The 217,022-nt window shown below is 35.3% G+C and overlaps 10 protein-coding genes and 1 long non-coding RNA gene across 27 annotated transcripts; 7 read left to right on the plus strand and 4 right to left on the minus strand.

Moving 5' to 3' along the window:
• Positions 1 to 4,559: 4,559 nt before the first annotated feature.
• Positions 4,560 to 32,914, plus strand: LOC106057592 (cytochrome P450 2C31-like). 4 transcript variants are annotated; one of them, XM_056033712.1, is made up of 10 exons: positions 4,560 to 4,799; positions 9,503 to 9,665; positions 14,671 to 14,945; positions 15,588 to 15,739; positions 16,699 to 16,927; positions 17,127 to 17,249; positions 23,586 to 23,746; positions 25,082 to 25,339; positions 28,688 to 28,873; positions 31,425 to 32,913. In XM_056033712.1, exons 3-10 carry the CDS (start codon positions 14,755 to 14,757, stop codon positions 31,634 to 31,636), a joined length of 1,512 nt encoding a protein of 503 aa, XP_055889687.1. In that variant the 5' UTR covers positions 4,560 to 4,799; positions 9,503 to 9,665; positions 14,671 to 14,754; the 3' UTR covers positions 31,637 to 32,913. The 4 variants fall into 4 exon arrangements, with proteins under 4 accessions (XP_055889687.1, XP_055889686.1, XP_055889685.1 ...); XM_056033711.1 differs by lacking the exon at positions 9,503 to 9,665 and having other exon boundaries at positions 4,560 to 4,803; XM_056033710.1 differs by lacking the exon at positions 9,503 to 9,665.
• Positions 32,915 to 38,034: 5,120 nt separating this feature from the next.
• LOC106057593 (uncharacterized) lies at positions 38,035 to 51,205 on the plus strand. 2 transcript variants are annotated; one of them, XM_056033239.1, is made up of 6 exons: positions 38,035 to 38,192; positions 41,874 to 42,116; positions 43,110 to 43,322; positions 44,608 to 44,769; positions 47,286 to 47,498; positions 50,846 to 51,205. In XM_056033239.1, the coding sequence occupies exons 2-6, from the start codon at positions 41,895 to 41,897 to the stop codon at positions 51,056 to 51,058; spliced, it is 1,023 nt and encodes a 340-aa protein (XP_055889214.1). In that variant the 5' UTR covers positions 38,035 to 38,192; positions 41,874 to 41,894; the 3' UTR covers positions 51,059 to 51,205. The 2 variants fall into 2 exon arrangements, with proteins under 2 accessions (XP_055889214.1, XP_055889217.1); XM_056033242.1 differs by having other exon boundaries at positions 38,044 to 38,192; positions 41,879 to 42,116.
• Positions 51,206 to 52,254: 1,049 nt separating this feature from the next.
• Positions 52,255 to 56,584, minus strand: LOC106068240 (superoxide dismutase [Mn], mitochondrial-like). Its single transcript, NM_001311263.1, is given in 4 exon segments — positions 52,255 to 52,557; positions 52,842 to 53,138; positions 54,593 to 54,774; positions 56,544 to 56,584. Coding segments are annotated over 4 exon segments (672 nt in total). The 3' UTR covers positions 52,255 to 52,405.
• Positions 56,585 to 56,839: 255 nt separating this feature from the next.
• Positions 56,840 to 73,883, plus strand: LOC106068239 (pre-mRNA-splicing regulator WTAP-like). The gene is made up of 8 exons (XM_013227546.2): positions 56,840 to 56,936; positions 64,809 to 64,853; positions 64,993 to 65,048; positions 65,205 to 65,272; positions 65,422 to 65,543; positions 65,703 to 65,881; positions 68,634 to 68,788; positions 69,762 to 73,883. Exons 2-8 carry the CDS (start codon positions 64,824 to 64,826, stop codon positions 70,553 to 70,555), a joined length of 1,404 nt encoding a protein of 467 aa, XP_013083000.2. The 5' UTR covers positions 56,840 to 56,936; positions 64,809 to 64,823; the 3' UTR covers positions 70,556 to 73,883.
• On the minus strand, positions 72,968 to 117,088 carry LOC106068237 (anoctamin-1-like). 8 transcript variants are annotated; one of them, XM_056033236.1, is made up of 28 exons: positions 116,940 to 117,088; positions 111,753 to 111,876; positions 101,711 to 101,802; positions 100,699 to 100,710; positions 96,741 to 96,893; positions 96,469 to 96,564; positions 95,661 to 95,705; positions 94,082 to 94,105; positions 93,633 to 93,671; positions 92,263 to 92,411; positions 91,895 to 92,013; positions 91,272 to 91,327; positions 90,943 to 91,046; positions 90,653 to 90,787; positions 90,299 to 90,459; positions 90,039 to 90,121; positions 89,228 to 89,299; positions 89,037 to 89,114; positions 88,617 to 88,820; positions 87,427 to 87,575; positions 87,271 to 87,325; positions 86,984 to 87,084; positions 86,456 to 86,592; positions 86,069 to 86,221; positions 85,580 to 85,632; positions 84,572 to 84,750; positions 83,534 to 83,639; positions 72,968 to 82,941 (listed from the first exon to the last, which is right to left on the minus strand). In XM_056033236.1, the coding sequence occupies exons 2-28, from the start codon at positions 111,808 to 111,810 to the stop codon at positions 82,663 to 82,665; spliced, it is 2,892 nt and encodes a 963-aa protein (XP_055889211.1). In that variant the 5' UTR covers positions 111,811 to 111,876; positions 116,940 to 117,088; the 3' UTR covers positions 72,968 to 82,662. The 8 variants fall into 8 exon arrangements, with proteins under 8 accessions (XP_055889211.1, XP_055889212.1, XP_013082995.1 ...); XM_056033237.1 differs by lacking the exon at positions 100,699 to 100,710; XM_013227541.2 differs by lacking the exons at positions 111,753 to 111,876; positions 116,940 to 117,088 and adding an exon at positions 104,622 to 105,333.
• Positions 117,089 to 125,204: 8,116 nt separating this feature from the next.
• On the minus strand, positions 125,205 to 133,348 carry LOC106057635 (uncharacterized). 2 transcript variants are annotated; one of them, XM_056031369.1, is made up of 2 exons: positions 128,606 to 128,717; positions 125,205 to 127,172 (listed from the first exon to the last, which is right to left on the minus strand). In XM_056031369.1, the coding sequence occupies exons 1-2, from the start codon at positions 128,700 to 128,702 to the stop codon at positions 125,434 to 125,436; spliced, it is 1,836 nt and encodes a 611-aa protein (XP_055887344.1). In that variant the 5' UTR covers positions 128,703 to 128,717; the 3' UTR covers positions 125,205 to 125,433.
• A 3,997-nt stretch (positions 133,349 to 137,345) lies between these two features.
• LOC106057637 (uncharacterized) lies at positions 137,346 to 141,457 on the plus strand. Of its 2 annotated transcripts, none has more exons than XM_013214935.2 (2): positions 137,346 to 137,450; positions 139,480 to 141,457. In XM_013214935.2, the coding sequence occupies exon 2, from the start codon at positions 139,521 to 139,523 to the stop codon at positions 141,237 to 141,239; it is 1,719 nt and encodes a 572-aa protein (XP_013070389.2). In that variant the 5' UTR covers positions 137,346 to 137,450; positions 139,480 to 139,520; the 3' UTR covers positions 141,240 to 141,457. The 2 variants fall into 2 exon arrangements, with proteins under 2 accessions (XP_013070389.2, XP_013070390.2); XM_013214936.2 differs by having other exon boundaries at positions 137,348 to 137,446.
• A 14,201-nt stretch (positions 141,458 to 155,658) lies between these two features.
• LOC106071073 (uncharacterized) lies at positions 155,659 to 157,571 on the minus strand. Its single transcript, XM_013231114.2, has one exon. It carries the CDS (start codon positions 157,549 to 157,551, stop codon positions 155,830 to 155,832), a length of 1,722 nt encoding a protein of 573 aa, XP_013086568.2. The 5' UTR covers positions 157,552 to 157,571; the 3' UTR covers positions 155,659 to 155,829.
• Positions 157,572 to 164,932: 7,361 nt separating this feature from the next.
• LOC129926572 (uncharacterized) lies at positions 164,933 to 179,822 on the plus strand. 2 transcript variants are annotated; one of them, XM_056031418.1, is made up of 2 exons: positions 164,933 to 165,134; positions 177,942 to 179,822. In XM_056031418.1, the coding sequence occupies exon 2, from the start codon at positions 177,974 to 177,976 to the stop codon at positions 179,684 to 179,686; it is 1,713 nt and encodes a 570-aa protein (XP_055887393.1). In that variant the 5' UTR covers positions 164,933 to 165,134; positions 177,942 to 177,973; the 3' UTR covers positions 179,687 to 179,822. The 2 variants fall into 2 exon arrangements, with proteins under 2 accessions (XP_055887393.1, XP_055887394.1); XM_056031419.1 differs by lacking the exon at positions 164,933 to 165,134 and adding an exon at positions 172,605 to 172,655.
• Positions 179,823 to 194,233: 14,411 nt separating this feature from the next.
• On the plus strand, positions 194,234 to 197,811 carry LOC129926994 (uncharacterized). Of its 3 annotated transcripts, XR_008778701.1 has the most exons (5): positions 194,234 to 194,503; positions 194,828 to 195,052; positions 196,258 to 196,364; positions 196,718 to 196,786; positions 197,149 to 197,807. It is a non-coding gene; the product is annotated as an uncharacterized LOC129926994 (long non-coding RNA). The 3 variants fall into 3 exon arrangements; XR_008778702.1 differs by lacking the exon at positions 194,234 to 194,503 and having other exon boundaries at positions 194,740 to 195,052; positions 196,718 to 196,791; positions 197,149 to 197,811; XR_008778700.1 differs by lacking the exon at positions 194,234 to 194,503 and having other exon boundaries at positions 194,742 to 195,052; positions 197,149 to 197,810.
• Positions 197,812 to 203,568: 5,757 nt separating this feature from the next.
• On the plus strand, positions 203,569 to 213,944 carry LOC106071950 (uncharacterized). The gene is made up of 3 exons (XM_056034113.1): positions 203,569 to 203,751; positions 204,739 to 204,835; positions 211,040 to 213,944. Exon 3 carries the CDS (start codon positions 211,068 to 211,070, stop codon positions 212,784 to 212,786), a length of 1,719 nt encoding a protein of 572 aa, XP_055890088.1. The 5' UTR covers positions 203,569 to 203,751; positions 204,739 to 204,835; positions 211,040 to 211,067; the 3' UTR covers positions 212,787 to 213,944.
• Positions 213,945 to 217,022: the final 3,078 nt, after the last annotated feature.

The raw sequence follows: 217,022 nt of genomic DNA on the forward strand, positions 1-217,022 counted from the left end.
TGCGTAGATTTATGTTAAGTATTGTATTTCTACATGTAGCTAAGGTAGTCCTTAATTAGTTTGAACAACTTTGAATTGAATACTTTATTACATAATTTTGAAGTTACTCTATATATGACATGGGCGTAGCCAGGGGGGGGGGGGTTTGGGGTTCAAACCCCCCCCGAAATGAAATCCCCCCCTCCTTGGGGGGGGGGATCGGAATTTAGTGAATGATTTTTTGCTTTGATTTTGTTTATTTTAGGTGAGATTTTAATACTAAACCATCAATTGCCCCAGCACAACCAATGGGGTTTTGAGTTTAAAACCCCTTACCAGGGGGTTTTGAGTTTAAAACCCCCTACCAGGGGGGTTCGAGTTTAAAAACCCCTACCAGGGGTTTTGTGTTTAAAACCCCCTACTAGGGGTTTTGAGTTTTAAACCCCCTACTTGGGGTTTTTGCAGTTAACTCCCCCTCTTCTATAAAACAAAACAAAACAAAAATGCAAACGAAAATCCCCTAATTCCAAGAGCACAGTTAAGGGAGATTTTGATTTTAAACCCCCCTCCAAAATTTACAATAAACCCCCTCTTCAATATAAAAAAAAGTTAATTACGCACTCAAAATGTTATGGGCGTAGCTAAATGGGTTTTGACTTCACTTCAGCAGGTTTGAAGGTAAAAAATACCTCTTTAATAATAAAAACAAAGCAAATTATACACTCAAAATGTTTTGAGTGTAGTCAAATGGGTTTTGATATAAATAAAAGCAAATTACTCACACTAAAATCTATGAACGCAGCCAAAGGGGTTTTGAGTTTAAACCCCCAGCCAGGGGGGTTTGAGGCTAAAAAATACATCTTCAGTGTAAGAAAAAAAGCAAATTACGCACTCATAATGCTATGAGCGTTGCCAAAAGGGGTTTTGAGTTTAAACCCCCATTCAGAGGGGTTTAATGCTAAAAATACCTCTTCAATATAAAAAAAAAGCAAATTACACACTAAAATTATTTGAGCGTAGCCAATCCAATCGGGGGTTTTGAGTTTGTTTAAAACCCCTCCAGATAGTTTTGAGTTTAAGATCCCCTTACAGAGCATTTTGAGGTGGAAAACCCCCAACAGATGACGATAAAACTTCTCTTTTCGATATAAAATCTAAAGCAAACTACAGTCACTTAATTCCAAGAGCGTATTCAAGAGTGGTTAAACATTTTTACCAGTGGCAGGGCTCCCTTAATAAACTGTAGTGAATAGTCATATGCCGAAATTGAAAAACACTAAATGTGGCTCAACAAAGATGGCTAAGACAGATTTTAGTAGTCAGTTATAGAGATCGGGTTTAAATCAAGGAAATCCTATGCCGAACTGGGAGTCGACCCTTTAGTAAGATTGTGAGAGAGCGACGCATGAGGTTTGCGGGACATGTTCTCCGACAAAATAAATTACGCATAAGAAGAGTTGCAATGATATCCTAGTACAACTTGACGCCACTCATTCATTAAGGTCCTCATGGCAGGTGGGAAGAGGCTTCAGACATTACCAGTGACAGATTTTTATGGAAACAGCTTGACGTCAAATGCTCCGAACGGCGCGGTAGGGTCTAAGTCAGTAAGAATAGCACATTAGGTTTTTGAAATAAAACTTTTTAATAGCAGGAAAATGCACTGTAGATACCTCAGAATATGCATTTTGTTGGCTTTCAATACCAGAAATAGTGCTTGGCGGCGGGGCTTCGCCCCGCGCTAGCACTCCCCAGACCCCATTGCTAGTAATGGCAGGGAATCTACAATTTTATGGAAACAGCTTGACGGCAAATGCGCCAAACGGCGGGGTAGGGTCTAAGTCAGTAAGAATAGCACATTAGGTTTTTGAAATAAAACTTTTTAATAGCAGGAAAATGCACTGTAGATACCTCAGAATATGCATTTTGTTGGCTTTCAATATCAGAAATAGTGCTTGGCGGCGGGGCTTCGCCCCGCGCTGGGGGAGCTCCTAGCGCTCCCCCAGACCCCCTTGCTGGTATTGGCGGGGAATCTACAATTTTTCCACTAACTCATGGAAGAACCTATTCTAGGGCACAATAAACGTCTTCCGAAAGAATGAAGGGTCAGAATGCAATAAAGATTATGTACACACACAAACACACATAAATACATATTTTAAAAAATTTCGCTGGGGGGGGGGGGCTGTCCGGAGGGGGGGGGGGGAGACAAAAATCCCCCCCCGAAAAAAAATCCTGGCTACGCCCGTGATATATGACCAAAAGAGTAACGTATAACACTTGATAAGGGAACTTAATGTACAAAGTTATTTCTACAGTAAAAAATAACATATATGTAGAAGTCATATCCCCATTCAAGGTATAAAACGATCTCATCAAAAAACTTCCCGCTGATACATTGTGTTCTAATCAATTTCACGTCTTAATCAACAGCCATCAACATAAAATCTTCCAAGTGTCCTGTTGTCTTGATGCTTCTCAGCATATTGGTTCAAGTGCCCTAGTGTCTTGATGCTTCTCAGCATATTGGTTCAAGTGTCGTAGTGTCTTGATGCTTCTCAGCATATAAGTTCGAGTGACCTGGTGTTTTGATGCTTTTCAGCATATTGGTTCAAGTGCCCTAGTGTCTTGATGCTTCTCAGCATATTGGTTCAAGTGCCCTAGTGTCTTGATGCTTCTCAGCATATTGGTTCAAGTGCCATAGTGTCTTGATGCTTCTCAGCATATAAGTTCGATTGACCTGGTGTATTGGTGCTTCTTAGCATATAAGTTCGAGTGACCTGCTGAATCGATGCTTCTCAGCATATTGGTTCTCAGCATATTGGTTCGAGTGTCCTAATGTCTTGATACTTCTAATCATATTGAATGAATAAAGTCTACACGAGGAAATTCCCGAATTCGTATATTTCGTTCAAGATAAATATTATCTTTTTTTTTTAGCCAAATTTAGATTAATTGTTTTTAATACTTTGAAAAAATTATAGCGGTCAAACTAGATTTTTCACAGTGTGGCCAACGAAATTCTTTTCCCAATGATCTACAGCAACTGTCCAATTTTGTTTAGATTCGTGCACAGCTTTTTATTTAGCCCACCCACCCAGAATGTTCCACGAAGTTTCCACGAGTTGAATAAAGGTAATGTAAAAACTAAAGGTAATGTAAAAACTAAAGGTAATGTAAAAACTAAAGGTAATGTAAAAACTAAAGGTAATGTAAAAACTAAAGGTAATGTAAAAACTAAAGGTAATGTAAAAACTAAAGGTAATGTAAAAACTAAAGGTAATGTAAAAACTAAAGGTAATGTAAAAACTAGAGGTAATGTACAAAATATTAAAATTTTAGGGCAAAATTATGATCAAAGGTTGAAAATATAAAAATGTATTTGAACATTTTAGTTTTGAATTTTTCTTTCTGTTTTAAAATTCGTTAGTCACTTTCTTACAGACGACGAAGGAGGACGGTTGCAGACGACTGCGTCCAAATTCGAGGCGCTAATTACTGACTCATCTATCAAAAAGTGTTCCACAAAACCAGTTTGATCCATGCTGGTAGGCCTATTTTGTTTATTCTATTGGGATAAGATAAACAAGCTCAAATACCTTTCTCTAAGATTCTGGAGTATTTCTGTCCAAACACACAGAATGCACATTTTTCATCACTGATGTTTTTAAAATACCGTATTGGTTGTTTTTTTATATTGGTGTCTTTTCTTGGAACACTCAATTTAGATCGAATGTCGATAAAAGTTTGATGTTCTTGAGATTGTGATCGAATGTCGATATAATTTTGATGTTCTTGCTGCTAAGAGGGTAATCAAAACTTTTTTTTATTAAGAAAGAATTAAGTTGTCAGTTTATCTTTTTTGATAGAATTTTGAAACATTAGCGAAATTAAGAAATTTCTAAAATATTCTAAACTACACTAAAACTTGAAATGTATTTAAGTACTAAAATCTTATTTCAACAATACAGAGTTCCAATATCTTATAGAAACAAATCTTTATATTACATTTCTATGTCTAATCAGCAGCGAAACTCTATTTCCAATGTTTTGCACCCACCTTTAAAAAAAAGTCCGCCACGACACTAAGAAAGAAAGAGAGAAGGAGAAATGAAAAAGTTGTCTGAACTAAAAGCACTAGAAACGAAACAAAACTACGTTGTTGTTGTTGACACTCTGATGTAAATAAATGAAATGTTTCAGTGTAGCCACATGTATGATGTAATGCACTGGTTACTCCTGTAGAAATGCTGGAAATAAAAAAAAGACTTCATTGAAAGAGTGTGCCAAAAAAATGTGTGTGAGCTTATACTGACTCTCTCAAGTGGAGAGGTTTTCATTCAGCAAAGTTAGTCAAGATGAAAGACTGAGTCACTGGAGTCTTGGATGTAGTGAGAGAAAGAGAGAGAGAGAGAGAGAGAAGGTTGAGTGAGAGGTGAGTGATAAGAGAATTAGTTATAAATAAAGATAAGGATGATACTTTGACGAGTGCCTCCCTTCACCACCCACTTTTTTGCGCCCCCTCCCCCTAAACGTGGCCAAAAGTTCAGTGCACTGGTAAACAGTAGCTCAAAGTCGTGTGTGTGTGTGTGTGTGAGGAATAGCTTGAAGTAGCGCGCTGGTAAATGTTACATTCACTGCTTTCATTGACACATAGGACAGAAAGAAATGCTTCAATGTGCATGCGTCACTAATTTCCTTGACGAGAATACATAGTGTGAAGTAACTCGCTGTAAGATTTGGAACTGTAGCTAGTGTAGATAGTGACAAGACTATACGAGTGATACGAACATAGGCTGTCCAGAAACTTCAATCAATTCGTAAGTAAGAACTGTTGTCAATAATTATAAATAATCTTAAAAAGCATTAAAAAAAACACGGTATGTGTCATACACAATATATTTCACAAAGTCACATCTAGTTCACATCAACAACTGTGAGACTAGCGACAACACATTCTTATTTTGTTCTGAATTTGCCTAATCTCCCGGTCATTAGGTTAATTAGCGACAGGGACTTCCTATATATTCAAAACTATCTAATACGTATCAATCCACCAGCTTTCTATATGTATATAGGTTAAACGTTTTTTAAAATAAAATATTCTTTCTCTATTTCACTCTTCCTTTATAGCGGACTCTTATATCACCGGTTTTCAATTCCCCCCCCCCTCAAAACATTTAAAATTAAAATATTTATCGCGATATTTTGGTTGTTTCACGCCAGTAACCCACTCAATAATTACATTTATATATATATGGCTCCTTTTGTCTCGAAAGGCAATGGATGCACCCAAAAGAGTCACTGGTTTTGGCTTAATCTTGAGACGGGGCAGAATTGTGGGAAGCGTGGTCGAGAGGCCAAGTGCGCTTGAACTTGGCTTGGCTTGACTACCTAGAAGGGGGCTCGAGGTTCGACACCCGACTCGGGCAGAGTTGTGTTTACTGAGCGCCTAAAGGCAGCACGGAAAACCAACTCCTAGATACCCCCTCCCCCCCACCGGTCCACAAATGAGATTGGACCAAAAGCGCTCTGAGCATGCTATAAGCATGAAAGTGGCGCTATATAAAAGCTATAATAATAATAATCTGGTGTGGCTAATCAAGCCAATTCTAGAACGGCAGACTTTGCCACAATTCGTACATGTGTATGCCTCTGATTTAGGGCTAGCAGACAGGGCAGCTTTCTTTTTTCCCTCTTGATTAAAGCCGCTTCAATTCTTTTGTTCTCTGCAAGGGTTGTCCCAGCACCCACAGTCTGTCTCCATGCACTCCGGTCTTTGGCTATGTTTTCCCACATACTTTCACTGATGCGATCATCATTTACTAAATCTACTCGATTTCGTGGTGCCTTTAGTAGGGCAGTAATGATCTTGATAGGGCAGTAATGATCTTGATAGGGCAGTAATGATCTTGTTAATCAACTCGTTTTCATCTCTTCGTTTCATACATCATTTCAGTTGTTATACATCATTTCAATTGTTATACATCATTTCAGTTGTTATACATCATTTCAGTTGTTATACATCATTTCAGTTGTTATACATCATTTCAGTTGTTCATTTCAGTTGTTATACATCATTTCAGTTGTTCATTTCAGTTGTTATACATCATTTCAGTTGTTATAAATAATTTCAGTTGTTATACATCATTTCAATTGTTATACATCATTTCAGTTGTTATACATCATTTCAGTTGTTATACATCATTTCAGTTGTTCATTTCAGTTGTTATACATCATTTCAGTTGTTCATTTCAGTTGTTATACATCATTTCAGTTGTTATAAATCATTTCAGTTGTTATACATCATTTCAGTTGTTATACATCATTTCAGTTGTTATACATCATTTCAGTTGTTCATTTCAGTTGTTATACATCATTTCAGTTGTTATAAATCATTTCAGTTGTTATACATCATTTCAGTTGTTATACATCATTTCAGTTGTTATACATCATTTCGGTTGTTATACATTATTTCAGTTGTTATACATCATTTCAGTTGTTCATTTCAGTTGTTATACATCATTTCAGTTGTTCATTTCAGTTGTTATACATCATTTCAGTTGTTCATTTCAGTTGTTATACATCATTTCAGTTGTTATACATCATTTCTGTTGTTATACATCATTTCAGTTGTTATACATCATTTCAGTTGTTATATATCATTTCAGTTATTATACATCATTTCAGTTGTTATACATCATTTCAGTTGTTCATTTCAGTTGTTATACATCATTTCAGTTTTTATACATCATTTCAGTTGTTATACATCATTTTAGTTGTTATATATCATTTAAGTTTTTATACATCATTTCAGTTGTTATACATCATTTCAGTTGTTTATTTCAGTTGTTATACATCATTTCAGTTGTTATACATCATTTCTGTTGTTATACATCATTTCAGTTGTTATACATCATTTTAGTTGTTATATATCATTTCAGTTATTATACATCATTTCAGTTGTTATACATCATTTCAGTTGTTATACATCATTTCGGTTGTTATACATCATTTCAGTTTTTATACATCATTTCAGTTGTTATAAATCATTTCAGTTGTTATAAATCATTTCAGTTATTATACATCATTTCAGTTGTTATACATCATTTCAGTTGTTATACATCATTTCAGTTGTTCATTTCAGTTGTTATACATCATTTCAGTTGTTCATTTCAGTTGTTATACTTCATTTCAGTTATTATACATTATTTCAGTTGTTCATTTCAGTTGTTATACATCATTTCAGTTGTTATACATCATTTCAGTTGTTATACATCATTTCAGTTGTTATACATCATTTCAGTTGTTATACATCATTTCAGTTGTTCATTTCAGTTGTTATACATCATTTCAGTTGTTATACATCATTTCAGTTGTTATACATCATTTCAGTTGTTCATTTCAGTTGTTATACATCATTTCAGTTGTTCATTTCAGTTGTTATACATCATTTCAGTTGTTCATTTCAGTTGTTATACATCATTTCAGTTGTTCATTTCAGTTGTTATACATCATTTCAGTTGTTATACATCATTTCTGTTGTTATACATCATTTCAGTTGTTCATTTCAGTTTTTATACATCATTTCAGTTGTTCATTTCAGTTTTTATAAATCATTTCAGTTGTTATACATCATTTCAGTTGTTCATTTCAGTTGTTATACATCATTTCAGTTGTTCATTTTAGTTGTTATACATCATTTCAGTTGTTATACATCATTTCAGTTGTTCATTTCAGTTGTTATACATCATTTCAGTTGTTATAAATCATTTCAGTTGTTATACATCATTTCAGTTGTTCATTTCAGTTGTTATACATCATTTCAGTAGTTCATTTAAGCACTTCTGAGGGAATACGGTTCGAAAGAATGAAATGAATTAAAGAAGAACAGCAAGGACGCCTCGAGATGATTCCCATTGAAATGAACTTGTACGTTTGAGACTTTCCTTCAGGAATGAAGATTATTACTTCTTAGCCCAAACTTTCAGCTGGTCGGCAAGGAATGGGCTGGACAGGGCTTGACCATCGTGACCACAGTCCGAAGTACATTTTACACGACCAGGCAATCATAAATAAAGTGACAATGAAATATAAAAAAAAATAATTTTTAAAGTTTACTTAGGGTGATGAATTGTGTATTTACAGCCATATCTTTCAATGCTGTAATATTGATTTTACTCTTTCTAAATCAAACAAAATAAATTAATAACCACTAATTTATTAATTGGCTAATGTTTTTATTGATCCATATTTTGTTGTGGATAATGGATAATTGTGCAAAGTTTCAACTTGATCCGAGAATGGGGCGACCATAGACTTATATATTATATCTTGACTGGAAAGCGGAAATAAATCGATTGATCGATTCACAGACCTATACATATACAGATTTTTATGTACGTAAACTCTTTTTTTCAGGCTCTAAGGGGAGTCGCCCCAATCAATCTTTTCTGTCTTATAAAAGTAATGATCTTTAGTTTTCAAAGTTTAGAAATAATGCAAAATCATTTCTCGGATATTCACACAAATATATGCAACAAAGCCATTTCCTGTTTGTTCTCCATGAGATAATATTTCCTAGATGGAAATAATTCATGTTGATTTAAATCATCTTATGTACATTTAAATAGATTGATTACCTAGATCTTTCTAGATTATGTATCTAAAAATTGGTTAATTAATAATTATGAGACGAGAGTACTTATTTTTTATGTTCAATTACTAGATCTAGATCTAAAAAATTAAATTATAAGTTACATAGGTTAGGGTTGAAAAAAACAAACAACTTTACTTCTTTTGACTACTTTACAAAACAACGCCTTGATCCAACTTTCTAAAAAAATTTCACATTTATTGTAGTGTTAAAAAATCTCCATGTCCAGTCTAGAGTAGTATATATAAATCTATGGGGACGATCTTTTCTTGTGCTCCCTCCACTGTAATTTGAAGGACGACTTTTGACAGTGTGTCGTGTCTTACATTATGACCATCCATTATCTCGGTAGCATTGACAATTTCAAGTAATGCCGCTTCCGGTCATCTCTTAGTAATATCAAAACCAGTGCACTTGACCAAATCTCTCCACTCTTTCCGGTTAGAAGAGGAGGGGCTGGTCCATACTTTCATTTTGTCCAATCAGCTTTTCTTTGGATGGCTCTTTCTTTGTGCTCCCTCCACTGTACCTTGAAGGATGATGACCTTTGAAAGTGAGTCATGTCTAACAATATATGTCCCTTTCACAGTATTGAGGAATTCCTCTTTTCTTGCCAGCCAGAGTGTGTCCTTTATTTTCCTGTTATCTGATAACCAGCAGTTTGCTGTAGCATTTACTCTTAAAAGGTTTGAGCTTCTAGATTTAGACAGACTTTGGAGAATGTGAGAGTTTATATTTTTAATCTACCAATTTGTTTTCTTTTATTAAACGATTTTGTTGAACTTTTGGCAAATGTTATAAATTTCTGGGATCCGCGCTCAATCTGGCTGACACAAGTATCTACTTTTTGCTCCTATTTTCCCCCAGGATACCAGACACTCAATGTGAATCATGTCTCTGTTTTATGACCAAGTTACTTGGCGTGAGACCGCTGATCTATTTTATCTCTTAAATCTTGGACAGAATTACGACACTATTACGATGTAGGAGACTTGCTCAAGCTGGAGAGTATGAAACTCTGGGATCATTTGTAAGTCCATGACATTTTTGTCTGTGTCTAAAGGCTCAGTTTTCTATCTACTCAGGTCAGATATGTGCCTACAGTCTACACTTTAGTTTCTATTGCAGTAATAATTTTTTAAATCTTCTTGATTGGTGTTTATCTTGCGAAACATTCCTTGTAATTTCTGCTCTGAGTCGTCAAAAGACTCAGGGCCGCCGCGACCTATTGCGCACTCAGGCGGCCTAATCAGGGGATGCCAAAAACAATTATTCCAAGGTTACATTGTTAAATAAAATTATTAGTTTAATATAAATATAAATAATTTTTTTCTAAATTTATGGGTCAAATTATTACTGAACACATTAAACGTAGTTGAGTGTTAGATTATTTGTTCTGTTGCCTTATTGCATAACATAGTAAATCGAATAACACCATAAGACATTTTAAAAAGAAGTTTAGTTTAAATATTCTATCAGCATTAAAAGCGGTTTTAGAAATGAATAATTATTTGTATAGATTTAAGATCTGATATTATCTCGTAGGCAAGAGAACTGGGAGAGACGTTGAGGGCCAGGAGATTAATTGACCGGAGAATTAATTGACCGGAGAATTAAATGACCGAGGATTAAATGAGAAAATCAGAAACATCTAGCATTAGAAAAAGAAAAAGTATGATTGATGACGAACGTTTTGATGAAAGTGTTAATGACCCTGAACATAAAATCTTCCTTTTCTTCTTTGTTCACACACCCTGAAGCTATTGCTGTAGTTATGTTGTCTGTCTGTCCTTTATTGGTCTCCTCAATCATATAGTCGCTCTGACCTTATGTGTGTATCAAGTCACTAGGACCCAATGTATATACAAACTTGTCTTGGGGGTCCACCGAAGTTGCACAGTGTCACGTGGTTGAGTATTTCCGGTGCGACATCTTTGTCACTGAAAATTGTAATGTTTTGTTGATTGGGATTTCTTTCAATGTCCAGAATGATCGTTATTGTCTGTAGTTTCCTTAAAACTAGAATCACAAAGATGATGGTTTGTTTTGTGGTGTTTAGAGGGCTATCTTCGTTATGCAAAGGCGGCGCGCGAGTCTCATATCAGGGACACAAATATTTGTACAATAGGCTGACCGTGACAAAATATCTTTATCGCGGAGGCCTCCTAAGGCTCAGGGCCTGGATGGTTGTCCCACTCGCCCCCCAATAAGCCCGCCTATGCGTTGTTAATTGTTATGCTTATTGAGGCAAAACGTTTTGTCCGATATAAACAAGGTTACGAAGACAGTTTGTGTGGAAACACAAACTGAAAATCGGCCCCCAAAGTGGTCCACCCAGGCAGGTAAAAATGCAGGTTTCAATATTATCAGAATGAAATTCTATCAAAGACAAATGATAGAAAATAATGGAGAAAAAAAGGTTAACAGATCTCGTGTGGTGCCCCAGCGGTCCAGCAGACCAAAGGATAGGTGAAAGTGAATGTGAAGTTAGGTGTGAACCTGGCCTAACTGATGTCTTATAATGAATATCTAATTGATCTAATTTTTTTGTAAAGGGCCAATTTCTTATTCCTCAAGAATAAAACATTTCCGTAAAAAAAAAAAAAAAAAAAAAATTCCATTTGGTTAGGTGTTCTATGTATAGTACCGCACTGCACTTCACGCCACAATATGAAAAACAACTTATAAATTTTTGTTTTAAATTATGTCTGACTTATATGCATACTAAATAGATTTTTTCTCTTTAAAAAAATAATAACATTTTTTTGTGTGTAAATATAGTACTTAATATAACAAAACTTACATAACTTAACAATACAAATATAAAAAAAAATGTGTCAAAAAATCTACAACCGTTTGCATAAATGTGTTAAAAATATGGTGGATTATGGTGTCCCCTAATAAAGAACCACAGGTGTTTATTACTATTAATAGTGAATAGTTGTAAAAGTGATGTATTTTTACGTCAGAATTTTGAATGGTCTAAAATATTGTGATGTCGGATTTTCCCTATCTTTTCTAGTTTACGAGATCTAAACGGGACGGACGGACGGACAGACAGGCCACACAAAACTAATAGCGTCTTTTCCCCTATCGTCTTCTCCCCTTTCGGAGGCCGCTAATAAAAAGTGGAATTCTCAACTTTTCTTCACGTCTGCTAGGGTCTATGACGTCACTGGCTATAGATCATAAAATCTGAAATGTAGGTCTATGTCTAAAAGCCTTCACATACTGGCTGTTATGAACCAACTGATATTGCAGTGCTACACAAGTGACACATGAAGTGAGGATACAATCGTATCGGATAATATACTTTTTTTTGTGTATTTTTAAGCTCATTTCTATAATACAATCTTTAGGATATCATCAATCTCAACTCAGGACTCAAAATACAAGATTAGTACATAAATTTCAGAGAATCTTTAGTAACTGATTTTACATGAATTTCAGCCCAATGCGCCGAACGGCGCGGGAGAATCTAAGTCTAAATAAGTATTACATAAATTCCAGACCCCATCTAGGAAGAAACAACAGAAAAGGCTGTCTCTCTGTAAAAAGTTGGATATTGATTTCAAAAACTATAACACAAAATGACCAATATGTCAGGAGAACTGGCTAGTACTATCGGTCTGTCCCTGCCTAGAAAATTAAGTGTTTAAGACGATCCTGCTTAATCGTCTGCAGCAGGAACAAGTAGGCTACACGACAGTACACGAGTAGGTCAAATTTAATGTCTTAACTGGACATTGACAATTTATTAAACAAGGAAAATAATAACAGCTTTGAAAAGAATTGTAAGACTTAGGATGAGTTTCAGAATACAGATTTCAAAGGGACAGAACTTATCTCGAAAGATACTAGTATAAGATGTTACTCGGCAGTGGAGATTTTCCTACCTTTAGAGTGCGTAAGGAGACGATGTTTTTTTTTTTTCAACCTGATAGTCACAGTTCAAACACTGTATGAATAATCATTAAACATTATCACATTCTTAATGTTGTATACCTGATATATATATATGGCCATTTAAGAGCATTTGGTGATATCGTATACTTGACATAAATACATACATTGTATAGCAGTTAGTGATTAAAATGAAAGTATTTCCACTATTAGGCCTATAACATCTAGGGTCTACAATGATATATTACAAATAAATTAGATTAACTTCATCACAGAAGTGGTTGCCTAAATGGTGCACCAATGCCAAACTTTAAAAAAAAATCACAAAACTTCAACTTTCTGGAAATTAGGGGAATATATAACATGCAGAAACGTAGCAAGCATGGGGTGGAGGGTTTCATAGCACTTGGGACAATGAATAACACTAGCTCGTTTATTCATTTTTGGAAGACGTATACCCTTTAAGCATCGACATAACACTATCTACTTGTAAGAAGTAGTTTCTAATAAAAGTTGGTTGGCTATGAACATTGGTATGTCATTATCCGTGTACTGATACCTACAGTGTATTATGAAATGATTTGTTTTTAAGGCATTCAAGCTTGTAGTCTCCTATTCTTGCACCAAGGCGTATGGATATCCTTGCTACGCTAATGATAACGTGATTCGTGTAATGTAGAAGACCCAACCAGAGATTCAGACAAATTAAAAGTGGGAAGCGTGGTCGAGTACGCTTCTACTTGGCTTGTCTTGGGTACCTATGAAGGGGGCTCGAGGTTCGACACCCCACTCGAGCAGAGTTGTGTTAACTGAGCACGGAAAACCTTCTCCCAGATACCCCCCCCCCACACACACACACTAACTGGTTCCGAAGTGTGATTGGACCATAGCGCGCTGAGCATGCTGTAAGCATAAAAATAGTAAAAATAAAAAAGTAAAGTTCCCCTTTCAGACCTTACGATCTATAGGGCAGGTGATGTTAAAGTATGAAAGTAGCGCTATAGAAAAGCTATAATTCATTTCTAGGATTTATAGTCTTGATTTTTTTTTTGGCTTGCTTCTGGTGTGTTGGTGTTTCTGTGCAAGAGGGCGCGGGTGTCTGTAAGAGCTTGTGCTTCAAAATGCATCAAAAGCCAGCTTCTAGACAGCTTTTTGCTGCTGAACTGTCAGCTCTTTTGCAGACTGTGCCAAGGGAAAATAGTTTGCTGAAGTGAAGGCGTAAGAAAATCAAAACTAAAGAGAAGTGAGAGATGTACAAAGTGGATGTGTTTAGCAAACCTTCAATGTGTGTTTGTGCTTGTCTGTAGCGTGAAGTTTGCAAGATCGTCAAGTGCACGCGGTCTAGTCTAATGAATACCACGTGTGTATGGAATGAGATCTTTTGAGTTTGATGGAATCATTTTATTGGAGGAGAGAACACACGAGATGAAATGTTAAAATAGTAATAAATAAAAACTTCGAAAAGTTCTTTGTTTCTTTTTTTTTTTTTTTTTTTGTATTTATTTTCTAACCAAATTTTAGGGTAAAGATAAAATTAATTAGTTTACATTTTTGTTTATTAGTTTAAGTAAAGTTCCCCTTTCAGACCATGCGGTCTTTATGGCGGATGATGTTAAGGTCATCTGTTTCTTTTGCCAAGGGTTAAATAGCAGGGTGTCATGTGCCAGCACAACGACCAACTGCCTTTACATTTTCCCAACTAATGTCAGGTACCCATTAGACCTGCGAGGACTCAGAGGATCCCTAAAGATCCCGAATTAAAATTACCAGTCTTCACCAGGATTCGAACCCGGAACTGATTCGGAAGCCAAGCGCTTTACAACTCAGCCACCACGACTCATAACAGATATTAAACAGATATTAAACTACTATTGATATTCTTGTATATTTGTTGAATTTTTTGCTATCCCCCCCCCTAACCAAACAAAAGTCATGTGCCCATTTGAGTTGGGGCGCCCAAAATCCCATTCTTCACCGAGACTCGAACCCAGGTCTCCAGGTTCGGAAGCCAAGCGCACAATTTTTTAAAAACTTTTTCTTTAGGTTTCATTATTTCACAACCACATTTCTTAGTGATAATTTTTGTTTTGATTCCTAATTTTAAAGAGTGCTCTTATCCTTTCCTTGTTTAGATCAGCGTTACCGTTCTTGTGAGGAGCTCTTCTCATTTTTCAACTTTCAAAGCTTACAAGCTTGGGCTGGACATCGTTAAAGACATGCTTGAAGACTTTGTTTTGAACCCCAGCACGGCCATCATCTTGATCTCCAGCGCAGCTCTGCTTACCATTTACGGAATGACGAAGAGATCTCATCTTCCGCCAAGCCCAGGCTGGTCACTGCCAGTCATTGGACACCTGTATATGATGGAAAGCAATCCCAGAAAACAATTTCTTGATTGGGGAAAAAGGTGGTGTACTTAGCGTCACGTCATTTAAAATGATTTGAAATGTTTAGAGTTGATTTTTTTTTAAAGTAGCCATTTAACAATTGATGTCATTATTTTTTAAAACATATTCAGTTCATGGGCGTAAACGGAAAGAGGAGTTGGGGGTTTACCCCCCAACCGCCCTGAAATGAAATCCTGGCTACGCCCATGAATCAGTTGATTGTATTATTTATTTATTGTGACCCAAGAATCACAGGAATTGGTAGTGCTTAATTAAAGGATTAGTGCCAGATATAGTAAAGTAAATTAAAGTTTCCCTTTCTTCAGACCATGCGGTCTATAGGGCAGATGTAAAGGTCATATGTTTCTGTGGCCAGGGTTAACGAGGGTGTCATGTGGCCAGGATAATGACCAATCACCTTTACTTTTCATCAACTAATGGGAGACTCAGAGGCGCTCCCGAAATTAAATTTATTAGTATTCACCAGGATTCGAACCCGGGGCCCACCGGTTCGGAAGCCAAGCGCTTTACCACTCAGCCACAGCGCCTCATGACAGATAATATACTATTATTGATATAACTGTATATTTGTTGCACGTGTAGGCTAGGTAGTAAAAGGTGTTTTCGACAAGACATATGTTTAATTGGTTCATCCTATACAGACTAGGTCCTCTGGTGTCTCTGAAAATGGGCAGCCATCTTGCGGTCGTTCTCTATGGCTATGACACTATCAAAGAAGCTTTTGTCAAACATGCTGATGTGTTTTCCAACCGACCTAAGACATTTATAACACAGATCCTCGGAAAAGATAAAGGTATATTTATTTATTTAGAATTTGTTGCATTCTCTTAGTGCCAAGTATTAATACGTACACAACATAATTTTCTTATTCTATGGCCTACTTCAGTCATGAAGAAACTTAGTATCGTCTCATAGAAATGAGATAAACGCCTGGGCATTAGCTATAGTCCTGACAATAGCGTTCACACAATTTCCCCCCTCTCCAGCAAATAATATCTATCTATCTATCTATCTATCTATCTATCTATCTATCTATCTATCTATCTATCTATCTATCTATCTATCTATCTATCTATCTATCCATCCATCCATCCATCCATCCATCTATCTATCTATCTATCTATCTATCTATCTATCTATCTATCTATCTATCTATCTATCTATATCTATATCTATAACATCTATATACATTAAGAAAAGGCTTTAGCCGATGCATTTTGGGATCAGAAGAGTCGTAGGGTGTAGCACTGTGTGTTGCAAGCTGCCTAAGGGACAACGGCCCCTTCATTTTTTTTTCATGGTTGACTCCAGAAGGCTTTCCAATGTTTGGGTATAACTGTTTGAATACAGAGTTTTCCTCCCCTTTTTGAGTAGCGAGCCCCTCCATGGCCTCTTCATTCAGTGATGACAGTTTCGCCGGACCCAATTTTCTAAGCCACTCGTGAAGGCCAGGAGCTGGACTGGCTGTCAGAGGCTATTTGAGACTCATCCCATTGAAAGCATTTTATAGATAGAGGAGTGCTTTATCCATTACCACTTCCAGCAATAACAATAACCTGTTCTAAGATAAATACGAGAATACATCCTTTACTACTGATATCTGAGCATTGATGATAGGGACACAAGAAATACCAATAAAAATGACATAATTTTAGACTCAGAATTAAAAAAAAAATCAGCACAGTAACATGCATTCAACATAATTGTAACTGATTTTAAGTAACATTTGATATTTTGCTTGCCAATGTTTAGGTTTCGTAACGTCGACCAATCAATGGAAAAAACAGAGAAAAGTCGGCTCAGAGATTTTACGACATTTAGGGCTGGGCTCCAACGTGATGGAAGAAAAAGTACAAGAAGGGATCACTGAGCTTATTGACCAACTGGACAAGAGTCAATGTGCTCTCATTAATCCACGTCGCCTTATTTCACTGAGTATATCTAGAATTATCACAACACTTGTATTTGGTCAAGACTTCCGGTATTTAGAGTTTTTAGTGTTTTTTTTACGTAGTAAATTAAATTTCTTTAAAACTAAATGTTTAATTTGCCATCTTGGCAATTAGCGAAAACAACAACAACAACAACAAAACTTAGAAACTAACGAACAATTAATAAACGTACAACTAATGAAAAAATTTACCAAAATTATGTTGACCTTTTTTCTTCCTAAAATTCAGATACAAAGATGAACAAATGGCAGAGTGCGCCAGCCTTATAGGAGACCAGGTTTCTTTACTAGAGGGCGCTGCTGTACTGAACTTTTTGCCTTTTCTAAGACACTTACCAGGAGATATTTTCAAGTGAGCAGTACCTCGAGTACTTTAGCGTTGAAATTACTAAAAGTTAATCACACAAATCTGTTATTTGTTTACATTTGATTTTAACGATTTCTTTACTATAAAATTTATAAGGACTGAAAAAGAAGAGAAAGCTATATGAAAACATGTGGGAAAATGTGGTGGCGAAATAATTGAAAACATAGAAAAACTTAAAATAAAAACGCAAAGAAGATTGGATCACTGGGAGAGATTTTTAAAAAAGTAATAAAAATGTAAAGGACGCCATATTGAAAGATGGCTGTTGTCAACTAAAGAATAAACTTAATCATGTGGTTGAAAGGGAAATAACTTTAAAGTATTTGATTCTACAGTCGCTGACAAGAGCACACACACAATGTATATGGTTCGTTCACACACACATATATTAGTCTGTGAGTATATCAGAGACTTCCTTTAACAATATAACCTTATTCTGTACACCAGATTCTCCAAAAAAATATATTAGAGAGAGACAGATCAGGATAGAAGACTAAAAAGTATTTATACTTAAAATACTGAAGCGTAATTTAGAAATACAAAACCCAATAAAATACTTAGAAAAACAAAAAGAGGCACATTTCTTATTCCATGCCAGGGACAAATACATATAAGTGCTCCCTAGTGTGATTATAGCCAGGAATTAGATGCCAGAAAACCAAGGACTTAGCAGAGTTTAAGTCACTCATTAAAATGCACGACTAGATTGACACATTTATACGTAATTATCTTTTCTATTGAACAAACAGAAAGGAACAGTCTTAGGTCCACTACTATTTTTAATTTACATAAATAATTTACCAAATTGCATTAGTTCAGGAACAAAAGTCAGATTATTTGCAGACAATTGCCTAATATATAGAATAATAAAAAATAGCACAAGATGCAGAAATTTTACAAAGAGAATTAGATGAATTACAGAAATGAGAATCAAATTGGATCATGTCTTTTCACCCAGAAAAATGTCAGTTATTAAGTGTAACAAATAAACTAAAACAAATTAATTCCACATATCTTATTCATGGTAAACCAATAACACAGACTAAAAATACTTAGGTGTTATAATAAATGAAAAACTGTCATGGAATCCACATATTGATGAAACTATAAAAAAAAATCCAACAAAGCGTTAGGGTTTATTAAAAGAAATTTCTATCAACTAAGAATATAAAACTAAAATGTTATTTAACTTTGGTTAGGCCAATAATAGAATATGCATCCTCTGTTTGGGGCCCCTCAACTCAAGAAAACATTAAGACACAAAATAGAGCAGTGCGATTCATAACAAACGAATATTCACATTTGACTATAGTAGCACCTGTAGTAAAATCACTAAATTTAGCAAGCCTCTAGGATAGAAGACTCAAAAGTAAAGTAGCAATTATACATAAAACAATGAGTCATAATCTTCAAATACAAAAACAAAATTTAATAAAATACTCAGAAAGACACAAAGATAAAGGCACATTCCTCGTTCCGTATGCTAGGATAAATTTGTACAAATGCTTCTTCTTCCCTAGTGCTATTAGAGCATGGAATGGGTTGCCTGAGCTAGCCAGTTAAACCAGTGACTTAGCAGAATTTAGGTCATTGGTTAATATGCATGACTGAATGTATGACGTGTTGGACGCAATCATCTTCTTTTTTGAAGTAACGTCTGTATTATATAAGATAAGATTTATAAGATAACACACATATCGGAAATATAGAAATTTTGTTGTATTAATTTTGTTAAATTTGAGGATGGCAAGTTTTCGTTCGACCAAATGGCGAATTATGAGAATCTTTAATGACCATTCTGTTTTCTTTAATATCGATGGAGATAGCATATTAAGTGATTGAAAAAATGGTATCATTGGGCCAGTATGTATATATATATGTCTATGTTAGAGTTGTATTCCTTATCACATACACACATACATACACATATATTTATGTAATCTTGCTATTCACGTGGAGTCACAAATACCAGACAGTATCGATGTAGATGATGTTATAGATGCTTTTGCTGCACAGAAAGCACGACGTGAGGCGATATGAACTGAGATGTGTCACTTGTTCATATCTACCCAATAAACAACGGTATTATTCATTAAATGAGTCTTAATGATTTATTTTTAAAAAATTACTTATATACCGTACTCTCCAATTGGAATTTAGACATATATTTATTAAGTACATTATCTCATGGCATGATGTCGAATGTCAAAATGCAGGGCCCCCTAAAAAGGTAGACCCCCCCAGCGCCCCCAAATCCCTAGCTACGCCTCTGAGTTTAATAATTAACAAACCAATTAATAAAACATTAGTACGGAGGTAAATAATTGAGTAATCAGTTTAAAAACCTGCCAAGAGTATCAATTTATATTGGACTTTCTTACAAATTTCTTTCACCTGCTAAAGTTGGCTAATTATGTTGTTTTTTTTTAAATTTTAAACACATGTCGGAAATATGGAGATTTTGTTGTATTAACTTTGTTAAAATTGAAGATGACTAGTAGTTTTCTTTTGAGCAAATGGCGAATTATGAGAATCTTAAATAACCATTCTGATTTCTTTAATATCGATGGAGATTGCATATTAAATGATCGAACATTTGGTCTATGTGGTGAGGTACCAGTTAACTTGAAGGTATATACTACTTAAAACAAAGATATACTTAGATGTTGATGTCAGTGGAAAGCTAGTCTATAGCATGTAGAGTGGAGGGGAGGTGCTGTTTTTCTCTGTTGAACAGGTTCCTCATGGTGTGAGTCTGCTGACTTGAAATGTTTCTGTTCGTAGTTGCAAGTACTCTCACACAACAGAACACATGAAATAAGTTAGAAATATAACATTATATTCAAACAATAAATGCACAGTCCATGTTGTCAGCTAAAGAAAACACATCATTTCCTAAGCGTTACTACAATGGGTCTCTCTCGTCCATTAGTCTGTCTCTAATCTATATCCATTCTAATTTTTTAAGGCACTGTCGCGTCGCTAAGGAAATCCCCAATTAAACTTCTACGCGTCTTACTATTGTCATTAACTCAAATGAAAAATGTGCCTCTAATTCTCCTACTCTCTCCCTCTCTCTCTCTCTCTCTCTCTAATTCAAAAGAAAGGAAAATAAACACAAATAATAACCAAATAAACAGCTATCAATCTAACACGTATCTTCCTGTAACATATCAATCTAACACGTATCTTCCTGTAACATATCAATCTAACACGTATCTTCCTGTAACATATCAATCTAACACGTATCTTCCTGTAACATATCAATCTAACACGTATCTTCCTGTAACATATCAATCTAACACGTATCTTCCTGTAACATATCAATCTAACACGTATCTTCCTGTAACATATCAATCTAACACGTATCTTCCTGTAACATATCAATCTAACACGTATCTTCCTGTAACATATCAATCTAACACGTATCTTCCTGTAACATATCAATCTAACACGTATCTTCCTGTAACATATCAATCTAACACGTATCTTCCTGTAACATATCAATCTAACACGTATCTTCCTGTAACATATCAATCTAACACGTATCTTCCTGTAACATATCAAGCTAACACGTATCTTCTAGTACAGTGGTCTTCAAACTTTTTTGCCTAACGCCCCCTTTTCGTATTTTTTCTTTTAAAAAATCTGCCAGCTCCCCCCCTCTAAGAAAAACAGTTATAAAGAAGCGTGAAAAGGCAAATTTGAACAAAATGTCATTTATTTATAAATGTTTATGCTGTCAATAACACGTATCTCGCATGGGAGACGAACGCATGCCAAAGGCGATCTTCTACAGAGGTGCCTCCCGTAAGCGCTAAAAAGATCTACTCAGGCGCCATTTCGCCCTCACTGGCATAGAGGAAAGTACCTGACTGCATTCTCTGGCAGCAAATGGCCTCTGAGAGAGACTGTTGGAGAGCTCTTTCATAAGCTGCTCGACAAACATTTGAGAATAAAAAAAAGCCATTATTGAAGACAGGCGCAAAAGACGGAAGAAAAAATAAATAAATAGACCGCCAGCAGATGACGGCTTTGTCTGCACAACATTCGAGAAAATATGCAGGTCGCAACTGGGTTTGTGTAGTTATGTGAAACATTGCACTCAGCCTTAATCTTTGGAATCGAAGACATTGCCAATATCATCATTATACTAAAATTATGTCAAATAATTTTCAATGATTACACACAAAAAATAAATCTCATTGTCATGACTTTCTTTCAAATCCTAAGAATAGGTCCATTTTAAATTATTTTATATTAGGGCCTAGAGTTTTTAGGTTTAATTGTAAATTTATTTTTATTTTTAATATAAACATTATTATTACTGAATTCACTTCAAAATAAAATTAAACTAATGGGAAACTTGTGCCTCCTGCAGTCTGACAATATTAGAAGTTAGCTAAAGCAAGGCGAAGATCTCCTCTAGTGGCTACACCCAGTCTTTGCTTATTCATTAAGTTTGTTACCCACTAAATCTAGGTTAACCATGTATGTTGATGGAAAAGCTAAAACATAATTCTATTTTCGACCACAGTTTTGAAATTTTATTTCCTTTGTGCCTCCTATGTTAACATTCTTTTTACTGAAAACATAATTTTGTGTATTCAGTAACAGATGTTTAATAAGTCTGATTTATATATATATATATATTTATTTACATCCTAGAAGCGAATCGTCATTTCTTCATAGAGTATTGTTATGTAAATTGCATAGAAATCGGTGTCCTTCGGCAGCAATTCATTTGTCAACAAACAAGTTATGTGAGGTTGTAAAATATATTTAATATCTAAATAAAAGAAAAAAAATGATATAATCAATGAAAATCAATTTCTTTCCTAACAGTCGGAAGTTGGTTTCATTCATTTGCGTTAGATGCCTACGAAGTCAAACATTTTTTAGCCTGCTTTAATGAATCTTCCTATTTCTCAAAACAATAATTCAAAAATTGTATTTAAGAGCTTAACGAAATGAGCAATAACAAACCCCTTTCAAAATACAGCGCACTTCCGTTTACAACAAGAGTCTAACATCTTTTTCACAAAACTGTTGATAGGTGAGCCTATTTTCGGTACAGGTTTTCATTTTATTTACAATTTTTATAATTAGATTCAAATCAACTAAACTTTTATTAAGGTGTTGCCTGTGTATCATAACGCACAAGGTTAATAATGAATAGATCTGTTCTCCATTCTATGTTACTTATAATGAAGCCATTGTTGTGTCCAACCACTGATGGACACTAGATACCCTCCGATTACAGCAAAAGAGTAGGAATTTAAACATTTCTAACGTTATTTTTGTTCTTTAATTAGAAGCAAGCTAACTATAATTTGACTATATTTAGTTTGCCAGCTTTAATGTTGAAAATTTGTTTTGTTTCAGTTCACCTTTAGTTTCTTCTTTCCCCCTTCATGCCCAGCTGCCCAGCGCCCCCTACAGCACCTTTGGCCCCCAGCGCCCCCCAAAATCACGAAAACGCAACCCCAGTGGGCGATAGCGCACCCGTTGAAGACCACTGTTCTAGTAAAATATCAATCTAACACGTATCTTCTAGTAACATCAATTTAACACGTATCTTCTAGTAACATCAATTTAACACGTACATTCTAGCAACATATCAATTTAACACGTACATTCTAGTAACATCAATTTAACACGTACATTCTAGTAACATATCAATTTAACACGTATCTTCTAGTAACATCAATTTAACACACGTACCTTCTAGTAACATCAATTTAACACGTACCTTCTAGTAACATCAATTTAACACGTACATTCTAGTAACATCAATTTAACACGTACATTCTAGTAACATCAATTTAACACGTACCTTCTAGTAACATCAATTTAACACGTACATTCTAGTAACATATCAATTTAACACGTATCTTCAAGTAAAATATCAATCTATCAAATATCTTGTAGTAACATATCAATTTAACACGTATCTTCAAGTAAAATATCAATCTACCACATATTTTCTAGTTGCATATCAATCTACCACTTATCTTCTAGTAACATATCAATCTACCACTTATCTTCTAGTAACATCAATCTACCACTTATCTTCTAGTAACATATCAATCTACCACTTATCTTCTAGTAACATATCAATGTAACACGTATCTTACAGTAACATCATAATATCACTTTTCTGCCATTAACATCTCAAACTATCAAATATCTTCCAGTAACATTTAAAACTATCACGTATCCTGCAGTAACATATCCAACTTATATGTATCTTACATCGCCTATACGTAAAAATAAAATTGGTTAACTGTCAAACATTATCTGTCCAAACCCAATCAACAGACTTCAAAAAGTGCTGGCCACGTCAGAAAAGCTGGAGGAAGATCTCATCGCTAAGCAGATCCAGCTACGTCAAGAGTCCAGTGACCTCAGTGAGGACTTTATTTGCTGCTATCTGAAGAAGATACGAGAGAACGGCAAGAAACAGGACTCGGCAATCAATGGTAAGACCATAGTGTTAGTTTTAATTTAAGCATTTAAAAGGTTCTTTCCCTGAAAACCAGAGCCGACCCAATTACTCAATTAAATTACTTACTTAATAAATGTCATAGAAATGTGTCTAAATGAAGCCTAAAGGAAGTCTAACGGAAGACACAGTCTTGGAGAGTGTGAGAAATCAGTTCATGCTTTACTTTGTATATATATATATATATATATAGTTCGTCCATCGTGGTTCGATGATGACCACTTTGTCATCCAGGGGGCTGAGGGTTTTGCACTGGGGTTTTATGCCTCCTCATGTGGCTGGTGAGACCTATGTGAGCCCGGAATGTTCGGACGCACACTGGGCAGGTTATTCCAGCTGGAGCTAGTGTCGTTTGCCTTGCTTTTCTTCTCTGGCGTTTTTCTTCTGCCAGCGTTGTTTTTGTTTTTTTTTACTTTGTACTTTCGTTATCACCTTAGTTTATACGCTGCTTAGGAATGTAGTACATTGCATTTTATTTTACAGTTGTTGTTTTTTCAACTATGTTTTAGTCTTCTATGTATTTGTGATACTTTTCTTTCAAAATTGTCTTTCCTTTAGTGTTACTAATATGCTTTGCGATCTGATTAACTGGGGACAATGGTTATGCTTGCCCTGGATATGGCAAAATATGTAGGTCACAGCTGGGACTGTTCAGCCACGGGAAATACTGCATTCCTCACTGATCTTCGGACTCGAAGACTAGCCTTATTATTATATTTTCTAAACTGGCGCATAAGATATTGTTAAAAAGTTGCCTCACAAATGACTATTTGAGTAAAATAGAAAAATTAAAAGAACATGGTAGTTAAAGAAACAGAGAAAGAATAGAAAGGCCAGGTTGAAGCTATTGTGATCTAGATCTGAATCGAAGTAACTACCTTACACGGAATGTACAGGCTAGTGTTGTTTTTTTGTTAGAAGTTGTAACATGTTCATAATTAAAGTGTTCTTTAAGCTGTACTCTGTGGTGTGCGCTTGTGGTGTTTCTTATCTTAAAGTATTGGACATACTGAAGATATAAAACTAAACCATGTCAAACGGAAGATTTGAGACAATGGAATTCTGAAAATGTGCTAAAAGGTGAAAAAAAAAAACGTATCTTGTAACTAAAAAAAAACCCAGACTTCCTTGACTCTGTACACCAGATACACTACAAAAGAAGCTAGCTAATAAGGTAACGCCCCTACTAGCCTCCATGTATGAACATCTTTTATTGCGCATCGAATACAGTATTGAATAAAATGTTTCCAAAACAGCCCGCTCTTAAAGTCACTAGGACGACCATGACTTCAGCCACATGTCTACTTCACAGAAGAGAATCTGGTGATGGTAGTGTCCAACTTGTTTGCAGCTGGCACTGAGACCACGTGCACCACTCTGTGTTGGGCTCTGCTCTATCTCCTGCACCACCCAGATGTCTACGCCAAATGCTACCGGGACATAGTCTCGCATTTGGGCACCGAGACGAGGCCGAGGGCCAAAGATCAGCACTACCTGAAATATATTTCAGCCACCATCATGGAAGTCCAGAGGATAAGCAGCATCGCACCTTTTAGCCTCTATCATTCAGGTAATAGGGATAGTCAATTTATGGCAATGTAACGTCCTTTTAGAATGCACCTTTTAGTCTCTATCATTCAGGTAATACGGATAGTCAATTTATGGCAATGTAACGTCCTTTTAGAATGCACCTTTTAGCCTCTATCATTCAGGTAATACGGATAGTCAATTTAGGGCAATGTAACGGCCTTTTAGAATGCACCTTTTAGTCTCTATCATTCAGGTAATACGGATAGTCAATTTATGGCAATGTAACGGCCTTTTAGAATGCACCTTTTAGTCTCTATCATTCAGGTAATAGAGATAGGCAAATTATGGCAATGCAAAGGCCTTTTAGAATGCACCTTTTAGCCTCTATCATTCAGGTAATACGGATAGTCAATTTATGGCAATGTAACGGCCTTTTAGAATTCACCTTTCAGTCTCTATCATTCAGGTAATACGGATAGTCAAATTAGGGCAATGCAAAGGCCTTTTAGAAGCGATTTTTTTAAATTTCTCTTTTTCACGAGTGGAACCTAGGTAGGTGGACACGGATCTCGAAAACGGCTCTAACGATTTTCCTAAAAATGTAATAGTTTATTTATATCTTTAGGCCTACTAGCTAATTGGCCACACTGGGAAAACTCTGGTTTGACCGTTTTGATTTTTTTAAAAATAGTAATCTAATAATTAAATTTGGTCTCAAGTTCAAAATATTCTATATCTTGAACACACATACGTCCGCGGGTATTGCCGCATTTATTCATGAGTAAAGAGTTCAATCAATAAATAGACTTTCACTTGGGGCACAGTCCTCTAAGTGTGAGTGTGTGTGGGTGTGTGTGTGTTGTTGAAATGTGGCGAAGCCTGTGGGGAATGCTAATGTAGTCTAAAGAGAATCGCAACTAACCATTAATCAACCGAAGCTGAAATACAATTTGGTGGTTAGGGATGCTGACGTTTGTTCCACAGAAAGTTACGTTTGACTTGATATGTCCCTCGGAGCTAGGAACCTTTACGTTTGACTTGATATGTCCCTGGGAGCTAGGAACCTTGACGTTTGACTTGATATGTCCCTGGGAGCTAGGAACCTTTACGCTTGACTTGATATGTCCCTCGGAGCTAGGAACCTTTACGTTTGACTTGATATGTCCCTGGGAGCTAGGAACTTTTACGTTTGACTTGATATGTCCCTGGGAGCTAGGAACCTTACTTATCAATGCGTTCCACAATAAAGATTTTAAATAAAATTGTTTATTGGTGTTCAAAACTATTGTAACGTAAAGTAGATTCATGAGGAAAATATTTTCTTCAATGTTTAGTTTAACAGCTGTTTGTGTTACAAGGGATAGATGGAGCACTTTCAAACCTTCTGCTCGAGTACTTTAGTTTGTTTTTAATTTTAATACGGAAATCTATTTACAATTTTAACCAAATGATATTATTACAGCACATGAGTATCAGTACTATTCCCCAAACCGTCTGATTCAGAAGTTGACGTTTCTTTCAACATGACCAAAGTCTAGTTTCGATTTATTCCGAGGTCAGTGACCTACTGAATAGTCTGCGTCTTACGTAATGTTTCAGTCGAAGATGTCTGCTTTTTTACCTGCACATCCTGACAGATTATAGAGAATCAAACAGTTCTATTCATGTTGCACGTGCTATTACATCACAGCACGTGATTCATTAGATCTTCCCCGCGCCGTCCTTGGACTAATTGAATGTGAAGGTCATATCCATCTAATTACTTACAACTGAATAGTTTCCACCTAGTTGGTTGAAGCTCAAGAATCTTATCAAAAATATAGATCTATTAAAAAAAAACAGAGATTATCCAGGGGATTTAACTTATCAATTACTGTCATGTCTCTCAATACTGCCAGATTTAATTTCATATTTCTACAATAAAAAATAATGATCTACCACTAATTAATATTGGTTAATTGTTTTAAAATGGATTAAAGTGTTGTCATCGACAATAAATAATTGTGCAAAGTTTCAATTTGATCCGAGAAAGAAAACGTGTAAAACACAATTCGCTGCTAGACGGACGGAATCTCTCTATAATTCTATTCATGGCTCAAGAGTTTGGACACTACGTAATGGAAAGATCACTCTTTTATTTATGCAAGTCGGACGGACTAGAGTTACCCTACGTAATTTAAGAGGCGAAAAAAAAAGAGGAAGGGGGAGAACAAGTAGTATTCACTCGTCACTAAATAACAGGGCCGGACTTAACCATTGTGACCAAGAAGTCATGGAAAGAGAACAAGTAATCTACTCTGTATTCACCCGTCACTAAATAGCAGGGCCAGACTAAACCATTGTGGAGTCCTATGCGAAACGAATTTCGCGGGGCCAAGTTTGGGTAGGGATACGGATAATAAGTGAAAATTAAGAGTTTGTAGTAGAAAATAAATTCGTCTTTGCATTTTATTCATTCTTTACTACGTACAGGATTACTTTACGAGCCTTGCGTGTAGCGAAGTCATACAGTATATCATAAAAATTCTAGTATATCATAAAAATTCTATTTCCTACAAAGATCACACTCAATATCAAGAATTACTAAATGTTTCAATCTACGAGAATTGTTGACCTCAAGTAATTCTTCATTAGTTTGAGGCACGAGAAGCTTTTTTCAATAGATTCCACAATTACGAGTATTATCGCGTGTAGTATTGGCGTTTTCCATATTGAATGACACCCCAAAATGACAATTTTTGTCTATATATTTCAGCAGATTTGTATGAGTTTTCAAAAGATTTTAATAATTTCCGGAGATTTCCAGGACATTTTGGTATATTTTGCAATTTCAGGAGATTTTCAGGAGCTTCTGGTAAATCGACAGGAGGCCGCGGGAAATCTGTTATAAGTTATAAAATGGTTTAATTTAATAATTTATACACCTAGAATTAGTGCGGGTCCTATGAAAGTGCTGGGCCCACTGCGGTCGCATAGGTTGTAGTGGCCTAAGGCCGGCCCTGCAAAAAAGCGGCGTATGCTACGCCGCAGGTCGACTAATGAGTTATAATATAAGCTTTGTAAAAGTCTTATTGGTTATAACTATGTGACCCGATTTCATACATCACTGTAATTACGAATAAATTAAACATTTTCTTGTTTAACAAGAGAGATGTAATCAGTTAAGGCTAATTTTCTATGACATAATGTTGAAACTAATCCTTGAGAAACATTTTTATTACAAAGCTTATATAATAAGATAAAAATATTTTTAATTGCTGGTCTAGATCTATTACAAATTTAATGGCATGACTGATCAAAACTACAAGATACAACTAAACTTCGTATAAGCTTTTTTTAAAAATTATTTTAAATATTTTTTCTTGTTTTCTTTGACCATTTCATTAAGCTTCCAGGGACATTATGTTTAAGGATTACTTGATACCCAAAGGAACAATAATAATTCCAAGTTTAGACTCAGTTCTGCTATCAGAAGAAGTTTGGGGTGACCCAAGGAGTTTCAGACCAGAAAGATTCCTTGATGCTGCAGGCCAAGAACTGATTGACAAGGAGGAATTCATTCCGTTCTCAATAGGTAACATTTGATAGACAACATTTAGTTGATACAATGAATAGACGTGTACATCTACTTCCATAGAACTTACTAGAAAAACGTCTGTCAATCAATTCAGATTTTTTTGACATTTGTTGCTAGCTTTTTTTTTCTTTAGGGGTAGGAAAACTGTCAATTTGGTTGTATGGCTGTAGCTAATCAATTGTTGTTTCGTAACAACTATTTCTATTATATGCTGTTTTAAATTCTTTAAAATATATATATATGATTAGCCATGGGCGTAGCCAGGATTTTTTTTCGGGGGGGGTTTTGGGGGGGTGGATTTTTTTTTACCCCCCCCCCCCGAAATTTTTTTTATATGTATTTATGTGTGTGTGTGTACATAATCTTTATTGCATTCTGACCCTTCATTCTTTCGGAAGACGTTTATTGTGCCCAAGAATAGGTTCTTCCATGAGTTAGTGGAAAAATTGTAGATTCCCTGCCAATACTAGCAAGGGGGTCTGGGCGAGCGCTAGGAGCTCCCCCAGCGCGGGGCGAAGCCCCGCCGCCAAGCTCTATTTCTGATATTGAAAGCCAACAAAATGCATATTCTGAGATATCTACAGTGCATTTTCCTGCTATTAAAAAGTTTTATTCCAAATACCTAATGTGCTATTCTTACTGACTTAGACCCTCCCGCGACGTTTGGCGCATTTGCCGTCAAGCTGTTTCCATAAAATTGTAGATTCCCAGCCATTACTAGCAATGGGGTCTGGGGGAGCGCTAGGAGCTCCCTTAGCGCGGGGCGAAGCCCCGCCGCCAAGCACTATTTCTTGTCTTGAAAGCCAACAAAATGCATGTTCTGAGGTATCTACAGTGCATTTTCCTGCTATTAAAAAGTTTTATTTCAAAAACCTAATGTACTATTCTTACTGACTTAGACCCTCCTGCGCCTTTCGGAGCATTTGCCGTCAAGCCGTTTCCATAAAAATCTGTCCCTGGTAATGTCTGAAGCCTCTTCCCACCTGCCATGAGGACCTCAATGAATAAGTGGCTTCAAGTTGTACTAGGATATCATTACAACTCTTCTTATGCGTAATTCATTTTGTCGGAGAACATGTCCCGCAAAACCTCATGCGTCGCTCTCTCACAATCTTACTAAAGGGTCGACTCCCAGTTCGGCATAGGATTTCCTTGATTTAAACCCGATCTCAATAACTGACTCCTAAAATCTGTCTTAGCCATCTTTGTTGAGCCACATTTAGTGTTTTTCAATTTCGGCAGATGACTATTCACTGCAGTTTATTAAGGGAGCCCTGCCACTGGTAAAAATGTGTAACCTCTCTTGAATACGCTCTTAGAATTATGTGACTGTAGTTTGCTTTAGATTTTATATCGAAAAGAGAAGTTTTATCGTCAAAATCATCTGTTGGGGGTTTTCCAACTCAAAATGCTCTGTAGGGGGATCTTAAACTCAAAACCATCTGGAGGGGTTTTAAACGAACTCAATCTGTAGAAGAGGGGTTTAAACTCAAAACTCCCGATTGGATTGGCTACGCTCAAATAATTTTAGTGTGTAATTTGCTTTTATTTTTTATATTGAAGAGCTATTTTTTAGCATTAAACCCCTCTGAAGGGGGTTTAAACTCAAATTCTTTTGGCAACGCTCATAGCATTTTGAGTTCGTAATTTGCTTTTTTCTTACACTGAAGATGTATTTTTTAGCCTCAAACCCCCCTAGCGGGGGGTTTAAACTCAAAACCCCTTTGGTTGCGCTCATAGATTTTAGAGTGAGTAATTTGCTTTTATTTATATTGAATAGGTACTTTTTAGCTTCAAACTCCACTGGAGGGGAGTTTAAACTTAAAACCCCTTTGACTACACTCATAACATTTTGAGTGTATAATTTGCTTTGTTTTTATTATTAAAGAGTTATTTTTTACCTACAAACCCCGCTGAAGTGGGGTTTAAACTCAAAACTATGTCAAAACCCATTTAGCTACGCTCATAATATTTTGAGTGCCTAATTAGTTTTTTTTTTATATTTAAGAGGGGGTTTATCGTAAATTTTGGAGGGGGTTTTAAAATCAAAATCTCCCTTAACTGTGCTCTTGGAATTAGGGGATTTTCGTTTGCATTTTTTTTTTGTTTTATAGAAGAGGGGGAGTTAGCTGCAAAAAACCCAAGTAAGCGGTTTAAAACTCAAAACCCCTAGTAGGGGGTTTTAAACTCAAAACTTCTGGTAGGGGTTTTTAAACTCGAACCCCCTGGTAGGGGGTTTTAAACTCAAAACCCCCTGGTAGGGGGTTTTAAAATCAAAACCCCATTGGTAGGGGGTTTTAAAATCAAAACCCCATTGGTTGTGCTGGGGCAAGTGATGGTTTAGTATTAAAATCTCACCTTAAATAAGCAAAATCAAAGCAAAAAATCATTCACTAAATTCCGATCCCCCCCCCCAAGGGGGGGGGGATTTCATTTCGGGGGGGGGGGGGGGTTTGAACCCCAAAAACCCCCCCCTGGCTACGCCCATGTGATTAGCTACAATTTTAATTTATCATTTCGATTTCAATATTTGACATGTTTATTACAGGGAATCGAGCGTGTTTAGGCAAAGCATTGGCCAAGATGGAGTTGTTTTTGTTTTTAACATCTCTCGTTCAAAGGTATACAATCAGTGTGCCCCAAGGTGCCAGTTTGCCTTCCTTAAAGGACAGATTTGGACTCTCCTGCTCGCCACTACCGTTTGAAATCTGTTTTGTCCCAAGAAACTCATCAAGCCAGCCAGCTCAGGAGAGTTCCTAAAGTTGTACTCAGAGATGTTGCCGAGGTGGATCTTAAACTCCAAACAAACCTTTCTCTGCGTACTTGCAGACGTTCAACTGAAGCAGAACTGCAGACACAAGTGGTCTCCCTTTGGATTAGACTTTCTTTAGTATGTTCTTGAGCTACATTGCTCTGAAGCTGTGTTCAAAGTATTGCAGCATAGGTTAAGCATGTAACTGAAACAATGGCATCAAAGCATTAAGAAGCGAGTTAATTGAATTCGTGTACATATACTACTTTAATCGGTATGTAATCACGTAGTCACCAATTAAAATATATGACACATTGAAACAAAAGGGGTTTTGTTTAGGTGTACATTTAAAACATACCCAGTGCTATGTTGTTTACACGTCTATTGCGGGGTTTCAGCTAAATAGTGATTTAGTTTAAAAAATACAAGCAAAATATAAAACAAAATCATTACAAAAAACAAAAACAAAGTTTATCTAAAGGGGACAACTCCGCCCATAAAACTATATCTATCAAAAATGTACATACTATTTCCCTTATTCTATGTCAAACCAAAATAATTAATTACCGGTAATTAATTGACTAATTGATTTTTTTCCCTATTGATTCTTGCTTTGTTAGGTACAAAAAAAAATAACTGTTTAAACTTTAAAGTATCAACTTGATCCGAGAATGTGTGAGGAAGATTTAGCGCTAACACTTGTTTAAGGGGACTAAACCCAACAAATGTAGCTATATATGTGAATACTGAAGGATTAGTTTCCATTGTTGGTATCAAACAAAATGATTAGTTACCAGTAATCACCAGACAGAAAGACAGAGTGAGTTTATAAAAGCTTTGTAATAAAATGACTGATTTGATATTCTATATTCATTATATTGCAAGTAATACAGTGGAGTTCCGATAATCCGAATTTCGGCAATCCGACAGTCCACTTAATTCAAAACGGAAAGTAAGATAATTTGAGTAATTAAAAAACAAAACAAAAAAAAAAAAAACCCAGAGAACAGTGAATAAGCGTATTAAGTACTAAAACATATAGTACATTTCAAAGATAGTGTAATGAACAAAACAGAGCAATGTTTTATGTGGTTCTTAACTCTATTGTTTTTTTTTTAAAGTCTGTTAAATTTTTGTGGAAGAGAAGCAGAAACAACGTATTCGCTGGGGCAAAAGCAAACTGTTGTTTTACGTACTACAGTTCTGTAGAAAACTACTTTGACCACTGTATAAGAAACATTTGGTTCTCTTGTCACACACTTTGTACACAGAATTAGTTTCAGAGAGATGAACTAAAATAAACTCTGCTTATCACTCTAATCCTGTACCTGTTGATGTAATAACACGTTGTACTTCATAATTATGGTTATTTTAGAGTTATAATTCCGAAATATTCGTTAATACAAAATAGGTCCGGTCAGGGACTCCACTGTATAGAGCTTCCCTCTTGGACTGTAGGTATATTGTTCGTCCAATGTCAACAATGATGATTACTTCTGTCTTCGCGGGAATGAAGATTTTTTCAAGGCATTCTGTGCCTTCGTATGCGGTGAGTTCTACATGGGCACGGAATGACCAGCTACTAATTGGAAATGATGCCGTAGCTGGTTCCTGCTGGAATAGATATTTCCTTTTGTTTCTACGCTAACGACAATAACATCTTTATGTTTCTACATAGTGTAACTGTAACTGCTTTAGAACCATTCACGATGTTTTCTAAAAGTCAACAAAAACTTCTATACGAGATCTCAAAAATCTCTTTTCTTGGCTGACATGTATTGGCTAACTTTAGTGAAAAGCAGCTGAAAATTGAGATTTCAGTTATTGTTTGGCTGGTCCTGTTAATGACTTTCCATTCGGTTGCACCCCCTTTCTGTTCATATAATCTTACAGGAGTGCCGTCGCATATACAAGTTATTTTGAATCATTTGCGTTGTGACCAAAAAGAATCCTCAACGAATGCCTCACTATTACTTTGACTTAATCAATAAGATGTGAATATAATGTGAATAGTTCAATGATGTGTATGCTTTCATAGCTAATAGCTAGGCACTGGCCTATCGAGCTTAAACTGATACTCAAGCTGTTCGTGAGGGAAGTTCCCAAAGCGCGAGTCAATTACCTCCCCCTACTAATAGGGCTGATACTGCAAGAATTGTAATGACTTTAATTTAAATATTTGTTATGAACGTAAAGAATGTGACAAGATTCTTGACTCCATATAGCGGGCCTGCACAACACACATCCTTGAAGAAGTTTCACCATCGGTGATGAGGTCACGTCTGTAAAATGATGACCCTAGCATCCCAAGCAAGCAAAGTACAAGCAAAGTAAAAAAAAAAATACTTAAAAAAAAAACAAAGCTTATATTAAGTGAATCAATTAGTCATGTAAATAAATTTGTAATAGCTCTAGACTAAAAATAATAAATATGTGTGTAATTTCATGCTTTTAGCTTTCTCAATGCGCTATGATCCTATCACTTCTCTGGACCAGGGGATTGGGGGAGAAAGAACGGTATCTGGATGATCGCTTTTTTAGTGTATTTTTTTAAAAAATGAAACGACCTGAATTTGAACTTGTGGGTTAAAGCCTTCTCGGCTTCTAAAACCAAAGCGGTAACCACTCTACTAGGGAAGAGCTTATATGAACATGGAAGATTGTAGAGTTATCTATTGTTTCTATTTCATGCTATTGTTCACTAAGCCTCAGACGACAATCTATAAAGGGGACTAATTCAACTTTTACCCCCACTTCAGTCAAGTACAAAATCTTTCCCTTGTTTGTGATACCAAACAAAATAACTAATTACCAACAGTTAATTAACTAATTGGTTTATTTTTTTAAATTGATTATTGTGTTGTCAGGTAAAAGAAATAATTGTGCAGAATTTCAGCTTGATCCAAGATTGGGTGTCGGAGAAATAACGTGTACAAACTTTTGGGAAGACAGACAGAGTGAGATGATATAAGCTTTGTAAAAAGGTTTCTCAAGGGCAGGGCCGGTCTTAGGGCACTGCAACCTATGCAGCCGTAGTGGGCCCCGCTATTTCATAGGCCCTGCGCTAACTCTAGTAGTAAATTATTAAATTAAAACATTTTAACTTATAACAAGGTTTCCGCGGTCTCCTGATTTTCATTTTCCAGGAGCTCCTGGAAATCTCCTGAAATTGCAAAGTATACGAAAAAAGTCATGAAAATCTCCTGAAATTGCAAAGTATACGAAAAAAGTCATGAAAATCTCCTGAAATTATTAAAATATCCTGAAAATTCAAAACATGTTCTGAAAAACAGACAAAATTGTAATTGGGTCCTCAAGCCAAAAGAAATCTGCTACAAATATTCAATGCTAGCTGGAAATCTGGCAGAATTCCAAACATCTGGAAAAAAGCCATTATGATCCCTATACTAAAGCACGGCAAACCAAGAAATAAACTGGATAGCTAACGTCCCATCAGCCTCACTAGCTGTACTTGCAAACTGATGGAAAGAATGATAAATAGAAGGCTGACATGGATCCTTGAGTCAAATAACCTACTCACCGAAGCCCAGGCTGGCTTTAGAAAAGGCAGATCAACAGAAGATCAAATTGCCTTCATTACACAAGAAATAGAAGACGGCTTTCAAGAAAATAAACCAACAACAATTGTGTGGGTTGACTTAGAAAAAAGCATTTGACAAAGTCTGGGAACAAGGTCTCTTGCTCAAGCTAATCCAGCATCACATATCTCACAGAATGTACAACTGGATAAAGGAATACCTAAATAATAGAAAAGCCTTAGTTTGCATGCAAAGACAAAGAAGCCACACAGTGGGTATAAAAAATGGTGTCCCCCAAGGAGGAGTCCTATCCCCAACACTTTTCCTAATATTCATAAACGATCTACATCAAAACCTACCAAGAAAAGTTAAAAGCAGCAAGTATGCAGATGACCTTGCCTTAATTAGCACAGAAGAATATGCAGGAACATCGAAATTTCGATTACAAGATGCTCTTGATAAACTCAATAATTGGTCTAAAGACTGGGGCATGTCCATCAACACAAAAAAGACAACATATACCATATTCTGGGGAGCTAATCACAACATCCCGAAAAAGACCTATACCAGTTATGTAAGACCTGTACTAGAATATGGTGCCACAGCATGGGGCTCAGCAGCCCAAACCAACCTAAGAAAAATAGACAAGGTTCAAAATATTGGTCTAAGGATAATGACAGGAGCAATCAAAACAACACCCATAAGAGCTATGGAGGAAACCGCTGCCCTGATCTCTATGGATGAAAGAAGAGAAATAAAAATCCTTTCCCAATTCACTAAATTGGAATCCTTGGAGAGGCACCCACTCAGAACAAAAATCCACAAAACTGGCACAAAAAAAACCGTCTCAAAAGGACCAATTTTATACAGGAATCTCTAAACCTAAAAAAGAAACACCAACTTGAAAAAATTACTCTGGAATCCTCGATACACTATAATGAATCTCCACCCTGGGACGAAAGCCCTCTTCCTACTATAAGGGACCATATTGAAAACATAAAAAGAAAATCTGATTACAGACCAACAGAGCTCAAGGAAATAGTGAACTGTTTTCTACATACCAATTACCCTAGCAATCAGTGGATCAGAGTTTACACGGATGGCTCATCCCATAAAGCCACCACAAATGGAGGAGCTGGAATACTTATCGAATGGAGAAAAACTAGAAAAATCCATTGCAACTGGAGAGCTCTCTGACAGTCACAGAGCAGAAAGGGAAGCACTAGCACTAGTTGCTACCATGCTAGCAAATCATCCAAGTTCCCCTCACAGTCAGATTGTCTTTCTAACAGACGCGAAAACAACCCTCCAAAGCTTGCAAAACTCTGATTCCTCTTATATTAAAAACCTCAGAACAGCACTTACAAAGCTCAACAACAACAGCAAAAAAACTGTTATTCAATGGATACCAGCTCATATACAACTAGCAGGAAATGAGAAAGCTGACACACTCGCCAAGAGTGGGAGAACAAACTCACAAGTAAACTCTGCACTCTATCCAGAAGAAATTAAGAAATTAATTGTAGATAAAATAAATGAGAAATGGACGAGCTCCCATCCAAATCACAAAAAAGATGACGCTTACTATAAGCTATCCCGACAAGACCAACGTCTAATCTTTCGACTCAGGACCGGACACAACAGAATGCGACAACACATGCACCAGAAGCTCAAAATTGGAACCAGTGAAATCTGCCCATGTGGAGTATCACCAGAAAATGCCGACCACGTCCTCCAAAACTGCTCTCTTTACCAAGAGGCCCGTATAAGACATTGGCCCCAAATCACCCCAATAGAAAGAAAACTATATGGAGAGCTCCCTGATTTGGAAACCACTGCGCTGTTCATCTCATGTATTGGTCTAGTCATATGAACGCTCCAACATAACAATGAGAACGATGAAGAAGAAGAAAAAGAAGTAATTTTGGTGTGTCATTCAATATGGGAAACGCGAATCCTACTCGAGATTAAAAAAAGGCATTGTCAGCTTTCATTTAATAAAAATAATAGGGTGAATTTTAACCAAAACAGTAAGTTCCAATACTTAATTTACATTAATAGTTACTGGCATACAAATATCGATCTAAATCTATCTCGATAACTTAAAAAAAATCAAAAGCGATATTTCAATAGTCTATTGTAAATCTAAAAGGCAGATCTGAATGTTTATCGGCTTTATCTTGGAAATCGACCTTCTATTGTGGATGGCTCGTAAGTTAATTTGATTTTGTAATTAGTAAAATACGAATAAAATACAAAAAGGAATTTATTTTCTAACAAAAATTCTTAATTTTCTTATTATCCTTATCCCTACCCAGACTAGGCCCCGCGCAATCAGTTTCGCATAGGGCCCCGCAATCTCTAGGACTGGCCCTGCTCAAGGGCCTTACAAACAGAAAGAAATCTCTAGGTGGACAAAGGAAACGTTTTAAGAACAAGCGTCCTTGAAAGATTCTGCCTATGGACACGCTCCAAAAAAACACGTGTGCAAATCACGGGTAAGAGAAACTAAAAGCAACATACAAGAAGGTCAAGGCAATCCACACAGACTCCAGATACAATAGCATGCACAGTATTTTAGCCAAACATTCTGAATTCAGACAGATCCCCAACCATCTGGTGAGGCAGAGCTAAGCTCCCAGTCCCTTCAATGACAGAAGTGGACACACTTTAGAAATATGACTAAACAACAGATGAAAGAAATTAAAATTCTTTTTTTTCATCAATATTTGAACTATACAAATGAAAACAAAAAGGAAGAATCGTTTCTTCTTTTTGACGGGTATAACTAGTATACGTTATCTTCCAATGAATATACGAGAAGGAAGTGCGGAGTTTCGGCTACGTTGTGAAGTGATAGCGTTCAATAGTGCGTTTTGTAGCAAGTAAACAAGAGCTAGGCAACCTTTGGAGGCAACACTTGAGAGGCAACCCTTGAGAGGCAACCGTTGTCTTTTGTACTGAATAATAGAAGTCTGAAATGTTTTAATCTCTTCAGTGTTTCCTGTTTGACTGCATTGATAAGGTAATAGATCTAGTCTATATTAAATCTACTCAACGCAGTCTAAGTTGAATAGATTATTAGATCTAGATCTAGACTAGATGCTATTTTAATTTTAAGATTGATTGATAGATCTATCTATTCTAGATTGAAGATTCTATATGATCTAGATCAAGAATCTAGAGTAACCTTAATCTTATCATACAAATTGCATACGTCTCTTCAAAAGAGAAGATAATTACCTCGTAGGCTACTCGAATTCATCAATTCAAGTGTCAATCTAGTCATAAATGTTAATCGGTGAATTAAAACCTGCCAAGTCTTCTTATCTTATCTTATATAATACAGACGTTACTTAAAAAAAGAAGATGATTACGTCCTACGCGTCATGCATTCAATCAAGCATATTAACCAATGAACTTAATTCTGCCAAGCTACTGGTTATTCTGGCTAGCTCAGGCAACACATTCTATGCTCTAATAGCACTAGAGAAGAAGGAGTACTTGTACAAATTTGTCCTAGCATATGAAATGTGAATGGTCTCTTTTATCTTTGTGTCTTTCTGAGTATTTTATTAAATTTTGTTTTTGTATTTGAAGATTATGGTTCAGTGTTTTATGCATAATTGCTACTTTACTTTTGAGTCTTCTATCCTGAATGCTTTCTAAATTTAGTGATTTTACTAAAGGTGTTACTCTAGTCAAATGTGAATATTCGTTTGTTATGAATCTCACTGCTCTATTTTGTGTCTGTTCCAGTTTCTTAATGTTTTCTTGAATTGAGGGGTCCTAAACAGAGGATGCAGTCGTTGGTTTTCCGGACTGATTAGGGCAACCCATTTCCTTCTCTGAAAATTGAAAGCACCAGAAAAAAAGGAACACTTGTACAAATTTGTCCCAGCATATCATATGAATTAAGAAATAAGCCTTTATCTCTTTTGTCTTCCTGGGTGATTTATTAGGGGATAGCGTCAGGCTGAGTTCAAACAACTGAAGGAATTTCCAGAACGCATATAACACGACCAAGAACCCAGAATAGAGGTCTAATGAAATTCTCTAGACTAGAATCTATATTTAGATGTAGATGTATTGTTTATAACTAAACTCTACTATGACGAAATATTTTATTAAAAACATTAAAGATGTTTTACAAAGCTTATATAAACTCGCTCTGTCTATCTTTCTGTCTGGTAAAAAGTTTCTACACTTTGTTCCCCCACGATCATTCTCGGATCAAGTTGAAATTTTGCAAAATAATTCATTGGTATAGACAAGACAAGACACGAACAAATAAAAACAAGGTTACAAAGACAGTTTGTGTGGAAACACAAACTGAAAATCGGCCCCCGAAGTGGTCCAACCAGGCAGGTAAAAAGGCAGGTTTCAATATTATCAGAATGAAATTTTATCAAAGACACACGACAGAAAATAATGGAGAAAAAAGGTTAACAGATCTTATGTGGTGCCCCAGCGGTCCAGCAGACCAAAGGATAGATGAAAGTAAATCGTGAAGTTAGATGTGAACCTGGCCTAACTAATGTCTTATAAATAATGAATATCTAATTGATCTAATTGTTTTGTAAAGGGCCAAATGAGATTGGACCAAAAGCGCTCTGAGCATGCTATAAGCATGAAAGTAGCGCTATATAAAAGCTATAATAATATAATAATAATAATAATCTCTTATTCTTCAAGAATAAAACATTTCCGTAAAAAAAAATAATAATAAAAAAATTTCTTTGGTCAGGTGTTCAATAGTGACAGTGTAGCACCACAGTTCACGCGACAATATGAAAAACTACTTATTAATTGTTGTTTTAAATTATGTCTGACTTATATGTATACTAACGGACGGACGGACAGACATACCACACAAAACTAATAGCGTCTTTAGTCAATTAATAATTCGTAATTAAATATTTTGTTTGATATCAACAAGAGAAATTAATCCTTCAGTATTCACATATATGGCTAAATATGTAGAGTTTGGTCTCCTTAGATCATTGTTATTTCTGTCACACGCATTCTCGGATCAAGTTAAAACTTTAAACAATGATTTATTTCCTAACAAAACATGAATCAATTAAAAAATTAACCAATTAGTCAATTAATTATTGGTAATTAATAATTGTGCTTGATATCGAAAAAGGGAAATAGCATCTGTATTTTTGAGAGATATAGTTGTAAGTACGGAGTTCTTTCCCTTAAATAAGCTTTTATTCTTCATATTTTGCTTGTTTAAATCTAATTGAACATGGACTCTAGATCGAATATTGTAAACAAAAAATGTGTCTAGAATCTAGTCTACATTTAAACCAAAAATCTGGACCAGGACTAAATCTCAAAAGTAAATACAATAATGAGACATAAGTGGAGTCTGAAGTTTCAGAATTGAAAGCAAACTAGAGAAGTACACAGATTGATAAATTTTGACTCCGTCGAGAACTCGGGCCGTATAGTATTGACAGAGGACGTCACATCTGACTTAAAGTTCTGGGAATTTATCTGGTATGTATTCGCTAACTAGGGCACATGTTTATACGACCCTACTATAAGCACCCAAATTCAACGCTTTCATAAAAAATTGGAGATCGAGCTTCTTCCAATGATAAATCTCCTGTTCAAAGTGCTCCGCCCTTCTCTGTAACATCAAAACAGCACGAAATAGTGTTTTCTTGTTCTCATTTTAAAACTGCAGTGCTAAGCTTTGTGATGTGTAGTTGTCAATAGTACCTTCAATTTAGCCGTATTAATGTATTTGTGTGTGTGTAGGTTTCTCCTCCTGTGAACGTGCGTGTACTGAGACAACAAACACAGATGCAAGGCCAGAGAGATTTAAACTTTTCTAAAAATAAATGTTTTTCTTTACAACAGAAAAGGAAACATTTCTTGTTTTTTCTTTCGCTAAGTTTTTTGTTGGTTTGTCTGTCTGTTAGAAAATTTGTACACGTTATTTCTCCAACACACAAACTCGGATCAAGCTGAAATTTTGAACAATTATTTCTTTTACCTGACAACACAAGAATCAATTTAAAAAATGACCTATTAATTAACTATTGGCAATTTTTCTCAACTGGTCAAGATAAGCCAGTGTTTCCCAAACTTTAACACTTCGCACATTCTGAGTATTTAGAGGAACACTTTGCTTATTTTTTAGAGAGGTTCATTCACGTGGTGGCTTATTAGTTAATTATTCCAGTAGATCGTGGACACACCTATTCAGACCTCGCGGAACACTAGCCGCGTAACAGTTTGAGAAACACTCAGATAAGTGATAAGAGCATAGCGTATTGAGAAAGCCAAACTCATGAAAGTGCGCTAAACAAAAAAATAATTGGTAACAATTTTATTAATCGCGCAGATTTATTGTTGTTGGTCTAGATCTATCACAAATTTAATTACATGACTGATCCTAAACGAATTGATACAATTACTTTTCGTATAAGCTCTTTTTTTAAGCAGAATACTTTTCTGTCGCTTTCTAGTTTTTCCTTTTTTTTTTTGTGAAACCTTTGAAACTATTTTCCAGTCAAGTCTCTGTACTCCACAAATCTCTCTTCCACTCCCTGCCACAAATATGCAAACCATTAGTAGAACTCAATGCTGTCTCTCAGATCACTATAGACTCAGTAGACAAGCAAAATTCTCTCCGTTTTGTATTCAATAAATTTATGTCTATCAATTATTAAACAATACATTTCACTAGACTAGAGGTGCCCCTGGAAGAATGTCAGAGGTTTGGAATGAAGAGGTCAAGAACATTGGCGACGCCGGCGACTCCACCAGAGGCGAGGTGGATGATGACTTGAGTAACCCTGTGACAGAGATTGTCTCCTGTATAAAACGTGTCTTGCAATGTGGTGACCACCAAGGTCTGAAGATCCACCTGGGGCGACTGCAAGAGTGGAGACGATGCGGCCAGACCAACCTGATCCACGACTACTGGAGGGTTAGTAGCACAGACGTGATGGTTAGCGATTTGAAGTTAATTCCTTGAGGGATAGCCGAGAATAGAGGCCGATAGCGGGCAATTGTAAAAAGGAAATCCCATCGTCTCTTAGCCCTGAATGAAGTGATTGAATTTCTATATTAAACAACACATCTCCAATATTCTTATATAATATATACAATGATATATCTTAAAATCGACTGAAAAGCTGTGTAGTCTAGGTGAATTGAAATGCATACACATATATACACATGAATATATGATAAGTAAATCTGGTAGCAGAGTGTTTAGAGAAAAAAAAAACTTAACGAACTTAAAATTGTGAATCTACAATATAAAATCCTTGGCACTGACCACTCACTGATCACTAATTCTCAGACTTGCCGTGGACAAAAAGTACAATAAAATTTAACCTGTTATCACTTAACTTAAGCCTAGAACAAATAAACCATTTTCACTATCAAAATAACAACCGTAAAATTTACCTAAAACAAAAAGGACTTTTTATTCTTAGTTTCGACCAAACTTTTTTTTGTTGTTGTTTTTTGTTGTTGCAAGCTGCCATATTGAAAAGTACAAGATTAAAACTCCATTTTTAAGCACTTTACTTTGTACGCGTTATGTGCTTGTTGATAAATAATAGTTAGTGTTATGATGCCAATGAGATGTAACAGAAACTAAAATTCTTGTTTTTTTTTTTTAAGGGGCGGGTGAAAACGGTGGAGGAGAGAAAAGTGAAAAATGGAATTCACAGGCCAAAAGTGTGTTTGGGAGGGCGTTTATAGTATTAGATCTATATTTAAAAAAAAAATAGGAAGGGAGTCCATAGCACAATAAAACAATATATATCCTGCCCCTGGTAACAAATCAACGTGCGTAGCCGGTGGGTAATGCTAGTGTTTTATATTTTAATGTTCTAAACAGTGTTTATCAAATCTTATAAGGAAAGGTAATAAATGTTTTTAGTAAAACCAATCTCTCTTACTTGAGCAGGTAGCTCAGTACATTGGAGAATCGGAACTAAACAATATTTGTTTATTGTTGAGTATAACATTTGACAAACCGGAAGGCATCAGGTGGTGTTACATGGCAGACGTCCTCTCGCTATTGGCTACTGCACTGTGCAACAGAGAAGCCATCTTCCGTCTAATGGCACACACCAACAACATTATTCCGATCTTGGTGGAGGCCGCACAGCAAGTTACGGTGAGTAGATCTATATCTAGATTTCAACCCCCCCCCCCCAGGTCAAGACATTGTAGAAATCCACATTTAGATGGTATTGTTAGATCTAGATTTATAGATTGATGTTTGACCTTTTATTGTGCAGTCGTTCATTTGGTTAGAGCGTCGTGCTAATAATGAAATGCCCATTCGAGCTTTTTATTTCCCTCTTCTATTTCTCACTGAACCACGTAGCAGGCTGAAGGGAGAATTTTAAAAAAGGTGAAAACAAAGCTCATGTAGGGGGGCAGTCATATCTCTCAATATTGTGAGAATTATTTCTTTTTTTTTTCGATATCAAACAAAATGAATTAATTTAATGACCACTATCTAATACACTTTTTGGTTATTTCTTTTTATTGATTCATGTGTTGTCTTCGAGAATAAATAATCGTGCAAAGTTTAAACTTGATCCGAGAATAGGGAGAACAAAACGTGTTCACAATTTGTATCAGACAGACAAACAGAGTGAGTTGAAGAGAGAGAGAGAGAGAGAGAGAGAGAGAGAGAGAAACCATAGACCACTTAACTGAAAGCATAACATGTAGACATCATTTCAAAATAAAAATAAAATCTTTCTATTTTGATACTTGTCTGTTGTGATATTTATCATGCATCTAGACTCTAGACAATAGCGATTAAAATTGTTACAAGATTATGAAAAAATAAAATATGAATGTCTAGTTTACTATATTGTTTGAACATCAAGTATGTATTGATTTTTTAAAATGCTTAATACTTGTTTGGTTCTAGATCAGTATCTTAATCAATGTATCCCAAAATTTAGCATTTTACAAGTAAAAAAGAGTTAACGGCCACTTTAGTTAGTTTAAGCCATTGAAGGTCAACACAGCCCAAGTAGACCATAGAGTTAATACCCAAGTAAAAATCATTTTAATTCTCCCTTATGACCGAGAGGTTGCTTTGTTGTGAAAATATTAAAACTAAGAAGAGTATTTTTGGGAGGCCCGATGGCCAAGTGGTAAGGGGCTAGGCTTTCGAACCGAAGAGTCCGGGTTGGAATCTCAATGATTTTTTAAATTTTGGGTATTTAAGCGCGTCATTACCTGACATTAGTTTAGGGAAGTAAAGCGGTTGGTGTTGTGCTGGCCTCATTAACCGTTAGCCCTAAAAGCAGTAGCCCTTTACATTATCTGGCCTATAGATCACAAGATCTGAAAGGAGTACTTAACTTTTATTCTAGAGTATTTTGCATTGAAATCGTTGTTTCATGTCTCATGAACAAGATAGAAAATATTATTTTTAGCATGATGACGTCAAACTGTATGCACTGACCATCATAAACGTCACCGTCCTTGTGTGTCGGGCCAGGTTCGCAAAGCACCTTGTCAGCTCTCATTTCCTCAACAAAATTGTGGACCATTGGACTTGTCAAGGGGAGAAAATCCCATCAATTCTTTTGGAAAAGGTAACCAAGTCTAGATGATCTGCCGCCGTTACAATAATTAATGCAGGCCTAAATAGCGCTGGTAACAAAAATACTGTACGCTTTGCATGAATAATTGTCTTAAAAGGCAGTTCTGGGTTATATCTTTATAGTCTCTTTGAATGTTGCGCAATATATCGAGAATCTGTGAATTTCAAACATTTTTAAGGAAGTTGAAATAATATCAACAACACATGTAATAATCTAATATATAAAGCAGAATTTAAGGCGTAGGCATATATATGTACACACGAATATCTGTCCCGCATAAAAATCAAAACCGTTTGACCAATCTTGATAAAAGCATAAATGTTCCTTAGATCATAGCGGAGACCGTAGTATGTGTTTAATGTACCCCCCCCCCCAACTACTGGGGGGGGGGGGCATACAAATACAAGAAAATACCTAAATCTCTATTAAAGAGCGAAAATTGTCAACAACTCTGGTAAACCCGTTTTCACAGTTTTTATATTGGATATTTAGCTAAACGGGTAAACATACTTTCCTATGTTATTTTTATTTTCGTGGCAAAATAAATAGGCCTATCTGAAGGGAACATTCTCCATGTTTGAGATAGGTCTTGAATATCTTGAATACAAATCAACTATATCATTAATACCCAAACTAAGGCCCGCGGGTAATATTTGGCTAGTGATAATATATAAATAATATGTAGAATTACGTAAGTGCACTTTCAGAAAATTTTGTTATTCCGCTCAAAGTGCTGCACGTTCTTTCTAGTCTTGACGGCTGGAAAACATTGTTTATTTTTCGTCATAACTTTTGTCAACTGATAGAACATATTTACATCTGTTGGTGCTACTTCTACTTCTATGACTGTTTAACAGTGGTAGGACAATGTCCACATTCAGCTCCTATCGTTATTGCTTATTCAGAACGGGCTGTGCAGTTCGACTTGCTACTTCGCACTGCAGGCGTGAATGCTACTTTATAGGATGGTTTATTCAATGTAACTCGTCTGATAAACGTATCTGGCGGTAGTTCAATTATTTCTATACTAGTCGACCCACGGCGTAGCATACGCCGCTATTTAGGCCATTGCAACCTATGCGACCGCAGTGGGCCCCGCACTTTCATAGGACCCGCGTTAATTCTAGGTGTAAATTATTAAATTAAACCATTTTATAACTTATAACAGATTTCCCGCGGCCACCTGATTTACCAGGAGCTCCTGGAAATCTCCAGAAATTGCAAAATATACGAAATCTCCGGAAATAATTAAAATCTTTTGAAAACTCATACAAATCTCCTGACAAATATATATAGACAAAAATTGTCCTTTTGAGGTAATATTCAATATGGACAACGCCAATCCTACGCGCGATAAAAAAAAAAGGCATTATTCAATACCGTACCCGTAATTGAGGAGTCTGGTGAAAGAAGCTTCTCGTGCCTCAAACTAATGAAGAATAACTTGAGATCAACAAATCTCGTAGATTGAAACAATTGGTAATTCTTGCTATTGAGCGTGATCTATGTAGGAAATAGACATTTTATGATATACTGTATGACTTTGCTACACGCAAGGCTCGTAAAGTAGTTCTGTACGTAGTAAAGAATGAATAAAATGCAAAGACGAATTTATTTCCTAATACAAACTTTTATTTTCAATTATTATCCGTATCCCTACCCAAACTTGGCCCCGAAAAATACGTTTCGCATAGGGCTCCACAATGATTAAGTTCGCCCTGCTATTTAGTGACGGGACAATGTCACAATACAGAGTAGATTGTTCTCCCCCCCCCCTTCCCTTTTTTAAAAACTCTAGACTCTAGTCCGACTTGCAGAAATAAAAGAGTGATCTTTCCATGACTTCTTGGTCACAGTGGTTATGTCCGGCCCTACTATTTAGTGACGGATAAATACTACTTGTTCTCTCCACCCCCCCTCTTTTTTTTTCGCCTCTAAAATTATGTGGGGTAACTCTTTTGCAACTTGCGGAAATGAAAAAGTGATATTTCAATTACTTCTCGGTGTTCAAACTGATGAGCTATGAAAAAAAAAACTTTCAGAAAAACGCATAAATAGGTTGACCGTAAAAAAACAAATATGGAGTTCCTTGAGTGTTGTAACACATTGGGATAAGTCTGCCAATCACTAGACGTTCAGTTCTTTCCCCTTGTTGTTCCAGACGTCTTTGCATGGGGGTGAATCGAGACCATTCGTTATAGATGGCCTCAACACTGATCTGCGACGTCACAACCTGTGGGCAGAGGAGACCAATAGTTCGTTGCCACGTAGTACAGACCTGTGATTAAATGTGTGCACCAGAAAACCTCGACCGTTTCCGTCTTCTCGAAATGAAAATACCGCTGGTTTTGTTTTTTTACATTATGTTTGTTTCTTTAGCTCATTAATTTAACTTCCAACTCACAATAGACTCTGAACGTAGTAAAAAGTCTTCTGCTTCTCTTCCAACTCACAATAGACTCTGAACGTATTAAAAAGTCTTCTGTTTCTCTTCCAACTCACAATAGACTCTGAACGTAGTAAAAAGTCTTCTGATGTGTGGACAAATTGGCATTCACAACTACGCCACTGCTATTCTCACTAAAATGTCCAACGTCATGCAATGTCAGTCTGGACAGAGACAACTGTTTGCGTTTTACCAGGAACTTGTAAGAAGCACTGACCTAGGAGAGAAACCCCACATCTGCGCAAGGTACTGGACAAGAGGGAGATTAAGGAAGGTAGGGTCACGGTGTATATATTAATACTCCCGTTTAATAGTACCCGGGCACGACATGGCCCTAATGTGCCAAAAATATCAAATATCATTAATAGCCCCCCCCCCCCATTAAATAGTATTCATTGAAAATAAATTAAGTCTCTAGCTGAAACACAAACACAGATTTTCTTAGCGCTTAACTTTAACGGCAACAATGGAAAACATTGACTTATGAAATTGTTTGTTGTCGTAATCAGGGGAGCCAACTTTCATGACAAAAATGCTTGACTTAAATTTACTTATTATCTACCGTTTTTAGACACTATCAGGAGAAAAAAATAATTTTAGTTTCAAGGAAATAATTTGTAAACATTGAAAATTAAAACCATGTATCAATTCTTGAAACAACAAGCAGTGAAAATTAGTATTAGGCTAATTATATAATATAGACTATAGTATAGTGTAATAACTTAAGTGAGGCAACTCAACGAGGACATAGACGTTTATTTACATAGAGACAAGACAAACACAAAGGGCATCTGCCTTGAGTACAGCATCTCCATATTGGCTCTCTACTTGGGCGGAAATCGTTAGTCTCTCATGTCAACATCCGACTTGTCTGGTCACTGATAGTGCGCACCTTCTTTCTGCACTGTCTTGGATGGAGGTGCGCATGACAAAGTCATAACATTGCCCCCGTCTTAGAACTTTTCGTCCCGAAAAGAAACACTGCAGTGGAGCTTTGACAGTTCAGGTGGAGGTCGATCGGTGGGAACCACAGACGTTAGGGTGCCTGTTGCCCACGAAGCCATCTTAAAAGCTTCCCGTGGTCGTCGCTTCCTCTTCTTCCAGTTGGCAAGTCTACGCTTGAGGCGATATCGTGGTCGCTGCTTCGGCCTCATGACGATAGTCGCTGATGCCAGCCAGCTGACACATGGAGAGTTAGTGGAGGTCAGGGTTGCCAGCCACGTAACACTAATGGATGTTGTGGCGATCACCGTAGATTCCAGGGTTGTTGTTGTAAGACACTGAGTCAGCGGACCTTTTCCATGGACGTGTCGTGACACAGTTGTAGGCCCACAGCTAGCCATGTTTTCAAGCGCACAGTCTTTCTCAGCTTCATCTGCAAGGTATGTCCATGAAGCATCCTTGTAATGTTCATCCACCACTACATCAGGTTTCGCTGGGATTAATTCACCACCGTTCAAGTCACTCTCACTGATGTGGGCAGAAGTACACATTTCTGTTAAGGTCAGGTCTTGTAGCTGGGTCTCATGGCATGGGCACTGTTCCCGCAGGACGCCGCATATACAGTTCAAGTCAATCGCCTGGAAGCAGTTGCCAGGTATGGAGTTCTCTCTTATGCCGCTGCCAAAGTCAAATTCGTTGTTTCTGCCTCGGCCATTGTTGGGGCACGTATTCGCAATTTCACTCGACATCAAAGGCAAGGAATCAGAAACGGTCTTGAGGCTTTCATGGCTTGAGTTCTTATGAAAGGTACTGACAGATAAACAGAGGTCTTTAAGGTCCACAGCAGCCAGCTTGGACGCAGACCCAACGTTGTCTTGATCTGTCCGGCTCATTGAGGTACTGGGTAACAGGTACAACAGGAACAAATACTTCAGACACATAACAGACTTCTCTTGTTTCTTCATTTGTTTCTTTCCTTTCGATTTGAAACATACCGTTCAGATTGGCACAAATGGGGGTAGTGGTGTGTATGTAGTCAGCCGACGCAAATCGCCCCAGGCCAGCGCTAGACGAGCGGTCAACCGTGACGAGTTACGACGGTCAGCCGAGTCGAGTGTCAACAGGACGGTTCGGGAAGGATCGCCGTCGTGAACAGAGCTCGGGAGCGTCACGAGAGTTGTAGTCATCTGACCACCTAGAAACGTCGAGCGGCGTTCTGTCCGGTTCGAGAAGGCCAGTAGGGACCCTATATAAGAGCGGAGGTGTCGCAGTCAAGACGGTTCAGAAAAGGGGCTCAAAAAGGCAAGGAATCAGAAACGGTCTTGAGGCTTTCATGGCTTGAGTTCTTATGAAAGGTACTGACAGATAAACAAAGGTCTTTAAGGTCCACAGCAGCCAGCTTGGACGCAGACCCAACGTTGTCTTGATCTGTCCGGCTCATTGAGGTACTGGGTAACAGGTACAACAGGAACAAATACTTCAGACACATAACAGACTTCTCTTGTTTCTTCATTTGTTTCTTTCCTTTCGATTTGAAACATACCGTTCAGATCGTCGCAGCAATCGTCGTCACGTTTCTCGCCTTGAAAGTCATCCCCGCCAGACTTGCCCACAACACAGTCACAGACAGCGCTCCAATCCCCAGCGCATCTATCACCACTGTTTGTGCAGCCACAGTCCTGACCAGGCAACTGCTCCTTCCCTAACGAGTTTATTCCTCCTTTTGCTTGCGACACAATGTTATCCCTTTGGTCTATTTGGCATTCTACTGGCAACACACTTTCATCTACTTTGTTCCACATCATGCTCCTCATCTTATTCCTAATCATGTTCAATTGTTCCTTTAATGCATCCCCACAGTCTTGGATCTTGCCCATTACATCAACAATCCCAGGCTCAATTTGAAATTGATAGGTCTCCGGATCTTCCTCTTCATCGACCAGAGCTTGCCGCAGTCGAGCCGTGAGCGTTTCCCTGCTACCGACAGGTTTTAAACCTCGGTCTCGAAGCTCTTGTCTTAGCTCTTTAATTAAGAGCTGATGTAATAGCTTCAACGATGCCATAGAGATCTAATCCTACCTCCTCTCGTTGAGTTGCCTATAAATCCCACTTCTGACACCAATTGTAATAACTTAAGTGAGGCAACTCAACGAGGACATAGACGTTTATTTACATAGAGACATGACAAACACAAAGGGCATCTGCCTTGAGTACAGCATCTCCATATTGGCTCTCTACTTGGGCGGAAATCGTTAGTCTCTCATGTCAACATCCGAATTGTCTGGTAACTGATAGTGCGCACCTTCTTTCTGCACTATCTTGGATGGAGGTGCGCATGACTAAGTCATAACAATAGGCTATAGACAGATGACAAGAATCTAGTCTAAATAATAGCATCATCATTTCATTGTGAAAGAGTAAAGCCACAGAATGGACTTTGGTGCGGGTTAGATCTAAGTAAACATAATAAATGTTAATTCGAATTTCGCTCTTTCTCATGTAAACATTTTCAATAATTGATGTTCAATAATAATTTTTTTTTTTTTACAAAATTTTATTAATTAAATGTAGGTCTGTTTCAATGCAGTCCTTGTCAAAAGAATAGGACTCTTTGTTCAATAAGTATCCTAAGTCAAAGTGAATCTTACATCTCAACTAAATGTATTCCCTTTATTCCAGGAGCTACTTGGCAAATGTCTGGGTCAACCATGGTTATACATCTACTGCAGCTGGCCAGCCTGTGGGAACCATAATGCCACGCCCAACACATTTTTCAGGAAGTGTTCTGCATGCTCAGCTGTCCGATACTGTTCCAGGCAGTGCCAGGAGAAACACTGGAGGGCGGGACATAATGGACAGTGCAAATTGATTTCTTGCTTGGCACAACATTGATGGTTCTATTTTTTAATTATCATCTTACGGTGACAATGTACTGTTTCAATACCATTTTAATATACTTTTTATTTTAGAGTTATACACTATTGTACAAGAATTATGACGTGTGAAATATAATTTAATAAATTGTTTGATGAAAACGTCTTTCTTTATTTCTTACAATTTAAAAGTTACCATTTATTATTTCTGGAATCATTATAAAGATCACCATAGGTGACATTTTGCCATTACTGGATATAGAGAAAAGCAGCTGGCAGCAGATGTTCTCTGAAAGAGATAGCTGGAGAGCTCTCATGAAAGTCGCTGGACACATTTGTGACCCAAAGAAAAGCCATCGTTTATGTCTGCATAAAATTGGCAAAATATGTAGTTTCCAATAGTGTTTTTATGGCCAGAAAATACTGTATTCATTCTTGATCAAAGACAATGACTTATTGTTATTAATTTTTTTCCTTTTTTGGACTCTGGACAAAAGAAAGATAATTCTATTCTGACCTGTCTCAAGAAGAAACTAAAATCAGTAACTCATATTGGGGCATCCATCGACTTCTGAGACAGGAGCTATATATAGGCCCTATATATATATATATATACTAGCTGGACGAGACCAGCGGTCCTAAGTTTGGGTATAACTGATCTACCGGATTGAATTTAGATTTATGCTATACTTGGAGAATGTTTCTTTCACATTTTTTACATTTTGCCACGAAAATTAGACACATTCATATCTTATATAAATTTCTGTAAAAATGGGTTTACTCGATTTGTTATAGTTTCGTTATTTAATAAAGGTATAATTAGGTAATTTGTGTCTATTTTTAGGGCCCTACGGTTGTGAAAAGACATTAAACATACACTAAGGTCTCTGCCTTGAGCTAAAGAGTTTTTATGCCAAGTTTATCAAGATTGGTCAAACAGTTGTTTTTTTTTCGGGACATACATACACCTTACTTTCTGCTTTATGTATTAGATACATATAAAAGAAGATGCTATGTATTAAAAGCTGTTGTGGTTTTGAACTGCAGTTAGCTAATACTTGCTTTCCTGTAATGTGTATCATATAGGTCAATGTTTTTAACATCAATATACATAGAATATAACTTTTATAAGTACCTGACTACCTAACACATTTAGATTTATACAACAGAGACATAACATAGACACTAATTGAGTTTATTATTCATGAACATAGCACTAGACTGTACAAGTCAACTTGGTTATCATAGAACAAAATATCAAACTGGAACAAACATTTCGAAATACTGGAGACATAGGAAAAAAAAATCTTTCCGGTTTCCTATACGGTACTTCAATGTCTTTTGCTATTACAATATCATTCACAATTTAGCTTCTGAGTCGAGCCTTGGCTAACCTATCAGAGACATCTTGCCAGTTAGCAATGTTGAATATTGCATTGACGTAATCTGCTCTGACATTCTTGTACTGAAGGTAGTAGGCATGCTCCCACACATCAATACCAAACAAAGGAATCAGACCTGACAACAGAGGAATGACTAATTAGATACTGCACAATTTTATTAATCAGCCTACCTAATATGGCTGCCTTTACTTTGTATTCAAGATAAGGTAAATTAAGCACTTCTGAGGAATAGTAGATTCTTGTATATATATATATATATATATATATATATATATATATATATATATATATATATATATTTAACTAAATGCAACATTTAGTTGAACAAATGACCTAAATTTGTTTAGCTATAGGATAAATCATGAAATAAAATCCACACAAGTATTTTATTTCAAATACCTGTTGTTGCTTCCAGGGGATCTTGGTTACTACAAGTAGCTACCTGGACCTTGCCTGTAGCTGGATTGAACCCAAGCCAGCCCCAACCAGAGCCTTGAATAGCAACACTTTTCTCAGCCAACAACTTCTTCATGTTCTCAAATGTGGAGAACTCTTCTTTGATCAGCTGCAGCAAATCTCCTGTGGGCTCACCCCCACCTTTAGGGCTGAGATTTGACCAGAAGATGGTGTGATTGATGTGTCCACCTCCATTGAATTTCAAAGCTGGCTGTAGACTGATGATAGTATTGACATCACCTGAGAATATTATATGTAATTATATAAGCATTTACCCTAATGCCCAAATAGAATTTGACAGTGTACAAGATTGGTCAAACAGTTTCAGTTTATCTATCATTAAACCCATTTTCATAAAGTTGTCAATTAAGAATTAAAACTCCATTCAGATTAAAAAAAACAAAAATCAACATTTTACATTGTCTTAAAATCTATTTATTTACCAAATACCACTCACTGATGGATCATGAGATCTCATCAACTGTCATAAGTTTTCGCATGAAATTTTGCAAAAAGGTTCCTTTTACCTTAGATGCTCACTTAAAATGGTTTTTGACAGAATCGCAATCTTAGGACTGCTATTCGCCAAAAACCGCAAGCTTTCTATCAAACCTTTGTATTTTATTTTCTGTATTTCCCCCCCAAAGACTGCGGTTTACATATCAAGCATTTAAAAAATATGAAAATAAAAATTCCTGTATATTATTTCTTTTCTCCCTAAGTGAACTTTTAAAAATTTACTTTACATCATTTCCACTTCCACTAAGTAAAAAAAACAAAACCAATCCTAATAGCATTAATAAGCATTTTTTTGAGAGAAAGATCTATTTTCATTTCAATACTTTCAAAAAAGGGTGACATAAACTATTACAATAGTGTTTGTGTGTGTGTGTGTGTGTCTGAATATACATACATATAGATTGAATTGAGATGCAGAAGAAACGTCATAGAGTGTAGGAAGGACAAACTTTTTGTTTTTGTCGAGAAGAGGGTGGTGGTGGAATAAGACTAATAGAATTAACAGGCCCAAAATTGAGTGCATGTATGTGTTGGGGGCACATTATGATAGTTAAGATGAGGCCCGTTTATTAAAATTAAAAAAAAAAAAGAAAGGAGGTGTTCAAGAAAGAGAGAGCGGGACGTGAAACTTCATTGTGAAAGATACACTAATTCAGGGGCTAAAAAAGTACATTAGAAGGATTGTTAAAATGTGGCCAGTTTATTAAAATTTGAAATTTAAAAAAGAAAAGGCAGTGTTCCGGCCATAATAAACAATATAAAGCCTAGGAACAAATCCGGTCTTTATAAACAATAAAAAACCTAGGAACAAATCAACAAGAGAAGCTGGTGCATACTGCTAATAATTAAATAAGTTTCAAAGTTATTATTAAAATGTGTATCTCTTTAGGAAATTGTTTTGTCAGAATGTTCTTCTCTCTATTTTAATTTTGTTATGTGCTACAAATAATATAAGGAATAAAGGACTAGAGAATGTCTAGACACATTAAAACCTAGCTCCATTTCAAAAATAGAATCGAGTTCAACTCGCAGTTATTCCAAAAGTATGATTGTTTAATCCTTTTCTACTAGTCTGACCTCTAGAAAGGATTTTTTAAAAAGAGATTACAAGAAATGTATGGAGCCTGATAATCATCAAAAATAATAAAAAAAAACAAGAAAAGAATTGTACAAACCCTTATCTACAGCTGCCTTTAATTTCTCTTCAGCAACATTGAGATTGTTGACATAGGCTTGATGATGCTTCTGATAGTGGAGTTTCATAATATCAGCTGAGATGTATGGTTCCAAGGCATTGAAGTCATACTTCAGATCTGGCAATGTGTGCTTTAAACGGAGCAATGATACTCCAAAGCATCTGGACACAAAGAAAGATAACTACATTAGTGAAAAATGTGATCATAAAAAGCTTCAAAGTATATATGTACATTTGCAATACAATTGCCACTACCAGTTGGCACCCCTTAATCTCCATTTATTTATAAGTCATAAAAGTAACTTCAGTTGTTGGTCCATCATTTACAATGTTTCCTTAAGCCTTCAGAATGAAGGATTAACTAAATTGAGTGATACTACAATTTTTTTTTCATGATAGATTCTTATTTGGCACACTGCACTTCAGTGGTAGCTACTCACTGGACTAGTTCTAGATCAACTGTCTGGTCTACGTCTACATTATTCTACATCTATCATCTATATAGATGAGTTAAATGGAACAATAATACTGCTATATAGATCTCAATCTGGAGACATTGAAAAGTTTTCCAGAGGATCATGTGATGGAGAAATACACTTTCATTGACGTTGTTATAAGCATAATGCAGTAGGTACTAATATGGGCGCTTCTCTACACTAATGATACAGATCTTGTTGCTGAATCTGCAACTCAGTTTCTGGCCTTGGTTCACAGACAATCTGATGCATGCCAGATGTTGGCTTAAATATTAGTCAAAGCCAAACCAAAATACTAGTTCAAATCACAAGCACTGCTAAGTTTCATTATTATTAAACCAGCATTTATTTATTTTGTTTAATGAGTATTTAGTTGGTATATGATTTTCTATATTGTTTTTAAGATAACTTTTAATGAAATTCCAGAGGTCATTAACAGCTTTTAGTCTGGTTCTGAGGTGACAGATTGGACGATATTGTCAGTATAGTAGCTTATAATATGCGTCATTTTTGGATGAGAGGTTGTCCATTTCTCATTTATTCTATTCACTATTAGTTTCTTTATTTCTTCTGGATAGAGTCTGTAAGAAATTAGTCCTTTTGAGACAGTTTTTAGAGCCAAGTTTGTGGGAGGATGCCTCTGCAAGGTTTCCATTTTAGTGAATTGGGAAAGGATTTTTATTTCTCTTCTTTCATCCAGAGAGATCAGGGCAACGATTTCCTCCATACCTCTTATGGGTGTTGTTTTGATTGCTCCTGTCATTATCCTTTGACCAATATTTTGAGCCTTGTCTATTTTTCTTAGGTTGGTTTGGGCTGCACTGTGGCATAATATTCTAGAACAGGTCATATATGTAATTGGAATAGGTCTTTTTCAAAATGCTGTTATTTACAATTGTTGTTGGTTTCTTTTCTTGAAAGCTGTCTTCTATTTCTTCCTTTTCTAAAGCTAGCAACGATCCAAGTTATTCAACACTCTTATTTCCATAAATTTAGTTTCTTCCTGAAATTATATCTGGCTTCTAGCAGATCTAATAATCATAAGATTTCTAGGAGATTCTAATAAATTCTGCTGATTTGTTCCTAGATCTAATACTTTGAAAGCTTATATTATTAGATCTAGAATCTACTACTCTACTAACTCCAGATCTAGCTACTAATGAATCAATGATAATAACATAATGATAAATCAAGATAATCATGAAACGTAGTAACTAGTAATCTAGTTAACTTACTACTTAGTCACTTAGTCTGACAAGACTAGCTACTAGCTAGACTTAGATCTAGACTAGATTCTAGATCTAGATTAAATTAATCAAATTAATGATAATCATAATGAAACGTATAGATAACTAAGATATCTAGAAGTGTTGAAAAAAAATATTGAAAACAATGTTCACTGTTGAATAAGCAAAGAAATAAATATATATTTATAGTTATCGATAAATTATTAACCTTTTAAGAGAACTAGAGGTTGTTGACAACATTTTGCTCATGCAACACAGGATCGAGTCCAGATTCTCGAAGTTCTAACTGTCCTTGAACTGCAAAGTTCATGTTTGTATGTCAAAGTTGACATAAGGCTAAAAGATAAAAATAAATTCATAGATCTATTGTTAGACTAGATTTTTTTTTTCATAAAATTCCAAAACTTCTGATATATATATTATATAGTTTCTAGATCTAGATTTACATATTATATGAAGACTTTCTTACTTTAAAAAAAAAATTAGTCTATATTTTTTGTTCAAATCTCGCACATGTACTCTTGTCTCGAGCGTCATTTGCATAATTTCCTGTTCATGGCGGAAGGCGTCTTTGGGGCAAAATACAGTTCTCTTAGACGACGTATGTAGATCTATCGTTGAAAGCATGTCTGTTAGAACATTAATATAAACAATAAGTTTGTCATTTATATATTGGCTTGCTTTACATTAATACATCAATGTAAGATCAAGATTACTAATGAACTAGACTTGCAAAATTGAGTTTATTGAGACTTGACTCGACTTGAGTGGCTTGAGGCTTTATAAGTTTATTTTTGAGGGACACTAGCTTGAGACTCAGTAGTCTCAGTCTGTAGACTGAGACTCTGTCTCTAGATCTAGTCACTACTCACTAGCCTAGCCACTTGCGGCTAGCCCTATAACTAAATATAGGCCTAGCTAGAGTGGCTACTGTTTAGACTTTAGTAGATCTAGTATAGGTACTTTGATAAAAAATTCAACTTTAATGAATCTAAATGAAACTAGTATAGTAAATCTAGTAATCTAGTCTACTCTTAGACTAGGGAGTTCAGTGATAAAATAGTTATTTACTTATATGCAATGAAACCACTATAGCTAGATGGATAATTTTGAGATATAAATGACACAAAAAGAATTTTGAAAATCGGATAATTAGTTCAAAAGTTATAAATTTTTTAGTTAATTATTTTGACCTCTTCTTTGCCTTTGTATTTTACTTATTTGTTTGTCCCACTTTTGGTTGTCTTGTCTTACATTGTCACTTTGAATTATTTTTTTAATCTATATAGATCTAATTATTATTTAGCTTTTAAATATATATTTTAAGATACATTAAAATTAATATTCCTGTGATTTTTTAATGTTATTTAACTTTTAATTAACATTATGAAATAATATTTTAAGTGAGAAAATACGTTCATCTGACATGGCATTCATTCATTTGACCCATTTATACAGCCGGTAAGCACAAGGTGATTGGCTGGGCCCAGTCACGTGACCTACTTTTGACATCGCGAATGACGCGTAGGGAAAAAAAAAGAGGGCTGCGCGAGTGATTTGATTGGACCAAAATAAAAAATTACTTTCAATCAAAAGCCGCTGGAATTGTCAATACTTACAAAAAAACTAATTACACACATAGAATTGGCAAGTGATGAGCTTTAAAACGATGTTTGAAATTTTCTTAAGGGTCAACAGAATACGAAGATATTACAAAGAGAAAACTTCAACCTGCAACAGTTTCGTACACACTTAAGCTATCTTAATATTTCAAACAGTAATGGAAACGTCATCCATTTCTGCGTACAACGGTGTATCACATGACTATATACGACTTATATTTACAAGAGGCTTTTAAAAAGAAAATGGGATACCCTAACCTCGTTTCGCGGCGAAGTGGGACAAAAAAAATACGGACGATTTTTCAGGCGGACTGAACGGCCTACTTAGACACTAACTGGTGACTAACTTATCTAACTAGATCAGTGTTTCTCAAACTGTGTGCCGCGGCACACTAGTGTGCCGTAAAAAATTTGCAGGTGTGCCGCGGGAGTTTTCAGAACGCCACATGTATGTGAAGCGTTACACAGGTCTGCCTAATATTAAATTTGTATTTTACGTTGCGATGACATCCCCACTTGCAACGACCAGTAATAGTAGTGGAGCGCTCCATAGTGACAGAAAGGGCTGTTCGCTCTTCAGGTTATGGAATTGTCAAGTGTCAACTATACATATATTATTATAATGATAAAATGTAGGCCGTCTTAGCTGACGCATAGCTGTTCTTGAATTGTTAACGATAATAATAAGCGATGTGTTTCATGTAAATTTTTTAGGTGTATGCTAATAACAAATTATCAATAAGCCTTATTCATTGTTATCCATGGAGAAATATGTTAGTAAGAATGAAACTGCGAAAGTGTTCAATGAAAAGCATGGAACCAAACGAAGGTACATAGAAGATTACATCGGATATGGTTTTATATCTTTGGGACCTGAAGATTCTCCATTGCCATTCTGTCTGATCTGCAATGCAACTCTATCGAATGAGGCGCTTGTTCCAAACAAATTGAAGAGGCACTTGGAAACAAAACATCCAGCTGTAAAAGCGCAATACAAGGAATACTTCGAAAACATCAGGGCTCAACAAAATAAACAAGCTAAGAAACTTGCAAATTACCTAAAGCTGCTAGAAAAGGGATTGATTGCAAGTTATAAGGTTGCTCAGTTATTAGCAAAACGCAAGAAAGCACACACAGAGGCTGAATCAGTCATTGCACCAACTTTAGCAATAGTTGTTGAAACTATCTTTGGACCCGATGCCGGCGAAAATTTTTTAAAAAGTTCCCTTGTGAAATGATACTATCTCGCGCAGAATTGAAGACTTATCGTCACATTTACGAGATCAAATCTGCGAACACTTCGACGTGACTGACGATGAAGTGTCTTTGCTGTGGTCTCTTCAAGTTGATGAATCCACTGACGTTAGCGGCAAAGCCCAGCTGCTAGCTTTTATTCGGTTCATAAAGGATGAAGAATGTGTCAACGAATTCTTATTTTGAAAAGACTTACCAACTACGACCAAAGGCGAAGATATTTTTAAAGTGGTGAACGAAAACATTTTGCTCTTCAAACTACAGTGGAAAAACTGTGTCAGCGTTTGCACCGATGGTTGTCCTTCCATGCAGGTAAATAGAAAGGGATTCGTCACTCTTTTGCGTCAAGAAAATCCAAATGTATTAGTTGTTCACTGCATGATCTACAGAGGAGCTCTTGCCTTCAAATCTGTGCCGAAAGATTTCATGTCTGTTCTGGATCAAGTGATTGAAGTTGTAAACTTCATCAAATCTCGACCGCTTGCATCCCGATTTTTCTCAGAGCTTTGTGAAGCAATGGATTCAGACTACAAATGTCTCCTGTATCACACCAACGTTTGTTTGCTCTCCAGGGGAAAAGTGTTAAAGCGTGTAGTCCATGTCAGGGCTGAGCTGATTTCATTCTTGGAGGCTGAAAAAAAAAAGACTTTGGATTTTCTATTCATGACGAGATCTGGTGGGTTAAGGTGACATTTCTCTCTGATTTATTTCACAAATTAAATTCATTGAATTTAAGTCTTCAAGGACCATTGGAAACCATCATCACTGCATCCTCAAAACTGAATTCATTTAGTGAAAAATTGTCTTTGTGACTAAGTAAGATCTTGAAAGGAGTCTTCAATTGCTTTCCTACTTACACTGAATGTGCTTAAAATAAAGAAATCACACTCGAAATTCTGGACACCTTGACACACCTGCAGTCAGCATTGCAGCATTACTTGCCAACAGTTGCAAGTAATGAATATGGATGGGTCAGCTATCAGTTTGGAAGCTCATTGATTGAAAAAACGATGCACTTCTTAAGTCAAGTTCTGACAAGAAAAGCCTGGATGTGTTTTGGATTTTAATCAACAAGTTATAATATCCTGCAATCAGTTTAAAAGCAATCAAAATAATTCTTCCATTTGCATCTTCATGGTTTTGTGAGTTTGGATTTTCAGCACTGACTGAAATCAAATCTAAGAAAAGAGAAAGACTTCTTACAATAGACGATGAAATGCGACTTTGGAGCCTCGATTACATCGCATTTGCTCTCAAAAACAGGCACATCCTTCACATTAAATGTAATACTTAAAAACTGGTAAAATCTTTATTTCTTTTTTTATGAAACATTTGTTGCTCTTCGTGGTGTGCCGCGAAATTTTTGTAGTTTTTTTACTGTGCCGGCAGACAAAAAAGTTTGAGAAACACTGAACTAGATTCTAGTTCTACATCTAGTATTTTTAGAATTTTTTAGATCATCAGGATGATTCTAGATCTAGCTAGACCTAAATCTAGTCTAGATCTAGATGTTAGTTTATGGTAATTTCCCTTTTACGAAAAAGTTAAGCGCTGACGCCACAATGTTTACGTTTAAATTTTTATAATTATAGCTCCATAATGCCGCCATAATGGATGGTTAGTCCTGGGAAAAAGCTGGAACCATCTAGATCTATAAACTTGTCATCCATTTGTCAATAAAAGTAGCTATATTGTTTTTTTACGCTATGCATAATAAAATCACAATAAAATATGATGTTGAAGAGGGTCAGGTCAAAGAGGTCCAGCGCTAACAATAATGAATATCATTTTCTGCTCTATACAGCATACACTAACGAACTATATATGTACATTAACAAACACTTCATGTTATTGTATTTAAAAATAATATTAAATATAATCTTAAATTTTTATAAAATTTTAATATCAATTTCTTTTTAAACCAACTCAAGACTGACATATTAGTGTCATTTTTCCCTCTATTAATTGCTCCCTTCTCTGCTAAACCCTCAACTTTACAAAGGGCCATACCTAGATATAGTTCACCAAAAAAAACAACCCAAAACAACTAAGTGACCCCGCGCGCCTAGCCTGCTCACTTCACTCAGTGAATGTGATCTAATTTGCTACCTAATTGATCAATAAGTGTCCCTCCCGCTATGTTTTTTTTTCTGGTACGGTGTTGATGATACCATGCTAGGTATACCTACCTAGCCTGGCATACCTAGCCTGGCCAATCAATTAGAGCACCAAGGAGTAAAAAGAAAAGAGAGATCAGGATTGTGCCACTCACAAAAACATAATTTTTTTCATTCACATTATAATTATATTATATCCAATTCTGCCCCTCATTAGCACTATGTTTAACGATATTCCCTTTCTTTTTACTCATTCACATCACACTTGGATTAACATCTAAAACAAAAGCAAAATTAAGTAAGAAAATTTTAGACCTATACCAAATAAATCAAAGAAATGTCCATTTCCCGGCCTTGAGTTACACCCCTTTGATATGCATTTTCAACATTAAAATAGCGTTTGTTAGTGTCATTGATAGTGATAAAGACCATTTGTTAGTGTCATTGATTGTGACTAACAAATATTATGGAACACCTTATATTTACACATAGACTATGACATACATGTGTGTGTTTTTAGCTCTTTTTAGAAGCATTTTAGATAGTTCATGTTTAGCTCATACTTAAATTTTCTAAAAAAAAAAAATCTCCTTATCCCCTGACCTACCCTCCTTCTGTCCTAGAAGAAAAAAAATGGCATAGTCCTAATAGTGCTCTTCGAACACGTGTAAAACCCTTGTTTTTCTGAGTAAAGGAAACTATGTCTGAACTCTAAAGAAATGGAGTATAAATAAAAACAATGTTTTAGTTTTGTCTTAGCTATCAAAATAGAGGCTCATTTTAACAAAGATTGTGGGGTGTTCGATAATGTCAGATAAAAAGGGGTGTTTAGAAGACGAAAATTACTGTATCGTCTAGAAACTACGAAAAATATAGACCTCTAGTTTAGTAAACTCCTGAAGTTGCTGAAGGAAGTGCCTGAAGATTCAGGACTGTGTTTCTGACAGTTTTATCTGTGTGATACATCATCAGTAAAGTAAAGTACGGTACTAAAGACAAAAGTAACTTCCATAATTTGGTGCATAAACCCTGCATAATACTCGCAATGACTAGGTCTAGCTCTATAGATTTCTTAGTATCATAATCAATATGATAATCTGAATGTAAAAATAATTCTAAGTCTACAAATATTGTCTAGCTCAGTAGACTGAGAGACTCCAGTTATTTAAAGCTCACCAACTGAGCTTTTTTCACTAATTTGTCTGAGCTGAGTGACTGCTAAACACAATCAATGAATAAGAAAAGAATACTGAATACATAATGATGATGAAACTTCAAACTAAAGCTAACATCCTAAATAAATACTTTGCATCATCAGCATTCTCAGCCACAGGAGACAAAGACATATTACTTAATTTGAACCAAGTTGACAACATAGGAGATATCGAAGTACAAGGAAAGGGGATCCAAAAACTATTAGCAAACATTAAACTGAATAAAGCATCTGGACCTGATGGTATTCCAGCTAGATTACTCAAAGAACTAAGCAATGAGCTAGCACCAGTGTTCAAAATACTTTTTCAGGCATCTCTTAACCAGGGCAGAGTACCAAGGGACTAGAAATAAGCTATTTAAAAAAGGAGAAAAATCTGACCCAGGAAACTACAGACCAGTATCACTTACCAGCATCACATGTAAAATCCTAGAACACATAATATGTAGCAACATCATAAACCACTTAGACAAACATAATGTCCTTACTCCATACCAACATGGCTTTAGGAAATATAGATCATGTGAAACACAACTAATAGGACTTATTGATGATTTTTCAAAAGGTTTAGATAATAGTGAGCAAATAGATATCTTATTAGATTTTTCCAAAGCTTTTCTGATAGGGAGAGAACAAACTGTAATAATAAATGGCTCCAAATCAACATTGATAACAATAAACTCAGGTGTACCTCAAAAAAACAGTCTTAGGTCCACTACTATTTTTTATTTACATAAATGATTTACCAAATTGCATTAGTTCAGGAACAAAAGTTAGATTACTTGCAGATGATTGCATAATATATAGAACAATAAAAACAACACAAGATACAGAAATTTTACAAAGAGAACTAGATGAATTACAGAAATGGGAATCAAATTGGGGCATGTCTTTCCACCCAAAAAAATGTCAGTTATTAAGAATAACAAAAAAAAACTAAAACAAATTAATTCCACTTATCTTATTCATGGTAAACCAGTTTCACAAACACGCAAAATACTTAGTTGTTTTAATAAATGAAAAACTGTTATCGAATTGCCATATTGATGAAACTATCAAAAAATCAAACAAAGCATTAGGGTTTATTAAAAGAAATTTCTATAAATCAAATAAGAACATAAAACCCTTGTTAGGCCAATAATAGAATATGCATCCTCTGTTTGGGACCCCTCAACTCAAGAGAACATTAAGTTATTCTGGAACAGACACAAAATAGAGCAGTGAGATTCATATCAAACGAATATTCAGATTTGACTAGAAAAATACCTATAGTAAAATCACTAAATTTAGAAAGCCTTCAGGATAGAAGACTCAAAAGTAAAGTAGCAATTATACATAAAACAATGAACCATAATCTTCAAATACAAAAACAAAATCTAATAAAATACCCAGAAAGACACAAAGATAAAGGCACATTCCTCGTTCCATATGCTAGGACAAATTTGTACAAATGCTTCTTCTTCCCTAGTGCTATTAGAGCATGGAATGGGTTGCCTCAGCTAGACAGGAAAACTAGTGACTTAGCAGAATTTAGGTCATTGGTTAATAATGCATGACGTGTAACTATTCTGAAGTAATGTCTATATTAATATAAGACCTAGTAGAGTTTGAGTGGCTTAGTTTCCAAGAAAGACTAGATCTACCAGTATGTAAAAATATTAAAAACAAAAAACTTTGCCTTTCAATATAATTTAAATACAAGGATAGAAATCTCTATTATAATCTAGGTCTTGATCTAAGTATAATCCCCCCTCCACTACAGGTCTACATCAGCAAATTTTTTTGTACTGTTTTGATAGCCTTGAATGCATGTTGTGCTATCATTTGTTTTTTGTACTGTTTTGATAGCCTTGAATGCATGTTGTGCTATCATTTGTTTTTTGTACGTACATTTTTTCTAAATGTTACTTTGTACTGGTACTACAAATGTTGTAGAGTGGAATTGTTAGGAAGGAGAGAGAGAGAGGGACTGTGCTTATTTTTTTTTTTCATTTTAGTTTTATTAAGATTATTTTCAATTAATTGTTACTTAAGCAACTATATATTGAGAAACATATCTCTCTATGTATATAACTATTCTCAACTCCTGGTTTTTATAATTAGTAGCTAACCATAATTTAAAAAAATCTGGCAATACCTTTTGTTATCTACTCATTCAAATCAAGATATCCAAATAGACATAATTAATCATAATGCATTTTGTCTTTGTGTAACAAAACTTTTATTTTGGACTTAATTAAATAGTCTTTAATTATTTTTTTTTTTAGATTTGTATATCCATTATGTCTGAGGCCTCTTCATCTCCTAAAAGGGTAAGATTATACTGCTGTTATACAATTATATAATATATATACAAAATATTTTGTATCATAACAATGTCTAAAATATAAAGAATAATTCCTGAAATACAATTAAACATCTTTATTTTTTAAAATACTATTTTTTTTTTAGCCTCGACTTGATTATGATGATAGCTCAGAGAAAGAGGATCGTTACGAAAAATACAAGTAAATCCTTTTTAAGACTTTTTGTTTTGAGAAACAACATAGAACACATTCTTAAATCTGGTAGTTAATAAATTAATTATTTTCTATATAGTATTATGTGCACTATTAATTGAGGCTGAGAAAAAAGATGTTAAATCAACTTTTTTTTTTTTCAAGGACTAGAGATCGTGATCATGATGAATCAAGTTTTTTGCCATCCAAAACTAGAAAGCGTTCTGAACAAGGTACAGTTGTACTTTTATTTTGCCTAAGAAGTGTGTCATGATTTCTATTTTTGTAACATTTGATTATAATTGTAATAATATGAAGGAAAGTTTGTATTCAGTGTATGCATATTGCTAAATTTTCAGTCTTTTTTTTTTTTATACTTTAGACGAGGAGGAAATCAAAGAAGAAGAAAACAAAAGTAAAAATGTTACTATGGAAACTGCACGAAGGGAACACACTCTTGTTATGCGATTAACTAGCAAAGAACAAGAGCTTCAGGACTGCATGGTATTTTACAATCAGCACAATCTAATGTTGTTTGCCTGGCTTAAAGTTATTTCACTTTGAAATTCTATTTAGAATTCAGTGTCTGATCTTGTAGTACAAAAAATGTTTAGTTTGAACTTCTACATCCCACTGTATAATTGTTTTTTTTTTTATCTCCAGAACCAGATCCAAGAAATGAAACAGGCACAGACTCAGAATACAGCTCAGTTGAGATCCATGCTGCTTGACCCAGCCATCAATCTTGTGTTTCAACGCATGGCCAAAGAGATGGATGAACATAGAGAAAAACTGAAGCAAAAACAAAATGAACTCAGTGCTTGGAAGTTCACTCCAGACAGGTGTTTATATTATCCCCCCATTTGATTCATAGGTGTTGCTAACATTGTTCTCCAAGAGTGTTAGACTCTCAGAGATTTTAAACTTGGAAAAAAAGTCCAATCCAATTCTTTTTATTGGATGATATACCAGCTGTACCTGCCGCTGTGACTGGTAGCAAAGGCTTCGTAATCCAGCTTTGTGGTTCTTTCAGTGAATCCTCATGAAAGATTCCATTTCCTTTGCTAAAGTTGATGAATTGGGTGTATCATCCGACTAGCCTGCCTTAGACCTGTCTGGATGTCTCAGTGACTACACCTGTTCTTGTTAAGTGTGTGGGATAACTGATGCTAGGATGTTGCTGAATCTATGATCATTAGGTTTCTATAGGAACTTCAGCCTAGACAAATGTTGAAGCAATGTTCCAGCCAGAGCCAAACTGACATCTTACTTTTATAGCCATGAAACTTGCAGCTTTATGTTAATAGGCACATGTACACCATGTTTAAAGTGGGCAAAACAGTCATTGTTATCCAAGTTAGGGAGGGACTGAATGGTTTAGGTTTTATAATCTAAGGAAAGTATTTTTCAAATTGAAGTGAAAGAAATTTCGAAAAGAAAAAAGAATTGTATTTTTTTTTTTACTTTAATCAAAATGATTTCTATATCATGCTTTCTTAAAATGTGTGGATGGAACAGTAATCGGCTAACATTCATTATGTATGTTACTAGCAAACAGAAAAACGTCCAGATATAATTGTGTTTAATGGTGGCATCTACATGACAAGCTTCTGACTTTGCTCCATCTTCTTCATTTAACATAGAGCCATGTAGAATGCTAATAATAACAGTGGTAAATGAAAATCACTTGAATACCAATGATGGATGTACCCAACAGAAAAAAGACCTTTGGATCCCATTCAACTAGTACATTTTTTTTTACTTTTCAACGCAACAATCACAACCATTGTGAAATGTGTTTCCACAGTTTTCTGTAACACATTGATCACTGCTCCTGTTTCATTATCATTACAGTTCACATGTTTGAAATACCCAAAGAATAACTACAAGTTCATTGCATGCTGAAGTACACGTTCTAAATAAAATCTACATTTCTTCTGGCCTTGTTTGGCTTGGAAGCAGTGATCATTGTTGCTGTACTGTGTATAGGGTTTGATTCCAAGATTCTTCAAGTTTGTCATCCTGACATCCGTTGATGTCAGAAAAAAAGCATGAGCATTGTGTACGCAAGCACGAGCTCATACTTAATCATCTACTGTTGTCTGTCATCAGTTGTTGCTGTTATCCATTCTAAATGGAGAGATTTTATTATTAGCATCAAATCGATATGAAAATAACAATAAGTCAACTCAAGGGTATCATGGCATCATGATTAAGATGGTCACAGAATGAACCACAAGTCAAGTCTGCTTCCTCAGTTTCACTAAAACTCACTCACACGTTCTTCAACCATATATTATACATGTACCACCTGATCAATACAAGAAACAGCTGAACGCTTGGACTGCTTAAAAATATATAACAAGGCAAGGATCCCATTAATGAGTTGGAAAACATTCTAGTTTATCAACCTGAACAGCAACCATTCAAACCACATCCAATGTAACAATTTAATCCTTAAGTATTAACTCCATTGTTTCTTTATTTTACTCTGTATCACCATGTTTGACAGTCTTCAAAGCGAAAAAAAAATGTCGCAAGAAAAGCTAAAACATTTTAAATTGTCACATTTACTGCTTGAAGACTTTTGCCCATACATGATCCAAACATTTCCATTGGTAAGTATGGTGTAGAGCCTTCATTGACTTCATTTCTCAGTTTTGTTCATTTTGTTTCCTGATGCTATAAACATTCATTTTACATTGGCCACAGTTGACTGATGAGGTGGATAGTTTAAACAATCACTAGAACATTTTCTCAACCAAAAAATTCTATTCTCTTGTAGATAAATGTATCATTGCCTGGTGTTGCACTGAATATATGTAACCTATCTAGAGTGCTTGCTGATTACTTAAATAACTGTCTATCAAAATCCAATTGTGTAAAGTAATAAATATCTTAATAAATAGCTAATTTAAAGCATGTATCAAAAAATTTTTATTGACAGAAGCACACACAAAAAAAAAGCTTTATTTATTAAACAAAAATGTTTTCAAGTCTTTCTAATGCTTAGTTCTAGATTGATACAGGACACAAAACTTTTGGGGCTGAACCAAAAAGCAGACTTTTCTTCTCCTGATCTAGACAGTTTTTGAATTTCTCACCTTGCTATTTATTCCCCATGCACTAGGTGCATACATTTTTAGAGATTTTGTTGATCGAAGAAATTACAGTTAGTTAGTTAGATAAATAATGAAAACAACAAAAACTAACATTCCAGTCACTTGATATTTAACAAAACTAAAAAGTGCTTGAAGAAAACTGAGCAAAGGAGATTCAATGGCATGGCTGTAAAAGACTTCTCCAAGCGTCATCTGCTTAGTTTGTGATCACTATCATTGGCAGAATAGATATCCATTCTGAGCTTTGTGTTTTTGTTTTTCTGGACTGACACATTTTAGTAGAATGTATAAAGTTGATAAAAATAAGATCTTGCACTTTGAGCTATTTTTATTTCAAGCTTAAATTGTGTCTCAACCAGCAAATAAAAGAATATTATAACCAATTGTATACATTGAATTAGTATTCGATAAAACTAGATAGCTTACTTCAACCTTATAACTCATTCTTTCTTCCCCAACTTATTGCTTACAGTCAGACTGGTATGCGTCTGATGGCCAAATGTAGGATGTTACTGGCTGAGAATGGAGAGCTGGGTAAAATGATCTCCTCAGGGCGCACTGCAAGGCTGGAGGGTGAAATAGTTCTACACAAAGCCCTAGTTACTGAAATGAAAAAGAACCAAAAAGGTAATCTAATTGTGATGGACACATTGATTATTTATAATGTATGTTTCAATACAAATCATTTTAAGATTATACCTTTTGGCTAGAGACATACAAGTTTGTCCAATTTTGTGTGTATATTTTTAGTGTGTTAAGTTAAAACTTATTTGACATTAAGTTTTTCATATTTAGTCAACTTCACTATAAGTATTTATCTGTTAATGAAAGTAATATTTACTCAACATCAAATTAAAATGTGCTTTGAAAAAGTTTATTTTATACAATGTTTTATAATTTGAAATAGATGATTCATGAGACTGTGTACTAATAATACTACTAATGTTAGTAGGGGAATGATTTTAACATTATATTTTATATTATTGAAAAATAATTACAGTTAAGTTAGAATTTCAAATTGCACACAAGGGTTTTAAAAATAAAATGAATATCAATTTTTACTGTAATTTTGTGGTTTATTATTTCATGTAACAATATTGTCTAATAATTTATAAAGGAGCATTGTACAATTTTATTGAAAGAAAAAAGAAATTTAAAAAATATTACATGGTATTGTGGAAATTTTTGAAACATTTTTTTTTTTAAACAGTAAAAATATTTTTTTTCTAAATTGATTATCCTTGATTTAGCATTGTCGAATTTCCCCTAAAAAAATGCATATCTGCAGACATGTTCTTAATTCATGTCTGTTTATATCAGGCCCATATTTGACATGCAGCTAGTTCATTAACTTGTAGATTAGTTTTGCTAGGTCCATAAAAGCCTTTTTCTCAGGTTCACACCAGCTTTTTAATTATATTTTAATTTTTTTTTTAATTTCTTGTTATACTGGTACATTTAAACTTTTAAAGAAGCTGAGTATTTTTGTGTTTCCTTGACATTAATCATGTCATTGTTATTTTTTTTTTATTGAATGTTGAGCAGCACATTTTAAAATTAAAACTTTGCTTTGTTTAAAATGCTTTAAATATTGTTTCAGAGCTGGATGAATTTCTGCGAGAACTGGATGTTGATGTTGAGGGCATGCAAGGCATGATTTTGTTGCTTCAGCAGCAATTAAAAGATGCTAGAGAACAGATAGCACGCTTACAGCAAGAAAATGATCAATTAAGGACGTTACAGCCTCCTGATTCTGAAGTAGGTGAGGTTTTAAAAGAATCCAGTCCAGGGCCTGCACACAGCTGGCCTACAAATGATAGTTCCAATCAAGACTTAAACACTTCAAGTCCCCATGTTGTCAACTCTGTAACTGATATGTGGCCTGACCATGGGACTACCAAATGTGCACCTGTGTCATCACCTTGTCTTTCAGTTACTTCAGGTCAAAATCAGTCAGACCACATCAGTGCTCAAAATTCAGATGCTGATTTGGCTGTGGATTCATTTGCCTGCAAAGTGACTCCAGATTCTGGCATGCAAACCCAGGAAGATGAAGAGGCATCATTAGACAATCTTTATAACAAAGAATCCAGCTCCAATCCCACCACATGTTTACTCAATGATAACAGGACAGGTCAGCAGGTCATAGCTGATAGTACTAAAGAACAAGATGTTACAGACAGTTGTATGGAAAGGACAGACTTCTCAAATGATGTGCTTGAGGATTCAATTAAGATAGAGACTTCTGAATATTCCTGTCTGTCAGAGGACAAGACAGCGTTACACACTTCTTTAGGTTTAAACATCTTGATGAGGGGTGAGGAGGATAAATTAGATTGTCAGACTAGATTGAGTTTGCTGAATGGAACAAGCCTTCCAGGACAAGGGCTTTGAGGTACAACTACACCTTCATCCTACCTTTTTTTTCTTGTCTGTGTTGACAAAACTCCACAGATGTGTTGGTGCTGTGTTAGGTTGTTTTTGTTTTAAGGTCACTAAGATAGACTGACTGAAATGAACCACAAGAGTTTTATGACTAGTGTGGCCTAGTTGTGATCTCCTACTTCTCAATTCTTTAATCCTATTGTACAATTTGTTCTGTTGCTGTTATGTTTTACCTTGAAAACCAGCAATGACAACTAATTGGTTAAAAATGCAAAGAAATTCTGCTTCTCTTTAACAGTAATTGTTGAGCAAAGTCATTACTTGTTTTAGCCAAATTTTTATGGAGACATTTATTCTAAGTTAAAACAAAATACTGGTATACTTTTTTTTTTTTTTTTTAGTAAAGTTTTTTTTTTAGTGTGGTTACTTAGCATTATTTCTTATTTACCTTTTTTTTTAAAAATCATATATATATATAAAGTAAAAGTTTATCTAAAAAAATGCTTGTCGGAAACACTTAAGTATTTTTGCTAGTACATAATAATTGAATTATATATAGGTGAATTGTTAGTAAGTCAGTAGCTAGAAATCATTTGTCAGCAACATGGATGTAATAATGAAAGAGAAAAATCACTGATCACTACAATAGCATGAAGAGTGATAAGGATCTTTGCAATTTTATTTGTAAATGAAAGCTCTTACAGAATGTAGGCTTGATATTTTTCAGCTACTTTATAAATAGAATACTTTTTGTACTGAATTTTTTTTTTCGGTATGTTTCTCTTTGTGAGTCACAATGAGCCAATCTTTCAAATAATTTTTTTTAAAAAATAAGATCATCACTGGCAAGATCCTTTGATAATCATCTGCTAATTTTTGAAAATTAAATGAATTGAACATATCTCTCAGTAAACACAGACTTAAGTTGAAGTTGTGATAATTGTAGCTAGCTTAGTTGAAAGCAGTTGTCTAGATTTTTGTCAGCTTCTTTTCTCCATTATTTTGTGAAGATTTAACTTGGGGTGCATTATGTTTAGATCCATTTTTGTATAGTACACATGGGCCTCAACATTACATTGTGATTTTAATGATTGTATAAATGAAACATTTGAATGTGATGTTACAAACTTGTAGTGAAACATTTTCTACTTTTAGAATTTTTTAACATTTTTTTAAAACATATTTTAATGGCAAATTAAAATATAAATGGTAATTTATTTTGCAAAAGAAAAAATGAATTAGACCTATTTACTATGAGTTGAAATTGTACAAGCTTTGTATGACAGTATTGACTAGACATGTAGACATGTTTGGTATATACTTTGTCTGAACTACAAAGTGTTTAGTTGAGTCAGAGAGACACATAAAACTTAAGTACAAAAACTTGGCTCAAAACTTGAAGGGCAGAACATGTAGCTATAAATTTAAGCTATATGTTTAACAATTGCTATGTTATTGTCTTTGTTGTTTTTTTTTTGTCTGTAATTCTCTGATGAATTTCAAATATTTTCTTAAAAACAAAAACATAAGTTATTTCTAACAAATATTAACAAAAGATTAAATTTTACTGAATTAAAAATGAACTCTGAGCGTTAATGTCTTCACAGGGTAAGTTAGTTGTTTTAGATTGAGCCTAGATATCTTAAATGTTGAATCTTTATTTCAGCCATTTATAAATTATAGTAAGTCTTGTATCAAAAATACCTAGTTATTGAAATACTAACTTTATTTCACGAAAAAAAAAATGCCTCTGGCTTTTTAATGGAATTCAAATGCAAATCAGTACATATAGCACCTAAACATGTTAATGCCATAGCATTTGGGACAAAAACAAAACAAATGAATGGCTGTTAATAATACTTTTAACTCTATTGGTTTCAGAATGAATGATCAAACTGACAATTTAAACAGTGTCATAGTGCATTGTTTTCACTCTGAGTTAACAGCATATTCAAAGCTCAGGTGTTGAGTTAGCAGTATTATAAATTGGCTACATTGGACATATGAAGAGTTGGCAATGCATGATGCATTAAACTTACATTTTGACTATTTCAAAAGGATAGTTGACACAATTAATTGCAGTCTGACTAAAAATAACACTTATATTAAATCTTGGTGTAGGTTAAAGTAGCATTAGTTGTCTGAATGACACTGCAATACTTATCAGATTTCAGAAGTTTATTATCATATTTTGTAAACACAAGGTCTTGTTTTTAGAATGAAGTGGTTATAATAATCTATGAAAGGAATGATGTTTTTATGTAGACCATATTCTTTATGATGCTCAAAATGATCTGTAGATTGTGGTGTACACCTTTTTTTTTTTGATTAGTTCTAGTTTTATTTTTCTATAAAACTTGTCCTACTAGCACTACAATAATCTCAGTTTCAGGCTGCATAACACAGGAATGACAAACTCAGTTGAAAGGCACACTGTTTTAATAGAGGTAAACACTAATCCAAAACAAAGCAGAACAGATAGAATCAAATACAATATGTTACTGGTAGGTAAGATTACAAAGCCAAAACAGAAATACACTAAAAAAAAAAGACAAAAATCATCTATAAATAGAATAGTAATATGCTATTGTGGCTGTTATTTTATAACATTATTTATATTTAGCAAAATAAAATGACATCTTTCAGCAGAACATAAAACAAAGAATGGTAATATACAATTGCATTGCAAATGAGAAACATGGTACAGTATTTATAAAAAGAAATCATGGTTGTTTTACAAACTTTAATCATAAAACAACAAAAAAATCATTACAAAAGTGTAGAAAATATTCTTGGTATGTGTACACATGTGAGCAGAAAAACAAGATTTTATCTTATGTAGATGTCGAGAAATTGCTTGTGGAAAAAATGTACTGTTGAAGCACAAGTGGTTTGTACTAAACATAACTTGTAACAAAAGTTGCAGTTATGATCATAAACTTGTATCTTTTTATATTTCTTGTCCCCCATGAAAGATCATGTCTAAATCATCTTTTATTTCTGTCCATTGGCTCAATTCTTAAAACAGGAAGTGTATACTTTCAAATAAAAACAACCACCAGCAAATGATTGCAAACAGCAATAAAAATTTTATTTTCAATAAATGTTATGTTTTTTAATAAAAGTTTTTGTTAAAATCCAGTTCTTCATTAACCCTGTCTAAAATTAATTATACTGTATATATAGCATTCAAACTGAATTTCCATTTGTTTGAATCAATAAAATTATCTTAAATATACATAGAAGCACGATGACCCTGAGTTCTTACAGATAACACTGTCCACTAGATATAATTGGCAAAAATCTTTTAAAAAAATATTCTATGTTTTTTTTTTTTTAACAAACAATCAAAAAATAATTTGAAAAGGAAAAACAAAACAACCATTATAGCACAACATGTTTTCTCTTACTCTTTTTTTCTATCTACTTTTTAACTTTGTGATCCAGGTAAATTTGGTTTGAAAAAAAAAAGGGGGGGGGGGAGAGAAATAAAAGAACGTAAGCATTTATTTGCAAGCTAAAAAAAAATAAATTACAAATCACCTTGTTCTTGTATATAAAATAGAAGTTTGTCTAAAAAAATGTTTGTCAGGAACTCTCGAGTATTTTGTGCTAGTAGCTAATCATTGAATTATATATGTATTATATATATAGCGTTTGTTTTTTTAGATTGCGGTCAATTGGTGTCTATCAGCGCCATGGATGTAAAAATGAATAACAAAGTAATTCACTAAGACACACATTTTTTTTTAAAGTGGTCATTTACACTTGATCCCCTTGGACTTTAATTCTTAGGCATAGAGACACACTCCTTTATGAAAACATTGTTTAATGCTGTTGTCAAAGCACTGACTTAAGTTACATGATCCTAAATGTTAGGTTTAGATCTACACGATGTTAATATATAGTGAACTTTTTTTTTGTCATAACATGCTTTAAATACTCTGAATGTATTAAGAACAAAAGTATTTATATATTTCAAGTGTTAGACTGAGCGTCATGTTTGTATGAAAGTAATTTGAAATTGAATTTTTTATTTCAGTTTTTTATAGTATAAATGTAATTTTGAGCATTTCATGCCTGAGAATGTAAAATCCAGGGAAATAGACCAGACACCAGAGAAAATAGACATTTTAAACATAAAGCTTCTCCAAATAAAGTATTTATCCAAGGTTAAATATACACTAGACCCGGGGGTCGGCAACCTGCGGATCGCGAGCCACATGCGGCTCTTTGGATGTGAAGCTGCGGCTCTTTAGTTCCATACGCAAATATTATTTATTTTATTGAAAAATTATTTTTTATAACTAAGATTAAGCACTGATTCTATCTCTCAGCCACTTGTACTCTCTTTTCACCACACCCCTCCCCCTTACACGCCTCGTCACTTTCGTCAGTCCCCGGGAAGCTCTCGACCTTCGTCAGATGTGTCTATGTAGGTTTTAATTTGCTTTCTACGCAAGACGAATTGGTATCTTCACCACTCGCTTTGGCCTGAGACGTAAAGTTTGTTGTTTCAAGTAATGAGTTGGAAGCGATTATCTTCTCGAAGATAGAAGCAATGTACAAGTAATGCTAATATGGCAAGCTTTGTGGTACCACTAGAAATTGCACAAAAAGGCAAACCATTTACAGATGATATGTATGTCAAAGACTGCTTCCTACGTGCATCTGAGAAACTGTTTAGTGATTTCAAAAACAAACCAGATATCTTGAAAAAAAAATCAAAGGTTTGCCACTATCCATTAAAACAGTGCAAGATAGAATAGCTCAATTGTCTTCAAATGTAACATATTTACAGGTGGGAAAATTCAACTTTCTTCTGTCTGATCACTTGCTTTAGATGAGTCTTACAACATAAAAGACACGGCATAAGTTGCCCATTTTGTCAGATATGTCTTCCCAAAGGTCCAAGAGAAGAGCTTCTAGGATTGCTACTGCTCTCATGACAAACTAAAGAAGAAGATGTAGCGCATGTCGTGCAAAAATACCTCGAAAACATTAAGGTTAATTTAAATAAAATCTTTTCAATACCAACTGATGGAGTCGGAAGTATGATAGGGAAAAATAAAGGGGCAACAACGCTTCTTTGGAGCGAAATAAACCATAACATTCTTACGTTTCACTGAATAATACATAAGGAAGCGCGTTGTGTCCAAACATTTGTTCAGGAATAGTTGAGGTTATAAGTTTGGTAATCAAGATTTTTAACAGCATCTTGTCAAAAGCACCATCGTCAGTTTAATGAATTCTTAAACGAAATGTAGACTCAGTATTCCGATTTCATTCTGTCTAATAGAGTGCGAGGGCTTTCCATAGATTGAAATGTTTCTCTTTGTGCTTGAATGAATTAAATACATTTCTAAATTTTAAAAAAAAAGGCATTGATCACCCTGACTTAGAGAACGACAAATGGTTGCAAGCATTCTACTTTATGTTGGATATAACAAAGAAATGAAATGAGCTGAATCTGAAACTGCAAGGAAACTAAAAAGTAAAAACCCAGCCAATGTTTTGGTAGAAGAGTTGTTTTGTTTTGAAGAAAAACATTCTTTTACAGAAGATATTCAGAGCGGTAAGTCACTTCATTTTTAATGTCTGAAGCAGTCTCATGATACAATCAGTGCAGCTTGTAAAACGAATTACTTCAGCATAAAAAAAAATCTGAGATGAATTTCTTGACAGATTTGAGCAGTTCATAACCAACAAAACTATTCTGGCATTCCTGGTACACCATCTCAACACAAATAGTAACAAAATCCACACTGATCCATTTAGAAATGATACTGGATTTCTAGAAATGTCATTGATCGATATAGAAAGGGAAGTTTTGTGGAGTAAAAAATTTATAGAGTTGATTTCAAGTTGGAAGAATTGGAGCTGAATAGTCTTCCAGATTGCTACAGTCAGGTGAAGAAGTTGGTATTTGGAGGGCTATTTCTCAATCGACATATTCATGCAAGCAAGCATTCTCTTGCATAAATATAATTAAAAGTAAAGTAAGAAGCCAATTAACAAATGAAAATTTAGAGTCGTGTTTGAAACTAAAAACAAGTTATGACTGAAATGTGTCCAAACTTTCTAAAACCAAAGCCATAGCTCCCATTGACTTAGTTTGCTAAATTGTTTGATATTGAAGTACATGTTAGTGTTATAAGTAAATAATTAACTGCTTTAGTTGTTACTAAATTTAGAAATAATTATCTAATAATGCCATATATATATATAATCTAATTTGTTGCAAAAACACTATTTATAAAGGAATAAAAAGTAAAGTGTGTGTGTGCTATTTGGTGTTGGTAAGAAAAAAAATGTTGTGGCTCTTTAAAGCTTTAAAATTTTGTAAATTCTAATTTTTGGCTCTTCCGACTCAAAAGGTTGCCGACCCCTGCACTAGACAGCTAAACACACTAGACAACTAAAAGAAACCTGTAAACTTAAGTTGCTTATATGACATAAAACATTTGTATCACTATTGGACTAGAGAGACATTGTGACAATAAAAAGTACATGTCAAGGAGCTAGAGCACTGGGTATAGGAAGAGATTCCACCAAAAGTAAAACACAAGGAAAACAAAAGTGTGATATCAAAAAATTGAAAAGTGCATAAAAGTGGTTTTAAAAAGAATTACCAAAAAAAAAGAAAAAATAAATATCAAAATATTGCTCAAACTTATTAACAGATAAGATAGAGACATAATCTATCCTGGTAAAAAATGTATGGTTTAAAATGTCTTATTATTCATTTATAATCTCTCAGTATGTAAACATTGATAAATAACAAATGTATATAGATAAACACAATATACAATTCAAATCACCTTGATAAAAGAGAAAATATTTGTATGATAAAATTAAACATTTTTTGTTTAAAACAGTTAGGTACTTTGAAATAGAACTTCCTGTTGATTGAGAAGATATCAAGACACAGCACCAGTTACAAGAAAATGTAAAAAAAAAATAAAAAAATGACCAAGTCAGCACAAAGACAATCTAAAGCTTGAGTAAGAAAATGGACAGCGCCAGTAGAAGCTTGCTTGAAAATGCTGACAAGTCAACACCAGTAAGAGATGAACAAGCTTATTTCTATCCTAAATATATTTAACCTATTAATTAAGAAGGTCATAATTCAATTTTGCCATTTGTATTTCTACTTGTATAAAACAATGTTTTGCTCCACATAGAAGAAAATATTTCTAGACTGCAAAACAATTCAGGTCAAGTGTGTATTAAAGAAAAAATGAAATGGCTAGTAAGAAGAAATAAAATTATGTTTTCAATTGCTCCACATTCTGTTCACTCTGTAACTGGCTAAAAAAAAAAACCAACTAGGAACTATATTCCATTCCTACTACTAACTACCATCACCTCATGTTGCACTAAAATACTTTCAAATTCTTCACATTATATTGAAATAGGATTGCATCAACAAACATATCTGGTTTCCTTGACTTCATTAGAAATATGGAGTCAAGAAAAAGAGGTTTCACTATGTTGATTGAATGTCTTGTATATGTGGGAAATGAAAATTGTCACATGATCACATTCAATAAGTTCATTTATATTTTGTTATTTGCCTCTCTCTATGAAGAATGCAGGTACTTAAAAAAAAAGCTGTCAAAAATATCAGTAATTTTCAGATACAAAATACTTTGAAGCTATTCACTACTCAGGACTCACTAACTTGTAGCTTCCAAGTATTAGTTCAAATATTTCCTATCCAATACTTGATAGAGACTGTTAAATGAAAAATGACTTAATCATCAAAAGAAACTATTACACAACTTCCACTATGAAAGGGGCGATCCAGGGCTCCCCACTCATTTGCTAGTCAGTCGGTGGAGAGAAAACAGGATCCAACAGAAAACATTCATGCACATTGCGTCAAATTTGACTGTGCAAGCTGGACTCTCCACCGACCGGGTACCAATCCAAAGGATAAGTACCTGCCCTCCATGGAGAAGCCTGCCCAGCCCTCCTATAAAATTCACACTAGCGGAGTGTGGGGGGGGGTACGCACTAGAAGACACATACACCCGGACATACTCAAAAGATGGCAACACAAAATCTTTTGTTACACAGATGGGTCCGTGCTTAAGGACCCTGTGAGAGCCGGGTATGGGGCCCTTATATGTTACCCAGACCTCGATCCAGACAAGCTGTCAGCTTTGATGCTGAACTCACGGCGATTATCACTGCACTATGCGACTTCTGTTGTAATGGTTACCGATTCTAGCTCCTGCCTCCAAGCCATGGCTGGCTTGGGGGGAAAGTCACCTTTGGTAGAAGAGGCATTAGGCGCCGAAAATAACATCCCCTTATTTATTGGAGTTGTCATCTTTATGCAGTGGGTGCCCTCAAACTGCAGCGTGGGGGGAAGGGTGGGGGGGTAACGAGGCAGCTGAAGCTCTGGCCGTACCCACTTTCCAAGCCCCAAGTACGTTTAACCAAGCTACGAGAGTGGTTGAAATCCTGGGATGACTCCAACAAAGCCCATGGAGTCTGGCAGTATTTGCGTCGCCTGGACTGCGACGATCCATGGTGGAGGCTAAATAGGTCGGAACAATCTATCATTGCACAGTGTAGAACGGGGCACTGCCCTGTTAGTGCTTATTTTGTTTGGTTCTAGCCAAATTTTGTTGCTGGTTGCTGACACTGTGGAGAGTCTGTCTCTTGCAAGCGTGTCCGCAGCTCCAAGAGCTGTGGGGTAGTTTATCTGCAGTCACTTGACCTGTATGGGAGCTTAAAGGCACTACGCCTAACAGCAGAGTTTCTTGCCAAGGCTCTACAGGAGGACTGATCCTTCCAGCCTTGCCATCAATTGGAGTTCATCTCAGGTACACAACTTCATAGACTTCAAAAAAGATTTTGACCGGGTTTGGCATGTGGCAAGTGATGAGAAAGTTCAACCTAGATAAAAACATTATTGATGTTATCAAAGCCTTAAACCAAAGTGCAAATAGCTCAGTACCGGTACTTCTGAACAACCCAATCGGAGAAAGTTTTAGGACAACCATAGAAGTGCAGCAAGAATGCATTCTTTTTCCAGCTCTTTTTAACATATTTCTGGAACATATTATGATGGAAACTCTAGAAGGATTTACTCCTAGCTTGCCCAGAAATGGGAGGACTATTTCCTATCTCAGATAATATTGGAGAAAATGCAGGTACAATATCTTACTTCAAAACTGGATTCTGCAGCAGCTGGCATGGAAATAAGTGCAGAAAAAAGCAAAATACTAGTATGTGGTGGAGATAGTACAAGATGATGCATACAGTTGAATGGCCAAACAGAAGAAGTTGACTCATTTAAACACCTAGAGTCAAACATAGAAATGAGGATCAATGAATGAGATAAAAAAAAACTTTAATCCTGGCATTCACTGCCATGAGCACACTGAACAATTTTAAATTTGGAAGAGTAACATCAGCTTCCCATTAAAATTAAAACTGTATTCCTTACTAGTGGTCTCTGTTGGACACTGAATGCTGAGGCTGAAAGAAGAATTCAAGCATTTGAAAGTAAATGCTACAGAAAAATGCTGGGTATCAGATACAAGGAAAAGAAGACAAATGAGTATGTTGACTTTCAAGTCTAACATGCTGGCTGGCAAAAAGGAGAAACTATTCAATGCTGCGAAGCTGAGCTGGCTTGGTCACATAGTAAGAAGGAAGCACATGAAGACAAGGTTGTCCAAAGACAAGGACAATGTCAATGAATGGACAGACTTCTCTCTTGATATTCTGCTAAGAACAGCTGCTAACAGGGACAAGTGGAGGGATTTGCATCATTTGGTTACACGAACTACCACAACGTGATATGAAATGATTTTATAGAGCTTATTGAGTTTCACCATAACATTTCCTCATTGTGTAGAATTACTGAGAACTTTCTGTAGGAAATATTGGTTACAAAATACATTGAAACACTAAGCTTTAACATTCCTTAATTTCCAATACATTTAAAACAATGGCATTGCCATCGTAAGACAGTGAAAATACCCAGAAAACCATAAGCTTCAGATCTTAAGAATTACAGTGGAAACTTTATAATTACATTTATTTCATGCATATTTGCAAAATACTGTACCAGTATTGATTTTATAAACAAAAAAGTTCGTTCTATTTAGATCTACGTAGTTAACAAAATATAATTTACAATTGAAATGTACTTTTAAAAAATTCTACAAAATAAAATCATAAATTTTTTTGTGCTACTTCAAAATAAGCAACAATATAAAAAAATGTGGCAAAAAAGGTGAAATATTACAGTCATATTACAGCCAAAAATATCATAACACATGATGTCACAAATTATGACAGAAATGAAATCAGCAGCAACTTTCTCTGACTCAAGTTTAGTCCATTTGATATATAGGACTTGCAAACCACTTGATTTAGATCTATATCTATATTTAAGAATCATTGTGATCTATTTCAGTGGCGTCACTGGGGGGGGGGGGGGGTGTTGTATATTATTATTTTCCCCACAATTTTATAAAAAGTTATCTGATTAAAAAAAAATGGGGCAGAGGCAAAGACTTATCTAAGGACAAACATCGGCTGTATATGTATTGGAGTTACTCCATATTGAAGAAGCCTGTTAATCAAGTAAAAATGAAATTATAATAAGTGTAAAAAATTCAATGAAGTGACGTTGTTTCATCTTTTAAGCATGACTTTTAATTATTTGAAATTTGTTAGCAACAAAGTTGATGATTTGCATTTGAATGCATCTTCACCAACGCTATTTTAGAGTCTGCCAGAAAGGAAATTTTGTGCTTGTATTGACATTGACTTTTGCGTAAACTGAACATGCCTGCTACTAGACGACTTGCTGAATATGATGATCAAACTCATTACAAACTTATATGCTTTTACTGCCTTGAATGTTTCTCACAGTTCAGTATCAACCCCTCCCTACACGTAATTTAGTTCTATGACCTGTAGTCTTCCAAAAATGAGAAAAATAATGCATTGTAGATGCCAGGAGAAAGAGTTTTTGAAGCTTAAAAATGCAGTACAACACTCCCTCAAACCTCTTATCTAACCAATGTGGCAATTTAACATTTCTGGTTGTAAAAAAATTGTGAAACACTTTGATTTAGGCCCTTACGTGCCATTAGGCAAATAGGACACAAGCTCTCTCCACAGAGGTAGGTGACCTCCACAGCCTTTTTCCCAGCTGGTGTCCACAGATTTTAGGTCTTCTCTAAAAAGGTGCGGAGGAGGTGGATCTTGGTATTCAGGCTAATTGATTCATTTATTCAAATAGGCGGTACTTTTTGAAAGACGTCTCCTGCTTTACCTATCAGACATGCAACATTGTGATATGCATCTCCATAGCTTGTGATAATGCTGCCTCAATAGATGAACTTTTTCTATTTGTTCAAGATCTGTATGACCAATGTTGAGGGGATGCTGGATGAGGATCAGCCAGTAAGCATAACTTTGTGTGTATTGAAGCTGTTGCATACATTTAAGTGTATTCCTGAGTAACTCTGTTATCTGCAAAAACCAGGTCTGTCAGTCTGTTTGATTCAAGCCATGGGATAAAGAATGCACCCTGATTCAGGTTTGCTTTATGATGTCAATGGCTAGAAGAAAGAAAAATTAGGATAAGATACACCTTTGTCTCACAGCCATGTTGATGAGCTTTTCAGAGTGATTCTTGATAGAAGCTATCAAAAGCTTTTTAAATCCAAAACAGATCAACAGCCTTTGTTGGTATTCTAGGCTTTGCTCGATGACGATTCGCGAGAAGAAAATCTGTTCAGTAAATGATCTACTTTAGTAGTTGAGAAACACTAGAATGACATAAAACCATTTCTGTGACGAGGTCTTTATCAAATTTTTATTAAGAAAACTTGTCCAACTCAATGTTTCTAATTTCAGTACTGTTGCACTTTTTTTTATCTATATAACAACTATTGATAAAATGTTATAAACAATGAAGTTTTAAAACAGTTCTGACAATCATTTTCCAGTGTAAAAATCAATCAATTAGCTCATGAGTATTATGGTTCAACAAAAAAAAAGTTGGGAGGGAATTTGTGTGTGTGTGACACCCTGGGCTTTCCGCACTGGGTGTTAGAGACCCTAATGACGCCACTGATCTATATATATATCTGAGAACCACTTTTACTTTTGCCCGTTGAAGGACTTCTTTTCTTCAGCTCAATGTCCTCACTATGATGAGGGGAGTATCTCAGATTCTCATCAGAAAGATGGGCTCCACCTAAGCTGTTTAAATCCTCACCTTGGGCTCTCCTCAGTTCAGTTTTGAGAACAATCTCATTGGTGATATAAGCCTCTCTATGAATCTGTTCCTTCAATATTGTTGGTACATCAGGGATCAGCCAGGATATTAGACTTGTGATGACAACTACAACATTCTGGGAAATCAAACAACAAGAATTTTTTTAAAAACTTGACGGCTTTTATGAAGTTAATTAAAGTGTTTGTGTTTTTTCTTTATATTGATATGATAAATTGACTTCCTAATTTATGTTCTTGAGTTTCAACCAATGTAATCAAAGTTTTCAATTATTGATTATTTAAATGGAGGGGGTTTAAAAAAATGATTTGAGTTCTCAAGATTTTATTTAGAGTAGATGAAATAAAAAATCAAACACTATTTGCTACTAGCTATTAGACACTTGTTACAAGCTACTGTGACAAGCAACCACATCACACTGGAGTGTTAAAGTCACTACATCTTGATGTAAAAACACTGCAACATGACAACCACACAGTACCAGCATAATAACTAAGTAAATGATTAAAAAGATATATGCAAATGAAAGGATGTTCAATTGCCTTAAAATAATATAATTATTTGAAAGTGGTATAATTTACTACAAAAAACAAATATATATTTAAATGATAATTATACATCTAGTAAAAAAAAAATTATTTGCTTTGGGGATGAGGTGTTAAGTTGGTGAACCCCACAGAATTTATTTTCAGAGATATGCTGATGATTACCTCAAAGACCACTACAAAGGCCAATCTTGCTGCTAAAACATGCCAGAAAGCTGTGGATCTTCTGTATTCTGGATCCTCCCAAGGAGGATTTCGGAAATCTTTGTATCTGAAAATAACAAAACCCATCTTTTTAGTAATCTATTTTACATTGAGAACTCATAGGGTTAACTAAATGTATATTTGAAATGGAAAAATAACTATGGCATATAAAACATAGTTGAGAAACATACTGAAAGTTTTTATTTCTAGTTTTTATTAAAGAGAGGTTAGCTGTGGCAATGGACTTTTCAAGCAGCATTTGCCAGGTTGTCTATACAAATCAGATTAGAAACATTTCTACACAAGATGTCAAGGCTGAAAGGAGACAATGATCCCAGAGGACTATAGGCTTGTCTTAAATATTATCACAATATATTATAGTAACAAAATTTTTATGTAAATTACTTCCAAATAAAATTTTAATTTAAAGAAAACAAAATGTTTCTAAACTGGCTTGTGACTGCTGGCTAGAATGGTCAAACTTGGTACCCATTTAAGCATTCTGTTTATTATCATAACATATGTATAGATGCCACAATAAGATGCAACCTGAAGATTCACTGTAGATATAAATAACTTAAAATAACTTAAGTTAGGGCACAATATACTGGGCGGCCTGAAAAGGTCTATTGGCTAAATGGACTTTGCAACAGTTCTTAAAGGTAAATATAGTTCTAGATTTGTGACTTAATAAAAGGAAAGCTTTACGTTTCTTGTTCCATCTCTGTAGTAGTTTTCAGTAAACACACCAAGCCTATCAACATACTTCCTGATCCTAGGCAACTACCCATATTTGCATGTATTCTAAAAAATCTATGGATCCTATGTCCCATTGAAAACATCACTGTCAACTTAAAAGATATCCTGTGGATCAGGTTCCTTTAGCTAGTCCCTGTATAGACTTATAATGATGAAAACAGTCCAATGATTTATGTACAGAATATTTCCATGGGCATTTAAAAACATTGTCAAAAATAAAACTAATAAATCAATACAGACCTGCACATGCTGATTACACCCAGATGAATATCCTTTGGCCTGTCACTGGGTGCAAAGTCAGAAGTGTTGAAGTAGGCCATGGTAAAGTTGATGTACCCTGATAGAGATTCATCAGGACTATAGCGAGAAGTGTACACAAGGCGAGGGATGAACTCTGATGTCAATGCAATGATAAAGGCCTGAAAGATACAAGCAAATCATTGATGAAATCTATGCTGACAGCTCAAACTTGCATTATGACATGGCAGATTAATTCTATAAAAGCCACTACAAAATATTACAAATGACATACACATGGACAAGTAAGTTGGGGGGGACCAGACGTGCCTTTAAGCATGTTTTTAAAGATAACATTGATTCATTGAGGTATGGGGAAGAGGGGGACTACTGGATAAGGAACAGAGACTATAACTTTTACTTAGAAGCCTCTCTTATTTCTCAATCCCCAAATCTTTTACAAGTAAAAATAAAAACCAGTCGCAGCATTGAAAAGCAGGTTCATCATGCATGCATTATTTAATGGACTGGTTTTTTTTTTTTTTAGATATTAATGTGCTATATAAGGTTTGGTTCTGGGAACTGCAGTGTAATTATTTTAGTGAATTGTAGTTCTTAAGTGGATAGTGTGTAGCTGATTAAGTTGAAGCTGATTGAGATTGAAGCTGATTGAAGTTGGATGTTATCTTTAGGGTTACCACATTGGCCTAGTCTTTGGTTCAGATGGTATTGCAGTGAGAGTGTGTTGAGCTGTTGAATATTATTTATCTAATGATCAAATGACACAGACTTAATTAGCAAAAAAAAAAAATTGTCTGCTTCTTACATCTCAAGAATTTCTTTGTATGTGATACCAACTAATGAGTTCATAGTAAAAGAATCACTAGTTAAGGATTGAAATACTTTTGTGAACATCTTTCACAGTTCAGTAATGCTCTAGGATTGCAAATTAAAGTCCATACTGAACAAAATAATTCTCCTATAAAAATAAAGATATTTATATCAACTCACATTAGATATGATGGCGATTCTAGATATGCCATACAACACACTGTACCAAATACCTGAAATTTAAAGTGACAATGTTTAAGACGATGATTGAAGCTAAAAATGTATATACCGGTAAATATAATAATAATAATCTTTATTGTCCGCTAGGAAATTTGTTACAATTTGTGCATTACACCAATCAAAACATTATAACTATAAAAAAACAAAAGGTACATTCACACAAAACAAAATGTTTAAAAATAAAAACTTGTCTCACTTACCAATGTTTGCTGACTTAATATATAAAATGTTTAAAAATAAAAAAAATTGTCTCACTCACCAATGTTTGCTGACTTAATATATAAAATGTTTAAAAATAAAAAAAAATTGTCTCACTCACCAATGTTTGCTGACTTAATATATAAAATGTTTAAAAATAAAAAAAATTGTCTCACCAATGTTTGCTGACTTAATATATAAAATGTTTAAAAATAAAAAAAATTGTCTCACCAATGTTTGCTGACTTTTCTGCCAGAGGTCTCCGTAGATGTGTGGTGAACTTGTTGGCGTCTACCCTGATCTCAACAATATTATTCAACAATGCAAACAGAGGTGCCAAGGGAAAAGCAGCACAAAATATTGTTAGGAATCCAAACTGCAGAACTAAACAAAAACAGAACTTTATCAATTACTTATCTAAAAATATAAAAAATCTTCAAAGCTGACAATTATGTTTCTAAATATTGTCATGAAAAGTGAGCCTTTCAATTGATCAATTGTATAACATCTTAAAACTTAGAAAAAAATTACTAATCAAATCATATAAAAGTAATTGCTTAAATAATGTGTGTTCAAAAATAACTAGAATAAAAATGACTACACTTGCAAAGCCCTTACCCATCTCTAGATATTCATAAAATAAAGACATAGATTCAGCAGGTGCAAGAATATAATCTTTTTCCCAAGGTGTTTTGGCCAATTTTTGCTCACGAGTTTCTTTAGAGCATTTTCTTTTGACAAGTTTGATCAATTTTCTGAAAAGAGGTTTTGAAGAAATACAAGGTGTTACTATGAAGTTCTATAAATACAAAGATGAAGTATTTTAGTACAGGCCCTTTATTTAATATGAGGTTCTATAGATACTGAGTAGAGTATTTTAGTACAGACCCTTTATTTAATGAGGTTCTATAGATACTGAGTACAGTATTTTAGTACAGGCCCTTTATTTATTGCTATTACAATACAAAATTTATCAACATTTATTAAAATGTTTATGATAAAACAAATAAGCGATTTGATAATACATTAGATTATGAAAAAAAACAACAACTACATTATATTTTAGATGATAATGTATAAAACAAGAATTACTTTTTAATCAATTTTTGACCCAGGCACTCAACACACTAAAAGAAAAAAACTTACGGCACAACGATTTCAATAAAATTATTCTGTATGAGCTGCTTGCCCACCATGATAATGGCCAGCTGTATACATAACTCTATCAGACAACCTCCAGCCTCACACTGAAACATAAAAATAAGTTGTCTGACTCAATTTAGTCAACACTTCAGTTTATAATTGAACAGTTCAGACACATTTTTGTTTTGACAGTTCTTTATAATTGATCTTAACCTTATCAAATTATCGAAAGTTTTTAACAATATAGAACTAGAGCTTAGCTTAATAAATTAAATAATTTAGATCACTACCTCTTCTTGACGGCCACCAAATATTGTGCGATATTTTCCTGGTCTTCCAACAAATCTGAAAACAATGCAATGAATCAGTGATTACAAATGTAAAACAATCTCAAGCACAGTTAAGTTCTATGTTGATTCTGAAAGTTAAATGAACAATCAACTTACTGTCCTTTAAAAAATGCAATGTAAAATATTGAGCAAAAGTAGTTGACAAACTGTAGAGCAAATAACTTGATAGTAATACTATTGTCATATTCACTCTGAGTACGGAGACACTCCCAGTCTGTCAACCAGAAGGCTAAGTGACCATAAATCTGACGGGAGAGAATAGAGACAAACTTATGAGAAAATGAAATTCAATTATTTATAAATACCTAAAATGAATATAACAGAATAAGGCAGAGGCAAGTTTAGCACCCTTTAATTTCTTGAGGTAAAAAAGTTAAGTATCTCATTTACAGCTTGTGATCCATGGAGGCAGATATGTAAAGCTCATCTGTTGCTGTGGCGGAGAGTTAACAAGGATGTTACGGTGCAGCGCAATGATCAACTGCCTTGACTTTCCCCAACTAATGTCCATTACACATTAGAGTACATTGAATTCATCCTAAAAATCCTGATATTTAAATTTCAGTCTTTAGAGATTCAAACCTGAGATTCCTTAGAAGCTAAGCACTTTACTACTCAATTAGCATGCCTAATTTCTGAAGAGTCTTGTAATAAAATTGTTTCTTTTTTACTTATAACCAATGTGAGTTCTTGGTAAATTAAATCTACTTTTAGGGAAAATGTTTCAATAAAAAAAAAAAAGACAAAACTTAAAAAGGAAGACATTTAATTTCCTTTATAAACTATGACTGTCAGAAAAAAAAATGCAGAAATAATTGCCATCTCTGTTTAAAAGTGACAATAATAAATATGTAAGTGCTACAAGTCAAATATTCAACAAGTAGTCAGTCTGTTTTTATTCTAATTTGATTAGCCTAAGATACTATTGCCATGCATACTTATGAATAAGGAAATGATCTGACTTTGAGGATGTGACAATGATTAAAAATTTTTTTTTCCAAAAATCCCTTTTATGGAGAACTCAATGTAGGTCATCATGACATTAATAAGAATTTAGAAAATTATAGTACCAACTAATCTTAGCACAAAACAGCAAACAAAACAAAGTCCAAATATAAACTCACTTTAGTATAAGTAAAGTATAAGAAAAGTGGAAAAAAAAAAGTATGACTATTCTATTAAATACAAGAGGCTAGAGTCACCTATAAGTTTTAGTTGAGTAACTTCGTATTCTTAATAACAAAAACAAACTGAAATCACTACAGAATAATGATCAAAACACTTACAACATTGAGTATGATGATGATAGCCAAGTTGATGAGAGCTGCAGTGACGGTGGTGACTAAACTGGCATTCTCGTATATGAGACCTGCAGTGGTTGCAACTACAGTGCTATTGCTAGACACATGCTGGGGTATCAGCTGCAGTGCTGCCAGCATAGAAACCCTGTAGGCTATCACACCAATGACAGCAGTCACAGCAATAGCAGCCTAAGTAAGTAAACATCTCTTTCACTCTTTCAATCCATAAATCAATAAACAAATCTGATAATTTTTAAAAGCAACTAAAAAAAAAAAAGATTCTTTTTTTATTGCAAGATATTTACCAAAAAAAGGAATCTTTTTACAGAAAATAATTAATAATTAAAACCCACCATAACAGAATCGCATTACTATTAAATGCAAAATAAAGAAAATAAATATTACCAAAAACAGCATAATGGAATATGATGCTAGGAAAATAGGAAAACGTCGTTTCCAAAATGGTAGGTGGGGTTCTTGAATCTGAAATCAAAAAATTTCAAAGTCATTTTTATTTGTAGCAAAGCAAATTTAGTTTGGCCAGTTTAAATTACACATTAGTTCGGAATGTCTTTGTAAAGTAAAAATAAACTTACCCCTGTCACTGGGTTCATTTTAAATATTTGCCAATTCTCCAACTTAGAAAGATACTCTGGCCTGGGTGGTTCCTGAGCAGGTTGTTGAAAACAAAAACAAAAAAAACAGTAAAAAAAAATTATTTTATAACAAAAATTTGCTTTTACCAATGTAGTAAAAATGAAAACTACAAAATTGTTCCATTGTAGTTTCAATTATACAACAATCATGAATTAAATGCATACTAAAAACAACTTAAGAACATTATTGGTCAGTTTGATGATTTACTCCACTATGTCCAAGCTAAAGGCTAAAATGGCTAAAAATGTAGCAAAAACTTTAGTGCATTCTAAGATAAAAGAGATATACATAACGAAGAAATCAAAGACTACATCAGGACAGCAAAGAAATCTAGTTGTGTGGTACCATGTAGGGATCAGACGATAAAATCAAGGTTGTTAACAGTAACAATGTGGTACATGCTCTGGACTGTCGTTCAGTTGTTTCAATGGTCCTGGGTTCAAACTCTGCCAGCTGCCAAACCCTGTCATTCTGTTAGAGGTTTGGGCTAGGATGCAGATTGGCAACTTCGAAGGAATATCCGAAACATGTAAAAACATTTAACGAAAATCATTTCTGTTTTAAATCACAGTTAAGGTTTTACCCATTCTATTATACATAGTCTTTCCCTCATGTCACTCTTCTGCCTTAACGTGTGGGTAGGTCCTGTATATAATCTATGTTTATCATTACATGATCATTATAAGTCCATTTAGACTCTTTGCAGTGGAACATTTTTTTTTAATGTAAGATGTCTTTAAAAAAAATTACCTCCTCCTGAACAAAAGTAGTTAAGTCCCATTTGTACTGAATTGTTGCTTCTTTTCTTTTCCAAAACTCTAAAAATAATGTTCCTGTAAGTGAATAGCAAAAATATATGAATAAAATTGTTTGTAATTAATCAGGTGTCCTCATAAATATATCTAATAGAACACAATTTTTTTGTTTCTAAAACATGCTGGAGTTTGATATTAAAAGTTTTCATGATATATAAAATTGCATTATGGTAAAAAAACAACAGGTCTAATTACCCCAAAGTGACATAAATATAGCAAAAAACACTGTGGCTCCATTGTCAAAAATTCTACTGGCTTTGGCATGAGAACAGGCATCACTAAGTTTCCAATATGGACATCGAGCATCACACAGAGGACACATTGTGATGTTATTGTGAGGATCACACAGCTCCTTACTGGAATGAAAGACATTTAAACAAAAATAAACCTATAATGAAACCTTTAAAATATCTGTTTAAAATAAAAACCAGCAAAATAACTGAATGCAGGTAGACTGCTGCACACCACACATTTTAAAGTGGATATATCTTGTCTAAGTTAAATATTAGTAATAGCGGAGATGGTGATGCTTTTAGGGGAAAAACTCACCTTGCTATATTAGTGGACATGATGCCCAGGCCATAGAAGAAGACAGCCAGTCCAACAACTGTAGCAGGCACTAGCATTAGGGTATAGAATCCCAGCCATGCAAAATATAAGGCAATCTTTTCACCAAAATAAAACCTGTGTAGAAGCAGAAGCAAATATTAAACACACAAATATTGAAGAAAAACTTTTGATATGAGCAAAAAAATTACTTAGTGACTGAAGTATTTAAAGAAAACTTTTAATTAAAATTAGACAAAGTTTACTGACCAAGATAATAAACATGTACTTACCTAATGTAATCAATTGGTTGAAACTTTAAACAATTCGTCCAATTGGCCCAATGATCGAATAAAACTTTTCTGGCATTATTAGCTGAGCCTGCTTTCCAATGGCCCTATCCAAATCAAAATCAGGAAATAGAAAGGAAAAATGAGGATGCAGAAATAAAAGAAACATAAAGAAATAAAAACTTAGAGAAAAAAAAGTTACATATAGAAATACAAATTAAGATAATGTCATACAAATATTCTGCATTCAGATTGATAATAAAAAAAACAAAAAACTATTGAGATACATTTTAACTAGATGAAGAAACTAAGAAAAATAACTGAAAACAGACCTCATGTAATGGGTATGCAGCTGAATAAAAACCATCAGATAGCATTTTCTTGATACCTTTGGATTAGAGAAATTGTATTCCAAAAATATTTTTCCTCTTTCTGCACATAAAGTGACAAAATAAAAAGCTTATTCTTCAAATAAAACTCTGCACAGCTTAGACTCTGTCTCATTAACTAACATAGCTAAATTTATTCATGAACCCTGAACTTCACATATTAAAATTTATGCATGAAACATTCTGTGGAGTTTTGGGTATTTTATAGCAATCTCTAAGCAAGAAGATTGAATGAACCTATTTAAGATAAAGCTGTATTCAGTATTGATTATGTCAAACCCAGAAAAGCATATTTTTTCTTCACATAATTTTACTAAATGCTATTGCAATAACGCAAATGTTATTCTAAATAAAAGGATCCATAATTTGTCCTTGTAAAACAACCAATATCAAAAGTTGTTGGTAACTTTGCCAGATGTCATCCTTGCTGTCACAAACATAACTTTTGTTAATGGCCTGATTAAATATGAATTTCATCTTCATTGGAAATGCTTGACCAATTAAATAAGCTGTTAGGAGCTAATGATTGACTTTAAACATGATATAATTAACAAATATATAGTTACCAAAGGAAAAGGTCTTGCTGTTTGAAACATTAAAAGACTGTCTTCTCAAAATATAGTCCACTATCCAACTTCTAATGGCTTTACTGAAATATTCATCCTTGTTTTCAGGAATTTCAAATCTGGTAATAAAAAAAAGTTTTCTATGTATAACTGTGTTAAAAGCTTGTGGCTTCATTTGAATAATAGTTTAACAAAGAAATATGAAAACAAGAACACATATAATTTTAAGGAAAAAATGCTGAGAAAATTCTGACCTATTAAGAAATCAAGAAAATTGACAAATTGTGTTCATATATTTACAGCATGTAAGATTAACTAAGCCAGCTAGCTAACACACTAGCCTATATATTTTCATCCATCAAACTTACAGGTATTCTCTACTGGATGAGTAGGGGCAAGAGTAAGATCTGGAGACTGTAGGCAGCACAGTTTCATCATAGTGGAAGGGCACCATGAACTTTCTGACCAACTGGATAGTGTTGTTCCATAGCCTTGCACCAACAGAAGGTAAGGGAGTCTAATGAGACAGGTGTACATGGAAGCAGAAGAAAATAGACTCAATTTTCAACAGAAAACCAATCCAGTGATAATACTTAAAGATCATTCTAAACAGTGAAATATTGTAATATTAAAATCTCTTATAGATACTTTGAATTTTAAAAAATTTGATTAAGAGAATTGAAGGTAATCTTTGCTGCTAGAATGGACTGATAGAGTATTTAGCTGAGAATAAATGAATAATAAAAAATATTCATTGTTGGACTAAGAGGAACATTATAAAAAAAAATTCACTAGCATAAGTTTAACATTAAATGTGTTCCTATTTCAATGGTGCCACTGCAAATCTTAGAGAATGAATTTCTAACAAGTCTTGGATATTTTTCTCTAGAAATTATTTGGTTTATGTTTGATAAATTCTTATGTCCTGGGTGAATTTTAAAAATTTAATTAAAGAAATTGTTGCACTAAGATTAGAGCATTGATTTATAAAGATTTTTACAACTTCAACAGTTAATAGCCTACCTACTGAAAATGATAACAGTTATTATTGCTGTACCAAATTTAAAAGCTTTTAACAATCAATGTTATAATAGCCACACTGATATAAATGTTGTTAATATACTATAATTTCACATCTATTAAGTTTGGTCAGTTGTGTACATCTGTTACAAAGGCTTCAATTAAATATTAGCAGCAGTGATTAAGAAATAATAAGCTGAATAAATGTAAAAAAAAAAAAAAGACTTTTTTTGGTAAGCTTTATGATACTTTTTTCCCCCCATAGTTAATGTAACTTGTGTCACCATCATTCCCCCAGTCCCTTGTTGAGATATAGGCCTACTGTAACAGCCCTAGGTATACTATCTTTGCACCCAAGAAAATCAGCCAACTGTAGCCTCATAGAAATAATACACAATTCATGTCACGCTTGAATAATAAATAATAATAGCCTCTTAAATTATCTGAGTCTAGCAAGAAATATATAGGTTGGCAAAGAGATATTTTAGCAAAGTGACTGTCAATATATAAAATATCAAAAATTGAAAAATACATAAATATTAAATGAATATAGGCTAGCTTATAAATAGATTCAAAATGTTTAAGCACTAACTATTAAGGTTAAATTTAAATACATGTTTCAATAAAAAAAATGTAATATATAATTCAGAATATTCACACTACTTTGTTAATCTATGTAATAATCAAGTATTCCTTTAGAGGACCTGAATGTTCTTACTTTACTGGCCACATTATTGTTGCTGGTTCTGGTTCGATTCTATAGATACCAGAAATTAAGAAGGTCAAATCTACAATTGGTTATAATTTAACATTACCTCAAAGAAGTAGAAATTCAATAACCCATTTTTGAAAAGCCTAAAAAAAAAACAACTGAACTGGTGTGTTCACAGACTACTCAATGATGACAAATGGTAGACATATACTTAATTTAGATAATTCCAATAGTGAACACAAAATTAACTTATCTATAGTGCAATAAAAACTGATTAGCAGCAAGAAATAAAATACATCAACAGTTTTCATGAACTAAAATGAATTCTAATTTCTAAAAATAGCTATAAAAATTTATTAATACTAGCAAAAGTGGAAAGAAGATGAAAAAAAAATGTACATTTTAACTTAAAATCTCCTAGCATCTAATTAGAGATAAGACTGGGACCACATTACCACAATCAATCCAAAATCATCTTCCTATTGGATGTTTGAGAAACAAAAAGGTTAAGATATGGATCACTAGCCTATATTTCTTCATAATTCAGAGGCTATCAGAGTATCAACAATTTTGTGATGACATTAAATATAAACATGCATATTTGAGTCAGCCAACAGAGAAAAACAAATGTAAATTTCAAAAACTGCACTAACTGACCAACCATGGCATAAAAGTTAAAGCCATTAGTGTTTGCAGAAATGGTCAGAAGTCATTCATACCTCCTTTCAGTCTTGCAGTGACTATGGTTCATCTCATAGAAATGAGATGATAGCCTAGGAGTTATCTATGCTAAGAACAATGTCACCTACACAGCAGTTCCTCTCTCTCCATGTACCTCACAGGTCCAAAGAAACTCTTAATAGAGTTTATGATTGCAGCATCACAGGTTCTGCAACTGTGTTTCGCAAGCTGCCTATGGCTCATGAATTTTCCTCAGGGTTGACTCCCAAATTCTTTCCTATGATTGGGTATAGTTGTAAGGCAGCAGAGATTCGGATTGAGAATTTGTTTCTTCTAGGTGAGTAGCCTAGGCTAAAGGATCACTCCTGACTCAACTATGCCCATACTGTCAATGAGAACAGTTCAACAAGACTTATTATCTGAACCACATGTGAAGGCTAATGTTGCACTGGTTGTCAGAAGCTATTAGAAACAATCTTGAAGAACCTGGTCAGAAGAAACATTCTGGAAACCAAAGATCAGTATAAACAAATGTCTCAGACACTTTGTCACCTCTCATATCATCAATCAGAAATTTTAAATAGATTGTGTTGAAAACTTTGAATGATAACCAAAATTAGTTTGAATAAACATGTGCACAGAATTTCATCTTGTTTGCTTTTCAAAATAAAACCTCATAAAAGTTTAGAAATGATGTCAACTTTGTAAGAAGCTACTTGACAGTCTAAACTTAATGATACACTGAACACATGGAAGCTTAGTCCATTCCAGGTGTTGGCAAGTGTACACATAGCAGTTGAGCAGTTTTACCCTAAACCCAGCTCTTAATATACCAAGCATCTAACTAACATGGCAACTAAACAACAAATACTTGAAAGATAATAACATTCAAACCAACTCCATGAGTTAAAACTAAATAGTAAAAAAAAATGCTCAGTTGACAATTCAGGTGCATCTATTTTGAATCTTTATGGAGGCTGTGTTTTTTAATTCAAGATTTAATTTGGGCTCAGTTATGCTTTTGAAATGCCTAACTGACAGCAGTAAAATGTCCACCAGTGCAATGTTAACCATAACCCACTGAGAAGATTGAAAAATATTTAATACGCACTAGGGAAATCATTCTTCACCTCAATTATTTCAAGGGTTTGTGTTTTTTAAAAGACATAAGAAATATAAACATTATGTTTTGCATGATGGGAAGATATTGCCGAAATAATTTAATATAGAGAGAGAGAGATAGATATATATTATTATTTCAAGATAATGTAAAGGAAAACAAAGTAATAAGAAATCTAGAACTTTGTAAATACTTTATGTCAACAGAAAAATGTATTGAAATAATGTGCTAACCTCCCAATCAGAATATTTCTCTTTCATGTGCTGCTCCGCTAATATCTGGATGCCACGAACCAACCAATCAACATTTAGGCAGTGCACAGAGCATTCAATAAGATGGAAAAGGGGGGGGGGGGACAAAAACAAGCAGGAAATAAATGTTTGTGCCATTAAACAATATCAATGATTTGAGTTCAACATTAACAAAATACTATTGAACATATTGAGAGGGAGAGAAAGAGTCAAGGATAAAGACAGTCTAAAGAATGGACATGTTTTACTAGTAATAAGTTCTTACTTTTGATGATGCTTTAATATTAATTTAAAACAGATTATTTACCTACTCTTAAAAAAATAATTAATTTGAATGAAACTATAAATAATTTTTTATTCGTAATATTAGTTACCCTAAAGCAAAGTATCACAAAACAAAGCTACAACTAAAAATCTACAAATATTTGCTGACATTCCGAAACCAGGCACAATAAAACAATGTTTAACATTCATTATGTAATATACACTGAGCTTAACTTTAATATAACAGAAAGAAATGTATAATCAATGTTTAACTTTATATGCAAGTTGTTGTTTGTTCCTTTTATAACTTTTAGAATTAATAAGATTTTCAGCCCATTAGAAAAAACTATAGAGCTTTATTAAAGTTGTCAAAAATATAAACTTTCTAAGAGAGAACAAAAAAATCAACATTAAAAATGGTTCAAAGTAAATACAGGTGTAAGCATTTACCAAATATACAAAACTCAAATGAAGCTAAAAGATAAAGAAATTGATGAAGTTGTTGACATTAGAACATTTTATTTACCATTTTCATCGGCATACGAAGCTTCAGGATGTCAGCATATCTTTTGAGCACATCAAATGGAGCATGAACTTTGACAAAGTTCACATCTCTACCTCGCTAGGAAATTTAAAAAATTCATAACCTTAGAAACATCAAAATGTAAAAAAAGTCCTGTTGGCGTTTTTCTCAATAGTAAATATTATTTAACAACACAATTTCTTTAATTAATTATTTAATTAATATTTATAAAAAAATTAATAAAAAAATAGTAAAAAAAAATACAACAGACTCACTGTGTCATATTCCAATTCAAGTCCTTCCTTTATTAAATTTTCTTCAAATACTTGACGTGCCTGCCTGGCTGTCTCTGGTCTTTTGTGATCAATTGTCCATGCCAATATAAAATCAATGCGGCGTTTGCCATCATCAAAAAACAAATTCCTCAACTGATGAAAACAAAAAGTGTAACAACATTTTCTATTAACAAACAATGTGTAACAACATTTTCTATTGACAAATATTCTTGAAAAAAATTAAAGTTAAAAAAAAACAATAACAACAGTAACCTAAGACCTATTACTAAACAAAACACCTTAATTGAAAACAAAATTATGAATATATTATTATAGTAAATATTAGCAAACAGTCATTTTCTGGCACTGCTAGGATTTAAAAAGGAACAAGATTCAAAAGTGTCCACTATGGATTCATACTATGTAAGTTCTGCTCCTATCTCTTTTGATGGGTTCAGCTGTATCTGGGAGAAGGTGTGAACATTCAGCAAACACATGTTAGCTTTTTTTAAAAAATGTTTCTACTTTCCAATAAGATACAAGATCAAGCCCTCTTAGTTAGCCAAGTGGTAAGAGCCTCTCAGCCAGAAAACCCATATCTATGGATATTTTTATAATCCAATAAAACATAAATGTAACAGTGTCAATGTTAAATCTAGAAGTGTCTTTTTTTGTCCAGTTAGAGTTATTGAAAACAATACTTTCATGTCCATATTAAACATTGACTAACTTCTCTTCAAGGCTTGAGTAACATATTAACTTACAAATCTGTTAAACGAGACAGACATCTTCAGATGAAATGAGCTTCAAAAATGTTGAGTTTAAAGTTTGATGGACTCAATCATTGACTTTTGTAAAATATAACAAATATATATATATATATATTTTTTTAGCAATCAAATGTATTTAACTGATTAGAAAAATTAAATATAGTGAAAAAAAAAAGCAAAGCAAATTATGTGAGTCCTTCTTAAAAAAAAAGTTTCAAAGTTAATTTTGCATTGCTCAAGTCTTAATTTCTTACGAAGCAGTTTTATAAATCTTTAAGCGAACTGCAACCAAAATACACTGTAGAAACAATATGACACAATACACTAAACACAATATGACACAATAGACTGTAGACACAATATGACATAAACACTGTAGACACAATCACTGTAGACACAATAAGACACAAACACTGTAGACACAATATGATACAAACACTGTAGACACAATATGACACAAACACTGTAGACACAATATGATACAAACACTGTACACACAATATGACACAAACACTGTAGACATAATATGACACAATACACTGGACACAATATGACACAAACACTGTAGACACAATATGACATAATACACTGGACACAATATGACACAAACACTGTAGACACAATATGACACAAACACTGTAGACACAATATGACACAAACACTGTAGACACAATATGACACAAACACTGTAGACACAATATGACACAAACACTGTAGACACAATATGACACAAACACTGTAGACACAATATGACATAATACACTGGACACAATATGACACAAACACTGTAGAAACAATATGACACAAACACTGTAGACACAATATGACACAAACACTGTAGACACAATATGACACAAACACTGTAGACACAATATGACATAATACACTGGACACAATATGACACAAACACTGTAGACACAATATGACACAAACACTGTAGACACAATATGACACAAACACTGTAGACACAATATGACACAAACACTGTAGACACAATATGACATAATACACTGGACACAATATGACACAAACACTGTAGACACAATATGACATAATACACTGGACACAATATGACATAATACACTGGACACAATATGACACAAACACTGTAGACACAATATGACACAAACACTGTAGACACAATATGACACAAACACTGTAGACACAATATGACACAAACACTGTAGACACAATATGACATAATACACTGGACACAATATGACACAAACACTGTAGACACAATATGACACAAACACTGTAAACACAATATGACACAAACACTGTAGACACAATATGACACAAACACTGTAGACACAATATGACATAATACACTGGACACAATATGACACAAACACTGTAGTTACAATAAGACACAAACACTGTAGACACAATATGACACAAACACTGTAGTTACAATAAGACACAAACACTGTAGACACAATATGACACAAACACTGTAGACACAATATGACATAATACACTGGACACAATATGACACAAACACTGTAGTTACAATAAGACACAAACACTGTAGACACAATATGACACAAACACTGTAGACACAATATGACACAAACACTGTAGACACAATATGACATAATACACTGTAGACACAATATGACACAAACACTGTAAACACAATATGACACAAACACTGTAGACACAATATGACACAAACACTGTAGACACAATATGACATAATACACTGGACACAATATGACACAAACACTGTAGTTACAATAAGACACAAACACTGTAGACACAATATGACACAAACACTGTAGTTACAATAAGACACAAACACTGTAGACACAATATGACACAAACACTGTAGACACAATATGACATAATACACTGGACACAATATGACACAAACACTGTAGTTACAATAAGACACAAACACTGTAGACACAATATGACACAAACACTGTAGACACAATATGACACAAACACTGTAGACACAATATGACATGGTTACACAATGGGCTTGTGATGCATGTGTTGTGAACAGCAATGCCAAACACTAAAGTCCTTTGATGTAATCCTGTGAGAAGGTTACACACACAAAGTGGAGAATACATTCAATTTAGCATACACATTGTACTGAGCACACATTGAAGTCAACAGCTACATTTGGACAAATCTGTTTCTGTGTTTGTGTGAGTATACATTATAACTGATATGCAATTATCAAATTGTAAAAATGAATAACCTTAAGGTTTTAATTATTCTTCTTTCGCTCAAAATAAACCCAAGTCTGACTGTGTCATGCTGTGATGAAGTATTTGCCTTGTTGACTTATTCTGACTGTAACAAAAAGCCTGTCAGTTGTATACTATCTAACAGTCAATAACCCAGTCAAGCGGGACATGTTTGCATACTACACAGGGAAGAGAAATCACTCAGGCATAAATGAATATTAAAAAAAAAACAACACTTTCAAACAAATGTAGGCCATTACATTGCATGTGTACATCGTCAGAGACAGTGAATACAATACAACTGTAATCAAACTCTTGTCAAATAAAGCAAATTATTTTGAATGGTATGTGAAGCTAATGAAGAAGTCAATGTTATATCATGGGATTTTGCATTCTGTGATATATATCTTTATATAAAATACTTTTCAGTCTTGTCCAAAATCTGGTCGCCATTGGAAAGAGTGAGGTCAAAATGATGATTAGTTTCAAGGCCAGGCTTGGGGCATTAAAAGAACATTCCCAAACATAAATCTTTTGTTAGCAAATTGACAGAAATCAAGCAAACATGTGTGGTGGAACAGGAGAGTGAAGTAAAATAGAGAGAGAGACAGAGAGACACATAGAGAAAGAGAGCGAGAAAGAAAGGCAGAGCAAGACAGAGTCAGAGAGAGAGAGAGAGAGAGAGAGAGAGGCAGAGAGAGACAGAGAGAAAGAGAGAGACAGAGAGAGAGAGAGAGAGAGAGAGAGAGAGACACACATAGAGAAAGAGAGAAAGATGTGATGCAAAGAGATGAAGAAATTTTAGACTAAATAGATGTACACAAAATAATACATTGTCTTTAAATCAATCCTACAAACTTTGAATGTTATCAATTATGATGGTGGAAGTAAATAAATGAATGCAACCACAGTCAAAACATTTCAAACTTGTGTTAAGAACTTGTTACCTTCAACACAACACAGATCTAGCTTAAACAAGATACTTACATCTGTCTCAAGCTTAAGGTAAATAACAGACATTGTTTTAATACAAGCACATACAAATATTTTTCCCTTAAAATACTTGAAGAGAAAACACAAAAAAAATCTTAAAAATGTTTTGAAACCCATTTAGCAAGTAAGAGTATCAAATGTTTAGATATTTATGTTTAGATATTCAGCCATTACTTTACTATAATATAGCTGTCACTTTATAAAGATTGCTACTACATTCATCTTTACTCTTGTAAATTTGATTTAACTTAACTTTCAAGCATATGAATAAAATCTATTTAATGTGAAATCTAAGTATTGGATTGTGTGTGTGTGTATTTACATTGTATGAAAAAAAAATCTATTTACTGAAAAAAAAAGCACATAAACAAACTAGAGGCTCTATAGTTAGACATAGGGCACTGTTTAGTAGGACAATGCAGAGGCAATAGGTTTTGTATGAGAGCTGTTCCCAATGAGCATTGATACCCAATTTTCTCTCTTGCATAACAAAGGTGACTTTTGTTTTTTCAGTGAATTCAAAGAAGGAAAGTAAGACTGAGGCCCTTCCTGGAAGAACTTCAAAAAACTTCTACTGACATGAAAGAGATCACTTGGCAATAACTAGCAAGCAAAAGAGACAATAACTCTTATGAAGATTTTTATCTTTGAGATATAAACAAAAAATTAATGCTGAAGAAAAATGCAGAAGGCAATAATAAAACTTAAATTCAGCTGATGAATGCCTTTATCTCAAATATGATAGATTATGTGAAGATCACAGCTGAATAATTAAAGTCAATCAAAATACAATATTCCATAATCTTTGGACTAGAAGGCGATGCCTTTATTATTAATATATTTTCTATTCTTAATTAAAACAAATATATTTCACAATGTTTATAAATAAAAAAAGCAGGACAATGTCAAATGCAGTTGAAACCTATAACTAAAAAGGATGTCAACACTATCTAGTTAGACATGTCAAGTTGAAATATCTAACTACAATGCCAGACAGGGTCCTCACCTTAGGCTTATCTTGAGTACTGTTAGCAGTCTGCCCATCAACATCACCCTCATCATCTGTGTGTCTTTGTGCTTCCTCATCTAGGCCATTGGCTGTGGGTGAGCACAAGAAATAACAGAGCACTGAATGAATACAAACTTATACATTCTTAAACTGTCAAATATACAGGTCTAATTCCTTGGCATGTTGAGAAAACATTTTCAAATAATACATTACATACTTTTAATAATCACTGCAATGAAAATAGTTAATTTATTCCATGGCTGCTTTATCATAATATGGAATGACTATGATAATGCCACTGAAACAATGTACAATGGCTATAGACATCAGTGGGAATCACAGCCAAAGCCAAAGGGAGGTGGTCCCTATAAAAAAACTCTGAAGGTTGCTGCACTTTACTTATTCATATACTGACAAACCATAAACACACACACACAATTTATACACCCCTCAAAGAGAGATGGCATGGTAGAGAGAGACTCACACACACACACACACACAATGTATACACCCCACAAGGAGAGTTGAAAGGGTAGAGACTCACACACACACACAATGTATACACCCCATAAGGAGAGCTGAAAGAGTAGAGACTCACACACACATACAATGTATACACCCCACAAGGACAGCTGAAAGAGTAGAGACTCACACACACATACAATGTATACACCCCACAAGGAGAGCTGAAAGGGTAGAGACTCTCACACAGACACACACATACACACACACACATACAATGTATACACCCCACAAGGAGAGATGAAAGAGTAGAGACTCACACACACATACAATGTATACACCCCACAAGGACAGCTGAAAGAGTAGAGACTCACACACACATACAATGTATACACCCGTATACAACCCACAAGGAGAGCTGAAAGGGTAGAGTCATTTCCAAATTGAAAAATAATTTCTTGTACACAGATCACACAAGATGGACTTTTCTTTTACCTTACATGCTTGGATGCATTAAAAACATTAACATATAATACATGTTTTAAACGCTACAACTACAACATAGTAAGACCTGAGAATTTTCTAACTTAGTTGAATATTAGTTATATAGCAGCCATAATATTGGGCTTAATGGTTTATAGCCTGAATGATTTAATTTTAATGTTGTAAATCATTTTTTTTAATAACAGATGATTACATGGATGGTAATAGTATATGAAAATGTATAATAAGCTCTGATAATACAGATTGCATAAAAGCAAATATTTAAATTTCTGTGACAGAAGTAGCTGATATATATGTAAATAAAAGTCCTTATAGTGAGATAAGCATACACTAGAGGTAGGGTTATGTGATAGCAAGCAGAGAGGATGTCACTTTTCTAAGAAAGTGTTTTGAAACAAACTTTATAAAATTCAGTTCCATTATGTCTTACATCCCCCCCCCCCACTCCACTATTATTGTACATAAGCTTTAGTTTCAAAATACTTATACATAAAATATTGCATGTCATGTCAAATACATTATTTATAATTCGATGCTATGATAGAGCAGAAAGTTTGATACACTGACAGGATCAGAAAGTTTGATACAATGACAGGATCAGAAAGTTTGATACACTGACAGGATCAGAAAGTTTGATACACTGACAGGATCAGAAAGTTTGATACACTGACAGGATCAGAAAGTTTGATACACTGACAGGATCAGAAAGTTTGATACAATGACAGGATCAGAAAGTTTGATACAATGACAGGATCAGAAAGTTTGATACACTGACAGGATCAGAATGTTTGATACAATGACAGGATCAGAAAGTTTGATACACTGACAGGATCAGAAAGTTTGATACACTGACAGGATCAGAAAGTTTGATACACTGACAGGATCAGAAAGTTTGAAACACTGACAGGATCAGAAAGTTTGAAACACTGACAGGATCAGAAAGTTTGATACACTGACAGGATCAGAAAGTTTGATACAATGACAGGATCAGAAAGTTTGTTACAATGACAGGATCAGAAAGTTTGTTACACTGACAGGATCAGAAAGTTTGATACAATGACAGGATCAGAAAGTTTGATACACTGACAGGATCAGAAAGTTTGATACAATGACAGGATCAGAAAGTTTGATACAATGACAGGATCAGAAAGTTTGATACACTGACAGGATCAGAAAGTTTGATACAATGACAGGATCAGAAAGTTTGATACAATGACAGGATCAGAAAGTTTGATACAATGACAGGATCAGAAAGTTTGATACACTGACAGGATCAGAAAGTTTGATACAATGACAGGATCAGAAAGTTTGATACAATGATAAAGCAGAAAGTTTATACAATACAGAAGATATGGAATCTACAGACCCCAGTTTACATTAGACAGATTCATTTTTTAGTCTTTACTTTACAGTATAAAGTGACTGACAAGACTTGACAGTTAATAACCAATCAAAGTGTAATCTAACATAAGATGCAAATAAATCCTCAATTTTCCAAATGTAAAGATTGCTTTCAGGATTGACTGTTCTTTTAGAAATAAAATTGAGGAAACCCAACTTTCAGAAGAAGACAAAAGCTAGTTTAGCCCGGAGATAAATATTATTTGAAAACATCTGTGATGACACATTTATTTCTATTTGTTCCACCTTTCCTGGGCTGAAGTATATGTGTGTGTGAACACAGAGCATACAAACCTGCAGTGTGCCTTCAATTAGCCACTCCCCTTATACGAATCTAGTTGGTAAACAAAGGGAGATGATTGTGACTAACCTTTACTAATAAACTGAACTTTTACTTGGGGTAGCGTAGGCTTAAAGAGTGGAGTGTTTACAGTAAAAAGAGTTTGGGGTTGGGGGGCTACATAAGCTGCAATTAATAGTACAGTACTGATACTAGTATCAGAGTGGTCGATACATCCACTTAGTGGCTACTAGCTATTACCTCCTGAAAATGTCTGAAGTCTCACTGGTTTTTGTTTGGAGTCGTCTCCAGTTCTAGGTGCAGGCGTATACTTAGCAGCCATGACCCGAAGTGCAGAGGGGGGCGCTGTCACCTGTCAATCACGGACTATGACAACCACTGGATGATAAGTTCAAATCAAAAGGTATCAAACTGAGACTGCCAATGAAGTCCACCTCATTTCACAACGCACACACCCGCAGAAGTAAACATCGGAAGATCTTTAGATCCATGAGTTTCAAGAAATAAGAACTAGCTACCACACCACGTAATCCGCATTGAACTCATAAACTTTGCTGTACTAACCCTGTACTACACCATTGGATCCAGGTAGGCCAAGGAAAGTATGCACGACAATCTAACGAATTCCTTCAAATCACGAATTAGTCAACCAAACAAGCATAGAATAATAAGTGTCCTAATGTATTAGAAAAGTAACCAGTTGACTTCACATGTTAACGATTTCTTGTGCTCAATTGACCTCCCTTACTAGTACACTACTCGTGAGAGTCAACTGAACACATCTTACAACTTCAACATTTACCTCCACACACCTACGCACGCGCGCACACACAGACTTGAATGATGTGCTGCTTCTTACAGCCTAAAGCATTGCTAATATATAGGTCAGAGCAATGAATTTTGGCTACACCCGTTCTCTGGCTGAAAGCGAAGTGGGAAACAGATTCTATCTTATAACGAGAGCTAGCTAGATCTAGGAAGTTAGGAGACAATGTGCATTTTAAATTTATGTCGTTGCAATGCAATTTCATACAGGGAATAGTTGTAACAAGATTTCAGATGTTTTTTTTTTAAATTAAGGAAAGCGTTTACAGAGAGAGAGGGAGAGAAATTCTCCTGCACATTTAATAAGCAATACAGTGGGCAATGTGTAAAGCAAAAATACGCTGCTGAAAATCCGATTTCATCATTGACTTCCACTTGTTCGAAATAGGTCAACGACAACTATTTATTGTGTTTGAATTATGTCTGCTTATGATATGCAATTACATATATAAACTATTATTTAAAAGAAATGGAAAAGACAATAGTGAAGGTCACATCTTAAGTACGTTGTATTGGCCAGATTGTAACCTAATCAAAACAGATGAACATAACATCTTCTGCCTTATGTATCGCAAGGTCTGTAGAGCAAAGTCTGAAGAAGGTATTTTTATCGTTTGAATCAGCCACCCAAAAGCGGTCCTTTTAAAAATACTTTATGCACATACACATAAACCATTTTAAAAAGTACATGCTTTGCATGTTGGGTAACTAACAAAAATGTATTTTTCCGGTCTACATGTCTCCGGATAATTGTAAATGCAATTTAGAGCGTCCACTAAAGCCAACCATTTTGTTTGAAAAAATATGTCTGCATATTTTATGCACACACGTATTAACCATTATTTTTTTTAATTTCACTTCCTGTTATTAATTAACAGGTAGATAACTATACCAGGAAAGGAATTACAATGTACAAAGATCCTTGTTTGTTACTTCCATTATTTGTTAATGACGAGTAATGCCTTCGTACTGGTTCATTTGAGAGCGTTGTGGGGATTGTATGCTACTTATGTAACATGAACAATAGGAGTCACTTAAAGAGTTTAAAATAGACAATATGTCTAAGACATATGTCCGGCGTCAAAACCTCTAAACGACCACAAGGTCATAACAGCTTCGCTAATATAGAGCATCACAGCGTATGCGTAAAGAAAAATGGGGGGAGGGAGAGACAGAGGCAGCGAAAAGAAAAGAGCGGGAGGGAGGGAGACTCAGGGTGTGAGAAAAACGTTGTAGACAGAGCAGTGGGGTAGGGAAGAGAGAGACTCAGGATGTGAGAAAAACGTTGTAGACAGAGCAGTGGGGTGGGGAAGAGAGAGACTCAGGATGTGAGAAAACGTTGTAGACAGAGCAGTGGGGTGGGGAAGAGAGAGACTCAGGATGTGAGAAAAACGTTGTAGACAGAGCAGTGGGGTAGGGAAGAGAGAGACTCAGGATGTGAGAAAACGTTGTAGACAGAGCAGTGGGGTGGGGAAGAGAGAGACTCAGGATGTGAGAAAAACGTTGTAGACAGAGCAGTGGGGTGGGGAAGAGAGAGACTCAGGATGTGAGAAAAACGTTGTAGACAGAGCAGTGGGGTGGGGAAGAGAGAGACTCAGGATGTGAGGAAAATTTTGTAGACAGAGCAGTGGGGTGAGGAAGAGAGAGACTCAGGGTGTGAGAAAAACGTTGTAGACAGAGCAGTGGGGTGGGGAAGAGAGAGACTCAGGATGTGAGAAAAACGTTGTAGACAGAGCAGTGGGGTGGGGAAGAGAGAGACTCAGGATGTGAGAAAAACGTTGTAGACAGAGCAGTGGGGTGGGGAAGAGAGAGACTCAGGATGTGAGAAAAACGTTGTAGACAGAGCAGTGGGGTAGGGAAGAGAGAGACTCAGGGTGTGAGGAAAATTGTGTAGACAGAGCAGTGGGGTGGGGAAGAGAGAGACTCAGGATGTGAGAAAAACGTTGTAGACAGAGCAGTGGGGTGGGGAAGAGAGAGACTCAGGATGTGAGAAAACGTTGTAGACAGAGCAGTGGGGTAGGGACGAGAGAGACTCAGGATGTGAGGAAAACGTTGTAGACAGAGCAGTGGGGTGGGGAAGAGAGAGACTCAGGATGTGAGAAAACGTTGTAGACAGAGCAGTGGGGTGGGGAAGAGAGAGACTCAGGATGTGAGAAAAACGTTGTAGACAGAGCAGTGGGGTGGGGAAGAGAGAGACTCAGGATGTGAGAAAAACGTTGTAGACAGAGCAGTGGGGTGGGGAAGAGAGAGACTCAGGGTGTGAGGAAAATTGTGTAGACAGAGCAGTGGGGTGAGGAAGAGAGAGACTCAGGGTGTGAGAAAAACGTTGTAGACAGAGCAGTGGGGTGGGGAAGAGAGAGACTCAGGATGTGAGAAAAACGTTGTAGACAGAGCAGTGGGGTGGGGAAGAGAGAGACTCAGGATGTGAGAAAAACGTTGTAGACAGAGCAGTGGGGTGGGGAAGAGAGAGACTCAGGATGTGAGAAAAACGTTGTAGACAGAGCAGTGGGGTAGGGAAGAGAGAGACTCAGGGTGTGAGGAAAATTGTGTAGACAGAGCAGTGGGGTGGGGAAGAGAGAGACTCAGGATGTGAGAAAAACGTTGTAGACAGAGCAGTGGGGTGGGGAAGAGAGAGACTCAGAATGTGAGAAAAACGTTGTAGACAGAGCAGTGGGGTGGGGAAGAGAGAGACTCAGGATGTGAGAAAAACGTTGTAGACAGAGCAGTGGGGTAGGGAAGAGAGAGACTCAGGGTGTGAGGAAAATTGTGTAGACAGAGCAGTGGGGTGGGGAAGAGAGAGACTCAGGATGTGAGAAAAACGTTGTAGACAGAGCAGTGGGGTGGGGAAGAGAGAGACTCAGGATGTGAGAAAACGTTGTAGACAGAGCAGTGGGGTAGGGACGAGAGAGACTCAGGATGTGAGGAAAACGTTGTAGACAGAGCAGTGGGGTGGGGAAGAGAGAGACTCAGGATGTGAGAAAACGTTGTAGACAGAGCAGTGGGGTGGGGAAGAGAGAGACTCAGGATGTGAGAAAAACGTTGTAGACAGAGCAGTGGGGTGGGGAAGAGAGAGACTCAGGATGTGAGAAAAACGTTGTAGACAGAGCAGTGGGGTGGGGAAGAGAGAGACTCAGGGTGTGAGGAAAATTGTGTAGACAGAGCAGTGGGGTGAGGAAGAGAGAGACTCAGGGTGTGAGAAAAACGTTGTAGACAGAGCAGTGGGGTGGGGAAGAGAGAGACTCAGGATGTGAGAAAAACGTTGTAGACAGAGCAGTGGGGTGGGGAAGAGAGAGACTCAGGATGTGAGAAAAACGTTGTAGACAGAGCAGTGGGGTGGGGAAGAGAGAGACTCAGGATGTGAGAAAAACGTTGTAGACAGAGCAGTGGGGTAGGGAAGAGAGAGACTCAGGGTGTGAGGAAAATTGTGTAGACAGAGCAGTGGGGTGGGGAAGAGAGAGACTCAGGATGTGAGAAAAACGTTGTAGACAGAGCAGTGGGGTGGGGAAGAGAGAGACTCAGAATGTGAGAAAAACGTTGTAGACAGAGCAGTGGGGTAGGGACGAGAGAGACTCAGGGTGTGAGGAAAATTTTGTAGACAGAGCAGTGGGGTGGGGAAGAGAGAGACTCAGGATGTGAGAAAAACGTTGTAGACAGAGCAGTGGGGTGGGGAAGAGAGAGACTCAGGATGTGAGAAAAACGTTGTAGACAGAGCAGTGGGGTGGGGAAGAGAGAGACTCAGGATGTGAGAAAAACGTTGTAGACAGAGCAGTGGGGTAGGGAAGAGAGAGACTCAGGGTGTGAGGAAAATTGTGTAGACAGAGCAGTGGGGTGGGGAAGAGAGAGACTCAGGATGTGAGAAAAACGTTGTAGACAGAGCAGTGGGGTAGGGAAGAGAGAGACTCAGGGTGTGAGGAAAATTTTGTAGACAGAGCAGTGGGGTGGGGAAGAGAGAGACTCAGGATGTGAGAAAAACGTTGTAGACAGAGCAGTGGGGTAGGGAAGAGAGAGACTCAGGGTGTGAGGAAAATTTTGTAGACAGAGCAGTGGGGTGGGAAGAGAGAGACTCAGGATGTGAGAAAAACGTTGTAGACAGAGCAGTGGGGTAGGGAAGAGAGAGACTCAGGGTGTGAGGAAAATTGTGTAGACAGAGCAGTGGGGTGGGGAAGAGAGAGACTCAGGATGTGAGAAAAACGTTGTAGACAGAGCAGTGGGGTAGGGAAGAGAGAGACTCAGGGTGTGAGGAAAATTTTGTAGACAGAGCAGTGGGGTGGGAAGAGAGAGACTCAGGATGTGAGAAAAACGTTGTAGACAGAGCAGTGGGGTGGGGAAGAGGGAGAGAACATGGAAGGAGGCGGATAGAGAGAATGAAAAGTAGGATGAAGGAAAAAGATGAAGAGCGAGAGAGAGAGAGAGAGAGTAAAGAGATGAATGAGGGGAAGAGAGACAATAGAGATGATGGATAACCAGCTGTCAAAAAAAAAAAAACCGCGAACCGAAACTCTATGGCCATTTCATAAGGTTCTCAGGGCTCGCAAAGATCTTCCTGCAGGGAACAGTTCCAGAAAATGGAAGAAGAGGCAGACAGAGAAAGCGATGGGAAGATAACATAACAGAATGAACAGACCTGTTATTAAAGGAAATTCTAACCAAGGAAAAACTTAAAGGAATGGAGAAAGACAGTCAACAGATCTTGTGTGGTGAATAGGTGAAGGTGAAGAAATCAGAAAAAAAAAAAGATTTTGCCACTGAGTCAGATTTAGCCAGATCTAAACCACTGAGACAGATTTAGCCAGATCTAAACCACTGAGACAGATTTAGCCAGATCTAAACCACTGAGACAGATTTAGCCAGATCTAAACCACTGAGACAGATTTAGCCAGATCTAAACCACTGAGACAGATTTAGCCAGATCTAAACCACTGAGACAGATTTAGCCAGATCTAAACCACTGAGACAGATTTAGCCAGATCTAAACCACTGAGACAGATTTAGCCAGATCTAAACCACTGAGACAGATTTAGCCAGATCTAAACCACTGAGACAGATTTAGCCAGATCTAAACCACTGAGACAGATTAAGCCAGATCTAAACCACTGAGACAGATTTAGCCAGATCTAAACCACTGAGACAGATTAAGCCAGATCTAAACCACTGAGACAGATTAAGCCAGATCTAAACCACTGAGACAGATTTAGCCAGATCTGAGACAGATTTAGCCAGATCTAAACCACTGAGATAGATTTAGCCAGATCTAAACCACTGAGTCAGATTTAGCCAAAACTAAAGCACTGAGACAGACTTAGTCAGATCTAAACCACTGAGACAGATTTAGCCAGATCTAAACCACTGAGACAGATTTATCCAGATCTAAACCACTGAGACAGATTTAGCCAGATCTAAACCACTGAGACATATTTAGCCAGATCTAAACCACTGTGACAGATTTAGCCAGATCTAAACAACTGAGACATATTTAGCCAGATCTAAACCACTGAGACATATTTAGCCAGATCTAAACCACTGAGACAGACTTAGTCAGAGCTAAACTACTGAGACAGATTTAGCCAGATTTAAACCACTGAGACATATTTAGCCAGATCTAAACCACTGAGACAGACTTAGTCAGAGCTAAACTACTGAGACAGATTTAGCCAGATTTAAACCACTGAGACAAATTTAATTGTTGCCTAGTTAATGTACTTTGATGTTTATGTGTAACTTAAACTACTGTTGGTAGACAGTCCTTTTATGTATAATTGTATATAATACATGATGGCACATTCATTCAAAATGCTTTTTGTGCAATGTGCATATATGACTATACATAATTAATAATTACTGAATGGCTGCTTAGTTTTATACAATTGATATCTAAAGGTGATAACAATCAATGTAAAACTTATATTGGAAAATAGTAAACTTTGAAAATATATTAAATACATTAAAATTCTAAATATAAATGTTTAGTATGAATCCTTTTTAAAACCTATTTATTGAAATAGATTATTAATGCCAATCATCATACTAAAAATAAATAAATAAATAGTTAAAAGCAAGATATGAATTTCAATGTGAAATTTACACAAATACATGTCATTTATTTTTGAAAGATTTGTATATATTTGTTATAGATCTATATCAGAAATGTAAAAAAATAAAATAAGTGAAATGATATTGGTAAAATCACATACCTGTCTAAATGACAGAAAGACTTCAAATTGGCTAAAAATTTCACAAATGTACATTTAGTGTAAGGCAACCTACTTGATAACATACTTTAAATAGATTTAGTATTGAAATAATCAATTTCAACTTGAACAACTTCAATCGCTAGACCATTTATCAACAACATTACATTGAACAAACAAAAAAAAAGACAAAAGATTTGAATAATTTCTGACATGCTAACTCTTCATGTCAGCACCTCAAGACAGAGGTACATAATGTTTTTTAAGAAAACAGGAAATGTTTTTTAAACAATGGTCAATATTTTATAGTGAGTGGACGATCTAGAGTCATTTAATCCATACACAGAGAGAGAGATACCTTTCTCAGCAGATAACATTCCAAGTGTCATCTCCTCATCACCTACATTCCTAGCCATGTTTGATGTGCCTCCTACTCAGTCATACAGTTGGAAAAGGTAAAACACACAAACGCCTGGAGTGTTCTAAAAAGAAATTTAAAAAAATAAAATAAAATGAGAGCCGACCAACAGTCCAGTAAAAGTTGTTAATGTGCTAAGATTCCAAACATTTTTTTTTACATAAATTAACTAATCCAACTCTTAAACTTTATTTAAAAAAAAATATATATTATGTAGAATACAATAATTGAACACAGATCTTGGCTTTTTTTCTAGAAGAACAAACCTAAATCTTTACATACTTAATAGAAATTGATGATTTTATTTAAAGTATTTCATAACTATAGATCTATAGTCAAGATGTAGAGACGTCAAGACCAAAATGTGGATTAAAAATATTTTGTAGAGCTATTTTAATTAATACTAAGTTTTTGTTTTAATGCAATATATCTGTAATTTTTTATTTTTTGGCCCTTATTTTTTGTAAAATGTTTAGTATTTTTAAATATTACTTCTTAATTTTTTAACTCTCACACTCTCTATAGTCTGTCCATCTGTCTCAAAAAAGAAAAGCTAGAAAAGACACGTGAACAATTTTGACTTTAAAATAAAATACAGTATTTAAGCCATTTTTTTTCATAAAAATATACCATTTTCTATGAATAGTAAAAAACCAAGGATGCTATATTCAGTAAGGTAGGTGACTTTCTTGGTGTAGTTTTACAACACTTAATTATCTTTATATATATATATGTTAATCTAGTCATGCGTGTAAAATGGTTTTACTGGCACATTCAGGCAAGCCATCCCATGCTCTAATGGCCTAGGGAAGAAGCACTCATACAAATTTGCCCTTGCATATATAATATATGAAATAAGGAATGTGCTTTTATCTTTGTGTCTTTCTGTGTATTTTATTAGATTGTTTTTATATTTGAAAGTTGTGACTCAGTGTTTTATGTATTATTGCTACCTTACTTTGAGTTTTCTGTCCTGAATAGTCTCTTTAAATTTAGTGATTTTACTAATGGTGTTACTCCAATGAATTGTGAATATTTGTTTGTTATAAATCTTACAGCTCTATTTTTTGTCTCTTCTAGTTTCTTTCTGTTTTCTTGAGTCCCAAACAGATATTGTACTGGTCTAACTAAGGTTCAATAGCATTTTGGTTTTATGACTGTATGATTTTATAAAGTTTATTTTTATTTTTAATGTTCAGATTGTAAAAACCACAAATAGTAATTGAAACTTAAAATTCTGCATGGTAAAGCAATGACATATTGATATTTTTGACAGTTATAAAAGTGTTTATAAGGTTTCCCCTTGCCTCTTCAGACTTGTTGAGAAATGAAATAATATATGTGAATAAGTAGATATATATTGTAAAAATGGGGTTGTATTTAGCTATATTATTACTATTTGATGTAGGGGATGTCAATATTATATTGCGAATATTGCATGAAGTAATGAGGAAAGGCCAAGGTGTAGTGGAAGTAGTGAAAAACTTTTGAGAAATAAGAATGATTACAAAACTTATGATCATGTCACTGATAACTTATCTTCTGATGGCCATTTTTCATTTTATCTTTAATCAATCATTCAACCTTCCCCTGAAGCCAACCTTTTTTTGATTTTTTTTCTTTTTTAAAAAATTTGCCAGTGCCCCCCCCCTCCCCCTTTTAGAAAAATTAAATAAACAAGCATGAGAATAAAATGTCATTTATCTATTAATTTTCATGCTGTCAATAACAGATCGTTGATTTTATAACTAATATAAAAAATTATGTCAAATAACTTACAATGATTAAGAACAAAAAATTAATTTCATTGTCTTGACTTTCTTTCAAATCCTTTGAATAGTCTCTTTTAAAGTTATTGAATATTAAGGCCTACTGACTTTAGGTTTAATTGTAAGTTTAGTTTTATTTTTTATATAAATATTGTTATAGCTGAATTCACTAAAAATGAAATTATACTAATGGGAACCTTGTACTTACTGCAGTCTTACAATATTAGAAGTGTCAAGCTTTAAATTATTAGATGTAAGGGAGGCCTCGCCTTTAGTGGCTACATCCAGTCTATGTCTTTGCATACTCATTAAGTTTGTTATGCACTAAATCCAGTTTAACCATGCATGTTGATGGAAAAGCTACAAATAATTTCATTTTCTACCACAGTTTTGGAATTTTACAGAAACATCTAAGTGCAGCCATATCTTTATTGTGCCTACTATATTAACATTCTTTTTACTGAAGACATAAAATTGTAAATCTATTTTTTTTTTCATGCAAGTCAATAGGAACACCAGAAACAGATATCTAATCATTTACATTTAAATTTTTTAATTTATTACATCCTAGAAGCAAATCATCATTTCTTCATATAGCATTGTTAAGTGAATTGCATAGACATCGATGTCCTTTGGTAGTAATTCATTTGTCAAAAAACAAGTTATGTGGGATTGTAAAAACCTTTAAAAAAGATATAATATCTCAATATAAGAGAAAATTATTTAATCAATGAAAGTTAATTTCTTTCCTTGCAGTCAGAGGTTGGTTTCATTCATAGCATTAGATGCCTACCATGTAAAACAAATATTTTTTTAGCCTGCTTTAAGTCATAACCAACGGATGAATGTTCCTGTTTCTCAAAAAAAATTATTTCAAAATTGTATTAAAGAGCTTAACAAAACAAGCAATGTCACTCCTTTTCTAGATACAGCGAACCTCAGTTTACAATAAGAGTTTAACATCTTGCTCCTCCTGTGCGTCACAAAACTTGAAAGATGAGCTTAATTTTGACATGGGTTTGTATTTTATTTATGAATGTTATAATTACATTCAAATAGGAATGAAATTGTGGGCTCAAGGTAAATAGTGGATAGATCTGGATTTTCTTTATTCATCACTTATAAAGCCTTTCTAGCTACCAACCACTGATGGTGCCCCAGATGTCGCAATAAGTTACATAACTACACAATTTTGAAATAATATTTCATCACTAACCAAAAACAAAAAGTCTTTTTGTGTCTCAGATATGTTATTCACAATTTGAATTTCAGTTTTAATCAATGTTCAAACAACATCATAAGACTCAAGTCTTAGGGGTTTTTTTTGGCAAAAAAAGCTATGCAATTTTCAAAGAGGCCACTAGAGAACATATTCTCATGTGCCTTTTTTTGTTATTGTTTGAACAGTAGAAAATTTTTTATTTGTTCATGAATACTCTTAAATCACTTTTTGGATATTGCTACATGATCATGAAACTGGTGGTGGCTATTCAATAAAATTACTGAAGAGATTTGCATGTACATACTAACAAGCTTTCCTCAGGACCGACTTTATCAGTGTTTTCATTGTTAAAAAAAAGGTTTAAAAATTCAATGTAAATGTTAGCTTTATAAAGTGTTCTTTCTTTTTAAAATTAACATTTGCATATTATTATATTAATATATTTAGACCACTGGTGTAGACATATAATTTATAATAATTTAGCCATAGATATATGTCTAGTCAGTATAGCAGAGTATAGCTCTACAACTACAAATAGACTAGAGTGTCTAGACTAGTCTAGAGTAACTAGACTACTGATTTAGTGATTATGACCAGGGGCGGACTGAGTGTCAAAATTGGCCCACATAATCTTTACAATCCGGCCCATAAATTGTATATCATATTGATAATAGAAAATATATAAGATCATATAGACCTCATGTTGCTTTGTAATTTTTAAAAGGATAAGAAGTATGTGTATGTAAATTGCGATCTATGGGGTGTGGAGTGTCATATGGCCATCAACGACCAACTGCCTTCACCCCCCCCCCCCCAACCAATGTTAGATATCCATTAGAGCTAGATGGGTCCCAAATTCAAAATCCAGTCTTCACCAGGATTCGGAAGCCAAGCGCTTTACCACACAGCTACTGCAACTTTTCTCTACGGATGTAGACTAGTACATTATTTCGGAAAAATGTGATAGATTAAATTATTATTACACTAGATTTTTTTTACATGACGCTCCAAAGTCACTTTTATAAGAAAATATTATAAAACTTTAATTTATTACGTGTCATAATGAGATCCATGAGGCCCTTTATGTGGCTGTATTAACCCATTTGGGTACCGGCCCACAGGGCATTTGTCGGAATGCCCATATATATAGTCAGTCCGCCACTAATTATGACTGATTGATACTATAATATTACTTAGCCTACTACCAGTACTAGAATACTAGATGAGTAGATCTACTTAGTACTAGAAACTAGATCTACTGTCTGATAGACTACTTTTACACTCATATATTGGATATAGATCTAGTCATTTATAGTAATAGATATATCACATCTCTAATATAATATCTAGACTAGATAATACTAATAATAGTAATAATAATAACTCATACTCACAACACATTTGATACTGTCATACTGGACTCGTACTACTATATCTATTAGTTTAGTAGTATCTTAGTATTAGACAATTATTAGTTATTAGATGGATAGTAATTATATTAGTAGTAAGTATTACTATTAGTATTAGCCGGCCCACTAAGTGTTGAGTCTTAAACTTAAGTTAAAACTATTATTTATTAACTTGACTTGGTCTATCTCTCTATTACTGTACAAATTTGTACAAATGCTCCTTCTTCCCTAGTGCTATATTAGTAATTAGAGCATGGAATGGGTTGCCTGAGCTAGCCAGGAAAACCAGTGACTTGGCAGAGTTTAAGTCATTGGTTAATAACTTAATATGCATGACTAAATGCATGACGTGTAGGATGTAATCATCTTCTTTTTTGAAGTAACGTCTGTACTGTATTATATAAAAGATAAGAAATAAGATTACTTACTAGATTTAACTAGATTTTACTAGATCTAGTCTAGTATTTAGACTAATACTAGTCGTAACTAGATCTACTAAATTATTAATTTATTTTAATTAATCATTATTATATTTCATGATTATTAAATTAGAGATCTCTACTTTCTCTAGAGAGTGTAACTCTATAACTAGATGTATAAAGTATAAATAAAATGAATAATATTAATACTCTGACTCTAACAAATTAAATAACAACTGTTTTACTTTTAACATTTTTCAAAATTATTAATTATTGTCATTATAATTATAAAATTATTATATTATTACCTATTATTTTATTTGTCTGTAACATTTAATTTGAAAAGATCTATAGCTAGATCTATCGAGTATTTGATCTAAAATAACTAGATCTAGATGATGTAGATCTAAATCTAGAGATCTACTCTAGAAATAAATCTACTATCTAGACTACACGAAGAATTATATTTTCAGAGTATCCGCCCTTTGTTTAAAAATAACATTTATTTAAAGCACATATATAGGTCTGTGATATAAGGTTTTCATACATATCTTTCAGTCTATATATTGTTGTAACTATATTTCCGCACTGAGATACATGGTGCGCACTAGGCACTGTTCCACACGAGCGTGGAACAAGGGAGAGGAAAAAATGGAGACATGATAGTAGATGCCGGCTTAGTTCGTTGAATCAAACTAGATCTAGAACAAATTGACATTCTGTGGTTTGTGTGTGTTCTTTATTTAATTATTAAATCCTTATCTATATTATCATTAACCTGTTGAGTGTTTTCCTGGAAAGTTATAACAATTGGTGTCAGAAGTGGGATTTATAATGGCTACCACGAAAACTCCTTATGAAGGAACTGAAGCGGGAACTCCGTGACCGAGGTCTGAAGACAATTGGAAATAAGGAAACCCTACAGGCACGCCTACGGGAGAGTTTGATGGAAGAAGAAGCAGATCCGGACACCTATCTTTTTGAAGTTGAACCAGATAATGCAGCTGTGCTCGAAAGTATTGGTTCTATGCGAGAACAGTTAAACTCAGGGCTAGGAAACACCAATGACAAGATAGATCTCATGGAATCGGGAATCAAAACCGAGTTATTGGCTATGAACCAACGCGTGCAAGCTGTGGAGGATAGAATCACCAACATTGACAAACAGATGAAACAGAGGGTAGACGCAGTGGAGAAGGTCATCGATGAAATGAAGATACAAGCTCAATGCAAGCACAGAAATGTACCAGATACCGATATGACGTCATTTGTACCTGAAGTCTCCAAGAAAATGAAGGCCCCCGTATTTGATGGTTCCGTGTCCTGGTCCGTGTATAAGAAGCAATTTGACGCAGCGGCAAAAGTTAACAAATGGAACAGTGAGGAAGAGAAAGCCACCGCCCTTGTGTTATCTCTAAGAGGAAAAGCCTCTGAATTGCTTCAGTCTCTACCGAACCAGCAGGATTTCGCCGCTCTTGTCCAAGCTATGGAACTCCGATACGGGGATGAACATTTGCAAGAAGTCTATCGAGTGCAACTGAAGACCCGACAACAGCGCCCCGATGAGACACTACAGAAGCTAGAGACAGACATCGAACGCCTCGCACATTTGGCCTACCCAACCGCCGCACAAGATTTCTTGGAGGTCATCATCACAGACGCTTTCATTGATGCGCTTCGAGACCCTGAGTTGAAGAAAGCCACAAGAGTTAGTGGTAAACGCAGGGCAAGCGAAGCCCTAGTTTACGCTCTGTCATACGAGGCTGCCAAAGACGCATCTGGGGACACTCACCAGGGCCGAAGGCTGGACGTCAAGGAGGAGGAATTCGCACAACTTGTCAGAAGGGTGACAGAGGCACTGGACGAAAGGCGAACAACCCGGATACCAGAAAATCAACACAGGGCCCCTGTACGATGTTGGAATTGTGGTGAACTTGGCCATATTCAAAGAAGCTGCACTGGAAGATCTGGACAAACCGGAACCCATCACAGATCAGAAATGAATGCACGAACTGGTTCCCGGGGCTACCAGGGAAACTAGCACGCGCCGGCTTCAAGGGGCGGAATCCGGCGACACAGAGAATAAGAGCCCCCGCAACCGTTATCCCAGTCGCCGTGCTGGGGCAGAATAAGAATTTAAAGGTAGAAGGCAAAATCGGTGCTGAAAATTATCGTTTTCTGCTGGACACTGGTGCTTCTCGATCAGTCATTCGGCCGGAGGTCGAGAACAAAAACATTATAAACAAGGTGAACTCATATTCCTTAAAAACCGCCAGTGGTGAGTTGATGCCTATACAAGGATTGACGAGTGTTCAATTCAAGCTCGGGAATCAGTTATTCATTCATGAATTCCTGATCGCCAATATAACCGATGACTGCATTATAGGACTCGACTTTATGCAGAAATTCGGGTTTTCTATTGACATTGGCGGAGGAGCTTTGATATGTGGGAACGTAGAGATTCCTTTACTAAATGATGAGGATGAGGAAGAGAATGATCGAATCAGAAAAATCATGTTGACGGAGGATACGAGTTTGCCTGCACAGTCTGAATTGATTATTTGGGGAAAATTGGAGCCTGGTCATACAAAAACTAGAACGGCACTGGTCGATGGCAAGGAAGATAACTACAGTGAATTTGTCGTAGGTAAGACGTTGGTCATGATCGATAGAGATCAGAAAGTACCAGTTAGAGTTATGAACCTTTGCTTGGGTGAAAAAAAACTAAGAAAAGACAGCATCATAGCTGTTTGCTATAGGTCGACTTGATACAAAATTGCAGCGATGATAACATCACCAGGGACAGAACTGCATCAGCCCACCCGCATATTACAGGGCTCTTGGGGAAGATTAAGACGAATTTATCGGATGAACAATATGCCAGTGCCGAAAAATTGATTTGTGAGTTTAGTGATATTTTTCCGACTGATGAGACAGATTTCGGGCGGACGAATATGGTTCAACATCGTATCGACACAGGAAGCACCAGACCAATTCGACATCCACCACGTCGTCTTCAACTGGCAAAACAACAAGAAGCCATGGACATGATAGAATGCATGAGACAACAAGGAGTCATTGAGTCCTCAAATAGTCCTTGGTGCTCACCTATAGTCTTAGTGAAAAAAAAAGACGGTTCTATGCGATTCTGTGTAGATTATAGATCGTTGAACGAGGTCACCCATAAGGACAGTTATCCGCTACCTAGAATCGACGACACATTTGATACACTTACAGGAGCACAGATATTCTCTACTCTCGATTTAAAAAGCGGGTATTGGCAAGTTGGAATGCATCCCGAAGATAGAGAGAAAACGGCGTTCTCTGCAGGAAACGGTCTCTGGCAATTTACTGTAATGCCTTTTGGGCTCTGCAATGCTCCGGCAACCTTTGAGCGACTGATGGAGCGTGTCTTACGAGGACTTAACTGGAACATCTGCCTTGTCTATTTGGATGACATTATCGTCTTAGGTAGGACGTTTGAAGAGCATCTTACAAATTTGAAGGAGGTGTTTCAAAGGATAAGAGGCGCTGGGATGAAACTCAACCCAAAGAAGTGCTCTTTGTTTTGGAAGGAGTGTAAAATATCTTGGGCACATCGTGTCAGGAGACGGAGATAGCACTGATCCCGACAAGGTCGAGGCAGTAAGGCAATGGCCTACCCCAACGAATATTCATGAATTGAGAAGCTTTCTGGGGTTTTATACATATTACAGACGTTTTGTGCCTAATTTTCAAACATTTGTAGGGCTCTTCATTTACTGACAGAACAAAAGAAGCAATTTATTTGGACGACGGAATGTCAACAGGCATTTGAAAGGCTGAAAAACACACTTGCCTCATCTTCCATATTGGCCTACCCTATACCACGCACGACATTCATACTGGACACAGATGCGAGTGGTGCCGGAATAGGCGCTGTCTTGTCCCAAAAAGTGGATGAAACTGAACGAGTCATTGCCTATTTCAGTCGTAGTTTGTCAAAGGCTGAAAGGAACTACTGCGTCACGAGACGTGAGCTTTTGGTCGTTGTGGACGCCATAAAACATTTCCACAAATATTTATATGGACAAACGTTCACCCTTAGAAGTGATCACGCCGCTCTACAATGGCTGCTCTCCTTTAAGAGTCCCGAAGGTCAAGTCGCTAGGTGGATCGAACGTCTGCAAACCTATGACTTTGAGATTCAGCACCGAAAAGGACAGAATCACCAGAATGCTGATGCGCTGTCCCGAAGACCTTGCAAAACTGAATGCAAGCACTGTAGAAAGGTCGAAGAAAAGGAGGCGGTCGTCGATTGCCATTGTCTTGGGGTAGAAGCTTCCGGACCGTGGTCGGACGAAAAAATCCGAGAGGATCAGCTAAGAGACGAAGATCTAGCTCCCATTCTCTTGATGAAGGAAGATGGACCACGACCAGATTGGCAACACATCTCTGATAGGGGAACCGCTACCAAGGCATATTGGGCCCAATGGGACTCCCTAACAATTGTGAACGGTGTCCTCAAGAGAGTATGGGAAACGCCAGACGGGACAAGCAATCGCTTTCAGCTGATACTACCTAAGGTTAGGGTGTCAGAAGTACTGAAAGAGATACATAATGGCTTCAGTGGCTCCCATCTTGGTGTCAACAAAACTTTGGAGAAGGTGCGCCAGCGGTTTTACTGGTTCCGTTACCGGGAAGATGTTGAAGAATGGTGCCGAAGATGCGATGTCTGTACAGCAGCCAAGGGCCCCCAACGTAGAACAAGAGGACATATGCAACAATACAACGTTGGGAACCCCTTTGAAAGGATCGCAATCGATGTTGCCGGGCCATTCCCTGAAACCAAGAAAGGAAATAAGTTCATCTTGGTAGTTATTGACTATTTTACTAAATGGCCTGAAGCATATGCGATACCTAATCAAGAAGCCACCACAGTAGCGGAAACCCTTGTAGAGAACTGGATAAGTCGGTACGGTGCTCCAATTGAGTTACATTCAGACCAGGGCCGAAACTTTGAATACAGAGTTTTTCAGGAGATGTGCCGGAGACTCTGCATCGAAAAGACTCGCACCACGCCTCTACACCCCCAATCGGATGGAATGGTAGAACGCTTTAACAGAACTCTAGAACAACACCTAATGAAGGTCGCCAGTGAACGACAAGATGACTGGGACACCTATATCCCAATGTTCCTCATGGCGTACAGGGGATCCGTTCATGGCACCACAAATTATACACCAGCAAAGATGTTGTTTGGCCGAGAACTGCGATTACCATGTGACTTGCTATTCGGGGTTCCAGGTGATAAGCCAGCTACTTCGACGGAGTACGTCACTAATCTCCGGAAACGAATGGAGGAAGCCCATGCTCTGGCTCGCAGAAATATCAAGATGACCAGTGACCAGATGAAGAAAAGATACGACAAACGGGCCAATGCCTCCGGGTTCCACGAGGACGATCTGGTGTGGCTGTACAATCCGCAGAGACGAAAGGGCAGGTCTCCAAAGCTTCAGAGAGACTGGGAAGGTCCATATCGCATCATTAAAAGAATCAACGACGTCGTGTACCGCATTCAGAAAAGTCCCCGGTCTAAGCTGAAGGTCGTCCATGTAGATCGACTTCATCAGTACTGTGGCAGTACAGGTTCTGTTCGGGACGAACAGGTTTGAGAAGGGGGGAGCAGTGTTGTAACTCTATTTCCGCACTGAGATACATGGTGCGCACTAGGCACTGTTCCACACGAGCGTGGAACAAGGGAGAGGAAAAAATGGAGACATGATAGTAGATGCCGGCTTAGTTCGTTGAATCAAACTAGATCCAGAACAAATTGACATTCTGTGGTTTGTGTGTGTTCTTTATTTAATTATTAAATCCTTATCTATATTATTATTAACCTTTTGAGTGTTTTCCTGGAAAGTTATAACAATATTTTATGCATATATATGCATATTGCAGCATATAGACATAATGTATCTATAGTCTATGTCTATGATTTTATGTATATGCAAAAAAAAAAAAAATAAAAAAAAAAATGAACCACTTCTACAAAATACTGAATGACAAGAAAAAATACCAGGTACTGAAGTCCTTCAAAGAGCGGGCCTGCAAAGCATCCACACAATCCTGATGCAGATGGGCAGGACACATCTGCAGAGTGGAAGACCGCCGCATCCCTAAACAACTCCTGTATAGCCAATGAAGTTAAGGAAAGCGCTCACAAGGTGGACAAAGAAAACGCTCAAAACTTCTCTTTAAAGCCTTCAGCATTGACCCAGCCAGCTGGGAGACGGAAGCACACGACAGAGCATCATGACGTCGCGCTTATGAAAACTGGCGCACAAATTGAGGACAAGAGGACACCGCTGGCAGCATCACAGAAATAAAAGCAAGGCCAATGACACTAGCTCCACCTGGAATAACCTGCCCAGTGTGCAGCCGAACACTCCAGGCTCACATAGGTCTCACCAGCCACATGAGGAGGCACAAAACCCCAGTGCAAAGCCATCAGCCCCCTGGATGACAAAAGTGGTCATCATCGATCCACGATGGACGAACTAAATATAGGCTAATGGCATGGGTTCCATATATTTAATGAATATATAGAAATAGCCTTGCTAAAGAGTGGCAGACGAAGACTTTAAGTTTATTTTTCAAGGGAGTGTTATATTTTTTATTGTAATTATCAATCCATGGTTAAATATTAACCAAGTAAAATGACATTAAATAAAATAAAATTAGGTAAAAGACGATGTTTCTTCTTCTAATAAGGACCTTTTCAAATGTAGGGTTATACCGTATCCGCAAGAGGCGTTTGCGGCAATATCTACTCAAAACTTTAAATAAGACATTTAAAAACGTCTCCGCTAAGGAAAGGTGACCAGACGTCCCGACTTTGGTGAGACAGTTCGATTTGGACCGTGCGTCACGTTTTTCATAAAATGTCCGGGCGGGACGGCCAATGTCACACTTTCATAAAAAAAAATCGATCAACGTCACTCTTTTATTTAAAAATTTTTCTTAATCTTTTAAAAAATAAATTAAAATCACCACCTTTCATCATTTTCTTTTTGGTCCATATTTCATATTCACTGCCTAGCAAACTCTGTGGTAGAGGAATGGGTTTTAGGCCTACAGCACCATACCTTCTTATCAAACACCAACATCAGCACATTTTCTTTCAACTCATGGAGTGTTGTCGTTCGGCCTGATTCTCGCTGATTCAATTCCATCGTAGGTCCTATTCCTTGGCTTGACTTTCTGTTCAAGTAGATAACAGGGTAAGGATTGCGTAGACAAAACATCGAAGTACAGACGTACTTTTGAGTTCACATTTATAAAGAGGGTAAGAAAAATCAACAACCACAGCTTTCTGTCGCACATATAACCAAACATCTGAATGCAGATCGTAATTTTCAATTGGTTGCTCCCACAAAGCCTCTATTAAGGTATCCTACTTCTCCAACCTTTAAATATCCGTACAATAAATCGATTCGCAGCCGCTAAAGGTACTTTCGTATATCATTCAGTTTTCCGTAATAATAGTTTTACATCAATGGACTGCACTTTGAAATTACTTTTAAAAGTTTGACCTAAAATACACATGTGCAGGAACCAAATGTGAAGCATATCCTTACAAAAGGTTTGACTCCTAAGTAATGAACAAAGTAAAAAAAACAACAGGTTAGTGATGCCAAGTTTTTGACAGCGTTCACGGATGCTTCAAGCCCACAATAAAATGAAATTGCTTCTCCATCTCGGGAAATCTATATAAACAAAAGTAGCTAATTCGTCGATTTAGAATACAGCCGAATTTCGGGCAATAGAAAGACCAGGTGGTTAGCCCTGAAGCATTCGGTGGATAGACTACATGTATTTAAATTACACCCTGCTTTGAAATTATTTTTCTTTTCACAATAGAAATGTCTAACCATAAATAAATTTTCTTTGAAAACCTGTAAGATGAATTATGGCCTCATTTTGTTCTCAACATTGTAGCTGTATTCCACGCAGAAGTTTATCGTGGGACAGAATGTCAGTGCTCTTGAAGTATCTTCTGCCAGTGACTGACTGGTTCAGAAATGCACGAAAAGAAGCATGAGACAGAGAAGTATTTCAGATTCGACAGGTTAATGTTCATGTGGATTGCACAGAAATATGATCTAGGCCTATCTTAGAAAACGTTTCAGAAAGCATCAAATTATTTAAATTATTTAAAAAAAACGCTAGGTGGCGGAGCGCCCCTAGATCACCATGCAGGATGTATGAAAACCAAGCTATATCTCTATCAAGTAAGGACTTAGTATAGTAAATAAACTATACCTTTAGTTATTAAGTAAAGTTTCCTTTCAGACCTTGCGATCTATAGGGCACATGATGTTCAGAACATATGTTTTTTTTTAGGTGGACTCAGGGGAGCCCTACAAATCCCGTCATTCAAAAACGTATCAATCCCACAGCAGTCTCATTAAAAGTTCTATAAATATCTTCAACTTCTAAATAAGGAAATTTAGTAGACTATAATTGCAACAAAAAAAATGTATGTTTCATAAGAAACATCGGAACATCAGGTGAAAACTACAGTGCAAAAATTTACTTTGTAATTTACTTTATTTAGAGTCAAACAATTTTAATGTCATAGCTTACAAATTTTATTTAGGAATTCATATTTCATATTTCTATATTAATATTGTATTATTTGTATTTTTAAAATGTTACACCAAAACATAAATAAAAAAAAAATTGGTTCCCATAAACATAATGGCATATTTAAAAACTTCTCTGACACAATCAAGACAACAAGAGAACCGAAACAATGTTTTAGACTTTCACTTCTGTGACTGGAATCTCAATAGGTTTAAAAGGCTCCTTGTTATTTAAATTAACCTTGGGGTACTCAACAACAGCTGGTTTATCAGCAGGGCCTGAGGCAGCAATGTAAGTTGTAATATTGCTTCCAGGTGCATCATTCCCAGAGACATCACGGCGATTTAGTTTCATTTTCTCCCACTTCACATTAACACTTGTGCCTTCAACCTTTTCCAGTTTCCCTGTTAAAGTAAATTGATATTGAGTTTCATCAGTAAGTCTGTTGATGACTCGACGTGCATCTGGAAACTTCTGAAATAACATTCCCCACATCCAGACTCCTTCGTTGTTATCACTTTGTTTCTTAAGTGCTTTATAAAATGGAACAGAGGAGTCTCCGAAACGATAATTAAAGGTGGGTCTGCCGCTGTTAGTTCTATAGTCCTGATGAAAGTTACCATTGCCGTCTTCCCAGCGTAGGAATCCTTTCATTTCTGTAGAAAACTTGGTCGTAATGATTGCAGTGTACGGTACAGTTGTTCTACTTTTGCTCATGATTACCTCGTATTTAGCACCTTCCATTGGTCCAAGCGTGATGGAAGATTGTTTAGTAAAGCCTTGAGTTTCAGAGATACTCTTTGAATTAGTAGTTGAAGTTGAGTATTCAAATCTAGTCTTATAAGAAGCTTTCCCCTTGACAGAGGCAATCTCAAATTCAAGTTCTACTCCAAGTTCGTGACTGTTAGTAAATGTACTTGTGGTAGAGTGAGTGATAGTTTCTTGTATCGTCTTCGATCTTTCTATAGATTCTGTCACAGGGGAAGACGCTCGATTGTAAAGTACTCCAGAGTCTACACTTTCTGCTTGAAGATCTTCAATGACACTTTTCCCATAAATAATTTCCTTGACAGCGAATCCCCAATCACCAAAAACTAAATTGAGCCTTTCACCATTTTTATCACCCTCACACCATTTTCCCCAGAACGTGCGTGTATCAGCTGCCCATGTGAAGCCATTTCTTGTGAAATCTTCACCAACAGCTAACCCGTGGCAGCCATAGCACCAGCCATAACCCATGTAATGTGCTAAGGTAGCCATATTCCACAATGTTGTGTCCATGATGCGTGTCTGTATTTTACTCTTCTCGTCCATTTCTAAAGGTTTGGCTGCTGGTGTACAGCATCGAATTTTTTTCAAAAAGTAAAGGTCATCTCCGTCAGCTCGGTAGAGTCCGGTCAGAAAATATCCCCCTGGACATGAACATTGACCCTTTCGTCCCATACAGCTACTTACGTCAATATCTTGACAGGTTCCATAATTCAATGGATGATTGGCTGGCTTAGTGCATCTTGCGCTCTCGAGATTGAAAAGATAGCCTTTGAATCTTGGCCATCCAGTATCTGACCTGTACAAGCCTTGAAGGAAGTAGCCTACACGACAAAAAGCCCAGGTGTAATCAGAGTCCAAAGTGGCGGTCCAATCTTCGTAGACCACTTGCTGTTCAACGTTATTCCATGGAGCGGGGGGTCGACAACATTGAACACCTTCTAAGTTACTAAGAGCGTCGTCTGCCCAGTTCACGTCATTTCTGTCCAGTGCATTGATGTAAGAATTGATCTCATTACATTTAGATTGTCCAGGAGTATCAAAACTGTACCACCATGAGGAATAGGTGCATTGAGAGCTGACATACTGCACCAGCGTGACAGCCACAAAGATTTGTAAAAACATTTTCTGCAATATAAGCCTACCTGTAAATGAAAATTGAAGAAAAAAAAACAATTTATTTTAAAATCTAAAACATATTATGATTAATTCTGGAGTAGTTTTTCCACGACTTCTACGCTCGACTGCACATCGGATAAAGTAAATCTGCTAAATCAGGACAAGATAAGAGTAGTTTTTGGCCAGCGAAACATCAGTAAGACGTTTGACCTTTATTTTTATGCAAACACGCTATATAGCAAGAAAAAAAATATTCAGAAGAAAACTTGAAAGATCAAGTTATAATCTAGGAAAGTTTTTTTTTTTTTATTCCGAGGGACTATACAAAGGAATATATGCAAGGTATCTGGGTCATTGGTCAGTAGTCGTTAGTTTAAATTTATTTGTTATTGTTTTCAGTTCGATAGATTTTATTCGATCAAGCTACCTTGGTTCACAGGCTAATCTGGTAGTGGTTGGGGGGGGGGGAAGACAGCTGGCGAATTTTGGATTTTAAGAGTCATACAATTTCTTAAAAAAAATGTGTAATTTATCGTAAATATATACGTGCTATGAATTAATATTTTAACTTATTCTTATATTATGTCACCCTCTTCCTATCTAAAATTTAATCTTTATAGGGTATGAGCGATCTATTGATATCTACATCGTACATAACACTATGGTACCTCCCTTTACACGTACAGACCATCATCTAAAATTTAAGATTTGAAAAACATAGAAAAACTTTTCATTCGATGCCCCCCCCCCCCCCAACCGTGAAGAAAAAGATAAAGACGATAATCACATGCCAATTCGGGAAGAGGGGAAGTAGATTCAATCGCCCACTCCGATTATAGCCCTTGTTTTTTTTAGCGGCCTCCGAAAGGGACATCGACGCTATTGTTTAGTGTGGAATGTCTGTCTGTCCGTCCGTCCCGTTTAGATCTCGTAAACTAGAAAAGATAGTGAAAATTCAAAGTTCTGATGCAATGGTTACTTTTTTCTTTTCTGAAAGCGAAAAATCTAATTTTTAAAATCACTTATTCAAGCAATTTTTTATAAAGATAAACCACTTTTATAACTATTAACTATTAATAGTTACTTACACGGAAGACTCTTAAGTAGGGGAGATATGTATATACCATATTTTGAACACATTTATGCAAATGGTTTTTAATTTTCTGAATTTTTTTTTTTTTTACATTTGTATTGCTAAGTTTTGTAAGTTCTGTCATACTGATTACTACTTGTACACACAAAGTTTTTTACTTTTTTTTTAAAGAGAAAAATTCTATTTAGTATACATATAAGCTAGACAAAATTTAAAACAACAATTAATAGTACAACTAAAGGAAACCTTTTTTTTTTTTGTACTGTAGATAGCAAAGAAAGAGATTGACTTTTAAAAAACAATTAGGTCAATTAGATATTAATTATAAGACATCAGTTAGGCATCTAACGTCACATTCACTTTCACCTATCCTTTGGTCTGCTGGACAACTCGGGCACCACACATGATCTGTCAACCTTCTGTCTCCATTCTTCTCTGTCATTTGTCTTTGATTGAATTTCATTTTGATGTTCTTTCTGAAAATATTGAAACCTGCCTTTTTACCTTCATGGGTGGACCATCTCGGGGTCCGATTTTGAGTTTGTGTTTCCACATAAACTCTCTTTGTAACTGTCACCGTATTATTTTCTGGCACTATATTATTACTGGTGTGGTTTATGGATATAGGCGCGGTGACATTGGGCTCATTTTATGAGTGTCAAGATTAACACTTCATGCGATCAGACTTCACTTGCAAATGAAGATATAACTTCTTGTATAACAGACACAAGTAATACGTTTAATATATACAACATCACATAGTGAATATGATACACAATTCAAGAATAATCAGTAGTAATCCTTTATAGAATACTAACTAATAAAGTAATAACTTAGTAACTGGTACATGTCTCAACTGCTTTATAATAACCCCATAGTGTCTGCTTACAATAACAGGCTTCTACTAACTCTTACCCCCTGTATCAACTAACTGCTATCAAGTAACTCTATCAACTGACTATCACCAACTCACTGCCCTTAACTCTGGTTCACTAATAATTAAAAGTGTTCACCTTTTTAAACAATGACTTATGAATATCATTCATAATATTAAAATGGGGCATCCACGCAATGACACCAACTTTGAGGTGGTGACAGTAACCTTGTTTTTTTTTTATTTTTTTAGAATCACATAATTTTTTGTAAAGGTAAAGAAAAAGTAACTTTTCTACAAGAATTCACCAATGGACCAGGAATATTCAACCCATAGTCTAGTTTTGATCGTTTAAAGTAATACAATTTAAAAAATCATTGGGCACTAAAATAAAATTAATTTTTCTCTTTTAAAGTTTAAATATTTCAAAAAGAATTTTTATCAAACATAAGTGCTCTTTCAATAACAGTTATTGTGTATATATTTATTAAGTAAAGTTTCCATTTCAAACTTAATGATATATAGGGCAGATGCTGTAAAGGCCATCTGTTTCTATAGATCACGGTTAACGAGGCTGTCATGAGGCATACACAACGAGCAACCGTCTTTACTTTACCCTAACTAATGTCAGGCACCCATTAGAGATACGTGGATTCAGCGGGGCCCTAAAGTCCCGAATCACAGGCTTGAAAAGAAAAGGGGAAACTTTACTTTTTTCATAAGGTCGGAACGATGTCACCCACACAGCAATCCCCCCCCCTTTTTTTTTTCAAGCAGCTGATGTATCCAAAAGAAACAGCCAGTGCCAATACAGTGTGGAATCAGCGGCCGGAAAAAAAGCTTCCTTCGCTTCAGCGTGACGCTTCCTTTGGCGCGGGGAAAGGCTAAGAACGTAAACATTTCATGTTTGGGTATTGCTGCATGACAAGAGAATTAGAATTTCATTTCACATGGAAGCTTCAAGGAAGAGGGGACGGTGCAGAAATACATGGCGCCACGATTAGGAAGCAGTTACCAAGAAATTGGTAAAAACATGGCAACAGTTGGACTCGTCTAAAACCGAGACTCCTGGAGGAAGCTGTTAGCCTAAGCCCCGGAGGAGACCACATGCAGATGTGAGATGAGGTGTGAAGGTAACCACTCCTTCCCGAAACTTACTGGTTTAGGCACCAGTTACTACACTGTCCTCACTTGGATTATCAAGTGTGCTAAGGACACAACAATAGAAACGTGTTAGACATATTTACAAGACTGCATACATTGACTGAGATCTAGTAGAAAGTCGACCATTGACTGAGCCCTAGAAGAAAGTCGACCATTGCTAGACATATTTACAAGACTGCATACAATGACTGAGATCTAGTAGAAAGTCGACCATTGTTAGACATATTTACAAGACTGCATACAATGACTGAGATCTAGTAGAAAGTCAACCATGTTAGACATATTTACAAAACTGCATACATTGACTGAGCCCTAGAAGAAAGTCAACCATGTTAGATATATTTACAAAACTGCATACATTGACTGAGCCCTAGAAGAAAGTCAACCATGTTAGACATATTTACAAAACTGCATACAATGACTGAGATCTAGTAGAAAGTCAACCATGTTAGACATATTTACAAAACTGCATACATTGACTGAGCCCTAGAAGAAAGTCAACCATGTTAGATATATTTACAAAACTGCATACATTGACTGAGCCCTAGAAGAAAGTCGACCATTGTTAGACATATTTACAAAACTGCATACAATGACTGAGCCCTAGAAGAAAGTCAACCATGTTAGACATATTTACAAAACTGCATACATTGACTGAGCCCTAGAAGAAAGTCAACCATGTTAGACATATTTACAAAACTGCATACATTGACTGAGCCCTAGAAGAAAGTCAACCATGTTAGACATATTTACAAAACTGCATACAATGACTGAGCCCTAGAAGAAAGTCAACCATGTTAGACATATTTACAAAACTGCATACATTGACTGAGCCCTAGAAGAAAGTCAACCATGTTAGACATATTTACAAAACTGCATACATTGACTGAGCCCTAGAAGAAAGTCAACCATGTTAGACATATTTACAAAACTGCATACATTGACTGAGCCCTAGAAGAAAGTCAACCATGTTAGACATATTTACAAAACTGCATACATTGACTGAGCCCTAGAAGAAAGTCAACCATGTTAGACATATTTACAAAACTGCATACAATGACTGAGATCTAGTAGAAAGTCAACCATGTTAGACATATTTACAAAACTGCATACATTGACTGAGCCCTAGAAGAAAGTCGACCATTGTTAGACATATTTACAAAACTGCATACAATGACTGAGCCCTAGAAGAAAGTCAACCATGTTAGACATATTTACAAAACTGCATACATTGACTGAGCCCTAGAAGAAAGTCAACCATGTTAGACATATTTACAAAACTGCATACATTGACTGAGCCCTAGAAGAAAGTCAACCATGTTAGACATATTTACAAAACTGCATACAATGACTGAGATCTAGTAGAAAGTCAACCATGTTAGACATATTTACAAAACTGCATACATTGACTGAGCCCTAGAAGAAAGTCAACCATGTTAGATATATTTACAAAACTGCATACATTGACTGAGCCCTAGAAGAAAGTCGACCATTGTTAGACATATTTACAAAACTGCATACAATGACTGAGCCCTAGAAGAAAGTCAACCATGTTAGACATATTTACAAAACTGCATACATTGACTGAGCCCTAGAAGAAAGTCAACCATGTTAGATATATTTACAAAACTGCATACATTGACTGAGCCCTAGAAGAAAGTCAACCATGTTAGACATATTTACAAAACTGCATACATTGACTGAGCCCTAGAAGAAAGTCAACCATGTTAGACATATTTACAAAACTGCATACATTGACTGAGCCCTAGAAGAAAGTCAACCATGTTAGACATATTTACAAAACTGCATACATTGACTGAGCCCTAGAAGAAAGTTAACCATGTTAGACATATTTACAAAACTGCATACATTGACTGAGCCCTAGAAGAAAGTCAACCATGTTAGACATATTTACAAAACTGCATACATTGACTGAGCCCTAGAAGAAAGTCAACCATGTTAGACATATTTACAAAACTGCATACATTGACTGAGCCCTAGAAGAAAGTCAACCATGTTAGACATATTTACAAAACTGCATACATTGACTGAGCCCTAGAAGAAAGTCAACCATGTTAGACATATTTACAAAACTGCATACATTGATTTAGACCTAAACGAAAGTCGACCATGTTAGCGATTCACACAGATAGAAACGTAATGAACATTGTTTCTCAAATTTTTACATTGGCAACTTCCCCCCCCCCCATTTTTATGAAAACAATTCGCAAGCGCCCCCTCCCCCTTTAGCTTGTTTATATCCGTGGAAACGCTGTATATTCCCACAGCGGGGCCCGTCGGTTTTTAGGATGTAATGAAAAAGAAAAGAATAACATATACGTTGAGAAAAATCGCGTTTGAAATGTTTTGAGTCAATATTGTTGCGGGAGCTTCTTGCAAGAACGGTTTACATTATCAAAGGTCCTACTTATAAGATGAACGGTCTCTTAATTAAAATATTTTAAACTTTTTCAAACATAGTTAAACCTGTAGGTAGAACTACGATGATAATACATTTGTTGTTCTTCAAAGTGAATTGACCGTCCTCACCCCTCCTCCTCTTTTGTTTGAGAAACGCTGAATCAAAGGCTTAGGTTACAAAAAGTAAATATAAATATTCAGGTACAATAGTAGCCAATATCCAATACCTATTGGAAGGCTATGCATTTGCATGCTGGACTAAATATATTTAAAACAGACAAAGATTATATTAAATGCTAATATATTGATCCAAGAATTCTTTAACGAAAAAAAAAATACTCCATTGTGAATTGAAAGGAAGAGGTGACGGTGCAGAAATACATGGCGCCGTGATTAGGAAGCAAATACCAAGCAGATGGAGGAAGCTGTTTGCCTAAGTCCCGGAGGAGACCACCTGCAGATATGAGATGAGGTGTGAAGGTAACCAACATACAGAGTGATATATCAATAGAAAACAAAAACGTACTTGTGAAAATTGAAAATTAAAGCCGAGCAGTATAATAATAAAACAACAAACAATGAGAAGATGAGACCAACAGAAGAATGAACAGAAGTCTAGTTACCTCCCCTTCAGTTGCGCAGTTCTCAATGCAATATGTATTCTTGCTCTATATTATATAGAGATATAGAGCCATACAATGGCTCAACATGTTACACACTAAATACTGTTTAATAGCTAACGATAGACCAAGGAGATTTAATTTTTTTTTACAAACGTCATTAAATGTATATGTGAGACTTAATAATTAGTGTCAGTGAAACTACCCCCCAATTGTTCAAAGAGTGGAGTTAAAGCTTAGCAAATTGTTTGAATAGCAGAGTAAAAAAGACAACAACAACTAGTGAAATGTTTGAAATAGTGAAGTGTAATCCCAGTCTATTCTCCAGAAAGTATAATAAAACTCATGTCAAAGTTGCAAGATAGTCGAGTGAAAAACATAGTTTAATGTGCAAAAGCTTTCCGATGAAGATTTTTCGGCATGAAATAAAATGGGGTCTACTACAAGGCTTCTTAACACTGACATGATTTTAATACGAGTAAGAGAATTACTTATGATAAATGTCCCTGAAATATTCTTCGTATATTTGTCAGTGTCGCCTCTTTGTTTGACTTCATTCGACTCCGTTTTTTTTTTTACCAGGCTTATATCAACTGACTCGGTCTGTCTGTTTGCATGGTCGAAATTGTACTGGTTATTTCTCCCACTTTGCATTCTCGGATTAAGTTGCAGCTTTGCACAATTATTCATTGTCGACAACTTATGAATCAATTAAAAAAAAATGTACCAATTAGTTAATCAATTAGTCTCTATCAATTAATTTTGTTGTATATGGAAAATGTTCTAAGCTAACGGGAGATAAGTCTTGCAAGCTGCAACATTTAGAGTGAGATATGGTAGAGATTGAAGGGAGCTCTTCTCATCATGCAAGACGGCAATGTGTGTTTCCATGGTGACAGTGGGAAGAAGTTAGCTATGCAGTGTGAATGATGCAAGATACGCGGCATTCTTTTCAGAGGTTGGACTGATAACTTCAGAATGCCAGACTGAAAAGACGTGTTTTTGTAGTGAGTTAGATTTTGACTGAATACTGAATATAAGCGATGTTTTTAATAAAACAATTTTAAAATATTTTACTTGCATTAAAACTAGGACAAAAAGTGCGTTCTAAACTCAAGGAGAATGAGTTTCTGTAGCTGAACATTTGGAAAACGTGGTTTACAGTGATCTCTAAAACTACTAGCTGAGGGCGGCGCGAATGTTTTTTTTTTTATGTGGACATTTTTAAGTAAAAGTTTGAGAAACATCGCGTTAAACGAAAGAAAATATTTTTGATCAGGCCTGATAAATTAGATAGACTGGGAGAGTAAGTGGAACTCAGTCTTAGAAAGTCTAACACCAGTTATACTTCTGAAAATCAGACCTCATCGATACTATATCATAAAGCATGGTCAATGCCGTAGAATCGCCAACCACTTTGTTACAATTCGGATTAAACTCCCAACCGTACAATTAGTTTTGTGAATAGGCCTAAGTAATTGTGTTTTCGCTAATGTTATAAAACCCTGATCATAATGCATATCTCTGCTGTTAACATGATGTATTTGCAATGTTAGAAACAGCCAAAGCTTTAAGTAATATTTTGTGTAAAATAATTTTGTGATCACCAATAAAATGAGACCTTGTTAACTTGCATTTATTTATTTTTACAACTCACTCTGTCTGGTAGAAAAGTTTGTACACGTTTATTTTTCCCACACCCATTCTCGGATCAAGCTGAAACTTCGCACAATTATTCATAGACAAAGACAAGACATAAATCAATAAACAATGTAACCAATTAGACAATTAATCTTATCTTATCTTATATAATACAGACGCTACTTCAGAAAAGGTGATTACGTCCTACGCATCATGCATTCAGTCATGCATATTAACCAAGGACCTAAATTCTGCCAAGTCACTGGTTTTCCTGGCTAGCTCAGGCAATCCATTCCATGCTCTAATAGCACTAGGGAAGATGAAGCGTTTGTACAATGTCCTAGCATATAAAATGAGGAATGTGCCTTTATCTTTGTATCTTTCTGACTATTTTATTATTTTACAATAGCTGGTAATTCATTATTTTGTTTAATAACAACAAGGGAAACTAATACTTTAGTATTCACAGATATGGCTAAATTTGTTGGTTAATGGATAATGGGCACTGATCCAATACATACATGGCTACACAAATTGTAAAACAATATTTGCGAACAAGCCAATGTCTTTGTGAATTTCAAACTCAGTTCTGCTTCAGTCGAGGCAATAAAAATTATAGTAGCAAGCAAAACTTGACACTGTACAGAGTTTTCACTTGCAGTTACTATTTTTTACATATCTCATATTACTTACTCTGTCTGTCTGGGTGAATTTTCTTTAAACTTTTTTCTCCAAGATGAAATTTTGCACTATTATTCATTTCTATGACAACTCACAAATCATCAAAAAATTAACCAATTAGTTAATCAATTGATGGTAATTAGTTAATATTGTGTAATGTAATAAGGGTTTTAAACATGCAAGTGCGTCTCGCTATTTAGCTGTACGAATCGGAGGTACCTACCACATCTATCAGAAGCTGAGTGTCGTTTGATATATTGAGACATTGACAAAAACCTAAAGTCGAGGATATATAGCCAAGATAGTAAAGTAGAAGTAGTAAAGTTTCCCCCTCAGACCTTGCGATCTATGGCGCAGATAATGTTAAGGTCATCTGTTTCCTTGACCAACGGTTAACAATGGCCAGCATATAGCAACCAACCGCCTTTATTTTCCCCAACTAAAGTCAGGTACCCATTAGAGTTGGGTGGACTCAGTCTCAGGGAAATCGCGAAATTCAAAATCCTTGTCTTCACCGAGATTTGAACCCAGGACCCCAGGTTCAGAAACCGAGCACTTAATCACTCAGCCACCGCGCCCCATGACTGGTGATTACAGATGCCCAAACCTGTAACAGCAGTTGTGTATCTAGGATTGACCTCTTCTTTATCCTATACCAAGTTGCAAATGGAAAGAACGTGTCTCGAGACGTCAAATCTCAAAGATAATTAGAGAGATACATAGAACCTTGCATGCGACATGAATGACTAAGTTTAATTTTGTGGACAGTTGTCACATCATTGTTTGATAGCTATTTGTCGGGAATCACGAAGTACAATGATTTATAGTATTTATTGTGTTTCACGTGGGAAACCAGGGTCCACAGTTGAATTTTGGGTAAAAAGTCTCGTTTTGAGAGTTGACTACATGGTTAGAGGTCAGTAGACGCCATGGACATAGAAGCGTATAGAGGTGTGTAGAAAGTATCACTAGTTGTGTACTTGCTATATTTATTGAATAGTAAGATTGGTTTAATGTGAATAATTTCTTGTATTCTTTGATGGCTGGATTTGCCAGTGAATTGTTATTTTATGTGTAATAAAATTTCTTCATGTCTGCTGCTCGTGGCGTTTGTCTTGAATCTAAACGTTTTGTTGTGATAGTACTCAGTAGATCTAGTAGACTTACGCAACAACTAATTTGGTGTGAAGAATTATATTTAATTAATTCACAAGAGACCAGAAGAGGTATTCAAATAAACAAGAAACATGAATTTACAACAGTGTGGTATCATATAATTAGCAATCTTAAACGTGTTCACAGCTTTCATTATTCTCATTTAACGTGAACCCTCTTTTAATCACCTTTTCTCTAGACTTGTAAGCCCTTACAGTAAGGCTCCAGATGTTCCAAAGAAGAACAAAACAGTCTTTGTTCTGGGTCAACTTGTGACTTGTTTCTCTCTAGTCATAAACTTAAAAAACAACAACATATCTTTATTAGTCACAAATGCAGATCAGCAACATGCTTGATAATTACAAATAGATTTGCCCGCATGTATGCTGCCTAATCAACTAGCAATAGCTGTCTGTGCGACAATTTGTGTGAAAAACGTAGCAGAGCAATGCCAAAAACAAAAAAAAAGTTTATTTTTTTCCCGTTGAAATTAACATATTCTGGTATTTAACAATTTAATGGAGAAAACAACTATTAAATAGTATTTTGCTAATGCCACATTCAATCTGTCAGTCAACATTTCTATAAAATGTTATAAGCAAAACATTTTTACCACTGGCTCTCAGTCTCTGGGACGCTAGACAATCAGACGTAGGTAACGTATTCTCTTTGGAATATTTTTTTTTATATTAGTGGAGGTACTGTTGTTTTATTTCATTACAAGTAAATATAACTAATAGTAAATTTCAGCATTTGAATGTTATATATCTGAATCAGTTGTCTAAATCTATTTGACTATGAACCAGCTGTCTGAAAACTAGTTAACTTTGAACCAGTTGTCTAAAACTAGATGCTTGTGAACCAGTTGTCTAAAGCTAGTTTACTGTGAACCAGTTGTCTGAAAGCTATTTGACTCTGAATCAGTTGTCTGAAACTTGTAGACTATGAACCAGTTGTCTAAAACTAGTTATCTGTGAACCAGTTGTCTAAAACTAGTTATCTGTGAACCAGTTGTCTGAAACTTGTAGACTATGAACCAAATGTCTAAAACTAGTTGACTGTGAACCAGTTGTCTGAAAACTAGATGATTATGAGCCGGTTAATTGGAAGCTAGATAAACGTAACCAGTAATCTGAGAACTAGTTAATCATGAGCAAACTGTCGGGAAAATATTTGATTAGGAACATTTATAATTATCACTAGCAAATTCCTCAGTGAACACTGATAAGTAGAAACCAAAACCCTGATCTGCTGCTCATAGATAAAAAAGAAAATGCCTCTACCATTGACAACGCCGTACCACAATCTCATAATTCAAGAAAAACTGATTTAGAAAAACCGTACAAATATGGGAACCTAGAATTGGAGATTAAGCATTTATGGAAGTTATGTAAAACAATAATATAACTGTTGTGAATATGTTTATTTCGATAGTGTTTGTTTGCATTTGTGGATTCACGTTAGATTGTGATCTTTACTATGTGTGTAGTTATTTTCGTCATTCAGTGTAATAAAGCTTTAGATGTTAACATGGTTTTAGTTATAGTAAAGTACGATACTAACCCATTGTTATATAAACCGAGGGGATAATAACAACTGACCTTACAGATACCTTCAAGGCCCCTTAACATTCCTAGGAATGTTCTCGTTGCTTGTCAGAGGGCGGTACTGCTGCAGACCTGCTACATCACCAGACTATGATGAATTTTCTTTCCCTTTGACAGTACTCAACCCTGGCAGCGCCAGAAAATGAATGGCCTCTATTTAAAAAAAACAACAAATGTTTAGTTGTAGATATCAAATATTGAATAATTATTACTTTGAAAATATGACATACTTTCAGATGTATTAATAAAGATAGACATCAACAAAAATAATGCACAGGAAATTAAATTACTAATAATCTGGTAATTTTATACACACCATTTTGTCGCGCTATTTTGTAGGGAAATTTCGCGCTATGTTTTCGGCGCTATGTTGTCGGCGCTATTTAATCGGCTCACCTGTGTATATATATACATACATCCGGATCAACATATTATAGATACTTAAAACGATTGCGATGTTTCGAACGGAAAATTAAAGGTTAATACGATTTTAGATAACTTTTAGTCTTTTTTTTTTAATATTAACATGACAGGCAGACAAAACGCAGAAAAAATGCAACTTTTATTCTGATATATATATATATATATATCTTTTGGGCTTTTGAGCTTCTCTATGCCGATGATTGCACACGCTGCCGCCTCTTTCGGTCTATCTTTAAACCTCAGGAAAACCGAAGTCATGTTCCAGAAGTTGCCCAATAAACATACTCAGCCCAAGGATCACCGTAAACGGACAGCCCCTTAATGTAGTAGACCACTTCACATATCTAGGTAGTATTGTGTCCAATGACGCCTCACTTTCAAGGGAAGTTGATAACCGTCTGGCCAGGGCCAGTAACGCTTTGCTTTTGGACACCTTCAGGCGAGATTTTGGCGGAACAGATCGCTCCGCCTGCCTACAAAAATCAGTGTCTACGACTGAAGGAGGCCAATGTACTACATATATTAGAAGTAATACGTACTTTTTTTACTTCCTGAATAAAATAAAAAAATACCCTTAATAAAGAATTTCTCTCAAATTGTTTACAAAAAGTAAACTTTAACAAATTATTAATATTTTATAAATTCTTTTCACAGTTTTCAATCGCAGAAATAAAACATCAACCAATCATTAAAAAATGTTAGTGAAATTTTTGTTTGCTGCTACGCTGGTGCAGTATGTCAGCTCTCAATGCACCTATTCCTCATGGTGGTACAGTTTTGATACTCCTGGACAATCTAAATGTAATGAGATCAATTCTTACATCAATGCACTGGACAGAAATGACGTGAACTGGGCAGACGACGCTCTTAGTAACTTAGAAGGTGTACAATGTTGTCGACCCCCCGCTCCATGGAATAACGTTGAACAGCAAGTGGTCTACGAAGATTGGACCGCCACTTTGGACTCTGATTACACCTGGGCTTTTTGTCGTGTAGGCTACTTCCTTCAAGGCTTGTACAGGTCAGATACTGGATGGCCAAGATTCAAAGGCTATCTTTTCAATCTCGAGAGCGCAAGATGCACTAAGCCAGCCAATCATCCATTGAATTATGGAACCTGTCAAGATATTGACGTAAGTAGCTGTATGGGACGAAAGGGTCAATGTTCATGTCCAGGGGGATATTTTCTGACCGGACTCTACCGAGCTGACGGAGATGACCTTTACTTTTTGAAAAAAATTCGATGCTGTACACCAGCAGCCAAACCTTTAGAAATGGACGAGAAGAGTAAAATACAGACACGCATCATGGACACAACATTGTGGAATATGGCTACCTTAGCACATTACATGGGTTATGGCTGGTGCTATGGCTGCCACGGGTTAGCTGTTGGTGAAGATTTCACAAGAAATGGCTTCACATGGGCAGCTGATACACGCACGTTCTGGGGAAAATGGTGTGAGGGTGATAAAAATGGTGAAAGGCTCAATTTAGTTTTTGGTGATTGGGGATTCGCTGTCAAGGAAATTATTTATGGAAAAAGTGTCATTGAAGATCTTCAAGCAGAAAGTGTAGACTCTGGAGTTCTTTACAATCGAGCATCTTCCCCTGTTACCGAATCGATTGATAGAACTAAGACAATCCAAGAAACTATCACTCATTCTACCACTAGTACTTTTACCAACAGTCACGAACTTGGAATAGAACTAAACTTTGAGATTGCGTCAGTCAGCGGCAAGGCTTCTTATACGACTAAATTTGAATATTCCAAGGCAACTACAAATGAAAAGAGTATTTCTCAAACTACGGGATTTACCAAAAAATCTTCCATCACGCTTGGACCAATGGAAGGAGCTAGATACGAGATAATCATGAGCAAAAGTAGAACAACTGTACCGTACACTGCAATCATTACGACCAAGTTTTCTACAGAAATGAGAGGATTTCTGCGCTGGGAAGACGGTAATGGTAATTTCCATCAAGATTACAGAACTAACAGCGGTAGGCCCACCTACAATTATCGTTTCGGAGACTCCTCCGTTCCATTTTATAAAGCACTTAAGAAACAAAGTGATAACAACGAAGGAGTCTGGATGTGGGGAATGTTACTTCAGAAGTTTCCAGATGCACGCCAAATCATTAATAGACTTACTGATGAAACTCAATATCAATTTACTTTAACAGGGAAACTGGAAAAGGTTGAAGGCACAAGTGTTAATGTGAAGTGGGAGAAAATGAAACTAAATCGCCGTGATGTCTCTGGGAATGATGCACCTGGAAGAAATATTACAACTTACATTGCTGCTTCAGGCCCTGCTGATAAACCAGCTGTTGTTGAGTACCCCAAGGTTAATTTAAATAACAAGGAGCCTTTTAAACCTATTGAGATTCCAGTCACAGAAGTGAAAGTCTAGAACTTAAGACATCATGCACCTGTGTTTTTCTTAATAACTTATCTACAATTATTTTCGAACGAAGCATTAGTTAAATCACAAAAATGTCCAAAAACAAATCACATCGGGCTCTGGTTCTGCAGTGGTGTGCTAAATAGACTAAAATATTTTTCTCCATCAAAAGGTAAAAAATAAAATAAATAAAAAGCTTTATCTATATAGATTAATATTTACAATAACGTTTTAAAGTTGTTGTTTTTTCGTTGAAATGAAAAACGTTTGTTATAAAAAAATATTTTATATCTAAATGTATGTATGACTTTAAAAAGACGTCCATAAAGATGTCTTGTTATACAAGTTTATTGTGTAAAATTCATGACCAATCACCAAATCTGAATTGGAGTGTGAAAGTCCACAAAACAGAAAGTGAATATTTTGGGCATGGATGTTTTGGTACTCAGTGTTTGAATGACAGACAGTTCAGTCTTGATATCAAAGAAAATTAACTTACAATGTTAAAAATTAGTATTGTAGCAAAAGTGAGATATAAGTTTAAGTAAGTAAGCAAGAGGGACTTGGGGATGGGTGAGGGTTCAAACTCTACAAAAATTCAAGCAACTGTTTGAGAAAATGAAAGCGAACTACAATGACTAATTCTATAAGTGTAGCCGGTATGTCCGTGGCGTGTGTGAGGTTCAATCCTTCCCTATCATTGCACACATTGATCTGCCTGTCGCTGGGCTCCATTAATAAAGTGCAGTCAATATAAGGTATGATATTAAACCAGCACGTTATTGTTAAAAGAATAGCAGGATTTTGTTTGTACACACCTCACAAAATGCATTTTTAAAGCTCAGAATCATGCAAAATGTGGAATGAAGAACCAATCGCTACGCTTTACCACACATTCTTTCAAATCCTTGTAAAAGAAAATTTAAAGTACCCCTATCAGACTTTGCGATCGATTGGGCAGATGTTAATTTCATCCGTTGCTTTGGACTACGATTAATGAACAGAGTGTCATCTGGCCAGCGCAACGACCAACCGCCGTTACTTCCCCCAACTAAAGTCTGGTACCCATTAGAGTTGGATGGACTACGATTAATGAACAGAGTGTCATCTGGCCAGCGCAACGACCAACCACCGTTACTTCCCCCAACTAAAGTCTGGTACCCATTAGAGTTGGATGGACTACGATTAATGAACAGAGTGTCATCTGGCCAGCGCAACGACCAACCGCCGTTACTTCCCACAACTAAAGTCTGGTACCCATTAGAGTTGGATGGACTAAAAAATTCAAAATCCCAGTCTACACCGAGATTCGAACCCAGGGCCACTCAGCCACCACGCCCCCTCCTTTAATTTTCATGTAACCAATCTTCTCCCGTGGAGCGACTGGCAACCACTAGTCACAATTTAGTCCTCTCTGTACACGTGACTTTTGCATTTTGTCCGTTAAAGATGTAGTAAGTCAAGTATAGGGCAGACGATGTAAAGGTCATCTGTTTCTGTGGCCTACGATCAACGAGGGTGTCATGTGGCCAGCACAACGAACAACCGCTTTTACTTTTTCCCAACTAATGTAATGTATCCATTAGATCTGGGTGGACTCAAGAGGCGTCCAAAATTAAAAATCCCAGTCTTCACCAGGATTGAAATCCGGGACCCCCGGTTCATAAGCCAAGCGTTTTACCAATCAGCCACCGCGTCTCCAATTGATGTTGACTTTACTTATTTTACCGTATTCTATAGAATGTGGAGATAAAAATGAATAGCTCCAGTACCCAACATCAAGTGTATCTTATAATCGACACAGGGAATCAAAGCACAGATAAACCTTTTTACTTTCGTGCACTGATTAGGTCAACATGTTCTGACTCAAGCTTGGGTGAAATAGATCCTATCAGTTACATCATCATTGTAAGCGAGACATGGGTATCGAGATAATGGAGCAAACATGGTCACTTTCTTGTTTATAAAAGTTAATAAGTATGATTTCAAGTCTGGGCCTGGGTCTTCCTCTTTTATCACGTAATTAATGATGTATAGGAATCATGGGCGTAGCCAGGCTTTTTTTCGGGGGGGGGGAACAAATAAAATACTATATATATATATATATATATATATATATATATATATATATATATATATATATATATATATATATATATGTTTGTATGTATGGATGTGTATATGTACATAATTAATTTTTATTACATTCTGACCCTTCATTCTTTTGCCCTAGAATAGGTTCTTCCTGGAGATAGTGAAAAAATTGTAGACTACTTGCCCTTGCTAGCAAGGGATCTGGGGGAGCACTGAGAGCTCCCCCATCGCGGGGCGTAGCCCCGCCGCCAAGCACGTTTTCTTGTATTCAAAGCCAACTAAATGCATATTCTACAGTGCATTATTTTGCTATTAAAAAGTTTTATTTCAAAAACCTATTGTGCTATTCTTACTGACTTAGACCCTCCCGCGCCATTCGGCGCATTTGCTGGCAAGCTGTTTCCACAAAAATCTGTCACTGGTAATGTCTGAAGCCTCTTCCCACCTGCTCTGAGGACCTCCATGAAAGTGTGGCGCCAAGTTGTACTAGAATATCATCGTAACTCTTATGCGTAATTTATTTTGTCGGAGAAGATGTCCCGCAAACCTCATGCGACGCTCTGTCACAATCTTACTAAGGGGTCAACTCCCAGTTCGGCATAGGATTTCCTTGATTTAGACCCGATCTCTATAAATGACTTTTAAAATCCGTCTTAGCCATCTTTGTTGAGCCACATCTAGTGTTTTTCAATTTCGGCAGATGACGATTCACTGCAGTTTATTAATGGAGCCCTGCCACTGGTAAAAATGTGTAACCTCTCTTGAATACGCTCTTGGAAGTAAGTGACTGTAGTTTGCTTTTGGTTTTTATATCGAAAAGAGAAGTTTTATCGTCAAAATCATGTTCTGGGTTTTCCACCTCAAAATGCTCTGTAGGGAGATCTTAAAATTCTCACCATCTGGAGGGGTTTTAAACTTAAAAAAAAGCCATCCGTAGAAGAGGTGTTTAAACTCAAAACCACCGATTGGATTGGCTTCGCTCAAATAATTTTAGTGTGTAATTTGCTTTTTTTTTTATATTGAAGAGGTATTTTTAGCATCAAACCACTCTGAATGGGGGTTTAAACTCAAAACCCCTTTGGCTACGCTCATAGATTTTAGAGTGAGTAATTTGCTTTTATTTATATTAAAAGGTACTTTTTAGCTTCAAACACCACTGGAGGGGAGTTTAAACTCAAAACCCCTTTGACTACACTCATAGCATTTTGAGTGTATAATTTGCTTTGTTTTTTTTATTAAAGAGGTATTTTTACCTTCAAACCCCGCTGAAGTGGGATTTAAACTCAAAACTGAGTCAAAACCCATTTAACTACGCTCATAACGTTTTGAGTGCGTAATTAGCTTTTTTTTTAATGTTGAAGAGGGGGTTTATCGTAAATTTTAGAGGGGGTTTAAAATAAAATCTTCCTTAACTTTGCTCTTGGAATTAGGGGGATTTTCGTTTGCATTTTTTTTGTTTTGTTTTATAGAAGAGGGGGAGTTAACTGCAAAAATCCCAGGTAGGGGGTTTTAAACTCGAACTCCCCTGGTAGGGGGTTTTAAACTCAAGACCCCTTTGATTGTGCTGAGGCAAGTGATGGTTTAGTATTAAAATCTCACCTAAAATAAACAAAATCAAAGCAAAAAATCAGTCACTAAATTCTTTACAAAGATTGATTAGGGGCCCCCTGATTGCATCTATTTGTATATAATTTAACGAAGTGACAAAAATAAAGATGTATAAATCAGAAATCCGAGAGTAGTACAAGTCTAGAAGGTACATCATAAAAAAATAACAACAACTAAGTGTTGAGTAATCCAAAGTAAAGATGAGATTTTTTACTGGGTAGGAAAAGGGTCCGTCAGAAAGGAAGCCTTTAACTGTCTCATTTCAAAAATCAAAGAAGTTTTTACCAAACCACGAAAACATATCTAGAACTAAACTTTGAGATTGCGTCAATCAAGAGGAAGGTTTCTTATAAAACTAAATTCTTACCTCGTATTTAGCTCCTTCCATTGGTCCAAGCGTGATGGAAGATTTTTTGGTAACTCCCGCAGTTTGAAAAAATACTCAAATATTCATTTGTAGTTGTCTTGGAGAATTCGAATCTAGTTGTATAAGAAGCCTTTCCACACAAAACTAATAGCATCTTTTCTCATTGTAAAAATGTGTTGCTATGCAAGTATACTTTGTAAGATTACCCAATAAGAATCGGACAGTGAAAGACCAAAAAAGAGAGACGGAATATATTTGGCATGTTTGTTTTTTTGGTGTTGAATGTTTAATAGATATACAGTATAGTCTTGATAATAAAGAAAATAAACATTAAATTTTAGAAATACAATATTAAAAATTGTATTTATAATAAAACATTCATGGACTTAAGATCTTCTAAATTATTAATTGGTAAAATGACAGCACACCCGTAAATAAATTTTGTATACATCAAACGAAACTGCACATCTAAAAAGTAATCTTAATTCTGAAATAGGATTTAGACATTTTCGTTGGTCGTTGTGCTGGCCACATGACACCCTTGTTAACCGTAGGCCAGAGAAACAGATGATCTTTACATCATCAGCTCTATAGGCCGCATGGAGTGAAAAGGGAATTTAACTTTATTTAGGAACAGACGTTGGCTTTTAGTAGTAACGGAAGCTCTCTAATCGGCTGTTGGTAGTAAACGAATCTCTCTAATAGGTTGTTGGTAGTAAACGCATCTCCCTAATCGGCTGGTAGTAGTAAACGCATCTCTCTAATCGGCTGTTGGCAGTAAACGCATCTCCCTAATCGGCTGGTGGTAGTAAACGCATCTCTCTAATCGGCTGTTGGTAGTAAACGCATCTCTCTAATTGCTGTTAGTTGTAAACAAATCTATCTAGTAAAATGTTAGCAGAAAAGGAATCTCTAAATAACAAGGTCACAAAGACAGCTTGTGTGGAAACACAGCTTAAAATCGGCCTCCGAAGTGTTCCACCCAGGCAGGTAAAAAGGTAGGTATCAATATTTTCAGAAAGAATATCAGAATGAAATTCTGTCAAAGGCAAATGAAAAGAAGAATGTTCCAGATATTTTTAGACAGATTTAGCAAAATTTGGTCGAGACGTCCAGTGACGAGTTTGTCTCTGGTCATCCACTGCACCAATTCCATACATATATACATACATACATTACATTATATACATACATGACATTACATACATACATACATTACATTATATTACATTAAATAAATACATACTTACATGTCATTACGTTACATTAAATTACATACATACATACACACTTACTTACATTAAATTTTATTACATACAAACATTACATTACATCATGGGCGTAGCCAGGAATTTTTCGGGAAGCAGGGTTTGTTTGGGGGGGGGGTCCTTCCCCCCACCCCCCCGCAAATTTTTTTTTTATATGTATGTATGTGTGTGTGTGTACATAATCTTTATTACATTCTGACCCTTCATTCTTTTTGGAAGACGTTTATTGTGCCCTAGAATAGGTTCTTCCTGGAGCTAGTGGAAAAATTGTTAACTCAACGCCATTGCCAGAAGGGGGTCTGGGGAGCTCCCCCAGCGCAGGGCGGAGCCCCGCCGCCAAGCACTATTTCTGGTATTAAGCCAACAAAATGCATATGTGAGCTTGCGCTCCCAGAGCTAGTTTTATATGCAATTAGATCTATTTTTATATATATTTTATTTTTATAGGTTAGTGTCAGATTTTATAATTGTACTTCCGCAAATTTAAATAGGTTAGTGCGGGATTGTATAAAAGTGATATATTACATGCTGTCTTAAAATAGTTGAGTGTACATTTGACCAGTGGTCAGTACCATATCTGTCTGTGTGACAGCTGAAGATCTTTGTGGTATGTCGTCTAATTATATTTTTATTTCTGTACCTGGGACGGCCTGCTATTATTACTGCTGTGTTACTGCTGAATATTACTTCTGAAATACATGCTGCTGTATCTAATATTGCTGCTATAACATTGCTGTTGTAGATCTATTCTAATTCTAGGGAATCCAGTGTTATTTTCTAATTTTGTTTCTGCTATAAACAGCTATTATTGATAGATCTAGTTTTGTTATTGTCGCTGTAGACTAGTGTTATTTTGTTTATTATCGCATTAGTAAACTTAGTTATATTTATAGTCTGTTTCTCAGTTCTATTCTTAGTGAATAGTAAGGTACTGAGCCTAAGGATAAGATATTCTTGTTTTAGTGTTAGTGTTATGAGTGTAATAGTAGGATACTGTAGATCTAGACTAGTTTATTTATTGTAGTGTGTTTGTGTAGATCTAGGTCTAGAATAGTAGTTGTCTTGTAGTGATTTAGTTCTCTTTAGTTAGATAGTTGTTTTGATCAGTTAGTGTTAGATAGTTGGTTTGGTTAGTTTGTAGTAGTGTAGATTTAGAGGGTTTTAGTTAGTATTAGTTGTTTTCATTGTAGTGTATATATTATTTTTTATTATTGATTTATTTTTTTATGTAAATAAAGTATCTTTTTGTTTTATTTAATTTGAAGTAAAGTTTCGTTATTGCTTCTTCTTAGTTAGTTAGTATAGTTTAGTATGTCTGGTTGCTTAGGCGACTCTAGCCCCTTGGTCGTAGACTGAGGTGTCACAGATTGAGCCCACCCAGTAGCTCTAACATCTGCCTACTGTTGATAAATTTTAATGTTGAGCAGAAGAGAATAAATATCTATACACCCGCGCCTGCCTGACCTGCTCACACATATTCTGAGGTATTTACGGTGCATTTTGCTGGTATTAAAAAGTTTTATTTCAAAAGCCTAATGTGCTATTCTTACTGACTTAGACCCTCTCGCGCCGTTCGGCGCATAAGCCGTCAAGCTGTTTCCACAAAAATCTGTCACTGGTAAAGTCTGGAGCCTCTTCCCACCTGCTCTGAGGACCTCCATGAATGTGTGACGCCAAGTTATACTAGGATGTCATCGCAACTCTTATTATGCATAATTATTTTTTTTTAGAACATGTCCCGTAAACCTCATGCGACGCTCTGTCTCAATGTAACTAAGGGGTCGACTCCCACTTCGGCATAGGATTTCCTTGATTTAGACCCGATCTCTATAACTGACTTCTAAGATCTGTCTTGGCTATCTTTGTTGAGCCACAATTAGTGTTTTCAATTTCGGCAATTTGCATTAGATTTTATATCGAAAAGTGAAGTTTTATCGTCAAAATCATCTGTTGGGGGTTTTAAACTAAAATATCTCTTAAGTAGTTTTTTTAAAATTCAAAACTCATTTAGCTACGGTCATAAAATTTGCTAAATATAGTTTGCTTTAAAATACAATTGAAGATAGAGGTTTTCCACCTCAAAACTCTCTGTGGGGGGATATTAAACTCAAACGGATCCGAAGGGGTATTAAATAAAAAAAAAAACATCAGTAGGAGAGGGCTTTAAACTCGAAACCCCAAATTGGCTTTAATAATTTTAGTGTGTAATTTCCTTTTTTTTTTAATATTGAAGAGGAATTTTTTACCATCAAACCCTTCTTAAGGGGAGTTTAAACTCAAAACCCCTTTTGGCAACGCTCATAGCATTTTGAGTGCGTAATTTGCTTTTTTTTTTACATTGAAGAAGTAATTTTTAGCTTCAAACCCGCTGGCGGGGGTTTAAACTCAAAATCCTTTGGCTACGCTCATAGATTTTAGAGTGTGAAAATTTGCTTTTTATATTGACGAGGTATTTTTTATCTTTAAACCCCGCTGAAGGAGGGCTTAAACTCAAAACTGAGTCTAAACCCATTTAGCTTTGCTCATTACATTTGGGTGCGTAATTTGCTTTTTTTTTATATTGAAGAGGTATTTTTTTTTAGCTTCAAACCCTACTGACGAGGGGGGGGGGTAAACTCAAAACCCCTTTGGCTACGCTCATAGATTTTTGAGTGTGTAATTTGCATTTTTTGTATTGAAAAGGGGGATTATCTTACATTTCGGAGGGGGTTTTAAAATCAAAATCTACCTTAATTGTGCTTTTCGAATTTGGGGATTGTCGTTTTCATTTTTGTTTTATAGAAGAGGGGGATTTAACTGCAAAAACCTCTGGTAGGGGGTTTGAAACTCAAAATCCCTTGGTAGTGGGTTTTAAACTTAAAACCCGATGGTAAGGGGTTTTAAGCTCAAAACCCCTAGTAGGGGTTTTTAAACTCAACCCACCCTGGTAGAGGGTTTTAAACTCAAAACCCCCTTTGGCTGTGATGGGGCGAGTAATGGTTAGTATTAAAATCTCACCTAAAATAAACAAAATCAAAGCAAAAATCAGTCACTTAATTCCGATCCCCTCTGCGGGGGGGGGGGGGGGTTGAACCCCAAACCCCTCCTGGCTACGCTAATGCATTACATACATACATACATTGCATTACATGTTACATACATTTCATTACATACATATATACATACATACTGTTACGATCACGCTATATGCCACATGTCACAATCTCTTTTATGCCTCTTATTACTGTCACATTCACATATGTTCTCTTCAATAATGCTTGCGTAAAAGATGTCACAGTGAAGATGATCTTGATGTGATCTAAATATATTATTAGTAGATTCACTGAAGAAACGTTTCTTTGTCAAATACAGAAACTTTAATTTAAGATTTGGAACAGTTATATACAATAATTACAATAGTAAACTGTAATTAAATGAAAAGGTTAACATATTTCTACTGGATTAGATGTTCTACACGATATATTAATTGATATTTGAGACTAAAATAATTTATGTCTTATTTCTTTTAATACCAACTCGAGACTGCAGGATATATCTAGAATCTTCTCAAACCCCCAGCGTTATCACGTAACTAATATTTCTTTGCCGCATGGCTAACCAATCTGACCAATCAAATTACAGCTTAACACGTTAAGTTTGCATTTCTGACCAATTATACATTCTCTATTAAAAAGATGAAGCAAACTTGGACTTTCCCGAGCTAGCTGAAATCTGCTGGCAAACTTTGAGATAAAAATAAACAATGTGTACGTAACACATACATTACATAACATAACATAACACAAAATTACATACATACATACTGTTACGAATCTCGCTATCCAGGCTCTCTTCAAACTGCACCACACGACACAACGAACTTAAAGAACCTCACAACTCAGGGCTCCAAAGTAACAGTAGCAATTTAATTTCAAATACAATACAACACTGTACAGTTGGCAACAATATTACACAAACTGTCCAAAAACCTAGCCTTGCTCCGCCTGAATTCACACACCGTACTGTTTCTAACTTCGCCTCGTACTGGTCACATTGCGAGGTAACGTGAAGTCCAGTCTTTCTGACACACTCGCTCTTATGTACTGTCTCTGCTGGCCTTCTAGAATCGGATGGAACGTTCTTGACCACTCAGAATGATCACAATCGCCGTGACTTGCGTGCGTAATATTTACACACAGGTCGTTGCCGAACTGGCATGTACTGTCACTGGTCACAGTTGACCGCTCGTCCTGCGCTGGACTGGGGCGATTTGCGTCGGCTGACTACACACACACCACTACCCCCATCTGTGCCACCACCAGGTTTATAACAATACATTAAATTGCTTAGGAAAATGTTTTTGTTTAATGTCAGCGAAAAGGCCTCGGCTATGTTTTATCACTCACATCTGCAATATTTTAAGTTTTAAAATCAATGCCTAGTAAGGCAATCTGAACATTAAAAATAAAAATAAACTTCATAAAATCCTAAATGCTGCTGGTAAAATCATTGGCAAAAAACAAAACCCATTTGGGCAGCTGTTTGAGACAAACATTCATAAAAAGTTAAAAAGATTATACAAATGAAAAATCACTCTTTGGGTCAGGATTTTGTGATTTTACCATCACAAAAGAGATACAAGTCACCGATAGCAAAGACAAACAAACACAAACACTCTTTTGTTCCCCTGGCAATCAAATCATTAAATAGAAACTATCTGATATGAACTTTTCGTATGTAAATTATGAGTGAGTCTGCTGTGAATGTATATTTTGGTTTTCTATAGTTATAATGTTTTGTTTGGTGTAATGCACAAAGTGTAAGACAAATTTCATTATGGATAATAAAGATTATTATTATTATTATTATGTTAGAAACGAACGAGTATTTATTCTCTGGCACTTTCAGGGTCGAGTTTCGTTAAAGGGAAACAAAAAATCATTGTAGTCCCTTTATCAGTTTCCACTGAGGAATTTTCTGGTAATGTGGCAGGTCTACAGCAGTACCGCCCTCTGCCAGGCCATGAGAATGTTCTTAGGAATACCAAGGGCCTTGAAGTTATATGTTGATATAACAATTGGGCATATTGTTGTTTTAGATAACTTCCATAAACGCTTAATCTCCAAGCCTAGGTTCCCATATTTTCGTTTGTTTTTCCAGCTCAGTTTTTCTTAAATTGTAAGATAGTGGTACGGCGATGTCAATAAAGGTAGCGGTTTTTCTTTTTTATCATTGAGCAGCAGATCAGGGCGATTAAAATCTACGGTTTTGTCGGTGTCACAAACCGCTGTGAGCCCACAACCGTTTGTGTGTGTGTAGCAGAACAACCGCAGTCCACTACCATGGCCTTAGTTATTGTGGGAGGTTTTAAGTTTGTTTACTGTTATTTATATTTTAGATCTAATGTCATTATTTATGTTTTAATATATTTTAATTAGATTATATGTTGTGTGTAAATAAAGTTACAGTTTAAAGTTATAGTTTCTAACTATATTCCGGTGTTTAGTTTCATATCTTAATTATATAGACTAACACCAAAATCGCGACAGGGCTAAAGCCACCAAAGTTCCAGCGTCAACAGTCGGGCCTCCAGAATCACCCTAGACTACGACCAGTTCAAGCAGGCGCCAGCACACTGCTAGCGTCTTGTGACAGTCGGTCAAAATAGGCTTTTCGCAGTACAGCAGATGATCAGTAGACTCGAGAACATCTTGTGGTGAGTATTTGTAATAAGAAGGCGTATCCTTATCGATCAAATTGTGTGTTAAAGCCAAGTGCTGGTGTATTAGCTTTAGAACTTGGTTATGGCGACCTAGGTAGGCAGATTCCGATAGGGCTGAACATCCTGCCATTGTGTGTTCAATTGACTCACCCACATTTCCACATTTTCGGCATTTGTCAACAACATTGAGTTTTAGGATATGTTTCTCGTATTTTTTTCCCTAATTACTCTGTCTTGTATTGCTGTAACAAAGCCTTCGGTTTCAGTGTAGAGATGACCTTCTTTGAGCCATGCTAAGGAAACAGCCTTGTCGATGTTGTCCCCATCTAATAGAACCGGGAATTTCCCGTGGAGTGTTTTTCTTCCCATTGGCGAATCTCATGTCCTACGTCGTCCAAACCGACATTTAGCATCAACATTGTTTAGGTTCAGAGAGGTCGCATCAGAGTCGTATTTGCGTATGAAGGAAATTAATTCTTTGCTGGAGGCCTGCAGTTTTGATCGTATTTTTGAAACTTGCGTTTTACACAATTTGAAGATGTTCTGCATTCCACGACCTCCATCCTTTCTAGGCAGGTAAAACCTTATGGTGTAACCTTAGGGTGTAAACATCGAAATTTGGTAGACCTCTCATCATTCAAGTACACTATTAGTATCTAATGTGCATGAGGACGTACATCTAATAAGAGCATACCTATCATGAAGGACTAGTAGTGGCATTAATCAAGTGGATTATATTAAGTACATGTATCACTACACTGAAAGAGTTGAGCAGTACTGACTACTAGACACCAGAACGACTACGTTGTAATGTAAGCCGTATAATTATATGCTATAGTTAGATCTTGAACTAAATTGAATATTGATTGATTCTTCATTGAACAATTTTTTCCTTACAAGTATATTTCTTACATTCAAAGAGCGGTTGGCGTGGGTCTGTCTTATGTTTTGAGACTGATACAGCACAATTTATTTGTACCGTTCAGTTTCATCGCATTAGATAGGAATGTTTAGGGATTATTTCTTTTTGCTCTTGTTAGCCTAATAAGGTCTAGTGTATACCATCCTTGTTTGGTAGGGACTACTAGATCACTCATAATCTTTTCGTTTAGTTGTGTAGTGTCACAGGTCAAAAGCTTGCTGACTTAGTCACTCAATTGTATCACAGCATTAATTACTATTTATTTATTTCATGCTTATTATTTTCCCCTTCTAAGTCCAAATGTATACGTTGTCGTGTTACTTGGCCTATCTCCGCTTCTCTTAGTACGAATGTCAAACCACATTGGCTACTTATCAGTTTGCCCATCTGGGCAAGCCTCCATTATTCTATTCTAATGTAAAGTCTATCAACCTTGTTGACTTTATCATTAGAGCGAGACGATCTAAGCTTCTTTCATCTTGCGAGGCAGCCAGACCGTCCCTTCCCTTTGTCTAGACCCTTAGCGCACGTCACGCTTGACCTTTAGCCAGGTGTTCTTAATTGACAAATGAATGGGAAGAGCTAATCTTGACCGGATGTCACATTATCTATCTTGACCTTATCTCGTGATCTATCCTGTGCTATCCATCCCAATTCCTATTTCCGGCCGAGCGGCATATAAGGCTCAAACTGCTATGATAGCGAGCAGTCGCCACATTTTATTTAGAATGTTTAGGGTGTTCATTTACAAATCCTATTTAGTGTGCTCCATTACTCTTGTTCTTTTCACTTGGATCTTGTGGTAAGGTTATGTTCATTGCTGGACTTTTGTCATTTGGACTGTGCTTATTTCATTGATCATTGTCGCAACGTTATGTATATTTGTACATTTAGTTTCTTTCTTTATCTCGGCTGATCGCCTTGATGATAATAAATTATCTCTCCTTGTCCATTTGGCTTAGTTAAGAGTTGTGCCACTTAAACCGGCACTCTCTAAATTTCAATGTTCGTGACCGACGTCATGGTCGCTGACCACCATCCTTTTATCTTGTTTATGTTTACCCCCCCCCCCTTGTGTATTATGATCATTCCCCTTGTATTGATCTGATCTCATTGACCTGCATTGTTTGTAAGTGTTAATTGAACTAAGTGATTCTTTGATTGACAGCTTATGTCCGAGGAAAACACGATACCTTTTTATATATTGAGTGTATTTAGCTCAGTGTTTTATTTCAGCCTGATTGCGACTGGAGACACCGACTGGTTCCTGCTTAGTGGAATTTCTGCCTGCCGCAGAATCCACATTCTCCCTGCTTAGTGGAATTACTGCCTGTTGCAAAATCCCCACACTTCCTGTTACGTGGAATTACAGCTTGCTACTTGATCAGAATCCTTGATCTTCCAGAACTCCTGTTCCTGTATAACCCACCCTTGACTCTGTGGCTGGAGGAAGGAATCGTGGCATCAGCGAACACTGAGTACTAACCTCCACACCTGAAGTCAATCCTCAGCACCCGCAGCCTGCCTGATCATCATTGATTTTGCCCCACCCCGCTGTGTCAATACCACTTCAACGCATAGCGGCCGGGCTACTCTCAATCTAACTGCATTATTTCAACACTCGCCTCTCTTACATACTGAGCAGATCCAAAGGGATGGAAAGCCATCGCAACTTGGGGTCAGTGGCTGCAGGAGTTTGCCATAGAGCAGTAGTCTTACTACTGTCCCCCCGCCTACGGCGCTCCAAGTCCGGATTTTCTGTTAGGGTTTAATCCCTTGGCCTTGGACTTTACAGGGACACATACAAGGCAGTGCGGCTAATAACCTATAGCTAGGGGTTTGGTTTGTGGCAGAAGTGCATGTCAGCACGCCGAACCAGGACCGCCTCACATCTTGTGGCCAAACCTTCTCTGAGATCCTTGCAGGTTAGAATGGGGTTTCACAGCCTCGTTTCCATCTGTCACCATGAAGAGGTACGGCATAGGACTAAGAAATTGCTCCCCTTTCACAGATGCTACCCAGCGGTGGCAACAAGTTAAGCTACCACACTAGACGCGTCCCACAGCCTTTGGACATACATACATATATATATATATATATATATATATATATATATATATATATATATATATATATATATATATACATACATACATACATACATACGCCTTACTTTCTGATATATATATATATATATATATATATATATATATATATATATATATATATATATATATATATATATATATATATATATATATATATATATATATATTAGATGAACAAAAATGATTTAAACTGCAATTACAAATGTAAATGTTTAATTGAAGTTATCTATTTTTGTCAAAATTGTAAATTTATTTTCAAATAAAGTTCAATCAGCTGTACAATCACTGCTAACACATTATATTTAGAAAAATGAAATATTTGCAGACAAAATTAAAAGTAACATAAATATATTGTAACTTATCGATCTATTTCTCTATTCTTACAGAAATAAATAAAAAAGTTAAAACTAATCTTTTAAAGAAATGTTTCACTTGTGTCAGAAGTCTAGCTATGCAATTAATTAATAGCAATATTAATTTTATGAGGTAGTGCGACTTAATTCTGGTCGTAAAAGGCCCAAAATTTTTGCTCTAAACTTTCACTTCTGTGACAGGAATCTGAACAGGTTTAAATGATTCCTGGTTATTTAAATTAACCTTGGGGTACTCAACCACGGCTGGTTTATCAGCAGGACCCGATTTAGCAATGTAAGTTGTAATGTTTCTTGCAGAAACCTTATCATTAGAGACATCACGTCGATTTAGTTTAACTTTTTGCCACTTCACATTAATACTTGTGCCTTCAACTTTTTCCAGTTTTCCAGTTAAAGTAAATTGATATTGAGTTTCATCAGTAAGTCTGTTGATGACTCGACGTGCATCTGGAAACTTCTGAAATAACATTCCCCACATCCAGACTCCTTCGTTGTTATCACTTTGTTTCTTAAGATCTTTGTAAAATGGATTGTTGGCGTTTCCAAAGCGATAATTGTAGGAGGGTCTGCCGCTGTTAGTTCTATGTTGTTGATGGAAGTTACCATTGCCGTCTTCCCAGCGCAAGAATCCTTTCATTTCTGTAGAAAACTTGGTCGTAATGATGGCAGTGTACGGTACAGTTGTTCTACTTTTGCTCATGATTACCTCGTATTTAGCACCTTCCATTGGTCCAAGCGTGATGGAAGATTGTTTAGTAAAGCCTTCCGTTTTGTCGAGAGTTTTAGTATTCGTACTTGATGTTGAATATTCGAATTTAGTTGTATAAGAAGCCTTTCCGCTTACTGACGCATACTCAAAGTTAAGTTCTATTCCAAGTTCATGACTGTTAGTAAAAGTACTAGTGGTAGAATGAGTGATAGTTTCTTGGATTGTCTTAGTTCTTTCAATAGATTCAGTCACAGGGGACGATGCTCTATTGTAAACTACTCCAGAGTCTACACTTTCTGCTTGAAGATCTTCTATGACACTTTTTCCATAAATAATTTCCTTGACAGCAAATCCCCAATCTCCGAAAACCAAGTTGAGTCTTTCGCCACTTTTATCACCATCACATGATGTGCCCCAGAATGAGCGTGTATCAGCTGCCCATGTGTCCCCATTTCGGTTAAAATCTTCACCAACAGCCATCCCGTGGCAGCCATAGCACCAGCCATAACCCAAGTAATGTGCTAAGGTAGCCATATTCCACAATGTCGTGTCCATGATGCGTGTCTGTATTTTACTCTTCTCGTCCATGACTAACTCTTTTGCTGGTAATGTACAGCATCGAATTTTTTTCAAAAAGTAAAGGTCATCTCCATCAGCTCGGTACAGTCCGGTCATAAAATATCCACCTGGACATGAACATTTACCCTGTCGACTCATACAGCTACTTATATCAACATCTTGACATGTTCCATAATTCAATGGAAGGTTGGCAGGTTTGGTGCATCTTGCGTGCTCGAGGTTGAAAAGATAGCCTTTGAAATGTGGCCATCCAGTATCTGACCTGTACAAGCCTTGAAGGAAGTAGCCCACACGACAAAAAGCCCACGAGTAATCTTTGTCTAGTGCAGGAGTCCAGTCATCGTAGACTACCTGCTGTTCCACGTTATTCGAAGGAGAGGGGGGTTGACAACATACAGCACCTTCTAAGAAAGTCAGGGGATCGTCCCCCCAGTTGGAAACAACATTTCTGTCCAGTCCATTGATGTAAGCGTTAATCTCATTACATTTGGATTGTCCTTTCTTATCAAAGCTGGTCCCCCAGTTGGAATAGGTGCATTGAGGTCTGACATACTGCATTAGGCTGACGGCCACAAAGATTTGCAAAATCATTTTTGTCTAGTTGAAATTGTGTATCTTCAACAATAAATAAATAAATAAATTACAATTTTATACGTGTAAACAGCATATTAATGTGCTGAAAACTGAAGTATATGAATTTGTGTGACGATGCTTTCTAGTTGTTATATATGTTTTAGTTTTTGAAGTACAGTATGTAGAGTATGGAGACAAACATTTAAAGTCTAATAAAAAATTAATTATATAATGATTTTATAGAGCTAATTGCATAAATTTTAACAAGCTAGATCTAGATTCATAATAAGAGTCTTACAGTTTAAATATAAAGCTTTGAATAATAACAATATTCTAGACATTTTGTTATCAATGATGTATCCATAGAAATAGATATAGATGTAGCACAGTTTTCTATTGTTAAGGCACGATTAGAAATTAATTATTTGTTTCAGAAAAAGGGGAAAGTTTTTTTTTTTACTATGACGTGACTAGTAAAAACGAAAGATCAGCCGACATAAACATACTACTTTTCAGGACGAAGTAGAGATAAGTAGCATTTTATGAACGTATAGAGTTAGCTGACATTCAAAGGTTCTTTTCATTGCTATTAAACTTGTTCGTCATTCAGTATCAGCGTCGACTGCCTATATATGGATTGTTCGGACTTTTGTCGTTATTTTTGGATTACGTATTACGTTGAGTGTTACCTCTATTTGTTTTATTTTCATTAGACACCGCGAAAGCGCCTAACACATCGGTTCTCAACCTTTTAAGCTCGGTGACCTCTTTTTACAATCCCTCACTCTGCCGCGACCCCCACGAACTCTCACACATACAGCAATAATAGAGTAGACAATAACAGTCCGCATTTTGATGGTCTTAGGCGACCCCTGGTAAATCGTCAATCGACCCCAAAGGGTCGCGAACCACAGGTTGAGAACCCCTGGCCTAAAACTATATCTTTAGTTGTCTAGCTAAAATTATATTCAACCAATTTGAAAGGAGCAAATACATACAACGTTCTTTTTATTCTTTACTTTGTTTCAACAGTTCCGTTCCATGTTATCTTGACATCTTGGCAATACTTTAGCCTCAAGACAAGCACTCACTAAAGAAGTGTCTGAGAGATTTCGATGTAACCATGAGAAAAGGTGTGTGTGTGTGTGGAGGGGGGGAGGGTGCGTTAACTGTGTGTTTAACCCCGGCTCCTGGGTTTGAATCTCCAGTGAAGATTGGGATTTGTTATTTTGGGATATTCAGGGCGCGTCTGAGACCTGACTTTAAGTTGAGGAAAGTAAAGGCGGTTGGTCGTAGTTCTGGCCACATTGCGCCTGCTCGTTGGCGAAAGAAACATCTGCCATATAGATTAAAGGTGTGAAGGGGGACTTTACGTGAGAAAATGTGGGCAAATGGTTTGGTTGTGTAGGCTGACTAGATTTCAATGACATCACGAGGTGGTCTGTTATAACTCAAGTAAATAATTACTAGTTTGAACAGTGAAGAGTGAAGATTTTTCGTTATACTAAACTATTTCTTTAACTGTCATTCAAATCACCTCGGCAAGGGAATCTATCTGTAGCTATGTAGATTAGGCTAAATTCAAATTTGTTTATTAATAGGTGTTTAATTTTTTTTTTTGATTAACCTACTACACTCTAGTTTGATAATCTAATGAATTAGCATACACGGTACAATTATAGCTTAAAGCTAATAATAGATAAGATTCAATAGCTAGCATTCGCCACATGGCTAAGCCAGGTGATTTGTTCCGAGGCTATATATTTATTTTGCTGTAGACCTTTTATTTCTTCCTTATAATAATAATAAAAAGGCCCAAACGTAAACGCTCTGCCATATAGGCTACTACACTGCCCCACGATTTCTATTATCAATTACAATGAAATAGACTGGCCAGAAAATTCCAGTTTCACTTGCCTCCGCTACTCACACTTTTAATAAATAGTCTTGTTTACACACTTTGACTATTCTTCTGCTTATCATTATTACATTTCTGACCCATGAATTCTAGTATCACATTTCTCAACCTTCCCTGTCCCCCCCTTTTTTTTTAAATATATTAATTTAAGAATTTGTTACGTAGCACTGGTATGGCCCGCTTTCTATATATCGCCCCCCTATAAACATATAATATTTTGATTACCGCTATCAGCTAACCCCCATCCCCTCCCTAATGTTTAGAAAATAGTCCTAACTACAATCTCTAAGTATGCTTCGGCTTTATAGTTCTTTATCGAAATATTACAAAGGCACCATGAAATTTCTGTATGGATCCCAAAGCTTAAATAAACTCACTCTCTCTGTCTGTCTTTATGGTTAAAATTTTTTTACATGCTAATTATACCACACCCGATCTCGGACCAAGTTGAAACTTTGCACAATTATTCTTTGGCATAAGCAAAATATGTATCAATTAAAAAAATAGTGAATTAATTACGGGTAAATATTTTTTTTTTGAAATTAAAAACCTTCAACATTCATACATGTAGCTAAATGTGTAACGTTGGGTCCCCTTATAAAATTGAAGACGTTATTTCTCCCATAACAATTCTTGGATCTAGTTAAAACTTTCCACCTAACAAAACAAGAATTGATTAAAAAAATAATAAGTCAATTAATTATTCAATTAATCAATTAATTATTTGTAATTAATTATTTTGTTTTATATTGAATAAGGAAAATAACTTCAAAATTATTGAGAGATAAAGTGGAAAGTGCGAAGTTATTTCCATTGGATAAGATATGTTTTGAAAAAAAAAAAGAGGAATTATTTATATTTTGCTTGCATAATATTGCATCCTGCCACACCACACAAAAGAGTACAAAAAGGTGGACAAAGCCTTACTAAAGATGACATTACAAAACAAAGTAAACCCTAATCTTTCAAAACTAAACTTAGGAAAAATATTTGTAGGCTTAATCATGTAGGCAGTATTGAATGTACACCTCAGTGTTAAAAACAGCTTGGCTGCTTACTGATCTGCCGGCCCCAAGCCCGGGTGAGAAAGAAGAAGAGTTTGGCGTGGGCTAGCGACTCCCCCATGTAAAACCTCTATTGCTAAGGAAACGACAAATTTGAAACATAAAGATAATTTTACATGCTGCGAGGGCGCCAACTTCGATGACGGTGTTGGACCAAACCCAACAAGACGTTCAATGTCCGATTCATGGCAGAAGAGTTTGAACAGAGATCACTACTTTGTCAGAGGAAAATGTAAACTCAGACTGAAACGCCAAACAAAATGAGCCACACCACTCGGCCATTTAACGTGAACAAGCTTTTTTCTTCTTCTTCTTCTTAAACTGTCAGGTAGAGTTGAGCCTTCGGCTTTTGGAACTTTAGGCCAGCAAAAGTGAACAAGAGCTCCCTCTAACCGGCCTGAATGAAAACAGTGTACATTGTTCTGTCTGACGGGTGGGTCAGACTCGCAGCAAGAGACTGCGTACACTAAGACCCCCGCCATTTTTCTTTTCTGGCTAACTGTGCGGGACACGCCATTTATGTAACGGCCCCTTGAGGAACAGCGCCTGGATTGTGACAAGGTTGTGGGAGCTTTTTTACAACTCCGCACAGTGCAATGAGAATACTCTCGCATCCCCTTAGGCACCCCCACGGGAGTCTTGTTTTGCTACCCTTTAGCCTAATCGCTTCCTCCTACAATCGTTTTCAACCGGACACCACTATGAGGCAGGGTAGCATGCCCGGGTGGACAAGCTTAATATTGCAGAACATTTCAAATTGAAACAAAAGAACTACTTCGGTGCTCTTGCTGTTATACTAACTTTTGAAGAAGAGGGGGTTAACTTAAGAGATACAACTATTGAGTGCGCGGAAGAAGTCTTTGGAAGAAGGCGAGGTTCGTACTTGATCGATGAGCGGAAAAAGCCAAACGTAGACGAGACCAGAAAAAAAGCAACACAGGATCACAACGTAGCGGAAGAAGCCTATAGGGAAAAAAGATCTGAAAATAAGAGTTGCAGGTGAGGGGGGGGGGTAAAAGTGACTGGATTGAACAGGAGGATCAAGAGGCACGAGAAGCTGCATGCAGAAATGACACTAAGACTCTCCATCGTATCCCCGAGACCTCATTGGAGCAAAGAATAGACACGGAGCATCAGTCAAAGACAAACAGATATAAAAAAAGAAAGACAGGGAGAGAGGAAAAAATATGAAAATGTATAACCACTATGTTAAGGAGGACAACAATAACACACAAAGCGTATAAATCTTACCTAGTTAACTAGACAGTCTCATTGAGCGATGTGAAAATAGTGCCTTTTTTGTTAGCATTATATAGAAACTTTGACTAACAGGATGGATCCACGTGTTACACTCACAAAATACTATTTAATAACTGATAAGTGATCCAACAAGATTTGAATTGCAAACTATCGTAACCATTGGCGTTGATAGGAGGATCCAATTTTGTTACTTTAGTGAGTTTAGATTCAACTCTCTGTCTTTCTTCCAGCTTTGTCAAGGGTGGTTTTGAGGTTAATAAATTAGTTCAATAAAAACCCCCCAACAAACTTTAGGGAAACGACAGTCACCAAATTCAACGATATATACTAGTGTTGGAAATTATTAATTTTTTATAAAGAATATTGTTGCAACTCTAGGGTAGGCACTCAACGAAAAGGCAGGCAACACAACACAGTTTAACAGGAAGTAAATAGTTGTGTTTATTCACTAGAGAAAACACATAACATCCTTCAGAGTCTTACTACTAAGTATACCAGTCCTTTGCTACTTAACCCGAATGTGGACCAACGACAGCCTTCCCCGCTTCGCTCCAGGTCACTGCTACAACCTTCAGGCAGCACAAAAGTTGGCCTCTTTGTTTCAAAACATTCAGACTCTTCATATCCCTGATGCACTGTTCTTCTTTCTCTTCTAGTGTCTTCCTGTTTACGTTCAAAAGTGCGCTAGTGCTCATCTCAAGCACTGGTGCAACGCAGGGTTACAACAATATAGTTTTACTACTGAAGTGAAAATACTTATAGTGCTTTTTTGCCTAGAAAGGCAATATATATATATTGTATCATGGACGCAGCCAGGATTTTTTTCGTGGGGGGAATTTCCCCCCCCCTTCCCCCCGCAAAAGCCATCAAAATGCATATTCTGAGGTATCTACACTGCATTTTCCTGCTATTAAAAAGTTTTATTTCAAAAACCTAACGTGCTATTCTTACCGACTTAGACCCTCCCGTTCGGCTAATTTGCCGTCATGCTGTTTCCACAAAAAATCTGTCACTGGCAATGTCTGAAGTCTCTTCCCACCTGCTCTGAGGACCTCCATGAATATGTGGCACCAAGCTGTATTAGGATGTCATCGCAACTCTTATTTTGAGAAATTCATTTTGTCGGAGAACATGTCCCTCAAACTTCATGCGACGCTCTGTCACAATCTTACTAAGGGGTCGACTCCCAGTTCGGCATAGGATTTCCTTGATCTGACTCATAAAATCTGTCTTAGCCATCTTTGTTGAGCCACATTTAGTGCTTTTCAATTTCGGCAGATGATTATTCACTGCACTTTATTAATAATTCTACCAGCCACAGGTAGAAATGTGTAAACTCTCTTGAATACACTCTTTGAATTAGGTGACTGTAGTTTGCTTTAGATTTTATATCGAAAAGGGAAGTTTTGTCGTCAAAATCATCTGTTGGGGATTTTAAACTAGAAAATGTCTGGAGTTTTTTTTTTTTTTTAAAATTCAAAACCCCATTTGGCTACGGTCATAGAATTTAGTAACTGTAGTTTGCTTTAGAATAATATTGAAGATAGAGGTTTTCCACCTCAAAACGCTCTGTAGGGGGATTTTAAAATCAAAAACATCTGGAGGGGTTTTAAACTATAAAAAAAGCCATCTGTAGGAGAGGGTTTTAAACTCAAAACCCCCGATTGGCTTGGCTACGCTCAAATAATTTTAGTGTGTAATTTGCTTTTTTCATTTTGAAGAGGTAATTTTAGTATCAAACTCCTCTGAAGGGGGTTTAAACTCAAAACCCCTTCTGGCATCGCTCATAGCATTTTGAGTGCGTAATTTGCTTTTTTTTTTTCATTGAAGATTTATTATTTAGCTTTAAACCCCGCTAGCGGGGGGTTTAAAATCAAAACCGGTTTGGCTACGCTCATAGAATTTAGAGTGTGTAATTTGCTTTTTTACTGGCCCCCGAAAGGGGAAAAGACGCTATTAGTTTTGTGTGGCCTGTCTGTCCGTCCGTCTGTTCGTCGGTCCCGTTTACATATCAGAAACTAGAAGAGAAAATGAATATCGGGCATCATGATATTTTTGATCATTGAAAGTTCTGATGCAACGGCTACTTTTTTCTTTTCCGAAAGTGAACCATCTAATTTTTAAAATTATATCCAAGCAGATTTTTCAAAAATTACACCACATTTCAATGAAAAACTTCAGGGGAAGTAAGTCTAATTAAAAATTTCCCAAGCTTCTTCATTAATAAATCAAGCTTCATTTATAGATTCGCGAATTGGTGCAAAAAATGCATTTAAGGTCACGAACAAAAAAGTATTGCTGTAACCCTATTCGAGACGCAATAGGATTAACTGTGTCTAATCAGCTGACATATGTGTTTAGCATGCTAAATCGAAGGGCAAGGGACAGTACTGGCATGAACTTTGCACGTGAATGGGACCTGGGTAATGGTCATCTGATCATAAGCCTGCGTGGACAGTGCAGTTCAAGACAGGACAGCGAGTAGACCGGGACTGTTAGTCTGCCATGAAGTCGGTCCTGGTGGAGTCCTGAAGTGAATGTACGAGTCCAGGAAGAGATAGAGACAGTAGAGTTTATTTGTTTAGTACGGTGATGTACAGTATAGCATTTTTATTGTTGATGTATTCCCAATTGTGCCATATTGGTTGTATTAATTGATTATTATTAAAGCCCCAGATTATTTGGAGCCTCATCGTCAACTTCTTGATGTGTTGATGTGTTGTTGTGTGTTTAGCAGTGAGTACAGAAGGCATGAATAGGAGAGATCGTAACAGTATCAATGGATCATTATAAAATAGATTTTCTATTTATTAACTAACTCATTTAATAGAATACTGATTCAAATGTTGTTTTTAAAAAGAATTTTAATACGAACTTCGTTTCAATTGTAAGTTAAAAAACAACTAGGGCCTATATTATTTCGCGCAGATTTTACACATTCTCATTAGGCTATACACTTGACAACAATCTAAATTACAATAAATAGAGTCCAGATCAACAAAGATCTATATTTATGATAGGAGTTCTAGTTTAGATATAGTAGATTCTATATCAAGATTCTAGATCTAGATCTAGACTTAGATATAGACTTAGATCTAACTCTAGAACTAGACTTATAGACAAATCTATTTCTAGATCTAGACTTAGAGACTTAGATCTGTTTCTAGATCTAGGCTTATAACTTAGATCTTAAATCTAGATTTAGATCTAAAACTAGATCTAGATCTAGCTAGATCAATGTCTAGTTTGTATGACAAATGACAATGGAGATATTTGTGCATATTTCTCACTGGATATTATAATGAGGATTTTATTATTTAATTTTTACTTCATTAGTGCATTGTGTATTTCTCACTGTCGTAAGTAGCAAACATAAACATGGCATATGTATTTATTTATGTATTGCATTCATCTATATTCACGACATTATTGCTACGTTGCTCAATTGATCGTTGATGCAACCATGTATATATTGGTACATCTTATTTTGTTCCCTTTATCTCTGCTGACCGCCTTGATAATTTTACTAGCGCACTTATACTGCGCTTAGGAAAGAGATAAGCGTTATCTCCTCTTTACTTATTTTACTTTAATGAGAGTTGCGCCCCTTGAACGGACGCTCTCTCCATTCAAATTCGCTCCATTGTGTATGGCCGACGGCCATGTGTAAAGAAACCGTCATGGTCGCTGACCATCGTCCACCCCCCCCCTTTGTTCTCTTTCCACTTATGTTGTTTAATTGAAATTATTATCTCCATTACTATGTACATTTTATATCGCTATTATCTATTTTCCCAATCCTATTTGTCATCATCATCTTTATTTGATGAGTATTTTACCCAAGATCTGTGTTTTTTTTTTAGGATTAGCTTATTTCATGTACCCGGCATTTTCCAATACACAATTCAAATCACAAAATAATTGTTAAAAAACATTGTAATGATTTTGAACTTTAAATGATTACTTAAAAAGGTGTTACTTTAATCAATTTTGAATATTATTTTGTTATGAATGTCACTGTTTATTTTGTGTCTGTTCTAGTTTCTTAAATTTTTCTTGAGTAAAGGGGTCGTTTTTCTCCTAATGGGTATACCTGATTTCTCCAAGCAGCCTTTGTAAAATATTGGTCCTAAATAATGCTATGTTTATAAACGAAAAATCGCATAGCTGCATTATGATTAATGTACGTGTTAGTTCAATATATATTACTAGTTTTATATTACTAGCTAACTATAAATAACCGCATAAATAGACGTAAGTTTAATTTTTTTTGTATTAGATAAAGTCATATGGCAAATTTTTGTTTATATCCTACTTCTAATAATAGAATTATACAATAAAATAATCACTTTTTCTTTAATAGTTTTGAAAGTCTAACTGAGTTTGTGTTTTTGCAGATGTAATAAAGTTACACTATGAGTCAGTCCATCTCTTCTAATTGTTTAGAAATGAGTGTAAAAATGTAGACTTCGATATTTTTAGCCTGAATTTAAGAAGTTACAAACTTCAAACAACTAATATATTGCCTCTTCCATAAAACTTTGTACTTCAAAAATAAATTTATCCAATTCTCGAAATCCTGCTTGTATACTTAGGCCCTATTTAAATCGATCTGGTATATATGTATTAAGTAGCAATAACCCCGCAAAAAAATTAAATGAAAGAAGATTGAGATACATATATTTTTGTGACGTACGCACCGGTACGGGGTACCGGCACCTTTTTTCAATGTCGGGAAAAATGTTTAATTTTATTGTAATTCAACGTTAATTGTTAATCTATCACGGAGTACCGGAGCCTCTTTATATTTTTACAAAAAAAAAGCAATTTATATACTTTCAGCCGACATGCCGTATTATTAAAAACACCTCTATGTGAATTTCTCAATCATCTAGAGTCTTAGACAGTCATTATTTTAGACTAGATTTAAGTTGAGTCTAGACCTAGATTTAGTAGGCCTATTATTATAAAAAAATAAATAAATGATCAGTCATTATAGAAATCATTCGCAATTTTATTATTAGGTCTAGACATTGAAAAGTAAATCTATTAATAAACTATAATAGATCTAAGTCTAAGTACTAACTTATTAAATAATTCATTATAAGTAGAAGTTTTATAATGAATATTGTATAGATCTAGATTGACTAGATTATAGATAGATCAATAGATAGATATCTAGTTTAGTAGATTATGGACTAATTGATGATTTTTCAAAAGGTTTAGATAATAGTGAACAAATAGATGCTATCTTACTAGATTTTTCTAAGGCTTTTGACAAAGTTCACCCCCATAGTTTGCTTAAAAAATTAAAATATTTTGGCATTAATGGTCCACTGCATAAGTGGATTAAAGATTTTTTGATAGGGAGAGAAAAACTGTAATAATAAATGTCTCTAAATCAACACCGATAACAAGAAACTCAGGTGTACCTCAAGGAACAGTCTTGGGTCCACTACTTTTTTTAATTTACATAAATGATTTACCAAATTGCATTACTTCAAGAACAAAAGTCAGATTATTTGCAGACGATTGCATAATATATAGAACAATAAAAACAACACAAGACACAAATATTTTACAAAGAGAATTAGAAAAATGTCAGTTGTTAAGAGTAACAAAAAAACTAAAACAAATTAATTCCACTTATCTTATTCATGGCAAACCAGTAACACAGACTAAAAACGCAAAATACCTAGTTGTTATAATAAATGAAAAACTGTCATGGAATCCACATATTGATGAAACTACAAAAAAAAAATCAAACAAAGCATTAGGATTTATTAAAAGAAATTTCTATAAATCAAATAAGAACATAAAACTAAAATGTTATGTAACCTTGGTTAGGCCAATAATAGAATATGCATCCTCCATTTGGGACCCCTCAACTCAAAAAAAAACATTAAGAAACTGGAACAGACACAAAATAGAGCAATGAGATTCATAACAAACGAATATTCACATTTAACTAGAGAAACACCTTTAGTAAAATCACTAAATTTAGAAAGCCTTCAGGACAGAAGACTCAAAAGTAAAGTAGCAATTATACATAAAACACTGAACCATAATCTTCAAATACAAAAACAAAATTTAATAAAATACTCTGAAAGACACAAAGATAAAGGCATATTCCTTGTCCCATATGCTAGGACAAATTTGTACAAATACTCCTTCCCTAGTGCTATTAGAGCATGGAAGAAGCTTAAAAACAAAAACATTAAAAAAAATGTATAATATAAGGAAGAGAAATACTTTCGTTCTCGGGATTAATCTATTTATTGAAGTCTCTCAAAACATCGAACAAATTTTTTAGCCGCCATGTCTTCTCGCCCATTGATAGATCTAGCTGACGCCGGATGCTTGCAGATCAAAGAAGAACCTAAAACAAAAAGTAAACTTAAATGTTAATTTAGATTTACCAACACGTCGCACGCAGAGATAAAAACGTCTCTGCAAAATGACTGAAAGGACGAAAGAGATTGAAAGATACATGTATAAAGTATTTGTTTAAATGTAAAAATAATTAATTGTTAGTGTAACAAAAACTTATAATGGCGATGGGTAACATGTTGAATGATCGAGTCTATCTTGTATTTCAACGGTCACAAAAGTGTAAATGAGCCATGAATTAAGAATGCGTTCAATGACTAAACAGAGGTAAGAGGGCGTTCATCCCATGTCAAGTGACTAGCTGGAGCACCAATGAAAGCAGTACGTTAGTACCTCACTTTTACTGCCCACGTAAACTATGCTAATTTTATTCATTGACAAGTAATATTGAATTTTTAAAAATTGTTTTTTTTTTTTTTTTACAATACCTCTGTTCAATACCTCTGTGGGTGGGTGGAAGGGTTGAATCTGAACGCTGATCTCAATAAACGCGTTATAAGTTTTACTCATAGCCTATATTGCATTTTTGAAGATTCATAAACTCCATTTTTTAAACTATTTTTTTTTTTACTGCAGTGAGTCGAAGAGTGAAATAAATTTAAAGCTACATCATAAGTAAGAGAGATCTATCTTTTTTACTAATAAAATTTAAATTTAAACCAATTAAAATAATTACTATGTATTGCTGGAATCACCAAACACAATGTGAATGATTTGGTTTTTGCAGGTTCATCATCCGTTGGTATCGATATTATGTTTCATTTAAGAATTTGTTGTTCTATGAAGTAGTTCTTCAAAATTAAATATTAATTAATTAATTTGACTTAAGTATCATTGGTAAAGTTTTCGCAAAGAGCAGTTTCTCGTGTATTTCTCGATCTTTCAAGTCAGGCTTAAATATTTTCACTAACAGGAGAAGGGTCAAAGGTGAGTTACTGGCGCCTAAACCAGTAAGCTTCAGGCAAGAGGGACTCATTAGCCTTGTCTTGCAGCCCACCTAGCAGAAGGAAAACATAATTCAACCTCTGCTGCTATGTAGCTATACCCAAACATGAGAAAGGTTTCGTGGGTCAGACCTGGGGAAAAATATGGAGTCAACGATTTGCAACTTTAATGCTAGAACTAATCCCACCGATGTGCCTTTGAACTGTAGTGTTGCTTAAAGAAATTTGTGTCATTATTTCAAATGTAGGTTTGTGTAAAACAGTTTTTAAAACTACTTCAAAGGCTGGTAAAGTTAATGTTTTATATACAGTGTTTTTCGTATTTGGCTATAGGTAAAGAGATCTTGTAAGACGCTCACAAACCACAATTTTTCTATATGATGTTGAAGAGAGATGTTGTGGGTCTATTCTGAACTTTTATCTTTGAATTTTGGAAATGTTTTCACACCTTTATCTTTTTATCAGGGTGGCATCGTCTCAAATAATTCTCCAGTGTAATTGGTTTATTGTCATAAAAGAGCACTTATTTAACAAGGAAATAAATAATCAACGCTTAAAATCTAGATTTCTTTTTGTTAAACATTGGTTACATGTAGACAAAATTAACTATTTAAATAAGTATTGACATTAAATACAACAATTTTACATTTGAATGGCGTGATACATATTTATAACAAAGGTACAAATCATTATAAGTGTTTGAAATAGTTACTTTAACGGGGTGTGAACATTGAAATCCGCTATCATAGACCCCCATGGACTTTTTCACTTTCGTAGACCCCTTGGAAGTCTTCGTAGACCCCTGGGGGTCTATATAGACCACTTTGGGAATCACTGTTCTATATCAAGATTCTAGATCTAGACTTTGATCCAGATTTAGTTCTGTACTTAGTTATAATTTTAGATCAAGACTTAGATCTAGTTCTATATCTAGACTTAGATCTTGAATCTAGATTTAGATCTAGAACTAGGTCTAGATCTAGCTAGAACAAGATTTAGTTTGTATGACAAATGACAATGGAGATATTAAAATTTATTTGCGAGGGGAAAGTCTTGTCAAGTCATTTCTCACTAGCTCTACCTAAAGTGGGTCAAGAATTTTTTTTCGTTTTGCCAGTTTATCTAATTTTGTAAGAAGAATAAATCTTTTTTTAGTTTCTCTTTATAAGATAAGATAAGATAAGATAAGATCACTTTTATTGATCCAATCAAATGGAAATTCGGTTTGACAACAATTGACAACCTCAGCGTAACTCCTGTACAATAACAATATAGATGCACGATATAGATGCACATACGAACGACATTCACACACGAAAAATACAGACACACTCATAACCAGCGCTTTATAAATAGACTGCTATGTACTTCTCGATGACGACAGAATGTTAATTTTTAATGTTGGTCATCCAGGGTCTATTATTACTGAATGTTTTAATTTTCTTCTTTGGTACAATCATATTTTCACAGAACTGGATGTACGAATTAACAGTTGTGGTAAGTTCATCTGTCTGGGCAGTTGTTTACAAACATGTGCCAATCTGTTTGCTCCAGACAAGTTTGTAGCTGTATAGTTCGTCCATCGTGGTTCGATGATGACCATTTTGTTATCCAGGGGGTTAAGGGCTTTGCACTGGGGTTTTATGCCTCCTCATGTGGCTGCTGAGACCTATGTGAGCCCGGAATGTTCGGCTGCACACTGGGCAGGTTATTCCAGCTGGAGATAGGGGCCTTGCTTTTCTTCTCTGTAAAACAGCGTCGTCAGACCATGACTGGATGGATGTACTTCGGGTTTTGTTGATATTAAAACCGCTTTGTACGTGGGTATAGGATGGACCATTGTGTGGTCCAACTCTCCGAGGGGAAATAACGATCGAGATGTGTAGACATTTTTATGTTGCTATAACACATGTCAATGGTTTTATCCTGCCGTGTGGGGCAATTAACATATTGAGTATATGTTGGCAATCGTTGAGCTAACGAAAGATGATTGAAATCTCCCATAACTAGTTGGGCAGCATCAGATCTACTCATGGCGAGCAAGAGTACAATGTCTAGTATATGTTTTGTTGCTTTCTCTGTGTTGGCTCTGGCTGGTATATACACAAGTATGACGTAGATTTGTGTAAACTCTCTCAGCAGGTTGTATGGCCTGAGATTGATACATAGTAGTTCAATATCGGTCGTACACACTTTAGTTTTGATAGAAATATTGTTGACACAACAGTACTGTTTACTGACATAAATGGCCAGTCCTCCTCCTCTTGTTTTGCCACTATCTGTTGTTCTGTCTGATCTGTTCAAAAAAAAAAAAACGTATCCAAGTCTACTGATGCGTCGGGAATAGCCATGTTTCAGTGAGACAGATTAGCGAGCTTTCACGGTAGAAATGTCTGCAGCAACAATCAAGTTCGTACATTTTGTTATTTAGTGATCTAACATTGCCCAAGACAACATGAGGCAGATAGACCCTTTGTCCTCTTTTCCTGCTTTTGACTCCTAATCTACGACCTCGTTTGTTTCGCTTTGTCTGTGTGTTGATGGGCTCATGGCGGTTTGTTATGTATCGGCCATTTGTTTCCAAGATGGCGGGTGTGTACATAGTTTTTGCTATCCACTGAAACACTGGTTTTTAACATGCACACTAATAAAATAGTCCATTATATTATTACATGTAACATGTTATTAATTTTGAATGTATGGATAAGGTTAACAATTATTATTTAAAAAAAAATAATATACGAGATGCTGTGGCTTAGGTGTAAAGCACTTGGAACCGAAAGTCCCGTATTCAAATTCTGGTGAAGACTTTAGGTGGACCACTTCGGGGGCAGATTTTGAGTTTGTTTCTACACAAACTGTCTTTGTAACCTTGGTATCAATTTGTTTGGACAATTCTTGTAATTAAATTTGTAATAGATCTAGTCTAACAATGACGAATCTGTGCGATTAGAAATATTTTGACCAATCGTTCTTGTTTAGCGCAATTTTATGCTTTTAGCTTTCACTTGTCTGGACTAGTTGATAAAAGAGTTGGGGGAGGGGGAAGAAAAAGAAGGGTAAATCTGAGTAAATCTGAGTGAATGTTACCGTGATCAATTTTTAAATGTATTTATTAAAAAAAAAAACAACTCGACAACTTGAAAATCCGACTCAGGGCGCAAGCCTCCTGAAGCTAATACACTAACCATTGTGTCTGCGGCTTAATTTTTTTTTTTCATTCTACTGTTCCGCACCACAGGTGGGTTTTTTTGTTACTGCTAGATTGAGCTATTTTAAGTTGTTGTTTTTTTTTGCTCCACTATGTAGTAAAAAAGAGAAAAAAAAATGGGGCCTTACCGCAACTAAACCATAAATTTAAATAATTATCTGGTTTTGTTATATCATTTACACGTCAGATAAGAATTTTCAGCTATTAAATAGTATTCAGTGTCGTATAATTTAAAACGTTCCATTGTTAGATATTTTCTATTTAATGTCGACTGGGAAGAATGTGTGTTCACAGGCTCCCACTCAGGTAGTGAGTGCTGTACCACACAGCTTTAGGTAAATTGACCTAGACTTTGTCTATCTTTATATTTGTGGTTCTGTTAAATGATTTTACACTTTTTGTTTCTATTGTTCATATTCGATTCTAGCTCGATTTATTTATTTTACTTTTTATTTTAATTAGCTTTAATTTTATACTTACATATTGTTTCTTATGGCTAGAATTTGTGTTAGGTATTCTAGGGGACTAAATCAGATCATCCACACAGGAGTTATCCCTAAAAAAGGCGTTACTTTAAAAGAGATTACGCGTATCTCCGAATTTCTCTAGTCATGCATGTTTATCAGTGTCTTAACTCTGCTAAGTCGTTGCTTTTCCTGGCTGACTCAGGCAACATATTACACGCTCTAAAAGCCATAGGTAAGAAGAAGAACGTCTAGGAATTTATCCTAGGAAATGGAATAAAAAATTTGTATTATCTTTTTTTAGCGGCCCCCGAAAGGGGAAAAGACGCTATTAGTTTTGTGCGAAATGTCTGTCCGTCTGTCTGTCCGTCCCGTTTAGATCTCGTAAACTAAAAGAGATATTGAAAATCCGACTTCACAATATTTTAGACCATTCAAAGTTCTTATGCAACGGCTATTTTTTTTTCCTGAAAGCGAAAATTCTAATTTTTAAAATCAATTATGCAAGCAGTTTTTTTTTATAAGAAAAAGCTAATTAGTATGCATTATATGTTAGACCTAATTTAAGACGAATAGTAATCTTATAAATATCATTTTCGTAAATATATTTTTTTTTTGAGGATTCTAAAATGAGATTGAGCCTTTTCAAAACAATTAACTTATTTAGTTCGAACCAAGGGTCCCGGGTTCGAATCCTGGTGAAGACTGGGATTTTCAACTTCTGAGTCTACCCAGCTCTAATGGGTACCTGACATTAGTTGGGGAAAAGCATAGGCGGTTGGTCGTTGTGCTGGCTACATGACACCCTCGTTAACCGTAGGCCACAAAAACAGATGAACTTTACATCATCTGCCCTATAGACCACAAACTAGTTAGGCCAGGTTCACATCTAACTTTACATTCACTTTCACGTATCCTTTGATCTGCGGGACGGTTGGGGCACTACACAAGATCTGTTAACCTTCTTTCTCCATTCTTATCACTCATTTGTCTTTGATATAATTTCATTCGGATGTTCTTTCTGAAAATATTGAAGCCTACCTGGGTGGACCACTGGTCGTGCGGTTTGCGCGCTGGACTGTCGTTTGGATTTATCGACGATCAAAGGTTCAAACCCTGCCTGCTCCCATCCCCAGTCGTCCTGCGGGAGGTTCGGACTAGGAAGTAAACTATCTTCAACTCTGAAGGATTATCCGAATTATGTAAAACATTTTACTTCGGGGGCCGATTTTGAGTTTGTGTTTCCACACAAACTGTCTTTTGTAGCCTTGTTCTTTCTAAGTTTTTCTTAAATATAGAAGTGAAGCTAAGTGCTGAAACAAATGATGATACATATATTAAACATAAACGAACAGCAGCACCAGGGACCAAGTTTTTAAATGAGAGAAAGTAGTGAACTAATGTGACGAAAATAAGGGACTGCGCCGACCAACTCCCGAACCAGTGACCCTGGAAACGACAACACCGCCTAGCGATAACGCACTAAGTGTACTTAACTTCTAGGCCATCGGAATGTCCATTGACCACGGGGGTGGTAATTAGCATACGGGCGAAATGACTCTGGACCAGAAGAATGTTGTTTTTTTTGGACACTCCGATGTTAATATCATCTAACATTTATGTGTTCTTTTAAAAGAGGTATCATTTTTTGAAAAAAACAACAACCTTGTATAAAGGTTTCAGAAGACAAAAAAAGTATCTGTTACCACCCAGGGGCGGATTGTGTGTAAAAATCTGCCCTGGCAGTATCATACAATACTACCCACACTGCATTCCGTATCCATTGCATCATTCAAACCTGTCCTCAAATAGTACGAAAATTGAATAATGCATTGATTACAAAATCAACAAGCGTGGGTTTACGTAATGTTGTGTATTTCTACTTGCACGTAGGCTGGTAGGCTATATAAAATAATTAACAGTACACAGCGACTACGCCCGTTGATTTTTAACAGGCTTTATACGGTTTATTAGGACAGAAACATTTCCTCCGTTTCTTTTTGTACCATTTCCATGAACGGGATTCTTTTTAACGATCCCCTTACTATTATTACCTTTTAGCCCGTGAATTAGTGGATCTGTTACAATGACACGGCACGCTCTCTTTCCTTTACTCTCTCACTTTCTGGAACGCACATGTTTGTTTTTTTCTTTTTCGTCCTGTACATCGTGATTTCTCCGATATAGACGTTTAACTTGATTTAGAAAGTCCGCTTTATAAGGCCCCTCCTCTAAGACACACATACACACACATGTTTTTAACCCATAATTCTAGTATCACTTTCTTATCTGCCCCCCGTTTCTTCCTACCTCCACTCACTACAAAAACGTTAGTTCGACATACAATCTTTGTATATGCTGCTTTTTTACCCAATGCCACACACACAAACACCCAGTTACAAACTTTTGGGCCTTTTTTTTTTTAATCAAAGAAAACCCTTAACTTTTTTAGCATCTTCTAAATGATCGACCCTTCACCATACACTTTCCAGCCTTTGAATCTATATATAGCATCAAAGAATAGTTTTAATCTTTTTTTTTTAGCATCTTTTATTTATAAGAAAAAGACTCAAGAACTATCTTTTTAATGCTATTCGGATTTTTATATTTTTTTTATTTAGACGGCGTCATAGCATCTAAATGGAATGGAAAAAGACAAAGAATATTAAAAATAATGGACTTGAGGAAAAAAAACAACTATTTCTTAAAAAATACAGAATGTGTTTGCTATTTCTTTTTATGTATAGCCTGCGGACTTCTGTGGAAAATACTGAAAATATACAGTTTTTCGCGAATTGCAGTGCACATGTTGTGAATCTGTCAAAACCGGTTCTAAGTAAGCGCCTAGGGGATAAAAGGAAAATGTGCACGAAATTTCAAGGCAATCAGTACGACAGTTTAAGAGATCTCTTGATCAATCAGTCAGTCATTGATGAATAGCAACTTAGGAATATATTGTAGATAAGTAACAACATTAAGTACAACACTAACCTTAATTAGTTTGAAATAAATATACTTCAATCGAAATTATTTTATATTACCAACATAACGCTGTAAAATCCTAATCCATGGGCGCCCGCAGGGGGGGGGGGAGGTGAACGGGGTGCATATGCACCCCATGGATTCTAAGTGTAGCGTAACGTCGCAACATTATGCAGAGCTAAACTAATTCCTTAAACTTTTAAATAATCAGATTTTATTTATTTTTTGTTTAGTGCCCCCATCCGAATAAAAGAAGATTATTTGTGTGCATTTTGTCTGTTGGTCGGTCTGTCCGTCACGATTAGATTAACAAGTAACACTAGAAGCTATTGTAAATCAGATTTAACCTTTGACATTTCATTCAGAAATATTGCAATAGATTTAAGTATCTATGATAGATTGTTCCGGATGTTTTGTGAAAAACAAATCAATGCCAACAAATATTTGTTTGTTCTTCTAACTTTAACTATAAAGTTGTTCCAGATATTGTTTTATAAAAAATAAATTATGTTAAATGATTGTTTGAAATCGCATAATTGACTAATATTACTCTTATATTCTTTGACACTACGTCACTATAGTTTATTTATCAATATCAATTGTTCCGAATTTTTAGCTTAAAACAAATTTATGTCAAATAATTTTATTTTTTTTCAAAATATCGACAATAGGTTATGTAGGATTTTAGAATAAGAAAGTAATTTACTAGAAACGATTATTGAAAAAACACTTTTTAGACTTATTTTACATTTAATTTTCTGGCCGGAACATAATAAAAAGCTGTTTAATCGGTATAGAATGTTCCGGATTTTGTTTCGAAAAAGAAATCAACCTACATTACCTTAATTTTCTTACAAATTGTGGTGGAATAAGTCCGCCGATCAGTCCGTTTGCACTTCTCGATGAAGACGATGGCCTGCGACTCCTAGGGGTAAAGTCTTAGAGCCACCACGTGGTAAATATTTGGTTGATGTTATATAGGCACATAGACAGGCACAAGCAAAACGCAAAGCTTAATGATTTCGTAAAAGAACAAATGTTTAATAAAGATTAATTAAGAGGAAATACAATCAGTGAGTGAGGGGGGAATGTACAGGAAGATTTAGGATTTTATGATAACGTTTAAGATAATATCATCACTGGGATATTGCTCATAAAGATTCGTGTATGGTTTGCTTATTCGGCTGTCTCTCACTTATCTGTTATTCAAGGTTCTCCTCCGGGGTTGGATAAGTCGAAGCTCCGTTGTGTTGTAGCCAGTTGCTGGTGCCCTGCAGGTAGGCAGGCACTAGTGTGATGAATATGAGGATGCCACGCGGTGGGCTTACTCCTGTGGTAGTTGCAGACCGGTCCTGGGACGTCAGCCTGGAATGCCTTCGCTTCGGGTCGAGGGTGATGAGTGACTCACCCTCAACGGGAATGTGTGGAGAGCTGCTGAGGTCTGCCTTCAGGCAACAAAACACGCCAGCCCTGGTGTAGGAGGCTATGAAATGAGACATGAGAGGAGCCTGAATTATTAAACCATACAGGCTGGTTGGCGAGGGGCGCATCCTTGATAGGAGCGTCTCCCTCAGACTAACTAAGATACATGTAAACGTCTATGTCCTCGTTGAGCTGCCTCACTTAAGTTATTACAATATCAATAACAAGTTTTAATCAAAATAGATATTTAATTGGTTCTGTTAAAAAGCTGTGATTTCTACAAATAAATTTATAATGGTAATCACCCCCCCCCCTCGGATCCGCCGGTGGAATGAATGTTATTAATATTTTAGTAAAATTTATCTTTTTTTTTTTGTTAATTTGATATCTCTTACGATTATATATTATTTTAGAACTGGTGTATTTGTATGAAAAAAAAAATGATTTGCATAATTAATTTTAAAAATAAAGCGGTTCGCTTCTAGAAAATAAAATTATCTATTGCTCCAGAACTTTGCAAGCTGCAATACCTTTGTAAGCTTTTGAGATTTGTGTGTAACAGACGTACGAAAGGCAGATCACACAAAAGTTATAGGGGCTTTTTCATGTTCGTCCCCATTCTTATTAATGTTATGGTCTCAAGTGGACTCAGAGGCTTCCGAAAATCTCGAAATTAAAAATCCCAGTCTTCACCAGGACTCGAACCCGATAAATTCATGTGCAATAATTGTTTTTTTATTTTTTATTTCAAAGATATTTGAACAAAGTAGCGATTAGAGGAAAACATGTTTTTGCGAATCTTTCTGGCCGTCAGCCTAATGCAGTATGTCAGACCTCAATGCACCTATTCCAACTGGGGGACCAGCTTTGATAAGAAAGGACAATCCAAATGTAATGAGATTAACGCTTACATCAATGGACTGGACAGAAATGTTGTTTCCAACTGGGGGGACGATCCCCTGACTTTCTTAGAAGGTGCTGTATGTTGTCAACCCCCCTCTCCATCGAATAACGTGGAACAGCAGGTAGTCTACGATGACTGGACTCCTGCACTAGACAAAGATTACTCGTGGGCTTTTTGTCGTGTGGGCTACTTCCTTCAAGGCTTGTACAGGTCAGATACTGGATGGCCACATTTCAAAGGCTATCTTTTCAACCTCGAGCACGCAAGATGCACCAAACCTGCCAACCTTCCATTGAATTATGGAACATGTCAAGATGTTGATATAAGTAGCTGTATGAGTCGACAGGGTAAATGTTCATGTCCAGGTGGATATTTTATGACCGGACTGTACCGAGCTGATGGAGATGACCTTTACTTTTTGAAAAAAATTCGATGCTGTACATTACCAGCAAAAGAGTTAGTCATGGACGAGAAGAGTAAAATACAGACACGCATCATGGACACGACATTGTGGAATATGGCTACCTTAGCACATTACTTGGGTTATGGCTGGTGCTATGGCTGCCACGGGATGGCTGTTGGTGAAGATTTTAACAGAAATGGGGACACATGGGCAGCTGATACACGCTCGTTCTGGGGCACATCATGTGATGGTGATAAAAGTGGCGAAAGACTCAACTTGGTTTTCGGAGATTGGGGATTTGCTGTCAAGGAAATTATTTATGGAAAAAGTGTCATAGAAGATCTTCAAGCAGAAAGTGTAGACTCTGGAGTTATTTACAATCGCGCGTCTTCCACTGTGACGGAATCTATAGAAAGATCGAAGACAATCCAAGAAACTATCACTCATTCTACCACAAGTTCTTTTACCAACAGTCACGAACTTGGTGTAGAACTTGACTTTGAGATTGCGTCAGTCAAGGGGAAGGTTTCTTATAAGACTACATTCGAATATTCAACTTCAACTACGAATGAAAAGAGTGTCTCTGAAACTCAAGGCTTTACTAAACAATCTTCAATCACGCTTGGACCAATGGAAGGTGCTAAATACGAGGTAATCATGAGCAAAAGTAGAACAACTGTACCGTACACTGCAATCATTACGACCAAGTTTTCTACAGAGATGAGAGGATTCTTGCGCTGGGAAGACGGTAATGGTAACTTCCATCAACAACATAGAACTAACAGCGGCAGACCCTCCTACAATTATCGCTTTGGAAACGCCAACATCCCTTTTTATAAAGATCTTAAGAAACAAAGTGATAGCAACGAAGGAGTCTGGATGTGGGGAATGTTATTTCAGAAGTTTCCAGATGCACATCGAGTCATCAACAGACTTACTGATGAGACTCAATATCAATTTACTTTAACTGGAAAACTGGAAAAAGTTGAAGGTACAAGTATTAATGTGAAGTGGCAAAAAGTTAAACTAAATCGCCGTGATATCTCTAATGATAAGGTTTCTGCAAGAAACATTACAACTTACATTGCTAAATCGGGTCCTGCTGATAAACCAGCCGTGGTTGAGTACCCCAAGGTTAATTTAAATAACCAGGAATCATTTAAACCTGTTCAGATTCCTGTCAAGAAGTGAAAGTTTAGAACTCTATATATTATGAATCTGTATTGTATTATTATGTTTTCTTAGCAATAATAATTATCGAATAAAATTGGTTACCTCGCAAACTAGTCTAAAACACTATATATCTAGATTTACTTTTTTAGTGATGTGACCGACTATCCAAAATATATTATTAAATATTTATTATTTAGTGATATCTCATTAAAATAAAAAATAAAATAAAACATGTGCATTTTAATTTAATTCTCTTTGAATAATAAACAGACACTTAAAAAATATTTTATTTCAAAATTAAATATTACTTTTCTTTTCAGTACTTACGAGACCGTATATTTTACACAAGTTAATTGATTATGTTAAACAAGGCTTTAAGTGAATTCATTCTTTAGACCGAAATATTTACATATATTTCGACATTGAAAAATCAAAGTGCTTATGTTCATTTTGACATTGATCTTTATAATCAACAATGTTGTTGCTTTAAAAAAATGTTAAAATAATCATAATAAGTTATTTTCTCATTGAAGGTCTTGCTGTCAGTTTGATTTTGCGAGACCAATCTTCACAGAAGGCCTGAACACTGTTTTAGACCTATAGCTTGCAGCCACGTCACAGCTCTGTACGACGTGACAACTAGCTATTGGTCTCCCCTGCCCATAGATTTCGACTTTGCTGGACAGTGTTCAGGCCTTCTATGACGATTGGTCTCGTTTTAAGTCCCGTCCAGATAGGAAAAAAACCCCAAACAGAGAATAACACGAGGCAATGAGCAGCTTTTTCCCCACACTAAGTACTATATTAGAAGTCAATATCAAACATGGAGATCCATTGATTTAAATGTGTTTGGTAAGTTTCAGTGGATCTCACGGCGTTTTTTCTCAACATAAAATAATTTTTAATGACTAAAGACCATGGCAGAATAGGGTCATGCAATAATAAGCTAATTACAAAAATATAATTTTAAAAAAGCTTATAATAAGCGTATCAATTAGTTTGGATCAAAAAAGTAATTAAATTGTAATAAGCCTCAGACGACCATTTTATGTTCTTAGGTACAAGAAATGATTTTGCAAAATTTCAGCTTGACCCGAGAATGGGTGTTGGAGAAATAACAAGTACAAAATTTTTGCCAGACGTCAGACAGACAGAAAGAGTTAATATAAGCTTAATAAAGAAGCGTACAAAAAAAATATGTCGAATGTGCTTATCAGCAGATTTCGGTTAATTACCCTTTCATTATAAATGTTAAGATAACTGATTAGAACATTGTTATATTGATTTTGTATTTGCATTTAAGAAGAAACTAACATTTCAAAATAAGAGCAGTATTTAAGAGTTTATGAATTACTTTTGTTGTTACATGCAGAGTTTTCCCTGCTTAATATTTCGTCATCTCTCAATTTCTCCTTTTAGTTTACTTCAAAGAAACGAAACAGTCTTACATTTACTCATGTCTATTATAGTTTTAAAATACGATTCGTTGATTTAAAGAATTATTTTATAAAGTGATCAAAGAATTATCAAAGAACAAAGAATTATTTTATAAATACGAAATATCATAGAACAAAGTCCTGAGTACCAACAACGGCTAACGATCAGTTTCGTGGACTTCAAAAAAGCGTTTGATAGTGTCCACCGAGAATCACTATGGAAAATAGTTAGAGAATACGGTATCCCAGAAAAATTCGTCCAGATCCTACGACACCTTTACAGTCAGTCTAGTTGCTGCATTAAAACAGAAGAGGGAACAACAGAATTTTTTACAATCGAGACATGTGTGAGACAGGGGGTGCATCTTATCTCCCTTCCTTTTCCTCCTAGCCATCGACTACATAATGAGGAGAGCAATGAACCAGACTGCCTTTGGTATTCCATGGCATGAACAACTCCGATTGACAGACTTGGACTTTGCTGATGATGTTGCACTACTCGGGGCTACAAATAAATGCATTCAAGAAATGACGGAGAGCCTAGACAGAGAGGCACCCAAAATTGGCCTCCGCATAAACTTGGATAAGACTAAAATTATGCGAGTGGGATATAAGGCAAAGGGTGTCCCCGTCAGACTTGGCGAGTCAAAGCTTGAAGAGCTGCACAAGTTCACGTACCTTGGCAGCATCATAACAAATGATGGAGATGCTTACTATGATGTAGCGTGCCAAATAGGAAAGGCATGGAGCATTAGCCAAAGGCTGCAGCCTATTTGGACTAGCCAAGCCATTGGACTCGAGACAAAAATACACCTTCTCAACACAATCGTCATTCCATCTGCTACATATGCATGTGAGACGTGGAAGTCATCTGTCAAAATTGAGAAAAGACTAAATGTGGCTCAACAGAGATGGCTGAGACGGATTTTGGGAGTCAGTTACACAGACCAGATCTCAAACAAGGAAATCCTATGCCGAACTGGGAGTCGAACACTTAGTGAGGTTGTGACTGAGCGTCGCATGAGGTTTGCGGGACATGTTCTACGTCAAAATGAATTACGCACACCAAGAGTTGCGATAACATGGAAGCCAAAACGAGGAAAGCGCAAACAGGGACGTCCTCGTATTACATGGCGACACACCTTCATGGAGGACCTCAGAACAGTGGACACCAGGTGGGAGGAGGCTTCAGACATTGCCAGTGACAGATCATTATGGAGACAGCTTGCCGCCCAATGCGCCGAACGGCGCGGGAGGACCTAAGTCTAAGTAAGTCTAAGTAAAAGAATTATCAAAGAACAAAGAATTATTTTATAAAGTGACCGAGCCTCGCTCGATTGAATAATTTATTCAGGAAAGATATTTATTTATTCTGGAAACATTTTTGTAATGACACAAATGAGCGATCGACTAAAGACTGTCAATCCGAGGAATTGCTCTCGTGCTCTTTTAGTTCTATACGTCATTGTACATGTCGATTAGAACAGAAAGTCTGTAAGTCCCCATACAGAACACGCGTAGGACGTAATCATCTTCTTCTTTGAAGTAACGTCTGCATTTCATAAGATAAGATACAGTCTAGAAAACCGCAGCTGACGTCGATTCGTTTAGATTGCATTTTTCGCCTACAAGTATTTGGCTAATATTGGCTTGGAAAAAATCTTTTTAGTGTAACTTCTCAAATGGTTACATTCAGACATTAAAATTTCAATAAATATACTCATTAAGTCTTTTGTATGAAAGATCAAGTGCAATGTCTCTAGGGTAAAATATGGACTTTTTAAAAATAAAAATAGAGACAAAAAGACTTAAAAACATTACATCAGAATGCTAAAGAAGGTTTCATCAAATCATCTTTTGAACAAAAAAGTTGAAGCAGACAATGAGTTTGCATACGCTGCCGCTTCTTTCATTTAATTAACAAACCTAAACAACAACAATAAAACAGAAGTCCTGTTCAAGAAATCCCCCAATAAAACAGAAGTCCTGTTCAAGAAGTCCCCCAATTAAACAGAAGTCCTGTTCAAGAAGTCCCCCAATAAAACAGAAGTCCTGTTCAAGAAGTCCCCCAATAAAACAGAAGTCCTGTTCAAGAAGTCACCCAATAAAACAGAAGTCCTGTTCAAGAAGTCACCCAATAAAACAGAAGTCCTGTTCAAGAAGTCACCCAATAAAACAGAAGTCCTGTTCAAGAAGTCCCCCAATAAAACAGAAGTCCTGTTCAAGAAGTCACCCAATAAAACAGAAGTCCTGTTCAAGAAGTCACCCAATAAAACAGAAGTCCTGTTCAAGAAGTCCCCCAATAAAACAGAAGTCCTGTTCAAGAAGTCACCCAATAAAACAGAAGTCCTGTTCAAGAAGTCACCCAATAAAACAGAAGTCCTGTTCAAGAAGTCACCCAATAAAACAGAAGTCCTGTTCAAGAAGTCACCCAATAAAACAGAAGTCCTGTTCAAGAAGTCACCCAATAAAACAGAAGTCCTGTTCAAGAAGTCACCCAATAAAACAGAAGTCCTGTTCAAGAAGTCCCCCAATAAAACAGAAGTCCTGTTCAAGAAGTCCCCCAATAAAACAGAAGTCCTGTTCAAGAAGTCACCCAATAAAACAGAAGTCCTGTTCAAGAAGTCACCCAATAAAACAGAAGTCCTGTTCAAGAAGTCCCCCAATAAAACAGAAGTCCTGTTCAAGAAGTCACCCAATAAAACAGAAGTCCTGTTCAAGAAGTCACACAATAAAACAGAAGTCCTGTTCAAGAAGTCACCCAATAAAACAGAGGTCCTGTTCAAGAAGTCACCCAATAAAACAGAAGTCCTGTTCAAGAAGTCACCCAATAAAACAGAAGTCCTGTTCAAGAAGTCCCCCAATAAAACAGAAGTCCTGTTCAAGAAGTCCCCCAATAAAACAGAAGTCCTGTTCAAGAAGTCACCCAATAAAACAGAAGTCCTGTTCAAGAAGTCACCCAATAAAACAGAAGTCCTGTTCAAGAAGTCACCCAATAAAACAGAAGTCCTGTTCAAGAAGTCACCCAATAAAACAGAAGTCCTGTTCAAGAAGTCACCCAATAAAACCACTCAGCCTCAAAGATCCCGTAAATGGACATCCCCTTAACGTTGTAGACCACTTCACATATCTAGGAAGCATGACATTGAATAACGCATCTTTTTTCAAGGGAAGTTGATAACCGTCTGGTCAGGGCCAGTAGAACTTTTGGACGTCTCTAAGAATGAGTTGGCGGAGTAAATCGCTCCGCTTGCCTACAAAAATCTGTGTCTACCAAGCAGTGGTTCTCTCAAACCTTATATATATATATATATATATATATATATATATATATATATATATATATATATATATATATATATCTCTGAGACATGATTATTATGCAGAAAGCAACCAAGACTTCTTGAACGCTTTCACCAACGACGTTTTCGCTCCATCGTGGACATTCAGTGGCAAGACTGCACTACAACCAGCGAATGCGGGTATGGACAAAAGGCAGTCATTTATGCGAGCTGAAAGGTGGTAGACGTAACAGAGGGGTCCAACAGAAACGCTTTAAAGAACAGCTTAGGCACCAGCTGACATAGAAAAGGGCATCTGTCTGTTGGAGACGCTAGAACGAGATAGCTGGAGTTTTTTTTACAAAGACCGCGGGATACAAAAAAGAAAATCCACTTCCAAGGACAGACGTGTGTGTACTGAATATTTGGGGTATGTTGTGTCATGATACCCTAATTAATCTATTATTGAATCTAATCTAGGCGCCCTGGAATATTTCATTTGGACACATTTAATTACTCTTACTTATGTAATTATAATTATGTATTCTATATTATGTGTGTAACCAGATGAAATGCTGTAAATAAATACAAAGTTCTACTCTGTTGTTGAGTGTACGTTTGTAATACTTGTACGCCTTTAAGGATCTACATTTGAGAATCATACCCTTAGTACGTCGACCCAGTTGTCTATAATAAGAACTACCCTAAGTACTTAATAGTTTACAACATATCAGCGGCGGAGAATATACACCAGCATTGAAAGCTATACCAGCAGGTAGAAGAGTGTTTCGTGATGTAGATACATATTTCTATTTGAATGATAGTAAACGTTTGTTTCATTACATTAAATTTGGGATATGGATATAGGCATTAAGTATACAGGAATCAAATATATTTAATTGATATTGTCAGATAATTCTATAAAGACAATTTACAAATGGAGGATAAAGCTGAGATAGTTGCTTTAAAAGAAGAAGGGAGACTATTGGAATTAGAAGGAGCAGAGCTGAGAAAATATGTACAAGAAAGATTAATAGAAAGGGAGAAACTAGTCAAGGAAAAGAAAATAGAGAAAGAGAAGTTAGCCATGGAAAAGGAAATAGAGAAAAGAAATTAGCCATGGAAAAGGAAATAAAGAAAGAGAAGTTAGCCATGGAAATGGAAATAGAGAAAGAGAAGTTGGCTATAAAAAAAGATAAATTAGTTACGGATAAAGAAATTGAGAAAGAGAAGTTGACCATGGAAAAGAAAATAGAGAAAGAGAAGTTAGCCATGGAAAAGGAAATAGAGAAAAGAAGTTCGCCATGGAAAAGGAAATAGAGAAAGAGAAGTTAGCCATGGAAAAGGAAATAGAGAAAGAGAAGTTAGCCATGGAAATGGAAATAGAGAAAGAGAAGTTAGCCATGGAAATGGAAGTAGAGAAAGAGAAGTTGGCTATTAAAAAAGATAAATTAGTTACGGATAAAGAAATTGAGAAAGAGAAGCTAGCTATGGAGAAAGAAAGGTTCGCCATAGAAAAAGAAAAGTTGGCAAATAAAAATAAGAAAAAGCTAAAGATGTTGGTACTGGAAAGAAAATTGACGTGTCTGGAAATAAATTGGCAAAATATAAAGGTACAATGTTTGATGAGAATAAAATAGACATAGATATTTTCCTAAAGAAGTTTGAAATTGAAATGAAAGTATTAGCTTTTCCAGAAGATTAATGCACATTTTTTTTTATCAAAGTAATTTGCAGCAGAGGTCCCGTCAAAGATTTGCATGTATCAGAATAATTATCAAATATTAAAGAAACAACTACTCATAGCATTTGGAAAAACTGAAACTTTTTATCGTCAACAATTTGTGAATGGTACCATAGAAAGCAATGAGGATCCGCAAACATTTTTAGACACGATGAATAGCTACTTTGACAATTGGACTGAATCAGCAAAAATAAAAAAAAGTCTTTTGACGAACTAAAAACTTTTCTTATACTTGACAATGTTATTTATGAGAGTCAGGATGAATTGAAAATATTCTTACTAGAGAGAAAACCGAAATTTGTCGAGGATAAAGTAAAATTAATTAGGGCATAAAAGGTAGCACAGCCTGATACAAAAGTAAACAGAGGTTGTGACAGTGAAGAAATAGTTGATACATTCGTCCCAAGATTCAGACTAACAGACACACCATACACACCCAGTTGTACATACATTAATAAACGATGTGTATGATGATTTATAATTAAACTATAAATTTAATCCAATGAGAATTATACAATGAAATGATATCTGACTAATGGGAATGAAAATGGAATAAAAGTACATACAGCAAGATGTGAAATGAATAGTACAGTTCAATAAAATACTTAAATAGTATTTCAAACAAAATAACCACCTTTATCTCCAATAATACTGACTTCAACACTTTTTTTATTTTAAGACAAGGATTCTGTATGAGGATCAGTTTACTTCTTATAATATGTTTATGGTAACACAAGTATCTTCTAGCTAAGACGAATGTTCACCAACGATGAAGATAACCAAAGTTCAGAGTAGCACCAAAACGCACAACTTCACAATGTAACACCAAGACTGAATACTGAAAATCTGGAATCTGGAACCTGAAACAGATACTTCTAATCTTCTAATCTAACTACAAAATACAAATACGACAGAATCCATATTAAAATAATTTTCCAATGTGAAATAAAACTCACACTTATCAGGGGGTAAAAAAAATTGACATCATATGAAAAATGACGACGAAGTGACAAGGGGAGAGAAAATTAGTGCACAGATTAAAATAGCACAAATGACCTCATTGATGAAAGCGGCGTTATTAGATTGTAAACATTTATATTACAAAGCTAACTGCGACAGTTATGAAGTATTATTAGTTTTATAAAGATTGTTAAAATTATTGATAGCGCAGGAAAAGGAAAGAATACAAATATTATTGACATTGTTTTATACCAATGCTTGAGAAATTATATGTATTTGTTGAATCTTATGTAGTTGTCCATATAAGCCAGAGATTCTCAACCTTTTTAGCTCCTCCACCCCCTAATACAATTTTTCCCTTGGCGGCGACCTCCATCCATAAATATGATTTAGCTAATGTTATGAAATAGTTATCAAAATGTAAATCACTGATATATATTTCATTTCTAGAGACTGAACATAACAAGAGCTTTATTTAGTGTAAATAAATTTACGCTTGAATTACAAAAAAAAGTGTATCTTTTATAACTTTCTTTTATTAAATTTTTTATTGCATGTTTATGATACCCATGTTGCATACATAAATGACAATTTAAAAGTATTGCTATGCTTGGAAAACGTAAAGTCTTTGACTCAGTCAACTTTAGCTACACTATTGTTGTGACAATATTTCTAAACACGCTAAACTTATTGAAAAGGTTTAGATTGTTTGTATTTCACTAGATTATGAATTCACATCTTCTATATCAATTTTTTTTCGGTAATTAAAAATTTACATCTTCTATATCAAGTTTATTTCGGTAATTAAGCTTGATAACGAACTGGCAGATATATTTTGTTGGAAATGGAACAGGATGTCGCGAAAAAAATTCTCAAATTTCAGTTAATGACTGCAAACAATTGATTCAGAATTCTGTAACTGACACTGAAGAGAGATTATATTTAGCTGCCTTGATATTGATGTAATGCTTATGGCAGTATTTTTGTTGGTAATATATATATCGAAGAATCATACACTGAGTTATGATGCATTTTTATGGTGCCTCATTATATACCAGACATTGAAATCCAGCAGCATCTGTATTGACACCACAAATATTTTTTCAAGAGGTCTTCTACTAAACTTTGTCAATTACATCACCAGCTGCAGAGGTCATTTTAAGAAGATGGCATATAAACTAATCTTTATAATTGCGATTATGTATATATCTTAAGAAAACCGGTAATTGTGAAACATTTACTACGCCTGTGGATTCATTAATCTGGATGCCAAATATTCGAAGCCACAGAATCAGATGACCTTTACATCGTCTGCCCTATAGACCGCAAGGTCAGAAAGTGGAACGACCGACACACAACTCAAAGCTAACAATTCAGAGATTATATAACTGGAAATCTAGCGCACTGACCCCAAAAACAAAATCCGAAAATTCAAAAATACAAAATGTAAGCAATTTAAAAACAACAACAATTGTAATGTTCACCTACAAACAAAGTAATATCAATGGAGAAAAGCAAAACCTGTAAAAAAAGAAAAAAAAAGGAGAGTACAAGAGCAACGTCAGACTTTTGTTGTTTAGACGTTACATCAAACTTATAGAGGGCTGTAGCCACACACGTTATGGTCGTCATATAAAGTAGTGTGCAAAAAGTAGATCGAAAACCCAAAGTGATGTTTGAAAACTGGAATACAAACCTCAGCCAAATATGCAAAAAAAAAAAAAAAAAAAAAAATAAACAAATAAATGACAAACCTTTTCGTGCTAAAAAAATTAACAAACCTAGCCAATCATATGAAAAGATGTGTATAAAACGCAGCCAATCACTAATAGAAGGGGAATAAAAAAGGTAGGGGGTTGGGTTTAGGTTAGAATCTCGCCCCCCCCCCCCCAAATAAAAACTAAATAAAAACCGATCTAATTTTCTAATAGTAGCAGACGTGAGATCTAAGTTTAAGTAAGTAAGCAAAAGGGACTTGGGGATGGGTGAGGCTCAATAAAAGTCTACGAAAATTCAAGAAACTGTTTGAGAAAATTCAAGCAACTGTTTGAGAAAATTCAAGAAACTGTTTGAGAAAATTCAAGCAACTGTTTGAGAAAATTAAGCAGCTGTTTGAAAAAATTCAAGCAACTGTTTGAGAAAATTCAAGCAACTGTTTGAGAAAATTCAAGCAACTGTATGAGAAAATTCAAGCAACTGTTTGAGAAAATTCAAGCAACTGTTTTAGAAAATTCAAGCAACTGTTTGAGAAAATTCAAGCAACTGTTTGAGAAAATTCAAGCAACTGTTTGAGAAAATTCAAGCAACTGTTTGAGAAAATTAAGCAGCTGTTTGAGAAAATTCAAGCAACTGTTTGAGAAAATTCAAGCAACTGTTTAAGAAAATTCAAGCAATTGTTTGAGAAAATTCAAGCAACTATTTGAGAAAATTCAAGCAACTATTTGAGAAAATTCAAGCAACTATTTGAGAAAATTCAAGCAACTGTTTGAGAAAATAGAAGAAACTGTTTGAGAAAATTCAAGAAACTGTTTGAGAAAATTCAAGCAACTGTTTGAGAAAATTCAAGCAACTGTTTGAGAAAATTCAAGCAACTGTTTTAGAAAATTCAAGCAACTGTTTGAGAAAATTCAAGCAACTGTTTGAGAAAATTCAAGCAACTGTTTGAGAAAATTGAAGAAACTGTTTGAGAAAATTCAAGCAACTGTATGAGAAAATTCAAGCAACTGTTTGAGAAAATTCAAGAATCTGTTTGAAAAAATTCAAGCAACTGTTTGAGAAAATTGAAGAAACTGTTTGAGAAAATTCAAGCAACTGTTTTAGAAAATTCAAGCAACTGTTTGAGAAAATTCAACCAACTGTTTGAGAAAATTCAAGCAACTGTTTGAGAAAATTCAAGCAACTGTTTTAGAAAATTCAAGCAACTGTTTGAGAAAATTCAAGCAACTGTTTGAGAAAATTTAAGCAACTGTTTGAGAAAATTCAAGCAACTGTTTGAGAAAATTGAAGAAACTGTTTGAGAAAATTCAAGCAACTGTTTTAGAAAATTCAAGCAACTGTATGAGAAAATTCAAGCAACTGTTTGAGAAAATTCAAGAATCTGTTTGAAAAAATTCAAGCAACTGTTTGAGAAAATTGAAGAAACTGTTTGAGAAAATTCAAGCAACTGTTTTAGAAAATTCAAGCAACTGTTTGAGAAAATTCAACCAACTGTTTGAGAAAATTCAAGCAACTGTTTGAGAAAATTCAAGCAACTGTTTGAGAAAATTCAAGCAACTGTTTGAGAAAATTCAAGCAACTGTTTGAGAAAATTCAAGCAACTGTTTGAGAAAATTCAAGAAACTGTTTGAGAAAATTCAAGCAACTGTTTGAGAAAATTCAAGCAACTATTTGAGAAAATTCAAGAAACTATTTGAGAAAATTTAAGCAACTGTTTGAGAAAATTCAAGAAACTGTTGTAGAAAATTAAGTGACTGTTTGAGAAAATTTAAGCAACTGTTTAAGAAAATTCAAGAAACTGTTTTAGAAAATTCAAGCAACTGTTTGAGAAAATTCAAGCAACTGTTTGAGAAAATTCAAGCAACTGTTTTAGAAAATTCAAGCAACTGTTTGAGAAAATTCAAGCAACTGTTTGAGAAAATTCAAGCAACTGTTTGAGAAAATTCAAGCAACTGTTTGAGAAAATTGAAGAAACTGTTTGAGAAAATTCAAGCAACTGTTTTAGAAAATTCAAGCAACTGTATGAGAAAATTCAAGCAACTGTTTGAGAAAATTCAAGCAACTGTTTTAGAAAATTCAAGCAACTGTTTGAGAAAATTCAAGCAACTGTTTGAGAAAATTCAAGCAACTGTTTGAGAAAATTTAAGCAACTGTTTTAGAAAATTAAGCAGCTGTTTGAGAAAATTCAAGCAACTGTTTGAGAAAATTCAAGCAACTGTTTAAGAAAATTCAAGCAATTGTTTGAGAAAATTCAAGCAACTATTTGAGAAAATTCAAGCAACTATTTGAGAAAATTCAAGCAACTATTTGAGAAAATTCAAGTAACTGTTTGAGAAAATTCAAGAAACTGTTTGAGAAAATTTAAGAAACTGTTTAAGAAAATTCAAGCAACTGTTTGAGAAAATTCAAGAAACTGTTTGAGAAAATTCAAGCAACTGTTTGAGAAAATTCAAGAAACTGTTTGAGAAAATTCAAGCAACTGTTTGAGAAAATTCAAGAAACTGTTTGAGAAAATTCAAGAAACTGTTTGAGAAAATTCAAGCAACTGTTTGAGAAAATTTAAGAAACTGTTTTAGAAAATTAAGTGACTGTTTGAGAAAATTTAAGCAACTGTTTGAGAAAATTCAAGAAACTGTTTGAGAAAATTCAAGCAACTGTTTGAGAAAATTCAAGCAACTGTTTGAGAAAATTCAAGAAACTGTTTGAGAAAATTCAAGCAACTATTTGAGAAAACTCAAGCAACTGTTTGAGAAAATTCAAGCAACTGTTTGAGAAAATTTAAGCAACTGTTTGAGAAAATTAACGTGAACTACAATGACTAATTCTATAAGCGTAGCCGGTGAGTCCGTGGCGTGTGTGAGGTTCAATCCTTCTCTAACATTTCACACATTGATCTGCCTGTCGCTGGGCTCCATTAATAAAGTGCAGTGAATAACAGGTAGGATGTTTAACCAGCACATTGTTTTTAATTAAAAGAATAGCAGGATATTGTTTGTACACACCTCACAAAATGCATTTTTGAAGCTCAGAATCATGCAAAAAGTGAAGAGCCGATCATTACGCTCACTAGCGGATCCAGAACTTTGGAGTGGGGGGGGGCGATTTTTTTCCAAACCCTAACCCTAACGCGCAGTAAACCCTAACACCATGCATAAACGTGAGTACAGCATAAACATATATATATATATATATATATATATATATGAGAAATAAAAAAAGCAGTGTTTCTCAACTTTCTATGAAGAAAAAAACCCAGACATGTTGAGACCTTTCTCTTGATAGCTTGGGGGTCTGGGGGAGCGCTGTAAGGCTCCTTAGTGAGGTTCGGGGAGAAGCCCGACGCCAAAATCATTTTTTTGCATTCTTCACTGCAGACACGCATTCTCCTGTCATCTACAATTCATTATTTATCGGTGGGGATCGTGGCGAAGTCCCGACGCTAAAAGCGTTTTCTTGCATTCTTCACTGCAGAAACGCATTCTCCTGACATCTACAGCTCATTATTTATCAGTGGGGTTTGGGGCAAGGCCCCGACGCTAAAAGCGTTTTCTTGCATTCTTCACTGCAGAAACGCATTCTCCTGACATCTACAGCTCATTATTTATCAGTGGGCTTTGGGGCAAGGCCCCGACGCTAAAAGCGTTTTCTTGCATTCTTCACTGCAGAAACGCATTCTCCTGACATCTACAGCTCATTATTTATCAGTGGGCTTTGGGGCAAGGCCCCGACGCTAAAAGCGTTTTCTTGCATTCTTCACTGCAGAAACGCATTCTCCTGACATCTACAGTTCATTATTCATCCTATTTGTCACAATCATCAATGGTGTCTGATGTCACAATCTAAGATGTTGCCAGATATCACGTTCAATCTTGATTGTGGATGTCAGATGTCAAGATCTATGAAGATGCTATGATGAATGTCACGTTGTAGATTATCTTGATCTGTACCACACCATCAATGATCGTGATTGACGAGGATCTTGAAATAATCTTTCAATAAGATGATCGTATAGAAGTAGCCAGATCTATGTTGATAATACGATCATTCAGAATGTTGCCAGTTAATAAGAGGATCACCTAGATCTAGGAGTTACTATTTGACAATAAGATCTAAGTACGTTCTATATTCAATAAAGAAACTTCTCTTCGTCTAAAAACAATTACTTTAATTCAGAACTTGAAAACACTATTCACAAATAATTACAATGGTTAAATGTACTTGAATAGAATATCTGATCTACACAATAATATAACTGAGTTCTAAAACAAAAGGTACATGTTCTATATCTCAAGTTCCATACAAGACTGAAGTCCAACTAGCTTCTAGCCGGGCTCTAGAGCGTCATCATGTGATCAACAACCTTACCCTGCTAGACCAACCAATAAATGCAGCCCAATGTACAACAATTAACTTTCGAAACTGAAAGTAATTACATGCTTGGTTTTTTCCCGAGCTAGGTCAAGTTCTGCCGGCAAGTTAACATAGACTGTTACCATATATGGATATAGTGTACGTGACACTATTAAAAAATGACCTTTTCAATAATGTTTTACTTGGAAAAATATTCTATTATGAATTAGAAAGGCCCTTACTACATTGCTAATAAAACGATTTGAAGATACCCTACATATTTAAATTTAGGATTTGAAGATCGCCGACGAAAACAAAATATTAGAATAATTTTTGTTAAAAAAAAGCACATTTGTAAGTGATACTTTTTGTTTAATAAACATGTTTGTAACTTTGTTTTGTTACAGAACTATAATTCAAAGCTCTAACCATGGAACTATACTAATGGAACACCAGCTTCGAGATTTTATGATCAGAGTGCCGTCGCGCATCTTTTTTCGCGCACCATACCAATTTGAAAAATCGATGAGGATGCCAAAGAAGAAATTTACTCAGAGAGCCACTTGGATTGACCTTCATTGAGAGTAAAACTTCCCCACACTATATTTTATTAGATCTGTAAAAACTTTATCCATTTTCTGACTATCTGATAAAATAGATACAATTTCCCTGAATAATGGATCGTCACAAAAGATTTTTTTTTAAGACCACTTCGTTAAAATAGGTGTTTCCAGTACTTCCTCATTTGGGTATTTTACACAAAATCTGGAATTTTTTTTATGTACATGTCATTTTTATCATCTGTCCCGCGCAACCAAACCATCCACTTTTTCCCGGTCACCAATGTTCTTAACAAGATATCAAGAGAGAGAGGCTGGTCCATTATTTGCGTAGTCCAGCCAGCTTTTTTTTTTGACAACCTTTTTTCGTTCTCTCTCATGAAGGATATGTTTGAAAATTAGTCTTACAAAATACAATTCCAAACCAACTCATGCAGTTATCGTCTTTTCACAGTATTGAGGAGTCATCCTTTTTGCTAGCCAGAGTGTAAATTGGCAAAAGGGAAAAATTCATTTTGTTTAATTTTTTAAAGTAAATATTCATAACTATATCTTTTATATAATAATATATTTTTAAAATAATAATCTTTTATATAGACATGCTTTAATAGATCTAATAAATGATTAACTCGGACCTACCAATATGGGTATATAAATACTTAAATCTGGGTATTTAAAATTTCGAATGCGAATTTTTTAAAAACCAAAACTTATATTGATCTAGATCTCTTGTATAATATCTAGAATAATATAGATCTACAACACCTAGACTAAAGTTAAAGACTAAGGTCTAGATTTATTTAACGTTTTAAAAAAAAATCAATAGATCTAATGTAGACAGTCATGAGATCCACTCTATTTTATCTAGATCTAGACCATACATGAGATCAATAATTGTCAATATGAATATTTATTATAGAATAGATCGAGTCTAGATCTATCGATCATCTAGTCTGTATAGCTCTATACTTACTTACTATTATACACTTTTACAGTATATGAGTATACTCATACGAGTCATACTGCCTATACTATAGTATAGACACTATAGTTAGTATAGTTAATACTTTTTAATAGTAGATCTATAATCTATCAATTCTATCTAAATCTAGACATCACATTCACACGATTATTGATACAGCTGAGACAGTGAATGAAACGAATGCAGTGGTTATACTGATTATACTTAAAGTGACGATACTACTTATAGATCTACCAGTTGATAAACATCATCATCATAGATAATAATCTACATCTATAATCATAGTGCCCTTTATTTAGTCAATATAGTCAAGTCAAGATAGTGGAATGTAAACTCGAAGGTTTAATACAATACGGTATGAGTTAGTATAAGATCTAATTATTTTGTTACTTTGTATGTGACAGTATGTCAATGTCTCAATTAAAATAATTAATATCATCAGCCATATCATTTTAAATATTTAAAAAGTAGACATAGATTTTTATTATATTATAAATAGATAGATTAGATCTACATATAATTTTACAAACTTTAGAAATGATTGATTTTATTTTTTATTGATAAGCCTTCTAGACTAGATTGTCTAGATCTAGCATCTCTAGCTAGACTCTAACATGTAGATTGTAGATCTTTGAATTGGATCGATATTCACCTTCCTAAATTGTCTCTAAAGTATGTAGCTGATTTGAGAGGCCCAACGAGGCAAGACGAGTCTATTAGTACTATGTCTCTTGATCTATCTAGTAGGCCTACTAAGCTAGTGCATTAGCCATAGTGTAGTCAAATCTTGACAACTAGTCTTCTAGATCTAAGCTTCTAGAATAATTAGATCTAGATCCAGTTTAGATTTAGAATATAAAAGTTTTTACTACCTTAAAATACTAAATCTACTGATCTAAATTCTAGATATATAGATCCAGTTCAGATTAGGATATAAAAATATTCCACTAGCTAAAATTCTAAATCTACTGATCTATACTTAATATGTTAGATATTATATGACATCTACAAAAATTATTATTAAGATATAATTATAGATTCTAGACTAGTTATATATGTACATAAAATATATAAATAAAAGATAAAATTTATGCAGGCCTAGGTCCCATAAATTTATAACTGATCCAGATCTATCAGTAAAAGTTACCTTCGATTGGCAGTTTTACCCAATCTAATCTATACAAGACAATTTATAATCCATGCCTTGCCTACACCCCATATATATTAAATAATAGTTTCCATTCCATGCCATACCCAGACCCATGAAATAATAAATGATGTGGTGTCAAGTTGGATCTATCCCCTGAAATTCAGTACTTTAATATAAAACTCACATATATAGTTAATTATTTGCTATGACACTCTGATAAACTTGAACTTGTGTGATACATATATGTTTCTTATCAGATTTAATTAATGAAGTTTTGGTGCATTTTAACCAGTAATAAGGCTACAAAAGTAGCATCAGGTGTATTCTAACCATTGGTATTTTTCCTGGCAACATTTCTATTCTAGTCTGTGATAAATTATAAATAAAAAAAAATGTTTGTAATGTTTCAGTTATTAACAAGTAGAACCATGGCAACCAGTTCTGATGATGTACCAGAATGGCTCAAGGATCATACTTATACTATTTCTACTCTCTGGGCATCCATTCAATATTTAATGTAAGTACTACTATACAATTTTTATTTTAGTTATCTAATAGATGTTTTATGAATTGTGTGATTTTCATGGTCAAGCAACATCCAAATATCTGGGATGGAATTTAACATTTTTCTCTAGTTTTTTTTTTTTTAATTTATAACACTCTTAAGCACATTCATCTTTCATGAATGCCTAATATACCTTGGCTGTTGTGCAGGCCATTCCTTTACAATAAACTGTTTGATGAAATTAGGCAAAATTGTCTGATAATTTGTATGTTTGATACAACAACGTTTTCAATTTAATAATATTATTTTTTAATTTTAATGTTTTCAAAAGAAATTAACCAATATGCCTAATTGTATAATTACAGTTATGTTTGGAAATGCAAGAAAAAGGCATGCATTCCTGAAAAGTCAATGATTGGTTGCACCTCTTAAAGGTAAGGTACTGCAATTTTTCCCATGTACTTTTCTCATAAGCTGAAGTACTTGTATTTTTGAAAAACTAGTTTTCCATGAAAATGTAAATCATAATATATGTTATAGTTGCTTTTAGATTAGTTCAATGTGCATCAAATTAACTGAACATCTGCCTTCACCTATAGTAATAATTCATAACTATTAAGGTCAGGGCCATGTCTACACATTAACGCAGTAGCTCCTTTTATTTACAGACTATTTTTAGAATGGCAAAATTATATAACTATAATTAATAACATATATACGTTTAGCATGGTCAACACATATGTCACACATATTTTTTGTTTTGTTTTTAAATCCTTTTATTTATTTTTATAACTAGATAACTTTCTGTTATGAGAAAAGATGAGATTCTTGGACTCCTGCATAGCACCACCAGAAAGGAAAATCCCATCATGTTGCAAAATAAAAGTCTTTGACCAATTTTAATTTAAGATATATATATATTATACTGTAAGCTGTATACATATTTATGTATATCCTGTCATTCAGCCAACAGGTTTGGATTTAGTATATCTTTAAATCTGTTTGATATTGTACTTGAAAACTATTAATCTGAGCCCCATTAAAACAAGAGGGAGTGCAGTAGATGAGTGGTAAGGGAAATTTTACTTTTTTAAAATTAAAATAAGAATCTAACAAAAGTTAACATAAAATATGGTGCATTCTCCTTAAAACTAAAACCTGGTGCAAAGGTTTAAAATGTTGGCAAAAAAAAAAGCAACATCAATTAAATATTCTTAATTCCCTTTGCAACATGCATGTTGTTCCCTCATAAGTTTCTTGACAGAGGAAATCTTGTTTATATTAGATTTGAATTAAGCAAATTAAGAAAAAAATTATAATCATTATTTCAAATGGTTTTATCTAAACCTTATGAATTATTTTTCAGTTATAAGTATATTGAAATGAATGGATAATCATGAAATCGTTAAATAATTGCTGCTATCATTCAATTGACTAAAGAACCATAATTTTTTTAAAAATTAATTTCAAAATGATTTTTTTCCAGCAGAGTTCACATAGATCTTGAGTGAAATTTTTCTTTTTTTGACTAATGCTTCAATTTTATTGTATCATTAGTTTTTTATTTTAATTACCCAGAATATTTAAAAAATGAGTACACTATTTTCATGTAATAATGTAACTTGGTATTCACACATCAAAATACGCTATAATCTTTAGGCCATATAGATTTGTATAAATATAAATTAACTTGCTTAAATACATTGTAAATGTATATTGTTTGGATAAGAATAATGTTTTTCTGTAGACAATTATTGTTCAAGATTTGTTGATGCTCCTGCTTAATAAATTATATATACAGGTCATTAGTTTTAACACACTACTGACACAAGAAAAACTGGTCGCCCCCACTTCCATTACATAGATGTAATAAAACGTGACCTCAAATCAGTGAACATCAATACTGACAATTGGGAAGACTTAGCTTTAGACCGCAACAGATGGAGAGACAGTGACCAAGAAAGCTATGGACAGTGAAAGTACATAGGTCTCAGCTCAGGAAGAAAAACGTACAGTCAGAAAAACGGCCAGCTCCTCTACCACCGAAGCAAAAGCCACCTTAACCTGTGCTATCTGTGGACGGGAGTGTCTCAAAAATAGGGCTCCACAGCCACATGAGCAAGTGTGCTCTGAGATGAAACCTTAGTCTTTCTACGACTGAAGGAGGCCAATGATGACGATACAGGTCATTAGTTTTAACACGTCTGATAATAAATGACAGTACAAGTTATTGAATGAAAATTTGTCATTATTTCAGGTGATTTAGGCCTACATCAATGTGAGGTACCAGTACTTTGATTGTGTCATATAACAATTTAAAGCAACATTTTGAAATGAATAGTGTGTAGAATTGACAGTAAATACATTTAAGTGATGGGCTGTGATCTGCATGAATTGAGAGCTAATCATGTATTGAATTTGTGTTTTTGATCTTTACTTCAAGTAAATGTTAATGAACAATTAATTTTTAATGAATAAATAATTTAAAAATAAATACAAAGAAACCATAAACATCTACTTTATTTTAATAATTTTTTTTCATCAGAACAGAATTTCCAACTTTGCATTCTTAAAATAAAATATAATTTATTTAGAGTAGAGTCAGAACACAAAATCATAGTTTTGAAATTAAGTAAATTAAGTTTTAGAAGCTGTGATCTCTTATAAACATTTGTATATAGACTACACACAATTTAATTATTATTTTTCATCAAATAGCAGGAACTAGTACATGTACTTATGCATATTTGACAATAAAAAACCTTAGTCAATGAAATAGTAATACTAGTAAATGAGATAAAAGTAAACTAAATATCATCAATGCAATTGAAGCCACACTTGTTTCTTTTTATCTTGTTTGGTGGACTGCAATTAAAGTTGCTATTAATTTTACTGATTGTCTTAGCTGAAATGCCAGTGTCGTCTCTTTGAATCCTAAGCTTATTTTCTTGGTTAATGGAAGTCCAGATGTTTGGAGTTTCATTTTAAACACCTATATATTCCGAAATGGCCTTCCGATAGGCAAAACCTATTTGCCTAACATGTCATATGCACATAAAGAGGTACCACAGAAATGCTTTAAAGACAAGCTAAGGCGCCAACTTGCTTTAACTGACATAGAATAAGAGAGCACCTGGTTGCATACAGCTTCAGAATGAGACAGCAGGAGGTCACTTACAAAGGTGTGGTATACACCAATAAAAATTAATTGCCGAGGGTAGACGGCAAAAAGAAAAAAACAACTGATTCTACCACAGGTGGACAATGGTTATGCCTGTGCTCAGTGTGGCATAATATGTAGGTCACAGCTGGGGCTGAGTAGCCACTGGAAACATAGCATTCCTCATAAGTCTTCGGAATCAAAGACAAGCCTATCATTTTTGTAGAATAGTTTGTAGCTTCTGTAAATGCATGAAATGCCGTCACAAATGACACAAGTCCTCTATGAGTTTGATCATAGTTTGATGGATTATAAACATCTTACTTCTTTGCCTTATATTAAATGGTCCTTCTGTCTGTTCCACTAGGTACTTGCGTTTATCTAAATATCATTGATATATCGTAACATGCCATCAAAATAAAAACTAGAATCTCTGCAACTGGTTTACAAGTCAGAAGTCATCAATAACACTTGCCATTTAAAAAAAACAACAATTTAGATTACTGATTAGTCAAATTAGTGACTGATTATTCGATTCATTTAGGCCTTTAGGCCTATAATTTTTTTATGTGAATATATAATGATCCTTTACACTTTGTGACTTTACTAGTAGATCTATACTTTGGAGTAGACTTGTTTGTTGAGCTAAAGTCGGAAGTACACATTGAATTTTACTGTGATCTAGTAATCATCTAGTCAAATGTAGTGATCTACTAGTACTACTCTAGATCTAGACTAGATGTAGAGTCTAGTAGTAGAGAGAGTAGGCCTATCTGTCATATCGTGATCAGTAGGTGGCTGAAGTTTTATAAATCTATTCCATGACAAAAACCCTGGCTAGATTTAGATCTACTGGTCTAGACATCTAGATCTAACTAGAATTAAACTAGAAAACTGAATTAGAGAAGTAGCTTTCTGGATCTAGATCTAGAACTAGAATCTATATATTACTAATATTAGATCTAGTTGCGTCAAACGCTTAATTTTTGGTTGTTGTTTTTAATAAATGCACATAAAATACATTGTATTTTGGCAATAAAAAATACTCAGTTGGTAGTCAAGTAATTCTAATAATTAATTAATGAATGACTCTATCAGTATTTGTTTTAGATCTATCAGATTCATATGACTTATTATTTATACTTATTTTATATCATTCGTGCTAGAAAATCTAGCTCTAGATCTATTTCATTTTAGATTAGGCTATAGTTGTTTTGTTTTTTTTTGTTTTTTTTTTTTGGTCATTTTATTTAGGCTACAATATTATCAAGATTAACTTTTTCTTTGTTTCCCACGAGACGTGTATGCCTATAGCCTAGTCCTTTCGATAATAATAAAAAAACGATTAGAAATGCGTAGCTTGGAGTGTCAAAACTGTATTAGGCCTCCTATTTTTATTTCGTGCAATTTAGTATATCGTAACAAATACGCATTTAGCGGAACGGTAGACAGGTCTTCATCCAGATTTAGTGTAAATAAACCAAACACAGAAACACTGAAAGATTGTATTTTCGGAATTTAGATTCTATTTTTTGGAAAATAAGTGGCATTTTATAGGGTGATCGAAAAAAATAACTTTTGTGACGATCTCTTATTCAGGGAAATTGTATCTATTTTATCAGATAGTCAGAAAATGGATAAAGTTTTTACAGATCTAATAAAATATAGTGTGGGGAAGTTTTACTCTCAATGAAGGTCAATCCAAGTGGCTCTCGGAGTAAATTTCTTCTTTGGCATCCTCATCGATTTTTCAAATTGGTATGGTGCGCGAAAAAAGATGCGCGACGGCACTTCGACTCTCTTTGTCTTTGTAAAAAACTCGAAGCTGGTGTTCCATTAGTATAGTTCCATGCTATACTAACAAAAAATTTCGGAAGTGGGAGGAGAAATTAAATGGACCAATTAGACTCTACTCTAAATTTGTTTGCATTTTTAGGATTGAAGCATAAATTATAAGCTATAGTACAAATCTATTTAACTAGAAAAATAGCAGATTGAGTAAAGGTTGGAAAAAGCGACTTGGAAAAGAATATTTGGGTTCAGAACTCATCTCAATCGTTACTCTTATACTGAAAAATTTCGTATGAATTCTAAATTTTTCAAAGCAAAGTCTTTCTGTAAAAAATTATGATAAATTTTATGTGAAATTACATAAATTCTGTCGCCATATTTGACTATGCTGTTTTAAAACTTCATGTTTTCGTCTGGAAAGGGGAGGGGCGGTAGAGTGGAAAGGATTAATCCTCGCTCTTTTTTATAATTTCTGCTAATGATTGCATTTGGCATTTAAGAATAGGGGTTGTGCAACTCGATATAACAATTTAATTTATAGCACATATAAAGTATATTAGTGACATATTTTTCTTATAATTTTAAAATTTCTTAATTATAATTCAAAAAGAAAAATTATTGTTTTTTCCGATGGGCGGAAGGCGATTGCATGTATCGCCCCTCCCACCTGGTACAACCCTTTTTCATTTTATATTTACTAATGATAAAATTTGAGATTAGAGTGTGTGTGCGACATAATATACAAATGGGTTCACATATCAATACGTAGCTTATATTATATAGATATTCAACAAATTTTGTTCACAAACTATGATTTCCCCATAAAAGTAGGACCGCCCCCCCCCACACTCAAAGGGTTTAGGTTGGAATGGCAGTAGAAGTATTCGATTCGCCCCCCCCCCCAACCCAATCAGAAAACAGGGGAACGACATAATATAAAGATCGGTTAAAACACCAATAACACGTTTTAATCATATAGATATTTAATTGATTCTGTTAGCAAGCTGTGATTTCTACAAATTTATTGAACCGCCCCCCCCAACTCGATAGTTTATGGGGTGTGGGGGGCGGGATTGATGCCATCGCCCCCTCCCGACCCCACCAAAATGCCTGAGGGGGGGGGGCGAAATAATCTAAAAATTGGTTGAAATATAAATAATTAGCATATATTATTAACATATGTAAAAAATTGGTATACAAATAGTGTGAATTCTATACTAAAATTCGTCCGCTCCCCCCCCTGGATCCGACAGTGGTTACGCTATCCCACACATTTTTAAAAATCCTTGTAAAAGAAAATGTGAAGTACTCCTTTCAGACTTTGCGATCTATTGGGCAGATAATGTTAAGGTCATTCGTTTCTTTGGACTACGGTTAACGAGCAGAGTGTCATGTGGCTAGCACAACGACCAACCGACGTTACTCTCCACAACTAAAGTCAGGTACCCATTAGAGTTGGGTGGACTCAAAAATTCAAAATCCCAGTCTACACCGAGATTCGAACCCAGGGCCAGCTTAAACACTCAGCCACCTCGCCCCCTCTTTAAATCCTTGAATGTTCATGTAACTAATGTTCTCCCGTGTAGCAGTTGGAAAGTGAACCACTATTCACAATTTAGTCCTGTCTCTACACATTGCGTTTCGTCCGTTATAGATGTAAGTAAGTAAAGTACTATTCCCCTTTCAGACCTTGTCATCTATAGGGCAAATGATGTAAAGGTCATTAGTTTCTTTGGCCTACGGTTAGCGAGGGTCTCATGTGGCCACCACAACGACCAACCACCTTTACATTTCTCCAACTAAAGTCAGGTACCCATTAGAGCTGGGTGGAATGAGAGGCGCCCAAAGATCCCGAAATTAAGAATCCCAGTCTTCATCGTTTCAGAAGCCAAGGGCTTTACCGCTCAGCCACGGCTCCTCCTATATATGTAGACTATACTTTTTTTCCCCCTGGTAATTAAAGAACGTAGAGAAATGAAATAGCCCCAGTACCCAACGGTAAATGCTTTATATAATCGACACGGAACTTAAAGGACAGACCAACGTTTTACTTTGGTGCACTGATTAGGTCATCATGTTCTGACTCAAGCTTGGGTGAAATATATCCTATCAGTTACATCATTATTGTAAGCGAGACATGGGTATCGAGATAATTGAGCAAACAAGGTCACTTCCTTGTTTATAAAAGTTAATAAGTATGATTTCAAGTCTGGGCCTGGGCCTTCCTCTTTTATCACATGTCATTAATGATGTATTGGAATACATTATTACATAGCGTGTTTTAAGGCTGTTTTTATTTGTCAGGGGAGAGTATCTTAAGGTCAAGGAAACACTTTCTCACCAAACCAAAGGCTCTCTATTTATAAAGACAGATACATGACACGAGCTTACTGTACACAAGTTGCCACATCGTTTGTTCCTTTTTGTTTGTTTGTATAACGTCTTCTAGTAAGTAAATCTATTTATAGACATAGTGATTTTAGTACTGATAAAATTTTAATCAATCGTCCAATAAATCTATCTTTCTAATATCTATCTATCTATCTATCTATCTATCTATCTATCTATCTATCTATCTATCTATCTATCTATCTATCTATCTATCTATCTATCTCTCTCTCTCTCTCTCTCTCTCTCTCTCTCTCTCTCTCTCTCTATATATATATATATATATATATATATATATATATATATATATATATATATATATATATATCTTTCTCTCTGTCTCTTTCTCAGAGACAGACAGAGAGAGAGAGAAAGAGAGAGAGATAGCGAGAGAGAGATAGAAAGAGTGAGAGAGTGTGAAAAGGGTTTTGTAAGAAATGCCATAACCTAGATGTTTATTTAGTTTTTACAAAGCTTCTATGAGCCCACACCGTTTGTCTGATAAATAAGTTTGTACACGTTATTTCTCCAACTCCCAATCTCGGATCAAGTTGAATTTTTTTTTGTACCGCACAACACAATATTCAATAACAAAAATGAGAAAATTAGTTAATGAACTATTGGCAGTTAATTACTTTGGTATCTCGGGCAAGGGAAAGAAAATTGTACTTGACTGATGTGATGGTATAAGTTGAATTAGTTCCCTTTAATTTGCTGAGAGAAAAGTTTGCTTGTTCTCCACCCCTAACCCAACTGGTCTATACAAATGATATCACAATTGTGTAGTATTGAAACTAAAAGCATGAAATAGCGTTAAACAAAAAAAATTGGTAAAAATCTTAGTAATCGCATAGATATATTAGATTTAGAAATTTGCTTAATATAAGCTTTGTTTTTTTAATGAATCCATACATATCGTACTGGTTATGGATAAAATATACATAATCTGGTAAAAAAAAAGTTGATAGAGCTCACCATAGGTCTTCAATAACATTACGTCATTGTAGAACTTTGATCTGTTTTATAAGTCTCCATATTTATATTCAGGTAAACACCAGCAAAAAACAACAACAACAACAACAACAACACTATTTCTACAAGTTCTTACTCTCTGAAGACTGAGGAGTGGACAGCTCTTGTTTAGGTAGTGTGTACAGTTATAGTATAGCCTGTGTTTTTGTTTGGTCCTGTTCTCAGTGTTCAATATATCTCAAAGAAGAACAAGCTAAGTTTAGCACCCCAGAAATATTATAGGCAACGTAAAAATTGTCCGAATGATCAAACGTCACATTTAGTACATTTAGTAACGATATTTGTTTTAAGTAAATGCCAATAATTTATTTCTATTTTTGTATGCAAAATAGAAAACACACATTTTTAGCGGCCCCCGTAAGGGGAAAAAGCCGCTATTAGGTTTGTGCAAAATGTCCGTCTGTCCGTCTGTCCGTCTGTCACACTCAGATCTCGAAAACTAGAAGAGATATGAAAAATATTATTTCATCATTAAATGCGGCTTGAAAAGTTTAGGTGCAACGGCTACTTTTGGTTTTCTAAAAGCAAACCGTTTAATTTATAAAATTAATTATGCAAGCGATTTTTTCATAAAAATACACCAATTCTAAAACAAATACGTAAATGTAAGGGAGGCAATGTTACAATATGCTAACAAAGATGGACTAATTTTGTGTATTTTCAGTATCACTAAGTCAAATATATTTATAAAATGTACAGGAAATGTTTATAACAAATATAAATAATAGTTAACGATGTTTTTTCTGGTCAACTAGCTGCTAAAATTAAAAGAAAACATTTCTGTTTGTTTATAAAGGCTAATAATGCACTTTGTATGTAAATATCACGCACATTTTTTTAAATGGACTTTTTATGCAGCGATTTTCGTGCAGTAGCGTAACGTCGCTACTTGACCAGGTGCTAAACCAATTCCTTAAACTTTTTTAAAAAATCAGATTTTATTTATTTTTCTTTAGTGCCCCCATCCGAATAAAAGAAGATTATTTTTGTGCGTTATGTCTGTTGGTCGTTCTGTCCGTCACGATTAGATTAAAAAAACTAGAACTCTAAAAGCTATTGAAAATATGATTTACACTTTAATGTTCCTCCCGTAACATCTCAATAGTTTTAAGTATCTAAAAATTGATTGTTCCGGATTTTGTTGTGCAAAACTAATCAACCCCAACAAATGTTTGTTTGCTCTTCTAATTTATATTACATTCAATTTCCATGCTTAAACGTTGCAAAAACACATTATCAATAATATGTTGTTCCGTTTTTTTATGTAAATAGCATATTAATGCTAAATCAAAATCTCTATACTGACTTATATTTCATTAAGTGTAAAAATGTTCCGGATATTGTTTTATAAAACATGAATTATGCCTAATGATTGTTTGAAATCGCATAATTTACTAATATTATACTTATATTATTTGACAATGCGTCACTATAATTTGGTTATCAATATCAAATTGTTCCGTATTTTCATCTTTAAACAAATTTAAAAAATATCGACAATAGGTTGTTCAGGGCTTTAAAAAAAATAATTTACTAGAATTGATTACTGAAAATTACTTTTTAGACATTTAATTTTTTTGCTAAAACTTAACATAGAAGTTTTGTAATCGATAAAGAAAGTTCCGGATTTTGTTTCTTATAAATCGTCGCCAGAAATTTCCGAATTTATTTAAAAGTCTATTAACGCCAAATAATTGTTTGAACTCCCTCTTCTAATTAATAAACAAATAATCTTCTCATTTACGAAATAATGTTTTTACGGATTTTTATGAAAAATATTTTAACTCACTACTCTCTTACAGTACATTTAACTTTCTACCTAAAACATTTAAAAATCCAATTATCGTTAATATTATGTTCCAATTTTTTAGGAAAACAGAATCCAAACACGAAAGTAAGGTATGAAAATCTCTCCACATGGCTGTAGTACATCTAATTTTTATACGAGACCATCCAAAAAATTTAATTAACGGTATTTCATTTATCTGAAATTCTCTTTTTCTTTTACTATTTATACAAACATCCGGAACAATCTATTATATAAACTTTTCAATTGTGTTCATACCTAAAAATTATTGCGATGTTTTGAAACGTAGAATAAAGGTTAATCAATTTTTAATAACTTTTAGTTGTTTTTTTTTATATCATGATGACGGACAGACCGACTGACAGACAAAACGCAAAAACAATGCGGCTTTGATCCTTTTTAAATAAATTCTATTAGAACTCAGTGCACCAATGTCTATGAACCCTCGTTAAATATCTCGTATAAATAAAGACATTTTTTTTATGGTACCGGTACTAGCCTATTGTGAGGTAATGGAATTTTTTTTCTTTGACGTCATATGAATGGACTCTTTAAATGTAATGTTAAAAGAACGCACTCGGTGCACCAATGTCTATTAACCCTCGAAAAATTGCTTGTATTAATAAAAACATATTTTAGTCTAACCAAGCCGTGTGACGTAGTGTTTTTTTTTCCTTTGACGTCACATGGAATGAATTCTTTAAAAGAAATGCTAAAAGAACGCACTCGGTGCACCAATGTCTATGAACACTCGATAAATGGCTCGTAATGATAAAGGCGATTTTTATTCCAGCTAGGCCGTGTGACGTAGTGTTTTTTTTTTTCCTTTGACGTCATATGGAATGAATTCTTTAAATGAAATGCTTAAAGAACGCACTCGGTGCACCAAAGTCAATGAACACTCGGATAAATGGCTCGTATCGATGAAGGCGATTTTTAGTCTAGCTAGGCCGTGTGACGTAGTGTTTTTTTTTTCCCTCTGACGTTATATGGAATTAATTCTTCAAATGAAATGAAAAAAGAACTCGGTATAGTAATGTTTATTAAGCCTCGTTATGTGACTCGCGTTTAAAAAAGGAATGATATCTTGATTTAGATCTAATCTAGATTTTTTAAACTAGATCTAGATTTTTATTACAGTATATCTAGATCTGGATTTATATTCTAATTAAAATTATTTTAGAGTCTAGATTTAGAATTTGTAGATCTAGTTTAGACTAAAATAGACTAGATTAAGATGTAGAATTTCAATTTCTAAACTTAAAGTGTAAAAAAGTGTAGATTTTCATTTCCAAACGTTTTGATCAATATTGTAATGTTTTAATATACTAAAACTAATCTACTATTTTTTTATTTAATTTAAATTTAAATTTACGGCAAATGAATCTTTGAAACATTATTACTTTTGACCATCGGATGGCTGCCTGGTCGTGCGGTTTTCGCGCTAGACTGTCGTTCAGATTTATGGATGGTCCAGGGTTCAAACCTGCCCGCTCCCATCCCCGTCGTCCTGCGGGAGGTTTGGACTAGGAAGTAATTATCTTCAACTCTGAAGGAACATCCGAAACATGTAAAACATTTTACATCAAAATTAAATCACTTCTTGAATATTATTTGCGAATATGCAGATCCGACAGGGATCCGACTTCGACGGGGGCCGCCTCTGAGTTTGTGTAACACAAACTCTCTTTGTAATCTTGTTTTCTATATCTTTAAGTTTATATAAAAATAGACTTTATAGTAAAAAGAAATTAATACACAAACAAAAAAATAAGAAAATTAATTAATTAATTGATGGACAATTAGATTATTAAATTTGAAAAAAAAATAGGCCGATTCCTCGAAGACACCTGTATCTGTCATTACAGCACATATTTTAACTTTCTTTAGTCAAAATAATAATAAATTGAAGTTTATCCTAAAGTGTATATTTATTTATAATTTATCTTTATTTAATTTTTGCAACATGTCAACTAGAAGTTAAATTGGAGCTTTTCAAAGAACAAAGAAGCAGATAACTGAAGAAGAGATTACCAGGTTTACAAAATTAGATAGTTTCTTTACAAAGACTGATTTATAAATCAGAAATGCGAGAGTAGTACAAGTATAGAACGTTCGGCATAAAAACTATAACAACAGAGTGTTGAGTGATTTAAAGTAAAGATGAGAATTTTTACTGGTTCGTTTATCGTCATGCATGACATGTCTTTCTAGGACAATATATAATTATTTATCCAAATTATGAAACATAAAGTAACAGTCTTAACCTTGGATGATTTGAGAACTGCATTCCTACTTTCCATGAGATAGGTAGCCAAACAGGAGAATGTATGGATAAGAAAGTGTACAGCTTTCTTAAAAAGCAGTGATTATATTATTATTATCTTTATTATTATAATAGATTAGATTAAATGTTGAGGCCAGCCCTATGATAATGTTGCCAAGATTTCTGAACAAGAAACAAGTATTGCCGCCAGATCTATTCCATGTACTGGGAAGCATGAAGAATGACAGGAGCGTCCGTCTTTGTGACTGCATAAATGAAGGATTGATGTGTATGAATGTGTTAATATCGATATGCAGAAATACAGAGTCTAAATTTGTTTCAAGAATTTCCTATATTTCTTCAATTCGGGACCATGCTTGGACAATCCACCGTACACAATACACAACCATGGGAATGGGAGCCAATCTTTTGAGAAATCTTGTTGCTTTGTTCATCTCGTCCTGTTATGCTACTAGGAGGCATAGTGAAGGCTACTGGTTAATACATGATAACATGGCCAGGTTTTTTTTCCATTATTTTGCCATATTAAAAATGTAGAGTTGCCTCCCTTAAGTTATTACAAGAGCTTTGCAATATTTGTTAAGTGTAACTTACTATAGCAAGAAAATAGAATATATTGCAACAGCAAGAAAATAGAATATATTGCAACAGCAAGAAAATAGAATATATTGCAACCTTATGACGAGTAGCAAATAGTATAATTGGGAATATTTGTGTTACGTCAATAGTTTCGGAAATTCCCATTTCTAAAAGTTTCGTGCTTAGTCTAGTGTTAGGGAGTTTAAAAAAAAAACATAATAAATAACATAAAAAAGTAAATAAAAAAAAAGGTTTTAATGAAAACACTATTTTCACTTTATACAGCTGGCCAGCCTTTGTAAAAGCGATTACTTTGCTCGTAACAGCTAATGAATGATAGATAAAAATAAAATATTTTAACCCGGCCCCAACTCTATACAAAAAAGTACTTGTTATACACATGAATAAATCTACTCAGAGTAGATAAAGTTCTAGTTTGGTGATACAGATCCAGGCATGATAAGTGTAAAAGACTGTAGTATAGAATAACAAATTGAGTCTAGAAATATGGTATAGTAGATTCTAGTTTGGTGCTATAGATCCAGACATGATAACTTTAAAAGACAGTAGCCTAGCATCTTAAACTGGTTCTAGAAATATGGTATAGGAGATTCTAGTTTGGTGATATAGATCCAGACATGATAACTTTGAAGGACAGTAGCCTAGCATCTTAAACTGGTTCTAGAAATATGGTATAGGAGATTCTAGTTTGGTGATATAGATCCAGACATGATAACTTTAAAAGACAGTAGCCTAGCATCTCAAACTGGTCCTTGAAATATTGTATAGTAGATTCTAGTTTGGTGATATAGATCCAGATTTGAAACAAAATAAGACAGCAATTTACACCTGAATACTAGATCTAAATAGTATAGAAAGTTATATTTTGGTGATAGGTATATACAACCAAACTTAGAAACATAAAAGACACTGGTCTAGAGTCTAGACAGATAAGACTGTGCACAAAAAGCTCTTGAACACCTATTTATTTTACTCTTTAATAAATGCATGCAGGAGTACTCACAGTGTTCTATATATAAAATGTCTAGACCTACAGAAACAAATTTAATTCTAACATAATATATATTTTGTAAAATTACAACAGCCAAACCAAAGTTTTCCGCTTGTGGCCAATTAACAAGTATTTATTTCCCCAAAGATATACATAACCTGTCAATTTTAGATATTTTAGAGATGTGTACACCCCCCTCCCCTTTCCCCAGGCTAATGTTTCCATGAAGAGATTTCAAACGGAAAAGAAGAATTGTCAAAAAAAGGACAGAACATACAGGAGGGTGAAGACTGTTAATTTGTTCTTTCAATGCTAATTCTGGATAACAGTACGGTCAAATAGAATCAAGTGATAACTAAATTAATATTGTTTACATTTAATGCACAAATTGAATTATATTCTCTCTCTATTATTTATACAGAAAGATGTAGCCTAATGATGCTCATTTTATTGTACTAGAATAAACTAGTTTTATATAATTATTTCGGTTTTTAAATTTATGTGTACTTACTGTGAAAAAAAAAAGGAAAAGCACAATAAATAAATAAATACATTTGACAAAATCTTAAAACAAATTCATCTATTAAAGCTTGAAAACATTTTTTTATTTTGATTTTTTTTTTCATTTCAGTTATATAGCCAGAACAAGTCATTAGAAAATGTTTTTACAAATCTTTCTTGCTGTCACGCTGGTGCAGTATGTCAGCTCTCAATGCACCTATTCCTCATGGTGGTACAGTTTTGATACTCCTGGACAGTCTAAATGTAATGAGATTAATTATTACATAAATGCACTGGACAGAAATGACGTGAACTTGGTAGACGACCCACTTAGTAACTTAGAAGGTGTTCAATGTTGCCGACCACCAGCTCCTTGGAATAGTGTGGAACAGCATGTAATCTATGAGAATTGGTCTACCACTTTGGACTCTGATTACACCTGGGCATTTTGTCGTGTAGGCTACTTCCTTCAAGGCTTGTACAGGTCTGATACTGGATGGCCAAGATTTAAAGGCTATCTTTTCAATCTCGAGAGCGCAAGATGCACTAAGCCAGCCAATCATCCATTGAATTATGGAACCTGTGAAGACGTTGACATAAGTAGCTGTATGAGTCAAAAGGGTCAATGTTCATGTCCAAGGGGATATTTTCTGACCGGACTGTACCGAGCTGACGGAGATGACCTTTACTTTTTGAAAAAAATTCGATGTTGTACACCAGCAGCCAAACCTTTAGAAATGGACGAGAAGAGTAAAATTCAGACACGCATCATGGACACGACATTGTGGAATATGGCTAACTTAGCATATTACATGGGTTATGGCTGGAGCTATGGCTGCTATGGGATAGCTGTTGGTGAAGATTTCACAAGAAATGGCTTCACATGGGCAGCTGATACACGCACAGTTTGGAGAAAATTGTGTAAGGGTGAAAAAAGTGGCGAAAGACTCAACTTGGTTTTCGGAGATTGGGGATTTGCCGTCAAGGAAATTATTTATGGAAAAAGTGTCATAGAAGATCTTCAAGCAGAAATTGTAGACTCTGGAGTTCTTTACAATCAAGTGTCTTCCCCTGTAAAAGAATCGATCGATAGAACTAAGACAATCCAAGAAACTATTACACATTCTACCACTAGTACTTTTACCAACAGTCATGAACTTGGAATAGAACTAAACTTTGAGATTGCGTCAGTCAGCGGCAAGGCTTCTTATACGACTAAATTTGAATTCTCCAAGGCCTCTACCAATGAAAAGAGTATTTCTCAAACTGCGGGATTTACTAAACAATCATCAATTACCCTTAAGCCCATGGAAGGAGCTAAATACGAGATAATCATGAGCAAAAGTAGAACAACTGTACCGTACACTGCAATTATTACGACCAAGTTTTCTGTAAAAATGAAAGGTTTTCTGCGTTGGGAAGATGGTAATGGTAACTTTCATCAAAACTACAGAACTAACAGTGGTAGACCAACCTACAATTATTGTTTTGGTGACTCCTATGTTCCAATGTATAAAGCTCTTAAAAAGCAAAGCGATAATAATGAAGGTCCTTGGATGTGGGGAATGTTATTTCAAAAGTTTCCTAACGCACGTCAAGTCATTAACAGACTTACTGATGAAACTCAATATCAATTTAGTTTAACAGGGAAACTGGAAAAAGTTGAAGGCACAAGTGTTAATGTGAAGTGGGAGAAAATTAAATTAAATCGCCGTGATGTCTCAAGTAAGGATGCGATTGGAAAAAACATTACAACTTACATTGCTGCATCTGGTCCTGCTGATAAACCAGCTGTTGTTGAATACCCCAAGGTTAATTTAAATAACAAAGAGCCTTTTAAGCTTTTTCAAATACCTGTATCAGGCATACAAGTTTAAAACTATAGACATCAAAATTTATCTACTGTATGTTTCTTTTAAAATATCAACAATTATTGGCGATTGAAACAATAGATTACAACTGTTTCAATATCAGGATCTAGTTATTCAGTGACAAGTTCAGTGTAATATTGAAGAGACTAAAAATACTCGAATAATTTTTTTCTCTAACAATATCTTATCTTTTCTTATAATACAGGTCTAAAAAACAAAACGAAATCTTACTTAACTTTCATTGTCTATTCAAATTGAAAGTTTTTCCACGTTGGAATGAAAACAATCTCCTATATAAAAGAAAATTTAGCTAAATAAATGTATTAAAAAAAGGTTTTTATATAGATGTCCTGCTAATGTACTATATATTTGTAAGTTACCACTGACTCTTTGATCAAGACTTTTCTTAAGTCATCATACAGATCTTCATGAAATTTCGTTCACAGGTTCCTTTTACCTCCTAGACGCTCACAAAGAACAGTTTTTGATAGATTTGCAGCCTGAAGACCGATATTCACGAAAAAAGCTAACTTTGTATTTGTATTTGTTAAAATATTTTCCCAAAATGTCGCAGGTTCATTATGAAGCATAAATAGAAATATGTAACAAATTCCGTAATTTTAAACCATTTTTATTTTCCCCAATGTCTACATATATTTTGTATACCTTACGTCATTTCCACTTCTTTCTAGACGTGGTATAAATAAAAACTAAACTAACCCTAATAGCATTAATAAGATATATGGGGTGGGCAAATTACGTCCCACGGGTCACATGCGGCCCGCGGACTACTGCGAACATTACATACATGCACAGATTAAATCTATAAAATCTATAAAAAATGCATATATTTACAAATTGTATAATTTTAAATGACTTTATACTTTTTTAACTTCTCTCAACAATTTGCATATTTATTAAAGTTCCCCTTTCAGACCTTTCGATCTATAGGGTAGATGATGTAAAGGTCATCTGTTTCTGTGGCTTACGGTTAACGAAGGTGTCATGTGGCCATCACAACGACCAACCGCCTTTACTTTTCCCCAACTAACGTCAGGTACCCATTAGAAATGGGTGGAATCAGAGGCGCCCAAATATCCCAAAGTTTAAAATCACAGTCTTCACCAAGATTCGAACCCGGCACCACGGTTCGGAAGCTAAGCGCTTTACCGCTTAGCCACCGCACCTCATATATTTATTTAATTTATATTATTGATTCTATACAAGATGAAACAAGGTGGAGGACACGCACTAACTATGAGATATATCAATTGTATGAAGACTCACCGATAGTGACTGAAATAAAAAAGAACAGACAACGTTGGGCAGGTCAACTTGAAGGAATGTCAGACAACAAAGGAGCGAAAATTGTATACAGACAAAAACCAAAAGGCAGGCGATCAAATGACCCCGAATGCAATGGATTGATGATGTAGAGGCAGATCTGCAAAAGCTTGGGGTCAGGGTGTGGAGACGAAAGGCCCAGAAGAGATCTGAATAGAGGGATGTGTTGAAACAGGCCAGAGCCCTCCATGGGCTGTAGCGCCACTGGGACGGATGAATATTATTGTTTCTAGGGACGAAGAGGCTAAAGAAAACATTCTCTATAATTATAACATGTTCTACAGAAGCAAAACACATTCCAACTGGCAATATATCAAAACATTAAGGATTAGATTCGAACTGGGTTTAATGAATTGACGAAGCAGGAAATAGTTTTCACCAAATAATCATCACTACAAGAAGATGCAACAGAACCTAGTATGGTACTGTGTCACAAAATTGTCAAAAGGAACAGTCCCTTATAAATGGTGAATTTATTCAAGAATGCTTATCAGATGCAGCCAGAACAGAGTAAACAAGGTTACAAAGACAGTTTGTGTGGAAACACAAACTCAAAATCGGCCCCCAAAGTGGTCCACCCAAGCAGGTAAAAAGGCAGGTTTCAATATTTTCAGAAAGAATATCAGAATGGAATTCTATCAAAGGCCAATGACAGAGAAGAATGGAGAAAGAAAGTTGATAGATCTTGTGTGATGCCCCAACAGTACAGCAGACCAGGGATAGGTGAAAGTGAAGGTGAAGTTAGATGTAAACCTGGCCTACCTGATGTCATATAATGAATATTAAATTGATTAATTGTTTTGTAAAGGTTCAATCTCTTATTCAAAGGGAAAAAAAAATCCGTAAAAAAAAAACATTCGGTGTCGGTGTAATGAAGCACTACAGTTCACTAAAACTACTTATTAATTGATGTTTTAAATTATGTTCAACTTATAAGTGTATTAAATAGATTTTTTCTCTTTAAAAAAAAAGTAAACATTTTTTGTAAATGTAATAGTTAGTATGACAGAACTTACTTAACTTAGCAATACATTTGTAAAAAAAAAAATTAAAAAAAAAATCTAAAACCGTTTGCATAAATGTGCTAAACATATAGTTAATAGCCATCTCCCTTACTAAATAGCCTCCCGTTTATGTTACTTTTAAGTGACTATTTGAAAAAATGGTGTATTTTTATGAAAAACTGCTTGCATAGGTTTTAAACATTAAATTTTTCGCTTTCAGAAAAGAAAAAAAAGTAGCCATTGCATCAGAACTTTGAATGGTCTAAAATATCATGATGTCGGATTTTCGATATCTTTTCTAGTTTACGAGATCTAAACAAAACGGGCGAAAAGACGGACAGATTTAAAAAAAAAAACTTCCGAAATTTACGATTAAACCCCCTCGTCAATATAAGACTAAACCATATATACCAACAAAAAGCTGAGAGAAGAAGAAGACCTAAATGCAACTGACCAAACGTGCCCATGCCATGTATGCGGCCGGCTTTTTAAAGAGAGGATTGGACTTACAGTCACCTTCGAGTCCATAGGAAATGAGAAATGTGCTCATCTTCGATAAACCAATAAACCAATAAAACCAATAAACCTTACATATATATATATATATATATATATCAGTCACCAGATTCTCTTCGCCAAGAGAGGTTGTTTAAAACCCCCCTCCAACGGGGTATGCAGCTAAAAAAAAATTTCTTCAATATATAAAAAAAGGAAATTACACTCTTAAAATTCTATGAGCGTAGCCAAGAGGGGGTCTTGAATTTGAAACCCCCCTCCCCTTCTCCAGAGGACTTTAAATTTAAAACCCCTCCAGATGGTTTTGAGTTTAAACTCCCCTTCAACTGGGTTCGATGCTAAAAAATATCTTTTTAGTCAAAAAAAAAAAGAAAATTATACACTCAAATTCTATGAGCATAGCCAAAAGGGTTTTGAGTTTACCCCCCCCCCTCCCATTCAGCGCGGTTTGAAGGTAAAAAATACCTCTTTAATACCAAAAAAAAAAATCAAATTACACACTCAAAATTCTATGAGCGTAGAAAAGCCAAGAGGGGGGTGGGGGTGTTTAAACCCCCCTAATCCAGAGACCTTTTTTAAAGTTCAAAACCCCTCCAGATGGTTTTGAGTTTAAAACCCAACTACAGAGAGTTTTGAGGGTGAAAATCTCTCTCTTCGATATTATTCTAAAGCAAACTAGAGTAACCAAATTCTATTTGAGTTTGTTAAAAAAAAAACAACTCCGGAGATTTTTTAGTTTAAAACCCCCAACAGATGATATAACTATAACATTTCCCTTTTCCTTATCAAATCTAAAGAAAAATATAGTCACCTAATTCCAAGAGTGTAGTCAAGAGAAGTTACAAGTATTTGGGCTCCATTAATTAATAAAGTTAGTGAATTGTCATCTCCCGAAATTGAAAAACACTAAATGTGACAGATTTCAGGAGTCAGTTATAGAGATCGGGTCTCAATCAAGAAATCCTATGCCGAACTGGAAGTCGACCCCTTAGTAAGGTTGTGACAGAGCGTCGCATGAGGTTTTTGGGACGTTTTCTTAGACAAAATGAATTACGCATAATAAGAGTTGCGATGACATTGAGGCCATTACGAGGAGAGAGCAAACAGGGAAATCCTAGTACAACTTGGCGCCACACTTTCATGGAGATCCTCAAAGCAAGTGGGCAGAAGCTTCAGACATTGCCAGTGACAGATTTTTGTGGAAACAGATTGCCGCCCAATTCGCCGAACTGCGCGGGAGGATCTGTCAGTAAGAATAGTAGATTAGGCTTATAAAATAAAACCTTTTAATAGCAAGATATTGCACTGTAGATACCTCAGAATATGCATTTTGTTGGCTTTTAATACCGGAAAAAGTGCTTGGCGGTGGGGCTTCGCT

This window comes from Biomphalaria glabrata, chromosome 6 (assembly GCF_947242115.1).
Source record: "Biomphalaria glabrata chromosome 6, xgBioGlab47.1, whole genome shotgun sequence".
Lineage (NCBI taxonomy): Eukaryota > Metazoa > Mollusca > Gastropoda > Planorbidae > Biomphalaria > Biomphalaria glabrata.

Bases quoted from the DNA above. Each gene is read 5' to 3' on its own strand.
- LOC106057592 (XM_056033711.1), top strand. From the start codon at position 14,755: ATGCTTGAAGACTTTGTTTTGAACCCCAGCACGGCCATCATCTTGATC. The intron at 14,946-15,587 runs GTGGTGTACTTA...CATCCTATACAG, and splicing joins TTTCTTGATTGGGGAAAAAG to ACTAGGTCCTCTGGTGTCTC. The intron at 17,250-23,585 runs GTGAGCAGTACC...CCCAATCAACAG, and splicing joins TTACCAGGAGATATTTTCAA to ACTTCAAAAAGTGCTGGCCA.
- LOC106057593 (XM_056033239.1), top strand. From the start codon at position 41,895: ATGTCAGAGGTTTGGAATGAAGAGGTCAAGAACATTGGCGACGCCGGC. The intron at 44,770-47,285 runs GTAACCAAGTCT...AACTCACAATAG, and splicing joins CATCAATTCTTTTGGAAAAG to ACTCTGAACGTAGTAAAAAG. The intron at 47,499-50,845 runs GTAGGGTCACGG...CCTTTATTCCAG, and splicing joins CAAGAGGGAGATTAAGGAAG to GAGCTACTTGGCAAATGTCT.
- LOC106068239 (XM_013227546.2), top strand. From the start codon at position 64,824: ATGTCTGAGGCCTCTTCATCTCCTAAAAGG. The intron at 64,854-64,992 runs GTAAGATTATAC...TTTTTTTTTTAG, and splicing joins CCTCTTCATCTCCTAAAAGG to CCTCGACTTGATTATGATGA. The intron at 65,273-65,421 runs GTACAGTTGTAC...TTTATACTTTAG, and splicing joins TAGAAAGCGTTCTGAACAAG to ACGAGGAGGAAATCAAAGAA.
- LOC106068237 (XM_013227541.2), bottom strand. From the start codon at position 104,703: ATGGCTGCTAAGTATACGCCTGCACCTAGAACTGGAGACGACTCCAAA. The intron at 87,326-87,426 runs GTAAGTTGATTG...CATTGTTTTCAG, and splicing joins ATTGCATTTTTTAAAGGACA to ATTTGTTGGAAGACCAGGAA. The intron at 86,222-86,455 runs GTAAGGGCTTTG...GTTTTTGTTTAG, and splicing joins TTATGAATATCTAGAGATGG to TTCTGCAGTTTGGATTCCTA.
- LOC106057635 (XM_056031369.1), bottom strand. From the start codon at position 128,702: ATGAAATTCAATCAAAGACAAATGACAGAGAAGAATGGAGACAGAAGG. The intron at 127,173-128,605 runs GTGAAAGTGAAT...TTTCATTTACAG, and splicing joins TCCAGCAGACCAAAGGATAG to GTAGGCTTATATTGCAGAAA.
- LOC106057637 (XM_013214935.2), top strand. From the start codon at position 139,521: ATGTTAGTGAAATTTTTGTTTGCTGCTACGCTGGTGCAGTATGTCAGC.
- LOC106071073 (XM_013231114.2), bottom strand. From the start codon at position 157,551: ATGATTTTGCAAATCTTTGTGGCCGTCAGCCTAATGCAGTATGTCAGA.
- LOC129926572 (XM_056031418.1), top strand. From the start codon at position 177,974: ATGTTTTTGCGAATCTTTCTGGCCGTCAGCCTAATGCAGTATGTCAGA.
- LOC106071950 (XM_056034113.1), top strand. From the start codon at position 211,068: ATGTTTTTACAAATCTTTCTTGCTGTCACGCTGGTGCAGTATGTCAGC.